The 256,863-nt window shown below is 42.7% G+C and overlaps 12 protein-coding genes and 1 pseudogene across 21 annotated transcripts; 6 read left to right on the top strand and 7 right to left on the bottom strand.

Moving 5' to 3' along the window:
• Positions 1-1,439: 1,439 nt before the first annotated feature.
• On the top strand, positions 1,440-5,673 carry zgc:77262 (RRM1_2_CoAA_like domain-containing protein). Of its 3 annotated transcripts, none has more exons than XM_020464262.2 (2): positions 1,440-1,714; positions 2,233-5,673. In XM_020464262.2, exon 2 carries the CDS (start codon positions 2,366-2,368, stop codon positions 3,320-3,322), a length of 957 nt encoding a protein of 318 aa, XP_020319851.1. In that variant the 5' UTR covers positions 1,440-1,714; positions 2,233-2,365; the 3' UTR covers positions 3,323-5,673. The 3 variants fall into 3 exon arrangements, with proteins under 3 accessions (XP_020319851.1, XP_020319850.1, XP_020319852.1); XM_020464261.2 differs by having other exon boundaries at positions 1,452-1,753; XM_020464263.2 differs by having other exon boundaries at positions 1,534-2,019.
• Positions 5,674-7,605: 1,932 nt separating this feature from the next.
• On the top strand, positions 7,606-10,597 carry LOC109872488 (uncharacterized oxidoreductase Mflv_4205-like; annotated as a pseudogene).
• Positions 10,598-11,077: 480 nt separating this feature from the next.
• On the bottom strand, positions 11,078-17,663 carry bada (BCL2 associated agonist of cell death a). Of its 4 annotated transcripts, none has more exons than XM_031807798.1 (5): positions 17,183-17,663; positions 16,901-16,973; positions 16,635-16,739; positions 16,238-16,464; positions 11,078-12,532 (listed from the first exon to the last, which is right to left on the bottom strand). In XM_031807798.1, exons 3-5 carry the CDS (start codon positions 16,732-16,734, stop codon positions 12,431-12,433), a joined length of 429 nt encoding a protein of 142 aa, XP_031663658.1. In that variant the 5' UTR covers positions 16,735-16,739; positions 16,901-16,973; positions 17,183-17,663; the 3' UTR covers positions 11,078-12,430. The 4 variants fall into 4 exon arrangements, with proteins under 4 accessions (XP_031663658.1, XP_031663657.1, XP_031663659.1 ...); XM_031807797.1 differs by having other exon boundaries at positions 16,901-16,976; XM_031807799.1 differs by having other exon boundaries at positions 16,635-16,973.
• A 4,966-nt stretch (positions 17,664-22,629) lies between these two features.
• On the top strand, positions 22,630-70,751 carry slc8a4a (solute carrier family 8 member 4a). 3 transcript variants are annotated; one of them, XM_020465073.2, is made up of 9 exons: positions 22,630-23,376; positions 23,684-23,791; positions 47,769-49,181; positions 49,402-49,919; positions 66,880-66,986; positions 67,552-67,673; positions 68,369-68,468; positions 68,714-68,986; positions 69,134-70,751. In XM_020465073.2, the coding sequence occupies exons 3-9, from the start codon at positions 47,844-47,846 to the stop codon at positions 69,511-69,513; spliced, it is 2,838 nt and encodes a 945-aa protein (XP_020320662.1). In that variant the 5' UTR covers positions 22,630-23,376; positions 23,684-23,791; positions 47,769-47,843; the 3' UTR covers positions 69,514-70,751. The 3 variants fall into 3 exon arrangements, with proteins under 3 accessions (XP_020320662.1, XP_020320663.1, XP_020320664.1); XM_020465074.2 differs by having other exon boundaries at positions 23,684-23,730; XM_020465075.2 differs by lacking the exon at positions 23,684-23,791.
• Positions 70,752-82,858: 12,107 nt separating this feature from the next.
• On the top strand, positions 82,859-87,133 carry ppp1r14ba (protein phosphatase 1, regulatory (inhibitor) subunit 14Ba). Its single transcript, XM_020463956.2, has 4 exons — positions 82,859-83,595; positions 84,981-85,064; positions 85,270-85,302; positions 85,537-87,133. The coding sequence occupies exons 1-4, from the start codon at positions 83,401-83,403 to the stop codon at positions 85,621-85,623; spliced, it is 399 nt and encodes a 132-aa protein (XP_020319545.1). The 5' UTR covers positions 82,859-83,400; the 3' UTR covers positions 85,624-87,133.
• A 258-nt stretch (positions 87,134-87,391) lies between these two features.
• On the bottom strand, positions 87,392-91,728 carry LOC109872644 (peptidyl-prolyl cis-trans isomerase FKBP2-like). The gene is made up of 6 exons (XM_020463955.2): positions 91,602-91,728; positions 88,853-89,010; positions 88,576-88,688; positions 88,319-88,365; positions 88,082-88,117; positions 87,392-87,967 (listed from the first exon to the last, which is right to left on the bottom strand). The coding sequence occupies exons 2-6, from the start codon at positions 89,006-89,008 to the stop codon at positions 87,906-87,908; spliced, it is 414 nt and encodes a 137-aa protein (XP_020319544.1). The 5' UTR covers positions 89,009-89,010; positions 91,602-91,728; the 3' UTR covers positions 87,392-87,905.
• A 5,888-nt stretch (positions 91,729-97,616) lies between these two features.
• On the bottom strand, positions 97,617-182,806 carry LOC109872945 (pyruvate carboxylase, mitochondrial-like). 2 transcript variants are annotated; one of them, XM_020464379.2, is made up of 21 exons: positions 182,191-182,806; positions 175,533-175,674; positions 175,228-175,412; positions 174,943-175,108; positions 174,617-174,762; positions 174,400-174,517; positions 171,817-171,968; positions 165,584-165,702; positions 152,553-152,715; positions 143,115-143,297; positions 121,056-121,200; positions 120,435-120,524; positions 120,074-120,295; positions 119,232-119,388; positions 118,810-119,050; positions 118,398-118,647; positions 112,547-112,791; positions 111,486-111,665; positions 100,706-100,954; positions 100,423-100,563; positions 97,617-100,247 (listed from the first exon to the last, which is right to left on the bottom strand). In XM_020464379.2, exons 2-21 carry the CDS (start codon positions 175,672-175,674, stop codon positions 99,996-99,998), a joined length of 3,546 nt encoding a protein of 1,181 aa, XP_020319968.1. In that variant the 5' UTR covers positions 182,191-182,806; the 3' UTR covers positions 97,617-99,995. The 2 variants fall into 2 exon arrangements, with proteins under 2 accessions (XP_020319968.1, XP_020319967.1); XM_020464378.2 differs by having other exon boundaries at positions 182,186-182,805.
• On the top strand, positions 129,758-137,506 carry LOC109872947 (leucine-rich repeat and fibronectin type-III domain-containing protein 4). Its single transcript, XM_020464380.2, has 3 exons — positions 129,758-130,539; positions 132,403-134,112; positions 136,059-137,506. Exons 2-3 carry the CDS (start codon positions 132,422-132,424, stop codon positions 137,149-137,151), a joined length of 2,784 nt encoding a protein of 927 aa, XP_020319969.1. The 5' UTR covers positions 129,758-130,539; positions 132,403-132,421; the 3' UTR covers positions 137,152-137,506.
• Positions 182,807-186,400: 3,594 nt separating the features above from the next.
• On the bottom strand, positions 186,401-193,758 carry calm3b (calmodulin 3b (phosphorylase kinase, delta)). The gene is made up of 6 exons (XM_020464139.2): positions 193,292-193,758; positions 191,357-191,387; positions 191,073-191,216; positions 190,789-190,895; positions 190,421-190,556; positions 186,401-188,061 (listed from the first exon to the last, which is right to left on the bottom strand). The coding sequence occupies exons 1-6, from the start codon at positions 193,292-193,294 to the stop codon at positions 188,033-188,035; spliced, it is 450 nt and encodes a 149-aa protein (XP_020319728.1). The 5' UTR covers positions 193,295-193,758; the 3' UTR covers positions 186,401-188,032.
• Positions 193,759-196,498: 2,740 nt separating this feature from the next.
• Positions 196,499-201,294, bottom strand: slc3a2b (solute carrier family 3 member 2b). Of its 2 annotated transcripts, none has more exons than XM_020464135.2 (9): positions 201,163-201,294; positions 199,685-199,928; positions 199,376-199,566; positions 198,732-198,905; positions 198,519-198,613; positions 198,274-198,413; positions 197,731-198,046; positions 197,536-197,604; positions 196,499-197,435 (listed from the first exon to the last, which is right to left on the bottom strand). In XM_020464135.2, exons 2-9 carry the CDS (start codon positions 199,900-199,902, stop codon positions 197,088-197,090), a joined length of 1,551 nt encoding a protein of 516 aa, XP_020319724.1. In that variant the 5' UTR covers positions 199,903-199,928; positions 201,163-201,294; the 3' UTR covers positions 196,499-197,087. The 2 variants fall into 2 exon arrangements, with proteins under 2 accessions (XP_020319724.1, XP_020319725.1); XM_020464136.2 differs by having other exon boundaries at positions 197,536-197,601; positions 201,163-201,289.
• A 10,136-nt stretch (positions 201,295-211,430) lies between these two features.
• LOC109872802 (transmembrane protein 179B-like) lies at positions 211,431-218,124 on the top strand. The gene is made up of 5 exons (XM_020464138.2): positions 211,431-211,619; positions 216,220-216,410; positions 216,512-216,649; positions 216,787-216,865; positions 217,031-218,124. Exons 1-5 carry the CDS (start codon positions 211,524-211,526, stop codon positions 217,163-217,165), a joined length of 639 nt encoding a protein of 212 aa, XP_020319727.1. The 5' UTR covers positions 211,431-211,523; the 3' UTR covers positions 217,166-218,124.
• A 3,772-nt stretch (positions 218,125-221,896) lies between these two features.
• LOC109872695 (transmembrane protein 151B-like) lies at positions 221,897-230,311 on the bottom strand. The gene is made up of 2 exons (XM_020464003.2): positions 229,456-230,311; positions 221,897-226,106 (listed from the first exon to the last, which is right to left on the bottom strand). The coding sequence occupies exons 1-2, from the start codon at positions 229,609-229,611 to the stop codon at positions 224,442-224,444; spliced, it is 1,821 nt and encodes a 606-aa protein (XP_020319592.1). The 5' UTR covers positions 229,612-230,311; the 3' UTR covers positions 221,897-224,441.
• A 5,867-nt stretch (positions 230,312-236,178) lies between these two features.
• LOC109872866 (cofilin-2-like) lies at positions 236,179-242,740 on the bottom strand. Its single transcript, XM_020464260.2, has 4 exons — positions 242,596-242,740; positions 237,473-237,783; positions 237,297-237,373; positions 236,179-237,190 (listed from the first exon to the last, which is right to left on the bottom strand). The coding sequence occupies exons 1-4, from the start codon at positions 242,596-242,598 to the stop codon at positions 237,078-237,080; spliced, it is 504 nt and encodes a 167-aa protein (XP_020319849.1). The 5' UTR covers positions 242,599-242,740; the 3' UTR covers positions 236,179-237,077.
• Between the last annotated feature and the right edge of the window lie 14,123 nt (positions 242,741-256,863).

The following is a 256,863-nucleotide window of genomic DNA, read 5'->3' on the forward strand; positions in this document are numbered from 1 at the left end:
AGAAATCAAATGTATCAACCCATGGAGGTCTGGATTTGGAGTCACACTCAAAATTAAAGTGGAAAACCACACTACAGGCTGATCCAACTTTGATGTAATGTGTGGCCTCCACGTGCCTGTATGACCTCCCTACAACGCCTGGGCATGCTCCTGATGAGGTGGCAGATGGTCTCCTGAGGGATCTCCTCCCAGACCTGGACTAAAGCATCCGCCAACTCCTGGACAGTCTGTGGTGCTCCTTGATAGTCTGGTTGGTGGATGGAGCGAGACATGATGTCCCAGATGTGCTCAATTGGATTCAGGTCTGGGGAACGGGCGGGCCAGTCCATAGCATCAATGCCTTCCTCTTGCAGGAACTGCTGACACACTAGCCACATGAGGTCTAGCATCGTCTTGCATTAGGAGGAACCCAGGGCCAACTGCACCAGCATATGGTCTCACAAGGGGTCTGAGGATCACATCTCGGTACCTACCTCTGGCGAGCACATGGAGGGCTGTGCGACCCCCCCAAAGAAATGCCACCCCACACCATGACTGACCCACCGCCAAACCGGTCAAGCTGGAGGATGTTGCAGGCAGCAGAACGTTCTCCACGGCGTCCCCAGACTCCCCAGTCACGTCTGTCACATGTGCTCAGTGTGAACCTGCTTTCATCTGTGAAGAGCACAGGGCGCCAGTGGCGTATTTGCCAATCTTGGTGTTCTCTGGCAAATGCCAAACGTACTTGCACGGTGTTGGGCTGTAAGCACAACCCCCACCTGTGGACGTCGGGCCCTCATACCACCCTCATGGAGTCTGTTTCTGACCGTTTTAGCAGACACATACACATTTGTGACCTGCTGGAGGTCATTTTGCAGGGCTCTGGCAGTGCTCCTCCTGCTCCTCCTTGCACAAAGGCGGAGGTAGCGGTCCTGCTGCTGGGTTGTTGCCCTCCTCCATGTCTCCTGATGTACTGGCCTGTCTCCTGGTAGCGCCTCCATGCTCTGGACACTACGCTGACAGACACAGCAAACCTTCTTGCCACAGCTCGCATTGATGAGCTGCACTACCTGAGCCACTTGTGTGGGTTGTAGACTCTGTCTCATGCTACCACTAGAGTTAAAGCACCAAAACATCAGCCAGGAAGCATAGGAACTGAGAAGTGGTCTGTGGTCACCACCTGCAGAACCACTCCTTTATTGGGGGTGTCTTGCTAATTGCCTATAATTTCCACCTGTTGTCTATTCCATTTGCACAACAGCATGTGACATTTATTGTCAATCAGTGTTGCTTCCTAGGTGGACAGTTTGATTTCACAGAAATGTGATTGACTTGGAGTTACATTGTGTTGTTTAAGTGTTCCCTTTATTTTTTTGAGCAGTGTACTTGGTGTTGGTACGCAGCTGCACGACAAAGTCCTCTTCCTTCTTCAGTTAGCCAGCTGGCTTGCTGCCTGGCTCACGCCATTTGCTGTCAGTGAGAAGGTGTAGTCACTAGTTACCACAGCCACAAAGACATAAACCCCGCCTATTTCTACAATTGATTTTATTAAAATCTTATTGGAAACCTAACCCTTACCTCACTGTTAACCTTATGCATAACCTTAAATTAAATTCACAAAATCATGTTTGTCGTTTCAAAAACGTTTTCGATATAGACAATTGTGACTTTGTGGCTGCGTTATCTAGTGGAAACCGATGTGGGGCTGGTGAGAAGCCATCAAAGTACAAGGAAGGTAACGTTACATAGCTAGCTACGTAACCTAACTGGCAAGGTGAGATTAAAGTGAATTTGTACAGAAATAGACTAAACAAAAGTGACTTGGTTCGTACAACCTCAAAAGGTAGCTAGGTAACTTGAGCTTGATGTAGTTAGTTACTAACGGTTAAACATATCTAACATTACTATAACGTTGTTAGCTTGCTAGCTAGCCTACTGCTGACAGCTTTTCAGTTGGCTAGTTAGCTCGCTCGCTAACCTTACATACACTAGCAAAACTATTTGTCTAGCTACAGTAGTCTACATCTACTAAGGTAATTGGTAAGTCCTTTTGTAACTCGCTATCAGTCAGCTAGCTAATGTACTAGCAAATATACTAGTCAGCTCCGACCCTAGCCTGGCTGCAACAAGCTAGCTAATGTTAGCCCCTAAGAGCCAAGAGTGTGCCAGAGAAAACCCCCAGGACTCCAATTTACTATAACGTTTCTAATGAGATCTTAATAGCTATCTAACTTCTCTTAATTTTGGTTTTAGAGACTGAAGAAGCTGCTCTGTCACCGTGTGAGTGCTGAAGAAGAGTCCTCCAGGAATCCTCATTTACACTTGATACACACCTTTCTCTGAAACAGCTAAGTCAAGACTGTGTCTTGTTAGCTACCATACAAAAATGGTGAAGATATTTGTTGGAAACGTGAATTCCTCAACCACAGAACCAGAACTGCGTACTCTTTTTGAGAAATATGGTCAGGTGTCAGACTGTGACATTCTGAAAAACTATGGCTTTGTGCACATGAATGAGGAGGAGGAAGCCCAGAAGGCAGTGGCAGAACTCCATAAGCATGAGCTGAATGGGGCACCCATCACTGTGGAGTTTGCCACTACGAAGGTCCGCAATGCCACCAAGATCTACGTTGGGAATGTCCCTGAGGGGACCACAGCTGCTAAGATAAGAGAGCTCTTCCAACCGTTTGGTAAGGTGGTAGAGTGTGACATTGTGAAGAACTTTGCCTTTGTGCACATGCAGAGAGAAAATGAGGCCTATGAGGCCATTTCCAAGTTGAACCACTCTAAAATGGAGGGCCAAAAGATCTTTGTATCCATCTCCCGCAACAATCAAGCCAGAAATGGCAGAGGGGATGACTACCCTCACCACTATCCACCTCACCCACACGACGCTCCTCACTACCTCCCCCCTCGAGCTCTACACGGTGACTACTACCCACCTCGTGGTCGCTATCCCCCTCCTCCTCCCCTTCCCCCACCCCCTCCTAGGGCCTACTACGAGTGTGACTTCTATGAGAGGCGTGTCCTCCATGACCCATACTCTTCCTCCTCACGTTACTATGAGCAGGATCCTTATGAGCGACGGCTTCCCCCACTCCCTCAGCGGCCACTTTCTCCCCCCCTTACTTCCTGTTATTACCGGGAGCGCAGCCCCCTGGCTAGCTGGTCTCCACCCCCACCTTCCTCTGCCAGCTATGCCCGAAGGGGTGCCGGGCGAGATTTTGTTGGTGGCAGCTCTGTGCCCCCTCCTTCCTCTATGTGCTATGCTCTGGGCTCAGGCTTTGATAAGGATGATTACTTTGAGGAGAAGTACTCCAATGGTTTTGGTAGGGGCTACTAAGGGCACTTTTTGAAATATATTTTTGGTGGAAGATGCTGTGTATGAGTATGTTGGCAATGAGTGCGCAGTTTTTTAGAAAAACGGGTAATAGAAACAATACCGTTCATTCATAAAGCTTACTTGTCAAGTCAAGCAGCACACTTAATTGATTTTGACCAGTTTTTGTTGATCATGAATAATCACCAGCCATATCAGCAGTCTTTGAATGCGTTTTATATTAGTTTTTCATTGTTGCCAGATTTTTTAGACTTGAGGTGGTAAGCTTGTGTCTTTGAATGTTTGTTAATATTAATGTCATATTTTGAATTTTTGAAGGAGTTTAGGATTTTTTTAAATGTAGTATATGTTTTGTGTAGTCGGCCCTACATCAGGGGTCCCCAATTACATTCAGCCGTGGACATATTTTTCTTTCAGCGGAGGGTTGGAATGCCGGAACATAGTTATAAATAATTTGTACACTGAAAATTGACCTCAAGTATCCAAAACAGATCATATTTGACAAAAACAGAATAATTTCAAACCTTAATTACATTGGAATATGATCACATATACCTCTTTATGCGTAGTAATACTTGTGAACATATTTCCTAAATCGGCAAATAAAATCGTTACGGGCCACCTATTGGGGAATCCCGCCCTACATTGAGTGGATGGCACTGACTAAAACTATTTCTGCTTTTTTGGAGACAGTTTGAAGGGAAATTGATATGTAATTATCAGTGGTAAGTTATTTATATCATACTTGTCTATCACATTTATTTTGTTGTCAAGTCCTGATACACTTTTCTCAAAGACATTTTTATTTTCTTCCTGAGGATTTTAGTCCCCTAAAATCCCTCTCACTCAGGTTTTTGTCATTCACCACAATTCAAAGGTTGGGGTGTTTGTTGTGTGCAAACTAGCTGACTGACTAACCAAGCACACTGCATCAGCTGACCAAGCTCATCTCATCTGAAGGCCTTGCCACATTCGGTGCAGCATCATAGGATAAAGCATTGTCTCCGAAACGAAACCCGATACGACCGATTCATCGACTTGACGACTAAATAAAAAGATAACCACCGAAAAATTGTTGCATCTCCGGAGTCACAGCCTGTATATCTATTTGACATTATGCATATGAATCACTCGCTGTCCGTAGAGTAACAAGTCCTTTTTGTTTTTGTATAAAATGGATGTAATCCAAGATAAAATAATTGAGAAATCTACGCCTATAAGGACAAATCTGACTTGTTTTTATTAGAAGAAATACATGAACAAATGTCTTGATCAACCGCTGTTGTCATTTGGCCGCTTAAATAAATGTTCGACCTCTGATCCCGTCGATTTTTCATTTCATTTATTTTTTAGTTGACTATATCTTTACGAATTGATAGTGGAATAATTATTGCTCAAATACATGATTGACAGTTACAAATTGTTTAATTGAAATGTTTTTTGTCCTTTTACAACCAGATATGAATTGGAAGGGGGGGGTGGGGGAAACATCCTCACCGGTGGTCAAGCGAGTAGCTTAGAACAATGTCAATGGTGTTGAGGTGTTTGGAGGTCAAACATCTGCAGAAGGTAAGATGTCGGGTGTATACAGGAACTTTCATATAACCTACCCCCACATGGGGCTAAACTGTGACTAAACTCACTTTTGTGTAAGACCTTACACATGGCTTTTCCCTCTTGTTTACTCCAAATAGAGGAGTAGGACCGGTAAAATGTAACCCTTACCTGCTGCTATTTAATTGATATTGTACATAAGCTATTCTATGGAAGCTTTCATTCATCTGAAAAAGGTAAGTGACAAGTTGTGTCATGAGCTTGACAGGAAAACTGAAAGTACTGAAATTGAATGTAAGGATGCACAGGGCCTCCAGCATGGTCTCTGATAAATGTCTTAGTATTTATTTATTTTGATGGTGTGCAACATTGCAACCTCTCCATGGTGTACTTCCCCAGTCTAATCCATGGTCCCACAATGGTGCACATTTTCAGTTATGTCCAAAAAATCTAATCTGAAATGTCTTAATTCTCTGTCCTTGCTGATCTGGTCTTGAAGGACTTGATTGACACGTGAGAATGAGGACAAAGAACTCTGGAAAGTAATTAGGATTTGGCCCATGATCCCTTTTCAAGCACATGGATTAGAATCGGATACTGTCCTCTTTCGACCCTCTTTCCTCTTCCATTCTGTCTAAAGCACGTCACTGTGTACGGTTCCTTATGGTATATTTAAGGATTTGTAAGTATTTAAGCATAACGATTAGTCATTCATTTATCATTAAGGGAATTTTTTAACAGCCGCCATTTTGAAGACTTATTTTACTATCTGCTGTGCAATAAATTATATTGATTTCCAATGCTGGGCATGACTTGTGTTCTTCATCGTGTGTGTCTCTGTGTTAAGAGGGAACACCTAATTCTCTGTTATGTAAAATAGCATACCAGTCTACTGCATTACCTGAATATTTAAAGGACAGTTTTCTGATATCTGATGGAAGGATCTGGGTAGTAAGCGTAAAAGCCAGGAGAGATGAGATGAGATCCAGGAGATGAGCAAAGGAGATAATTTAATCATAAAATATGGCCACTCGATCATCTGCAGTAAAGTGAAATAACTAATGAATTAATTTGATCTTAGGCTGTGTTTGTTATTTTTATACCAGTCTAGATTTTTAGATCAGAAGTAGTTGAAGGAAGCCACTGTAGATTATTGAAATGCGTGTTCCCAGTGCATGTGATGAAGTGCGTGAAGCAAATGACTGGAAAATGTGAAATATTTTTGGAATGTAGCCAACCTCGCTCAGATACTACAACATGTTTGTGTACCCTGTGTTAAACATATACAGTTGAAGTCTGAAGTTTACATACACCTTAGCCAAATACATTTTAAACTAAGTTTTTCATGATTTGACATTTAATTCTAGTACAAATTCCCTGTCTTAAGTCAGTTAGGATCACCACTTTATTTTAAGAATGTGAAATGTCAGAATAATAGTAGAGAGAATTGTTTATTTCAGCTTTTATTTCTTTCATCACATTCCCAGTGGGTCAGAAGTTTACATACACTCAATTAGTATTTGATAGCACTTGGATCAAACGTTTCGGGTATCCTTCCACAAGCTTCCCACAATAAGTTGGGTGAATTTTGGCCTATTCTTCCTGACAGAGCTGGTGTAACTGAGTCAGGTTTGTAGGCCTCCTTGCTCGCACACGCATTTTCAGTTCTGACCACAAATGTTCTATACCATTTGCCATATTCTAATAATTCTCATGTAAGTATTTATTGCCACGGTCTAATGTAAAGCAATTCAGTCATTCTTGAAAGACAAGACAATCCTTGTCATGGAAAGAAACTATTTTTATAGTTAAATACATGGATTTTGTAAGCAGTAGGCATTTAGAATTAAATTGGGAATGGAACTTTATAGTTAGGCTTCGTGATAATATCACGACCTTCAAAATTAGTCTGTTCGGCAACCATCATTTATTCGAAAGTTTGTTGCAAAAATAAACTTTGAAAAAAGAACCCACATGGGCCTCCCAAAAGTGGCACAGTGGTGTAAGGCGCTGCATCGCAGTGCTAGAGGCGTCACTACAGACCCGGACTGGATCACAACCGGCCGTGATCGGGACTCCCATAGGGCGGCGCACAATTGGCCCAGCGTCGTCCAGGTTAGGGGAAGGTTTGGCCGGGGGGTCTTTACTTGGCTCATCGCGCTCTAGCAACTCCTTGTGGGGGGACGGGCGCCTGCAGGCTGACCCCAGTCATCAGTTGAACGGTGTTTCCTCCGACACATTGATGCGGCTGGCTTCCAGGTTAAGCTGGCAGGTGTTAAGAAGCGCGGTTTGGCGGGTCATGTTTCAGGGGGACGCATGACTCGACGCATAACTTCGCTGCAACTTCCCTCCCGAGTCCGTTGGGAAGTTGCAGCGATGAGACAAAATCGAAATTGGGGAGAAAAAGGGAGTAAAATACAAAACAAAAAAATCTAAATCCACCAGTTTTTGTTGTTGCAACATTGCTTTTGTCGAACGAACCTGGGTCAATGGAAACCTACCTATTGGCTGATTGCTCCCAACTCATAGGAATCCCCACCCAGTTGACAACTTTAAAATGGTGGAAGCCCTCAATGGCAATGTCCATGTAAAAACAGCTTATATCAATGATGAGTCCTCTATCTTTCTTTATGTCAACAGGGCAAGTTAGGCAGGTAGCTTAGTGGTTAGAGCTTTGGACTAGTAACCGAAAATCGAATCCCAAAGCTGACAAGGTAAAAATCGGCCCCTGAACAAGACAGTTAACCCACTGTTCCTAGGCCGTCATTGAAAATAAGAATTTGTTCTTAACTGACTTGCCTAGTTAAATAAAGGTTAAATCAAGGTTAAAAAAAGTTGTTTTTGGGTAAATTGCCGAAATGCCACGTGTCCATTTACATCAGTGCATTTGTAACAACCTAACCATTACAAAACTTTTATTAGATCAAATAAGCGTCCCCTTAGCAATTTAGCAATTACATTTTTTGTTGACCAAATTCGACACTCATTGACCTCCATACAAAAATTCCTCACTTCATTGGCTTATTTTCGTGGACAAATTTTGGCCCGAATAAAGAGAATCTCTCTCTTCGCCTTTTCGTCTCTAGTATGGCTTATATCCACAATGTCCCCCCCCCCCCCAAAAAAAAAAATCTTAAAGCACAGTCCTCCCCAGTCCCTTCATCTGGCAGTGATGTCTTCTTCACTGCCCTCTTTTAGACTGAACACGGGCTGCCCCCCCTGGGCCTAGTAACATACAAGCTGCAGGGTAAGCAAATGCACCTGAGTGTTGAAGCTGCTGTCGGGGCTGGAAATCATGCCTTTAAAACTCCTACAGTGTAAGGCAATGAAACAGACTTGGGCTGTGCCTTGTTGGACCTGATGCCCAAGCACAAACTGACATCTTCCTCATCATTAAGCTGTACCCAGCGGACATGGGCCCAATGGTCAGAGAGGGCTGTGCTCGTAGACTGGAGAAGCTGGGGATAGGGGGGACCTGTACCTGATCCATGGACCTGAGACTGAGGGTCTGGAATCAGAGGACTAGAGGAATAAACAGCATTGAGCCCACAGTTGGACTGTCATGGAGGAGCTCCATGCCAATGAGATGCTCGGAACAATTGGGGTCTCAAACTACTCTCCAAGACACCTGACAGAGCTGCTGGAGACCTGCAGGATGCACCCTGCTGTGCTACAAGTACATTGATACCCTCAAGATTTGGTGGATACAACAAGGGCACAGTTTTTAAGTGTCACAGCTGTTCATTGACTAAAGCTCAGCCTTCAACACCATAGTGCCCTCCAAGCACATTACTAAGTTCAGGGCCCTGGGTCTGAACCCCTCCCTGTGCAACTGGGTCCTGGACTTCTTGACAGGCCGACTCCAAGTGAAGGTAGGCAGCAACACCTACGCCACACTGATCCTCAACACGTGGGCCCCACAGCCCCATCCTATACTCCCTGTTCACCCAGGACTGTGCGGCCATGCACGTCTACAACTCAATCATCACGTTTGCTGGCACAACAGTGATAGGCCTGATTACCAACAATGATGAGACAGCCTACGGGGAGATAAGAGCCCTAACTGAGTAGTGCCAGGAAAATAACCTCTCCCTCAACATCAACAAACAAAAGGAGCTGATCGTGGACATCAGTAGACAGCAGAGGGAGCACGCCCCCATCCACATCGACTGGGCCGCAATGAAGCCATCACTGACAATGTGGTGAAGAATGCACAACAGCACCTTTTCAACCTAAGGATGCTGAAGAAATGTGGCTTTGCCATCAAGACCCTCACAAACTTCTACAGATGCACCATTGAAAGCATCCTTCCGGGCTGTATCAATGCTTGGTACAGGAATTGCACAGTATACAACTGCAGGACTCTCCAGAGGGTGGTGCGGTCAGCCCAACACATCACCGGGTGCACACTGCCTCCCCTCCAGGACATCTACAGCACCCGGTGTCACAGGAAGGCCAAGAAGATCATCAAGGACCTCAGCCACTCGAGCCACAGCCTGTTCACCCCACTACCATCTTAAAGGCGGAGGCAGTAATGGTGCTTTAAACACCACTAGCCTGAGTCACTGTTCTAGCCGGCTACCACACTCTACTCTACCCTGCACCTTAAAGACTGCTGCCTTATGTACATAGTCATTGAACACTGGTCACTTCTATTCATATATTGTCCATACTGTCTTTACACACCATTATTTATATATACAGTACCAGTAACACATATGGAATAATGTAGTAACCAAAAAAGCATTATAAAAATCAGAATATATTTTATATTTGAGATTCTTCAAAGTAGCCACCCTTTGCCTTGATGACAGCTTTGCACACTCTTGGCATTCTCTCAACCAGCTTCATGAGGTAGTCACCTGGAATGCATTTCAATTAACAGGTGTGCCTTGTTAAAAGTTTACTTAATGCATTAATTTAAGTGGCCTGGGATTTGAACTCTGATTGCCTTCTATTTCTTTGTTGCCATTCTGCAGGTGGAGTTCCATCCCAGACTGGCACAGAGGGAGCTGAGGACGATTTGCAGGCACTCAGGAGTCTGCTTCCAGGCGTATTCCTCCCTGGGGAAAGGTACCCTGTTGCCGAACCATAAGTTGTGGTTATGGCGGAAGGGCATGGCAGAACTGCCTCCCAGGAGCTCTTGCAGTGGGCCACTCAGTAGGGTGTGGCTATGTTACCCAGGTCTTCACGGCTCGAGAGGGTGAGAGAAAATGGTGTTTGACTTTGACCTGGATGGAGAGACTGTCTGACATGGACAGTGGAACAAGGTTCTGCAATAGAGATCCCACTAGTGTGGTCTAGAGGAGAGAGCCCCACAACAATATATTTGATCGGTCATAGAACATTATGTGTTAAGTGTAATTCTGAACTACAAACGACCTATAATGAAATGTTTAATTTACCATATTATGTTTAGGACATAGTTCATTGATTCTTGAACAAATGTTTGGCCAATAGGTTAGTTAACATAGTTGTATCCTATTACATGTTAAAATGCTTATTATGAATGAGTTCAACAAAGATTTGCAAATAACAATTGTTATGTTTTAATTAGTTAATCATTGACAGTAAGGCAAATTAATACAAATATAATTATGCCATACCTTTATTTCTTTACTCTTTCTTTTTTTCTCCTGTGTTATTGACTTGTTTATTGTTTACTCCATGTGTAACTCTGTGTTGATGTCTGTTCACACTGCTATGCTTTATCTTGGCAAGGTCGCAGTTGTAAATGAGAACTTGTTTTCAACTAGCCTATCTGGTTAAATAAAGGTGAATTAAATAAAATAAAATAAATTCTGAAGGCGAACCGCAAAGTCCTCTAGTGTAGCTAATCCTCATTGTGGATAGCTTCACATAGATGGGTCTGACCACCATTCATCAAATAAGAACTGTCTTATAAATTAGGGTTATTTTAGATGATGACACCTAGCTATATAGTTAGCTAGCGAACTATAGCTACTGAAACAAATTGTTGTTTTGCTATGTTTTTGGGGAAGAACATTGTTTGCATCCGTGAGCCAGCTAGATTTTTTTATGAACAGCACTGTAGGTGCGTGAGACAACTTCACCAGCATCATAGCATACGTATCGATGAATCGGTGTGACATGAAATACTAGTGATTAGTGTAATCACAGTGTAATAACTATGTTAAAAAAATGTATGAACGCATTGTTATGTGACGTGTAATCATATTCAGGTCCTGATTGGTCAACAAGTTTATTTGACATTTCAAATAGTGTTAAATAGTATATTTTTTGACACACAAAGACCCAAACGGCGTTCCATAGAAATCCTGGTTGAGAATGAAACGGCTGAACAAATGGACAACAAAACAGCACAGCAAGGGACTGTAGTGACACTTCTTGCACTGAGATGCAGTGCCTTAGACCGCTGCATCCTTGTGTGTGTTAACTATTTAACTGTACAAGAAATGCTTAAAAGGACTCCCAAAAAAAATCTGTTTTTTTGGCAAGGAAAATATTGGATATTGGTATCAGCCAAAAATGTTATATCGGTGCAGCACTAGTTTTAATAAGAAATTCAAACATTTCATCTGTTACATAACATAAAAAGATGTAAAAACAGTTAACAGTTATTAATGAAAAGGAGAAATATCAAAATGTTAAGACACAGAAAGTTTCAAGTAGAATATCAGTTCTAACTGAAGGCAGTGACCATAGTTGTTCTACACCAGACTGCCCTATCTATATACACTCATATTTCTTCAACCGAAGACTTAACAGTATTCAGAATATTTGCTTATAAGGCAGTTGAAGGGTGTATATGGCCTGGATTGTAATTATGTCTTCATTTTTGTTTTAAATATCGGTATGCATAATATACAATTGAAAAAAAATATACAGATTAAATTAAAGATGATTGCAAATGAAAGAACATTATGAAATGTACAGTCTCTAAGTTTAAGATAAATACCAAAATAAACTGAGTGTATCAGTCAAAGTATGTATGAGGATAATTGTTGAATGTCAAAACATGCCATTTTTGGCAAAACCCTGAATTGAAGAGTTATAAGAGCTTATGTGAAGTCAGAATTTGTTTTTGCAGAATAAAGCATTCAATAGACTAGCATAGCTAACGATTCATATTTTAAGAATCTCAAAAGTATATTTACATTTTGTGAACTTCAAACCATTGATTATTAGGTCTTGAAATTCATACCTACAAATGTAGAACATTTTCAATAGAACAATTTATGAAATTTCTCTGGAAATATTTGTTATACATATGTTATAAATATGTCAGTAGCACAAGAGATTGTCGCTTAGAAAATGCATCTATTATGCACTGAATAACTTATTGTTAATTATCGCAACATATTTTCAATTATGCAGTGAATTTTTACATAACGTTTGATTTGATTGTACAAAAAGGTCACATTTGAACTGGTGATATTTTCCATAAAAATACTGTAATTTCCACAAAAGTATGCACACGGGACGTGAATATTTCAGCTGTGGTCCAGTCGTTATGGAAATGAGTATGAGCTCCTTCTTGCCTTGGCTGGGTCTTTGAAAGAGGTGTGAACTTTTTCACTCCCTGCCTTCGGCCTCGTTTGGACTCCAGAGGAAAGAGAACCATCCCCGGGAGACCTCCTGCTTGACCCCTCCTGGGCTAATCCCTCTCTTGGGCTCCTAGGGAGGGAAATGGATAGAAAGGTCAACTCTATACATTTTTATGTAAAGCAGTATGGATGTGCATCTTTCCCTTCAAAATGATTCGGTATTGGGAAAGGGGGAATGTGTCTTCCGCGTTTAACCCAACCCCTCTGAATCAGAGAGCGATTAACCAAAATGTTTTGTTTTTTGTCATTTTTAAACAACTAATTGACCGACATCGATAATTTGAATTCCATTTCATAATATTTCTTTCTATGAGCTCAATGCACACAAAGGTGACAGGCGGAGCAGTTTGAGGGTGTCAAGAACTTCAAAGCTGCTGGGTTTTTCATAATCAACAGTTTCCCGTGTGTATCAAGAATGGTCCACCAACTAAAGGACATCCAGCCAATTTGACACAACTGTGGGAAGCAATGGAGTCAACAGGGGCCAGCATCCCTGTGGAATGCTTTCAACACCTTGCCACGACGAATTAAGGCTGTTCTGAGGGTAAAAGGGGGGAGGAAACTCAATATTAGGAAGGTGTTCATAATGTTTTGTATACTCAATGAACAAAACAACAGAAATATTTTCATAAAGTTAATAAATGATAGTGATTGCAGTAATGGGAAGCCACTACCATCATGGGACTTTTATTGTTTTATTCTGTGTTGTTACAGCATTCAACCCACGTTTCATTTTTTTTAAATTATCGAACCGAAACCAAAGCGACCTCCAGCACTACTGGATAAATGGGCTCCAATACAATACAGAAACAATACAATTTAGTTTGAAAATATTTGTGCGATTCAGTTTGATTAGATGCGATTTGTTTATACAGTGGGGCAAAAAAGTATTTAGTCAGCCAATTGTGCAAGTTCTCCCACTTAAAAAGATGAGAGGCATGTAATTTTCATCATAGGTACACTTCAACTATGACAGACAAAATTAGAAAAAAAATCCAGAAAATCACATTGTAGGATTTTTTATGAATTTATTTGCAAATTATGGTGGAAAATAAGTATTTGGTCAATAACAAAACTTTATCTCAATACTTAGTTATATACCCTTTGTTGGCAATGACAGAGGTCAAACGTTTTCTGTAAGTCTTCACAAGGTTTTCACACACTGTTGCTGGTATTTTGGCCCATTCCTCCTTGCAGATCTCCTCTAGAGCAGTGATGTTTTGGGGCTGTTGCTGGGCAACATGGACTTTCAACTCCCTCCAAAGATTTTCTATGGGGTTGAGATCTGGAGATTGGCTAGGCCACTCCAGGACCTTGAAATGCTTCTTACGAAGCCACTCCTTCATTGCCCGGGTGGTGTGTTTGGGATCATTGTCATGCTGAAAGACCCAGCCACGTTTCATCTTCATTGCCCTTGCTGATGGAAGGAGGTTTTCACTCAAAATCTCACGATACATGGCCCCATTCATTCTTTCCTTTACACGGATCAGTCGTCCTGGTACCTTTGTAGAAAAACAGCCCAAAGCATGATGTTTCCACCCCCATGCTTCACAGTAGGTATGGTGTTCTTTGGATACAACTCAGCATTCCTCCAAACACGACGAATTCGAGTTTTTACCAAAAAGTTATATTTTGGTTTCAACTGACCATATGACATTCTCCCAATCTTCTTCTGGATCATCCAAATGCTCTCTAGCAAACTTCAGACGGGCCTGGACATGTACTGGCTTAAGCAGGGGGACACGTCTGGCACTGCAGGATTTGAGTCCCTGGCGGCGTACTGTGTTACTGATGGTAGGCTTTGTTACTTTGGTCCCAGCTCTCTGCAGGTCATTCACTAGGTCCCCCCAAGTGGTTCTGGGATTTTTGCTCACCGCTCTTGTGATCATTTTGACCCCACGGGGTGAGATCTTGCGTGGAGCCCTAGATCGAGGGAGATTATCAGTGGTCTTGTATGTCTTCCATTTCCTAATAATTGTTCCCACAGTTGATTTCTTCAAACCAAGCTGCTTACCTATTGCAGATTCAGTCTTCCCAGCCTGGTGCAGGTCTACAATTTTGTTTCTGGTGTCCTTTGACAGCTCTTTGGGCTTGGCCATAGTGGAGTTTGGAGTGTGACTGTTTGAGGTTGTGGACAGGTGTCTTTTATACTGATAACAAGTTCAAACAGGTGCCATTAATACAGGTAACGAGTGGAGGACAGAGGAGCCTCTTAAAGAAGAGGTTACATGTCTGTGAGAGCCAGAAATCTTGCTTGTTTGTAGTTGACCAAATACTTATTTTCCACCATAATTTTCAAATAAATTAATTAATCATACAATGTGATTTTCTGGATTTTTTTCTCATTTTGTCTGTCATAGTTGAAGTGTACCTATGATTAAAATCACAGGCCTCTTTCATATTTTTAAGTGGGAGAACTTGCACAATTGGTGGCTGACTAAATACTTTTTTGCCCCACTGTATCTCTGTGAGCATTTCTGCTTTACTAAGACAATCTATCCACCTGACAGGTGTGGCATACCAAGAAGCTGATTAAACAGCATGATCATTACACAGATGCACCATGTGCTGGGGTCAATAAAAGGCCACTCTAAAATGCACAGTTTTGTCACACAACACAATACCACAGATGTCTCAAGTTTTGAGGGAGCATATAATTGGCATGCTGATGGCAGGAATGTCCACCAGAGCTGTTGCCAGAGAATTTAAAGTAATTTCTCTACCATAAGCCGCCTCCGTCATTTTAGAGAATTTGGCAGTACGTCCAACCGGCCTCACTACCGCAGACCTGTGTAACCACGCCAGCCCAGGACTTTCACGTCTGGCTTCTTCACCTGTGGGAGTTTACTGAAGAGCATTTCTGTCTGTAATAAAGACATTTCTGATCGGCTGGGCCTGGCTCCCTGTCATTTTTGCAATTAAGTGTTTGAGCTAGTAATGTATCAATATTTATATCAGTATACACTGATTGTTTAAAGCAAAACTACCAAACGCATTGCTAATGGTGAATCTCTTGTAAGGCCCGTTCAGCAGGTATAGCCAGATGACAGTGGTCTCCGATAGCTTACTAGCCTGTCTCAAAATACAAGATTCTTTACCTGACTCGCGCTTTTCAAAGATGTCTAGAAATGCACATGTTTTGTGCTCTTGTTGGAAGCAACCATTAACCCATTGCGGACTACAAATGAGCTATAACTGGGCTAATAACTCACTAACCAGCAAAGGATATGAACAAATGTGCACACGTCGCTAGGGTTGTTCGGCATGCAACACGACTCGTGGATCAATGACTGTCAACACAGTTACATACTTAGTTCAACACGGAAGGAGAGGACGCATCAGTTGTCACAATAGAGGTATTTTTGAAAGGTAGAAAGAAAGTAGTATGAGCAAAACATGTTGGTGAATCGGCAATTCTTAATGTTTGAATCAATTTTCTGACCGATGCATGCTACATTTGGATCCTTTGGGGCTTGCGGAACGATCAAGTTCTATTTTAAACATTTGAATCGGGGACCGATGGTGAATCATTACGTCCATATTAAGCAATCTTTACCGCAATCACTGTCAAGTAGTGATACTCTGGTAAAATTAGCTCCCTACAGTACATAAATGCACTACGCCTAGACTTTTGGAGTCCATTCATGTAGCGAAGGATGAAGTCAAATTGATTACAGGTTTACTGTATAGTAATGTATAGTATATAGGAACTAGAGTGTCTGCTCTGTCCCCACTCTTTCAATTGTACACTCCTCTGTCCGACCTCATATCTTACCCCTTTGTCGAGCCAGGTGTCAAATTCATCACTCATCCTCCTCAGCTGGCGGCCATATTTCTTTGCAGCCCACAGTGTAGGAGGAGCAGACTGTGATCGGCTTCGGAAAGGAGCCCCATCGCCCCCGCCCTCCTCAGTAGGAGTTATTGCATCCTGAAACTCTGTGTCATCCCTTCTGCCAACCTGGGAGCACACCTGGGACTCGGAGTAGAGCCGAGCTCGCCCACCTGTGTCAGTGAGTGGAAAGGGATGGGGGGGATTGAGATATGGTTAGATATATTTAAATATAACTTAAGAGGTTCACACATGTATCCAAACTGAGTATTAATGCATTTTCATATTATTTTACATTTCCAGGCTTGATAAGTTTGAGGGTAAATTCTAGTTTGATTCTGACCTGGTCGTGGTCTGATGCTCGTCGTAGCGGAGACATTATGGAGCTGAAATTCTGGGTAGTGTGTGGTTCCTGAGTGGTCAGACTCGTCTTGTTCATTCATGGTTTCTGGATTGTCATCCACACAATCATGTGTGTGGGTCCATTGTAAATATATGAAGAGAAAATGGACATCCACAGTGAATGATAGTGTTGATTATAGCCATGTATCCGATTCCTGAGTATACAAAACATTAAAAACAGCTGCTCTTTCCATTGCATAGACTGACCAGGTGAATCCAGGTGAAAGCTATGATCCCTTATAGGTGCCAGGTTCACCGGTTTGTGTCAAGAACTGCAACTCTGCTGGGGGGGCAACTCAATGTTAGGAAGGTGTTCCTAATGTTTGGTATACTCAGTGTATATCTACTGTAAGGATATACTATCACCACAGGGTGTTGGTAAAATCACTATAAATGTATTTTATTGACAAATATAAATTGAACTTTTTAGAAAATATCTGCAACATATTTTTGTCAAGTAACTTAACCAGTTAGCTAGCTAGAACTTACCCAAGGACCTGTCTCGAGTCCTGATGACTTACAAAAGGGTTGATTACATTTTGGTTATCCTCTTCTTATGTCAATGTTAAACTGGAGGTGATATGATATTTCTGTCTTTTCCACGAACCGGTCGGTGATGATTTCCTCGCATTGCATGTGGCACACCCGAATACAAAAATATAGTAACGGGCTAGCTACCTTTAGCTAGCGTTACCTGATTAGTCGTTGAATTGTTTTGTGTGCCACCGGGAGCCGGATCAAATGTTCAAAATGAACTTGTATAACTAGCTACCTGACATGTTATTTTCTTATTTTCTGTTATTTTCTTGACGACTGCCTTCGCAAAATTCTATTTCAGTTGGACGACATTCTCAAATTATTATCGAAATGTCTTCACGTGATTACCTACATTCACAGTCTACGCTATCACAGGCGACGCACCCAATGTTTTTGTTGTCTTCCGTCGTCTTGTACGCCACTGTAATAGTACCTCTTTACCCAATCGACTGCCACTGGCATTCAGAAAGAGCCAATAAGGGCACGCTGCTAGGGTTTACTGAGTGACTATCTTGTCAAAACGTCACTGTTGCGAAAGGGCTATGGAAAGCCAAACGACTCTTGACTTGTTATCAATTTCGCCCATCCGTAGTGGATCGTAGATGTGTTGTCGTGGAGATTTAGATTATCTGATGAATAAACACACTTTTACATTAGGTAGACACATTTCCCAATGGCCTGTATATTTGTTCTTCTTCGGTAATTTAGAGCAATTTTCACTGTTGAATTTGAGAAGGTGGATTTATCTGAGATATCACCCCTAATTATTTTTCATTTGTTTGAAGCAGAACAGTATTCTGGCCATGATGATGGACCTGTAATGATGGGCATCACGTCAACCTATGTTTGCTTTTATTCCCCAGACCCCTTCCCTCAAAAGCACCCGTACATAAAACCACTGGTTATTTCTCCAATCCAATGATTGCATTCATCAAGTTAAGGTTGGAAAACTACTGGTAATTTACCGAAGTTACTGGAACGTTCAGTCATTTTGGTAATAAACGGGTATTCAATGGAAATCTATAGTAACTTGTGTAATTTGTACTTGAATAACTTGAATAACTAAAAATATATATACTCGTATATAGTATTAATTTGTGTATATGAGTTTTTAGTGGATATACCATATGGTTCAAGAGAAAATAGCTGAAAAAAAGCATCTAATCAGCAATGGCATTATTTTCAATTAACTCTGTATCTCTTCCAATTATTGCTTTTTTTCACAACTGCACTTGCACATCATCATCTGCACATCTATCACTCCAGTGTTAATGCTAAATTGTAATTATTTCACCTCTATGGCCTATTTATTGCCTTACCTCCCTACTCCCTACATTTGCACACACTGTACATACATTTTTCTACTGTGTTATTGACTATACGTTTGTTTATGTGTAACTCTGTTGTTGTTTTTGTCACACTGCTTTGCTTTATCTTGGCCAGGTCTCAGTTGTAAATGAGAAGAAAATAAAACTGCCACCAGTTTGGCACCAAAACATTTACAACAAATATTGACATGGTTAAATAAAAGTGTGTAAAAATATAGAAATTATATTTCATGCTGAAACCCTCATGTTAAACACCAAATGGCATTCACTAAGTTGATGGTTTATATTTAGGATAATGTCATTCTAGTTCTATTTTAAGATCACCTTATTTGATTATTTTATATAGTTTTACACTTGATAAGGCCATACAGATGGCCAGATACAGACCCCTGTAATAATCTGAAGTACCAAAAAAAAGAAATGTGTTAAAATTCCCCCCCAAAAATGTAAAGTCACCAAAATTCTGGCAATTTACTGGTAAACGTAGAAAATGTCCAGTTATAGAACCTCCCTTTGCAACACTATATCAAGTTGTCTGAGATGAGAAGGTGGCCGGAAAGGCAACGAGGAAAGGAAGCCATAAAAAACATTGAGATACAACCTCTATCTTGCCTATATGTTTTTTTATTTACTATATGGTGTTTTATTTACTATAGTTATCTAGTTGTAGTTTCGTTTTATGGCCACTAGATGGCGGGAAACTCTTATACATCAAAGCTGTGCTGTAAATTATTTGACTGTAGCATGCTATAAAATGGTCCAATCAAAATCCAGGATTGTAATTTAGACTGTTGAGTCCATATCAACCACTACAAGTGCATTTAATATTAATTCATAATAAGGGAGGGTCATTCCTGCTAACATTTCTGGAAAGGGAGGTAGTAGGCTTGCTGGAATTATTAGTTGTTTGGACTGTTTTACTAACACTAGCACTTCATGGGTATAAGTTTAGATCACAGTCTCTACCAGAGACAACTCAACATGTCAAGGCAACATGCAATGATAGGGAAGAAATTAAATATTCCTTATTAGAGTGCCTGTGTGCTCACTGAAAGTCTCACCATTACCAGTAGTCAAATGGATGAATACACACACACACACACACACACACACACACACACACACACACACACACACACACACACACACACACACACACACACACACACACACACACACACACACACACACACACACACACACACACACACACACACACACACACACACACACACACACACACACTGTTTGGGATATATTTTCTGTTTTCTAGTGTCTTAGAAAATGAGCAGTGTCAAGGCTGCCTATAGTCAATATTTCTGATGGTATCAACCTAAATCCGTCAGTGCTTGTTTTCTATTTATCATTTCTTGAGCTTGGATGGTTTATTTAAGTATTTTATTGTACAGTAAATCTTACTGCTGCTGTTTCCCATCCGGGATTACTGATTTAGTTTATGAACTCAGACCAGATTACTGGACCCTTTGTGCACATTAGTATGGGGTGATCATTTGTAACTAAATTTAATCGAAGATGTAATCGATGTAATCTGGTCTGAGTGATAAAGTAATAATCTATCATGACAGGGCCACAAACAATAACTAGCAATGCTGCACACTCCAAGAAAGGTTCAAATATCACCTTTCTGGTAAAAAGATTGTTATAAATTGCTGAAGTGTAGTCACTTTTGAGGACACAAGCTCAAGTACACAGTACAAATGTGTTGAAAATATGAAATATTTTACATTATGTATTTCCTATTCAACAAAACTGTAGGAATAAGGCTTGAAATGACTTATATTCGTTTCTAAATATAGTATAATCAATTGATAAAATGACCATAAGATCTCACCTTCCTTATAACTGTAAAATACATATTTGCATATTTAGTGTGCATATTTTCTAAAGGTGTCTCTTGATCAAAACATTTTTTTAAAACCTTTATTTAACTAGGCAAGTCAGTTAAGAACAAATTCTTATTTTCAATGACGGCCTAGGAACAGTGGGTTAAATGCCTGTTCAGGGACAGAACGAGAGATTTGTACCTTGTCAGCTCAGGGGTTAGCCTCCTGGACTCGTTAGGAGCTGACTTTTCATCTCATATTAATATTGACTGTCTATGACAAACAGAAAGTGTTTTTTTGTTTAAAATCTATTCATTATTTTAGATTACTGGCTATAAATGAGCTCTGAATGTGCTACAGCAACAAAACCACTCTCTCCTGTTGCATTACAATGCAAGGATTTCAGACATGCTTTGTTAGTGGCTGTGACATAGAGTTCAGCCAGGCGTTGATGGACAGTCGAAAGAGCTAATTAAATGGTAGGACCGACATCCCAGCTTCAAGTGGTGTCAGATTTCACATCCTGCTTCACACAGACAGAATATACATACTCCTGTGTCTGTGAGAATCAGGGTTATTGCTCAATGCAAGCCATCTCGATCTATGCTGTCCACATATACATTTTTAAGGGAAAATGTCGGTTGGAACTGGTACCAGAACCACGCAGTTGAGGTCTCAACATACTGTTTGTTCTAAGTTAGAATAGTAGAATATACAAGGTGCAATTTCGAAATTTGGTTGTGCATCAGCAGTTTTTCTCTTGCTATGTCAGTCAATGATAGTCACTCAATTAACCCATGTCAGCAAAACATTTTTAGATTGGTAAGTTAGTCTGCAGCCAGCTATCTAAACTTAATCATCATAGTCAAATTACCGGCTGGGGGGCCCCCATTGATTTTGTTTGTCAGTCTTACTCAGATATCATATTAAAACCAGCAAACAATTCTTTCCACCTTATGGAAAAATTTGTAGAATCGCATACAATTAGTTATAAATTGCTAAATCTACTCTCCGCCCATTGGCAAAATGTGTAGAATTGCAGCAGACTTGCTTTAAAACGACAACATTTTCTCTACACCCCCATGGCAAAATGTGTTGAATTGCACAAAATGGAGGGGGGGTATGCACATGTGGGTACACAGACTGCGGTCCCTCATGATGAGTTCTGATTTTTTTGTGGCCACCACCCTATCAAAGTTGCCCATCCCTGGTTTAAACTGAGTCGATGTCCACAGGGGCTTGGGGAATTGGATTACTCACCTGCCCTGGCCCTGATCAACTAACCTGAATGGCTTTGTTACTGTAGATGCCTTGGTGGCTCAAATCTGTAGCTGTGAGCAAGTAGGCTAATGGTGCATTCCGTGAGAGGCAAAACATAGAAAACATGATTACTTGATATTACATGAATATATATCCATTGTTTAGTAGCCTAAGGTTGTGCAGGGAGGCCCTGCTGTCAGGGGAAACTCAGTGAAAATTTGTGGAGGCCAGGTCTGCTGTCACTCACTGGGCTGGGGCTCATCCAGAATGATGTGATTATAAGTGGCTTTCGATTATGCAACCATAGACACAATGCCAGTCTGTGGGCAGTCCATTAATCCAAAACCAGCAGAGTGACAACGATTTAATTTGTTTATCAGTTCCCCATGTCTGAAACATTGCTCTCATAGGGAGTTACAACCATGGGTTCCATCCAAAGGTTATTTGGTTACATTTAGGTTTTGAAAGCTGTGAATTTATCCCCCAAATTAGTTGCTTTACCATTATACTTTATTTCAACCTAAATACATCTATTACATTTCATATTCTACAGTATGCCGTGGAGCGCCATTCTTTACTTACCCAAATGTAACCTCTGGTTATAACAGTAAGATTTATGGAGATTACACTGTTTCAATAGACTGGATAATTGCTAACAAGTAGTGTTGTTAATTGACAACTTGTGGTATGCATGAAGCAAATACTCATTATTAATGTAAATAGGAAGAGAAAAGATCAGTAACCACTGGTTCTATAATTTTTTGGGGTGGAGAAAATCCAATAATTTAAATTATTTATGTCGGCCGTTAATGGGCAGGCAATGGGGAGGACGAGACGCGCGTATCGAGCTGTTTCCAAACGCCCCCCCCCCCCCCCCCCCCCCCCCGCTCTGCAGTCCACGCTTCTATAAACTGCTGTACCCTCTCGCGCACTGTTTCTGCATGGTGCCTAACCCTGTCCACTGATAGACGAAATTAGAGAGGGCTGCATTTGCAGATATCCCCGTTTCTGCCTATCCATCCTGTTCTCCCCCATTTCCATCACCTTTGCTTCTATGCTAAACTGATGCTGATGTGAGCGTTGGGTTTAAGTCCGTTTCCATCACTCATTCGCGCCTACACCCATGTGTATCTCTCTATCGTAGGCTATTCTTCGAATGGACTCTGAGAAACAGCATTTTCCAATTCATTTTTGGTTAATTGTGAAACATTATGCTAAACCTGTTTATTATTTGTTTAATTTAGTGCAGACAAACCGTAGTTTGGTATTCTGGTTGCTGTGGAGAATAAATGGCCGATCCAAAAAGGAGCGAGGTTCTTTAAACGATCCAGCACGGTGTCAATCATTTAACTCAATAATTCAGCATCAACAACCGCTCATTGCCTGGCTAACAGAGACGAGTGCCAAATTAGATTTTAAAATACATAAAACATAAACAAAATATTCTGAATACCAGACATTATTTATTAAGAATAAAATGACCGAGAATAGCATATAAATTCAATCCATGTTCGCAAGGAAACCTGCCTGAGAAGCCTAGAAGAAGCGCCTAGGCAAGCTGAACGACGTCTCCAAGATCCAGCGCATCAACGCGAGGAGCACCATTGATAGGCTAGTGTTCTTTGGAGGCAACATACAGTGAGTTTTGCTGTGCCACATTGTATACGGAGAAGGAGTCGAAGGACAGGAGGCAGCTGATATTGGGCAGCAGCAAGTGAGTATTATTGCTATACAATGCATTGACCAGCACCGAACCAAATGGATGAATCATTACTTTACATTGCACATATGAATTCCGCAAATAAGCTACCACTTTAATGGTAAACAAGGTTGTTTAACAATAAGCTAACCAACACGTTGTCTCATTGGGAGGAAGTGTGTTGGATTGGATACAGGCAGCTTCATATAGGATATTGTGTGCACCTTTAAAAAACATATGAATTCTGAACGCTAGTGTCATTTTGTGTATCTCTTATCGACCAAGTTTTAAGAATTGATGTCATTGTCCTGTCTTGCAACAGTACCACATAGGAAGAAAGCCTGCTTGTCCCCTGCCATTCGGGAAGAGGTAAGGGTGATGATCTGTTAAGACACGTTTTTTTACTTCCTGCTGACAGAGCGCTGTTCAGGTGAGTGATAATACTGTTCTTTCTACAGCGAGTTTGACCTATTCAAGAGACTATGGAATACTGTGTGTTTTTTATTAAAACTATGGAAGTAATAATGTTGGCAAATAACTCATTTGTCATAACCTCAGTCAATCGTTTTGTTTGTACCCTAGAAGTTTACTTGTTAACGTTTGTAGTACCTTAGCTACAGTATTGTGTCCAATTGTTGATGCTGTCGTTAACACACCTGTTTATTGTCAACCTGTGTGTAGGTGTAATGTTCTAAATCCTCTTCCTGATTGTGTCATGGTAATGCTACAAAGTCTACAGAAGTTGCATACATGTCTTATTAAGATGTGTCGATATGGTTTACATAACACATTGAGATTAGGTTATACCTGAGTCCAGAGTGTTATTGTACCGCAGCAACACTGTAACTACAAATTGCACATCCAAAGTAGTGTTTTTCCACCAAACAAATGACATTAAATGACAATGTGAATTGCTGGTATGACATGTTGTTTCCTGGATGAAACATATGCATTGGTGTGAGAAGAGAACCTCTGTGTATGTGTTTTTTTTTCATTAGTGCAATGCATCAGCGTGCGTGTTGTGCTGCATCCGTGATGTAGATTCCCTTAATGATACTTATGAAGGATGAAAAAAAGAGGATGGAGGCCTGAGATGTTTAGACCATATATTACATAATCCTGTGGATGCCTTCGCTCTTCACCTGAATAATCTAATGTTGAGTTAGTGGTTCTATTTTTATTTACCACATGTTAAGGGAATCCAGTTCCTGTTTTATCTGCTCTCGTAGGGCTTGGCTCTGGACAAACGTTGAATGCTGAGAGATAGGGGGTTTTGAGCTTTCTTTCATGCACAGCTGCTTGTATTTTTGCATTTTGAATATCTCTGATCTCATTTTCTGGATTGGAGGATGGTAAATGCGATTAGTTGTGTTTTAGTGCGGTACATTGACTACCCATCCTAGAGGTTTCAGTTATTATTATTATTATTATTATTAAGGAGCTGGTGTGAAAAAGAACAATGACAGACAGCAACTCATTGAACAAATCCATAGTAATTTAACCTCTGTGCTCCTATGAGTTCAGTAGCTACTGTGGGACTTGGTCAAAAAGGTCTGTAAGAACAAGTATGTTCAGTGTTATATAGTGTTAGAAATACCATTTTAAGGATGCAACAGTTAAATTATGTTCAGAAACATGACACAAACATGAATCCATCAAAATGACATAATTACTTAATCTTTGTCATTTTAGTGTTTATTTTGTTTATTTATTAAACGTATTAGTCCTATTTTATTATCCTTTATGTTATATCAGATTTAAAATAGTTTCCTCTCTTAAGATATAAGTATCAACATGTCTGTTTTTACATGTACAGTAGGGTTATTTTGTCAAGTTGAGACATTCTGTCCATCGCCAACATCCTCATTGAGCTGGATTGGCTCTAGTACCATTCTTTGCTGTTTTTTGAGGTTTGGTTAGAGACATGAACTTTGACTGCTGGCGCATTCCACCTATATTTGTTCTACTTCTGCAATCCTGCAATCTGATTGGTTGTGAGTAGTGGATTCACTGTCTTTCTCAGTTCATAAGTCACAACCACAGAGATAACTTTCCGGTTCGACTCATCAGGATGTGGGTGGGTAATAGTACTGCCAGGGTTCAGGGATGTCTCTCAGAGAAAAATATGCATTGAAAAGAAAGATCACGTTGGGTCAAAAATAGATTGGTTTGTCACACTTTTAAAAAAACATCAATATCACAACAATGATCCTGCATGTGGATTTATTGAAAACAGTGGACATATCTCCTCTGAAATCTGAAAATGTACCATCTGCTGGTGTGTTAGGTCATGTCGGCTGCGTTTCCAAGGCAGCCCAATTCAGATTTCTTTTTGACAAATCACACCAGATATTTTCACATCAGCTCTTTTTTCAGAGCTGATCTGATTGGTCAAAATACTAATTAGTGAAAAAAATATTAGAACTGGGCTGCCTGTGTAAATCCAGGGGTCTTGTATTTTCATGTACTTAGGTCAGGTCTGTTGTCAGCGTTGTGTTGTCGAACCCTGTGTACTTTTTCAAGCAAGGGGTCTTGGTGACAGAAGTTGCATGTCCATCCCCTGCTACTGCTGATGAACTCACTAAAAGTTTGAGTTCATCTTAATGCAGGTTGTGGATAGATACAATTCATGTGATCCATGCTCCAGATATTGGGAAGCCAAAAGAAAACACATACACATTCTTATCATGATTATGGATTTCCCAGCTCCACCCAGAACCTGGGGTTCTAGAGAGGGTTAAACACATGTGCTATGTGGAAGAAGCTTTTTGTGTGCTTCAGTGAGGCATTTTGTTAAATGTCTCCCAAATGTCATTCCAGTCTTACAAATTGCTAAAAGGAATAGGTCAATGTGTTCTGTTTTGTGTGCACAGAGACTGTGTTGTGTGTTTTGTGTTCATCAAATCCCAAAGTTATTGAGCTTTCCAGGACCCCAATCAGGCGATTGAATAGAAGAACATGTGCGCCAGTCCCTAGACCATTACAATTTAACATGGCAAACTTATCCCGTCTGCACAGTGAATCCTGGGATGCTTTACTGAATGCACAAACATGGTTGTGGATCCTTTCTTCTTTAGTCCTGAAGGAATGTTAATTTCAGATTTAATGTCTGTTTCCTGTTTAGTGTTTGGCTTTGTGACGCACTAAAGGAAGTTGCAGAGGCGTTGTAATCTCTCAACAGAAACTGATGAACGGTCCTCAGGGTCTTGGTTAATTATTCACATTTTGTTGACTGGTGTGTGTGTGTGTGTGTGTCACAATGACTGAGAAAATCAAATGTCTTTTGCAATGTTTATGCAATCGTTTTTTATGTTGACACAGCCCCTTACCACTAAACATCTTGAAGTGACTAATCGGAACCAAGCTACCAACCTGTTATATTGTTATGATAGAATGGCACATTAGGGTCTCATACCCTCTTAAAATATAAGGGTGCTTGACAAATTAAATCTGGCAAACATTGACTGTCCACTCAAACATGAAATTCTGTACTGCAAAACACTTTCACAGTACTGCTATAAATCATTGTCGAGCAGCATAACTGTTATGGTGTTTCCAGATGCTGTCCATGGTTCTGATTCTGCGTGTTAGAAACAGCTACACCAGTTTGATGAAATCTTGCTGATTAATACAAACCACTGAAGACAGGAGGAGTAGGAGAGCTAGGAAGTGCAATAGATTATTTTCCTGAAATAAAAAGCACACTATGTTGTATGTCCCTCGGCTCCACCCCGGTGAAGAGAATCCATATGGAGAATGTTAAATTCCCTACTCTCTCTCCCCCTCTTTCTCTCACTCTCTCTCCCCCTCTTTCTCTCACTCTCTCTCCCCCTCTTTCTCTCACTCTCTCTCCCCCTCTTTCTCTCACTCTCTCTCCCCCTCTTTCTCCCACTCTCTCTCGCCCTCTTTCTCCCACTCTCTCTCCCCCTCTTTCTCCCACTCTCTCTCCCCCTCTTTCTCTCACTCTCTCCCCCTCTTTCTTTCACTCTCTTCTCCCTCCCTCGTAAAAATTTACTTTTTAAAAAACGTTCTGAGAACGGAAGTGAACATTTTGCCTGCATTTTTAGGTTGCAGGGAGGTTCTGAGAACGTTTTACTATGGTTCCCTGAAAGTTTTCCTGGGAGGTTTTATTAATGTTCTGAGAACGGAAATGATTGGTTATTTGAAGGTAAATAAATAATGTTTCGAGAACATGTTGCAATAAGATTTTTAATAACACTGCTAGCTTAATTTGGTTTAACTGTTTTAAACTCCAAGCACTGATAGGACACAAGGAAATGAATTTGCTTAAGCATTTAATCATGCAAACACGTTTATTTTTTACTGTGGCACGGCGTCAGTGAGATTCGAAACCTATGATCTTCTGTTCTCTATCCATGGAATTAGCCCGCTGCGCCACCAGGATTGAGCTACTGTAGCATGACATGTTTATTTTTTTACTCATACAAAGCTGTTCATTTTAGTGTATTCAAACAGACCCCATTTCAAAAGAAACAAGCACTCATTAAGATCAGGCGCGGCCAATTAGCTGGCGCGGCCAACACACCTGAACACACTTAACAAGATAGTGTATAGAACCACGAGGAAACTTGCAGAAAACATTCTGCAGAAGTACTGAAATGATTCCCACCTGGGAAGCATATGGTTCTCAGAACATTATGTGTTAGCTGGGTATCCTGCACCATTCTCAGAATGTTGTGGGAAGGTTATATTCAAAATAACCATAGGAAAACCACGCTCTCACCAAGAAACATATTGTTCTCAGAACATTATGTGCCAGCCGGTACTCTACCTCCCGCTCTCTGGAGATGTGTTAAAGGTTAGGATGGAAAACTCAACTTTTTTCTCTCGTCCCTTCATGGAAATGAATGTTTTGTATGTAGAGTGAATTCTATTTTGAATTGGACATGACATTTTAATGATGAAATGCTCATGATGCAAACATACAGTCAGGCCCATAATTATTGGCACTCTTTATAAAGAGGAGCAATAAAGTAGAAACCCGCCACTGGTTTACATGGCCAAAGAGCTCTATTGTCATGTCATCCAACAAATGTAAACGCCTGGAGTTTTCTAAACGGCACTGGCACATGGATTGGAACTGGTGCTTTGGTCAGATGACATGAAAATAGAGCTGTTTGGCCAGGTACACCAGCGGTGGATTTGGTGTTGAAAAACAGAAGCAAATGCAGAAAATAACCAATTAACTAGGGTCAAATATTATGGTGGTGTATATTTAATGTTATGAGGCTATTTTGTTCCATTGGTTCTGGGGCCCTTTGTTAAGGTCAACGGCATCATGAACTTTACAGAGTACTAGGACATTTGAGCCAAAAACCTGGTTGCCTCTGCCAGGAGGCGGAAGTGAATCTTCCAGCAAGACAATAATCCCAAGCACTAATCAAAATCCACAAAGAAATGGTTAATTGACCACAAAATCAACATTTTGCAATGGCCATCTGTCTCTGCAGTTTGAATTGAAGAGGGCAGTCCATAAGAGCAGTCAAAGGAAAGATTCTGTATGGAGGAATGGTCTGAAATTGCTCCCAACGTGTTCTCCAATCTCATAAAATATTTGTGTGTCGTTATCTTTGCAAGGGGAGGGTGCTAGAGTATTGAAAACAGTGGTGAAAAAATAATATAATTCCCCAATTATTTGGGGCATACAATATACAGGTAACTGCCGAAAATAAAGGAAACATTTGAGTAAATGAGGGATACAAAGTATATTGAAAGGGTGTGCTTCCACAATCCACACAGGTGTGGTTCATAAATTAATGAAGCAATTAACATCCCATCATGTTTAGGATTATGCCCAGTTGCCCATTATTTTGGCTATCATGAAGCTCTTCCGGTGGCTCTTTGTGGTCCAACACCCTATTAAGACACTTTATGTTGCCGTTTCCTTTCTTTTGGCAGTTACCTGTAGCTCATAATTTGTATTATTTATTTTGTAGTCTTTTTTTGTCATCTTTATCAAAGGTGCCAATCATTTGGAACCAGATTGCACTCCATTCCAGCCATTATTATGAGCCGTTCTCCCCTCAGCAGCCTCCACTGCTGTCTATATCACTTTCTCTCTCTCCTCTTTCCCTCTCTCTCTCTCTCTCAACGTGAGTGGGCAGTGTGAATGTCTCTGCCCAGCATAATGCCAGGCTACACACTTCTCACCAGACAAAGTAAAAACACAAAGTCACACCTGAAGACACCCAGAGGATATATACCTTTTTCAGCCAGCTGTGCATGACACTGATTATAAGGAAAGTTGTTTCTGCTGTTAGAAATGTCTGGTGTTTTTGCTTAATGATACTTGAAAGGAGAAGATGCTGTAGCCATAGTAAGAAGGCATACTACCAATGTTAATACTTCCCTTCATATAAATGCATTTCTATGGTATCTGGTTTTGTTCAGCTATTTGGGGATGTGCCCACACCGGCTTCATCTCTATGTAATTATGCAATTATATAATTACTGATTCAAGAAATGAAATGGGCCTGGAAAGCTGAGTGAATGTCAATGACTCTTGAATGGAAATTTGACTGCCAACAGAAGGGGGAGAGGAGGAGGAGGGGGTAGCAGTGAAGAGTAAAGAGTAATGGAGAAGGGCTGTGCAAGACGTGTGGATATAGGTTGGCAAAGTACAGAGAAGTTTTAAGACCAAGAAGAGAACATATGGGGGTTATTTGGCAACACAAGTAGTGGAACAGAAAACTTGAAGCGGAGATGGGGAACGGGTGCAACAAGACTGCCAGCTGCTACTTGAGACATAGAGAGGAGAGGAATGGAGAATATTGCTGTGTCTGCCCCTGGGCAAATGTCACCAATTGAAAGTTTAAAAAAGAGTAGCGTTATTTTTGGCTGGCAAATGCCAAATGCTGCAGATGCTGTCTCCCAGGCAACTACCTGTGACCTTTTGCATTGTGGTCTCTCCCAGGCAACTACCTGTGGCCTTTTGCATTGTGGTCTCTCCCAGGCAACTACCTGTGGCCTTTTGCATTGTGGTCTCTCCCAGGCAACTACCTGTGGCCTTTTGCATTGTGGTCTCTCCCAGGCAACTACCTGTAGCCTTTTGCATTGTGGTCTCTCCCAGGCAACTACCTGTGGCCTTTTGCATTGTGGTCTCTCCCAGGCAACTACCTGTGGCCTTTTGCTGCCTTTTGCTGGGTGGCCTCACTTGACCTTATATTCATCAGAGGCAGAGAGAGAAGAGCACATGGGGTTATGTTGCAACAGAAGACATGCAGCACTGACAGGTGAACATCAACAGTTGTGAATTTGAACTCATCTTACTGGCTTGCTTCATTAACAACTGCTATAGTAATTTGGTGGGTGCTTATATATGTACTATAGTGTGTTTTATACGCATGTGTGAAGTGGAAATGTGTTTTTTGCATATCTCAACTCCCCCTGAGACACCCTCGGAGAGTGCTGTCACCGCCAGTGTGGGGTCACAAGCATTTCGCTGCACCTGCTTTAGCATCTGCTAATCTGTTTACTCAACAAATACATGTTGATTTGATTGCTGATCCTGTTGAGGTCGGGGTCAAAAATATTGTTTTTCTTCTTGCTGCAAAAATATGTGCTTTGGATTCATTATCACGGAAACCTGATAACCGGTTGATTGAACAGGGTTTTAGATAAGAGGATGGAGGTTAGTAGACAAGCATAGTTCCATTGCTTGTTACACATTTACTTACCTGAACATCTCTCTGAGGATAAAGAGGTTGAGTAATTGTTGGATTTTGTTTGTTGAGTGGAGCAGGCGATGAAATGAAAAGCACATTCACCTCAGAAGAAATTAGTGTGGAACCATTTCATTCTGTTCCTCAAGTCCTGTTTAGGATGGTCTGAATGGTAATGTGTCGCATGTGCTGTGAATATGAATCTGTGTGTGGACGAGTGTGCAGCATATTGAAACAAAGGGACTTGACAGCACTGAATATGCAAGGAGCTGGGCTAGGATAGACTTCCGGTTTCACAACTCAAGGGGAATGCCGTTGACCTATTTAAAATGTCATTTTCTATCACGTTTGATGCCTTACTAATGATGTTTGTCTCAACTCAATTAAATATGATTACGGTTAAGACCTTATGCCTATGTGATTGTGTAATGTGACTGTCGTGGCAGTCTTCAAATTGGAACACCTTGAATATTGTATCACAGTGTTGAGAATAAGATCCCACTCCAGTAGTATTTATTTATGAGTTGTCATCTCGGTGTCTGTCTGTCAGTTTGTGTCCTGGTATGCAAAAATATGTTTTTTTCAATTTGCGTGCAACATGTGTGTGTTTAGGCATGTACAGTTGAAGTCAGAAGTTTAAATACACTTAGATTGGAGTCATTAAAACTCGTTTTTCAACCACTCCACAAATGTCTTGTTAACAAACTATAGTTTTGGCAAGTCGGTTAGGACATCTACTTTGTGCATGACACAAGTAATTTTTCCAACAATTGTTTACAGACAGATTATTTCACATATAATTCACTGTATCACAATTCCAGTGGGTCAGAAGTTTACATACACTAAGTTGACTGTGTCTTTAAACAGCTTGGAAAATTCCAGACAATGATGTCATGGCTTTAGAAGCTTCTGATAGGCTAATTGACATCATTTGAGTCAATTGGAGGTGTACCTGTGGATGTATTTCAAGGTCTACCTTCAAACTCAGTGCCTCTTTGCTTGTCATCATGGGAAAATCAAAACTAATCAGCCAATTTCCAAACGCCTGAAGGTACCACGTTCATCTGTACAAACAATAGTATGCAAGTATAAACATCATGGGACCATGCAGCAGTCATACCATTCAGGAAGGAGACGGGTTCTGTCTCCTAGAGATGAACGTACTTTGGTGCGAAAAGTGCAAATCAATCCCAGAACAACAGCAAAGGACCTTGTGAAGATGCTGGAGGAAACAGGTACAAAAGAGTCCTATATCGACATAACCTGAAAAGGCCGCTGAGCAAGGAAGAAGCCACTGCTCCAAAACTGCCATAAAAAAGCCAGACTACTATTTGCAACTGCACATGGTGACAACGATCGTGCTTTTTGGAGAAATGTCCTCTGGTCTGATGAAACAAAAATAGAACTGTTTGGCCATAATGACCATTGTTATGTTTGGAGGAAAAAGGGGGAGGCTTGCAAGCCGAAGAACACCATCCCAAACGTGCATAGGGGGATGCAGCATCATGTTGTGGGGGTGCTTTGCTGCAGGGACTGATGCACTTCACAAAATAGATGGCATCATCTAAGTAAAATTATGTGGATTTATTGAAGCAACATCTCAAGACATCAGTCAGGAAGTTAAAGTTTGGTTGCAAATGGGTCTTCCAAATGGACAATGACCCCAAGCATACTTCCACAGATTTGTTTACATCCCATCCCTTGATAATTTCTCATTTGCCAAGATATTCCATCCACCTGACAGGTGTGGAATATCAAGAAGCTGATTAAACAGCATGATCATTACACAGGTTCACCTTGTGCTCGGGACAATAAAATGCCACTCTAAAATGTGCAGTATTGTCACACAACACAATGCTACAGATACCTCAAGTTTTGAGGGATCATGCAATTGGCATGCTGACTGCAACATTGTCCACCAGAGCTGTTGCCAGATAATTGAATGTTAATTTCTCTACCATAAGGCGCCTCCAACGTTGTTTTAGAGAATTTGCCAGTACGACCGCAGACTACGTGTAACCGCGCCTGCCCAGGACCTCCACATCCGTGTTCTTCACCAGCAGGATCGTCTGAGTCCAGCCACCCCGGACAGCTGATTAAACTGTTGGTTTGCACAACCAAAGTATTTCTGCACAGACTGTCAGAAACCTTCTCAGGGAAGCTCATCTGCGTGCTCGTCGTCCTCACCAGGGTCTTGACCTGACTGCAGTTCAGCATCGTAAACAACTTCAGTGGGCAAATGCTCACTTCGATGACCACTGGCATGCTGGAGAAGTGTGCTCTTCGCGGATGAATCCTGGTTTCAACTGTACCAGGCATCGTGTGGGTGAGCGGTTTGCTGATGTCACCATTGTGAACAGAGTGCCCCAGGGTGGCGGTGGGCTTATGTTATGGGCAGGCATTAGCTACGGACAACGAACACAATTGCGTTTTATTGATACCAATTTGAATGCACAGAGATACGGTGACAAGATCCTGAGGCTCATTATCTTTCCATTCATCAGCCGCCATCACCTCATGTTTAAGCAGGATAATGCACGGCCCCATGTCGCAAAGATCTGTACACAATTCCTGGAAGCTGAAAATGTCCGAGTTCTTTTGTTTCTTGCACACTCAACAGGCATGTCACCTCATTGAGCATGTTTTGGATGCTCTGGATCGACATGTTTGAGAGCATGTTCCAGTTCCCGCCAATATCCAGCAACTTCTCACAGCTATTGAAGAGGAGTGGGACAACATTCCACAGGCCACAATCAACCGTCTGATCAACTCTATGCGAAGGAGATGTGTCGTGCTGCATGAGGCAAATGGTGGTCATATCAGATATATGACTGGTTTTCTGATATTACGCCCCTACCTTTTCTTTAAGGTATTTGTGACCAACAGATGCATATTTGTATTCCCAGTCATGTGAAATCCATAGATAAGGGCCTAATGAATTTATTTCAATTGACTGATTTCCTTTTATGAACCCAGTAAAATCTTTGAAATTGTTGCATGTTGCGTTTATATTTTTTGTTCAGTGTAATTCTCCACTTTACTGCTGCCATGCATGTGATGTCGGTTCCCTGCCCCTCCCCTTCCCCATCCACGACTTCAAAGTCAAGTCTTCAACCCCCCACTTCCCCAGGAAGGGGTTTAAAAAATATTCTCTCACTCTCTGCCATTTCCCTGTTCTGTCTTTCTTCTTTTGTCCCTCCCTCTGTGTTATCCGAATGTGCATGTTGTAGATAATAGGAAACCATTTTAAATGAGCTGAATGAAGAAGGGAAGATTTAAACCTCAGCTCTGTCACTTCCATGAAGCAAAGCCTCATATATTTGAAATAAACTGCCTTGCCTGCCTTGGTTATCTCTGTGTTTTGTATTTACAGAAATTATGCCAAACAGTGAAAGGAAACATGAATCACTGGCTAGTGCTGAGCGATTAACCGAAATGTCGTTTTTTTTTTTTTTTTTAAAACAAGTAAATTGACTGATGTCAGTTAAATGATTTGAATTCCATTTCGTTCCGTTTTTTTTCTGTGAGGTCAATGCGCACATCGCAGTTTCTCTAGAGAGAAATCCGATCCAGCTTGAACTGTGCGATGCAGTAGGGAGTTGTAGTTTTAAAAAGGCCAATATATCTACATAGGTTAGTGCTTAAAACGTGGTAATTAACTACAAATGAACACAATTGCGTGTCTACTTGTCCGGTCTGTGTTTCATTAGCCTGCTATGGAAGAGAGTACACTGCGTGATCGTGAGGTGATATAGAGAGCAGATGTTGCTTCGCATCTCCACCTGAAAATACATGATATAACACCTTACCCAAAACCTGCTGCGCGCAAATTGATTTTGTCACCCCACACCAAACGCGATCATGACACACAGGTTGAAATATCGAAACAAACTCTGAACCAATTATATTAATTTGTGGACAGGTCGAAAATCATTAAACATTTATGGCAATTTAGCTAGCTTGCAGTTGCTAGCTAATTTGTCCTATTTAGCTAGCATGCTGTTGCTAGCTAATTTGTCCTATTTAGCTAGCATGCTGTTGCTAGCTAATTTGTCCTATTTAGCTAGCATGCTGTTGCTAGCTAATTTGTCCTGGGATATACATTTTTGTTGTTATTTTACCTGAAATGCACAAGGTTCTCTACACGGACAATTAATCCACACATAAAACGGTCAACCAAATCATTTCTAGTCATCTTTCAATCACCCATGTGGGTATAACCAATGAGGAGATGGCATGTGGATATCTGCTTCTATAAACCAATGAGGAGATGGGAGAGGCAGGACTTGCACCGCGTTCAGCGTCACAAATAGAACTGACTATTCTATTTTAGCACTTGGCAACACAGACTCTCGTTGACGTGCGCAAGCGTCTGGGTGCAATAATTGAATAACATGTATGAGCAGTGTGGTCAGCATGTAAGTGATTGATATTTGGTATTCAGCAGTCATAAAATGTCTTATTACTTTGAAGAACTAGAAAAGAGTGATTTTTTGAATGAAATAAATATTTTATCAAGGTAAAAAGTAAAGTGAATAAATGAAGGTTAATAATCGTGGGACTTTATTCATTGTTTTATTCTGTGTTGTTATAGCATTCAACCCACATAATGCATAGTGCATTTAATTAAAACAATTATTTAAAAAACTACATTGAAAACCTGTGATAATTTTTTTAGAAACAAACCAAAACCTAACCAACCTCAAAACACTGGTCTCCTATCCCGGGTGGCGCAGTGGTCTATGACAGCTGCTAGCTGTGCCACCAGAGACTCTGGGTTTGCGCCCAGGCTCTGTTGCAGCCGACCGGGAGGTCCGTGGGGCGATGCACAATTGGCCTAGCGTAGGGAGGGTTTGGCCGGCAGGGATATCCTTGTCTCACTAGAGACTCCTGTGGCAGGCCGGGTGCTGTGCACACTAACCAGGTCGCCAGGTGCACGGTGTTTCCTCTGACACATTGGTGCACCTGGCTTCTGGGTTGGATGCGTGCTGTGTTAAGGTTGGGTTGTGTTTTGGAGGACGCATGGCTTTTGACCTTTGTCTCTCCCGAGCCCATACAGGAATTGTAGCGATGAGACAATTGGATACCACGAAATTGGGGAGAAAGGGGGGTAAAATAAAAAACAAAAAAAAGCACTTCTGGCTGAAGAATTATCTTGGAATAATAGTGATTATTTCATATTATATACAATGGGGAGAACAAGTATTTGATTCACTGCCGATTTTGCAGGTTTTCCTACTTACAAAGCATGTAGAGGTCTGTCATTTTTATCATAGGTACACTTCAACTGTGAGCCGGAATCTAAAACAAAAATCCAGAAAATCACATTGTATGATTTTTAAGTAATTCATTTGCATTTTATTGCATGACATAAGTATTTGATACATCAGAAAAGCAGAACTTAATATTTGGTACAGAAACCTTTGTTTGCAATTACAGAGATCATACGTTTCCTGTAGTTCTTGACCAGGTTTGCACGCACTGCAGCAGGGATTTTGGCCCCGTCCTCCATACAGACCTTCTCCAGATCCTTTAGGTTTCGGGTCACTGGGCAATACGGACTTTCAGCTCCCTCCAAAGAATTTCTATTGGGTTCAGGTCTGGAGACTGGCTAGGCCACTCCAGGACCTTGAGATGCTTCTTACGGAGCCACTCCTTAGTTGCCCTGGCTGTGTGTTTCGGGTCATTGTCATGCTGGAAGACCCAGCCACGACCCATCTTCAATGTTCTTACTGAGGGAAGGAGGTTGTTGGCCAAGATCTCATGATACATGGCTCCATCCATCGTCCCCTCAATACGATGCAGTCGTCCTGTCCCCTTTGCAGAAAAGCATCCCCAAAGAATGATGTTTCCACCTCCATGCTACACGGTTGGGATAGTGTTGTTGGGGTTGTACTCATCCTTCTTCTTCCTCCAAACACGGCGAGTAGGGGTTTAGACCGAAAAGCTCTATTTTTGTCTCATCGGACCACATGACATGTGGACATGGGCTGGCTTGAGTCCATGGGCTGGCTTGCAGGATTTTAATCCATGACGGCGTAGTGTGTTACTAATGGTTTTCTTTGAGACTGTGATCCCAGCTCTCTTCAGGTCATTGACCAGGTCCTGCTGTGTAGTTCTGGGCTGATCCCTCACCTTCCTCATGATCATTGATGCCCCACGAGGTGAGATCTTGCATGGAGCCCCAGACCGAGGGTGATTGACCGTCAACTTGAACTTCTTCCATTTTCTAATAATTGAGCCAACAGTTGTTGCCTTCTCACCAAGCTGCTTGCCTATTGTCCTGTAGCCCATCCCAGCCTTGTGCAGGTCTACAATTTTATCCCTGATGTCCTTACACAGCCCTCTGGTCTTGGCCATTGTGGAGAGGTTGGAGTCTGTTTGATTGAGTGTGGGGACAGGTGTCTTTTATACAGGTAACGAGTTCAAACAGGTGCAGTTAATACAGGTAATGAGTGGAGAACAGGAGGGATTCTTAAAGAAAAACTAACAGGTCTGTGAGAGCTGGAATTCTTACTGGTTGGTAGGTGATCAAATACTTATGTCATGCAATAAAATGCAAATTAATTACTTAAAAATCATACAATGTGATTTTCTGGATTTTTGTTTTAGATTCCGTCTCTCACAGTTGAAGTGTACCTATGATAAAAATTACAGACCTCTACATGTTTTGTAAGTAGGAAAACCTGCAAAATTGGCAGTGTATCAAATACTTGTTCTCCCCACTGTATATAGAGAGAGACTTATTTACAATGACGGCCCTTTGTGGTTGTGAGGTCTGGAGTCCGCTCACCAACCAAGAATTCACAAAATGGGACAAACACCAAATTTGAGACACACAATAATGTATACAGAGAAGAAGGCCAATACCCGCTAATTATCAAAATCCAGAAAAGAGCTGTTAAATTCTACAACCACCTAAAAGGAAATGTTTCCCAAACCTTCCATAACAAAGCCATCACCTACAGAGAAAAGAACCTGGAGAAGAGCCCCCTAAGCAAGCTGGTCCTGGGGCTCTGTTCACAAACACAAACAGGCCCCACAGAGCTCCAGTACAGCAACACAATTAGACTCAACCAAATCATGAGAAAACAAAAGCACAATTACTTGACACATTGGAAAGAATTTACAAAAAAACTGAGCAAACTAGAATGCTATTTGGCCCTAAACAGAGAGTACACAGTGGCAGAATACCTGAATCACTGTGACTGACCCATATTTAAGGAAATCTTTGACTATGTACAGACTCAGTGAGCATAGCCTTTTTATTGAGAATGGCCGCCAAAGGCAGACCTGGCTCTCAAGAGAAGACAGCCTATGTGCAGACTGCCCATAAAATGAGGTGGAAACTAAGCTACACTTCCTAACCTCCTACTAAATGTATGACCATATTAGAGACACATATTTCCCTCAGATTACACAGACCCACAAAGAATTTGAAAACAAATCCAATTTTGATAAACTCCCGTGTCTATTGGGTGAAATACCACAGTGTGCAATCATAGCAGCAAGATTTGTGACCTGTTGCCACAAGAAAAGGTAAACCAGCAGAAACACCATTGTAAATACAACCCACATTTATGTTTATTTTCCCTTTTGTACAATTTTTCTGTAAAAAAGACAACTGTAAAAAGACATAATATGACATTTCAAATGTCTTTATTCTTTTGGAACTTTTTGAGTGTAGTGTTTTTTGTTTTTGTTGTTGTTGTGTATTTCATTTTTGTTTATTATCTATAGGTGAAGTCGGAAATTTACATACACCTTAGCCAACTACATTTAAACTCAGTTTTTCACAATTTCTGACATTTAATCCTAGTAGAAATTCCCTGTTTTAGGTCAGTTAGGAACACCACTTTATTTCGAGGATGTGAAATGCCAGAATAAAAGTAGCGAGAATGATTTATTTCAGCTTTTATTTCTTTCATCACATTCCCACTGGGTCAGAAGTTTACATACACTCAATTAGTATTTGGTAGCATTGCCTTTAAATTGTTTAACTTGGGTCAAATGTTTCAGGTAGCCTTCCACAAGCTTCCCACAATAGTTGGGTGAATTTTGGCCCATTCCTCTTGACAGAGCTGGTAAAACTGAGTCAGGTTTGTAGGCCTCCTTGCTCGCACACATTTTTCAGTTCTGCCCACAAATTTTCTATAGGACTGAGGTCAGGGCTTTGTGATGGTCACTCCAGTACCTTGACTTTTTTGTCCTTAAACCATTTCCCACAACTTTGGAAGTATGCTTGTCCATTTGGAAGACCCATTTGCGACCAAGCTTTAACTTCCTGACTGATGTCTTGAGATGTTGCTTCAATATATCCACATAATTGTCCTGCCTCATGATGCCATCTATTTTGTGAAGTGCACCAGTCCCTCCTGCAGCAAAGCACCCCCACAACATGATGCTGTTACCCCCGTGCTTCACGGTTGGGAAGGTGTTCTTTGGCTTTGCAAGCCTCCCCCTTTTTCCTGCAAACATAACGATGGCCAAACAGTTCTATTTTTGTTTCATCAGACCATAGGACATTTCTCCAAAAAGTACGATCTTTGTTCCCATGTGCAGTTGCAAACCATAGTCTGTCTTTTTTATGTCGGTTTTGGAGCAGTGGCTTCTTCCTTGCTAAGTGGCCTTTCAGGCTATGTTGATATAGGACTCATTTTACTGTGGATATAGATACTTTTGTTCCTGTTTCCCCCAGCATCTTTACAAGGTCCTTTGCTGTTGTTCTGGGATTGATTTGCACTTTTCGCACCAAAGTATGTTCATCTCTAGGAGACAGAACGCGTCTCCTTCCTGAGCTGTATGATGGCTGCGTGGTCCCATGGTGTTTATACTTGCGTACTATTGTTTGCACAGATGAACGTGGTACCTTCAGGCATTTGGAAATTTCTCCCAAGGATGAACCAGACTTGTGGAGGTCTACAATTTTCTTTCTGAGGTCTTGGCTGATTTCTTTTAATTCTTCCATGATGTAAAGCAAAGAGGCACTGAGTTTGAAGGTAGGCCTTGAAATACATCCACAGGTACACCTCCAATTGACTCAAATGATGTCAATTAGCCTATCAGAAGCTTCTAAAGCCATGATGTCATTTTCTGTAATTTTCCAAGCTGTTTAAAGGCACAGTCAACTTAGTGTATGTAAACTTCTGACCCACTGGAATTGTGATACAGTAAATTATAAGTGAAATAATCTGTCTGTAAACAATTGTTGGAAAAATTACTTGTGTCATGCACAAAGTAGATGTTCTAACCGACTTGCCAAAACTATAGTTTGTTAACAAGTAATTTGTGGAGTGGTTGAAAAACAAGTTTTAATGACTCCAACCTAAGTGTATTTAAACTTCCAACTTCATCTGTATTTTCACCCACATGTCTATCACTGTGCTTTCAACCATTTTAAAAGCACAGCAAAGTTCAAATGCGAATACAATGTCAGATATTTTGTTTATTTATATATCAGATTAATGTGTTATCACTGTGCGACATGTAATAGCAGAACCAAATGGCCTGGATTGTAGTTGAGATTACATTAAAAGTACAAGTTACAAATGATCAATGCCGTTCGATATTACAGATTATTACAGCAACTGTGAAGATCTCCACAGACCTGTGATGACAAGTATAGTTACAGTACACTAGGAATGTGGCAATGGATGTGTTAGTCATTTTAAGGTTGAATGTTACATTATTTTGTAAGAAAGCTTCAGGCTATTTATTGTATTGCAAAAGTAATATTGAACTGTGTTTGGTTGACAATGCAACCAAATATCAACCTATAAAGGAGATGTATCTACTGTTTGGATTGTTTCACCTGTGCCACTGGCGTAATCCCATTCTTTAACTTTTACATTTGGTTAAATTGGAGATTTGAATCCAACATATAATCTGTTAGCTTGTCGATAAGTTAATAGAGGCTATGCTTTCTATTTAAAAGATTTACTGTATCTGCTTCAATAGTTCCATCTGTGCCACTGACTTTAATTCCAGCTGATGTCAACAAATGAATCATTGATATGCTGGATTCATGTCTCCATCTCAACCAAACGTCAAAGTTAAATCAAATCAAACTTTAAATGTGGATTAAGTTTGATTTGATTTTATCCTATTCTTTAACTTTGATGTTTGGTTGAGATGGAGAGTTGAATCCAACATATAGATACTACAAATCTGTGTAACATCAAAGATCCTGGAGAGAATTGTATGAATATGTTTACAAACAGGGTCTAATGTATGATTTTCAGTTGGGTTTTAGAAAAACATACTCCACTGATTCATGTCTAATTTACTTGACTGACTTCATCAGGAAAGAGATTGATGAGAGAAATCTGTGTGGAATGGTACTGCTTGACCTACAGAAGGCCTTTGATACAGTTCACCACTGTCTCCTAATCTCCAAACTGGAGGCACTGGGGTTAAGCAGTATCCCTCTAGGCTAGGTAAAGTCCTATTTATCAGGAAGGGAGCAAGTAGTAGAGGTTAATGGTTCACTGTCACAGGCAGAACTAATGAGTTGTGGCGTTCCGCATGGGAGTGTGCTTGGGCCTCTGCTGTTTTTATTGTATATTCATGATATGAAAGATGCTTGTTCTTGCCGTCGTTGTCTTTATGCGGATGACTCTACACTTCTGGTGTCTCACAAAAGTAAAACTATGTTGGAGAGCATACTTAGCACAGAGCTGACTAACATTAGCAAATGTCTTGGAGATAATAAGCTATCGCTGCACTTTGGGAAAACTGTTATTATTATATTTGGATCCAGACCTAAATTGTGTAGGTTGTCTGAAATCAGAGTGGAGTTAGGGTGGTGAGGTGCTGACTACTAAAACCTCTGTTAGCTACTTGGGATGTATCCTTGATGGAAGCTTGGGAGGTGTGAGCATGGCCAATAAGGTGCTAGGGAAGGTTAATGCCAGGATTAAGTTTTTGTCTAGAAAGTCCAAGCTGTTTGATAAGGACTCCATGAAAGTGCTAGCTACTGCCCTCATTCAATGCCATTTTGACTATGCTAGTATTTCCTGGTTTGGGGGCTTATCTAAACTTATGAAGGGAAAGCTCCAGATAGCCCAGAATAAGTTGATCAGGGTAGTATTGAAGGTGAGTCCATGTACTCACATAGGCAGGAGCTGCTTTCAGGAACTAAACTGGCTGCCTGTTGAGGCTAGGGTGTCCCAGATTAGACTAGGTTTGGTTTACAGGAGTATTTATGGTCCTGCGCGCAGATATCTAAGTGATTACTTTCCTCGTGTTACGGATGCACACTATCACAGCACCAGATCAGGTGTTACTGATGTGTGCTTATACAGGTTCAGGAGTAATGCTGGTAAAGGTACTTTCTTGTATACTGGAGCCTCAGAATGGAATGAGTTGCCTCTGCCTATAAAAACAATGTCCTCTCTGGGCAGCTTTAAAAATAAATTAAAAATATGTTTGATGTCTTCTGTGCCCATATGAATAACCCCTATGATGTAACTGGAATGATGAGATAGATGTTTTTGTTTTATTATTTCACTGCCGTGCTGTGTTCGATCTTGTAATAGCCATCTTGTCTCAAGAGGAACACAATGGAAATAAGTCCCAGATTTGATTAATGTGCATGTATGGCTTTTAGGTTTTATGTGTGCTTGTTTTTTAAAATGGTCGAATTAATAAACTAAACTAAACTAAACTGGATTTAAAAACACTAAACTGGAATTAAAGCCTGACTAAGTCAGTGGCACAGATGGAACTATCCAAGCAGAAGATTTCATCTCCTTCAAATGTTGATATTTGGTTGTTTTGACAACCAAACACAATTCAATATCACTAAATGTCATTACTTTTTTAATCAGCCAGAGCTTGAAACCCTAGGCTATTGTTTCGTATAGTATTAGTTGAATTCTGGGTTGAATTGAAACAATAGCTGTTGATTGTTGAAGGCCTAAATATAATCATGTTATATGAGTGATAAAGTATGGTCACATATAATTTGCTCTGTTAAACCTACCCTTTGGAATGGCTTTTGATAGCAACAGTGAATATATCTCATTTTTAATTGGAGATCTCTCAACAATCATTCTCACGACAGCACATTGGTGATAGTCAGTGACAAATATTATAGCTAAGCTGTAGTTAGATCAATTCTCCAGTAGGAGGTGCTGCCCAGCTCATTGCTTTTTGTCTGATATAGTGGATTTAATGTTGAAGATCAGACGTTGTTTTAAAGGTACAAATTCACATATTTTAAGGTTTGTCTATGTTAAAATGTTTCTACCATGATGACATAATCCGTGCTTAAAACAAACAGTTTAAACCTATTACTTTTTTTCAAATCCAATGTATTTTCCACGTAGATTCCACGTCACAATACGTTGACTAATTACGTTGAAACAACGTTGATTCAACCAGTTTGTGCTCAGTGGGATTCTCTAGTGTAAGAACCTCAGGGGTGATCTGCAGGTGTTCTGTAACTTCTCTCTAATGCTCCCTTCATTAGTATGCTGCTCCACTCTCATTCCCCCTGCTATCTGCTGGCGGTGAGCAGCCCCACCATCTAACCTGGACAAATAACAATGCTATTATATTACATTTTTAGCTGACGTCAATGAGACCGCTACCATACTTGACCTTAAAGAGATCGTCTTCATGGTAAGTCTCAGTATTAGAATGTTGGCACTGAATCGATTTTCCGGTCTGGGGGCCATTATGAAAACTGCAAACATAAGAGTATATCAACGATCAGTTACTGTGTTGTATGATTTACATGATCTGTGTAGCGTTGCTGGGGATAGCTGTCATGAGGTAAATGAAGACAGAGGGGAGGTGTGCTAAATATTGACTTGGATGGACTGAAGAGGCAGAGGGAGGATACAGTGTCAATACAGTATTGACTGCTTTTGGTGCCCAAACCTAAACTCCCTATCACACTGTTAATGTAGGTGGCTTGGTATGGTTTTGCAGTGTTCCATAGACTCATACAAAACAACAATGACAAAGAAATATATTGGGTTTGAATGACCTTTGTGCTATTTCTACAGCTCTTTGCATCAATGCTAACTGAAATCGTTGAGTATGCCAGCAAGATTATGTGAAAACCAAAAAACTGCTTTTGCACAGTTATCCTAAAAATGTCAGATAGTAATTGAGTTGAAGGAATGAGGTACCCCAGTCTAGACACAGTTTAACATGGAGTGAAATTGAATCAATTTGTACGAGCATATTCTGCTCAAGAAAAATCAGAAATGGCACCACAACATTTATGGTTTGTGTGGTGTGCTCATGTTGTTTCAAACTCTATTTGTTGTTTCTGGCCTGTCACCGTGGCGAATTCTGAGTGGAGGCAGAGAGAGACGATGGCTGGCTGGACTACTGATTAAACCTCTACCAGACACACAGCTGATGTCCAGTTCTGCGCCTGCTCTGAGTCTCTTAACTTAATATTCATGCAGTCGTCTTCTTCTTCTTGGCAATGTTATACAATTCTTTCCTCTTTGCTCTGAATGTCTGAATGTTTTTGAGATGGAACAATTTCATCTTTGACCCCTCGACAGTGTGCCACATTTGCTAAAGGTTTACATGCCTGAAGACGCTTTCCTTGTTAAGGGTGCAAGTCAATAAACCAAACCAATGGAAAGGGGCATAGGGGCTTAAGATGTCCTTTCGATGTAACGCTGAGATCTTGTCCCTAACTGACCAGTTGACTGCCAGTGACTGTGGACAGGGATGCTCACTGTTATTCAGATCACTATTCCCTATCGTCCCGTCTCCTTTTTTAAAACCTTTATAGGTTAAGAACAAATTCTTATTTTCAATGACGGCCTAGGAAAAGTGGGTTAACTGCCTGTTCAGGCAGAAGTACAGACTTATACCTTGTCAGCTCGGGGATTTGAACTTGCAACCTTCCGGTTACTAGCCTAGCGCTCTAACCACTAGGCTACCCTGCCACCCCGAGAGTCAGTCGTGGCATGTGCCATGTCCACAGAATGTTTTCACCTGTCAATCATTAGGGAACTCTAGCTAGTCTCACTCTACGTGGGCTATGTTGCATGGTAAGTAAAGAATAGAAGGCAAGGAAAAACACTATAATCCAAGTAGTTGGAAGTGCCAGGGAGTGCACAGGAAGGCTGATGAAAACATCAGTGCTCTGTGAATACAGGGCTGGATCCTTTCCACAGATCAGCGATGCTGGTCTGTTCACCCACGTTTGAGTGATCTCCTCTTTAGTGTGTAAACCGCCTTGGCCATATGCCCACTTACCCAGAGAGGCTGTTTCTGTTGTTATTGGTGGTACAATAGCTGTCGGTGGTCTCATTGTTTGGAAACAAAGCAGCCCTGTAGTGCTGCTGATAGGGTTATGGTTAGGGTTAGGGTTAGGGATAGGGATAGGGTTAAGGTTAGGATTAGGGTGATCATCGAAAGAGGTGGGCGACTGGTTAGGAGGGAGTGCACGTGGAGAGGTGGGGAATGGGGAGGCTGGCACTAGGAGGTGAAAGGCTGTGGACCACTGTACTGCTTGGAAGGACAGGAGCTGCTGATGTGAGTGTACTGTACTGTTTGTGGAGAGAGAGAGAGAGAGAGAGAGAGGCTAAGGAAGCAGAGGCGTCATTGGTCATCCATGCGTGATACAGGCTCTTATATAAAACACGCCTCAGCCAGGACTTTTCAGGGATAAGAAAGAAAAAACACTTTCTCTTCCTGTGAACATTACTCATTACACTGTTATTGTTACCACTGACACTGGGCCACAGTTTAACACATTTGTTAAGCACCATAGACCGAGGCATTAAAAAGAACAAGGGTTAGTGTTTTCAAAAAGTGCATTTCAAAGTGAACACCGTGCTCGGTATATTACAGCGTTAACATTGACAATACAGCACAATGGGTAGTCAGTCACAGAGAAGGGGTGAACCAGGAGCTGTTGGATGGGATATTCAGAGAATAAAGTGCTAGTTGACAGCATCAGCTATTGTAACAGCAGCTGCAATGGCTTTTATACCACCAATAACACCATAAACAGGGTTACAGTAAGTGCAAATAGGAGATTACTCAGGTGGGTAAACAATGGTGGTGCTCATCTGTAAAAATCGATCATTCGGCTTCTGGAGAGCTACTTACGTGGTCTGCTGGTTTTAATTGTCGTCCAGGCTTTAATTGATTAACCAGATATGTGGGTTGTAATGAACTCTATCACTGTATCACATTCTGATTGAGCACTGGAACACCTAGCCTTAGGGAAAGACAAGGACCACTCTGTGGCTCCAGGACCAGGGATGCATTGCTAACCCTTCACTGATCTGCAGCTACGAAATCCAAGTCAAATCAAATCAAATTGTATTGGTCATATACATGTGGTTAGCAGCTGCGAGTGTAGTGAAATACTTTAGCTAGATCTAGATCTGACCGTGCAGCAGTATCTAACAGGTAATATCAACAATTCCACAACATAACCTAATGCACACAATATAGTAAAGGAATGGGAAAATAATATATAAATATATAGAAGAGCAGTGACAGAGCGGCTAAGATGCAATAGATAGTATAAGAATATAAGAATAGATAGTGTAGGATACAGTATATACATATGAGATGAGTAATGCGAGCTATGTAAACATTCTTAAAGTGGCATTATTAAAGTGACTAGTGTTCCATTTATTAAGTGGCCAATGATATCAAGTCTGTAAGTAGGCAGCAGCCTCTCTGTGCTAGTGATGGCTATTTAACAGTCTGATGGCCACGAGAGATAAGTTGTTTTTCAATCTCTCGGTCCCAGCTTTGATGCATCTGTACTGACCTTGCCTTCTGGATGGAAGTGGGGTGAACAGGCAGTGGCTTGGGTAGTTATTGTCCTTGATTATCTTTTTGGCCTTCCTGTGACATCGGGTGTTGTAGGTGTTCTGGAGGGCAGGTTGTTTGCCCCCAGTGATGCGTTGTGCAGACCGTTCAAATCAAATCAAATCAAATGTATTTATATAGCCCTTCGTACATCAGCTGATATCTCAAAGTGCTGTACAGAAACCCAGCCTAAAACCCCAAACAGCAAGCAATGCAGGTGTAGAAGCACGGTGGCTAGAAAAACTCCCTAGAAAGGCCAAAACCTAGGAAGAAACCTAGAGAGGAACCAGGCTATGTGGGGTGGCCAGTCCTCTTCTGGCTGTGCCGCGTGGAGATTATAACAGAACATGGCCAAGATGTTAAAATGTTCATAAAATGACCAGCATGGTCCAATAATAATAAGGCAGAACAGTTGAAACTGGAGCAGCAGCACGGCCAGGTGGACTGGGGACAGCAAGGAGTCATCATGTCAGGTAGTCCTGAGGCATGGTCCTAGGGCTCAGGTCCTCCGAGAGGGAGAAAGAAAGAGAGAAAGAGAGAATTAGAGAGAGCAGACTTAAATTCACACAGGACACCGAATAAGACAGGAGAAGTACTCCAGATATAACAAACTGACCCTAGCCCCCCGACACATAAACTACTGCAGCATAAATACTGGAGGCTGAGACAGGAGGGGTCAGGAGACACTGTGACACCGTTCCACCCTCTGGAGAGCCCTGCGGTTGTGGGCGGTGCAGTTGCTGTACATTGTATTGTATTGTCGGGCAAAGAAGGTGTTTAGTTTGTCTGGAATTAAGACGTCGATTTTTGCGACGGGGCTGTTTTTCTGTTCATAATCCATGTAATACTAATGATCAATATTGTGTTTGCGCTAGTGTTGTCTGTAAGTCACTACACTTCTTCCCTTGTGTCTTCCAGAGGTGTCGGTTGAGACGTCAGACGTGAAGTGGATTGATCTCTGGAGCCAGCTGACTCGAATTTCCAGACGCCGGCATGTTACACACCCACATTCTGAGCCTTGCCCAACTCTCCTCCACCTCCTCCAGCCTCTCCACCTCCCTCTTCCTCCTCTTCCTCCTGGGGCTTACCCACCTCTCCCAGGCTGGCTCAGACCATGCAGCACCCAGCAGCCCGCCCAGCAACTGCTCTGATGGAGACCCCTGCTCTGAGGGCGTGGTCCTGCCCATGTGGAACCCTCAGAACCCGTCAGTGGGCGACAAGGTGGCACGGGCCATCGTCTACTTCGTGGCCCTCATCTACATGTTCCTGGGCATGTCCATCATTGCCGACCGCTTCATGTCTTCTATTGAGGTCATCACCTCTCAGGAGAAAGAGATCACCATCAAGAAGCCCAACGGAGAGACCACCACAGCCACTGTACGCATCTGGAATGAGACCGTATCCAACCTGACCTTGATGGCCCTAGGCTCGTCTGCCCCAGAGATCCTGCTGTCTGTCATCGAGGTGTGTGGCCACTCGTTTGAGGCAGGCTCCCTGGGCCCCAGCACCATCGTGGGCAGCGCAGCATTCAACATGTTCGTCATCATTGCCCTCTGTGTGCACGTGGTGCCAGAGAACGAGACACGCAGGATCAAGCACCTGAGGGTGTTCTTCGTCACGGCAACCTGGAGCATCTTCGCCTACATCTGGCTCTACCTGATCCTGGCTGTCATCTCCCCGGGGGAGGTGGAGGTGTGGGAGGCCGTACTTACCTTCATGTTCTTCCCCATCTGTGTGGTTCAGGCCTGGGTCGCGGACCGACGCCTGCTCTTCTACAAGTACATCCACAAGCGTTACCGTGTCGACAAGGCCCGCGGCATCATCATCGAGACAGAGGGGGACAGCATGTTCACCAAGATGGATGTGGAGATGGACGGCCAGGGGGGCAACTCCCACCCCCACCCCAAGGATGTGCTGGACCACATGCTGGAGGGGGTGGAGGAGGGTGGAGGGCTGAACTCAGAAGAGGATGAGGCTCGGAGGGACATGGCCCGCACCCTGAAGGAGCTGAAACAGAGGCACCCAGAGAAGGACACAGAGCAGCTGATTGAGATGGCCAACTACCAGGTTCTGGTCCAGCAGCAGAAGAGCAGGGCCTTCTACCGCATCCAGGCCACACGCATGATGATCGGTGCTGGGAACATCCTGAAGAAGCATGCTGCCGACCAGGCCAGGAAGGTGGTGAGCTGCCATGAGGCCAGCGGACAGGAGGAGGACCCTCACACCATCTACCTGCAGTTTGAACCCTCCCACTACCAGTGCTTCGAGAACTGTAGCTCGCTCAAGCTGTCTGTTGGGCGCCATGGGGGCGAAAGCGGCTGCACAGTCAAGGTCAGTGGGGACATGCTACTCATATTTGTCTTTGTGATTTATTGTACTGTATAATGGAAAGATTATTATGTTGAAAATCACTCAAGCTAAATGTAATAATGGGAAAGGTTTTTAGATGAGATAAGGGTCGAGCCAGGGGGCCATTTTCTCCAGTAATTACTCCTGTCTAGTGAATTAATTTAATCGTCATTGAGTTAGTCTTGTTCCTGGGTCACCTCAGGTGGACTACCGGACAGAGGACGGAACGGCCAACGCCGGCTCAGACTATGAATTTGCGGAGGGCACGCTGGTCTTCAAACCTGGTGAGACACTGAAGGAGCTGACCGTGGGGGTTATTGATGACGACATCTTTGAAGAGGACGAGCACTTCTACGTGCACCTCAGCAACCCTCGCATTGTCCACCGTGCCGAGGTGGCCATCCTGGAGCCCAGCACCATCACCACCACCAGCAGTATGAGGAACCTCTCCCCCCACGTATCCCCCAAGGCCGCCCTGGGCAACGCCCACACTGCCACGGTAACCATCTATGACGACGACCACGCAGGCATCTTCACGTTTGAAGTAGAGTCTATGAGGGTGAGCGAGAGCGTGGGCACCATGCAGGTAAAGGTGCACCGGATGTCCGGGGCCAGGGGTAAAGTGGCCATCCCCTACCACACTCTGGAGGGCACCGCCAAGGCTGGGGAGGACTACGAGGATGTGGCTGGGAAACTGGAGTTCCAGAACGACGAGACCATGTGAGTAACACCACTTCCTGTCGTGTACGCTGCTCTGCTGCTGATGGCTTGTGTGTTGCGTTACAGTATGATATTAGATGGCCCATTTGTATGGTATAGAACATGGGGTATTCCACTCTTACCCTACGAGGACCAGAGCCTGCTGGTTTTCTGTTCTACCTGATCATTAATTACACCCACCTGGTGTCCCAGGTCTAAATCAGTCCCTGATTGGAGGGGAACAATGAAAAAATGAGTGAAACTGGCTTCTAGGTCCAGAGTTGAGTTTTGAGGGGTATAGCATTTTTATCAGAATTGGAGAGGAAGAGGAGAGAGCCGTAGAGAGGGGATAAACAGCAGGAGATCTGACAGTGGGGCTGTGGGGGACAGAGAGAGAGAGGAATGGGTAGTGATGAAAGGGAAGAAAACATGTAGCTATATTAGAACACCGTCATTTCTATGGGAGTTCATTCATTGTAATGGCAATGTGTGGCATTTGGGATTTCGCCATTTTCATAGAGAAGGCAATATAGTGAAATGAATGAGAGGCCATAAAAATAAACTAAATGAATATTGCTGAAAAAGGTGTCGTCAAATATGTAAATGATGTAAAATAAAGAATAGTGGACTGATTGAAGGAAGGGCAGTGGCTTTAGAAAATGAAAAGGGTTTGTGTGATGGTGATGATTTGAGTGATAATTTAGACTAGAGAAAAATTAGATAGATTTCGAGGTAGAGAGGCAGGTAAGAGGGCGGAAGGAGAGTTAGAGAGAGGATGAGAGTGCAAAGCAGTGTGTTTTAGCATTCATCTCTCACTGTAGGCAGGGTTGGCTGACTGATGAGGAAGAGAGCTCAGAGAGTGGTGTGTGGGCGGGTGCTTCATGGAATGTGATGTGTGACGAGAAAAGCGATGGTAATCATGGCTGGAAAAAAGTGGAGTGCGTATACGTGTGTTAGATGGGTGGGTGGAAGGACAGGTGCATGTGTTGTCTATTCTTCTGGTGTGTGTGTGTGTGTGTGTGTGTGTGTGTGTGTGTGTGTGTGTGTGTGTGTGTGTGTGTGTGTGTGTGTGTGTGTGTGTGTGCGTGTGCGTGCGTGCGTGTGGGTTGGTTGGTTGGTTGGTCGAGTAGCTGAGTGGGCAGGAGTATACGTTTCTGCATTCGAATGCAGATTTTGTGTAGTACAGTAAGTGAGAATTGACATTATTGTGTGTATGTGTTTGTGTGTGCTAGCGCAGCTATCTGTCAGTGTTTTCTGCTGACCAGACAGATGAACCCTCTCTTCTAAACAGCATAACAGACTCTAACTGTCTCTCCCTGGACAGTCACAACTCAAGTGGCCTGGCACCAGCCAGCACGAGTCCAGGGGGCTTTGTGTGTGTGTGTGTGTGTGTGTGTGTGTGTGTGTGTGTGTGTGTGTGTGTGTGTGTGTGTGTGTGTGTGTGTGTGTGTGTGTGTGTGTGTGTGTGTGTGTGTGTGTGTGTGTGTGTGTGTGTGTGAGAGGACCCCAACTTTAACAGACAAACTAAGAGGAGCCAGGATGGATGAGTTTAAAATTGAAGCATGAAGTATAATTTGTGTTCGCCCTGCAGTTCTGAGCTCCAATCGATGCACCGGGATTTATACAGACAAACCTCCGATCCTAAAAAACAAATACAGAGAGATGTCACATTCCCTAGTTTTGTGGATTAGTGTGTCTGCTCTTCTCCTATTGGAGGTTGGAGAGGGAAAACAAGCATAAAACAATCCCATGAAAAAGGAAAGGAAACGGGGAAAGGGGACAGTTATATAAGCAGAGATCTAACGGCTGGGAGAGAGAGACAGATTCTACATGGGGGATCAATACAGCCATATTCCTCACTACTCTGCTCTACGGCTACACTAACTACGGGATCGATAACCACCTGAGCATTCTGATACACACACACACACACGCACGGACGCACGCACACACACACACACACACACACGCACGCACGCACGCACGCACGCACGCACGCACGCACGCACGCACGCACGCACGCACACACACACACACACACACACACACACACACACACACACACACACACACACACACACACACACACACACACACACACACACACACACACACACACACACACACACACACACTCCACAGTGGCAGGGTCAGGGGTTAGTAGTGCTTTGAATGCAAATGAGTCTGTTTGAAATTCACCAGAGTGAACCAGAAGCTCTGAACTTATGGGCACACTTTGAAGATATTGAAAGAAGACACCGGTTTTGTTCTATTTAAGTAATACAGATCTTTAGGAGAGGTGAAAAGCATAGAGTTTTCACAGTAGATGTCACAGTAGATGTCAAAGGTTTCTCTCTTCTCATCTCTCTCTCTCTGTTCCTCTGTTCCCTGTCCTTATTTCTTATTCTGTACTGCCTCATATCTCCCCATGCCTCTTGTCTGGCAGTAATTTGGAATAGCAATTACACTCTGTTACCTAGCTACATAAATGAGTTAGGACACTCACAGTATGGGGAAAAACCACAGATACTGCAGCTATAGTGTTTAATACATCCAAATCCTAATCCGCATAATCATATTCCCTCATTATAGCTGGTCTTTTTGATGTGTTAACCAAATCCTCTACCCTGGATTCAGCCAAAAGACTGATACTGTATACACTCTCACACATGAATATACATATTCAGTACCGCAAGTACACACACTCGTTCGTACATACCGCATTGTGTTAATTGGACGGATGATATTATCTCACCAGAGGGAGGGGATATCTGAAAAGAAACAGGTAATATTCTGCCACCTCCAATAACGACACTTGTATTACTTTTCTTAATGAAGGGAATTACAGATTGACTGGGGAATCCCCCCCACCCCCCCACCCCCCCACCCCATGATAGTGACAGCTTTGATTAGTATTTGCAGTCTGTTTGATTTTGTTTTCATCCGTTTGCTCACTCTCACAGCCTAGATCAAACGGCGGCTCAGATCACACGCTGTCTTTTGCCAAAGCACTGAAACCTAATCGCCTCTAATCCCTACGCCATCAGGTGCAGCTGCAGTGATGAGCAACTCGATACCTCTGCCAAAACCAAACGTGTCATTACATTGGCGATGTATCGGATGTCACAAATCAGGAGAGGTGTCAGACCATTTTGATTGATTCATCTGTTTTATTTTCATTGTATTTACATTGTGAATGTTTTGGGCTTATGGTGAGATGTTAAAGGGTGTGTCCAATTTCACAGCCTCCTGTGTAAGTGGAGCAGGAAGCAAATGCATAACAATAAATATACAGTATCTGAGTTACCATGGATTATCTGTCAAAAAACTTGGTCATGTTCACAAGTCTCCGTCTCCCTGCACCCCTGTGTCTCTGTGGTTAATGAGGACTGGACCTGGCTAGACTTAGCAGGCAGTGTTGGGTGACCCGCGCCCCACACTTCTTCACCCACTACCCCCCCAGCCCTCCAGGGTCCTCTATGACACACCGTAGCAGCTGCTCCATGCCTCACTCAATCACTTCAGCCTTCAGCGCCGTGTGGAGAAATCTGATGTGGGTCTGTAGACTGTATCTCTGCCTGTCTTTGTCCTGCTCCCTTTTTTTCTCTCGCGCATTTATTTGAGGAGAAAATGTTGGCATGCTCTGCTCAGTCATTACACAGAGGGTGTGTGTGACGTCTCACGGACTTTTCGGTAAAAGCCCCCCCCCCCCCCCCCTCTCGCCAAACCACTGCCTGTGTGTGGCCAAGCTTGTGTTCTTTGTGTGTGGACACAAATAGACAGCCGCCCACATATCGTTAGGGAGATGGAGGAAGAGAGAGAAACAGACTTAATGTGAGAGTACAGGGGAGTGTGGACAGCTGATGCAAACACATGGGCTCCCACTGAGACCTACAATAGAGTACAGCACAGCAGACACACATTTACATATTCAGACCCATTTACTGTGTGTCTGGCTCTGACTGGGTGCTTCCATGCCTTTTGTACGCCAGTGAACGTAATGTGAAACAACACAGCCAGGTATCACTTAAACAACACACATTTACACACAAAAACCCTGTTACCACACACACCAGTGCAAATATTGCCAGTGCAGCAGTAAGGTGGTGGCAGTGTTCCACACTGCGACTATGTTTTGCTGCATAAAACGGAACTTCCCCTGTCTACAGCCACATTTCAAACCCCACTGCAGTTATTTCTTTCTGGTTTATTTACGTTCCCCCCTGTGGCCATTAAAACTACGTACACAAACATGTGGCGTGGAAATCAAGCACAACGTTGGATGCTCTGTCGCAGTTCATGGGAGCTTGTAAATAGGGACTAGGGACTTCATCTCCGTCACAGATTCGTGCTGCCAAAGCTACCGTTACCATGCTACTGTGCCATGGTGATTGCTGCTAATGTACCATGGCTATGCTGCTACCACAATACTATCAGCAGTATCTGCTGTCTGCTGTTAGGACTCATGAACACAACTGCATTTACAGAACTATGTACTGTAGGTCTTTCAACTGTGATCAAAGAGAGGTCTGTGTGTTGTTGCCACTAAATCAGTTTGGCATTGAGCTGCAATGTTACAGGGGAAATCACACAGATAATCTTCACTGAGCTTACTCTATCTCAACATCACTTTCCCTGAGCTTACTCTAACTCAACATCACTTTCACTGAGCTTACTCTATCTCAACATCACTTTCACTGAGCTTACTCTATCTCAACATCACTTTCACTGAGCTTACTCTATCTCAAAATCACTTTCACTGAGCTTACTTTAACTCAACATCACTTTCACTGAGCTTACTTTAACTCAACAGATTACATATCTTTCTACCTGTCTCTCTCTCTATATACTGTATACTTCTGTCTTTATCTCCCCCTCAGATTCACTGAGTAGAGCATTTATAGTTTAGCATCAGATGTATATGATTAGAGAAGTATTTCACTGTGGGAAGAGAGAAGACAGGCTGATGATATATGGAGAGATAGCGCCCTGCGTGCTGGATTAGCCATTAACACTATCACCTTTTGTTTAGCCTTTCTATATCTTTCTCTCCCTCGCTCGCTACTCGTCTCTCGCTCAGTCTCCCCCAGCCACTCACCCCCACAGTATAAGTTAAACAATTAGGGACTACAGAGGTGTATGATTCCTATGCCAGGGAAGAGAACTGTGAATATTTGGAAAAATTATATCATACCTCAGATCTCTCTTTCTTCTCTCTCTCTTTGTCTCTCTCTCTCTCTCTCTCTGTCTCTCTGTCTCTCTCTCTCTCTCTCTCTCTGTCTCTCTCTCTCTCTCTCTCTCTCTCTCTCTCTCTCTCTCTCTCTCTCTCTCTGTCTCTCTGTCTCTCTCTCTCTCTCTCTCTCTCTCTCTCTCTCTCTCTGTCTCTCTCTCTCTCTCTCTCTCTCTCTCTCTCTCTCTCTCTCTCTCTCTCTCTCTCTCTCTCTCTCTCTCTCTCTCTCTCTCTCTCTCTCTCTCTCTCTCTCTCTCTCTCTCTCTCTCTCTCTCTCTCTCTCTGTCTCTCTCTCTCTCTCAGTAATTATGAGGAGGCTCTGCTTCAGAGTTGTTCCCCAAAGCCCTCTTCTCATCTCTTTCGTGAGATGCATTCTCTCCGCCTCAGCAGCTCCTTCTTGCTTGCTTTATCCTTCTGGCTTACTCTATGAAAAATAAAGAAGTATCGATAAAACAGGGCTTATGATGTATGGCTTTAACATTTTAGAGTGGTTTAGGTGTATATAAATAGTAATTTATTGGAAGAAAAGCAATTGTATTTACTCCATTCGTATCAGACAAACCAGACAGACAATGTGGGAGAGAATATAGAGGAAAGAGGTTTCCAGAGAAAGAAGAGACCGTAGAGAGATGTCATTCATCTTGGCTGTCACATGTGCGCCCTCTCCGGCCTCTAGGTCACCAGGCTGCTCGTTATGGCGCACGCCTACCACCATCGTTACGTGCACCTGCTCGTCATCAGACTCACCTGGGCTCCATCACCTCCTTGATTACCTGTCCTATGTATGTCACTCCCTTTGGTTTCTTCCCCAGGCGTCATTGTATCTGTTTTAGTTTCCTGTCTGTGCGTTTTTATTGTTTTGTTCATTTGTTTATTAAATGTTTCACTACCTGAACATCCTTCCTGACTTTCAGCGCCCACGTTACAGAACGACGCCTCACCAGGGAGTGTTTTTTATTTGTATTTTTTGTGTTGGAGGTGATGTCGGGTCCAGGTGTCCAAACCGGAGCTACTTGGGAGGCCTCTTGCTGAGCTTACACTAACTCAACATCACTTTCACTGAGCTTACTCTAACTCAACATCACTTTCACTGAGCTTACTCTAACTCAACATCACTTTCACTGAGCTTACTCTAACTCAACATCACTTTCACTGAGCTTACTCTAACTCAACATCACTTTCACTGAGCTTACTCTAACTCAACATCACTTTCACTGAGCTTACTCTAACTCAACATCACTTTCACTGAGCTTACTCTAACTCAACATCACTTTCACTGAGCTTACTTTAACTCAACATCACTTTCACTGAGCTTACTTTAACTCAACATCACTTTCACTGAGCTTACTCTAACTCAACATCACTTTCACTGAGCTTACTCTAACTCAACATCACTTTCACTGAGCTTACTCTAACTCAACATCACTTTCACTGAGCTTACTCTATCTCAACATCACTTTCACTGAGCTTACTCTAACTCAACATCACTTTCACTGAGCTTACTCTAACTCAACATCACTTTCACTGAGCTTACTCTAACTCAACATCACTTTCACTGAGCTTACTCTAACTCAACATCACTTTCACTGAGCTTACTTTAACTCAACATCACTTTCACTGAGCTTACTCTAACTCAACATCACTTTCACTGAGCTTACTCTAACTCAACATCACTTTCACTGAGCTTACTTTAACTCAACATCACTTTCACTGAGGTTACTCAAACTCAACATCACTTTCACTGAGCTTACTTTAACTCAACATCACTTTCACTGAGCCTACTCTAACTCAACATCACTTTCACTGAGCTTACTCTAACTAAACATCACTTTCACTGAGCTTACTCTAACTCAACATCACTTTCACTGAGCTTACTCTAACGAAACAGATCCCGGATCCCCGGGATCATCCCTTTGGTTGGCGTCCGGCAGCTGGAGCCGAACGCGCCGGGGAGGGAGTACCGTCACGAATGCTCTCTCTCCGGCGCTCTAGGTCGCCATGTTCCCGCGTCTCAGCCAGACTGACAGGTTTCCCGCACCTCAGCAGAGGTGACCGGTCTGCTCCTGATCCCCGGAATCGTCATTTTGGTTGGCGAGGGTGTACTGTCACATGTGCTACCTCTCCGGCCTCTAGGTCACCAGACTGCTCGTTATGGCGCACACCTATCACCATCATTACGCTCACCTTTTGCGTCATCAGATTCTCCTGGACTCCATCACCTCCTTGATTACCTGCCCTATATACGGTTGAAGTCGGAAGTTTACATACACTTAGGTTGGAGTCATTAAAACTTGTTTTTCAACCACTCCACAAATGTCTTGTTAACAAACTATCGTTTTGGCAAGTCGGTTAAGACATCTACTTTGTGCATGACACAAGTAATTTTTCCAACAATTGTTTACAGACAGATTATTTCACTTATAATTCACTGTATCACAATTCCAGTGGGTCAGAAGTTTACATACACTAAGTTGACTGTGCCTTTAAACAGCTTGGAAAATTCCAGAAAATGATGTCATGGCTTTAGAAACTTCTGATAGGCTAATTGACATAATTTGAGTCAATTGGAGTTGTACCTGTGGATGTATTTCAAGGCCTACCTTCAAACTCAGTGCGTCTTTGCTTGACATCATGGGAAAATCAAAAGAAATCAGCCAAGACAACAGAAAAAATATTGTAGACCTCCACAAGTCGGGTTCATCCTTGGGTTCAATTTCCAAATGCCTGAAGGTACCGCGTTCATCTGTACAAACAATAGTGCGCAAGTATAAACACCATGAGACCATGCAGCCGTCATACCACTCAGGACGGAGACGCATTCTGTCTCCTAGAGATTAACGTACTTTGGTGCGAAAAGTGCAAATCAATCCCAGAACAACAGCAAAGGACCTTGTGAAGATGCTGGAGGAAACAGGTACATAAGTATCTATATCCACAGTAAAACGAGTCCTATATCGACATAACCTGAAAGGCCGCTCAGCAAGGAAGAAGCCACTGCTCCAAAACCGCCATAAAAAAGCCAGACTACGGTTTGCAACTGCACATGGGGACAAAGATCGTACTTTTTGGAGAAATGTCCACTGGTCTGATCAAACAAAAATGAAACTGTTTGGCCGTAATGACCATCGTTATGTTTGGAGGAAAAAGGGGGAGGCTTGCAAGCCTTGAAGCACGGGGGTGACAGCATCATGTTGTGGGGGTGCTTTGCTGCAGGAGGGACTGGTGCACTTCACAAAATAGATGGCAACATGAGGGAGGACAATTATGTGGATATATTGAAGCAACATCTCAAGACATCAGTCAGGAAGTTAAAGCTTGGTCGCAAATGGGTCTTCCAAATGGACAATGACCCCAAGCATACTTCCAAAGTTGTGGCGCAATGGCTTAAGGACAACAACGTCAAGGTATTGTAGTGGCCATCACAAAGCCCTGACCTCAATCCTATAGACAGTTTGTGGTCAGAACTGAAACAGCGTGTGTGAGCGAGGGGGCCTACAAACCTGTCTCAGTTACACCAGCTCTGTCAGGAGGAATGGACCAAAATTCACCCAACTTATTGTGGGAAGCTTGTGGAAGGCTACCCGAAACGTTTGACCCAAGGTAAACAATTTAAAGGCAATGCTACTAAATACTAATTGAGTGTATGTAATCTTCTGACCCAGTGGGAATGTGATGAAAGAAATAAAAGCTGAAATAAATCATTCTCTCTACTATTATTCTAACATTTCACATTCTTAAAATAAAGTGGTGATCCTAACTGACCTAAGACTGGGAATTTTTACTAGGATTAAATGTCAGGAATTGTGAAAAACTCAGTTTAAATCTATTTGGTTAAGGTGTATGTAAACTTCTGACTTCTTAAGGTGTATGTAAACTTCTGACTTCAACTGTATCTCACTCCCTTTGGTTCCTTCCCCAGGGGTCATTGTTTCTGTTTCAGTTTCCTGTCTGTGCATTGTTTTTTATTGTTTTGTTCATTTGTTTATTAAAATATGCACTCCCTGAACTTGCTTCCCGACTCCCAGCACACACGTTACATTGGCCATTGAGAATGGCTGACACAGACAAAATTGCCCGGCCTATTGGGAACAAGCGCCGTTCATACTGGGCTATGCAAGAATACTAAATTAATTTTAGTAATGGAGAAGTATAGAGATAAAAAATAAAAAGTAATGTATTGCCAAATATACACTTTCTCCAGAGTCTCTCTCCCAGTGCCAGAGCAGCCTCCTCCTGGGAGAGGTATGTTTTTTCAGCCCTGCACCTACAATGCATTAGCCTCAGGCCCACAAAGCAGTAGAATGACCTCACCGCTGTCTCAAGCCGCATTACTACCTTTATAAACCCAGATGTGAGGCGTCACTAACTCTACGTTAATGCAATAGAAGCAAAATAACCAAGAAGAATATTTCACCGAGACACGGAGGCACATCACAAGTCAGTTGGGCTTCTTTAGAGAAGTCATCCAGTAGTTGTGCGACAACAACAAGTTCACGCAGTTTGAGCCAGAGAAAAGGCTCTAATCTGGGAAGAAGGAAGCAGCTTGAGCCAGAGAAAAGGCTCTAATCTGGGAAGAGGGAAGCAGCTTGAGCCAGAGAAAAGGCTCTAATCTGTGAAGAAGGAAGCAGTTTGAGCCAGAGAAAAGGCTCTAATCTGGGAAGAAGGAAGCAGCTTGACCCAGAGAAAAGGCTCTAATCTGGGAGGAAGGAAGCAGCTTGAGCCAGAGAAAAGGCTCTAATCTGGGAAGAGGGAAGCAGCTTGAGCCAGAGAAAAGGCTCTAATCTGGGAAGAAGGAAGCAGCTTGAGCCTGAGAAAAGGCTCTAATCTGGGAAGAGGGAAGCAGTTTGAGCCAGAGAAAAGGCTCTAATCTGGGAAGAGGGAAGCAGCTTGAGCCAGAGAAAAGGCTCTAATCTGGGAAGAGGGAAGCAGCTTGAGCCAGAGAAAAGGCTCTAATCTGGGAAGAGGGAAGCAGCTTGAGCCAGAGAAAAGGCTCTAATCTGGGAAGAGGGAAGCAGCTTGAGCCAGAGAAAAGGCTCTAATCTGGGAAGAAGGAAGCAGCTTGAGCCAGAGAGAAGGCTCTAATCTGGGAAGAGGGAAGCAGCTTGAGCCAGAGAAAAGGCTCTAATCTGGGAAGAAGGAAGCAGCTTGAGCCAGAGAGAAGGCTCTAATCTGGGAAGAGGGAAGCAGTTTGAGCCAGAGAAAAGGCTAATCTGGGAAGAGGGAAGCAGCTTGAGCCAGAGAAAAGGCTCTAATCTGGGAAGAGGGAAGCAGCTTGAGCCAGAGAAAAGGCTCTAATCTGGGAAGAGGGAAGCAGCTTGAGCCAGAGAAAAGGCTCTAATCTGGGAAGAGGGAAGCAGCTTGAGCCAGAGAAAAGGCTCTAATCTGGGAAGAGGGAAGCAGCTTGAGCCAGAGAAAAGGCTCTAATCTGGGAAGAAGGAAGCAGCTTGAGCCAGAGAAAAGGCTCTAATCTGGGAAGAAGGAAGCAGTTTGAGCCAGAGAAAAGGCTCTAATCTGGGAAGAAGGAGGCAGCTGGAATCAATAGTTGATTAGTGGTGAACAAAGAACAATTGTTAATAGACATGCAGGGTATTGCAGAAGAACGAGGTGAAGAAGAAGAGGGGGAACAAGACAGTAGACATAAAGAGGGCCAGCGTTTCTTTCATTCTCTCTAATCGCCAGTCCTCAGGGACTCGCCAGCTCCTTTTCATCAGCCACCCAGAAGCACATTGAGTCAGGAACATAGATGCCGTGGTAGAACGATGACCCAGAGCTGCAGGTGAACCTGTACTGCAGCTCATCACTAGCAACCCCTCGGGGACACAAATCCACAGACACAATGAGACAAGGATTCCTTCAGCATAAATGTGAAGGTGAAAAAACAAGGTCAGTTTTGATCGGTCTCACCCCAAAATGCTTGTTGTTTGTCATCAGTCTTTGGCATGGTGTCTTTCAAAGCACTCATATAATTACAATACCACTACTAGATGGTTTACAACAGAAACACTAAGAGCCTCTACCTCTTCCACGCTCAGACTAGAGCTATCTTACCGAAGGCCGTGACTTTTTAACAGAACATACATTATTGCTACCTGTTGCCATGCCAACCCCCTGAATGTGTGTTTCGTACACTTCACTCACAGTTGCGCATGAAACACCGTCATAAGACGGTGCTTGTACAGGCTCACCTTTGGCACAGCAGGAGGTTTTACTTAACACATTTATGTTTGCCTGATATTTTATCTCTCCATGTTCTCCCAACAGAGAGAAAGGCACACTGGTCGGTCTATAAATCATTTTCGGTGAATTCCCCTCCTATTGACTGGCGTACTGGAGGCCATCTGCAACTCCCGCAAAGCTAGAGGTCCCCAAGTAATTTAAGCCTCCCACTCACACACTCAACTATAATGTATTGAAAATGTGGAAATGTCTATTCAACAAATGTTGTGATCCCACCCAATCCTTGCTCTGGTGTTTTAGGGCATTTCTATAGAAAACGTGAAGTTCGTAGGAGCATATCAAATTGGGTGTCAGATAAAAGCTAAGGGTCTATATTTTCCATCTTAAAAATGAGGAATAATTAAAGGCTTTGATTTCTGGATAAACAGATTGAAAAGGGGTCTTAGAAAACATCTAGCAGAAAAAGTCTTAGAAGGGATCAAAAATATATCAAACACAATCATGTTGAAGTAAAGTCCCCTGACAACTAATATCAACACTTTTATATTTCGTTTTGGAGAAATTGTTTACCTTCTGTAACTTTAAGAAATACCGTGTGCCTTGTAATTCCGTTACCAAAAACCCACAAAATTATAAAAAATTAAAAAATATTTTCAAATTTCTTTCGCTCATGAGGAGGAGGATAATGACTGTTCACAGAAGTAAGAGGTAATGGTAGACTTACCAATTCGTTATAGTGATTTTACTGATATCAATTTTGTTTATGAATTAATACGTGATTAAAACTCATAATTCTATTAATTCTAACTATTTGGTAATTATCCCAAAAATCTGTAACGGAATTACTGCAACTGACTTGGCTACAATGGGAAATCATGATAGTCACAAACCACAGTTGGGTCTGCTACTGTCTGCCCTTTCACTGACATACTGTTATGTTCAGCTCATAGTGTCTCCTGCTACTGTCTGCCCTTTCACTGACATACTGTTATGTTCAGCTCATAGTGTCTCCTGTTACTGTCCTCTCTTCCACTGACATACTGTTATGTTCAGCTCATAGTGTCTCCTGTTACTGTCCTCTCTTCCACTGACTGTTATGTTCAGCTCATAGTGTCTCCTGTTTACTGTCCTCTCTTCCACTGACATACTGTTATGTTCAGCTCATAGTGTCTCCTGTTACTGTCCTCTCTTCCACTGACATACTGTTATGTTCAGCTCATAGTGTCTCCTGTTTACTGTCCTCTCTTCCACTGACATACTGTTATGTTCAGCTCATAGTGTCTCCTGTTACTGTCCTCTCTTCTACTGACTGTTATGTTCAGCTCATAGTGTCTCCTGCTACTGTCCTCCCTTCCACTGACTGTTATGTTCAGCTCATCGTGTCTCCTGCTACTGTCCTCCCTTCCACTGACTGTTATGTTCAGCTCATCGTGTCTCCTGTTACTGTCCTCTCTTCCACTGACTGTTATGTTCAGCTCATCGTGTCTCCTGCTACTGTCCTCTCTTCCACTGACTGTTATGTTCAGCTCATCGTGTCTCCTGTTACTGTCCTCTCTTCCACTGACATACTGTTATGTTCAGCTCATAGTGTCTCCTGCTACTGTCCTCTCTTCCACTGACATACTGTTATGTTCAGCTCATAGTGTCTCCTGTTACTGTCCTCTCTTCCACTGACACACTGTTATGTTCAGCTCATAGTGTCTCCTGCTACTGTCCTCTCTTCCACTGACTGTTATGTTCAGCTCATAGTGTCTCCTGTTTACTGTCCTCTCTTCCACTGACATACTGTTATGTTCAGCTCATAGTGTCTCCTGTTACTGTCCTCTCTTCCACTGACATACTGTTATGTTCAGCTCATAGTGTCTCCTGTTACTGTCCTCTCTTCCACTGACATACTGTTATGTTCAGCTCATAGTGTCTCCTGTTACTGTCCTCTCTTCTACTGACTGTTATGTTCAGCTCATAGTGTCTCCTGCTACTGTCCTCCCTTCCACTGACTGTTATGTTCAGCTCATCGTGTCTCCTGCTACTGTCCTCCCTTCCACTGACTGTTATGTTCAGCTCATCGTGTCTCCTGTTACTGTCCTCTCTTCCACTGACTGTTATGTTCAGCTCATCGTGTCTCCTGCTACTGTCCTCTCTTCCACTGACTGTTATGTTCAGCTCATCGTGTCTCCTGTTACTGTCCTCTCTTCCACTGACATACTGTTATGTTCAGCTCATAGTGTCTCCTGCTACTGTCCTCTCTTCCACTGACATACTGTTATGTTCAGCTCATAGTGTCTCCTGTTACTGTCCTCTCTTCCACTGACACACTGTTATGTTCAGCTCATAGTGTCTCCTGCTACTGTCCTCTCTTCCACTGACATACTGTTATGTTCAGCTCATAGTGTCTCCTGCTACTGTCTGCCCTTCCACTGACATACTGTTATGTTCAGCTCATAGTGTCTCCTGCTACTGTCCTCTCTTCCACTGACATACTGTTATGTTCAGCTCATAGTGTCTCCTGTTACTGTCCTCTCTTCCACTGACACACTGTTATGTTCAGCTCATAGTGTCTCCTGCTACTGTCCTCTCTTCCACTGACATACTGTTATGTTCAGCTCATAGTGTCTCCTGCTACTGTCTGCCCTTCCACTGACATACTGTTATGTTCAGCTCATAGTGTCTCCTGCTACTGTCTGCCCTTCCACTGACTGTTATGTTCAGCTCATAGTGTCTCCTGCTACTGTCCTCTCTTCCACTGACATACTGTTATGTTCAGCTCATAGTGTCTCCTGCTACTGTCCTCTCTTCCACTGACATACTGTTATGTTCAGCTCATAGTGTCTCCTGCTACTGTCCTCTCTTCCACTGACATACTGTTATGTTCAGCTCATAGCTGTTTTTTTCTCTCTTTCTGTTGTCTGAAGGTCAAACCAAGTGTTATAATAGTCTGAGTCTGGAAAACCCATCCCCCCTCTCTCTACTCTCTCCCTCCAGTATTATCTCTCCCAGCTCTTTCTGACACCTACCCATGATCCCCCTCTCTTTCCATTTACTGTAACCAGCATCCTCACCCACTGAGCACCGACCAACACGGGACGTCCATGGACGTTGAGAAGTAGTTGAAATGTTCTCAGTCCACCCTGGCCTTGTTGTTAAGGCCCACTGAAGGGCCGGACTGGACCAAATCGGCACCTGTCATAGACATCTGATTCACATTTGGATAGCACAGTACAATACAATACTGTACCATAGAGTGCAGTACAGAAAGGTAGAGGTTAGTACAATAGAGTAGAGTATACTCTACTTTACTCTTCTCTACTGTGCTCTGATGTGCTGTACTGTGTTGTCCAAACTTGTGAAACATGAAGAGAATGACATTCATATCCATAGTTATGCATTTTTTTGTGTAGTACAGATCTGGGACCCATGATGTAACTCAAACTCAAGGTGCCATGTCATAGCTGACACCCCAGTTTTTACGTTATTGCATAAAAACCTGAGGGAGATTTTACCGCTATTACGTTACCAAAGTTTGCATCTGCACAGTTAAATGCGTTTTTTGTCCATTTTTTCAGTGGAAATTGTTAAAAGTATGCCTTGATTTGTATGTTTTGTTAAACTTTTAAGTTGGTTTTTGTTTGGCATACATTTTAACACGAAGTCAAAGCGTAATTCTGTTTCCGTGGAATTGCCATTTAATATTCTGAGTGGTGCAATTCTATTTATTCAGAACAGGATCTTGTAACTAATTCAGTCGTGATGGCTGCAATCAAATGCAACGGAAGAGTTTGTTCTCTAATTGGTTGATTTATCGCAGGCGTACCCGGAAAGAGGGCAAACTCTAAATCACCACAAATGTAATTTAAGTTTTTATAAAAACGAACAGTGATGAAGAAAAAAATGAAAGATTTTTTTTTTTAAATTCAATCTGTAGCTGTACTTTTTCACACAGTCTAGCCTAGGCTACTATCTACTATCTGCGAATTCACCTCAACGTTTATTATTGGCTCATTGCGAGCGTGCTGTTGCAGTGTACTCAGGGGAGTAAGTCAAGTTGCATGTGTGTGGAGTGGTTCATTACCTATATATATTTATATTTACCTGTTTATTTACCTATTTACAGTGCGTGTGTGTCTTTGCGCACGTGCTTGTTAAGAGTTTTTGCTCCAGTGAATAACAGCGCCATTCAATACCTGAAGGCCGTAGTGTGGGACCAGGGCCTCGTGCTTAATACACTTAATATGCTTAATACTGCACAGATGCAGTTTTCCTGCTCGCTCATCCGTCTCCATCAGGCTGTCCTGCACCTCTGCCGGTCTTCTGGGATGGCCCGTCAGTCTGTGTGTGGACTGTGTCGACAGGAGGAGTTGTCACCCGGGACCTCTGCTCTCCTTTGTGTGTACCAGAGTTCTGCTAGGCCTAGGATCACAATGGATCCAGGTCTATTCTTATCTCTACGCTGTGTGGCTTGGCCCATCTGCTGGAGCCAGCCCTGCAGTCTTAACATGGGCTGATAGGCCTCTCTGATAGCTGTCCACCACTATCAGCTTGGCTCTGAAGTGTTTGGCTGGCATGCAGAGGGAGTGGAGCTCAGAGCTCAGCCACCCATGGGAATAGTCCAGTGAGCGACAAGGCTGCATTAGACACATTTACACTGATATGAGTCACCACACCGACAGGCTTTTTGGGTCACTGGAATCTAATCAAGAAAACAGAGAGATAGGGAGAGAGAGAGCAGTGAGGGGTGGGGGGGGGGAATCATGTGATAAATACTGTGCCAATCAATACAGAATATTTCTTATTAAGGTGAACTCTTGTGAGGGCTTAAGCAACGGGTCTGGGTTGGAGGGCGAGATAGAAAGGACGATAGTGAATTACATTTACGTGATAAGGCTGAGAACACGTGAGTTTAAACGGTAGCTAGTGGTAAAGGTTGGAGGAAAATTAGGGGTGGTGTGTGTGTGTGTTTGTGCATCTTGGCCATAATGTGAATGGCTTAACTGCTTAATTGTTTGTTCCCAGCAGTGTGTCTGTCCCTGTCTGCCTTAGTGGCTTTCTTCATTATTAATGAACCCTAATTACCAGCATCCTGGACATCTGTGCAGCCCACCCTGCTCTCCTCTTTCTATCACTCTCACTTTCTCCTCCAGTCAAAGGAAGGAGAAAAACAGGATGGCAAGCTGTTTTCTCTCCATCGCTCCACGCTGCTATTCGTCTCCCCTTATCTGTTTCTCTGCCCTTCCTCACCTCTGTCCCTTCCTCACCTCTGTCTCTTCCTCGCCTCTGTCCCTTCCTCACCTCTGTCCCTTCCTCACCTCTGTCCCTTCCTCACCTCTGTCTCTTCCTCACCTCTGTCCCTTCCTTGCCTCTGTCCCTTCCTCACCTCTGTCCCTTCCTCACCTCTGTCTCTTCCTCACCTCTGTCCCTTCCTCGCCTCTGTCCCTTCCTCACCTCTGTCCCTTCCTCGCCTCTGTCCCTTCCTCACCTCTGTCCCTTCCCCCTTCTCTGTTCCCATCTTTTTCTCCTTCGAAAAGAGCTATCTGGTTCTTACCCAACATGCTTTTCTCTGTCTGTCCCCGTCTACAGGAAGCTGTTGGAAGTGAAGGTCATTGATGATGAGGAGTATGAGAAGAACAAGACCTTCATCATCCAGCTGGGGGAGCCTGTGCTGCTGGAGATTGGACGGAAACACGGTCAGTGCAGAGCAATAAAGGAGCAGCCCCGTGTTATCTCTGTCAGTCGTCGCAAATGGTTTGTTTCACACGATCAGTCATTGGAAAAACACAACGGCTGTATATATAAAGGATAGAATGGTAGTTGTGGAAGTGCTGTGGCAGTTCCGTGTTGTAAGTGATAAGGTTGTGGCACATAGAATCACAACACATGACATCCTTAACCATGTTTTTATTCCAAATATAGTTATGTTGCTTTCTTACTTTCAAACATAATATTTTTAACGTTTTCTATACAGATGAAAGCCTCAGTAACACACAAAAAGATATATATACACACACACTCATTTAATGTTCTCAGTGCCTTTGTCCTGCAACGTGATACCCACGAGAAAAACATTTTTACCCCCCCCCCCCCCCCCCCCCCCCCCCTCACAGAACTCTGTGTATCGATGCATCGTTATACTATTTATTCTCAGAGCATTCATTTGATAAGTCAATTACATAGCATTTTTGTATACCGGTACATGTTATATAGTAGTAGGTAAGGATAGGTTGATATTGAATTGTTCCTTTGCTTTCACAGGTGACTCCAATGACAACAAGCCAGCAGGAACTGATGAGGAGGAGGTGTCCAAGATGGGCTGTCCCAGCCTAGGAGAACACACCAAGCTGGAGGTGGTGATCGAGGAGTCCTACGAGTTCAAGGTAACCCACAAAAACAAACCCCCACATACGTATGCGTCCTTTCTACTCTGTCCCCCTCTGTCCTCATCTGCCCCGTCCCCGTCCCATCCCATCTCAGCAGCATACTATTTATTAAAAGCATGTCTTCTGCCAGTTAGAGATCACTGTCTCATTACTTCCCGTCGAGCCCCCCCTCCCACCTCCCAAGGGGAGACAGTGTGGACAGAAAGGCCAGTCAGAAAGGCCAGTCAGAAAGGCCAGTCAGAAAGCACCGAAACCAACAGATATCTCCTTGCCCTCTGTTAAAGATTACTAAACAAACAAATGTAGTAAACAAACAGGGCAAGATGACATTGCACACAGCATTAACATTAGACCAACCCTGACCTCATCCACCCCATACAACACTTCTCTAGCCATTCTATGAATTGATAACTCTATTTTACGATAGCTGAAATCTGATTGTTGTTATTTTCTTGCTTTTTTGTGTGTTTGTGCGTGTGTTCTTGTGTGTTTGTTGGTGTGTGTGTGTGTGTGTGTTTGTGTGTTTGTTCATGTGTGTGTGTGTTTGTTCGTGTGTGTGTTTGTTCGTGTGTGTGTGTGTTTGTTGGTGTGTGTGTGTGTGTTTGTGTGTTTGTTCATGTGTGTGTGTGTGTTTGTTTGTGTGTGTGTGTGTCTGTTTGTGTGTGTGTGTGTCTGTTTGTGTGTGTGTGTAGAACACAGTGGATAAGCTGATCAAGAAGACTAACCTTGCTCTGGTGGTGGGCAGCAGTAGCTGGAGAGAGCAGTTTGTCAATGCTGTCACTGTCAGTGCAGGTGAGTGCCTCTCTCCTTCACTCCTACCATCTCTGGGGCTGACTCATTATAGCTGAATGCTCTTGCATTAACGGAGAGTCAGAGGTGTGTTGTTCAGGGCAGAGAAGTCACACTCTACTTTAGGAGCAGTAATGAAGTCACAGACATGCAAGTTGCTGTTTGAGAATTTATAGATACAAGTTGAAGCAACAAAAGGATCATGGATTTTGAAACGGTGTAAACACCTCGCTCTTTCTCTCTCCCAGGTGATGATGATGAGGAGGAGAGTGGGGAGGAGCGCCTGCCGTCCTGTTTCGACTACATCATGCACTTCCTCACAGTGTTCTGGAAGGTTCTGTTCGCCTTTGTCCCGCCCACAGAGTACTGGAACGGCTGGGCCTGCTTCTTTGTGTCCATCTCCCTGATTGGTGTTCTGACGGCTGTGACTGGGGACCTGGCCTCTCATTTTGGCTGCACAGTGGGGCTCAAGGACTCTGTCACTGCCGTAGTATTTGTGGCCCTGGGTACTTCCGTTCCAGGTGGGCGCCTGTCTATCTCTGTGTAGTCTCTCTCTCTGTCAGTCTTTCTCTGGGCTGTATCTGTCTCCGTTGTCCCAATTTTAAACCGTGCCAGAATCACTAACTGTTTTCTAACCAGCTATTTCTGCTTCCTGCATGTTCTCTCAGACACCTTTGCCAGTAAAGTGGCGGCCATCCAAGACCAGTACGCTGACGCCTCCATCGGCAATGTGACAGGCAGCAATGCAGTGAATGTGTTCCTGGGCATCGGTGTGGCGTGGACCATCGCGGCCGTCTACTGGAAGACCAAGGGCAAGAAGTTCCTTGTGCAGCCAGGCTCGCTGGCCTTCTCCGTCACCCTGTTCACAATCATGGCGTTCGTATGCGTCCTGGTGCTGATGTACCGCCGCCGGGCCGGGGTGGCAGGGGGCGAACTGGGGGGCCCGCGGACTGCAAAACTTCTCACCTCCCTCTTCTTCTTCTCCCTCTGGCTCCTCTACATCATGCTGGCCTCCCTGGAGGCCTACTGCCATGTGCCAGGCTTCTGAGAGACAGAGAGAGAGAGACAGAGAGAGATTGAAGGAGAAAGCTTGTCTCCTATTGTTTACATGTCTATCCCACTGATTTATGTGTACTTTTCTGAGTGTTATTAAGTATTTCTATTGTTATTATTATTGCTACAGTGGTTACTTGACTCTGAAGACTTCTATCCCATTTAGAATGACGTGGATGGCAGCCTTAGTCATTCTGTTGGAAGCATACTGGGACCAGCTAATGACTTGATGTATATCTTGGGAGGACTCATCATGCCTTGAGGCGTAGCTTTGTCTAACCAGGCTGTCTGCACAAACGAAGGGGGGAAAAAATGACCCTTGACTCTTCTGAGTATGCTCCCGTTTTGTTTATAGCCTATCCTGAACCCTTAGCTATTTCAGCCCCACTGCCTCTCTCCTGCATCTCTGCATTCAGATAGAGTACGGCCCTAGTAAATCAGTCTGAATGTCTTGGAGATGACGCACACTGACTCAGAGATCAGAGCCGGATCAGATCTTCCCTCTCCCCGTGTCTTAACGTTGGTTCCTGGTTGACCAACTCTCGAACCCCTGATGCCCACCAAGCACAATCATTCCCATGAAGATTCTCAACCTCTGCCCTGAACATTGACTACTTCCCCCACCCCCATCCTAACCCTCTCTCTTATTTCTCAACAACGTCATGTGGTTGTCTTGTGGATTTTTTTGGGGGGGGGAAATGATGCCAAGATAGTAAAGATGTTTGAAAAATTCAAAGTGTTTGTAGATAAAACATTGCCATATATTATCTTGGAACACGGTCTGAAAAGCGAACTTGTAGTGGGGGTTGTGAAGTGGAAGAACTACAGTTTGCATGGTACTGCATTAGAATTAGTAGCCACTGAGAGCAAAAAATAATGTCAGATGCTATTCAGGAAATGGAGATCAGTTGAACAAAGCTGTTGGTGTTTGTTAATAAGATTAATGTTCATATTTATTATCTCAAACTATTTATTGTATATCATGTAAAAGATAATACTCCTGCTAGTTGTGTAAATGTGGGAGAGTGAGATCGTGAGTGTGTTTTTTTTGCATGTATTGAGTGAAGAATTGAATGATAGAAACATTTGGAAGTATTGTATGTAACATTTTAATATGGCTATCATCATATGGCTATCATCATATGGCTATCATCATATGGCTATCATCATATGGCTATCATCATGAGTGAAAGTCTAGATGTGATTCCAAGCTAAGCACAGTAAAATATGAATATCACTGCCTGATTCCCTGACCCAGACTCTGTCTGGGGACAACCTCTTAGTCTTGTGAGGACTTCTTCCAATAGCCTTTTTTTTACAGGACACTAATCAATGTGAGACAAGAGTTGTCCTGCTTCTTGAAAAGTGTGCTTTGAAATATACATTTGGGACCATGTTGAAGCTCATTTTTTTCCTAAGGTTTTGTATGAGTGTGCGAGCGTGTTGATGTGGATAATTCAAGGTATTTGTACATCTTGTCTTCAGAGTTTGATGGAAGGCATGCCTTTATTACCGTCAAAAAAATGTTTACTCAAGGGGGTATGGATTTCAATGATGAAATGTCTACACTTCTGAGTTATGTTCCCAGGAATCCTCTCCCCAAAATGTTTTCTTAGTCTCCGTCCCGTTCAGGCTTTGAACATATTTCTGCTACATGTCAAAGCCCTGCATAGGAGTAGAAACAACGTTTCTAAAGCCTAAAGCGTTTGTTTATTTCCTGAACATAGCACACACATTCCAATATACAGGTTTGAAAATGGTGACAAAAGAACTATGACAATACTGTACTGTTATGACAAAAAGACCACAAACAAATGATTTCCAAACCTTCCTATAATTTACATAAGGACCGTGTGTAGACCTCATGTTTGAAATCTAGGATCCTCCGATCCATTCTTATCATTTCTAGATGTATTCCTAGTTACATGATCATTGCTGCTTTTATTTGGATCAATATGCACGCTAAATGTATGATCAATGGAAATAAAAGTTGTTTATTTATCATTTCTCAAAATTGAGTTTGGTTTATTTCTTAATCGGGACTCGGATCCCTTTTCAATCATAACTGTTGGCTGAGCTTACAGGACACGTCAAAAATGCAGTCCCCTGCAGAGAGAAACGCGTGTTTGAATCAGTAAGTTAAACAGTGATACTCATTTTGTTAAATTTGAACTGCATTTGGCAGTGTAAAAAAATGTGCTTGACTGGGTACCACTGTATGACTGATTGAGTAGGTTCAACAACCCAGTTACTGTACAGTCTTAGAAAAAAAGATTCCAAAAGGGTTCTTTGGCTGTCCCCATAGGAGAACCCTTTTTGGTTCCAGGTGGAACCCTTTTCAGTTCCAGGTAAAAAACCCTTTGGGTTGTATGTCGAACCCTCTGGAAAAAGATTACACATGGAACCCAAACGGGTTCTACCTGCAACCAAACAGGGTTCTTCAAAGGGTTCTCCTATGGGGACAGCCCAAGAACCCTTTTGGGTTCTAGATAGCACCTTTTTTTCTAAGAGTGTGCCACACCTGATCCATCCCTGCACATGAATCAGCTCTGAAATCTTCCACTGTTCACTTTTTATTCACCATAAGAGAGTCCATAAATAACTTTTCTTACACGACATAATCATTAAGCGTAGTCTCTGCGCCCTCATTTCCTCACCCTCCTCCATCTGCTCTGATCAACCTGGAACATATGCTTCAGGAAGTTTTCATGGCTCATGTTGTGGTTAGGCATCCCATTGGATTACACACCACAAGCAGGGAATTATCCTTGTACTCTAACCATCTCAGTGGAGTCCCCGTTTCCCCACAGACAAGACGTTTTCCAGGTCTGTAACAAGGAGGGATGTCTTTGACGTTAACCACTTTTCTTTGATGTAGATCCTTGTGCTGCGACATCTGCTTCAAGTAGAGTGAGCATTCTACAGGAATCCTACAGAAATCTTACAGGAATCCTGCAGGAAAAAATCTACAAGAATTCCTGTAGTTGTAGTTAGTTAACCTTAGCTGGTCTTTGGATTTCATTCACTAAACAGTATTAGAACACATTTTAAAACAGTCTCAGAGTTTTCAAGCACAAATCTGAGTCAGCTCTGAAGTCATAGTCTGAGTCAAGTCACAAATCTGAATCAGCTCTGAAGTCATAGTCTGAGTCAAGTCACAAATCTGAGTCAGCTCTGAAGTCATAGTCCGACTCAAGTCACAAATCTGAGTCAGCTCTGAAGTCATAGTCTGAGTCAAGTCACAAATCTGAGTCAGCTCTGAAGTTATAGTCCGACTCAAGTCACAAATCTGAGTCAGCTCTGAAGTCATAGTCCGACTCAAGTCACAAATCTGTATTTTTGCGCCTTAGGTGTAACTCAAGTCTGAGACGCAAGTCCCCAACTCTGGCAGCGTGTAACTGAAATCAACTGTGGGATAGTAAATTTGCCTCGACTGAATGCCTGTGTCTCTCAAATAAGATCCTGGAGGCCACGACCAAAGTCCCGGTTATGCAAATTAAGCCACAGAACGCCTCAATTTGGGCAACTGTGACTCTGTTGGAGTGAAACCATGGCACCTGTGTACCCTGCAGCACCTGGCACGATTCCCTCTTCCCTCCAATCCCCTCTTTATCAGTTGGTCTTTCCCCTATTACCCATTTGATGCTGGTTACTACGGTGTCTCATCAGTGGAATGCTATTTAATGATCTCGCTCCTATCTATGAGAGTAGCAATGCATTTCAGTAATTTAGATGCTGGGCCCGCTGCAGCCGGATGTCAAATGTCACAGCTCAATTGTTATTCCAGACAGTTTTCAGTATCAAGAGTTGGTTTGACACCAAGCACAGCACAGGAGGGTAAAAATCACAATTCAATTTCAAGAGAATGTATAGTCGATATGAACAATCAATATACTACTAGCTAGCACAGCAATGCATATATTATTCATTATGGTCTATTGGATACGACACATAAATCACAGAAAAACACAACGTCACAGTGCATCCTTCATATTCATGTTGCTGATATTGTCCTTAATCAGATTTGTTTTGGGACATCACCAGGAATACTGTAGGAAAAGGATATTTGTCATACAGAGACATGAGAAGCCTATTGGTTCCCTCAGGTATGGGGCACCCCTGGGAGGGAGGTTTCCTGCTCTGTAGCTTCAAAAGGATTTCTCTGGTCACTAGGCAACAACAAAAGTTTATGTGCTTATATTTCAAAGTGTGTATAATACATTTATTCATATACTTGTAGCAAATACAGGCAATATAAAGTGCGCACCTCTGCATGTATTTTTAGTACTTCTTGTTGCTAGGCGACCTCTCAAAGAGTCATTGTCTTTCTATCATTGCGTTGTCTGATGTCAGTGCAGTGAGGTGGGCGTGTTGGTTGTAATTTCCATTTAAGGTCATTCTCCTCGTCTCTCTCTCACTCTGACTCACAGCATATAGAGTAAATTAGCTATTGTGAAGCAGTTCTTATTCAAACCAAAATAGCTATCTCTTCATTTTTGATTAGGAATGTCATATTGTTGGAATGCAGAGAGAGGGACCCCAGGAATAGACTCGGAGAGCCTGAACGCAGAGAGAGAGCGAGAGAGAGCGAGAGGGTGAGAGAAAGAGAGCTCAGAAATAGACTCGGGGAGCCTGAATGCAGAGAGAGAATGAGAGAGAGCGAGAGCGTGAGAGAGAGCTCAGGAATAGACTCGGAGAGCCTGAACGCAGAGAGAGAATGAGAGAGCGAGAGAGCGAGAGGGTGAGAGAGAGAGAGCTCCGGAATAGACTCGGAGAGTCTGAACGCAGAGAGAGAGCGAGAGAGAGTGTGAGATAGAGCTCAGGAATAGACTCGGGGGGCCTGAAGGCAGAGAGAGAAAGAGAGAGAGCGAGAGAGAGCGAGAGCATGAGAGAGAGAGCTCAGGAATAGACTCGGAGAGCCTGAACGCAGAGAGAGAGCGAGAGAGAGCGAGAGAGCGAGAGAGTGAGAGATAGCGAGGGAGCGAGAGCGTGAGAGAGAGAGAGCTCATGAATAGACTCGGAGAGCCTGAACACAGAGAGAGCGAGGGAGAGTGTGAGATAGAGCTCAGGAATAGACTCGGAGAGCCTGAACGCAGAGAGAGAAAGAGAGAGAGCGAGAGCATGAGAGAGAGCGCTCAGGAATAGACTCGGAGAGCCTGAACGCAGAGAGAGAGCGAGAGAGAGCGAGAGAGCGTGAGAGAGAGAGAGCTCATGAATGGACTCGGAGAGCCTGAACACAGAGAGAGCGAGGGAGAGAGCGCTTGAGAGAACAAGAGCTCAGGAATAGACTGGGAGAGCCTGAACCCAGAAAGAGAAAGAGGGAGCTCAAGAATGGACTTGGAGAGCCTGAACCCAGAGAGAGAGCAAGAACTCAGGAATAGAGTAGGAGAGACTGAACCCTGGGGCGGATGCCCAATGATAGAGTCATGATAAAGCCCTCATGAGGAAAGTTTAGCAGCACAACAACTGTATGATATAATGGCATATTTATTTTTATGATGAAGTGCAACTTCCTATGTAAAGAGTATTTTGAGAGATGCACTGTTTGTGTCGTGCTCTGTGTTATATTAGTATGGTGCTATGCCCTGAACTCTCTCAGTTGATATTGCTATATTTGGCTGGCCAGTTTGTCTTTTCAGCAATGCTGCGATAATCTGGCTTGGTTTTATGAAATACTATTTGACAGAAATACCTATTCAACACCAAGTGGTCGACTCAACTGAAACGTTCAGTAATTGTCATGTAGTTTGCGGAAGTTCAACCAGGAAGGCTGGTCTGAATGCTCGTTTAACATCATCCAGGAAACATAACATAATTCACTTTGTTTCCTATTCTACGGGTTTAGTGGGAAGGCATACTAACGATCATCTTGTTTATTCTCCTCCTTCCTGTTAGCCATGTGTGGACGTCATTCGCCTATTTACCCTATAGCCTATAAGCACGGCACAATTATACACATTCCGCACGCTTGCTGTTTAACATATGGGATCACTCTTGCAATTATCACCTTCCTCTCGCTCAACCAATGGGCATAAATCTTGGGATGTATTTACATGTCAATTTACCCTCGTTCTTTCACTTACTGTTTTTCAGCAAATGTTTTTGACAACCGTCCTCCTCCCCACCACTCCCAGCTATAATAACCTTAAGGTTCGTCATTGGAACTCCTTTCCCCCTGCGGGGGTGTTTTGATACCAGCAGCCCCCCCATAGTGCTGTATTCTGTATTCTGATCTATGGGGGGCCTATTAACTAGCGTCTGGATTCAATCAGTATGGCGGAAGAGCCGCGCAAAGATTTCAAGGTAACCCGATTGAGCCGAGATATGCAGCGTTCAACGTGTCCGCGAACGCAGGAATGTTGCCTTTACATTTCTAATGAGCTATAAATCAAATCACATTTGATCGGTCATGTACACATATTTAGCTGACGTTATTGCGGGTGTGGCGAAATGCTTGTGTTCCTCGCTCCGACAGTGCAGTAGTATCTAACCATTCACAATAATACACACAAATCTAAAAATAAAAGAATGTAATTAAGAAATATATAAATATTAGGACGAGCAACGTCTGAGTGGCATTGACTAAAATACAATAGAATTATACATATGAAATTAGTAAAGCAGTATGTAAACATTATTAAAGTGACTTGTATTTATATGTACATATTCTTATACCATCCCTTTGGATTTGTGTGTATTAGGTAGTTGTTGTGGAATTGTTAGATTACTTGTTAGATATTACTGCACTGTCGGAACTAGAAGCACAAGCACTTTGCTACACTCGCATTAACATCTGTTAACCATGTGTATGTGACCAAAACATTTTGATTTGATTTAGTGTTCCATTATTAAAGTGACCAGTAATTCCATGTCTATGTATATTGGGGCAGCAGCCTCTAAGGTGCAGAGTTGAGTAACCGGGTGGTAGTCGGCTATTGTTGGCTATTTAACAGTCTGATGGCCTTGAGATAGAAGCTGTTTTTCAATCTCTCAGTCCCAGCTTTGATGCACCTGTACTGGCCTCGCCTTCTGGATGGTAGCGGGCTGAACAGGCAATGACTCGGTTGGTTGATGTCCTTAATTATCTTTTTGGCCTTCCTGTGACATTGTGTGCTGTAGGTGTCCTGGAGTACAGGCAGTGTGCCCCCGGTGATGCGTTGGGCAGACCGCACCACCCTCTGGAGAGCCCTGTGGTTGCGGGAGGTGCAGTTGCCGTACCTGGCAATGATACATAGCCTATAAAGCGGATCTTTCCTGATACTGAAGGCCCTAAGTCGATGTTTTATCGACTTAATAAAGTCCATGTTAAGTCTACTTATATTAAGTCTGAATCGGGCTCTGGGTGCATATACTTCCCAACAAAGAGTGAGTGATGAGAGAGTTAGTGTGTGTTATGCAACTCCAATATTCATGAATATTTATTACTAACATTTATCTCAGTCCTGCTAATTGGACACAATAAAACACATTTACGGAGGGTTAGCTAAATTAAATTTTAAAAAAAAAGGGATTTAGTCCTGACTCTAGATGCGATCTAAAAAGGTCCAAGAAAGCAGAAACGATGTTTTAATGAAAAGAAAATGCATGAATGGGGAGAGACATGATATTGCTTTCTAAGATCCGGTGTTACCAGAATGTCTGACAGATGGATTCCAACCCAGACTTATTCCCCCAAAGACAAGAGAAGTGCACAACAGTGCAAAACAGTCATTAGAGAGAGAAAGGGAGGGGAAGGGAAAGAAAGAAGAGGGAAATGTCTGAATTGCAGAAAGAAATGAAAACAGAGAATTGAAGCCTCCCAGGGCCGTAAATACCCCTATTAATTCAATTACTTCAGAACACTGCAGCAGAGACTTGTCAAAACATGACTATAAAGAGATACGACTGGGCCAGGGTGATAGGGGAATAGTAGCAAAATAATTGTAGATGATATTAGTGGAGATACTGTAACTACTCTAATAGTGACTGAGGTACAAGACCTTCCGGGTAGGACCCCCCTTTGCCACCAGAACAGCCTGAATTCTTCTGGGTATAGAAATGTTGCTCAATTGGTATCAAGAGACATAATGTGTGCCAGGAAAACATTCCCCACACCAGTACACCACTGCCGCCAGCATCTACCATTGACAGTAGGCAGGATGGGTCCATGGACTCATGCTGCTTACACTAAATCCTGACTCTGCCATCAGCATGACGCAACTGGAACTGGGATTTGTCGGACCAGGCAATGTTTTTCCACACCTCGGTTGTCCAGTGTTGGTGATGGCGGGCCCACTGGAGCCCCTTCTTCTTGTTTTTAGCTGATAGGAGTGGAACCCGGTGTGGTCGTCTTCTGCAATAGCCCATCCATGACAACGAACCGACTAGTTGTACGTTCTGGGATGTCGTTTTGCACATCACTGTTGTACTGCACCGTTATTTGCCTGTTTGTGGGGCCCACTGACAATACTGCCACAACCACCAGTTCAGTGGGCGTATTGCATCTCTTGTCTATCTGGATCTTTTCTGGTCTTTTCATCTATTGTTGTGTGGAAACTGTGTGTGTGTCAGTCCCAGACTCAAAGATGTATTCATATTGCTGCGATGATGGAGAGCTCTGGCACATCAGCTACCAGAGCTGGACAAGAGCTTGAACTCAGACAGTATGGCTGCTAGTTAATCAATTCTCTGCATATTAATGTGCGGCTTCACCCATAGGAAAAGCAGCTTGTTCTCAGTGATGGCTAAGCGCCTTTGGACTGTCAAGTGAGCCTTCTCATGGCTGCCTTTGCATGGGAGATCTCCCATCCTCCTTCCCTCCCTCTCTGAGCGTGCAGTGTACCCATCCCCAACACTGGCATATCCAATCCACATAGATCCTCACCACCCAAGTGGATTCATGTCTCCCAGCATTTGTGTTTAGGATTAGTATTGTTATGCAACACTGTTTTTCTTTTAGCCTTTGAAAGAAGTCTGGAAAAGACCCCTCATCAACACCAGCAACAATTATTTCATCCTGAGAAAAGGATTCTGCCTCAAAATGAAACTTCCTGGTTTTTACCTGTAGTTTGAGTGGATTCTGTAAGGATTAGCTACCAAAATCGGTTTTTAGTTGTACTGTTTAATGTACAGTATGTTTATGCTTTGTTGAGTCCATGTATGCTGATGAGTCAACCATATACGCATCCGCAACCACAGCTAATGAAGTCACTGAAACCCTTAACAAAGAGTTGCACTTTGTTTTGGAATGGGTGGCCAGTAATAAACTAGTCCTGAACATCTCTAAAACTAAGAGCATTGTACTTGGTACAAATCATTCCTTAACTTCTAGACCTCAGCTGAATCTGGTAATGAATGGTGTGGCTGTTGAACAAGTTGAGGAGACTCAATTTCTTGAGGTTACCTTAGATTGTAAACAGTCATGGTGAAAACATAATAGATTCAATGGTTGTGAAGATGGGGAGAGGTTTGTTCGTAATAAAGAGATGCTCTGCTTTTTTAACACCACACTCCAAAAAGCAAGTTCTGCCATCTCTAGTTTTGTCTAATCTTGATTATTGTCCAGTCGTGTGGTCCAGTGTTGCAAGGAAAGACCAAATTAAGCTGCAGCTGGCTCAGAACAGGGTGGCACGTTCTGCTCTTCATTGTAATCAGAGGGCTGATATAAATACTACGCATGCCAGTCTCTCTTGGCTAAGAGTTGAGGAGAGACTGACTGCAATCACTTATTTTTTTATAAGAAACATGAATCTGTTGAAAATCACAAATGGTTTGCATAGTCAACTTAGACACAGCTCTGACACACACACACACACACACTTATCCCAGCAGACATGCCACCGGGGGTCTTTTCACAGTCCCCAAATCCAGTACAAATTCAAGAAAGCGTACAGTTTTATATAGAGGCCTTATTGCATGGAACTTACTTCCATCTCATATTGCTCAAATAAACAGCAAACCTGGTTTCAAAAAACAGATAAAGCAACACCTCACGGCACAACGCCTCTCCCCTATTTGACCCAGATAGTTTGTGTGTATGTAGTGATATGTAGGCTATGTGTACCTTTAAAGAAAATGGATGTAGTTCTGTCCTTGAGCTGTTCTTGTCTATTGATGTTCTGTATTATGTCATTCTGTATTATGTTTCATGTTTTGTGTGGATCCCAGGAAGTGTAGCTGCTGCTTTTGCAACAGCCAATGGGGATCCTAAAAAAATACCCAACAAATTGACAGAAGCTAACAGACGGAGCTAAATATGATGAAAACATTATGATACGGTGACCTGAGCTAAGCTCTGTTATTGCCAGCTGTATTTTCACCTGCACGGCAGTAACAACCACATCCACTGTAAATTCACTGTCATCCATCACAGTTGCCACGGCAGCAATTCATGCGCGACTCAAGGGTCAGCGGATCACTTGCACATGGTGGTTATTGGAAATTGATTCCATTCTGTACAACTACGCTTGTCATGTTCCATATAGCTACACTGTAGGTGTCAGTCATCTGACACACGAGGGGCACACGTTTTGCTACACTGACACAATAATTTAGTTCAGTGTCAAGAATATGAAAACAATTTCCTATAATTACTTCTGTAATTGGATCATGGATATTGCAGTGGGGGCATGAGTCTGTTTTGTTTAGTACAAATAGCGTGTACCTGCTACATATACAGTCATATCAAAAACAAGAGTGGAGTAATATACAGTAATACAGTAATATCAAAATCAAGAGTACAGTAATATACTGTAATATCAAAATCAAGAGTACAGTAATACAGTAATGTCTAAATCAAGAGTACAGTAATATACAGCAATACAGTAATATCAACATCAAGAGTACACTAATATACAGTAATATCAAAATTAAGAGTACAGTAATATATAGCAATACAGTAATATCAAAATCAAGAGTACAGTAATATACTGTAATATCAAAATCAAGAGTACAGTAATATACAGTAATAGAGTCATATCTAAATCAAGAGTACAGTAATATACAGTAATACAGTAATATCAAAATCAAGAGTAATATACAATAATATCTGTCTGTTCCTCATCAACACAGAAGATTATTTTTCAAAAGTAGATGCAGAGCTTTTGAATGATCTTCAGAACCATGACAAATACATTCTAATTTCCATATGAGCAAAAGTGTGATTTATTCTCTCTAACATCCCACAGAGAGGACATGGCAGAGTTTCAGAGGGTATAGATATAAATATATTAGAATTGATCAGAACTAACTTGGTTGTTTTGGACAATGAGTCACATATGGTGAATCTTGTTAGTCATCATCATAGTGCCACCTCCAAGAGTGAGGATGAATCAGACACAGAGAAAACCAACCTAAATACATGGCTAAAGTAATCCCACTTGGTTAACCATGATACACAGTAATACTATGTTTCACCACTTGAGCCAATGTTTTACATTTCAGTAATCATTTGAATATTGGTGAGTTGGTTGCCATAGAGCACACATCATTCAGCTAAGATGAGAATCAATGTCCAGTTCTCCCAAACGTCTGGTGCCTAAAACAAGTGGAAACGCCCTGCTAGAGTTCCCACATACTTTATGATCATCATACACTATATATACAAAAGTATGTGGACAAATCTGGGTTTGGCGGATGCTACCTGCCCGAATACACAGTGCCAACTGTAAAGTTTGGTGGAGGAGGAATAATGGTCTGGGGATGTTTTTCATCATTTGGGCTAGGCCCCTTAGTTCCAGTAAAGGGAAATCTTAACGCTACAGCATACAATTACATTCTAGACGATTATGTGCTTCCAACTTTGTGGCAACAGTTTGGGGAAGGCCCTTTCCTGTTTCAGCATGACAATACCCCCGTTCACAAAGCGAGCTCCATACAGAAACGGTTTGTCAAGATCGGTGTGGAAAAACTTGACTGGCCTGCTTAGAGCCCTGATCTCAACCCCATTAAACACTTTTGGGATGAATTGTAACGCCAACTGCGAGGCCAACCTCACTAATGCTCTTGTGGCTGAATGGAAGCAAGTCCCCGCAGCAAGATTTCAACATCTAGTGGAAAGCCTTTCCCATAAGAGTGGAGGCTGATATAGCAGCAAAGGGGGGACCAACTCCATATTAATGCCCATGATTTTGGAATGAGATGTTTGATGAGCAGGTGTCCACATACTCAGGTCATGTAGTGTCGCAGTAACAGCCCTTGAACAGTAAGGCACCATAGCTCCTTACGCTTGTCAGATTGTTGGGAACGAAATGTATATTCGGCTTAGAGAGTAAATGTTTGTCTGGCTTTTTGGGACTTGAGAGAAAAGAGAAAAGCTAAAAGCCTTTCTGTCCTGGTAGATTTACTCTCAATCGCCTTCCACCCACTTAAGGAAGAGTTAATAGAGTCAAAGAGTAATATCAAAGTTTATTTTTAATTTTTACACTTTGCTACATTTTGCTGATTAACTTTTAAACAACTGAGCCACTCCTGTGAACACCTCATGTATTTTGTATAGGCTTTCCGTAGGACAATGCAATCTTCACTTTACAAAGATTATTCACATCAAATGGGTAGGGAGGAGGAGGGTTTCCTAAACTGCACTGGGTGCACGTGGTGGGGGGTGGGGGGGACCCAGCCCTAGAGAACCATGCAGCTCTGGGATCACTGAAAGAAAAGGCCACTGAGCCAATGACACGCTGCATTAAGAGGAGGGATGAAGGGATGAGGCACACTCAAACTCTGAACCCCCCCCAGACTGCAATAAACTTACAGGTTCTGCTCAGGCACATTCTCAGCTAGGATACTGTCTGTAGGCTCCACTGTCAAGCATGAGCCTGGCTGGAGAGAAGAGATGAAATCTTAAGGCTCAACACAGCAGGTGTGCCTTGACCAGACTGTATCTCAGTAATCTTTCAACCATGTTTTATTGATATGGCATGATGACAGAGGACATGGCTTGGAACCACATTTACAAAGAAATATTTTAATCTTATCCAACACTACACAGTTGACCAAAGCCTATGCAGATTAGGTTTTGCTTCCCAGGAAGATAGGATTAATGGTTGCCTTCTGCCCCCTGGTGTTAAAATCAGCTTTTTTCCACAGTTGGCATTCTCACTTATAATGTATTGTCTGTCTTCTTTATTAATTTGACACTGGAATTGTTAATTATCCTGTATTTAAAAATAAAAAAATGATGCAAGTATCAAGGTATATCCAATGCATTACATTTGTATTTTGTCGGCTTTTGCCCTTTAAACTCCATCCAGTCTGAATGTTGCAATTATTATGTTTTAATCTCGGGAGGGAATTACAAACCGCTGTTCAGTTACAGGCCTATATGTCATTCCTATTGCGTGGATTATCCATGAAAAGGTGGGGTAAAGGTGCATAGTCATTGACATTTGGTACTTGGGATAGTCCAAAATAGAAATATGGGGTATGGGAGTCTGCAACAATGAATTATATAACAGTTATTAACATGTGTTTTATCTATACGAATTTTGTAGGATACACTGTACAATGAAATGCACAAAGTATTTAACCTGGTATGTAACGACGTGTTAGAATGTACCAAATGACAAGGCCTAAAACCGGATTTGGACTGTGCAACTACCTTGCCTACACGGGTATAGGACTGTACATCTGAAGGAGGGTGAATGCGCTGTATCCTCAAAATGCTTACTTATTTTTCACCAGCCTGTAATCTTTTGTCATCGATAATTGCATATTAGTGTGAAGCATTTGCGTGAATATTCTAGCCTGCGTTATTTTAATGAGTAGTTCAGTAATTGGTGCAATACCATGCAAATTCGGTCAGAGAGAACAATAGCGTCACCCGGTATTTAAACTGCAGATAAGAAAGACCAAATAAACCCATCTAAAATCGAACCAGTCTTATCTAGACGGACATAGGAGGACTATGGCAACATTAACAAGCCAGGACTCAACCGCTCAAGCGCGGGTTTATTTCCAAACGCCTCCCGGTACCGAGGACACAGAAGTCGTCCAGAAGCAAGGGCGGGTAACCGTGAAATACGATAGAAAAGAGCTGAGGAAGCGACTCAATTTGGAGGAGTGGATAATTGAGCAGTTAACGGATTTATATGACTGTGAGGTAAGCAATGACACATTCTATGATTCATTGTGTACTCCATGACAGATTTTTTTGTTGTTGTACAACATTCAATGATCTCTACTTTGATTGGGGTTTATGTATGCTATAGAATTGCAGTAATATTAAAACCTAGGGCAATACAATAATTCAATAATATAACAAATATGAGTAGGAATTACAGACAAAATGTAGGGTGTGGCCACTGAACAATTGAAGAGATGAGGTATCTGCCCAATTAGTGATGGACAGAATGTGCTGTTCCAATAAAAGGTGTGCATCATTCATTCATTGATAAGTAGGCCTTGGCACAGAGCACTATGGCCACCTTACCTGCAAAGCTGTTACAGTACGGCCTCTACTCTGTAGGATTATGGTACACGCCCACTTTAACGTTACATAATGGTAATGCCTGGTTGTCTTTAACAAAGGAAATATACATGACTATGGATAGATATCCCACCCCACCCCCCTCTGCTGATCCATGGAAATGTAGGAGGCACATACTGCGTGACATGTTTGTGATGTGTTCAACCTGAGCAAGTATGACTTAATCCCTTTCATTTAAAGACCCCTGTAAACAACTGTTTTTTTTGGGGGGGGGGCAACACCCCTCAGACCACTGGAGAGATATAGGTGTTTTGAAATGGTTAACGTGTGAACTATTCACATAAAAGGGTCGCAGTAGCCCCTATACATCAGATAAGTTAGTGGGAACCAAGTGGCCAACATTGTAGACTGAGTAGTAACATAGAGCACCTGCGCATGACACATTATTGCTCTTGTAATGAAATTGACCATTACCTATGTCAAATGGTCCTCAAAGAGACCATCTGGGCTGGTAAAGAGCTAATTGGACTAATCATGACCCTGGCAGGAGCAGTGGGTGGCATATGGTGGGAGATATTGTAATTTATCAGCCTTTGATTTAGGCAGCAGACTCTGGGCCTCAGGGTTGTGCCAGAGTATGGGGTCTTGCAACTACTCCTTGACCTCGTGAATAAGCTCCTAGATAGATTATAGTTAGTTAAACATCAATACAATGAACTGGAAACCAGATTGTATTTCTATAGTGATGGCTTCTCCTACTGTCATGTTCAATTGAGTAGACAGCAAGGCAGTGGTCAGGAAGTCACTGCATTGTTTTCAGTACACACCACATAGGGAGGTTCAGCACATCCTGTTGTGTTAAGCAGAGGGGGGAAGCCAGGGACACTGGGGACCTGTGGAGAATGGTCAGGGGGTGAGACTGTGGTGCAGGAATATTTAGTTTGATCCTAAGCCTGTCTGATCTAATCACCACTGTTTTTTCCTCCTGTCCCCTCCCTCTCTGTTGTTTTCTCAATTTTCTGTCTATCACCATCACTCTCTCCCTTTGCCTCTCGCAGGAGGAGGAGATTCCAGAGTTGGAGATTGACGTGGATGAGCTGTTGGATATGCCCACTGATGGAGACCGGGCCTCCAGGGTCAAGGTGACCATTAAACCTTAATCATTGCTGACTACACATCTGTTATTGTCCTTTTCTATTGAGCGATTGAATCCGAACTTGAGGCTGATCGCAATTCTCCCATTGATATCGTTACATGATTTACACAGAAGTTACCCACGTGGATCTGAAGTTAGGATCTGGCCTTGAATGGGGTTCATTTCCTCTTTCACTTCCTATTGTTTTGCAGGTTTTGCTGGTTGACTGTTACAAACCTACAGATGTAAGTTCGAAATTCTATTAGATTATTCTCTACTACTGTTCAGCTTTTGTATATGCCCGGCATTGGGTCAACTGATCCACTGAAACAATAACTGTCTGAAATCAACTTCCCATACATCGTTTTGATCAAGTTTCTAGAAACAATGTAATACAGTAATGTGTGTGCAATACAGTAACATGCATAATAACAATTGTTCAGTGTCTCACAAAATGTCCCATTGTTCATTTACTGCAGGCCTTTGTCACGGCTCTCCTAGAGAAGGTTAGAGGTCTGCAGAAACTCAGTACTCCGCCCAAAAAGAATGAAAAATCTCCCCCTTAGCCTCAGAACGACCGCAACCTATTACAACTCAGTTCTACACAGGGACACCCAGCTAGAATCCCTCAGCACCTAGAATCCCTCTGAGTCGGCAGGATTGATAGAGGGAAGAGGATCGACCAATCACTTACTGTCTCTTTCTTTGTTTAAACAACTTCTTGTCGATATATAATCATGTTATCCATTAACAGTAGTAAGTGATGAGTGTTATAACATAATAATAAAATATAGCATTGATAAACAGATTTGTTGACACGGAGGAAGAACATGCCAACGTTTAACTTGAGCTATACAAGTCACAAGCAGAGCATGACAAGTACACACACCTAATGATAGCTTATAGTGACATTATACAGTCAAACAAATCTAACTTGTTGATTAATAAACTTACATTACTGTATGTATAATGACAGCTTGAAATAGTGAACTGTCACTGGTTGGTATTAGTTCGAACCATGTCATTTTTACAATGCCATTTTAACGACGAGATTTATAGATCAAGCAAAGTGTTACCGAGAATGGTTTATGTGGGATACGGTAGTTAAGTCTGTGTAATGATTTCAAGCCGAGCACTCTCAACTGTCAAATCGTTTTTTTGAGAGGTAGCACGAAGGGCTATTTAACATTTTACACTGGACTAATTGGAGTGTGATCATTATACTTTGTGTTATACATTTGACATGCGCAAGTGTGGACAGTATTCAAATACAAACACCAGCATGTCACACATGGGTTCCTGTAATGACATCAGTAGCCTACGGGTTTTCATGGCGCAAATACTGTTATTTCATTTGAAGAGTAGTGCATGACTGACTCTATAAAACACAGGAAAACATGGGCAAATAATGGTTAGGCTCCATTGAAATTCATTACATGAACGACCACAACAGTAAATGCTTCTGAGCCCTACCATAACATATGGTTCAACTGTTTCCCCCTCCATATCCTCCAGCCTGGTGCCTGAGACTGGGGGGGTCTGTAGAAAGGCCTTTGCTTTGTATAGCTTTTTATTTGTTTCTCAAACCAAATATACCTATATCATTAACCACTGCAAAAAGGGATTGGAAAGGCCTTAGAATACAACAGCGACGATTGTATTGACTATTGTGGCTGAAGCGATGTTTTTCGAGATGTATGACAGTTGGCCCTGGAGTATAGCCATGTACAATATTCTGGTTTCCATTGTATACCAGAAGGTTCCTTGATAGGTCAATCAACCTTGAATACCATGACTATCATAACCATCTGTATACCTTACAAACATCGCTCCTTATTCTTTTGGAGCCCCATTGTGATGTTATCTTGGGCAGACTTTTAACTACCATATTCAGTGTACCACCTTGAAGACTGAATCAAACCACAAACTGAGTATCTGCTGGAGGTCGGGACTGTATTATCTGTGGTGTGTGTGTGTTCAAAATGATTGCAAGACTGTAGTCATGTAATGTAGCAATACTTACTGGTGCTGTTGGCCAATTTGTTACATTTGTATTAAAATTCAATGTTTTACCTACTCAGACTTTTGTGTGCACTTCAGATGTTACTGTAAGGGGGGGGGGGGGGGGGGCTCGGCAGGTAGCCGAGCAGTTGAGAGCATTGGGCCAGTAACCCGAAAGGCCATTGTTTCGAATCCATGAGCCGACTAAGTGAAAACTGTTGACGTAAAAGGCACTTAACTCTAATTGCTCCTGTAAGTCGCTCTGGATAAGAGAGTCTGTTAAATGTAAAGGTACTGTAGCTAAATATCTGCCGGGGGGAAAAAAAGTCACACTTTCAAAATCCAAATCTTTAATCTTTTACTGAAACAAGACCATTGGTCAAGTCTTGTATACCAATGTAGTGAAATTGTAAATCTGTTACAAATAAATCCTTTCAATAGAGCCCAAAAACCTACTGAATAGTGCACCATCGCTTATCTTGTGCTACCACATGTGTGTTATATGCCCTGTTCTCTCAGCATGATATACGTACCCTGTAAGTTTCACTTATCAGGCTGGTAAATTACTCCAAAATGAGAATGATGATACATTTAAGTCAAAGAGCAAGAGCTGGTCATGGCATAACGTTCAGGAAAACATAACACAGGAATGAGGTACGGGCAACTGAATGCTGAACTAAAAATGATGACATTTGGATTCACCAGAGAGTACCAGTTACATATGATGTTAGTTATAGTTGAATAGTATGTATATTATGCAGGTTCTTCAATGGCTTATAAGTGGTAGAGCACACTGACTTAAAACCAGCACTAACAGGCCGCTGATTTTGCTTGAAGTTAACGTTCACTATAAATCAGATCTCCTCTCGATGCTGAGCAGTTCAACTTCAAAAATGAGAGTGGCACCACCTGTTGGAGAGACGTGGTAGTTACGAACAAAGAGAAGAAAGCGCTTCACAATAAAGACATGGTTACCTCAGAGGCTGACTTGTAGAGTCAGAAATAGAGAAATATCTGAAATACCTGGGATCTTAGGAGGCGCTCCTCTGTCTCCATATCCTACAAAATGAGTAATATAAATGGAGAGGTCAGAACAGTGGCTGGCAAGATGGACCTCAAGGCTTAGGGCTTTTTATCTTTCATGATAATTGATTGGGTTTATATAATCTACGTGGATAATGCATGCTAGATTTAGTCATCAGTATAGGAAATATATAGGTGACCATTGGAACAGTGTGAAGTATCAGTGTGCAACCTCACCAAGCTCCGAGGGGATGACCAGTTTCCTCTTCTCTCCCTCACACATTCTAATGAGAGTAAGTGGGATTGGTGAATTAAGAATTAAGAACTTCACATGCAAGGTCAATTTGTTGTTACAACTTATATCCAAAAGCACATAATTCTATAGTTTTTACACTGTCTGCAAATGTAATACCTTCACAAGTCATCCAGTCACATGCATGAGCACACAAGTCCATAGGGGCAAAGAAAACATGTCAATAAAAACAGGCACCAACCCAAGCAGGCCCTGGTCCCAGCCTTTGATGACTTGTCCGGTTCCCAGAGTAAAGGTGAAGGGCTGGTTCCTTGGAATGCTGCTGTCAAACTCTGTTCCATCCTCCAACTTTCCCTGCAAACAAACACAGTTATTGACTAAACACTCTGTCATTTGTTCAAATGTGTCAGTTTCTGGATCTCCATTATATTGGGATGACATTCATTGAATGAGCATTAGATGGAAATAGATATATTGCTTTTCATTCAATGTCCAAAAGCATCCTCCTTATTACTCACAGTGTAGTGCATGTTCAGCACATCCCCTTTACGGGACTTGATGGGGCAGTTGTCAACTCTTTTCTTGATGCCAATTTGGAGCTTCTTTTTGTCGCCACCGCGAACTGCCGGGGCCAAGGACAACAGAGTGACCACAAACAGCAGACACAGCCTCATATCTGGGGAACACGTGAAATACTTAATGAACGACAAAAGTAAACACAAATCTCATAGGTCGCGTTCCCCTTGCCTTGTTCGGAACATCCTGATCTCGTGAGCTTCCATTGTTTCGCTGTATCCGTGTAGCGAAACAAAATGTAAGCTTGCGATATCAGGATGGTTCATACGAGGCTAGCATTACCCTGCTCAGACCTTCCCTGCATCAACCAATGGTTGCGTGCCACGTCATACTGTGCCGTCGGCCATCAGACTGCTATTAATGGTGCTTTCAAGACTGGGAACTTGGAGAAAAAATAAAACTAGGTCAAATCATGAGCCAGTAATATTCTGGTCAGAAAGTCAGAGCTCTATAAAGATGCCAGAGTTTCCGTCATGGAATTCCGAGTTCAAAACCGTTTTTCCTAGTTATTTTGAGCGAGGCGTAACATGTGGGTCACGTATGGAACGCATTTTGGGTCTTTGCTTGTCAAAAAGGATGCACGTCAAATAACACTATTTGATGCGTCAAATATCACAGTTCTATTATATAATGTGTGTTCTGAAGGCGCCACCACTGCTATCAGTAGCCCTGTCAAAGCGGCACAAAAAAGTATGCAAACAAGCAAACAACAGCCACGAACAATGTGGTTACAATACCGCGTTGGTAATAAAGCTTTATTTGTTCGACCGCAACTTCTGGGGTACCTAGCTAGCACCAATACAACCAACCTGAAAACAATGATCAGTAAAACCTGCAGTCATTTTCATTATTCTTAGCAATGATTTAGGAATCATTGTGAGTAAGTATTAGCTAGGTAGCCACTTGTTGGTCGCCTATTGAAATTGAACTTCAGTTCATGAAAATAAATAGCCAGCCCGCTACACCCTGTTGCCCAAAGGTAACGTTATTAGCAGCCAGTTAGCTTCATCTGTCTGGTGTGAAGCTAGCCACAATAAGGATTAGGCACAATGGTGGAATTTGCGGTTTGCCTTCAAAATAAAAGTACCTCTTTGAAAGTGATGCAGAAGGTTACAATAGGTGGAATCATGCCATATTTAGACTAGATAATGTTAAGCAAGGTTGGAATGTGAAGCAATGAAATGGGGTATCAGTCTACTTGGTGACACCCACAGAACACAACTGTGAAGAGTTTATGCAAATCTTAGTGGTGTAGCTCTTATCACGTGACTGTGTGAAATCACCTCCCCAGTCAGCCTATTGTGTGTATTGACATTCATATTGCACTGTACAGATTTACCTAAGGATTGGGGATCAATAAAATGAGGTATCAGTCTATTTTTTTTCTCCCAACGTCCTCCTCAGAGTTATCAGACTCCAAAACATCCACACAGTATTGTTTTTCCTCTGGAAAAGTGTTCAATACACATAGGTTGACAATAAATGTGGCTCAATTCACAGTTGTTTCAGAGTCCCGCAATGTTCTATGGGTATCACTAAGTAGACTGATACCCCATGCCATTGATCCACAATCCATAGGTAAGGCTGTACAGTGAAATAAGTACGCCTCCAATGCAATTCTAAAGTATAATATATCCAGTGTGATTTCAACATATTTTTGTCAAATTAACAAATGGTCTTTTGTTGATTTTAAATAACATTCCAACCTTAGATGGGTCAGACCACCATTAAACAAATAAGAACTGTCCTATAAATTAGGGTTATTTTAGATCATGTTAGCTAGCCATCTATAGCTACGGAAACAGATTATGTCGTTTTGCAGTTTTTGGGGAAGAACATTTTTGCATCTGTGAGCTAGCCAGCTTTTTTTATGAACAGTACTGTAGGTGAGCGAGACAACTTTGCCAGCATCATAGCATACGTATCGATGAATCGTTGTGACAAATGAAATACTAGTGATAGTTATTACACTGTGATTACACTATGTAAAAATAGTGAATAGGTTCAATTATTATGTGACATGCAGTCATATTCTGGTCCTAACACGTCACATAGTGTGATTTGACACGTCACATAGTGTGATTTGACATGTATATTTTTTGACACGCAATGACCCAAACGGCGTTCCATAGTCACGTCCCCTGCTCAGACGTTGTATGCTTAGACCAATGGGTGCCTAACACCCAATCGACAGTGTCATCGACTGACAGATTTCTATAATATGTGGTTCGTTGATACATACATATCCATGCGTTGTAAGATCTGGCAGGTGTTTCTAGACCTCCAACTTTGCGAGAAGATCACGTCATGATTTGACGTTTTTTTTTCTCGATACCTCTGTTGTCTTGAAAGTACCATAGGATTGTTACACTTCATCATCAATGGGCACATGCTTATAGCAATAATACAATGGAAGCTTGTTGATAGGCCTATAGCTCCAACAAGTTGGGCAAGTTGTATTACTTTGTCATTATCAAAACACAAAAATGTTTAATACAGCAAACTATGGCCCACAATTGTGCCGAGTTAACAGATAAATTAGCAAGATAACTAGCTAACGTTATCGGTTGTGGCAATTGCTTTAGCTACCCTAATACATGTATTTAGCCATGCGTTTCGCTCATAAATATTCCTAACCAATTTCAGATCAAAAAGCTAGTTACGTATCAGTAATGTCTCCAAGAAGCTTACCAGCGTTTTAACGGAATTACACACAGAAGATAGTCGGTGTGCTTCAAAAATTTCGGAAGAGGAAATGGAACGATTGAATGGAATGTCGCGATATGTCTACGCATTGATTTTCTCTCCTACTATTGGTTCGTTCTCATAGAGCCTGCTGGCAGAGAAAATAGTCGATTCTGAACGTTCCCCCAGGTGGTGCCAAAGTGCCGTTAAAGTTGGAATGGAAAGCAGACTGCCACATATATTGTATCTACAGTGTATTAATAAAGACAGGAACCCAAATGAATGATAATTTCACACACACACTTCTCGCACACGCAAACACCAACACAGGCAATGTAGCTATGCAGGAATGTTTATGATCTAAAGCAACATATTGATTGAAAGTCCTCTTGCACACTTTTCCCCTTAGAGATGAGCCCTCAGTTACACTGTAATTACTGCATTCGTTTCCAATAAGGTTTTCCATTTGGGTTCATATGACTCAGACGTGTGTGAGAGAAAGAGAGAGAGAGAAGAGAGCAAGAGATGAAAGGAACAGAGAGGTGAAGAAACCATTATAAAAGGTTGTTGTTGCCATGCATACCAAAGATATACAGCCTGCCTCATTCTCTCTTTCTACATTCTGACTCCATTCCTCCTCTTGTTACCAATGTACTGTCTTTGCGTTAGTCTCCTCCTCTTGCTTCTCAATGATTTCTTATGTCTATGATTACTTATTAGCAAATAAAGACATTAGGCTTCCTATATGAGCACTGAAGAAGAACTGACTGATTAAACATATTTGATATATTGTATATGCATGTCCACACTGCCATTCTTAATGTGCAGCAGATTGCTTTCATTAAGAAAAGACAGTTTGTGGATAGCCTCACCGATACTTTAAATCAAATTAGCCCTCTCCACCACCAAAACAAATACAGTCCTTCTCAACCCTAAGATATAATCAGAAAATCCATGTTTTGACTGTTGGGCTATTAGCATTATTAATATTGTTGTGTATGTGGCCTCCTTTTTTGCATGAGAGCAGAGAACTGACATGAGAGATGAGCATTTAATAGACTTGGCTTCAGGCTTCCCCCAGGGGAATCCATTAAGTAACGTCTTAATTTCTAAATCAGAGGGATGAAAGGGGTAATATCCAGGAAACAGACATACCTCTGTTGTAAACACAGACTTATTGAACTATGTTTAATGCTGTCACAGAGTATTGGTACGGCACAGTGGCAAGACAAATCCCATCAAAACAGGTCAAGCAATATGACAGCTGCAAGTATCCCACAGACCACGGATTACAGTGCTCTTGTAAAGTATTCAGACCCCTTGACTTAGCATCCCGGAGTAGCCTCTTCACTGTTGACGTTGAGACTGGTGTTTTGCGGGGACAATTTAATGAAGCTACCAGTTGAGGACTTGTGAGGCGTCTGTTTCTCAAACTAGACACTCCAATGTACTTGTCCTCTTGCTCAGTTGTGCACCGGGGCCTCCCATTCCTATTTCTATTCTGGTTAGAGCCAGTTTGCGCTGTTCTGTAAAGGGAGTAGTACACAAGATCTTCAGTTCCTTGGCAATTTCTCGCATGGAATAGCCTTAATTTCTCAGAACAAGAATAGATTGACAAGTTTCAGAAGAAGGTACTTTGTTTCTGGCCATTATGAGCCTGTAATCAAACCTACAAATGCTGATGCTCCAGATACTCAACTAGTCTAAAGAAGGCCCGTTTTATTGCTTCTTTAATCATACAACAGTTTTCAGCTGTGCTAAAATAATTGCAAAAGGGTTTTCTAATGATCAATTAGCCTTTTAAAATGATAAACTTGGATTAGCTAACACAACGTACCATTGGAACACAGGAGTGATGGTTGCTGATAATGGGCCTCTGTACGCCTATGTAGATATTCCATTTAAAAAATCTGCCGTTTCCAGCTACAATAGTCATTTACAACGTTAACAATGTCTACACTGTATTTCTGATCAATTTGATGTTATTTTAATGGAAAAAAAGGGCTTTTCTTTCAAAAACAAGAACATTTACAAGTAACCCCAAACTTTTGAACGGTAGTATTATATATATATATAACCATTGATTATATATCCATTGATTATTGAAGAATATAATTTATAAATACCTCATGAGCTTTAGTCCAACTGTCATAATCCATGAGAACCCAAAATATAAACTTGTTTTTCTCCAATGTTTGTAAACAATGTAAATGTAAACAAACGCTGTGTAGCCTCATAACATGGTGGTCAAAACAATCATTTTGATATCATGGATGGTCAATCCTTGCATCCATAGCTCTGTCTATTAATCTGAGAGGGGTTACATTTCTCCAGGCCCATCCATCAGCTTTTTACCAAAACAGAGGCAGGGCGAAACGTTTGGTTATTGTTTGATCTGTGGATTGCCCTTTAAACAGCTGCATATTATCAAGATATCAAAGTGTCACCAACAAAAAGGTAAACAATAGGCCTATAGCAAATGCAGCATATGGCATTGATTTTTCACATGTAAATAGCTCAGAGCATGCCATTCGATGAGCGCAGGACATCTACAGCATGTCAGTGTCACAGGAAGGCCAAGAAGATCGAGGACCTCAGTCCCCCGAGCCAAGGCCTGTTCACCCTGCTACCATTTAGCAGGCAGAGATGGTAAAAGTGCATCAAAGCTGGGACCGAGAGACTGAGAAACAGCTTCTATCTCCAGGTCATCAGACTGTTAAACAGTTATCACTAGCCGGCTTCCACCCGGTACTCTACCCTGCACTTTAAAGACTGCTACCCTATGTGCATTGAACACTGGTCACCTGAATTTTTTTTACATCATGTTTATTGTTCTGAAATAGTTTATGTAGTTAGAAACAGGTACGATTAGCATTCTTGCAACATCATTCTGTTGAAATGTAATTTGATCTCGGACATTATGCAAATTGATATCTCACTTTATATGTATAGTGGGGCAAAAAAGTATTTAGTCAGCCACCAATTGTGCAAGTTCTCCCACTTAAAAAAGATGAGAGGCCTGTAATTTTCATCATAGGTACACTTCAACTATGACAGACAAAATGAGAAAAAAAATCCAGAAAATCACATTGTAGGATTTTTTATGAATTTATTTGCAAATTATGGTGGAAAATAAGTCCTACTTGTATATTGTACATACTGTCTATACACACCACGTATTTATAGTGAACAAAAATATAAACGCAACATGTAAAGTGTTGGTCCCATGTTTCATCAACTGAAATAAAAGTTCCCAGAAATGGTCCATCCACACAAAAATCTAATTTCTCTCAAATCTTGTGAACAAATTTGTTTACATCCCTGTTAGTGAGTATTTCTCCTTTGCCAAGATAATCCATCCACCTGACAGGTGTGGCATATCAAGAAGCTGATTAAACAGCATGATCATTACACAGGTGCACCTTATGCTGGGGACAATAAAAGGCCACTGTAAAATGTGCAGTTGTCACAACACAATACCACAGATGTCTCAAGTTTTGAGGGAGAGTGCAATTGGCATGCTGACAGCAGGAATGTGATCCAGAGCTGTTGTCAGAGAATTTAATGTTTATTTCTTTACCATAAGCCGCCTCCAACATAATTTTAGAGAATTTGGCAGTACGTCCAACCGGCCTCACAACCGCAGACCACTTGTAACCACGCCAGCCCAAGACCTCCACATCTGTCTTTTTCACCTGTGGGATGGTCTGACACCAGCCACCCAGACAGCTGGTGAAATTGAGGAGTCATTCTGATTGGCTAGACCTGGCTCCCCAGTGGGTGGGCCTAGCCCCCAAGTCGTGTGCCTGGGAGGGAATAGGCCCACCCACTTGGGAGCCAAGCCCTGCCCAGTCATGTGACATCTATAGATTAGGGCCAATTTTTTTTTTTTTTACTGATTTCCTTATATGAACTGTAACTTAGTAAAATCATTGAAATTGTTGCATGTTGGACCGCATAGTGAAGGAAAAGTAGCCAACAAGTGCTCAGCATATGCGGGACCTCCTTCAAGAATCATTCCTCCTGAAGCTGTTTTAGAGTATGTTCAGAGAGATTGCAAAGCTGTCATCAAGGCAAAGGGTGGCTATTTTGAAGAATCTTAAATATATTGATTTGCTTAACACTTTTTTGGTTACGACATGTGTTATTTCATAGTTTTTCTACAATGTAGAAAATAGTAAAAATAAAATCCCTTGAATGAGTAGGTGTGTCCAAATGTTTGACTTTATACTATATGCCGTATATTTTTGGGGGGATAATTTGTCTATTAGTAGTTTATAATTAGACATTTACAGCACTGTTTCTAGAAAAACATGCATTTTGCTGCACCTGCTATAACATCTGCTAATTTGTGTACGCGACTAGTAAACTTTGATTTGATAAACACTTCTAACACTCCTACTCCTGGACAAATCTCAGCACCAAGGTGCCATTTTACTTCTCTAATGAAACCTAGGCTTCATTTCATTAACGACAACAGACCACTTTGAGATGGTATTAGGCTAATGAATTCCTTAAAAAAATACTGATACCAGTTTAGTACATGACCTCATTCTGTGGGAAGACAACCCTTCACTGTGTCCTTCCCCACCAGTGTCCTGTCACACTGGTAGTGTACACTAGCCCACGGTTAGCCCCATTGTCACAGCAAGCTCACACGCTACTAATTAGCACAAACTAAGGGGATAACGACCAAACAAAACAGAGAAGAGAGGACCACCTATATCATAGTAGCTTTGTTACTTGGACAGAGAGCCTGAGCCGCACCTGTATAAATGAATTCTGTCGCTGAGATGTTCTGCAAAAGTGGCTGCTGCACTGTTTACTTGTGGGAGGATGGCAGAGTGAGCCAAGCTAACAGAGAGGAGCCAGGGGGAGAAGGAGCAGACTGAAAGATGAGATGTCAGATACATTAGGACTGAATGGGAGGAAGGTGGTGGGGGCACTGGATCAAACATCTATGACAGACTGCAACAAAGGCATATTTCTAATATCGAAGAAGCACCAACTCTCATGATGAGGTATGATTATCTGGGGTTAACTCCCTCCTCAAAAATATAACATTTGAAACACAGCCATTTAGCGTGCACTTTGCAACCCATCTACATCTAAGCGAGCAATAAGGACTCCGTGTCTCTTCTGTCTAGTCATTCAGCCTCCTACATCGCCTCAGTCCCTCCACATCAAACCATCACATGGTCATGTTCAGCACCCACAGGTACCCTGGTGCAGACGGAGCCATCAATCAACGCCTGCAAACGACACCACCACTTCTCCAAAGGAGCATATGGCAGCTCTCAGGCCCATCATCCATCACTGCAGTAATATCATATAATAATAGTACGCTACTCAGTTTTGAAACTGAGGCTGTGTAAACGCGTGGATTTCAGGCTTTAGAAAAGATGAAGTGTAACCGGGTGTAACTATTGACTCGATGTCAACATTATGAACATTGCGTCATGCTAAGGAACGGACAAACACACGAGTTGTCCTCATTTCCATCAATTTGGATCCATTAAGGGATTACTCTATTAGCAATCAATCGATGTGCTTCATCTGAGGTGGCAGGTAGCCTAGTGGTTAGAGCATTTGGCCAGTAACCGAAAAGTTGCAAGATCAAATCCCTGAGCTGACAAGGTAAAAATCTGTCGTTCTTCCCCTGAACAAGGCAGTTAACCCACTGTTCCTAAGCCGTCATTGTAAATAAGAATTTGTTCTTAACTGACTTGCCTAGTTAAAATAAAACATTTGGGCTGTTCCTGCACGTTTCCATTAGTGGGGGGCATTATCAATCACCTGTTCTTTTCCCCCCTATAATTATACCTGTCGACTCACAAATGGTCACAATTATTGAATCGTTCATTAGGTGATTATTTGTCTGCCATGTTGATTATTTATGATTATTTCTTCTTTAGAAGAGTAGAGTTACGTGAACTGAGCCTCACACTGTAGGTTTCAGATGCACCATTACACACAAGCTCGATTATCAAAACATTCAAATGACAAAGAGCGAGGCAACTGTGTTATGTATGACCTTTTAATTTCTTTCAAAGTTGTCACATTGAAAAGAACATGGTTACAGTGAATTAGTATTTGCATATCTTAAAACGGATGTTATCAAAACAGACAAAAATGCCATGGAAGGATGAGATAACAAATGCCACATAAATCCACATCCCCAGAAAGAGACTAGAATACAAATTGCATTGCTATTCCATATAAAACGGTAGCAACATTAACGCTTAAACACAGGTAACTGCCAAAATAAGGACAACTCGAGTAAATGAGGGATACAAAGTAGACAGAGGTGTGGTTCTTGAGTTAATCAAGCAATTAACATTCCATCATGCTTAGGGTCATGTATATTAATGCTGGGCAGGTCATTATTTTGGCTACCATGGCTATGACACACAGGGTGAATCCACTGGTGACGGAATGGTTTGAGGAGCATGAAAACAACGTAAACCATGTGCCATGGCCATCTCAGTCACCAGATGTCAACCCAATTGAACACTTCTGGAGATTCTGGAGTGGTGCCTGAGACAGCGTTTTCCACCACCATCAACAAAACACCAAATGATGGCATTTTCCCCCATGGAAGAATGGTGTCGCATTCTTCCAAAAGAGTTTCAGAAACGTGTAGAATGTATGCCAAGGCACATTAAAGCTGTTCTGGCTCATGGTGGCCCAACACCCTATTAAGACACTATGTTAGTGTCTCCGTATTTGGTCAGTTACCTGTACATCTGCGTATAAAGCTCACTAATATTGGTTTTTCCTATATATATATATTTATATTTGCCTTAGAAAATATTTGATGCATGTCGCTAGTAAGTTCCCAGGATAAATTGTTGTATTAGTAGGCTTAAGTCTTATGTTTCACATACAGGCGTTATAAGAGTCTAAGAAACATTGGATTAATGGTTTGATACAACAACGGTTTTATTAAACAAGTCTAAGAGACAAGAAAATGAGTACTTTTTTTATTTTACTTCACGCCTTAGCAGATTTTTGACGTGTCCCCAAAAAAATCTTAAATCAATAACATTTCACAATTTCCTTTGCACTGCAAATACTGCATTACATAACCAATGTTCATTGTCATCAATACACTCACCACAGATGTGAACGGTCACACTAAGTGATTACCATGACAGTTGTGACAGAATGAGAATCTGTAAACATTTAACATCCGTCAAGAGCACTCAGGAATTGCCCAGCATGTACTGTAAAGTCATGCCATACACAGCAGTAACATTAAAATATAGCCTACCATTTACTTTCCACACAAAAAATAAATTAAATAAAACAATTGGCCCCAATTATTTTGTCATAGGTTATTCAGGTTTACAATTGGGAGAGGGAGAGGGCGGACGGATGGGCGAAAAAAAAAAAAAGTTGTAATCTACTATCACAGATAGAGCACATGAAAACTCCCCCCTACAATCTGTAAATCTAACGAGAGTCCAGTCTGTCCCAATGAGTACCAGAACTAAATATGTCCAATTCAGTATGATTCATTTCTGTTTAGAATTCACAGCGAGTTGCCAAAATATCAATATCAAGAATATTTGCATTCATGTACATAGCAAAGCAATTGGTCAAAATAAAGAATGGTCTTTGAGGTTCCATATCGAAAAGAACAGTTTTGGTCAACTGAGTCACTAATGCTTCAATAAGGAATTTTACAGTAAAATCTTGTTTCATTTTAAAACGGGTTGGGAAAAATTTGTGAAAGTAACGCAATGAGTGAACACATGTATTGAGAGTAGAGGCTTAAAACATCTTTACTCAGTCAACATAGTGAGATGGAGGCTGGAAAGAACACTTATTATGGTTGAACATCTATATTATTACATTTACGTTAACTTTCATTTAAACATATCAGATGATCAAAATCAGGGTGGGTGATGCTCGTACAGAGATGGCCCAAAATGTTCTGTGGAATTTAAAACATGATAAGCCAAGATTTTACATTGCATTAAATACCTGAATGTCAACTGCTTATCAATTGCTTTCTACATGTTAATGAAATCATTTTTTCATTCGCATAGCCTCAGCAATTTCACTCTTCGTGAAAGCGTTCGAGAATGACGTTCGAGAATGACGTACATTGATGTTAATACGAAATCTTACAGATTAGTCAAGATTAATGGTTAATGATTGTACTTTTCAGTTTCTAAAGTTAGTGGATTACCGCATATATCACACAAGTGCAAACATAGAAAGCTCTCCAACAAGAAAACAAACAAACTAAATGTTAATTGATTACAATCATACTATATATATTTTCCAGAATTTCAAAAATATATCTGTCTTTTCAACAGTTGGACTTGAAGCGCTAAGGTTGTGCTAAGGTTGTGCTAAGGTTAATGGTTCCTGCTGGTGGCCTTTCCTGTCCTACTCGGTGATCTCCAGGATGAGGTCGTCTCCCTCCAGGCTGCTGTCGGCATTGACATAAATCTTGACCACGGTGCCGGAGAGTGGAGAGTTGACCACTGTCTCCATCTTCATGGCGCTGAGCACACACAGAGGCTGGCCCTTCTCCACCGTCTGGCCCTGCTTCACCTTCACCTCCACCACCTTCCCAGGCATGGGCGCCCCCACCTGGCCACGCACATCCTTCAACGCCTTGGGGTGGAAGTGCATCTCCTGGGTGGGTGGGAGAGTACACTTGGTGAGTTTGCAGGAGCACCACGTGTCTATTGAGATATTGGTGTGGATATGATATGCAACTATTTTGCGGGAATAGATTGAACTTGTTACGCGTTTTAGGAATTGAATGGAACATTGTGTTGAGAGCTAATGTGAATGTATGTTACTGCACCTTCATGGCCACTGTATCCTTGACCAGGACAGATCTGAGCGCTCCATTCAGCTCAAAGAACACCTCCCTCTGGCCAGCCTTGTTGAGGTCTCCCAGGGCCAGGGCTTTGATGTGGAGGGTCTTCCCTCGCTCCAACTCCACCTGACAGACACAAACAGAAAGTGCGATCAGAGGAAAACAGAACAGTGGCAAATATATTGCAATCAGTAAGTTCATTTCAAATTAAATCACACTTCACATCCACTTGAAGAATATGAATGAAAACAAAAATGGTGAGAGTGACCTCGAACTCCTCAGCAATCTTGGGTCCATCGAGGAACAGGCGTGTGTTGAGGCAGTCCACGGGGCCAAACTGATGGGTGAACTCCTTGAACTCCTGGAACACCTTGGGGTACATGGCTGCTGACATCACATCCTCGGGAGTAATGTCATCTCCGTGTGTCTCTCGCAGCTGTTTCTCTAGGGCCTGGAAGTCCATGGAGGGCAGAGAGGCACCAGGGCGGCCCTCCACCCGTGGCATATTCTTCAGCACCTGGGGGCAGAGGTTAGAAGTCAGCCACAAACAGGCCAAAGGGAGCTAGAATGACAGGGAGTCAGAGTTATTATAATTATAAGAAACAGTTTAGACCGGTTTAGCTTTTTCAGATCAAAGCAAGCCCTTGAAAATATAACGCAGTGTTTGAACATTACAAGCAAACATGAGTGGATATAATGGCGCCGGAGGGGAGGACTGACGTTTCACGGGCTCCTAACCAACCGTTATTTTGTTTGTTTGTTCGCATTGTTTGTAACTCATTTTGTACATAATGTTGCTGCTACCGTCTCTTATGACCGAAAATAGCTTCTGGACATCCGAACAGCGATTACTCACCTCAAACTGGATGAAGATTTTTTCTTTAATGAGTCCGAGGCGAAGGATATACAATACTGCTTTGTCAAGACAAGGCCCACATCCCAGTCATCAGCGTGAAGAAAAGATGGAGGAAAAGGGGGAGGAGGGCGAGGTGCCTTGTAAGAATTCGCTGATGAGTAGGTAAACCACCACTTCCCTCCTTATTAGGCAATGTGCAATCATTGAAAAACAAACTGGACAATCTACGATTAAGACTATCCTACCAATGGGACATTAAAAAGTAATACCTTATGTTTCAGAGACGTGGCTGAACTGACGACATGGATAACAGAGCTGGCTGGCTTCTCTGTGCATCGGCAGGACAGAGCAGCTACGTCTGGTAAGACGAGGTGTGTATTTGTCAATAACTCCTGGTGTGCCATGTCTAATATTAAAGAAGTCTCGAGGTACTGCTCGCCTGAGGTAGAATACCTCATGATAAGCTGTATACCACACTATCTACCAAGAGAGTTCTATATTATTCGTAGCTGACTATTTACCACCACAAACCGATGCTGGCACTAAGACAGCACTCAAGGAGCTCAATAAGGCCGTAAGCAAACAAGAAAATGCTCATCCAGAAGCAGCGCTCCTAGTGGCCGGGGACTTTAATGCAGGGAAACTTAAATGTGTTTTACCTAATTTCTACCAGCATGTCACATGTGCAACCAGAGGAAAATAAACCCGAGACAACCTTTACTCCACATACAGAGGCGTAGAAAGCTCTTCCTCGTCCTCCATTTGGCAAATCGGACCATAATTCTATCCTCTTGAATCCTGCTTACAAGCAAAATCTAAAGCAGGAAGTACCAGTGACTCGCTCAACATGGAAGTGGTCAGATGACGCAGATTCTACAGGACTGTTTTGATAGCACATATGGAATATGATCCCAGGATTCATCCAATGGCATTGAGGAGAATACCACAAGCAGTCACCGGCTTACTCAAAAAGTGCACCGACGATGTCGTACCCACAGTGACCATACGTACATTTCCCAACCAGAAGCCATGGATTACAGGCAACCGCTATAGGCTAGAGCTGCCGCTTTCAAGGAGCGGAAGACTAAATCAGGAGGCTTAGAGTAATTTCTTATATGTCCTCAGATGAACCAACAAACAGGTATAGCATAAAAACAGGACGAAGATGGAATCCTACTACACCAGCTCTGATGCAAGCCCGATGTGGCAGAGCTTGAAAAATATTACAGACTACAAAGGGAAACCCAGATGACAGCTACCCAGTTACACGAGTCTCCCAGACTAGCTAAATGACTTTTACGCTTGCTGCGTGGCAAGCAACACTGAAGCATGCATGATAGCACCAGCTGTTCCGGGCGATTGTGTGGTCACGCTCTCCACCTTTAAACAGGTCAACATTCACAAAGCCACGGGCCCAGACAGATTTCCAGGATGTGTACTCAAAGCATTCGCAGACCAACTGTTGTGACTTCACTGACATTTTCAACCGCTCCCTGACCGAGTCTGTAATAAATACCTACATGTTTCAAACAGACCACCATAGTCCATGTGCCCAGGAAAGCGAAGGTAACCTGCTTAAATGATTACCACTCCGTAGCACTCATGTCTGTAGCCATGAAGTGCTGTGAAAGGCTGGTCATGGCTCACATCAAAACCATCATGCCGTAAACCCTAGACCCACTCCAACTTGCATACCGTCCCAACAGATCCACAGATGATGGAATCTCTATTGCACTCCACACTGCCCTTTCCCACTTGGACAAAAGGAACACCTATCTGAGAATGCTGTTCATTGACTACAGCTCAGAGTAGGTGGTCTCCTTGCTCGCACATGCTTTTTCAGTTCTGCCCACAAATGTTCTATAGGATTGAGGTCAGGGCTTTGTTGTCCTTAAGCCATTTTGTGAAGTGCACCAGTCCCTCCTGCAGCAAAGCACCCCCACAACATGATGCTGCCACTCCCGTGTTTCATGTTTGGGATGGTGTTCTTTGGCTTGCAAGCCTCCCCCTTTTTCCTCCAAACATAACGATGGCCATTATGGCCAAACAGTTCTAATTTTGTTTCATCAGACCAGAGGACATTTCTCCAAAAAGTATGATCTTTGTCCCCATGTACAGCTGCAAACCGTAGTCTGGCTTTTTTCTGGCGGTTATGGAGCAGTGGCTTCTTCCTTGCTGAGTGTCAATATTGGACTCGTTTTACTGTGGATATAGATACTTTGTACCCATTTCCTCCAGCATCTCCACAAGGTATTTTGCTGTTGTTCTGGGATTGATTTTCGCACCAAAGTACATGCATCTTTAGGTGACAGAACGTGTCTCCTTCCTGAGCGGTATGATGGCTGCGTGGTCCCATGGTGTTTATACTTGGGTACTATTGTTTGTACAGATGAACGTGGTAGCATCAGGCGTTTGGAAATTGGTCCCAAGGATGAACCAGACAACAATTTATTTTCTGAGGTCTTAGCTGATTTCTTTTGATTTTCCCAAGATGTCAAGCAAAGAGGCACCGAGTTTGAAGGTAGGCCTTGAAATACATCCACAGGTACACCTCCAATTGACTCAAATTATGTCAATTATCCAGAAGCTTCTAAAGCCATGACATCATTTTCTGGAATTGTCCATGCTGTTTAAAGGCACAGTCAACTAACTTAGTATGTAAACTTCTGACCCACTGGAATTGTGATACAGTGAATTATAAGTTAAATAATCTGTCTGTAAACAATTGTTGGAAAAATTACTTGTGTCTTGCACAAAGTAGATGTCCTAACAGACTTGCCAAAACTATAGTTTGTTAGCAAGAAATTTGTGGAGTAGTTGAAAAACTAGTTTTAATGACTCCTACGTAAACTTCTGACTTCAACTGTATATACTAGGCGGTGTCAGAGGAAGGCCCCAAACTATTGTCAAAGACTCCAGTCACCCAAGTCATAGAATGTTCTCTCTTCTACCACACGACAAGCGGTACCGGAGCATCTAGGACCAAAAGGCTCCTTATAACAGTTTCTACCCCCTAGCCCTAAGACTGCTGAACAATTAATCAAATGGCCACCCTTTGTATTTACACTGCGGTTACTCGCTGTTTATTTTCTATGCATAGTCACTTTACCCCCACCTACATGTACAAATTACCTCGGCTAACCTTTACCCCCACACTGACTTGGTACCCCCTGTATAGAGCCTTGTTATTGTTACGTAATTTTCTTGTGCTCATTTTTATTTTATTTTTTCAGTTCATTTAGTAAATATTTTCTGAACTCTACTTCTTGAACTGCATTATTGTTAAGGGCTCGTAAGTAAGCATTTCACGGTAATACCTGTTGTATTCGGAACAATTCACAAAATACTTTGATTTGTAATAATTAACATAGATAATGCGAGGCATCTGTCGGAAATTAGAAATAGCTGCAACATAATGGCTGTTCCATTCATTTGTTGTACATGATGTTATACATAAGCAGGTGGCCTTTTTAAGTTTGAACTGATCTGCAAAATAAATTACACAAGAGCAACCATGCGTTCGATGGGGGGGGGGGGGGGGGGGGGGACAAACAAGAGGGGGAACTGCATTGTACCCTGGTGATGTGAGGGACACATTTGATCGTAGAAAACAACTGAGCTTCAGGGGAAATGTTTCTGGGTAATTGTGGAGATTCTTAGAGATGGGAAATAAATCATATTTATTCAAATTTCAAACAGATGAAATGGTGCGAGATCTCCAAGGACAGTAGAGGGACAAAAACAGGCAAACTTTTCAAACAAAGTATTTATATGACTTAATGGGATCCTGTCGTAGTGGGTTATAAAACCAACATTTTCTGAGCTCTTTAAAAATACCTACTGTAATGTAAGTGGAACATAATAAATGTACTCTTAATGTTAAATCCATAGAGTACCAAACCTAATAATCTTTAATACTGTCTGTGGGAGTACAAATCCTGCCATTATGGTTGGCTGTGAAAAGGCAGATAAGGTGGGGCAAAAAAAGTATTTAGTCAGCCACCAATTGTGCAAGTTCTCCCACTTAAAAAGATGAGAGAGGCCTGTAATTTTCATCATAGGTACACTTCAACTATGACTATGACTATGAAAAAAATCTAATAAAAAAAATCAAGAAAATCACAGTGGAGCTAGGCACTGCAGGGCCTGGATTCACCTCTACATCGCCAGAGGAACATAGGAGGAGTAGAATAAGGGTACGGCTAAAAGCTATGAGAATTGGTCGTCTAGAACGTCTGGAACATAGAGTAAAAGGAGGTTTCTGGGGGCGATATAATAGCATCAAGGTATAATGTACAGACAAATGTATGGTAGGATGTGAATACAGTGGAGGTAAACCTAGGTATTGAGTGATGAAGAGAGAGATATTGTCTCTAGAAACATCGTTGAAACCAGGAGATGTCATTGCATGTGTGGGTGGTGGAACTAATAGGTTGGATAAGGTATAGTGAGCAGGACTAGAGGCTCTACAGTGAAATAAGCCAATAAACACTAACCAGAACAGCAATGGACAAGACATATTGACATTAAGGAGAGGCATGCTTAGTCGAGTGATCAAAAGGGTCCGGTGAGTGGAGAGGTTGGTTGGTGATTTAGACAGCTAGCCAGGGCATCGGTAGCAAGCTAGCATAGGATGGAGGTCTGTTGTTAGCCACCTCTTGCGTTCCGTCAGTAGATTAGTGGGGTTCCGTGTGGTAGAGGGGATTAATCCAAATCACACAACAACAAAAATAAAAACAATAGATATAGTTATAGAGGCCCAAGAAGAAAACATAATAATAATAATTAAAAAAAATAAATAATAATTGTCCGATTGTCTATTCAGATAGCAGCCGGTAAGACAGCTAACGGTTAGCAGGCCGCAGATGGGCGTTCAGGTAACGTCGCGACGGAGGAGCCAGCCGAATAACTCCTTCGGGTAGATAACGTCGGCAGTCCAGTTGTGAAGGCCCGGTGGGGCTCCGCGAAGGCAGTAAAACGGGTCCGGATAGGTGACTGCAGCCCAGGTGTGATTGATGGAACTCAGGAGTGATTGACGGAGCTTGCTAGCTCCGGAATAATTGATGTTTGCTCCGGAATCGACGAAGGCTGATAGTCACACGGATAGCAGCTAGCTAGCTGTGAGATCCGGGTATGAATGTCCAGAGAGCAGTCGAAATCCAGGGGCATGGAGAGAAAAATTGGTCCGGTATGTTCCGTTCCGAGCCGCGCTGCGCCGTACAGAACTGGCGATAGATTTTCGAGCTAAAGGATAGCTGATGACCACAAACCGTGGTTAGCTGAATACTAACGATTTGCCAGTCAAGGAGCTAACTAGCTTCTGAACTAGCTTCTGGATTAGCTTCTGGCTAGTTTCAGGCTAGCTTCTTGGAGGATTACAGATCTGAGGTAAATAATACTTTTTTATAAATATACATTGGTGAGGCGGGTTGCAGGAGAGTGTTTTGAAGATGAGTTGATGGGAAAATAAAAATAAAATGTGTGTGAAAAAGTTTATATATACAGGACACGACAAGACGAGGACAAAAGACGTCTGAACTGCTATGCCACCTTGGATAGAACTGCCATATAATGAATTTATTTGCAAATTATGGTGGAAAATAAGTATTTGGTCAATAACAAAGGTTTATCTCAATACTTTGTTATATACCCTTTGTTGGCAATGACAGCGGTCAAACAATTTCTGTAAGTCTTCACAAGGTTTTCACACACTGTTGCTGGTATTTTGGCCCATTCCTCCATGCAGATCTCCTCTAGAGCAGTGATGTTTTGGGGCTGTTGCTGGGCAACACTGACTTTCAACTCCCTCCAAAGATTTTCTATGGGGTTGAGATCTGGAGACTGGCTAGGCCACTCCAGGACCTTGAAATGCTTCTTACGAAGCCACTCCTTCGTTGCCCGGGTGGTGTGTTTGGGATCATTGTCATGCTGAAAGACCCAGCCACGTTTAATCTTCAATGCCCTTGCTGATGGAAGGAGGTATTCACTCAAAATCTCACAATACATGGCCCCATTAATTCTTTCCTTTACACGGATCAGTCGTCCTGGTCCCTTTGCAGAAAAACAGCCCCAAAGCATGATGTTTCCACCCCCATGCTTCACAGTAGGTATGGTGTTCTTTGGATGCAACTCAGCATTCTTTGTCCTCCAAACACAACGAGTTGAGTTTTTACCAAAAAGTTATATTTTGGTTTCATCTGACCATATGACATTGTCCCAATCTTCTTCTGGATCATCCAAATTCTCTATAGCAAACATCAGACGGGCCTGGACATGTACTGGTTTAAGCAGGGGGACACGTCTGGCACTGCAGGATTTGAGTCCCTGGCGGCGTAGTGTGTTACTGATGGTAGGCTTTGTTACTTTGGTCCCAGCTCTCTGCAGGTCATTCACTAGGTCCCCCCGTGTGGTTCTGGGATTTTTGCTCACCGTTGTGATCATTTTGACCCCACGGGGTGAGATCTTGCGTGGAGCCCCAGATCGAGGGAGATTATCAGTGGTCTTGTATGTCTTCCATTTCCTAATAATTGCTCCCACAGTTGATTTCTTCAAACCAAGCTGCTTACCTATTGCAGATTCAGTCTTCCCAGCCTGGTGCAGGTCTACAATTTTGTTTCTGGTGTCCTTTGACAGCTCTTTGGTCTTGGCCATAGTGGAGTTTGGAGTGTGACTGTTTGAGGTTGTGGACAGGTGTCTTTTATACTGATAACAAGTTCAAACAGGTGCCATTAATACAGGTAACGAGTGGAGGACAGAGGAGCCTCTTAAAGAAGAAGTTACAGGTCTGTGAGAGCCAGAAATCTTGCTTGTTTGTAGGTGACCAAATACATATTTCCCACCATAATTGGCAAATAAATTCATCATTAAAAATCCTACAATGTGATTTTCTGGATTTTCCCCCCCCTCATTTTGTCTGTCATAGTCATCTTTTTATGTGGGAGAACTTGCACAATTGGTGGCTGACTAAATACTTTTTTATAAACGCAACATGCAACAATCAACGATTTATTGAATTACAGTTCATATAAGGAAATCAGTAAAAAAAATAATGAATTAGGCCCTAATATATGGATTTCACATGACTGGAAATACAGATAGCTTCAATTTAAAAAAATTTAGGGGCATGGATCAGAAAACCAGTCAGTATCTGGTGTGACCACCATTTGTCTCATGCATCTCCTTTGCCTAGAGTTGATCAGGCTGTTGATTGAGCCCTGTGGAAGGTTGTCCCACTCCTCTTCAATGACTATGTGAAGATGCTGGATATTGGCGGGAAAGGAACACGCTGTCGTACAAGTCAATCCAGAGCATTCCCAACGTGCTCAACAGATGACATGTCTGGTGAGAATGCAGGTCATGGAGGAATTGGAAAATGTTCAGCTTCCAGGAAGTCTGTACAGATCCTTGCAACATACAGTACTAATCAAACGTTTGGACACACCTACTCATTCAAGTGTTTTTCTTTATTTTGACTATTTCTACATGGTAGAACTATGAAATAACACATGGAATCATGTAGTAACCAAAAAAGTGTTAAACAAATCAAAATATTGTTTATATTTGAGATTCTTTAAAGTAGCCACCCTCTGTCTTGATGACAGCTTTGCACACTCTTGGCATTCTCTCAACCAGCTTCATGGGGTAGTCACCTGGAATGCATTCCAATTAAAAAACAGGTGTGCCTTGTTAAGTGAATTTGTGGAATTTCTTTCCATCTTAATGCGTTTGAGCCAATCAGTTGTGTTGTGACAAGGTAGGGATGGTATACAGAAGATAGCCCTATTTGATAAAAGACCAAGTTCATATTATGGCAAGAACAGCTCAAATAAACAAAGAGAAACAACAGTCCAGCATTACCTTAAGACAGGAAGGTCAGTCAATACGGAACATACCAAGATCTTTAAAAGTTTCTTCAAATACAGTTGCTAAAACCAACAAGTGCAATGATGAAACTGGCTCTCATGAAGACCGCCACAGGAAAGGAAGACCCTGAGTTACCTCTGCTGCAGAGGATAAGTTCATTAGAGTTGACAAACTCAGAAATTGCAGGCCAAATAAATGCTTCACATAGTTCAAGTAACAGACATCTCAACATCAATTGTTCAGAGGAGACTGCATGAATCAGACCTTCATGGTCAAATTTCTGCAAAGAAACCACTACTAAATGACACCAATAAGAAGAAGAGACTTGCTTGGGCCAAGAAACACAAGCAATGGACATTAAACCGGTGGAAATTCATCCTTTGGTATGAGGATTCCAAATTGGAGATTTTTGGTTCCAACCGCCGTGTCTTTGTGAGACGCAGAGTAGGTGAACGGCTGATCTCCGTATGTGTGGTTCCCACCGTGAAGCATGGAGGAGGTGTGATGGTGCTTAGCTGGTGACACTGATTTATTTGGAATTTAAGGCACACTTAACCAGCATGGCTACCACAGCATTCTGCAGCGATACACCATCCCATCCAGTTTGCCCTTAGTGAGACTGTCCTATTGAAAAACAAATGATAATGACCCAACACACCTCCAGACTGTGTAAGGGTTTTTGACCAAGAAGGTGAGTGAGTGAGTGCTGCATCATATGACCTGGCCTCCACAAATCACACAACCTCAACCCAATTGAGATGGTTTGGGATGAGTTGACCCCAGACTGAAGGAAAAGCAGCCAACAAGTGCTCAGCATATGTGGGAACTCCTTCAAGACTGTGGGAAAAGCATTCCAGGTGAAGCTGTTTGAGAGAATGCAAAGCTGTCCTCAAGGCAAAGGGCGGCTACATTGAATAATCTAAAGTGTATTTTGATTTGTTTAACACTTTTTTGGTTACCACATGATTCCATGTGTCATTTCATAGTTGAGGTCTTCACTATTTTTCTACAATGTAGAAAATATTAAAATAAATAAAAACCCTTGAATGAGTAGGTGTGGCCAAACTTTTGACTGGTACTGTGCATCATGTTGAAACATGAGGTGATGGTGGTAGAGGAAATGGCACAAAAATGGGCTTCAGGATCTCATCACTGTATCTCTGTGCATTCAAATTGCCATCGATAAAATGCAATTGTGTTCGTTGTCCGCAGCTTATGCCTGCCCATAACATAACCCCACCATGGGGCACTCTGTTCAGAACACTGACGTCAGCAAAATGTTCGTCCACACAACACCATACACACTGTCCTCAATCTGCCATATGACCGGTACAGTTGAAACCATCATTCATCCGTGAAGAGCACACTTCAACATGCCAGTGGTCATCGTAGGTGAGCATTTTCCCACTGAAGTCAGTTAAGACACAGAACTGCAGTCAGGTCAAGACACTGGTGAGGACGACGAGCACGCAGATGAGCTTCCCTGAGACGGTTTCTGACAGTTTGTTAAGAAATTCTTCAGTTGTGCAAACCCATAGTTTCATCAGCTGTTCAGGTGGCTGGTCTCAGATGATCCCGCAGGTGAAGAAGCCCGGATGAGCAGGTCCCGGGCTGGTGTGGTTACACGTGGTCTGCGGTTGTAAGGCCAGTTGGACGTACTGCCAAATTCTCTAAAATGGGGGTGGCTTATGGTATAGAAATGAACATTACATTCTGTGGCAACAGCTCCGGCGGACATTTCTGCAGTCAGCATGGCAATTGCACGCTCCTTAAAAACTTGAGACATCTGTGGCATTGTGTTGAGACACTGCACATTTTACAGTGGCCTTATATTGTCCACAGCACAAGGTGCACCTGTGTAATGATCATGGGGTTTAATCAGCTTTTTGATATGCCACACCTCTCAGGTGGATGGATTATCTTTCCAAAGGAGAAAAGCTCAGTAACAGGGATGTAAACTAATTTGTGATCAAAATTTGAGAGAAATAATTTTTCTATGCGTATGAAACATTTCTGGGATCTTTTACTTCAGCCCATGAAACATGGGACCACCACTTTACAAGTTTCATTTATGTTTAAGTTCAGTGTAAAATACATGTTCTCCATACAATCATGTTTTCCATACAATCATCATGTTTTCCATACAATCATCATGTTTTCCATACAATCATCATGTTTTCCATACAATCATCATGTTCTCCATACAATCATCATGTTCTCCATACAGAATTATCCCTGCAGCGTGTTAAAAATAATGTTGTTGCGAGCTGAAAAGAACTTGGGCCGAAGGGAAGTTAGACTTATTGGGAATTTGTGAAGTGTGTTTTACCTTGGACCTGAAGGGTTCAGGGAAGCCTCCGTGTGGGATGCCAATGTGGCCCTGCAGGAACTCCACCACAGAGAGGGGGAAGGAGAGCTCATCAGCCCTCTCCTCCACCTCTGCCCTCGTCAGAGAGTTCTGTACCATGAACTGGGCCAGGTCGCCCACGATCTTCGAGGAGGGGGTCACCTGCAGGCAGGCAGACACAGAGTGGGCAGAGGAGAGAGGTGGAGCGAGATGAAAGATTTTATCCACAACATTACTGGTGCTACAGCCCATCGGTCATAGACTATTGTGTATTACCATTGGAACCTCAAGCTGGCGTGCAAATTGGAAGTGAACAGAAGTGTGGTAGAGTCAAGAAGGGAGACCGAGATTAAAATTGTTTGAGAATTTTTTTTTTTTTTTTTGCAGCCAACTGTAGGAACAGTGAAAAGACAAGACAACGAAAGGGGTTAGAATGAGGAGAGAAAAAAACATGCATAATGAAAGTGAAGTAAGCGTGTCCACTATCGAACAGACACCGACTCACTGTGCCTGTGATATGGACAATATGACATCGAAGGAAACGAAGGAGGAGAAGAACAGAAAGTCAACTATCTCTGATCATTTAATTAAGCCCTAGGAAATGAAAACCAGCAAGGCAAGACCAAACGCTAGAAGATGCCATTGATTGGAGAGATCAGACAGAAGCATGGAGAACAGAACAGATAAGCTTTGCTCAAAGCTCCTTGGGTGATCTGACTTCAGGCTGCAGCGAGATTAATGGCTCCACTTTCTGCAAACTTATTCCCATTTCGTTTTTTATTTTGTCTTTGAGACAGTAGAGCCTCCCTCCCACGCACACATAGTTGAGAGTGAAAGGAGGAATGTGAGGTAACAAATTGAGTGGGCAATTCATTCTGAAGTTCTCTTCAAAATCAGAAGAACTCTTTTGTAAATCCACCTTAATAGCAATAATTATGAATCTGAAAAGACAATTTGTGAATGAGGAATGTGAGTTTTGCACATAATTTGAACTGCTGAAAATGAGGCCAGTGTTAAGGACACCAGGAGTCTGGTTGTCTCACCTTGATGAGGTCACCCAGCAGCTTGTTGGCCTCTGTGTAGGACTTCTTCACCTCCTTGAACTTGTGTCCCAGGCCCATGCTGTGAGCCTGGAAGTGCAGGTTGGTGTACTGGCCTCCAGGGATCTCGTTCTCATACACGTCAGCATTGCCAGACTTCATAGTGGCTGTACAGTCAAATGGTGCGTAGAGCCCACGAGCAACCTCCCAGTACTCACTGTAGTCATAGACATTCTCCAGAGATATGCCTGTCAAAGAGAGGGCAGGACATAGAGAATAATAGGCATCTATAGATGCTGTCAGCACAAATACAATGAAACATTATCTACAGTTGAATTCAGAAGTTTACATACACCTTAGCCAAATACATTTAAACTCAGTTTCACAATTCCTGAAATTTAAATCATAGTAAAAATTCCCTGTCTTAGGTCAGTTAGGATCACCACTTTATTTTAACAATGTGAAATGTCAGAATAATAGTTATTACTTTTATTTATTTCATCACATTGACTACAGCTCGGAGTTGAACACCATAGTGCCCACAATGCTCATCAACTAAGCTAAGGACCCTGGAGACTAAACACCTCCCTCTGCAACTGGATCCTGAACTTACAGACAGGCCGTCCCCAGGTGGTAAGGGTAGGCAACAACACGTCTGCCACGCTGATCCTCAACACTGGGGCCCCTCAGGGGTGTGTACTTAGTTCCTTCCAGTACTCCGTTCACCCACGACTGTGTAGTCAAACAACTACAACACCATCATTAAGTATGCTGACGACACAACAGTGGAAGGCCTGATCACAGACAACGAGACAGCCTATATAGAGGTCAGAGACCTGGCAGTGTGGTGCCAGGACAACAACCTCTCAGTGTGAGCAAGACAAAGGAGCTGATCGTGGACTATAGGTAAAGGAGGGCCGAAAAGGCCCCGAATTAACATCGACAGGGCTGAAGTGGAGCGGGTCGTGAGTTAAGTTCCTTGGTGTCCACATCACCAACAAACTATCATGGTCCAAACACACCATCATGGTCCAAACACACCAAGGCAGTTGGGAACAACACCTTTTCCCCCTCAGATTTGGCATGGGTCCCCAGATCCTCAGAAAGTTCTACAGCTGCCGCAGAGAGCATCCTGACCGGTTGCATCACCACCTGGTATGGAAACCGCTCGGCATCTGACCGTAAGGCGCTACAGAGGGTAGTGGCCCAGTGCATCACTGGGGCCAAGCTTCCTGACATCCAGGACCTAGAGTTGAAGTCGGGAGGTTTACATACACGTTACCCAAATACATTTAAACTCAGTTTCACAATTCCTGACATTTAATCAGAGTAAAAATCCCCTGTCTTAGGTCAGTTAGGATCAGCACTTTATTTTAAGAATGTGAAATGTCAGAATAATAGTAGAGAGAATGATTTATTTCAGCTTTTATTCCTTTCATCACATTCCCAGTGGGTCAGAAGTTTACATGCACTCAATTAGTATTTGGTAGCTTTGACTTTAAATTGTTTAACTTGGGTGAAACATTTCAGTTAGTTGGGTGAATTTTGGCCCATTCCTCCTGACAGAGCTGGTGTAACTGAGTCAGGTTTGTAGGCCTCCTCGCTTGCACACACTTTAAGTTCTGCCCACAAATATTCTATGGGATTGAAGTCAGGGCTTTGTGATGGCCACTCCAATACCTTGACTTTGTTGTCCTTAAGCCATTTTTCCACAACTGTTGAAGTATGCTTGTGGTCATTTTCCATTTGGAAGACCCATTTGCAACCAAGCTTTAACTTCCTGACTAATGTCTTGAGATGTTGCTTCAATATAGCCACATAATTTTCCTTATTCATGATGCCATCTATTTTGTGAAGTGCACCAGTCCCTCCTGCAGCAAAGGACCCCCAGAACATGATGCTGCCACCCCGTGCTTCACGTTTGGGATGGTGTTCTTCGGCTTGCAATCATCTTCCTTCCTAACATAACGATGGTCGTTATGGCCAAACAGTTCTATTTTTGTTTCATCAGACCAGAGGACATTTCTCCAAAAAGTACGATCCTTGTCCCCATGTGCAGTTGCAAACTGGCTTTTTTAATGGCGGTTTTGGAGCAGTGGCTTCTTCCTTGCTGAGTGGCCTTTCAGGTTATGTCAATATAGGACTTGTTTTACTGTGGATATAGATACTTTTGTACCGGTTTCTTCCAGCATCTTCACAAGGTTCTTTGTTGTTGTTCTGGGATTGATTTGCACTTTTCGCACCAAAGTACGTTTATCTCTAGGAGACAGAACGCATCTCCATCCTGAGCTGTATGACGGCTGCGTGGTCCCATAGTGTTTATACTTGCGTACTATTGTTTGTACATATGAACGTGATACCTTCAGGCGTTTGGAAACTGGATGAACCAGACTTGGAGGTCTACAATTCTTTTTGGGCTGACATCTTTTGATTTTCCCATGATCAAGCAAAGAGGCACTGAATTTGAAGGTAGGCCTTGAAATACATCCACAGGTACACCTCCAATTGACTCAAATGATGTCAATTAGCCTATCAGAAGCTTCTAAAGCCATGACATCATTGTCTGGAATTTTCCAAGCTGTTTAAAGGCACAGTCAACTTGGTGTATGTAAACATCTGACCCACTGGAATTGTGATACAGTGAATTATATGTGAAATAATCTGTCTGTAAACAATTGGTGGAAAAATTACTTGCATGTCATGCAAAGTAGATGTCCTAACCGACTTGCCAAAACTATAGTTTGTTAACAAGAAATTGGTGATGTGGTTGAAAAACGAGTTTTAATGACTCCAACCTAAGTGTATGTAAACTTCCCACTTCCACTGTATGTTAAACCTGATGTGTTAATCTACTGTATGTGGGAGGCATGCCACAGAACCCTAAAGCTCATCAGTGTGGTGCTCACCACTTAGGCATTCACAGGCTTCCAAAGCAGGAACACTCAGTCAGTCAATGCAATACTCTGCTGCCAATACCCTCATTTAAACCCAATGACCAATCATAATGCCTGTTGCTATAATTACAATTAGCTCCATGCTTCACCTGGCAACAAACACAACTCCAAGACACACATACACACACACACACTCAGGCCAGCGTACACACACACACGCCACAAATTCTCCAACCAATCTCAGAGCCTAGTGAATTTTAAGCTTTGACATCAATCTGAAGCTTCCCACTCCCTAAACATTTGTTGGCACATATCCATCAGCATGGGAGGAGGAAATTGAAAAGAGAAAGCGAGCGAACGAGAGAGTGTGACATTGACCACATTTCCTGTCCCTCAGGACTAGAGCTGACTTAAAGATGATCTATACACATCAAGGGAGAGAACAAGGGACCTTCGCCAGAGGGGAGCTCCCAGTGCAGATGAAAGATGGATGGGTAGAAAGATTAAAGAAGTGAAGTGCTCAGAAGTAATTTAAGAGCAAGAGAATGTGGATGAGAAGGGATCACAGAAAAGAGGAAAGGTGAAAAAGACTAAATGAGGCAATTGAGGGTTTTCTGTAAACAATTACCATTAGTTAGGATTAAGAAACAAGTCAACACAATAAATATGAACAAATGGGACCGAGGCAGTAACATTTCTTTGTGGTTAAGTGCCTTGCTCAAGGGCACCGACAGATGTTTCACCTTGTCGGCTCGTGTATTCGAACCAGCGACCTTTCGTAGCAGACCAAAAGAGCGCTTAGACAAGTAAGAGAGCATACTAGTGGGAAGAAATACAAAAGAAAACAGTCTTATCATCCTGTCTCATGCATGAATACCCAAAGTCATATTTGGAATTAATTTGGAATTAATTTGACAATAAATGGACAAAAACTGTACTGCACTAAAGCGCAACATTTCAAAAAGGGAGAAGGGAATAAGACCGAATTTGTTTGACATTTCAATTACATAGGCAGCCTTCTACTCAGTGAGAAGGAGCAGGAGAGAGAGAGAGCGAGAGAGATTGGTAGACTTCACGGGAATAAACAAAATCACCAAAGAATTACAACATGTCTTTTTCTCAGAATGTGAGCATTCTGATCGGTTTAAAACTGCTTGTCGAGAGCACAATCACATACACACTCCAACACGAAATCTAGTTGTGCTTTGTGTCCTTGAACAGTAATTATCGGAATGAGAGAATCTGGAGACCATAGAGGCACATGTTTTGAAATGGAAAATTGGAACAAGTTAAAGAAAGATGCTAAATTGCACCTCTAGGCCGTCTACGCTTTCATCAACTCGCATCCAACAAAACAATTTCTGGGTTATAATCATTTTGAAAACTACTCAATTTCACAGCGTGGATTGGGCTTTAGAATAATCTCACAGAGTCCTGCCACATTTCATTTTCTAAAGAGGACATTTTTCCTTTAATAAAAACTAGATAACTGGATTAGAACGAGAAAGAACGAACTGTTAAGTGCTCACTTGTGCTCAGGTAGCGTAGAATTCCCAACGGTACACCAGTACATGGTCAAGTCATTTCAGAGCAGCTGCTACCTCCATTCTCCTCATGACTAATTCATTATGGATGGAGTTTTATATTCTCAAGTGTTGTTCAATTCTAAACAAACAGCAACTCCATTATTTAATTTGCCTCCACTTTGTTTCAGGTGGCCTACGATAAGGCTCTAATTAAGGGTTTTACAAGCAGCTAATCAAATCCTGATTCATTGTGTACAAAATAAAGAGTTACTAAGCCATTTCATGGATGTTGTAGGAGGGATTAGATGCTCATCAATTGTGAGAATATTATCTTCTAGTCTTTGTTCATCTAACCATTAGGAATGAAAAAGAACAGCCCTTCAAACCTTGTCTTCCATCTTTCATGAATCAAAGCACACTGTAACCGTCAGACTAATAGGTGTATGCATGGTGATAGCACTAGCCTGCTGCTGAATGGTTCCCTCATAAATAACAATGCCACACAGGGGCAATGATCTCGCCTCACGGCCGTTCCCCTAGCAACAAAGATGGCTGCAGCCATGAGAACTTGGTTCTGACCACGTTCCTGTTCCCACGCAGAGACAGAGCTTTACGGAGCCTTGCAGGCCAGGTCATTACAGCGGGTTAAGACTCATCTGCTGCAGTAATGTCTCAATTAACTGAAGGTCGCGGGGTCGTGTGTGAGCTATGTGCGGCCTATCTTCCTTCTGCCTTTTCCTCTAGTTCCCGCTACCCGTTGCCCTCTCCCTCTCCACAACAAACATACTTCATTTTCCTCTGCTTTACATTAGTCTGCACATGTACTGCATCATCTCCCACGTGTTCATATTCTCTAAGTCATAAGGTTGTCTTTGTTTTTTACTCAACTGCTGAGGTGAAGGGGATAGGCAGAGTGACGACACACTAAGCATCAGCACAATTCAGTTGTCACTATTTCCAATTGGCTGGCAGCTCACTCTATTTCCAATTGGCTGGCAGCTCACTCTATTTCCAATTGGCTGGCAGCTCACTCTATTTCCAATTGGCTGGCAGCTCACTCTATTTCCAATTGGCTGGCAGCTCACTCTATTTCCAATTGGCTGGCAGCTCACTCTATTTCCAATTGGCTGGCAGCTCACTCTATTTCCAATTGGCTGGCAGCTCACTCTATTTCCAATTGGCTGGCAGCTCACTCTATTTCCAATTGGCTGGCAGCTCACTCTATTTCCAATTGGCTGGCAGCTCACTCTATTTCCAATTGGCTGGCAGCTCACTCTATTTCCAATTGGCTGGCAGCTCACTCTATTTCCAATTGGCTGGCAGCTCACTCTATTTCCAATTGGCTGGCAGCTCACTCTATTTCCAATTGGCTGGCAGCTCACTCTATTTCCAATTGGCTGGCAGCTCACTATTTCCAATTGGCTGGCAGCTCACCTGTGTTGAATTTGGTTCCCTTGGTGCAGGCGACAATGGCTCCCATGCTGGGCTGCGATGTCATCCCAGCCATGGAGTCCACAGCGACGTCTACGATGTCGGCCCCGGCCTCGGCACACGCCAGCATGGCGGCAACGCCGGCGCCTGCCGTGTCATGGGTGTGGACGTGAATGGGCATGTCAGGGAAACGGTCCCTCAGAGCACCAATCAGCATCCGGCTAGACTCAGGCTTCAGCAGCCCTGCCATGTCCTAAAGAAAGAGCAAGGAGTCAACAACATGACACACAGACTATTTATGCCCGAGTTGCTGATTCCAAGTAATTGTAAATAGCGGAATATAAATAAAATGTGTAATTGATTGGGATAAACCGCATTACTGGGTTTGATGACAGCAGGTTCAGTGCCAGTCTACCTTGACATTCAGTATGTGTGTTCCAGCTCTGACCAGCTCATCAGCCAACTTCAGGTAGTAGTCCAGAGAGTACTTCTGCCTCATGGGGTCAGACACATCTCCTGTGTAGGAGATGGAGGCCTCCACCACCCCCCCGGCAGCCCCAGCAGCCTCCATACCCAGCATCAGGTTGGGCAGGTAGTTCAAAGAGTCAAAAACACGGAAGATATCCATGCCGTTCTCCTTGGCCACCTCACAGAACCTGGTCAGAACCATTGAAAGGTGGATAAGTACATGCTTCAAATGAAGAACCCTTGGGTTTAAGGGTGATACTTTCAAGAAATACTATGCAGACGATGACCGTCAAACTGTGAAGGCTGGGGTTGAGACGATGTGTGTTCTAGTTGGAGTAGGGGTGTTTGATCCAGGGCAGAGGTACTGACTTGAACACTGCGTTGTCGGGGTAGTTGGTGTAGCCTACAGCGTTGGCTCCTCTCAGCAGCATCTGGAAAGGCACATTGGGCAGCAGAGCTCTCAGCTCCTGCAGTCGTTTCCATGGACACTCGCACAGGAAACGCATTGCCACATCAAAAGTGGCACCTACTCAGAAGAGGAAAGATCAATATCTGCCATAGCAACAGACTCCATTGACGAGAAAGTCCATAAACAGACAGTAAATGGACAGATTCCCCTGAATAGACAAACTTTCTTAGTCCTCCAGAGTGATGGACTTCCTCCCTAGTCTGATGTCCAGCTCCCTCAACATCAAAAAATGATTTTTTTTGGACACTGTCACAATAGATTTGTTTCAAAGGGGGCCAAGATGATTGTCTGCGGCCTTAGTTTATAAAAAGTGCTATCCAAATAAAACATGGATTTCATAAGTCACTTTGCTACAGATGAAGAGAGACGGAGACTTTTCTTCAGTCTTTACTTAGAAACGTACCGCCAGTCTGCCCGTATCAACTTCAAAACAGACTTGAGGAGAGCCCACTCCTGAGTAACCCAGACGCAGTAGTCGACTCACTTGCTCTGCTCAACGATGTGAACCTGGCCCTGGGGCAGTGTCATATTTTCCCTTCACCCTAGCAGTTGATTCTATTTGACCTTTAAATTGAAAACTGTGACTTTTGAAAACATAACGTCTATAAATGATGCCACTGAAACAGAGGCAGGTGGCAGATTCGGGCCAGAGCAAAGCAGAAAGCGCAGATTGAGATGGAGAAAAGTGTGATAGTAGAAAGAAAGAGAGAATAAAGGAGTAGAGGCTACAAGTGTTGCTCACCTCCCCAGTTCTCCACGCTAAAGAGATTGCTGAAGTTATGGGCCACGAAGGGGGCGACCTGTTTGAGGTCGTGGGTGCGGACACGTGTGGCTAGGAGAGACTGGTGGGCATCTCTGAAGGTGGTGTCCATGAGCAGCAGACCCTTGTGGGCACGCACCGCCTTGGCAAAGCCCTCTGGACCCTCCCTTAAGAGGACTTCACGGAACCCAACTGGAGGCTCACCTAATCCACATCAATACATACAGCTTTCACTATGTTGTACTGACTAAATCAAGACAAAAATGGACTGCTACAAGAAAGAAAAAAAAAGATGTTTTACAGGAAGCTGGTAGGAGGAGGTTGTGTAGGGTTCGGGTCTTACCCAGAGGAATGGGTGGGATCACAGGATCGATAGAGGAGGGCTTGGCCTTCACTGGGATGGGAGTGGTGGGGCCATTTACCATCACATGACCTGAAACCAGACAGCAGGAGGGGGGGGATCATAAAACCCTGAGTTGGTCATCGTTGTAGGCATTTCAAACCAACCAATATCATTATATGGGAGACAAACATACTACACCCCAGACAGCATATCTTCAAGGAAAGGAATGACTCATAGTAAAGGTGTCATTTGTGTGAACGGATGATGTCAGAGTTCAATAGTCAACATGATGTACAATACAACACACTTCATGGGTAGGCGATGCTTGAAGAAACAGCTGTGCCGTCAATAGTCTTTAGTGCCAGCCAGGCATGAATTCCTCTAACTAACTCACCTCTTGATCTAGGGGAGGGGAGTTTTAATTGTTAAATGAATCAAGACTATCATTAGCTGTACTTCAGATGACTGAGTAAGTGTTGACATGTCTAAAATGTCAAATATAAATCTACACACACAAAGAAACATAGAATTCTGAAATAAACAATGGTTTGAAATGGAGTTCAAGCAGAGTCATAATGCAAGAAACTACATGTAACTGCAGTGAGTTGAAGACAATTTTACCCAGGTAGTGCAGCAGCTTCTGGGCTCGGTTCTGGACCGGCTTAAGGTTGAAGAGCTCCTGGTTCTCATCTATGAACTGGGTGTCAACGGTGCCATACAGGAACTGATCATTACTAAGAACGTTCTGGAGGAAGGGGATGTTGGTCTGTGCAGAGAGAAAAAAGGAGAGCGAGAGAAAAGGGGAAAGAGGGAGGGAGAGAGATGCTAAAATGACAAAACGGTTGACAAGACAGTCTGCATGATACAGAACACCAGGGACCGAGAGAGAGAGAGAACAGTGCCTGAAAATGCAAAAACACTGCTGAAGTGCAAATGGTCTTGGAGGGGTGTGAGGTCATTCTGCGGTCAGTCCCAAATCAAATGACTTGCAACACTCAATACCGTCACACTGAGTCCCATCCTCTGTGTGCACTATCAGGCCAAACCACACAGCGCAGAATACACAATGTGAACAGTGAGCAAAACAATCCCAGAATCCCAGCTAATCCTCAACATATGCACTGCATGTTCCCCTGTGCCCTGCTGCACATCTGTCCCAGGTGCCCTGGGGTACACAGAGCGAGAAGCCACAGCCAGAGAGAGCGAGACGCAGAGAGAGCGAAGAAATTAGAGAATATAAATGAGGATAGTATAGGCTACTGCTCAAGTCTCAAGATCTTAGACCATCTCAAATCAAATCTCTACTACACACTTCAAAACAGCATATAGTCTAGTAAGCCTACACAGAGCCAGAGCTCGTACTGTACTGCAGACCTAATTACAGGGCCTGTAGCCACAAAGCATCTCAAAGTAGAAGATTGGTTGTACAGTAAGAGCTGAGCATTTAGATATTTTACACCTACTGTTATGGGTAAAAAAATAAAAAGCCTCTTTGGTCATAATTAGGGTTGCAAGGGACATTACTGGAAACTTTCTAAGTTTACCAGTAAACTACCTGCATTTTGGTAACTTAGGGATTTTAAGTAACTTAACTTTTGGGTAAATTATCTCAAATGTCTTTAATTATCTCTGGCCCTCTGTGTGGCTTTATCACAGGTAAAATAATCAAATAAGAATGACAAAAGCTGTAAAACTATCCAAAATTACACAGAGTTTACAAAACAGTATGAACACCTTCCTAATATCGAGTTGCATCTCCTTTTGCCCTCAGAACAGCCTCAATTCGTCAGGGTATGGACTCCACAGGGACGCTAGCCCACGTTGACTCCAATGTTTCCCACAGTTTTGTCAAGTTGGCTGGATGTCCTTTGGGTGGTGGACCATTCTTGATGCACATGGGGAAAACCAACACGGGCAACGAACACGATGGCAATTTGATCGAGATCCTGGAGGCCCATTGTCGTGCCATTCACCTGCCGCCATCACCTCAGCCCGATCAACTCTATGCGAAGATGTGTTGCGCTGCATGAGGCAAAATGGTGGTCACACCAGATACTGACTGGTTTTCCGATCCACGTCCCAACCTTTTTCTTTTAAAAAGGTATCTGTGACCAACAGATGTACTTCTGTATTCCCAGTCATGTGAAATCCATAGATAAGGGGCAAATTAATTTATTTCAACTGAAAGACTATCTTATATGAACTGTAACTCAGTAAAATATTTGAAATTGTTGCACGTTGAGTTTATATTTTTGTTCTGCGTATACAGTACATTCGGAAAGTATTCAGACCCCATGACTTTCTCCACATTGTTATGTTACAGCCTTACTCTAAAATTGATTAAATTGTTTCTTCAATCTACACACAATGCCCCATAATGACAAAGCAAAAACTGGATTTTAGAAATGTTGGCAAATGTATAAAATAAAAAATGACATTTACATAAGTATTCAGATTCTTTACTCAGTACTTTGTTGAAGCACCTTTGACAGCAATTACAGCCTCAAGTCTTCTTGGGTATGACGCGACAAGCTTGGCACACCTGTATTTGGGGAGTTTGTCCCAATTTTTTCTCTGCATATCCTCTCAAGCTCTGTCAAGTTGGATGGGGAGCGTCACTGCATAGCTATTTTTAGGCCTTCCCAGAGATGTTTGATCGGGTTCAAGTCCGGGATCTGGCTGAGCCACTCCGAGACTTGTCCCGAAGCCACTCCTGTGTTGTCTTGGCTGTGTGCTTAGGGTCGATGTCCTGTTGGAAGGTGAACCTTCGCCCCCAGTCTAAGGTCCTGAACGCTCTAGAGCAGGTTTTCATCAAGGATCTTTGTACTTTGCTCTGTTCATCTTTGCCTCGATCCAGACTAGTCTCCCAGTCCCTGCCACTCCGGAGCTCTGTCAGAGTATCCATCAGGTTCTTGGTCACCTCCCTGACCAAGGCACTTCTCCCCTGATTGCTCAGTTTGGCCAGGTAGCCAGCTGTAGGAAGAGTCTAGGTGGTTCCAAACTTCTTCCATTTAAAAATGATGTAGGCCACTGTATTCTTGGGAACATTCAATGGTGCAGAATGTATTTTGTACCCTTCCCCAGATCTGTTCAAAGGGTCTGAATACTTATATAAATAAGGTATGTTTATTTTTAATACATTAGCAAAAATTTCTAAAAACCTGTTGTATTCACTTTGATGAAACATTTTTACCTAATCCATTTTAGATTAAGTATGTTACATAACAAATCATAGATAATGTCAAGGGGTCTGAACACTTTCTAATGCACTGTATGAGCAGGTCTGCATTGAAAATGTTGGTTCAAAAACCAAATAAAGTTTGTAAACTTTGAGAAGGGCAAAACTAGTCCATCATGGTTGCATCAGGATGATGGTTATGATTACAGTATGCTGCAATTAATTACATTTGGTATTCAATGTTGATCTAAATTAAACATACAAATTGGATCGTTCTTGTTCTCTAGTTATGGAAGAATATGAGATGTAGCTTGTGCCCTGACACTCCCTGCTCTCTACTATTAACTTGGGAAACCATCAAGAACAAAACCTAGTTTAATATATATTACGTTTTCAGAATGACTGCTTCAAGTGGGCGGGAAGAGAAAAAAAACAGCCCTTTGAGGACAATGCATCTGGGAAACGCTTCAAGGCCTCTTCTTTGGACTCAGTGATCAATTACGCATCCATGAAACCGCTTCCAAATTAGCCATTCATGATTAAGAGAAAGGCACACACACACAAAAAAAAAAAATCAGGTCAGTTAGCCTCAAAAATATTCACCAATTTGTCAACTGGCAAAAGTTCTGACAGTCTTGTGAAAATTGCCTCAGTGGGTTTTTTTCTACACTCTCTGACAGTACTGTTCTGTACGGTTCAGAGTGCCAAGCTCTGCTTTCCATGGTCTAGAATACATCCTCTGCCATGGGACGTGCATCCTCCATTGTCCAGGCTGAATAACTATGGATTGAAGCAAAATCAATTTCCCCCTGCAGCTTCACCAGGTAAATCATTCCACAAATGTCCTGCAGCTAGATTAGATTCACACATTTTTCATCTAAATTATACAAAATAGTCAAAATGAGAGTTAGGTCTATGGTGAAAGACCCATGTCACGTCTTCATATACACCAGAGTAAATAAGAAACGACTAAGAAAATCAGTAGACTAAATAACCATTACGTTTGTGTCAGGAGGCCAGCATGACCAAGCTCTCATTGGTTTGATGCATACAACAGTGTCACTGTAGGGGGGGGTGTTACACTGTACCAAGTCCTCTATATACATTGGGGCAAGAAAGTATTTAGTCAGCCACCAATTGTGCAAGTTCTCCCACTTAAAAATATGAGAGAGGCCTGTAATTTTCATCATAGGTACGCTTCAACTATGACAGACAAGAAAATCACATTGTAGGATTTTTTATGAATTTATTTGCAAATTATGGTGGAAAATAAGTATTTGGTCACCTACAAACAAACAAACAAACAAACATCTCTGGCTCTCACAGACCTGTAACTTCTTCTTTAAGAGGTTCCTCTGTCCTCCACTCATTACCTGTATTAATGGCACCTGTTTCAACTTGTTATCAGTATAAAAGACACCTGTCCACAACCTCAAACAGTCACACTCCAAATTCCATTTTGGCCAAGACCAAAGAGCTGTCAAAGGACACCAGAAACAAAATTGTAGACCTGCACCAGGCTGGGAAGACTGAATCTGCAATAGGTAAGCAGCTTGGTTTGAAGAAATCAACTGTGGGAGCAATTATTAGGAAATGGAAGACATACAAGACCACTGATAATCTCCCTCGATCTGGGGCTCCACGCAAGATCTCACCCCGTGGGGTCAAAATGATCACAAGAAAGGTGAGCAAAAATCCCAGAACCACACGGGGGGACCTAGTGAATGACCTGCAGAGAGCTGGGACCAAAGTAACAAAGCCTACCATCAGTAACACACTACGCCGCCAGGGACTCAAATCCTGCAGTGCCAGACGTGTCCCCCTGCTTAAGCCAGTACATGTCCAGGCCAGTCTGAACGAAGGAGTGGCTTCGTAAAAAGCATTTCAAGGTCCTGTAGTGGCCTAGCCAGTCTCCAGATCTCAACCCCATAGAAAAATCTTTGGAGGGAGTTGAAAGTCCGTGTTGCCCAGCAAAACATCACTGCTCTAGAGGAGATCTACATGGAGGAATTGGCCAAAATACCAGCAACAGTGTGTGAAAACCTTGTGAAGACTTACAGAAAATGTTTGACCTCTGTCATTGCAAACAAAGGGTATATAACAAAGTATTGAGATAAACTTTTGTTATTGACCAAACACTTATTTTCCACCATAATTTGCAAATAAATTCATTAAAAATCCTACAATGTGATTTTCTGGATTTTCTTTTCTCATTTTGTCTGTCATAGTTGAAGTGTACCTATGATGAAAATTCCAGGCCTCTCATCTTTTTAAGTGGGAGAACTTACGCAATTGGTGGCTGACTAAATACTTTTTTGCCCCACTGTATACCCCAGTGTATGTCTGGCTGAGGTTGAGTCACTCCCTTCACCTAAAAACCCACAACTAGCCCAGAGTAGAATAAAAACAAGGATGAGAGGAACCATTGGGAGGAGGAGGAAGATGGGGCTAAACCTCCCCTCTCCTTTGTCTCATTCCCTCAGACTCAGGGTAAAAAGCCATGCTGTCAGACTCAGCTATAGCGCTGGTGTTAACCTGTATTAACCCTAATCCCTTCTGTTTGGGTTGAGAATCCTACTGTAGTCCTCTGTGTTCGTCTTTATCATCCGCAATCGATTCTTTCGAATGCCATACCAGACCACTGCACGGAAAACAAGCAAGTATTACAATCTTCTTTATTGGCTCAAAAAACAGCTGAACAATCAGATATCCCTCGACCACAACTTAACATTCAAGGTGCATTTGGGAACATTGCGATCAACTTGTTAAATAATTGATAATGACTTTTTAAATAAAATTAATCAAAATGTTGAATATTTCATAAGAGGAGAATGGCTTACCAAGAAAAGCTTCAGAAAGTACTCATTTAAGGCAGAAAGAAGTTTGAGCAATAAAAAATAAAAGCAGAGATGTATTTTAGCTCATCCTTTGTTCAAGATGAGTACAGCTGACTGATGCTTCGTCGTCAAGCTGACATCTTCCTCAGATTGACCTGACCATTGCACTTAGTGCCCATTTACAGCCTAGTGGCCTATTGAAAACACCAATGTAAGCAAATAAAATTATACAATTAATAATAATAAATAGCGGTGAACAGCAATGAACGGGGTTCACAGGATGACAGTGACAAAGGTACAGTGCTGCCATTTGAATGCAGTAACAATTCTTTCTCAAAACCATCTATCCTGTTAGTCACTTTACACCTACCGGTCAAAGGTTTTAGAACACCTACTCATTCAAGGGTTTTTCTTTATTCTTACTGTTTTCTACACTGTAGAATAATAGTGAAGACATCAAAACTATGAAGAAATGTTAAATAAATGTGAGATTCTTAAAAGTAGCCACCCTTTGCCTTGACAGCTTTGCACACTCTTGGCATTCTCTTAACCAGCTTCATGGGGTAGTCACCTGGAATAATCTCAATTAAAAGGTGTGCCTTGTTGAAAGTCAATTTGTGTCATTTCTTTCCTTCTTAATGCATTTGAGCCAATCAGTTGTGTTGTGTCAAGGTAAGGGTGGTATACAGAAGACATCCCTATTTGGTAAAAGAACAACTGCATATTATCTCAAGAACAGCTCAAATAAGCAAAGAGAATTGACAGTCCATCATTACTTCACATCGTCAATTCGGAAAATGTCAAGAACTTTTAAAGTTTCTTCAAGTGCAGTCGCAAAAACCATCAAGCGCTATGACGAATCTGGCGCTCATGAGGACCGCCACAGGAAAGGAAGACCCAGAGTTACCTCTGCTGCAAAGGATAAGTTCATTAGTTTCCAGCCTCAGAAATTGCAGCCCAAATAAATGCTTCAGAGTTCAAGTAAGAGACGCATATCAACATCAACTGTTCAGAGGTAGACTGCTTGGATCAGGCCTTCATGGTCGAATTGCTGCAAAGAAACCACTACTAAATGACGCCAATAAGAAGAAGAGACTTGCTTGGGCCAAGAAACACGAGCAATGGACATTAGACCGGTGGAAATCTGTTCTTCGGTATGATTAGTCCAAATTGGAGATTTTCCGTTCCAACCTCAGTCGGTCTCTCTCTCTCTGAGGATCTGAGCCCAAGAACCATGCCTCTGGACTACCTGGCCTGATGACTCCTTGCTGTCCCCAGTCCACCTGGTCATGCTGCTGCTGCTGCTCCAGTTTAAACTGTTCTGCCTGCCGCTATGGAACCCTGACCTGTTCACTGGATGTGCTACCTTGTCGCGGACTTGCTGTTTTGGACTCTCTCTACTGCACCTGCTGTCTCTAATCTGAATGATTGGCTATGAAAAGCCAACTGACATTTACTCCTGAGGTGCTGACCTGTTGCACCCTCTACATCCACTGAATATATAGAATTTGTTTAACACTTACGGTAATTACATGATTCCATTTGTGTTATTTCATAGTTTTGATGTCTTCCCTATTATTCTATAATGTATAAAATTGTAAAAATAAAATAAAAACCCTTGGATGAGTAGGTGTGTCCAAACTTTTGACTGGTACTGTATGTTAACTTTGATTGTGTCCTATGAAAACAGATCTTTCAAAGTTTTATGCAACATTAACCTCTCTAGACCTGGCCAACATCCAGTGAGATTGCAGAGCGCCAAAATCAAATACAGAAATGGTCATTATAAAAATTCAGAAAACAAAACTTATTTTACATAGGTTTAAAGATTAACTTCTTGTTAACATATTCCTCTCAATTGTACATTTTTTGCTTGACTCGTTATAACTATAACCCGTAATGTTTTGTCAGCCATCTTTGCTGAAGTAAGTCACCAGGGATGGGTGGCTGGTATCAAATTTGTCATTGGAACCACTTGATAGGATTGGTCATATAAAAACCTTGGGACCCAAATGCATAATGAGTGCTCTAACTCCCCCTTGTGGTCGTCTGGAGAAATGAAGCCGTGACGCTGGGTACCTCCCAAGTCCCACAGTGTAAGCTCGCAACTTTTAAAGGAGGAACCACTGTAGGTGCGTCCAAACTTTTGACTGGTACTGTAGATTTTCAGAATATCGACCAAAACCCATCTCGTTCCATCTTCTCCCACTGCCGGCTACTGGGCTTCCTCTCACAACCGCATTTGGTAGTGAGTGGATACATCAAGCAGATGACTCACTGCCAAACTTAACATGATTCATCATCATGGTAATGTCTTGACCTTAAACAAATTTCAACTTGATAGGCCATTGTGGAGTAGATTTACAAAGGATTTAAAATGGACATGTAAAATCTGATGTCAATAATAAGAGCCATCTCCATTAGCTTTTCTCAAACAAAGAGGTGTACTATGGGCCTACATACATTCTGACTAATGGTTCATGAGAAGTTCCAAAGATTTCCCCAAAATTCCAAGATGGAGGAAAATATATCCCTGATGGTCCTTGAGGCAAATTTGTTCAGCATGAGGAAAGATGCCGACTTAGAAAGTTTCAAGTCTCTAGGTCAAATGAGACTGCCTATAACAGTGCCACCTAAAGGCCAATCAATGCCATTATTTTTTGACCAATTTATTCATGACCTCTAGTTCCTGTGTGTCAAATTAGAGTGATTTGGCCATGTCAAGAAAATAACAAATCTAAGAATAACCGGTTTCATCATAACATAATTCAAGGTAAACAAAATTATAGCGCAAACATTTATGTAATGACAAACGTATAATTGTTGGTTTAACAAACAGGCCTCTTGATAGTAACGAACGAGTACCATCACTGCAATATCCCATTTCAGAAACCTCAGCATAAAGCCTGGTTAGGCTACTGTACAGCATCTCCATAATGTTTCTCACTTGAACAGTGTTCTACAGGCAATGCAGATAGGAAACCACCAAATGCTAACAAGCTGACCAGTCTGCATCTTCTAAGGGCTTGTGTAAATAGATCGCGGACTGCTTTCATCCCAGCAGTAATGAAGCCGTCTCTTACTTTGGCCCCGACTGTTAATAAATGTTAAGGGGGAGGTGAAACTGCTGGCTTTACCTCCTCCTACACCCTCTTCATTTTGATTCATTTCTCCTACGCTCCTTTTCTGCATTTTCTCCTAGCCATTCCAATTCCATCTCCCCCCCCTTCTATCGAAAGCCAGGACTGCTTCAGGCTCCCTCTCCCCCTCCCTCTCCCCCTCCCCTCCCGCTGTCCTCTCTCAGTAGCACACACATTGCAGTCTCGCTCTCGATCACACACACACACAGGCTCGCTGCAGCGAAATCCACAAATCACAGACTAGTGCAGCACAGGACGGCAGGGGAAAATAACGTCAAAACAAGCCATTGATTGAGTTGTGGAAAAGCGCGTCGACCACAGAGGTGAACCATGCAATCGTTATAGGTCGTTGACATCTATGGTTGAGAGCCTTCTACTTCTACAGCGCCGCTCCTTTCCCTGGGCATGTCTGAAGGACTAACACAAAACAGGCAGCCTGACGGAAGGAACCAGGGAGTGAGAAGGCATCATTAACCTTCCCACACAGTGGGGACACTGAACTGCCCATTTAGGAGGAGAAAGGGGGTTAGAGAGGAGGGGGGGGGGTTTGGACGTTTGAGAGGGTGAAAGGCTGTTCAACACGGAGAGAACACAGGCTTGGGGATGTTCTAGAGTCTCGCTGCTTCTGCAAAGGACAGCGAGAGGAAGAGGGGTCTGAATACCAATAACTACAGAGTAAACTGAAGAGACTGGATACCGTCCTGAGAGAAGACTGAAGACTGCAATCAGTGAATAGATAAGAGACAGAGGAGGATAAATGCTGTGAAGCAGAATGAAATGTTTCACACATTTCAAATCGGTTGTTGATCTGGAAAACATAAGCTTGTTGTCTCTGAAAACCTCTGGGCTCATGCTTGAAAAACTCAATCGGATTATTTTGATTCACGCTCCAGTTATCAGAACGAATCAATGGATGTGGCATCCTGAACAGCATAAGCAGCAAAACTTCTGTAAGTTAAGATTAATTTGTTTTCACAGTAAAACAGACCCCTGTGTTTATCATAAGGAGATAGCGTCTAACTCACAATCTGTTCAGACTGTAATGCACATTGTGCGGGAAATTCATTATCGGTGCCCATGTCCCTCTGCTAATCCTTGCACATCATTCGGAGGAGGTATATCATGGACTGACCTAGCAACAGCTCCGCATCGGGCCTTAGAACAGCCCATAGTCAGGAGCTATTCACACAATAATCCCCGGGTTCTCATGCCTTACTGCTTAAACAGAGAAACTGACCGGCATCAAATTTCTCATAGGCATGTTGATTTGGGAGCTGAGCTCAAGTCAAAGTGAATATAGATAGGTGGACAGAGGGACAGTGACGCGACACGGAAAAGGTGTAATAGGTCCATTTAGTCATCAATCATGGAGTCAGGAGAGGAAAACATAGCAAAACCAACAGTATAACAAGGCCTTAAAGCAAATTGAAAAGATTCAGTTATAACCAGCAGATAGCGTTGTTTTAAAGAAAGACTATGTAAAATGGGGCCTTAGGGATTCTGCTTGGGAGAACAGGGTATTCACACTCACCTCTACAAGCCACCTACTGTAGGGGACAAACCAATCCCGTGCACGCCTCAGTCACTGAGGGGGGGGGGGGGTGCGCAAATCCATTCAAACCCTCAGACAAAAAAGGTGTGGGACATAACGTCATGCTCATTAGGCTAATTCGATGGTGAATTAACCCTGTTACCATGCATCCCTCTCCCCCCTCAGACATACAGGTTTAAGGGGAAGCCCCATAAACAGATGTCTGGTAATCCAGTCAAGGGCTTTTTAATCAAAGCATAAAATATTACTGCACACACCTCAACCCCACCTTACACCATTTGTCGGTAAGGCGTCTAAGTAGATCATTACGCCATGCATGGCACGCGTAGAGACAAACAGTCTACCACGTATCGGTATTTATAGGTTGCATCCATTATTTCCCTTGTGGGTCCTTCATCTCACCCTCGTACTCTTCCTCAAACACATACACTAACTGTGAGCATGACAGCGGAAGACGCCTGCCTTGCATAAGGCTCAAATGAGCACAAATTGAATAATTCTCAACCTGGAGAAATGCAGCCGCCGTGGAAAAGCACAACACTGTCACATTAATCACAATCATCAGCCTTGTGATGTAACTCAGACAATTCAAGCGACTAGGCTTCCATTCAAAGTCCATTTGCACATAATGACCTGGAGAGTCAGTCGCACCACAAACCACTATTCAACTTCACTTAGGGCCTGCCTTTTCTGGTCAGGTTTTCAACCCTATTATTCCATCTCATTAGATGTGTGTTAATGTTCACACTTAAGACACACACAACGACACACACACACACACACAACAACACACACACACACACACACAGTAATGCATCAGGTTAATGGGGCAATCCCTCGTGACAACACAGTAGGCCGTGGGGGGTGAGAACAAACAAAAAGGACACTTGGCCCCAGTAACATTGTGATTCAGTAGACATGGCCACATCCCCAGAACCACTGAACAGTGTCTTGTCTGGGAAAACATCCCAGGCTTGGAAGGTTCATATTCAATCTGGCCTTATATCTCACTGAAATTACACTTGCAAAACAGACACATAGGCCTCCACAAAACATAGCAGCTGAACCATACCAACACAGATTATAAAAAGGTGGTGTTGACCGACATGTTCGTGGATTGTCAATATCTAAAACTCTGAATACCATCTGCAATACCTCTAATGCACTGTTAGATCTAAAACGCCACTGGATCAATAAAAACAACAATAAAAACAACAATGAACCAGAGGGATCTAACAATGTCCCATTTCTACTTCCACAGGTGAATAACCAGCACAACAATGCCTAAATCCAACTCACAAATACTACACCCATACCTGGCGCCACACCACTCAAAATACTATTGGAAGCCTTCAAAGCAAAGCTCCTCTCTGAAAGGGGTCCACCCAGACAGAACAGTACCCCCTCCTAAACTCAAGCCAAAGGTGACCAAACCTTCCCTGAGACCCCCTGCCTGCCCTCTGACCCCACAGACGGTAGTCTGGCTGGCCGTGGTGACTGGTTCCTGTGTCTTCCCTGCGCTACTTGGTCCAGGCGTGTCTGCTGGAGAGACCTGGGGCATGGTCTCCATCTGTCCCTTCCACTGTGTGTGTCGAAACCTCTCAGAGTCTCTGAGCACGCTCTGCGTCAACAAGGGCCTGCTGTTCGTCCCTCCTGACATTGACCGGCGCACCGTGGAGCTCCGTCTGGCAGATAACTTCATCCTGGAGGTGGGCAGGGTGGACTTTGCCAACATGTCAGGCCTGGTGGAACTGACTCTGTCTAGGAACACCATCCACACCCTGCGGCCCCTGTCCTTTGCTGACCTGGAGAGCCTGCGCTCACTCCACCTGGACACCAACCGGCTGACCATAGTGGGGCCAAGAGACCTGTCCGGCCTGACCAACCTACAGCACCTCATCATCAACAACAACCAGCTGACCGACGTCTCCACCGAGGCCTTCGATGACTTCCTGCAGACGCTGGAGGATCTGGACCTGTCCTACAACAACCTGAGGAAGGTCCCCTGGGAGGCCATCCAGAACATGGCCAGCCTGCACACCCTCAACCTGGACCACAACCTCATAGACCAGATCGCTGAGGGCTCCTTCGGCGAACTCTACAAGCTGGCCCGCCTCGATATGACATCCAACCGGCTGCAGACGCTGCCCCCCGACCCCTTGTTCTCCCGCTCCCAGACGGGCGTGGTCAGCCCCACGCCCTACAGCGCTGTCATCAGCCTGAGCTTCGGGGGGAACCCCCTGCACTGTAACTGTGAGCTGCTGTGGCTGAGGCGGCTGATCCGCGGCGACGACATGGAGACGTGTGCCACCCCCGTCCACCTGGCTGGGCGCTACTTTTGGTCCATCCCAGAGGAGGAGTTCACCTGTGAGCCTCCGCTCATCACACGCCACTCCAACAAGCTGTGGGTGCTGGAGGGCCAGAGGGCCACGCTGAGGTGCCGTGCCATCGGTGATCCTGAGCCCATCATTCACTGGATCTCCCCTGACGACCGCATCGTGGCCAACTCCAGCCGTGTGTACTCCTACTACAATGGCACCCTGGACGTGCTTGTGACGCGGGCGCGTGACGACGGGGCTTACACCTGCATCGCCATCAACGCTGCCGGGGAGGCTACAGCCCTGATAGACCTCAAGATCATCCCCCTCCCTCACCGCGGCAACAACACTGTCCCCCTCACCAACCCTCGTGGAGACCCAGGCTCCTCAGACATTTCCAGTGGGAGAACAGGAGGGTCTGGAAGGAACGGGAAGGGTGGTGGTGGTTCGGTAAAGAACGCCACAGGAGAGGGGGAGAGTGGTGAGAGGGGGGATGGAGAAGCCAGTACCAGTGAGCGTTTGGTGGGGGTCCTGGGGGTGACCGCCACCTCTGCCCAGGTGCGCTGGGTCCTGGGCCGGGCCACTGGGCCGTACCTGGTGTGGATGTACCAGATCCAGTACAACTGCACTGCAGATGACGCCCTGGTGTACAGGTAAGCTCCTCTCAGTAACAAAGCAAATTGTGCACAACCTGAGAGCCAGTTCCCAATTGGCCAAGCACGAATAGATCATCAATGAGGCTAGATGCAAAAAAACTAACAAAACAAAACACCCCTTTGTTCTCCTCTATTGTAACACTGTCATGTTCAAAAATGCCCCTGTGGTTCTACATTTACCAGAGTTCTCGGTGTTCTTGAGTCACAGGGACCAGGGGTGATGAACAGGACACACCATCCCTGAGACACGAAACAAAGGAGAGCAGTCATAGTGGACTGTAAAAGAAGTATGAAAGAGGGCAAGGTATTTATAGAGGGAACGGAAGGGAGATGGGGCAGTGGAAGGAGAGAGCCTGAAGACTCGGGGGAAAAAGGAGGATGAACTCCTTATAAGAGCGCAAGCTGCAGATCTGAGGACAGTGTCACATCCCATTCCGCTGACTGAAATGGAGATAAATAGGGAGATGGGGGGGGTTTGGGTCGAGGGAACACTGAACCCACTCACTTCAGTTTGTGGAAGTAGGGAGCGGTAGCTAAATAGAGATGCAGTGTTTTATATAAAATACTGAAAGATTCTCAAGGACTTGTCGGGACATCGTGTCGACAAACACACTGACACGCACACACACACTCGGAATGCTGTCAGAAGGAAAATGAAAAACAGGAAGAAAGCCTCCCAATCCGTCATTTCCAGCTCTCGCTCTCGTTTACCCACTCTCCGTTTGCCGCTTTTACTTGGGAACTGCATCTCCAGCCTGTCATGTTCCTGGAATAAGTCATCAGGAAACAGGTTGTTTTGTTCAATCTAACCCACTCCTTGCACGAGAATCTGTGTATGACCACGGACAATGGAGGGGAGAGAAAGAAAATGAAAATAAGAGCAGATAAATTGGAGCATTATAACGAGGTACTGCGCAGACAGACTGAAGCGACGGTTAAGGCCAGTCTCATACCCCTTCAGCAAGTAGCCAGGATGATTTAACTCCTCCTCCTTCTCCCCTGATGGATATCGGACATGTTCTCAAAGAGGACAATGGGAATTGCCGCTATAATCGTCTCACGGCTCATAAGGTGAACTGCTTGTTAAGCCTAACTGAGATCAAAGTTGAAGTATGCAATTACACTGTTTCGGCGCAGAGTACATGCCAAGGCATATGTCGTCTTCATTGCTAAATAAAAGGAGGGATGACAGCAAACATTAGGTTCTACCGTCCCCGGGACTGCGTCCCTAATTGGTTTGAACAGCATATCCCTGTGAGAGGTTTTCAATAGAGCTTACAATTCAAAAGTTATTCACAGAATATAAACCCATGGGGATAATAGCTTGCGCATTTGGAGTTAATGTTTCGAGTAAAGCCCATCTTTCCAATTTCCATTACAATGTCTGAATGTACACAAGTAAACGCATTAAAGTGATTTGTAACCCAAAGCTAGAGATAATTTGAGGATAGTGTGGAGGAACGGAGGTAGAGCCGGGGCTCAAGGAATGTTATCTGCCAGCCAGGTGAGATTGAAAGTAGGGAGACGGGCGCGGTGGTAATTGGGGTGTGAGTATGTGTCATCACCTTGGTCTTGACTAGCTCATTGCTTGGCATGACACGTTTCTGAGGGGGGGGGGGGGGGGGGTTCGGGAAATAGACTCCGGTAAAGTCGGACTCCTGTTACCCTGAATATCCTTCATAGTCTCCATTACCCTTCACCCTCTACAGCAGAGTATTATTGATTAAGGCCATTTACACAACAAAGGAGCAGATCAGACGCCTCCCTCCCTCTAGCTGGCTGCACATTATCATCATTAGCGCTTAGGCGTTGTACTGTAGATTATTGCATTTCATTCGATTCATCTCCCTCTCCTAGCCGCTTTCAGATATCCTCTTTCTCTGCTCAGCAAATGGCTCAATGTCCTTTTCTCTTGTACGCCCCCACCCTTCCCTGTCTGCTAGAATTCTGCCGCCTACAAGCAGCTCTTTCCTGCTGAAGAACCTGGTGTCTGGAGCAGACTACAGCCTGTGTGTCCTGGCCATCTTTGACGATGGGGTGTCCACCCTGGCCACCACCAAGGTCCTAGGCTGCACCCAGTTCAGCACCAAGGAGGACTTCCCAGAGTGTCGATCCCTGCAGGCCCACTTCCTGGGCGGCACGCTGACGGTCATGGTGGGGGGGGTCATCGTGGTAACACTGCTGGTGTTCACCGTGGCGATGATGGTAAGGCACCGTGTCTGTGGAGACTGTCGAGACGAGGGCCACTACCCTGCCCATCACCATGACGACTTCCTTCCCTCCAAGGAAGGAGTGGATGTTTACGCTCAGACCAACGGAAATGGGAGCGTGATGATGGTGGCTCTGCCCAACAACATTCTTGGCCAACAGGCTAAGCCGCTGCCGTTGAAAACCAAACCCCAAGCCAAGAACAAGCCTGGGAAACTGCCCAAGCCAAAGCTTGACTCAGATCAGCTCAGTGGGGAGGGAAAGGGTGAGAAGCCAGGCCTGGAGGTGGTCGTGAGGGGGAAAGGATTCCCCCCTTTCACCCTTGAGAGTGAGAGAGTGACACTGTACTACTCCCCTGCCAACACCTCCCAGACCTTACCCCATCCCCGAGCTCACAAGGCCCCGAAACACTCAGGCAAGCTCAAGCTGCGTCGCTCTGAGGAGAAGGAGAGAGACTTGGACAAAATGGTGGGCTCCATATGCAGCCTAGACTCTGAGGCCCAGGGGGAGGAGTTGGAGCGCGTGAAGGACTCGAGGAGGGGAGATCGCCCGCCACTAGGGCCGACACGCAGCTGCTCCTTTGACGTGGGCGAGATCACCACGACAACCTGCTACGGATATGCGAAGCGACTGAGTGTGATATGGACCAGGAGGAGCCAGTCGGTGCAGGGCATGCTGGTCCAGTGTGCCTCAACAGCCAGTTCAGCGAGCAGCACAGGCAGCGACCACCCCACGCCTGTCCTCACCCATGGCTACCTGCACACCAACAACACCTCTAAGTCCAGTGAGGCTGACAACATCGGAGACCTGGAAGAGAGTGTTTTATAGGGTGAAGAGGACAGAGGGCCAAAAAGGAACAAAACAAAGACAAAATGGATACATTGACAGTGGACAGGTGGATGTAAAAGCCATTTGGCTTAAAAAGGACAAGAAACTATCAAACCACCAGTGCATTGCACAGGGAACATAGCACATGGTGAAGGAGGTAATGCCACGTGTGGTGTGGACAGATGGGAGTGACAGCTATTGTGAACAAAAAAAATAAGGTATAATGATGTCTGCTGGTCTAAAGCTGTGATACCGACGACCCAAACGCACGGGGATTACAACCGGAGACTTGTTTCAACAAGATAAATTAAACCATTAATGAATCACTACAGTAAATAAATCAACCACCACTCAACAGCAGCGTCTCGACTTTGAATGCCAAACCGCTGAGTAAATCAGGCCTCAAAAACTGGTACATGAGACAACTGTGATAATCAGATGCCAGTCAATTATCATGTGTTTGTTTGCAAAGAGCAGGAAGCAGCCTATCTGCAAACACAGAGGTGTTTGTTTAGCTGAGAGAGGGAGCGAGAGAGATGGGGAGAATAAGGGGTAGAGACACTGGCTGGGGGGGGGGGGGGGGGGGGAGCAGAAGAGATGCCTGGCGTCGGGGAGGAGCTCGGAGATAACGCCGTCGACAGGGAGTTGGTTCATGCTACGTCTATCGATGCCATCTGTCATGTACTTCTCTGTAGTACACGTTCATAGCCGCAAAAGCCCCGTCGAGCTCAATTAGCATGAGCTGTGTGATTGAGTGGCCGATACACACATTCACACATAAGTGAGACGACAAGGAGATAGTGTGAGAGAAGTGCGTGCATCCGTTTCCTATTTTCTTGCCAGTGGCAAACTGCTGACCTGTTTCAGCCAATTAAAAAAAAGAAAAAATGCTGATTGGAGAATTCACACAAACACAATGTGAACTCTGCCCAGCGGTGCTGCAACTACTGACCCGCGGTTCTACAACCAACCATCATTCACATCGGAGAGCCCAGATCTGTCATGTACTGCTGACAAGTCCAGTTAATATCTGGGCCCATATACACAAAGCCTCTCAGAGTAGGATTGTTGATCTAGGATCAGTTTGGCCTTCTAGCTCATAATGAATACGATTATATGGACAGCTGGGTACCTGATCCTAGATCAGCACTTGTAATCTGAGACACTTTATGGACAACGGGCCCAGATTGGCAGATCTTGGTGGTTATTTTTTTTAGAAACTACTATAACACATCTTCCCAGTTAACAGGACCAGCTTGGGTAAAGCTAGAGTGTTCTAAGCTGTAGATACAAATTGTGCAGTTAAGTTCAGGAGGAGTTCAACATCTCAGAAGTAGCTCAGACATCTCCAATACGCTGGATAAGAAAGTAAAGCAGTTATTTTAAGTAGTCATTACGATCCAAGTCATTCACCCTGGCTGGCTGTTTTCTGCCCCTGCATATAAAACCCTACCTGTGAGCATAGCCGCGGGAAGTACGGGTGCTGAAACACCCCCCACCCCCCAAAAAAATTATAATAATCTGAATGAAAAATAGATAAAAATTTAGTGCACCGGGGACTTAACTAATCCTGTATTAGTCGACCGATATAGCCCTCTGTAGTGCGGGGAACTACAGATTCAGTCAAGCTAGTTTAATTCCAACGTTTGTAAACCATGCAAATGTAGATAAACCACTGTATAGCTTCAACACGGTAAAAAATATTACTTTTGATATAATTGATGGTCAGTCCTTGAACGCCTGGTTCTTTTTGTCATTACAACTGTACCGATAGCAGCACAAACAGGCTTCAGAGTGTCCATGTCTGGACACCTACGCCGCCCTACCTTGATGAACTAAACACTTTTTTTCTTCTCTCACGCTTTGAGCATTACGACTGAGCTGCGGAGGACGACGTGCTGAGCCGCAATTTTTTCATCGACGGACAAAAAGTTATAATCTGCCCCCCCCCCCAATGTCTTCCCGAGGCTTTGCCTGTGAGACAGCCAGACGGAAAACAATTTTAAGTGACAGCGTTGAATTTTGCCATCTCAGATGTGGAGCCAAGGTGTTTTCTATTTGCAACTGGAGACTTGAGCAGAAAAACATGGTAATTCAACAGGACAGACCAGCATTCTAACTCTCCCATTTGAATTTAAAATATATACTTCCCGTCACACTGAAGCACCTCTACCCTAGCCACACCCTATGATCAGAGGAGACGAGTGTGTCTGTTTGCGAGAGAAAGTGGATGGGAGACTGACACTCATTCCACATAAAACCACCAATATGAATTTCAAAATCTTAAAAGAAGCACCTTCATCCACCACAATCAGTCTCTATTTTATTTGATTTAAAAAAAAAAATTATGACCATTTGGACAAGCTAGGCTTCGTCACAATATATAGACAGAACTCGAACAGTATTCTGGACGTTTTGTGGTTGGTTCCTTGAGGGAATCACAACCCTCCTAAAAGGAAATACTGTGGAAATCAGCACCAGATGCAAATTGGGAAATTAATGTAGCCGTACAATTCAGTACAATTCTATTTGTGTGCGAGAGACAAATGTGCGAGACAGGTACAGAGGGAGGGAGAGAGAGAGAGAGAGAGAATGAGCGTTGGAGGGCTTGAGTATTATTCATGCAAATGACTCATGTACATGCATGTTTAAGTGGTCAGTAACAGACTGCTGCATACATCATTAAAATCCTTGTTTATCTGCTAGCCTGGTCCTACAAATGTCTCATCACTAAACTGCATAGAGAGACTGTTTGGGGAGAAGCAGTGAGGACAATAAGTGTCACAGATGTGAAATCCTTAGATCCTTATTGAACGCCCCTAATTCACAATCCCGCTTTGAAGCAGAGTGCGGCAACCATTTCAAATCCCATTGACCAAAAACAAAAAAAACATAATAATAAAAATCACGTATGTTCACCTGAGCGAGGTAAGAGATGAAGAAAAGGGATATTTTGTCTCGAGCCTTGCCTGCACACAACATCTTCCTCTCCTCTTTAAGCAGCCTCCCACTCATCTCAATTTCACACAACTCCTCTCCCCATCTCGCCACCCCCTGCTTCAGTACGCTATATCTCCCTCTAACACCAGTCACACCTCTGGGAACCATTTAGCGCAGATTAGGGCTGCAAAGTCCCTTGTAAAACCACTCTTCCAGCTCTACAGTGTTTAGTATGGACCACGAGCCACATCTTCGGGTTCTATTTGTAAAGGAACATAGTAGTTACAGAAGCTGGCAATAACCTGTGCTCCCATCTCTTGTTCAACACCCTGGTCTTCGCTCTCATCCTTGTGTGTGTGTGTGTGTACACACTGTACTTCCATAACTGAGGGGAGGGTGAGAGAGGGAGGGCGGGAAGGAGGTAGGAGAAAGGGGGACACAATAGATAAAACTGATAGTAGGCACAGGAATCCTTGAGTAGGACCCAAGAGAGTGATTTTCCAGAGCATGAAAGGCACGGTTTCTATCTGCAGATGAGAGAGGGGTCAAAAAACTCAATTTAAAGCCAATTTATAGTCCAGCTGCAAAGTGAGACAGAGCTCCATGTAATGGACATTGGGTTGGTACTGTTGGTTAGTCTTCCCAAGGGGCATCGGCATCCCTACAGTATACCGCAAAGCTAATAGCACAACAGAACAGTGGACATGAGCACCGGAATACCTGGAGATCTTGCTGAAGCACAACTTCGGAGAGTCAGAGTCTGTTCCTACGCCCAGCAAAGACATTGTGGGATTTACTTTTTGACAGGATTTCAACATGTTTACCGATTTTATTTCTCCATTTCTTTTCTCGCACCATCAAATCATGAGGGATTTGGTAAAACATGACACCTGCGCTGCCTAGGGCTAGGGTAGTATCACAGTTTGACTGTTTTTCCCTGCCAACATGTTGTGCTTATAAATATGGGCAGATGTTGGCAGCAAGTCCTCTGCTTCCTAACACCTAATGGTGCTGGTGAGGAAATGACTTGGATCTTATTTGAACAGGTAATTAAATCTCTGGTGGTGTCAGTGCTAAATAAATGAGCTATTTGAAGCTGCTTAACAAAAAAAAAAAAGAGGCACTGCTGCGGCCTGATGGGATTTGAGTGGCCTTCCGCCACTGGGAGGAACAGCATGAGAGATGGCGAAGAGATGGCGAGGTGGGAAAGGAGAGATGGCGAGGTGGGAAAGGAGAGATGGCGAGGTGGGAAAGGAGAGATGGCGAGGTGGGAAAGGAGAGATGGCGAGGTGGGAAAGGAGAGATGCATGATAGCAGGGGGGGGGGGGGAAAGAGTTTAGCTTACGCAGCGAGGGAAGTTAATCACACACGCAAAGAAATGGAGGGAGGGAATTGGGCAACAGACATGGTTTGAACTTGTTCACCCGTCCTGAAGTGAAAGTCCGCCATTAACACGTGACAGTTGGCTTGTTAGTGCCCTTGTGGAGCAGAGAGGGGATGATCTGGAGCAGCTTTAATGTCTTTTGATATTTTGGAGTGCTGCCTTTGCAAATCCTCATGCCAACAAAACACCTTCGAGGCAGAGGAGAGCATAAACTTGGGGAAAGCGAGGGGTAGGGAGAGGCTGAGAGGGGTTGAAGATGGGGGAAATAACAGAGCAATGGAATATCACAACTCCAGGGCAGAAGTCTGTCACACTGCATCAGCATAGGTCAAAAAGAGGAGGAGAGTAGGGACACAACATCGGGAAGGGGAAACTAGACAAGCTGAAACAGAACAGGGACAATCAAGAGAAGGGATTACGCCGCTGGAGGCAGAGGTTTGAAGAGGCTGGGGGAGGAAATGCAAGTGTGTGAAGGGGGGGGGGGTTCGGACACGGTCAGAAGACCGGAGTTCCACCACTGATCAACGTTGGAGAGTTGCCCCGCTGCATGCCCTTCAAAAGCTCAGCTGTGCCATGGTGCAGCTGCTGCCTCTAACCCTCGCTCAAATCACACACACACACACACTTTCCCCAATCAAAGGTTTCATTTAGAGCCATGGAAAGCTAAGGCTGGCAGTACACGAATCTCTCACATATCCGGCAAAAATACATCCAGACAGCCATTACTGCCTTTTCATACTGCGCTTTCATGTGAACATGTTGTTATTGACACTAGTAAGGAATAAACAAAGAAATCCCAGTGATCTGTATCTCTGATTCTCTACTTTACAATTCCAAACCAAAGCCCTCTTCGATACATAGTTGAAAGTAGACTCCTCCTGCCTGAATGTTTCTAATATGCTAGCCTTTCATCCTCTGTCACATGCTTACACATGAGCCATCCCATCCCCTGTATAATTAGCTTCTACTTCCCCTTGCTACTAAAATAATTGGCCACTTAAAATGGTGCCATTTAAAAGATGCGCTTCTTGCAAGAAAACAAATCTAGGTTTTGTGGAGAAAATGTTTCATCATTGACTTTATCTGTGGCCCGTGGATTGGATTAGATGGAACTAGGAAGAGAGAAAGAACAGAGCTCCCTTGACCTTGCAGTGCAGTAGCGTAGTGATTAAAATGCCTTTGATCAGAACCAGATCCATAAATCAAGGCATAGATGACCTGACTGGCCTTAATGGCCCGTAATGGCCTCAACACAGTTCACTTCTCCCTGCTCACTTAGCCTTCTGACATCCTTTTCATGGAGCTCCTGCTTTCCACGACTCTCCTCTACAGAGTTGCCACTTTCAGCACTTTTCACTATGTAGCTTTTCCCTTACTAAGGATCTCCTGTCAAAAGCATCCCTGACCATAACACAGTAATGACACGTGCAGACAGTTTCAGGTGAGGGTAAAACGGGGTACTTTCAAAAGATGCACTTTCGGGTTCTCTGACAAGTTGCAAATTCTTGATGACCGGATACATTTCGATTTGAAGCCATCCACCTCATACATCACACGGCTTTACTGCTTGAGTAGAGCAGTTGGGAGAATGAAAAAAGGCTAATGTGGACACACGACGTGCTGTGGGTAATGACCCTACCTTGACCCCGCGGACACGGAACTCTGCCAGCGCCCGGTTCATCTTGGCAGCGGCGGCAGGCAGGTCATTCCCGCTGGCGATGACTTTGACCAGGAGGGAGTCGTAGTGGGGGGAGATGACGGCCCCCTGGAACGCAGAGGCACTGTCCAGACGGATGCCCATGCCCTCTCCAGTCCGGAACACCTGAAGAATGGGGACAGGAGAATTACAGGGTATGCAGGCAGCAATGCAACAGATAGGACAGGCGACAGGAAAAGAGCAACCCTGTTGATACGCAGTACGTGCCAAGTACATGCACATTTACAAATGTGGCAATTCATATCCTTTGATAACACTCAACCCTTTGTCGATTCACTCAATTAGTCAGTGGTAGTCTCAGCTGTGCGATATGTTTAAATTAGCCGATATCCTTTAAACAAGCTGCATTTCATGAGCAAATTAAAAATCTAAGACTTTGGATCTTTTTTTTAGCAAAAAGAAGCTCACAGGATGTCAGTAAAAGTATAATTCCAAATGAAAAAGGTTTGATTGAAAAGACACAAAAAGAGAGGACGTTCCTAAAGTCTTGGGCTAGACTGTGCAATATCAGAACAGACCAAGGATAAAAAGCTAGCCTTCCAAACAGCAGATATTGCCCTTAAATGGGTGACAGTGTTGGCACTGAACCACTGAATTATTCAAGCTTGGTAATACCGTGCTGTGCTGATATCTTTATTGGTTGAAAATGGCATACTGAAAATGCAACTGAAAATCGTGTTTAGCTCCATAAGAGTCACCCCCTCATCCTCCAAGCTCCCATCCCTCTGCCTTCGTGTGCCTCCCAGCGTAGGGAATAAAGCACTGTTAACCTCATTCTCACTGTGTGAGAGGCACTGCAGGGAGGACCCTTACACAAATCAGAACAATCGCAGCCAAACAGCCTCCCAACACAATTAAACATGTCCACCTGCGTTGCCAGCGTTGGAGACCCAGCCCTCGTGTTGTGAGGAGGACTGGGAGAGATGATGTGTTCTGCGGTGTGCTGCTCCCACCTTTGGCGCAGCTGTGTATCTTGGAGCGCTCACATTTCAATTCTCTCAATTAGATATGAATAGGATATCGCAATCTTAGCCGAATAATGTTTTAGTACAAATTTGCACTTCGGGATAAATTGTATGCCAGTGGTTTTAATATATAGAAAAGTAACCAAATGAGCAAGTTACAACTACGATTGTGTTTGATTGTTTTCCAAACAGTAGGCTAATTGAAGAATAGAGAATTTTCTGATAAACGTCATTACCACTGTTTATTAACTGAAATATACCCACAGGGATGAAGCCCACAGCAACACAGTAATGGACAATGTCAGAAAAAGAAAAAGAAACATTCAGTATTTATGGCAGAAAGAGGAGATCACCACATGGCTCCAAGGTAACACTGGTTGATGTCCAATCACGCTGCCACAGCACAGTGACTAAAACCTTTCGGGCCAGACTCAGTGTGTATGTCCTGCATCTCTCTCTCACGCGCGCTCTGTCTGGGAGAATAAACTGATCCGAGGTTTAATGCGCTCTGGTCATGGAGCACATGCTGCATCATGGGAGGGAGGCTTGAGGGGGTCTAAACGTGCTCGTTTCTGTCAGGATGCTTGTGCGACGCTTCAACCACTGTCGTCAAGGCAACAGGGCAACTTAAGATGGCGGCCTGCCAATCCAGCTCCCCCCACCATCGTTAGACACAGCAACCCTCCGTTCAAAAGTAGGTCACAACACCTACGCTAATTCACCCAGCCTAAAACCTCCTTGACAAGCATGTAACCGTACCACGCTGCAGCCTCTAACACCACACCCTCTAGGACCCATCCAACCCGACCAAAAAAAACAACTGTCAGTCCAACAAAGGCTTCACACCACCTGTGTTTAGCATCTCCCCTCCTTCACTGCCTCCCTCACTTAGAGATGACTTCAAAAGTGTTGTCAGTTTGACAAGTTGAACAGAAGGTTTGCCCAAGCTTACCCAGCTGTGTAGAGCACATCTACAACAGAGGCAGGGTCCTCCGGAGGAACGCGGTATACTTGTTCAGCATGTCTACTGAACACCTCCTGTCGACCTGGCCAACGTCACACACAGGAGTGGAATAAGATCAGCTGCACTACGAAGCCCAATATGACCAGACAACTGTCTTTACGGTCAAGCTAGGGGGAAGAAGATTGTTGCTGATAGACATTTCTGCTTTTTAATTATTCTTAAAAAATAAAATAAAAATTAAATTCATTATTTTATGTAAATATATTAAAGCTCTGCCTGACAAGGTGTACGTCCAGTGCGGCTAGTTGAACTGCTGATACAATGTGGACACAAATCTCACAAATCTCTCCCACAGGGTGTCCTCTGGGCCAGCTTTTGACAAAAATAATCATTAAAAGCCAATAAATAAAATGAACGCCGGCCAACTGTCTGGGAGAATATTGTTTTATCAAATTGCATTGAATAATGTTTTTTTTAGCCCATTCAATGCACCATTTAGTGCAAATGTAACTTGGGTGTGCATTTTCGTTAGGCCTAAATAAGACTCATAACGACTATCACACACTCACAGCATACAGACAACAGAGCCTGGTTTAAGCTGAAAATCTGTCAGCCAGAGCAAAAGCTGCTGCTCCTGTTGCTGCTGGAGTGAAACATGCTTTCAGAAGCCAAGTCATCACGCAACAATTCTAAATGAAATATCGTGTTTAAAAAAACGATTATATATATCAAATTTAAATGAGCTTATACTCTTATTTCTCAACTGGTAATCGAAGCGCACTTCCCATTCAAATTGCGTGCAACGGCAGGCAGGCTTCCGCGCATCACACCGCTTTGCAATGAGTTGGCGGTAGTATGCATTTTGAAAACATATAGGCCTACTTAAATGTTAGACACCTGCACATTTTACTACATATTATGTAACATGTTAAACTTGCTCCAAAGTAGCCAAAACACAACCAAATGTGGAGGCAATTCTTTTATAAAAGACCTCCGTTGCTGTGCTTTTAAAATGTGAAGAAATAATAGTTGATCAATATTTTAAAAGCTAGACATTCTGATCGGTTGCATTAGCCACATCTTTTTATGTATCCTCGGCCTACTGGTTGTATGAATTTGGGATCTCCTGTCCAACAAACTGTCCCAGAGTCTGTTTGGAATAGGCTATTTATTTCTCGCACAGAACGACAAGCTGACCAACAAAATAGATTCGATTGACAGGCTAGTGATTGTTCTGTTGATTACTCATCTTGTGGGCTGAGAAAAAATGTGTAATGTGGAATGTTCTAACATCTTCGAAATGCGCATCCGAATTCGCTTAAGAAGGACGCCATAATCCAAACGTGACTTCTGTCATTCAGAGCACTGTGGGGTGGACGCCCAAATCCAGTTTCGCACCCAGTGCACATGGGTCAGGTACATTTCTCAAAATATCTGGTAAATGAAAATGCTGCCAGTCAAATGTCCGAGGCCACATTTTCCTAACGGAAACCCTGCTCTCCCACCATGCACTTTAAAACGGATCCAACAAATCCCAGTGACATTGCAGCGATGCACCACAGCTTGCAGTCAGGCAATTAAGACATCAGGAAAAGGACTCTCATGCCCCGTCCTGCTCAGAGACACAAATACCTATTCACTCCATGGACACCCCTTATGAGACTTGTAACCTACATGGCAGTTGAAAGTGACATTATTAATAATTCAAGGTTTAGGCAGGAAGAAAAAAAAAACCCGCAGACAGCAGCTCTCTAGATGCTGCAAAAACATACACAACCTGACATTCCCCAGTTGGAGACAGAACAAATGCACATTCACAAAATGTTCACACACACACACAGGAAGACTAATGAGTCTGGGATGCGCGCCTGGGAGACTAGAGCAGTATCAAATATGACCCATTAATTAGATTGGATCTCAGAGGAAACATGGTGGCGAAGCAGGGAGAGGAAGGCGGTTAGGAACCATTGATCCCTGGAACACGCAGCAGTACGGGGTCAGCGGTCATACAGAAATACTGCAAATATCACACACAATCACATTAGGCTGGACATTAGACACTCAGAGGTGGTGTAGTGCTGTTGGTTTGGGGGTCAGGGTTGTGGATGGAGGCAAGGTTAGGGGGAGGCAACGCGTAGGAGAGACTCATCAAGAGCCAACAAGCACTGTTCGGAGAGGGGAATAAGGGAGGGCAGGATAGAAGACAAATTGAACAGGAGAGAGAAGGACAGAAACAGCAGAAGAGATTACACCATGAAGAGACGAGAGCACAAAACAATTGTCTGAAAACAAACCAAGGTGGGAAGAGAGAAAGGCGGAGTGGGATGGAATTGAATTGCATGAGAAAAGAAAATGTCAAGCAGAGGGAGAAGTGTGCAGTGAGGGAAACCTAAAAAATAAAACATAACTTGTTTAAGACTAAAAATGCATCAGAGAGGAGGAAGATGGTGAAAGAAGGAGAGAGCGAAGGAGGTGGAGGTGAAAAAAAAGGAAATGAAGTGAGAGTGGACGGAGATAAGGGAAGAAAACCAAATTATTTCAGGAGACCAAAACAAAATTGAAAATTAGAAAACGCAAACCGGAGTAGACAAGGATAGGGGGAGGGATGAATAATGGAAACCACCCGAAAATGGGGAGAACGTGGGTAAACAGAGGATGAAAAGAGGAGACTTTTATTACCTATAAAATACAGTGGTGCAGAGGCACATTTTTCACGAGGAATAGAATGTCCATCATAATTACAGTGAATTGGTTTCTATTAGGCGTAGGACAAGGGGCGAGGGGGGGGCTGCGCAATGATATTCATTTCAAAGTATCAGCAAATGGGACATTTTCAATTTCATTTGGGGCAGCAGGGACAGATTTAGTTTCTGAGAGGTTATTTTACAGGGTCTGCAACAGATGGGGCTCTCCATCGATGAACAACATTGGTACGAGTGCCTGTCTGAATAGGGAAGCCTATACAGGTTTAATATGTACTACAGTACCTCATAAGAAACAGAAAAAAGGTCCTATACAACAGGTTCTAAATTCAAAGGAAATATGAACCAGGGTATTACATTGGACAGTTCTGTTAGACACACTTTTTTAAAAATCAGGCTAGTCTGGTTTGTTCATGTTAACACATCACAACGCAAAAAAAAGAAACTTAGTAGTGATGAAGGACAACACAGAATAGTAAACCGACATCAAGTAGATTAATAAATAAAAATGCTAGAGTGTGAAAGAAAGGAAGGTAAACATGGGAGATCTTGGTAAGCGTCAGCCCCAGCAGGAGACTGAAAAGAGGCAAGCGTGAAGAGGCATGAATTGAGTGGATTCAGGAATTTAGTGGGTTCAGGAATTCAGTGGATTGAGGAATTTAGTGGGTTCAGGAATTCAGTGGATTGAGGAATTTAGTGGGTTCAGGAATTCAGTGGATTGAGGAATTTAGTGGGTGGGTGTAAGGCATTATTTCAAAACCCTTACATTGGCCATGAAACGCAAGTCAATGGATGAAGAAGTGAAATCAGTATAGAAGAGAGTGAACAGCTCTTTAAAATGAGCTATAAAAAAAAACGTTATAATCACAGGAGGCTGCTGATGGGAGGACGGCTCATAATAAATGTCTGGAACAGAGCGAATGGAACGGCATCAAACACATGGAAACCATGTGTTTGATGTATTTGACACCATTCCATATATTTCCGCTCCAACCGTTACCAAGAGCCCGTCCTCCCCAATTAAAGGTGCCCTCAACCTCCTGTGCTATAAATACAAATTATTCAATCCCCCCCCCCCCCCCCCCCCACCTTCAGCTTTCATTAACACTGTATAAATGTAGTCGTGGACTGATTCAATTCCTCCTCCCCCTACCTTCCAACCTACACAACAATAGTCCCGGCACGCACTGGGTTGGAAGGCCACAAATGGCAACTGAGAAAGCAGGGACAAGAAACATCCATCTCCTCGCTCAGTGACAGTATCAATATTGCAGTAGAAACAGCCAAACAAACTTGAGGAGGACATGCCTTTTTCAAATCCATAAATGTTCAAATACATCCATTTCAAATCTCACCCCAATGCAGTAGTTTGAGGTCAGCTGTTCCCACATTTCTGAGTGGGGAACAACAGAGGCAGTAGAACAATAGAGAGACGGACTGTACAACGGGAGATATGTGAAACCCTTCTGGGAATATTGAACTTGGCTGAGATTTGCAGTCCAGAGCTGCCTCCTTTATCTAATGCCAGGTCGCCATGTCATTAAAGCCAGCATGGCTATACTTTGGTTACAGGTGAGATTGCCCAACTAACCACAGGGAAGAGAAACGCTGAGCAAGATTCAAGTGGTTCAAACGGCTTATTTTCGGGGGGGGGGGGGGGGGGGGGGGTGACTAGCTACTTGAGCACAGAAAATATACTCACTTTGTGACCCTTTAAAAAGAACAATTCTGCTATTCCAGGATTTTGATGACGTAGTCATTTGAAAAGTTAAAAATATGAATATAATTTGCCTGCCTGTGTAAGTCATCAGAACCGATATAGAATGGTTCCCTGGAAACTGCCCTGCTCAGTACAGTTGCTCAAGTATTCATCCCCCTAATGGATAAAGAGAACAGGACAGGTACTAATACATATTTAGCAGTGGAGGGAGCTGGGGACGTCTCACTGTGCTGAGAGTGGGGTGTGGCTGGGATGGGACGCAGTCCTAAATTAACTGCATACGTAAAACATGCATCTAAATGAATACATGAAGCATGTGATTCATCCTCGTCTAGTCAGTCCACAATACATGAAAGTAGTAGTATTCTTTATTCCACAGTGGGTCACTTCATGTGGAAGCTAGTCTGCAGACCATGCCAGTTTCTGGCACAAAAACCTAAGAGAACAATAACCAGACTACCCAATAAGACAGATCACACCGCCAGAGAGGCTAGAAAGCTAGCCACCACAAACATCCTTTGCCTGTTTATAGAATGCCTGCAAGTTCTCCTGTTCCCTGCTCGGAATTCACAAGTATGTGTTCCATTTTATGTCGTCTCGCCTTGGGAATATTTCACAAATGATGGTTTTGTTAACATGGGGGCAACACAGAGCTTAATACAGAATACTAATGTAATCTTCAGCTTTGCCTTTATTCCCTGGGCCATCTGAAAACCACATAAAAACAAAATGGCACCACTGGTTCAAAGATTTGCCGTTAAGAGCTGTGAAAGCCAACAAATAACAAAACATGGAAGTCTTCATGGACCAATTCAGCAAAACTCCTACTCAACGTGTACAACCTTGACTTTTGTTTAGCATTCTCAGATGCAAGCCCAACTGAATTCAAAATGTCTCCATGATATTGGGAATACCTGCACGAAGAGTCGAATATGCATGGAGTTTAGATAAATGGCTAATCGGATATATAAAGGTAGTTTATTGGTGCCACCCGGCACCACTCCAGTAGAATGGGAATCGCCCATTCCAAACAGTCTGGAATGTCTCAGCTCAACATTCATCATGCTACGGTTGTTGTTCAGGACCATAATGATGAGGATGATGGCAACGACAACGCAGTGATCACAATAACGACGCTGGTCAATTTCTTGGCACACTGATACTGAACATTTCCTTGACAGACTGCTTGAAGTAGGCAGAGGTAATTCTGTTGTTTTCATGTGCAGTTCTCATTTACCACCTGCCCAGTTAGTGAACAGAATACAAAAACATATCGACTGATGTCAAAATAATTCAAAGGAACCGTTGACAAGCTAACAAAGTAAACTGATCCAATGCCAGTGATTACCTATTGAACCGATGACAAGTATTAACGCTTCTTTTCCCTACCTACTAAATTACGGTGCTCCTACTCGCCCTGCATATCTGAATCCCATCCATTAGGAGTTGCATCCTCATTCATCATTGTGTCTTCAAATTAGCTTCTGAAGAAGAAACACGAGAGGAGAAAGTCCAGAGCTAAACCTGCGCCCCTCCCTCTTCCCCAGTCTTTACTAGATGTCACATTCACAAGTTATTTTCTTTGCACAAACATTCTCCTTCTCTCGTAATGTCTGGGAAAGCAGAGAAGAAGAAAAAAAATAAGTTGACACTTGTCATTCAGACAAACCCGGAGGAGCAGGAAGGAAAGAGAACCCGCCTGTAGTGTGTACCTCATCTACTATCCTGTCCCTGGACAACACCGAAACATTCCTTCTGCATTTCACCCTTCTGGCGCCACTCTACACCTATTTACTCACATCCATAATGCATCAAGTTGTCAATATTGATGCTCTACCCATCACCTGCTGCATCTCTCATGGACAATAACAACGGCCGCATTACATTGCCTTTCAATTAGAGGTAAGGAAAAAGACCGACACAGACCGAGACCGTTCCAAATCCCACAGGGTGCGTTGAGAAAAAGTAGAAAACTTTCATAACTTCAAAGACTATGACTTTTGATACATCCTTAACTCTCAGAACTGTGGAATGAGAACTTAGTATCAATTTCTCAGCACCTTGATGCAGAACTTGTTTACACAGACTGCCTGCACTGGGTACTTGATGTTATATATAGTGCTCTGTAGCTCAGTTGGTAGAGCCTTGAGCGTGCAACACCAAGAGTGGGTTCGATTCCCCAGAGCACCCATACTTAAAATGTATGCACGCATGTCTAAGTTGCTTTGGATAAAAGTGTCTGCTAAATGGCATATTATTATTATTATTATTATTATTATTATTATTATTATTATTATTATTATTATTATTATTATTATTATTATTATTATATGTATTATGGAGAATTGCATTCTCATGGAAGGAAAAACCATCAAGCGTTCCCAATTTTCTAAGGAAAGAGCTAAGAAATTGCGAATCGTCTCAGGAATTAAGGGCACGTGGTTATCAAAACACCACAAGATAGTTTTAGAGCGGTGTTTCCGTATCTTCCTTTAAGCTTCGCAATTTACTGGATATATGTGCTCAGATAGATCCCTGAGGGCAGTCCGAGCAGATCTGAGGCTGAACTCTTCATGCATTAGGAAAAAACCCAGCTCCTTAGTGTGAATCAGAGAGACCAGGTAGACGACCAGACAGACAGACAATCTACAGTTGGAACAGACGGGGATGTTGGGCTGATTCAAGGCCTACATGTCAAACAACCGGGGGATATCAATATTTGTTCCATTATTTATTTAAAAACGCAACTCATCCCCAACAATCATTCAGACCAGAGGGCTCCTGTGGGAACAGGGTCGGTACGCCAAGTCTACAGCATTAACTAAATAAACACTCAACTACAGAACCCTAAATGGACATGCATAAGTAGAGGTAGGAGGGTTATTTCCTGGGAAATAGTTCTGTCAGGGCTCATGGGTCAGAAAACCTTCTGGCCCTACATGGAGAGAGAGACTGCGCCTCATTATAACTGAGTGGCAGTCTGCAGGGAGGGGGGGGGCTGTTGCTTACCTCAAGCCGTCCAGTGTCAGGCTGGAAGCCACGGGCAGGGTCCTCTGTGGTCACCCGGCATTGGATGGCGAAGCCATTTATCCGGATCTTATCCTGCTTCAGGCCCAGCTCTGGCAGGCTACGCCCCTCACACACGTGCAGCTGAGCATGAACCAGGTCCACACTGACAGGAAGAGGTCGGGGAGAGTAGAAAGAGACAGTAAAATTGTCTGAATTGACAAGGAAAACACAAGAAAATGCGCTCGGTTGTGCATAAAATTCCCACTCTGGTATGTCGACAGGAGTTACCAGTTCAGAATCTTTTTTATCTTGATACCCATGACAAACTTCAGATACCTTGTGTGAAATTCCCCTACACGATACACAAGCAGTGTGGTGACATTCACAACTGATGTGAAGATGAGAGTTCACAAAGCAATATCTATTCCCATTTTAAAACGTGATGTTAGGTTGATGACACGCCTTCAGTGCACTTGAAAAATAGACCTGAGAGATGGGGAGGGAACTTCGGTTCAGAGGGGAACAGAGCACATAAAAAGGTATTCAGGGTAAGGAAAGATAACTGACACTTTGCTCCACTGTGACCACAGCCACCAATCCAGAAGGAGCTGGAACTGGTTTCTGTTCAGTCACGGATGAAGAGGAATTTAAATCTGATTCGTCACGATACTATGAGAGCAAAAAAACTCAAAACCAAAAACCCTATTGCTGTTAACTTTTACAGAAACATCTGTCCATTTAGCAATTCTAATTATGAAAAAGGTTGGTAGAAAATCTATTTAAAGGTAATTCAAACTCAAAGCTCCACGCCACATGAGGGAATGTTTTTGTAATGGCTCGTAGGCAAATCTCAACAAATCCAAGTTTGTCTACCGCTCACTGAATGACTAAAATATACGTGTGCATGTCTGTGCCTTGAGGCTGAGGGAACACTTTCTTACCAATAAAAAGGAAGGGACAGAGTTGTACTTGCATTAAATGTTAAACATCAATTTAAGGAACAAAGTGTCTGGGCAGGAGTTTTTTGTTGCATCAGTGGATTGAAACATTTTGGCTGGTGGTGACAAATACTTGATGAAGAGTCACACAAAGGCAAAATGTTCTGCGATGAAACAATCTCAGGCCATGGAGTAGGTTGTGGACGCTGCTTATGTCTGAGAGACGGAATATAGTCTAAACTGACAGAAACAATTGCAGAAACAACTGGGCAGGCTGAGAATAAGCGACTGTGTAGCTTGAAAACCGACATTCATTTTATACTTCCATCACTTACTGTATACCATTATTTCTCCACCTTCTCCCGCTCGGCAGACGACTGTCAACCACTTCAGAGAAAAAAAAAAAAAGGTTGACGACATCCGTTCCTCATTCACTCTCAGCCTAATGAGCCCATAACAATAACGACCTACTCCTTGACCTCTTTCGATTGTTACTGGTCGATCCAAAACAGGATTGCTCGCCACCAAACAATACATTTGATGTTGAAAATGCACTTCGAAAAATATGTTTAAAGGGCTTTTCTACAAGTAAGGTCAAACGGAAGTGTTCATTGTAAGAAAATTGCATGTAATTGTGAAATTCGATCATTTAGTGGGTGGAACGCTACATATTTGATATAATAGCTGACATTCTTGTAGCCGTGTTCATGTTCTCTATACTGCGTTTTAAACGTGTGCCCAGTCCCCCCAATTTTTTTTAAAGAAGATATTTACTACTACATGAAATTAAAAGTGGCTGCATTTCAAACTTGATTAACAGAAAACGAAGATATCAAGAGGCACAGGATCATCTGGTGAAAAATCACTGGGGGGGGGGGGGGGGGAGCAGCTTCTGCCTCTTATTTTCCTTCTTGACTTGTTTTATCATTTGGTATTTACACAGACTAAGACAGGTGTTACCAAGGTCTCAGTAAGACATAATGACAAATCGAGACAGTAATCCCTTCCAACTGAAGCAACGGGTCATTTTGTCATATTGGATTAACCCACCTGTTCTCCCCACTTTCTCTACCTCCAAGACAATTAGTGGTAAAAAAAAAGAAAAGGGCCGTTTCAGGTAGCCTTCCACAAGCTTCCCACAATAAATTGGGTGACCTTTGGCCCATTCCTCCTGACAGAGCTGCTGTAACCGAGTCAGGTTTGTAGGCCTCCACGCTTTTTCAATTCTGCCCACAAATGTTCTATAGGATTTTGTGATGGCCACTCCAATACCTTGACTTTGTCGTCCTTAAGCCATTCTGCCACAACTTTGGAAGTATGCTTGGGGTCATTGCCCATTTGGAAGACCCATTTGCAACCAAGCTTTAACTTCCTGACTGACGTCTTGAGAGGTTGCTTCAATATATCCACATAATTGTCCTCCCTCATGATGCCATCTATTTTGTGAAGTGCACCAGTCCCTCCTGCAGCAAAGCACCCCCACAACACAATGCTGCGATCCCCGTGCTTCACAGTTGGGACGGTGTTCTTATGCTGCCAGCCTCCCCCTTTTTCCTCCAAACATAACGATGGTCCTTACGGCCAATCAGTTCTATTTTTGTTTCATCAGACCAGAGGACATTTCTCCAAAAAGTACGATCTTTGTCCCCATGTGCAGTTGAAAACAGCAGTCAGGCTTTTTTTTTTTAAATGATGGTTTTGGAGCAGTGGCTTCTTCCTTGCTGAGCGGCCTTTCAGGTTATGTCGATAAGGACTCTTTTTACTGTGGATATAGATAATTTTGTGCCCGTTTCCTCCAGCATCTTCACAAGGTCCTTGGCTGTTGTTCTGGGATCGATTTACACTTTTCGCACCAAGGTACGCTAATCTCTAGGAAACCGTGGTCCCATGGTGTTTATACTTGTTTATCTGTACAAACAATAGTATGCGTGGTACCTTCAGGTGTTTGGAAATTGCTCCCAAGGATAAACCAGACTTGTGGAGGTCTACAATTTGTTTTCTGATGTCTTGACTGATTTCTTTTGATGTTCCCATGATGTCAAGCAAAGAGGCACTAAGTTTGAAGGTATGCCTTAAAACACATCCACAGATACACCTCCAATTGACTCAAATGATGTCAATTAGCCAGAAGCTTCTAAAGCCATGACATCATTTTCTGGAATTTCCCAAGCTATTTCAAACGGCACAGTCAACTTAGTGTATGTAAACTTCTGACCCACTGGAATTGTGATACAGTGAATTATATGTGAAATAATCTGTCTGTAAACAATTGTTGGAGAAATTACTTGTCATGCACAAAGTAGATGTCCTAACCGACTTGCCAAAACTATAGTTTGTTAACAAGACATTTGTGGAGTGGTTGAAAAACACATTTTAATGACTCCAACCTAAGTGTATGTAAACTTCCGACTTCAACTGTATGTATGTATTTAGTCATCCACCAATTGTGCAAGTTCTCCCACTTAAAGATAAGAGGCCTGTAATTTTCATCATAGGTACACTTCAACTATGACAGACAAAAAGAGAAAAAAAAATTGTAGGATTTCTAGTGAATTTATTTGCAAATTATGGTGGAAAATAAGTATTTGGTCACCTACAAACAAGCAAGATCTCTGGCTCTCACAGACCTGTAACTTCTTCTTTAAGAGGCTCCTCTGTCCTCCACTCGTTACCTGTATTAATGGCACCTGTTTGAACTTGTTATCAGTATAAAAGACACCTGTCCACAACCTCAAACAGTCACACTCCAAACTCCACTATGGCCAAGACCAAAGAGCTGTCAAAGGACACCAGATTCAAAATTGTAGACTTGCACCAGGCTGGGAAGACTGAATCTGCAATAGGTAAGCAGCTTGGTTTGAAGAAATCAACTGTGGGAGCAATTATTAGGAAATGGAAGACATACAAGACCACTGATAATCTCCCTCGATCTGGGGCTCCACGCAAGATCTCACCCCGTGGGGTCAAAATGATCACAAGAACGATGAGCAAAAATCCCAGAACCACACGGGGGACCTAGTGAATGACCTGCAGAGAGCTGGGACCAAAGTAACAAAGCCTACCATCAGTAGCACACTACGCCGCCAGGGACTCGAATCCTGCAATGCCAGACGTGTCCCCCTGCTTAAGCCAGTACATGTCCAGGCCCGTCTGAAGTTTGCATTTGGATGATCCAGAAGAAGATTTGGAGAATGTCATATGGTCAGATGAAACCAAAATATAACTTTTTGGTAAAAACTCAACTCGTCGTGTTTGGAGGATAAAGAATGCTGCGTTGCATCCAAAGAACACCATACCTACTGTGAAGCATGGGGGTGGAAACATCATGCTTTGGGGCTGTTTTTCTGCAAAGGGACCAGGACGACTGATCCGTGTAAAGGAAAGAATTAATGGGGCCATGTATTGTGAGATTTTGAGTGAAAACCTCCTTCCATCAGCAAGGGCATTGAAGATGAAACGTGGCTGGGTCTTTCAGCATGACAATGATCCCAAACACACCGCCCGGGCAACGAAGGAGTGGCTTCGTAAGAAGCATTTCAAGGTCCTGTAGTGGCCTAGCCAGTCTCCAGATCTCAACCCCATAGAAAATCTTTGGAGGGAGTTGAAAGTCAGTGTTGCCCAGCAACAGCCCCAAAACATCACTGCTCTAGAGGAGATCTGCATAGAGGAATCGGCCAAAATACCAGCAACAGTGTGTGATGACTGACTGACTGACTGACTGACTGACTGACTGACTGACTGACTGACTGACTGACTGACTGACTGACTGACTGACTGACTGACTGACTGACTGACTGACTGACTGACTGACTGACTGACTGACTGACTGACTGACTGACTGACTGACTGACTGACTGACTGACTGACTGACTGACTGACTGACTGACTGACTGACTGACTGACTGACTGACTGACTGACTGACTGACTGACTGACTGACTGACTGACTGACTGACTGACTGACTGACTGACTGACTGACTGACTGACTGACTGACTGACTGACTGACTGACTGACTGACTGACTGACTGACTGACTGACTGACTGACTGACTGACTGACTGACTGACTGACTGACTGACTGACTGACTGACTGACTGACTGACTGACTGACTGACTGACTGACTGACTGACTGACTGACTGACTGACTGACTGACTGACTGACTGACTGACTGACTGACTGACTGACTGACTGACTGACTGACTGACTGACTGACTGACTGACTGTCTGTCTGTCTGTCTGTCTGTCTGTCTGTCTGTCTGTCTGTCTGTCTGTCTGTCTGTCTGTCTGTCTGTCTGTCTGTCTGTCTGTCTGTCTGTCTGTCTGTCTGTCTGTCTGTCTGTCTGTCTTACTGAGTGACCTGGAAAGTTACTGAGAAAAGGGGACATGCAGAAAGTTCATATTCTGTTCAGATATGTTATTGTGGAATATGAAATATTCTTAAGGAGGGAGGCAAAAGGGCAAGTCTAGTGTCAGTTCTTGATATGGCAGACCAGTTGCTGAGGAACCACAACCATGAGGGATGTGGAACTCAACTGGAGATAAGGTCAACTGTTGAAGTGAAAAGACACTGCTGGGAGCGGAGCACCCCGAAGACCAATCTGATTTACAGTCCTCTCACACACAAATTCCATGCGGGTCCTGGACTTAGGCAGGGCCATGACAATAAGAGGAACAGTGTGTTTCTGCCTAACAGAGGACCGTGCATCTTAAACACGCAAGGAGATGACTCCGCCTAGTTCAAAGGTATAAAGAAAATGTGCTTGTGGGGACTTGTATGTTGTCTTTCTAGCTGTATCACCCAGTGGGTGAATAAACTCTGTTTGAGCTTTTTCCTAGTCATCCTTTTGAGTTTACTCTGTTTTTTTCAGAACCTAACAGCACACTGCAGTCTTTTTCCTAACAGATACGGGAATTGATCAATGTTTGATTTGTTTTCAAATTCTTTGTGTTGTCTGTGGGAAATATGCATCTCTAATGTAGTCATACATTTTGCACGAGTTTAGTAAGCGAAGCGCAGTTTCTCTCCCTCTCAATAATTATTCTCCTGGATCTGTCTCTGCCCTGGGCCCAGCAGCTCAGCTACTTCTCAAAAGGAGGTAAAGAACCTCCATCTTCATGGCAAGAACTAGTAACTGATAAGTTAGGGAAAGAGCAGGCTCCTACCTGCAATTTAGTACATTTCTAATTGGGGCTGAAGAACCTAAGTACAAGCAGTTTAGGTGAAGACTTAGAGAGCTAACATTCAAGGAGAAGTCACTTCAGAGCACAGCCTCTGCAACTCAAGGAAGGGTCAAAAGACAAAGCAACCAGGAACACAATCCGAGGAGAGGAAAGGAGAACGCCACAAGCACAACAACTTCGGACCAAAGGACACACGGCCACTTTGAGCAGATTGAGTATGACATTTAATGTTCATAATGTCAAGGTCTTTAAATCTCATCTTTCATTCTATTTCATCATCATTATGTTTTGTACACATTTTGATTAGTGACATTAAAATGTTGATGGTATAAAATAATTACGTTCTTGTTATTCTGGTAAAGTTATTAAAAATATAATTGCTAAGTCAGGTCTTCTCTGAAGATAAAATGTTTTCCAATAAAAAAGGACTGGCACCTAGATTTCATAATTTATAGTAATAATTATACACACACGTCAAACAGACAATCCATGCTTTTTTTTTTGATTGATCTCTTATCTAACTCCTATACCCAGAGAACACTAGACTGAAACTCTTGATTTCAGTCCCAAACTCTTAGGGTGGCAGGATGAAAGAAAAGGGGTGGAAAATACCCAGAAAATACAAGAAGAGGAGGACAGAGGAGAGGGAGACAGAGGAGAGGCAGAGGAGACTGCATTGCACAAAACCAAAGATGTGATATGAGCTGGAAGCAGAGGGAGTGAAGGAGGGGGGGAGAGAGGGAGACATGAGGGGGGATTAATATATTCAGTGTGATTTCTTATTCCACTTTAATTGCTGATGCCAGGCAGCGTATGTAGCGCTGGTGTGGATGTGCTGGAAAATTCTGCACCTCTCCCTCCTAACAAACCAAAATCTTTCCACTGAAAGCCTCTCCACTTTAACCCATTTTTATTTGAATAAGATCCAGGTCTTTGAACCAGCCCCCAAACATACCAATCCGTTGACAAGCTTTCCCTCATCCTTGTGTGCCAGTTTAGTAGTCTTCTCTACCCTCGTCTACCCGTCTCACATTCTTAATTTCTTGCAGAATAGACAAACAAATATGCAGCTGCAATCTAGCCACAACTCAGTGATTAGAAACCCATTACAGGGTCAGTGACAGAGCCTACACTGAGCTGTAAACACACACACACACACACACAATTGAATTAAGGGAGAGGAGTGGGAAGAAGAATTGGAGTGGCGCAAATGCTGAGAGAATTGAGGTCTGCCATAAGCCTGTCTTAACTGAATTTATAGAAGGGAAAGCACAACACAACAATGACCTCCACCCAAAGTATGTGGGCTCCATACCGCAGGAAACTGTTCCTAAAGCCCGTTTCAAGAGGAGGCATTATATCACAGTAATGTAAGAAGATATTGTGAATGCACCAAAAATGATTTGATCTACACTGACTGAAATGCTTTAGTCTTCATGTGAAAGGAGGAAAAAAGGGATGTTGTGAGACTGGAGAGGTTGCAGAGTCCAAGGAGTGAACACATTACGATGACATGGGCCATTTCCAGTGATTCCCAATACCACGCAGTAGGCAGAAGGGGTCCTTAAATTGGTCTTAATCACTGGAACCAATGACAAGTCATGATACAGGCAGCGGCAGACAGCCAAAAACAGAGGCGTAATAGCCTACCAACCGGAGAACTATATACAGAAAAGAGAATTCAACACGTAGTCGGAGGAGAACATAGCCAGTGGCTAGGGCTATGGCACGAATGCCCCTTTGGCGAGTAAGACTCAATCGCATTACAGTCATGTGCCTATCCAGAGCCAATCACTCAGAGCAGTGCGCCAGCAGAATGCCAATTGCAGTCTGACAGATTCAATTTAATACGACAAGATGGACATTTAGAACGAATGAACCTACATTCCTTCCACATGACTACAGAAGTCTCTGCCAGGTGCACAGAAGAAAAAAGTCATACATATCAATCTGTGCGTGAGTCAATGTGTACGTGCACACACACAAAATAAGACTTAAAAAAATAAAAAGACACAGCATCGCATTCATCCCTCCTGAATGATTACTTTGGCTGCATCTGATAAGTGCACAACCCATGGCTATTGTCAGTGTTTGAACTCTGAATGCATGAGATGGGTGAGATTAGGCACTTTAATCATCTCTAGTATCAAGTAGGAACGCCAAACGACATAGCGCTGCGCGACATGATTCGTGGACTAGGATTCTGGCTCTGAAAGTAGAACTCAGACAGTATAGACTGATTCATATGGGAAGGAAAACTTGGTAAGAGCATCACGTCCTAAACGATCTGCTACATCAGTCCATTTGCTTCATAATTCCAGGACTTCTAGAGGGTTCCTTTTGCGTTGGCACAGCATAGGAATCTTGTAGTCCTTCACTGGTCAATTAGAAACACGTATTTAACTATTTTTCTTAAAACCACTCAAATGGACACAAAACAATCATAGTACAAGGAGTCATCTATACACATGTACACAAACTAAAATAAATAAAGGACAATCGGGCACTTCTAAAAGATAAGTCTCTGTGGCAGGATTTGGCACAAGCATTTACATTGTTACTTGAATTTTTTTCCACAATTTATTATTTCTCATCAGGGCTGGACTTCTGACCAAAAAAAAATAAACAAATATCCCTAATTTCATTGTATAACCCACAGTAAAGGAAGGCATACGGGTACATAAACGTTTATCTCGGGGAGTGTTTGTGTATCGACCAGTCTCAATAGCAAGACTGGCCAGTCCACATCAACATTTTACAAAACACCTTCAATATTGCTTGGATAAAACAGTACGGCTAGGGTTCTGTCCCAAAAGTGCATTTACAAAAAGCCTGTAGGGTGTGCAGCTTGTTACTTTCAGGTTTGTTTATCCGTTTGGTAGCACTTTAGTTTTGCTCTCCAAAAGTGCTGACTCAAAAGCACCACGGCCATTTCCAGTATACACACTGCCTGTATCAGTGAGCTGAGTCATACCAATGTTGAAAAAAAGCTTAGACATGATATAACATTTTCCTTTGCAGTTGTAACACCACAAGTCCATTAAAAACATGTTTACATTGACATTCATTTGGCATGCTGCAAAAATCACTTCCATTTAAAAAAGGAAACATAGCCTCCCTCTGGTGATTCATAGAGTTTTCCAGACAATATTGTCTTCAATAGGGCATGCATTTACCCACACCGAGGTAAAATCTGCAGGCATGGTTAAAAACTGCATTAACCCAGGTATAATTTGTGCCCCCATACTGCTGAAGCATAAATAACAGGTAGCATCAACGAATCAAACAGTTTAGCATAACATTTAAAAAAAGGTTAGCGTTACTCCTTGCAAAGATTGCACCGAGGACACGATTTGTGTGGTTAGCTAACAGACAAAATCCAAAAAGGGCTTGACAATCAGTCCCAGATACTTGTACTCACTGACATCTAATAAGGAATAATAATATTGACGACGTAGTGTTCTCCCCGGTTCCTGTTCATCCCCAAGGCTAAAGCTTTGTTCGTCAACTCTTCAATCAAGCTCCCAAGCAGAAGAAAGCCACGTCAACCATGACGATCAAGCAGACGGAGCTTCTAGAAAACGGAAATAACTACAAAAACGCCGTCTCTAGCACCGCCCCAGAATCTCCATAAGTGTTCAATTGGGTTGAGATCTGGTGACTGAGACGGCCATGGCACATGGTTTACGTTGTTTTCATGCTCCTCAAACCATTCAGCGACCACTTGTGCCCTGTGGATTGGGGCACTGTCATCCACTCCCAACAGGATAGAAATGAGTCACCATAGGTTGAAGGTGATCGCTCAGAAGGGCTGTGTATTTACTGGCGTTTACGTTGCCCTCTAAGGGGTTCAGTGGACCTGAACCATGCCAGGGAAATGCACCCCACGCCATCAGCGCCGCCGGGAACACTCATTTAGTCAAGTGTTTCCATTATTTTGGCAGTCCGGCTTTAAAAACTTACTCTTGAAAGTTGTAATCGTACAATGCACAAGGTGCAATTTCAAAATTGGGTAGTGCATCATCAGCTCATCTTGTTAGTCATTTCATACCTTAGAGCTATTTTATATATATATATATATAAAAATGTAGTGACCTCACCTGGTTTAAAGGTTTAAAGGGTGTCTCTAGAGACAAAACCGCTCATCGTCACTCAATGCCTAGGCTTACCTCCGCTGTATTCACATCCTACCATACCCTTGTCTGTACTTTATGCCTTGAATCGATTCTTCCGCGCCCAGAAACGTGCTCCTTTTACTCTCTGCTACAAACATACTAGACAACCAGTTCTTATAGCCTTTAGCCATACCCTCATCCTACTCCTCCTCTGTTCCTCTGGTGATGTAGAGGTTAATCCAGGCCCTGCAGCGCCTAGCTCCACTCCCACTCCACAGGCGCTCTCATTTGTTGATTTCTGTAACCATAAACCCGGATGTCCTAGCCGTGTCTGAATCCTGGCTTAGGAAGGCCACCAAAAATCCTGAAATTTCCATCCCCAACTATAACATTTTCTGACAAGATAGAACTGCCAAAGGGGGCAGAGTTGCAATCTACTGCAAAGATAGCCTGCAGAGTTCTGTCATACTATCCAGGTCTGTGCCCAAACAATTCGATCTTCTACTTTTTTCATTACAATCCACCTTTCCAGAAATAAGTCTCTCACTGTTGCCGCTTGTTATGGACTACCTTCAGCCCCCAGCTGTGCCCTGGACACCATATGTGAATTGATTGCCCCCCCATCTATCTTCAGAACCTGTAGTGTTAGGTGCCCTAATCTGGGACATGCGTAACACCCTGGCCATCCTACCATCTAAACTAGATGCCCTCAATCTCACACAAATTATCAATGAACCTACCAGGTACAACCCCAAATCCGTAAACACGGGCACCCTCATAGATATTATCCTGACCAACCTGCCCTCTAAATACACCTCTGCTGTTTACAACCAGGATCACAGAGATCACTGCCTCATTGCCTGCGTCTGTAATGGGTATGTAGTCAAACAATCACCGTCAAACGCTCCCTATAACACTTCAGCGAGCAGGCCTTTCTAGTCAACCTGGCCCAGGTATCCTGGAAGGATATTGACCTCATTCCATCAGTAGAGGATGCCTGGTTATTCTTTAAAAGTGCTTTCCTCACCATCTTAGAGTAAGCATGCCCCATTAAAAAAAAAAATTGAACCTGGAACAGATATAGCCCTTAATTCACAAAAGACCTAACTGCCCTTGACCAGCACAAAAACATTCTGTGGCGTACTGCATTATCATCGAATAGCCCCCCACTTTTCAGGGAAGTTAGGAACCAATATACACTGGCAGTTAGGAAAGCAAAGGCTAGCTTTTTCAAACAGAAATTTGCATCCTGTAACACAAACTCCAAAAAGTTCTGGGACACTGTAAAGTCCATGGAGAATAAGAGCACCTCCTCCCAGCTGCCCACTGCACTAAGGCTAGGAAACACTTTCACCACCGATAAATCCACGATAATTGAGAATTTCAATTCGCATTTTTCTACGGCTAGTCATGCTTTCCACTTGGCTACCCCTACCCCGAATAGCTCTGCACCCCCCACAGCAACTTGCCCAAGCCTCCCCATTTCTACTTCACCCAAATCCAGATAGCTGATGTTCTGAAAGAGCTGCAAAATCTGGACTCTTTCTAAAATTATCTGCTGCAATTGTTGCAACCCCTATTACTAGCCTGTTCAACCTCTTCCGTATCGCCCGAGATCCCCAAAGATTGGAAAGCTGCCGCGGTCATCCCCCTTTTCAAAAGGGGGAGACACTCTAGACCCAAACTGTTACAGACCTATATCTATCCTACCCTGCCTTTGTAATGTCTTCGAAAGCCAAGTTAACAAACAGATCACCGACCATCTCGAAACCCACCATACCTTCTCCGCTATGCAATCTGATTTCCGAGCTGGTCATGGGTGCACCTCAGCCACGCTCAAAGGTCCTAAACGATATCATAACCGCCATCGATAAGAGACATTACTGTGCAGCCGTATTCGTCGACCTGGCCAAGGCTCGACTCTGTCAATCACCACATTCTTATCGGCAGACTCAACAGCCTTGGTTTCTCAAAATGACTGCCTCGCCTGGTTCACCAACTACTTCTCAGACAGAGTTCAGTGTGTTGTCGGTAAATCTGGCAGTCTCTATGGGGGTGCCACAGGGTTCAATTCTCGGTCCGACTCTTTTCTCTGTATACATCAATGACGTCGCTCTCGCTGCTGGTGATTCTCTGATCCACCTTTACGCAGACGACACCATTCTGTATACTTCTGGCCCTTCTTTGGACATTGTGTTAACTAACCTCCAGAAGAGCTTCAATGCCATACAACTCTCCTTCCGTGGCCTCCAACTGCTCTTAAATGCAAGGAAAACTAAATGCGTGCTCTTCAACCAGATCGCGGCCCACACCCGCCCGCCCGTCCAGCATCACTACTCTGGACGGTTCTGACTAAGAATATGTGAACAACTACAAATTCCTAGGTGTCTGTACAGATTACCTCAAATAGCCTGTACCCCTGCACACCGACTCAGGACCGGTGCCCCATGTATATTGCCTCGCTATTGTTATTCTTATTGTGTTACTTTTTATTTTAGCCTACTTGGTAAATATTTTCTTCTTCTTGAACAGCACTTTAGGTCAAGGGCTTGTAAGTAAGCATTTCACGGTTACGTCTACACTTGTCGTACTCGGCACATGTGGCAAATAAAGTCTGATTTGATTTGACAGGGAACACAGTCTTATAGGTTGTCAGAGGTGACATGGTAATGTCAGGTAACGGTCGTGACTCACTCCGTGATCTGCCAGGTAACGGTCGTGACTCACTCCGTGATCTGCCAGGTAACGGCTGTAAGACTGACTCCGTGATCTGCCCGGTAACGGCTGTGACTCACTCCGTGATCTGCTCGGTAACGGTGTGCTCCACCTGCAGGCGGGAGTTGACCTCGATGAAGTAGTGCCTTCCATGTTTATCCACCAGGAACTCCACCGTGCCAGCGTTCTCATAGCCCACCTGTACACACAGACAGATCCAATTAGATACATACCTTTACTAGGCTACTTTAAACCTACAATAGGCTACTTCAAACTTACTTGAGGACATCAAGAATGTCACAGTTAATAAGGCACAGTTATACAAGGGGGGTATTCAAGTACTCCATTTTTCTTAAGAGCTTTATTGCTCACATTCCATGACTTTTTTAAATGAACCTTTAACTAGGAAAGTCAGAACAAATTCTTATTTTACAATAACAGCCTACACTGGCCAAACCCTCCCCGAACACGGACGACACTGGGCCAATTATGCGCCGACCTATGGGACTCCCGATCACGGCCTGTTGTGATCCATCCCGGGATCAAACCAGGGTCTGTAGTGACACCTCTTGCACTGAGATGGAGTGCCTTAGACCGCTGCGCCACTCGGAAACCCACTATAGTCAAATATAGTGTGTACAGTCAGATTTCCTCCATGGGCAGCCCTATACAAAGTAAGTTATTTGTAGAAGGCACATTCTCATATTCTGAATTCTATTTGAAGAGATTACAAGTTCTGGTTTCAAAAAGTTAAAATGATCTTGATAAAAAGATGCATAACGAATTAACCACTCACAAACCCAAATTGTAGATCTGAATATCTTACAGAACACAACTAAATCTTCTAAAATGGGGACGCGACAAGACTGACAGCTAATAGCTACAAAAGGAAGATAGCCTGGGATATCACACGCTGTGATTATAGTTATGAACGTCCGTGCTGTCTGTAAGGATGACAGCCCTACTACAGCTCAGGCACGGAGGCACCAGGAAATCATTTATCAGACCATTTCTCCCTCCACATCGCTGCGGGGGCTTGAGATTGCGACGGCCAAAATTCACTGAAATCTGATCCAATTTATCTTTGTAATTCATCCCACGCTCCAAAAAAAACTCATCTCTGCCAACCAGGGCAGGCACCCCTTTCATCCATTCAGACAGTACCCCATGTCAAGGTGCAGGCTCACAACTAGACAGCTTATATCACACACTGCATAGACCACACAAACAGACAAAAAGGGACAAGCACTATATGCATTCCAACAATGTCTGGTGTTAAGAGTGCCACAGGAAATAGTCATAGTAATTTCAGTCCAATTAAAACACCCTGCTAGCGGGAGACCTGCTGGCGACCATATTCCACTGTAAAACAATATCCTGTGAATTTCAGAAATTTGCATAGAACAGGCTGTATTTCATAATGGGCTTTGTATACTTAAGCAGCCCCATATCTCCTGCCTACTGTTACAGCAAACATAAGGAAAAGGTATGGAGAAGCAGGTGTTGCTGAAAACCACAGGGTATTGAGAGTTAAACAGTACAGCATCACTACAGAGACTGGCATGTGGATAGAGAGGTTTGATTAGAACGGGAGGGAAACAGATGGCATTCCACAGAGGTGTAGAGGCGGCAAGATGGAGGGAGTCGGAGAGGGGGTGAGGCACACGCCAGCAGAGCGAAACACTGCTGCCGTCACCAAGGATAGGTACTGTACCCGCAACCAATAGAATACAGAAACATAAGCAATCTGCTGTGTGTAACATACGAGTTGAGAAGAAAAATACAGGCCTGTCGTTTGTATAGAGTGTGTGTATTGGGAGGGGGGGGGGGCATGTTGGCAAGAAGAGCAAAGTAGTAGGGAAGCTGTGAACCCCCCCCTAGCTGACCTGTAAGAGGTTTTGGGGTAAAGCATCTGTCACCATGGAAACCACAGACATAAAATAGTTTTTCGCACCAACGGTTTATTTCTCTAGCAGCTATTCTCGTTATACTTTGTGACCTTTTCAAAACTCCCTGTGCTAGCTTCCCTTGACCAGAGATTCCCATCACTGATTTAATTTATTCAACCTTTATTTAACTAGGCAGGGCAGTTAAGAACAAATTCTTATCTACAATGAAAGCCTAGGAAAAGAGAAAAAGGCGTCCTGCTGGGACGGGGGGCTGGGATTCAAAATATAGGACTAAACAATCACAACAAGAGAGACACCCATTTCTGGGGTTGGAGTAAAAGTACTTTTGTCCACCAATTTATCAAAATATGCTGAGACTCATCTTACGATTGCAGCAAATGCAAAACCAAAAAGGAATAAAGTAGAACATAAAACCTGCTGATGTCGTCGTCTATTAAGTAGAACATAAAACCTGCAGATGTCTATTAAGTAGAACATAAAACCTGCTGATGTCGTCCATTTAACAGGCCTACATCTGTATACCCACTATGATGTGATACGTGTCTGTATTTAATGTACAAGAGAGAACTACAACCACACCGACACATGTGGGTATCAATATTGTAATATAAAGTAATAATTTTTTATTTTAGTATTCTAGTGATAATTCTCTCCCAACTCAAATCCTTACCAAGTCTACTTAAAGCATGCTTGACTCAGATATTTTGGTACACAGCTTACTCCGGAGATAAAAGGCTGGCCCACCCTCTTTTAATCAAGTAGTTCTTTGCCATTTCCTAAAATAACTGCAGATGATTAAAATTGGGTAATGCTTTAAATGTTAATGGATAAAAATTGGCCAATTTCTCTCTCGGAACTGATTTCCTCTCATGAAAGACTTGGGAGTCTGGGGAAGTTGATAATTAGTAAGGTGATATTTAGTGAAAGTATAAAAGCTTCCCAGAAGAAACAGTTCGGAAGAGTTTGCGCATATATTCTGACCACATTGTGACGTTTTTGTTAGTTTGGGATTTCGACGAGGGTTTTTTCGGCTGTTCGGGCACACCGAAGTCTACGCCCCTTTTGACGGTTATGGTCAACAGTAAGGATTCTTAAATAAAGGTCCGTTGTCATTCGACGAGAGACGACTAATCTTCATTCACCATTTTTTTCCATTCAAAAACAAAATACTGCACCAAACATCTTAGTTCAATGAAAAATAAATTAAGGAAACGATACTGGCAACAGCATCTCAAAATGGACAGTACTATTGCCACTTTTTCCTTGATTTTAAAGTAAAAAATGTCTAAAGGGAGCCTGCGAGCACTCTGTTAGGCGCTAGCCGAACTGAAGCATGCAGACACATTTAGGGTGAACATTATCCTCCTCAAATACAGCAGGAGAGGTCATCGACTTGACAGATGTGGGATCCATAGATAAACATAGGAGGAGAAACAGACTTTAAAATGTACTGTTCTCGTCTTTTAGAGAGAAGATAATATATCCTCCAGCACACATCTGTATAAATATAAACTGTTAAAACGTCAAATCCCTTTGACACGAAAAGAGAGACACCAGTGAAAACCCATATGAAAAGGACAAAACGCATCTGATATCTAATCAAATCTAAATGTTATTGGTTGCATACACATATTTAGCAGATGTTATCGCAGGTGCGGCAAAACGCTTGTGCTCGTCTGGGCGCAGACTGACAGTGAACCACCACTGGCAGGGTTGTTTTTGTTAGGAGAGCAGCTTTCTAAAAGTAGAAACCAAAATGTTCTCATCATATCTCAGCCCTTCATTCCTCACTGCCATATGATTGAACAGATGGAGATGAATTCTGTCCCTCACTCACACCCAATTTCTTTCTCTCGTGCTCGAACTCCTTCCCCTCACAGAGACTAACGCGCTCAACAGTGGCGGTTCCCAAATTGCAGGCAACAAAGCACATTAAAGAGATCTCTCCCTCAAAAGACGTACCAAACTTACCACCCCCCCCCCCCTCTCTCTTCTCCATCCCCAAGCAGACAGCAAACAAAGCAGTACACAAGGCAGAGATTAGCACTAGCAGGACAGCTAGCTCAAGGGTACACATAACAGGCACACCAGCTACTGTGTACACAACGCCTAATAAGCTTATCACACACAGGATGGGGAATCAGCGGGATACAGTCACTAGTAATTGTTCTCATGTCAAAGTAATTGCTTCCACCTCACAATAACAAACAAAAAAAAGCCAGCTTGATTGCAATCAGGAAATTATGCAACTGCATATTCTTTGAGTGTGGGAGTCCCACCAGCTCGCTCATGGCGTCCCTTCGAGGCTATGTTGATAAATGCTGCCATCTAGTGTACCTATTGGTAACCTGCAGGTGAAATTCCCACTTCTTTAAATCACCTTCAAAACGCATTGTGCTTTGAAGGCCCTGGCTTTATTTAATTTCTTCTTCTAAAAGAACCTAAATCGGCCCAACAGCCGGTGGGATAAAGACGGGGATGAGGTAGAGGGAATGTTTCCCTATGAGCAGATACAGGAGGGGAGAACAAGTATTTGATACACTGACGATTTTGCAGGTTGTCCTACTTACAAAGCATGTAGAGGTCTGGAATTTTTATCACAGGTACACTTCAACTGTGAGAGACAGAATCTAAAACAAAAATCCAGAAAATAACTTTGTATGATTTTTAAGTAATTAATTTGCATTTTATGACATGAGCATTTGATACATCAGAATATTAAGTTCTGCTTTTTGGTACAGAAACCTTTGTTTGCAATTACAGAGATCATACGTTTCCTGTAGTTCTTGACCAGGTTTGCACACACTGCAGCAGGGATTTTGGCCCACTCCTCCATACAGACCTTCTCCAGATCCTTTAGGTTTCGGGTCACTGGGCAATACGTACTTTCAGCTCCCTCCAAAGAATTTCTATTGGGTTCAGGTCTGGAGACTGGCTAGGCCACTCCAGGACCTTGAGATGCTTCTTACGGAGCCACTCCTTAGTTGCCCTGGCTGTGTGTTTCGGGTCATTGTCATGCTGGAAGACCCAGCCACGACCCATCTTCAATGTTCTTACTGAGGGAAGGAGGTTGTTGGCCAAGATCTCACGATACATGGCCCCATCCATCCTCCCCTCAATACGATGCAGTCATCATGTCCCCTTTGCAGAAAAGCATCCCCAAAGAATGATGTTTCCACCTCCATGCTTCACAGTTGGGATGGTGTTGTTGGGGTTGTACTCATCCTTCTTCTTCCTCCAAACACGGCGAATAGAGTTTAGACCGAAAAGCTCTATTTTTGTCTCATCGGATCACATGACCTTCTCCCATTCCTCCTCTGGATCATCCAGATGGTCATTGGCAAACTTCAGACGGGCCTGGACATGGGCTGGCTTGCAGGATTTTAATCCATGACGGCGTAGTGTGTTACTAATGGTTTTCTTTGAGACTGTGATCCCAGCTCTCTTCAGGTCATTGACCAGGTCCTGCTGTGTAGTTCTGGCTGATCCCTCACCTTCCTCATGATCATTGATGCCCCACGAGGTGAGATCTTGCATGGAACCCCGGACCGAGGGTGATTGACCGTCATCTTGAACTTCTTCCATTTTCTAATAATTGAGCCAACAGTTGTTGCCTTCTCACCAAGCTGCTTGCCTATTGTCCTGTAGCCCATCCCAGCCTTGTGCAGGCCTACAATGTTATCCCTGATGTCCTTACACAGCCCTCTGGTCTTGGCCATTGTGGAGAGGTTGGAGTCCGTTTGATTGAGTGTGTGGACAGGAGTCTTTTATACAGGTAACGAGTTCAAACAGGTGCAGTTAATACAGGTAATGAGTGGAGAACAGGAGGGCTTCTTAAAGAAAAACTAACAGGTCTGCGAGAGCTGGAATTCTTACTGGTTGGTAGGTGATCAAATACTTATGTCATGCAATAAAATGCAAATTAATTACTTAAAAATCATACAATGTGATTTTCTGGATTTTTGTTTTAGATTCCGTCTCTCACAGTTGAAGTGTACCTATGATAAACATTACAGACCTCTACATGCTTTGTAAGTAGGAAAACCTGCAAAATCGGCAGTGTATCAAATACTTGTTCTCCACACTGTATGTTTGAATAAAAAGAACATACAAGTTCAGAGTTTCTCAACTGTAATTAGTCATGCCTATGGTGTTAGACTTGTTGCAAAGTAAAACCACATTCCTTTCAGATAACAATGGTCTTATATGCCATTCAAAACTGCAAATACACACAGCTCTGCCATTTCAAAAAGGCAGTAGTAACAAAATTCGAAACATTCTAAAAATGTAAAATTTAACAAAGTACTGAAAAGAAGCCTGCCTAATGGAATAGAATAAGTTTCAGCTAGACACTACCTATTAAAAGAATGCATCAAAGTGTGTGGGCATGTTGCATCTTGTACCTGTCTGGCCAGGTTGACAGAGTCAGCTGTGAGTCTGTCCCGGAGGTGTGGGTCCAGTTGTACAGCTGGGGCCATCTCTACCACCTTCTGGTGCCTCCTCTGGATAGAGCAGTCCCTCTCATACAGGTGGATAATATTACCATACTTGTCACCTGGGAGAGATGGGAATGACAGTAGGTCTTACAGGCCAGTAAGATCAAAGTAAATTTACTGGTGTGTGCGTGTGTACACACACATAGCATTCGGAAAGTATACAGACCCATTCCCTTTTCCCACATTTTGTTGTTACAGCCTTATTCTAAAATGGCTAAAATCATACCCCCCCCCCAATCTACACACAACACCCTATTATGACAAAAAAAATGTTTAGAAATGTTGACAAATGTATTAATAAAAAAAACAGAAACACCTTATTTACGTAAGTATTCAGACACTTTTCTATGAGACTCGAAATTGAACTCCGGTGCATCCTGTTTCCATTGATCATCCTTGAGATGTTTCTACAACTTGATTGGAATCCACCTGTGGTAAATTGAATTGATTGGACAGGATTTTGAAAAAGGCACACACCTGTCTATTTAAAGGTCCCACAGTGCATGTCAGAGCAAAAACCAAGCCATGAGGTCTAAGGAATTGTTTGTAGAGCTCCGGGACAGGATTGTGTCAAGGCACACATCTGAGGAAGGGTAGCAAAACATTTCTGCAGCATTGAAGGTCCCCAAGAACACAGTGGCCTCCATTTTTGAATGGAAGAAGTTTGGAATCACCAAGACTCGTCATAGAGCTGGCCGGCCGGCCAAACTGATCAATCGGCGGAGAAGGGCCTTGGTCAGGGAGGTGACCAAGAACCCAATGGTCACTCTGACAGAGTTACAGAATTCCTCTGTGGAGATGGGAGAACGTTCCAAAAGGATAACCATCTCTGTAGGACTTCACCAATCAGGCCTTTATGGTAGTGGCCAGACAGAAACCACTCCGCTTGGAGTTTGCCAAAATGCACCTAAAAGGAGTAACAGACCATGACAAACAAGTTTCTCTGGTCTGATGAAACCAAGATTGAACTCCTTGGCCTGAATGCCAAGTGTCATGTCTGGAGAAACCTGGCACCATCCCTATGGTAAAGCGGTGGTGACAGCATCATGCTGTGGGGATGTTTTTCCAGCAGCAGGGACTGGGAGACTAGTCAGAAAACCTGCTCCAGAGCGCTCAGGACCTCAGGCTGGAGCGAAGGTTCACCTTCCAACAGAACAACGACCCTAAGCACAAAGCCAAGACAACACAGGAGTGGCTTCAGGGACAGGTCTCTGAATGTCCTTGAGTGGCCTAGCCAGAGCCCGGACCTAAACATCTCTGGAGAAACTTAAATAGCTGTGCAGAGACGCTCTCCGTCCAACCTGACAGAGCTTGAGAGGATCTGCAGAGAAGGGGAGAAACTCCCCAAATACAGGTGTGCCAAGCTTGTAGCGTCATACCCAAGACTCGAGGATGTAATCGCTGCCAAAGGTTCTTCAACAAAGTACTGAGTAAAGGGTCTGAATATTAATGTAAATGTAATATTTCATACATATGCAAACATTTTTAAAAACCTGTTTTGCATTGTCATTACGGGGTATTTAATCAATTTTAGAATAAGACAAAATGTGGAAAAAGTCAAGGGGTCTGAATATTTTCTGAATGCCCTGTATATTGTTGGATGCTGCTGGGGAATGAAAATGGAAATGTAAAACAAGTTGCTAAGGTGGAAACCATTAAGTTGAACCTTTAGCAGGAGGAAACTCCACACGATTCAAATCTGCTGCATTCATGTAATGGAACCTAGCGGGAGTGAAACTTTGGCACAACTCCATATGATTCAAGAGATTACATGTTAACCCAAGAAACCAATTGACGGCGGTAACTGTAGACGACAACGTAGCTTTATTCACTTCAGGGGGATTTGGCTGAGCGCGGTGCAACTCCATCCGGGTCAAGGTTGCTGCATTCACATCAGGGGAACATAACTGGGCTGAAACTTTGTTGCAGCGACATACAATGAGGCTCTGTCCACACCAGGGAAACTGAGCAGGAGTTAACGGGGGGTGAAACTCAACATGATTATTGCATTTCCATTTCCGTGAGTTCCACTTGCATTCAGTAGCATTCATGAATCACATGATTATGCATAGCACTGACGTCAAAAAGGAAGAATCAAGGACACGGATGGTTCCTGATGTGAGATTCTCTCTGGTGTTTACAGAACAACTGGTGCTGTGAGATTAGGATGGCAGGACCTGCTCAGGACAAAGCAATTGTGACAGGAGTAAAGGATCGCAATATGGGAAAATGAATGGCTGCAGCACAGCCGTTATAGTGAATGCTTGACGCATGGAAAACTAAGGCATACATGTATTCAAGCGTGTATTCTTATTCTAAATGCATGCAGTTCTGTCCTTGCGCTGTTCTTGTCCATGAAAGTTCTGTATTATGTCATGTTTTGTGTGGGCCTTAGGAAGAGCAGCTGCTGCTTTAGTAGTAGCTAGTGGGAATCCTAATAAAATACAGAATCATAATGTCCCCCAAAAACAGTTGAGCGAACAAACTCACCCAGGATCTGCACTTCAATGTGTCTGGGTCTCTCAACGAACTTCTCCACAAACAGAGCACCGTTCCCAAATGCAGCCAGGGCCTCAGAGTACGCACGCTGATAGTTCTCCTCCAGCTCCTACACACGTCGACCGACGGGGGATCAACAAGTCAAACAGCACAAAGACAAAAACACTCAGATTGGAGCCCCTACTTACGCGCAGGTATCTCTACTCACCTCGTACTCTTTGACCACCCTCATGCCCCTGCCCCCACCACCGTAGGCAGCCTTAAAGATGATGGGAAAGCCATAGGTGTTGGAAAACTCCTGGGCCTCCGACAGGCAAGTGACGGGGCCATCTGTCCCTGGTACCACTGGGACCCCTGGAAGAAAAGAAAAAAATCTAACATCATGAAGTTAGCTGAGTGTAAATAAACTTTTACTTAACTGTACACAATGTCAGCAAGACTGTTTGAGGATGCTGCTGATTTAAAACCTAAAAAAACTCAGATGAAACAAACGTCCATCAGACAGTCCTGAGAATGGCAGTGTGTCCAGCTTACCTGCACGGATAGCGATGGCTCGAGCCTCCACTTTGTCTCCCATCTTGCGCACCACTTCAGGGGAAGGGCCAATGAAGCGTACCCCAGCATCGGCACACGCCTGGGCAAAGTCTGATCGCTCAGACAGGAAGCCGTACCCAGGGTGGATGGCATCCACATCATTCTCCTGAGAATAAAATATATGATACGACAAAGTTGTGGCAAGACAGCGTAAAGGTGTGATCTTAAAACGTAGTGAGAATTGGTTCAGAAAAGTTTGAAAAGACGCATATTAAAATATCAGACCTTGGCCACTTTGATGATGTCAGGGATGTCCAGGTAGGCAGCCACGGGCGGCAGGCCCTTCCCTATGAGGTAAGCCTCATCTGCCTTCTGCCTGTGCATCTGGCCTGTGTCCTGTTCAGAGTAGACAGCCACCGTCCGGATCCCCAGCTCAGTGCAGGCCCGAAACACACGGATAGCAATCTCACCTACAAGCGGTTGAATTAGTCAGCTGGAGATTGAATTATGTGGTGAGAGGAAACTCTAAGACTTTGGCTGACAATTTCAGTGTCTACAGAATGGCCAGGGTGGGAGAATGGTTACTGTACCTCTGTTGGCCACCATAACCTTTTTGATGGGTTTGTACTCCAGAGTACGAGGGGAGGTGTGGTTGGAACGGGACAAGCAGCATGCCCTCCTGACAGCCAGCAGCCCCAGGGCCGAACGCATGCCTCCAACCTGCAGCAGCATCTACACAGGTCGAGGACGGGGGGGGGGACAGAACAGGAAGGAATGAGTAAACAACTGACAGCCTATGCATGATGCAACACAGGTCCTGACCTATGTACACAGTAGTATGTAGTCTAACTTAAGACACTAAAAATGTCAACCTTGTCAAGGAGATCGCCTATGGCTGTAAAGCAAACAAGTGTTGCATTAAAAGACGCAGACAGGACTATCTAAATCGTGAGCGATTTATAGCTAACGCTTCCTTTACCTTGGAAATAATTTGGGAAGAGTAGATGGCCATTTCTACAGTTTAGTCAGCTGTTTACATTCCACTGGCATCGGGCAAGTACAGTGATTAAAAATATCAGCACAAGACACCAAAAGACAGAATTGCCTTGGAAGGAGTGCAAGTAACAGTAAGGAGAGTAGTGGGGAGTGGACAGAGACAGCCTCAATTTATAAACACTGACCACAGACCTCTGGAGAGGAGTAGAAACGTTCAACATTCCCATTATTCACAGGAAGACTGCAATAGCCAGAGAAAATTTGCCTAAGAAATTGGTTAGCCTGTAGTTAGAAGCTCAATGTGGCAATAGCTGATTCCTTAAGAAAAAGGCCAAGGGGAAATGAACAGGTTTGAACTTGAACTTAAAAAGTTAAATATAAAATTGTTGAATGGTCCAACTATGCTAACGCACGACCCTAGCTCACAAATCAATCAAAACCCTTCGGAGTATCCAAAAACTGTTGGCCTGTTGTTGTAACCATCATGAGACTGGTCCTCTGACACAGAAGCCACATTGAACTCCAGTAGCAGTAACAGAGTTCAGACTACATGGTCCGACCAGCAGTTCTACAGATCCAATTCAAGGATATACCAAATCTGCGTAAGTATTCCCATGAACATGCCAACTGATCAACACTAAGAGGTTGATCAGGGTCGATACAACAGGGCCCGGTTTCCCAAAACGCATCTTAAGGCGTAGGATCCACGTCCCCTTAAAGTAGGGGACGTGGATCAGAAAACCAGTCAGTATCCGGTGACCACCTTTTGCCTCAAGCAGCACGACATCTCCTTCGCATAGAGTCGATCAGGCTGTTGATTGTGGCATGTTGAATGTTGTCCCACTCCTCTTCAGTGGCTGTGTGAAGTTGCTGGATACTGGCAGGAAATGGAAGACGCTGTCATACACACGTTGATCCAGAGCATCCCAAACAAACATGCTCAAATGGGTGACATATCTGGTGACTACGGAGGCCATGGAACTGGGACATTTTCAGCTTCCAGGAATTGTGTACAGAACCTTGCGACATGGGGGGGGGGGGGGTCGTGCATTATGATGCTGAGGCGATGGCGGTAGATAAATGACACGACAATGGGCCTCAGGATCTCATCACGGTATCTCTGTGCATTCAAATTTCCATCAATAAAATGCAATTGTGTTAGTTGTCTGTAGTTTATGCCTGCCCATAGCTGAGTGTAATAACTTCAACTCTACCACGGGGCACTGTTGACAACGTTGACGTCAGCAAACCATCTGCCATATGACTGGTACAGTTGAAACCGGGATTCATCCGTTAAGGGCACACTTCTCCAGCGCGCCAGTGGTCACCGTAGGTGAGCATTTGCCCACTGAAGTCAGTTACGACACAGAAATGCAGTCAGGTTAAGATGCTGGTGCGGAAGACGAGCACGAAGATGAGCTTCCCTGAGACGGTTTCTGACAGATTGTATAAGAAATTATATGGTTATGCAAACCCATAGTTTCATCAGCTGTTCAGGTGGCTGGTCTCAGATGATCCCGCAGGTGAATAGTCTTGGCAAAAGGAGAAATGCTCACTAACAGGGATGTAAACAAATGTGTGCAGAAAATTAGAGAAAAGCATTTTGTGCACATGGAAAATGTCTGGGATCTTTCGCTTCAGCTCATGAAACATGATCAACACTTTACATGTTGCATTTATATTTTTGCTCAGTATAATAAGCTGCCTCAATATTGGCAGCCATAAGGTGGTAATCTCCCTTTAGGAGCGGATCCATCGTCAATATTGTGAAATAATTCATGTTAAGTGTTAAGATTTGACCGGAGAAAGCTGATCTGAGAGCAGCACTCCCTTTCTTTCGATCCTATCAGTATCGACATGCTCCGACGATGCACTTAGTGACCGTTCTTCTCTGCGTGGTGTTTTGGGAAACGCGTGTTACATCTTCGGCCTTTGTGAGAAAATTGTATCTTTAAAACCCTCGTTAAGCCTAAATTCCATCACTATCTGAAAGCCGGGTCCTGGATCATAACAGTCCATCCAAACACCAAACGCTAGGTCTAAACAGCAAATGTTTTAACAGGAGCTAAAGATTGTCATTGATCAGTCATAACAAGCTCAGCACTTGTGATCCTAAATAAAGTCTGTGGTTGAATGAAAGAAAGTGGGCCAAATGAAAGACTATATTCTTGATGACATTCCTCTTGTCCACTCACTTGTGCAACATGGTAAAGGGCAGCCTACTGTAATACAGCCTAGCACATTTTTGCCTACAACTAATGTCCCCTGTCAACCATTCCTGTACAGTTTTTTCCCCGGCAAGAATAGGCTGCAAATGTATTTCAATGTGTTCTGGTTTCAAGCTGACAGGGTGCGTTTGCTTTATGGCTTAACGAGGGCTCTGGAGAGAAAGTCTGGCACCAAAAGGAGCACCCGTCAGCAGACTGACCTTGTTGAACAGTCTCTCCATTCTCACCTACAGTGTCTTCTTTCCAGACAAGGTTGACTCACCAATGAGTTATTAATACTACACAGAGAGAAAAAAAGGTTGGTTTGTCAAACCTAATTAAAATGTATTTCAAATTATGTAGTATTACCTCATTGGAGAGTCAAACGTGTACAGTCAAGGGTTGGACAAGTTGCCAGTTAGAGTAGTCAATATTGTGACAACTAGGCTAGGCCATTTCTCATCTGGAAAGAAGACACTAATAGAGAAATAGTTCAACAAGGTCAGTCTGCTGACAACTATGAAAACCGGCTACAACAGGCAGAACAAGGTGGTTTACATTTTCAATAAAACGTGCCTACATTTATCTCTGTGCTGGTCTTTTCCACTCCAGAACAGAAATACGAGAGTGGGGAGTCAACATGACTGAACATGTTGTTAGGGCAATTGTCTTAAAACCAGATTTAACATGCATATAAACACCAACCCAGTTCAACAAAGTGGTGGCATCCATTACTAGGCCTATAGCCCACTAACAAAACAACAAAGTTTGTAGCCTGTTCATTTTTATCTTCACAAAAGTTGTTTTATTACATCGAGACTAGGCTAAATCCTAAACATTCTGGAATGCAGTACCCAAGAGATACTTTTGTTGAAAGTACTGATTGTAACCAGAGTGCAATAGTAACAAGACAAAGTTGTTGGCTAAACCCCCCGACCCCCATGCAGGTATAAACATACAGGTATGGAAGCGCTATTGAAGAAACACAAAGCCTCAAACTTTATCAACTCATCTGGCACAGATTACTCCAGAGCCGACATGCTCTTGACAATCACTCAACACCTTCATTCGACAACTTTTTTTCTTGTGGAAACTTGGTGAGTTATATAAATGACAATTGTAGTGCAAGGAGTTGATGTTGTAGACAACCATTAAACAGATAAGAATGACCTCTGACTTACTGAGAAGAGTGCTGCGGGAAGTCTACATTTGACAAGGTAGCTGAAGCCGTTTCTCAATCTCTCTGTCCCAGCTTTGATGCACCTGTACTGACCTCGCCTTCTGGATGATAGCGGTGTGACCAGCCGAGCCAATGCCTGTTCACACCGCTATTTATTTTTTACATTTATTTAACTAGGCAAGTCAGTTAAAAACAAATTCTTATTTTCAATGACGGCATAGGAACAGTGGGTTAACTGCCTTGTTCAGGAGCAGAATGACAGATTGTTTTACCTTGTCAGCTCGGGGATTTCATCTTACAATCTTTTGGTCACTAGTCCAACGTTCTAACCACTAGGCTACCTGCCGCCACATCCAGAAAGCGAGGTCACCACAGGTGCATCAAAGCTGGGACCGAGAAACAGCTTCCAAAATTCACCCAACTTATTGTGGGAAGCTTGTGGAAGGCTCCCTGAAACATTTGACCCAAGTTAAACAATTTAAAAGGCAATACTACCAAACAATAATTGAGTCTATGTAAACTTCTGGCCCACTGGGAATGTAATGAAAGAAAAGCTGAAATAAATTATTCTCTACTATTATTCTGACATTTCACATTCCTAAAATAAAGTGGTGATCCTAACTGACCTAAGGCAGGGAATTTTTACTCAGATTAAATGTCAGGAATTGTGAATGACTGAGTTTAAATGTATTTAGCTGAGGTGTGTGTAAACTTCCAACTTAAACTGTACAACAGTAAATTAATTCACAGTGACATGCCTAACATTGCTATACAGTACAGTAGGGCTGGGCGATATGGCCAAAATCTCATATACCGGTATAGGCCATTTCATATCCTGATCACGATATAGCACATTTTCTGTAAATTCAAAGAATAGAGAGTTTATATAAAATACTACATAAGAAATAGGCCTTTACATTACATTTTTAATTACACTCAACAAATAAAAGGTATTTTCTCATATTTGATTATTTATTTTATGTAGAACCTGTGCAAATTTTCAATTAAGCATGTAACAAAATATAAAATATGAATGTATAAAATCTACAAAAGTAAATAGAAAACACTTTCAACTATAGTTGCAAACAAAATATAGGCCTAATTTTTTTGGGCTATATATATTTATTTCTTTGGGGGCTTGGCCGTTTTGCATGTTATTTTGGCATTAATACGTGTCCCACATCAGTTTGCATTCGGTACCTTGGGTCGAATGTTAGCGCCAACTCACGAAACCCTCATTTCTCGACCGTGTAAATGTGGGCCATGTCTTTGCAGATGTAAGTTATAACAGCTGCCGTTACCTCCTTCCATCTTCGGGATTCTTTGCAACGTCTGAGTTTGGGGGGGGGGGGGGGGGGGTTTGTTTTGAGCACTCGGATGTACTTTTTTGGGTCTCATCCGTAGACTCTCCACAATGTTTCACATGATATGCGTAGGTGGTAAGAGGTTAGTGGTGTTTGAGCCGGTTGTCGGGACCGGCCTGCGGCATATTTTGCAGGAGACCGTTTTCGGGTCCGTGTCAGACTTTTCATATCCAAACCACGTCCATGCAACCGAAGTTGCCCCTGTTTTAGGTACGAGCTCAGTGTCTCCGTGACACGTTCGCTCTCTTCCATGTTTGTTTGTGTTGCAGATTTCCTTCCCCACCGCACATGTGGAAGAATGCAAAGCGTTATCCAATTGACGAAAAATATTGCCATAAAGAGTGTGATTTGCGACAAAGAAATAAACGAGATCACAATATGAAACGATAGACGTTTTTCTATCGTCACACAACATATATTGTCATATCGCCCAGTCCTACAGTACAGTATCTAGACCAGTCTGAGTCCTGTTTTTGCAGTAAGCAGGTGCCCTGTACCTGCACCCATACGGGGAGTAGTTCAAGTCAAGGTGCCGGAGGTGAGCTTTGCTGAGGGCTCTAAAGCGATTAGAAGTGATTTTATCTAAGATAGATCATAAAAGATATGGCCTCATTTCCAAGAGATTACTACTATGTTACTTCATTTCAAGGAGTACCTTGTATCCTCCGAGAAGATGTATTTTGGTACTTGGATGGCTTTAATGTGTCACTTATCACAGTGGGTGCAGTCCACTGTACCATGACATCAACCTACCTACCACCGAGCTTGCCAGCCACCAAGCAGTCATTCATCAGTCCTGTCCGGCATTAGGTGGACATGTCATTCACTTTATTATTTAGTGCCATTTCAGTCTTTCTGTTCAATCTTCCCAGTGTAACAGTTGGGATAATGGGACGATTCGGAGTACAACTAATTTCTCATCCCTGAATTAAGGTATGTTTTTTCAAGCCATATCTTTCAAGTGCTCCATGGTGTCTTACGCTACACTGTCATGCTGTCCGATCCCAGTGGAGCTCATTGTAATCAAGCACAACTGTAGGGACGGAATCTTCCAGCAACTTTACCTGGTGCGACAAAGTCAAGGCTCTTCACTGATAGAAAGAGCAAACAAATCAATCTCAATGTTCTCACGTTCGACGTATCAGAACATAGAGAATCGATGTAACTATTTTCTTGAGTCCAAACGTTTAAAGGTGGTAGAGAATTCTAAATGTTGAAATGTCACCATCATTTTGGAGAGATGCAGATGCAATACCCATTTTTACCCCTGATGCAGCCACCTCACTAACCAACTCTCCAAATCAACTAGCTGGCATAGCTAGCTAAGCAACTGTTTGATAGCTAATATCAAACAGCTGTAGCTGCACGCAAAGACATTGCAGTAATATGATTTGATGGATGGATATTGACCAACTACCTCGGGATAAGCAAGGGTGACAACCCCCCTCAAAAAAAACATTATCTAAGACTTGTAACGTCAATGCAAACAAACTTACCTTACCGCTTGAAAGTCTCCCAGCTAACTATCTGTGGCTATCTGACGTTAGCAGGAGTGTCGGGTGTCGCTATTGACTGTTGCTGGCAGATAACTCTCTTCTTCAATCAACGTAATTAGCTAGCTGGGTACTGTGAGATGACGGAGGTTCCCCTCAGATCGTGTTTTTGTTTGTTTTCTGTGCACCCTAGCTTGCAGTCACGGTTGATGACAGAAAAAAGTCTGGGGTTTGAAAGACAAGCTAGCTGTCTATTTACCTGAGACGTCTGACCCACTCAGACGACTCGCCCACCCCCTTGCTATTGGTTATCTTGATTACGCCCATTAATACGCTCGCACCCGGGGCCATAGAGAATCCAGTGGGCCTGATCTATATATCCATTTATTTTGTCTCTGTTTTACAGAGGTGTATACTATCAAGGTGTTAGCCAGCTAACTTTGATAAAACAACTAGAAATAGCTATTGATTCCGAAGCTAAACCCCTGAGTTTCTAAACCCATTGACGCAACATCGCGAGACATCCGGGAACGCTTGCGAAACAGACCAGTCCTGGGTTTGAGAAGTCAATAAGAGAAGTGAAATGTTCTTCCATATTTGTTCATTTTCTCTAAATCTAAAGGCACAACCTAGATCCGAGGCCGTGTCTTAAGTAGTCGGCCATGTTATTACTCAAACCTCGTGAAAGTGACAAACTGACACGTTATCATTTCCGTCAAAAACAACGTTATATCGAAGGAGTGCCTGTGATATGACTGCGTGCACATGCGCCGTGTGGCGCGAGAATCGTTAGACCCAATGACTTGAGTTAAACTAGCCAACATCGCCTACAAGTGTGATAGGCTAAAACTGCTTCTCCAATAAAAATCCCCTATCGTCACAGTGTTTGATTTAGGGCGAGGTTCGTAAATTCAATCCGGAGTGCCAGAGTGTAATTTGCATCACTGTCAATGACATACCTTTATTTTGAAGGCTAACCGCAACGTCCACTATTGTGGCTAGTTTTACATATATGGGTCCGACAACCATTAATCAAATGAGAGCTGTTTTATAAAAGGGGGTTATTTTAGATGATGACACCTAGCTATATAGTTAGCTACTACTGAAACAAATTGTCGTTTTGCTATCTTTTGGGGGAAGAACATTGTTTGCATCCGTGAGCACGCTAGCTTTTTTTAATGAACAGCACTGTGGGTGCGTGTGACAACTTCACCAGCATCATCGCATACGTATCGATGAATGTTGTGACATGAAATACTAGTGATTAGTGTAATCAATGTGTAACAACTACGTAAGAAAATATGAACGCAACAAGCTTATTTGACGTGTATCTTTTTTGACACGCAAAGACTAAATATTCGTCGAATAAGACATGTGAGAGATTAATTTTGCCAAATAGATGTATTTATTTATTTATCTACTAATACAAAATCAGTACCGGCGGCATCTTGCAGGGAGCGGCACGGGGGCGGTCGCGGATGCTGAAGGGGGGATTCGCCCAGGGCGCCATACAAGCTAGAACCGCCACATACACTTGAAACAAATAGCCAATCCGAAAACTCAGACAAAAATGATTTCTGCTACTAAGATCAGTGAAATGTAGGCTAAACTGAAAACGGAATGAAGAGCAGAAATCTCAACTAGCAAGCAAGTCGCAGCAATGAAGAACACAAAGGGGGATTCTGGCAGGGGGGAGATTTTCGGCATAACACCGGCACCTATTTCAGTCCTCCAAGGCAAACACTGCCTATCTTCATACTGTAGTCTTCAGGGGTGTAAAGTACTTAGGTAAAAATACTTTAAAGTACTACTTAAGTCGTTTTTTCGGTATCTGTACTTTGGTTTACTATTTAAAATGTTCACAGCTTTTACTTTTACATAACTACATTACTAATGAAAATAATGTACGTTTTACTCAATACATTTTCCCTGACACCCAAAAGTACTTGATACGTTTTGAATGCTTAGCAGGACCAAATGATCCAATTCACGCACTTATCAATTGAACGTCCCTGGTTATCCCTACTGCCTCTGATCTGGCAGACTCATTAAACACACATGCTTCGTTTGTTAATGATGTCCAAGTGTTGGAGAATAGCCCCTGGCTACCTCTAAATGTAAAAAACAAGAAAATGGTGCCATCTCGTTTGCTTAAAATAAGGAATTTTAAATTATTTATACTTTTACTTTTGATATTTAAGTATATTTTAGCAATTACATTTACTTTTGATACTTAAGTAAGTTTAAAACCAAATACCTTTACTCAAGTAGTATTTTATTGGGTGATTTTCACTTTTACTTTAGTCATTTTCTATTAAGGTATCTTTACTTTTACTCAAGTATGAAAATGTAATACTTTTTCCACCACTGACTGTCTTTGGCTAAACGTTGTTTCTGGATGTTGAGTCAATTAGACCATGCCCATTCAACTCATCTTTCTAAAAAAAATAAAACGTTTTTGCACAATATATTAAGTTAGCTGGCTAATTTATTGATTCTGCTTTGTAGTATATGCTTCTGGTTAATGTTTGGAATTTACTGTGTGCTATTCGCTATACCCAACATCAATCAATGTGCACAGCAATGATTTATACACTGAGTGTACAAAACATTAAGGACACCTGCTCTTTCCATGACATAGACTGACCAGGTGAAGGCTATGATCCCTTATTGATGTCACTTGTTTAATCCACTTCAAACAGTGTAGATGAAGGGGAGGATACAGGTTAAAGAAAGATTTTTAAGCCAAGGCAATTGAGGCATGGATTGTGTATGTTTGCCATTCAGACGGTGAATGGGCAAGACAAAATATTTAAGTGCATTTGAACTGGATATGGTAGTAGGTGCCAAGCGTACCAGTTTGTGTCAAGAACTATTATCAGAATTATTATTTCTGAATGGTCAGTTAGCTAGCAACAATGACAAGAAGCTGCCATGTGGGGAATCGTACGAGGCTCATTTCAGATAGTTTTATCTTGTTCTTGATACCGTCTTGTTTTGAACATCATGTCTATGCTAATATGGCTCAAATTCACTAGCTTGCTAACCAACAACTGTAACAATGTATTTGAGACAAGCGTTCACTGTGACAATGTATTAACAGTTGAAGTCGGAAGTGTACATACACCTTAGCCAAATACATTTAAACTCAGTTTTTCACAATTCCTGACATTTAATCCTAGTAAAAATTCCCTGTTTTAGGTCAGTTAGGATCACCACTTTATTTTAAGAATGTGAAATGTTAGAATAATAGTAGAGAGAATGATTTATTTCAGCTTTTATTTCTTTCATCACATTCCCAGTGGGTCAGAAGTTTACATACACTCAATTAGTATTTGGTGAACATCATTACAGATGAACGTGGTACCTTCAGGCGTTTGGAAAATGCTCCCAAGGATGAACCAGACTTGTGGTCTACAATTTTTTTCCTGATGTCTTGGCTGATTTCTTTTGATTTTCCCATGTCAAGTAATGAGGTACTGAATTTGAAGGTAGGCCTTTAAATACAGCCACAGGTACACTTCCAATTGACTCAAATTATGGCAATTAGCCTCTCAGAAGCTTCTAACGCCATGACATTTTCTGGAATTTTCCATGCTGTTTAAAGGCACAGTGAACTTAGTATGTAAACTTCTGACCCACTGGAGTTGTGATACAGTGAATTATAAGTGAAATAATCTGACTAAACAATTGTTGGAAAAATTACTTGTCATGCAAAGTAGATGTCCTAACAGACTTGCCAAAACTATAGTTTGTAGACATGTGGAGTGGTTGAAAAACAAGTTTTAATGAATCCAACCTAAGTGTATGCAAACTGACTTCAACTGTATGTGTACAATAAACATTGATACAATTGTTTACATGTTGTCAAGTCTAAGCCAAACCGGGCTGTTTTGCTTCAATTGCGCACATGTCGGTTTTGTTGCTAAACAAACCAGTCTATGGAGGACTGCTTCTTTTAGGGAGTATCTGATATCTGGGATCCTTGAGACATCCCTACCCTATTTGAAGTTTAAATTCAAGTCTTAAGTTTAGGGTTACGTGCCAATATGGCTGACCGGTGGCTTTAAAGCCTCTCATTGTCCAACACATAGCATCAGCAATCTAGTGTTTGGTCTTGATTGTCAACTTCTGATATTCAGCAACCACAGAGTTCAACTAGGTACAGACCATAACACAAGATACACAACCGCACCTCTGATTCAGAGGGGTTAAATGTGGAAGACAGTTGGGTTGTCCCCTTTATTTTACAGTAACCATGGACAATAAGTTCTACAAATATGTAATTAAACAAACGTTGTTACAACTTGAAAGAATACAGCGACAAAAGGTAAAAATACTGCCTGATCATATTCTTGATAGCATTGTCAAATACTTGCTTTCATTGCACAATGAGGATAATGAAAGACTGGAGTCTTTGTATAGAAACACTGGTCAAAGAGTTTAATTAGCAAGAAAAACTGACATGAGTTCAGCAATGGAATGCATAATCTCATTCTCCCAAAACAACTTTAAAGGGCAGGGGAAAGAGAACATGACAGCTAAACTGGCAAAGCATTCAAAAATGAAACAAAAAGATCATGAACAGAAAGAAAATAACATTCATGACAGTAAAAAAGTATGGGAGGGGGGAAACTGAAAATGGATGCAAACATGAAAGGTGGTAGAGCTGAATATGTTGTGGTCGGACGCATAGTGCAGCGCCAACACAGACAGTGACTTCAATCACATACACACAAGTTCGGTACAAAACCACAACCAGCAGACTCTCAGAACTTGGATTCACCCTTCCACAAGCGACATTGAAAAACAGGACAGGTGGGGGAAATGTATTTTCTTGTACAGGGGTTCCTTTAAAATCCACAATAATCAGTGGCATTTGCTTGGGGAATGAATATCCTAATAGTACATGACGTTGAGAGCAGGGTTCAAGTCCATGGTCACTTTTGACCCACTCCGTACTTGTCGAAACAGTTATGCCTTAAATCTTTACCCATAAGTAAAAAGTACATATCAAATTAATTGATTGTTAAAAACGGCATAGTTTGTCATGTCAAACAAGACTGGTGGTGCTAAACAGGAAAACCTGCTCTAGTAAAAGAAACATGTTAAAGAACCGTTGAATCAATTTTATAATGTCTGGACAAAACACATACAGCACAGTGGGGTCTTTGTACAACTATGTTTACTACACCCAAACAGTCATCTTGGCAGCCAACTAATCATGAGTTTGTAAGCATGCATTTAAGTCAAGTCATATGTTAAAATATACATTTACATAATGTCACAATTTCAAAGAAACATAATATTGTTAAACACACATACACCAAACATGTGCATGGAAATACATTAGGGTTTGTTTTGTTAAAATCCTGTCAAGTCCCATCCTGGTTATTCTGCGCACATTTCTAAAAGATAAATATCTACAACCTTAAGTTGCAGGAGAATAGGCCATATAATAAAAGGGATGCAGAGAAGCACAAAAACAGTGACAAAGAAATAAAGCATGCACTTCTCTTTCCATATACATTTTAGCTTAAAAATCATGTTCACTTGTTCAGACACCATTAGTATATGTAGATTTACCTGTATATGCAACAAACAAAAAATATGGGGGAAAACCATAACATTTAAAAAGCAGTGTAAGAGGAATAATCAAAGAAAACAGCTTACACAGGTGAGCCTGAATCAAGAAAAATGGACGGGGGGGGGGGGGGGGGGGGGGGGGGAACAACCAAAAGCAAAGCAAAAAAACAAAGTAAGAGGATGGTTGTGAGTGCTTGTTGAGTGTTGAGAGTGCTGCCCACTGTTTGGTCTTGTTTGGTGAAGGGGTCCTTTGGGTTTCACATTTTATTTTGCAGTCATCATTTGCACAAATTCTGAAAGATAAGATTGGAAATATTACAATTGGTTGTCCATTCTGTAGGATACTACATATCTAAGCTGACAAGTGATCAACACAGGAACACAAACAGCTGGGTTTGGCCAAATGTGTGGAATTCTGGGATTGGGCCTGAACATATGGAGACAGTAAAGTTACACAAAAAAAAAATCTCAGGGGCTGTATATTTGTATCACATTATTGTGTTCTGTTATTCAGCTCAATTATCCACACCTCTAATGATGGTGGAGAGCATGACTGAGTAGGACACTTGGATCTCTTGATGTGACGATCAAATATATTTCCGCACCCAGCTGCGTATCATTCATTATGCTTTTCAATGTTAAAACATTTCATGAACATAGGATGTCCCAACAGTTTGCCCCATCTGCACACAGAGCCACTTTTCCACATTTACATTTATTTACGGCAATATCATGGGCACTGACATTTGTCAATTGTTGCCTTAAAAATAAATAAACCGTTCAATTACAGAAAACTGATACTAGAAAATGGCAGAGCAAAGCCTATCAGAAGGATGATCAACACATACAGTGGGACCAAAAAGTATTTAGTCAGCCACCAATTGTGCAAGTTCTCCCACTTGAATTTATTTGCAAATTATGGTGGAAAATAGGTATTTGGTCACCTACAAACAAGCAAGATTTCTGGCTCTCACAAACCTGTAACTTCTTCTTTAAGAGGCTCCTCTGTCCTCCACTCGTTACCTGTATTAATGGCACCTGTTTGAACTCGTTATCAATATAAAAAAGACACCTGTCCACAACCTCAAACAGTCACACTCCAAACTCCACTATGGCCAAGACCAAAGAGCTGTCAAAAGACACCAGAAACAAAATTGTAGACGTGCACCAGGCTGGGAAGACTGAATCTGCAATAGGTAAGCATCTTGGTTTGAAGAAATCAACTGTGGGAGCAATTATTTGGAAATGAAAGACATACAAGACCACTGATAATCTCCCTCGATCTGGGGCTCCACGCAAGATCTCACCCCGTGGGGTCAAAATGATCACAAGAACGGTGAGCAAATATCCCAGAAGCACACAGGGGACCTAGTGAATGACCTGCAGAGAGCTGGGACCAAAGTAACAAAGCCTACCATCAGTAACACACTACGCCGCCAGGGACTCAAATCCTGCAGTGCCAGACGTGTCCCCTGCTTAAGCCAGTACATGTCCAGGCCCGCCTGAAGTTTGCTAGAGAGCATTTGGATGATCCAGAAGAAGACTGGGACAATGTCATATGGTCAGATGAAACCAAAATATAACTTTTTGGGGAAAACTCAACTCGTCGTGTTTGGAGGACAAAGAATGCTGAGTTGCATCCAAAGAACACAATACCTACTGTGAGGCATGGGGGTGGAAACATCATGCTTTGGGGCTGTTTTTCTGCAAAGGGACCAGGACGACTGATCCGTGTAAAGGAAAGAATGAATGGGGCCATGTATCGTGAGATTTTGAATGAAAACCTCCTTCCATCAGCAAGGGCATTGAAGATGAAACGTGGCTGGGTCTTTCAGCATGACAATAATCCCAAACACACCGCCCGGGCAACGAAGGAATGGCTTCGTAAGAAGCATTTCAAGGTCCTGGAGTGGCCTAGCCAGTCTCCAGATCCCAACCCCATAGAAAATCTTTGGAGGGAGTTGAAAGTCCGTGTTGCCCAGCAACAGCCCCAAAACATCACTGCTCTAAAGGAGATCTGCATGGAGGAATGGGTCAAAATACCAGGAACAGTGTGTGTGAACCTTGTGAAGAATTACAGAAAATGTTTGACCTCTGTCATTGCCAACAAAGGGTATATAACAAAGTATTGATAAACTTTTGTTATTGACCAAATACTTATTTTCCACCATAATTTGCAAATAAATTCACAAAAAATCCTACAATGTGATTTTCTGGATTTTTGTCTGTCATAGTTGAAGTGTACCTATGATGAACATTACAGGCCTCTCTCATCTTTAAGTGGGAGAACTTGCACAATTGGAGGCTGACTAAATACTTTTTTGCCCCACTGTATGATCAAAGGGGATATGATGGTTAAAATAGTATTTTTTATTGTAACAAATGACTCAGCCACTCTTCCATTTTGACATATCAAAGGTGTGAAGAACGTTGTCCAACTGAAGAAATAATACCTGAAACAACCTGTTCAGAAATATTGCTATGACAACAAAACAAGGCAAGTTAAAATGCATGTTCTTGAATAGATTAAATCTGGTTTGACAGCATTCATTTTGTACAATTCATGCCTTGTGTATGGCCAACTGTCTGACCGATTCGCAATTTTTGGCTAACACAAGTTTGAGACTAGATAGAGAAGATGCGGAAACAGACCTTCGTAGTTGACCTGTCCATCTCCATCGATATCAGCCTCCCGGATCATCTCGTCCACCTCCTCATCTGTCAGTTTCTCACCAAGGTTTGTCATAACATGACGCAGCTCTGCAGCACTGATATAGCCGTTACCATCCTGCAACACAATAGAGACAGTTTTAGTTTAGTGTTAACTAACATGCAGATCGTATTACCGAGTATTTCCTTAATATTGAATGTCAAATAATCATGAATTTGGTCAACTCCAGAGAGGTTTGAGACATCCAATGGGAGTGATGGGACCCATTGGTTAATATTTTAAGTGCTATGACTGGCCAGTGTAAGACATTTGAACAGTCTCAAATCTGACATTCCCCGGTTTGGCTGACCTTGTCAAAGACTCTGAAGGCTTCTCTGATCTCCTCCTCACTGTCTGTGTCCTTCATCTTCCTCGCCATCATGGTCAGGAACTCGGGGAAGTCAATGGTTCCATTTCCTGTGGATCACAAAGCAAAATTCTCACCGGAGGAAAACAATGATCTTACAATGTAGGTCTTTCATCCCAATCATCAGATATTGCATCAGAACGTTAACAAAAACACTCCATTGTGTGTATAGCCTGTGTTCATTTGGTGGGAGAGAAATGGAGAGCATTTGTGTTATTGTGTCTCACCATCAGCATCCACCTCATTGATCATGTCCTGCAGCTCTGCCTCTGTGGGGTTCTGTCCCAGTGAGCGCATCACGGTGCCCAGCTCTTTGGTGGTGATGGTGCCATCTCCATCCTTATCAAACAGCGAGAACGCCTCTTTGAACTCTGGATGGAAAATCTAGATTGTCACTCCCCAGTCTACATTTCACTACACCCATCCAACGTATGTGACAATAAAACAGTGTAATATTGACTTAAACATCTAAAAGACCGCAGTCATGTTTGAGCAAAAATGGCCATCTTACCAGCGATTTGTTCCTCTGTCAGTTGATCTGCCTGAAAGTAACACATTGTGAATGACACCACTTGATTTGATTCCCCCTTTCTTGCACTTGAAGAATCTTCTAATTTCTTTCAAATGCCACCCAAAACATTCTAACCCAAGAATTTATTCCCATAGTTTGTCATAGGATACAAAAAGAATCTAACTACCACTTTACAAGTTAACTTAATCTGATTGTCTTAAGGTTCCATGACTTTGTCCACACAGGGCATCTGAAGACACAAAACACATTTATGATTATCATTACATCTTGGATGTTTTATTTAACTTTTGAACAGCTGTGGTGCTCCCTGTCAAAAATGACCAGTCATTAGAAATGAATGGGTGAGACTACAATGTGTATAAAATTGAGTTCAGGCACATTCTCATTCAGACAGACACTTCCTCTCCCAAACCCCTACATGCATGTGTGTTTGAGCACACACACACCTCACTCCCCTTCTAGGCTTCCATGGCAACCCCCACGGGAACCTTAATTAACCCAATAGAGTATTTCCCCCACAGGAACCACACCGGTTGGCATTCTCAAAAACAATCGCAACATTTTTTCAATAATATATAGTACTTTTCTCACAGCTCTGGTATATAAATATTTTTTGAGGCCTTGCTCATGACACTGGTGAGGAAGAAAGTCCTTGTTAAACTGACAAAGTAGTCTGATAAAAATAACACAATGTTTCATCTGAGTATTTGTTATAGTCAAAACAATACATACATTATAATTTTTTTACTCAAAAACAAGTTGTATGAGCTCAGGTCAATGAGGCCTACAGGTCATAAATAGCAAATAGAAGTTCAAAACTTGTAATGTTCGCAATACCTTTGGTTGATAAAAAGATCTAACACAACATTAGGTGATAATATATGTATTTATAAATCAGCTATAGTGGGGCAGTCATTTTGGACCGGGACCACACAATTAATTTACATGAAACGAACACAACAGGAGGGTTACGTTGTATTATTGTATCACTAGTTTGTTAGCAAGTTATGTTTTGTCAAATTAGACCGCCATGGTCCATATTTGGTGCAATACCAGGCGACAGCACAGTGCCTTAGGTACAAAGCAACACATTGATTCTGGGGATATCCGGTCTGAAATTAGCCACAACATACAAGTAAATGTTAGTTAGCAGTCTGAAGTTACAACACTTTGACAGCACCAACTACTGTAGCTAGACACTACTAGCCATTAACGGCATATGCCATGCCACCCCACCTCGCCCTGTTAGCGCAATATCAACACTTTTTTATTTATTTTACATTTTACCTTTATTTAACCAGGCAAGTCAGTTAAGAACACATTCTTATTTTCAATGACGGCCTGGGAACAGTGGGTTAACTGCCTGTTCAGGGGCAGAACGACAGAGTTGTACCTTGTCAGCTCGGGGGTTTGAACTCGCAACCTTCCGGTTACTCCGGAAGTCCAATGCTCTAACCACTAGGCTACCCTGCCGCCCCCACTTACGGATAGGCCTGGGCTTACTATCGAAGGTAAATGTCGAGCAAAGACGACAGTGACAAAACAAAGTTAACAAAGTGTAGTGTTGACAAACAGCCATAGCTGACTAAAGGTTAGCTAACAAGCTTGTTTCCTCGGCTAGCTAACTGGCTGCCTATGTCGGACACAACTGACGTAAACTAGTTAACGTTAGCTAAATGAGTGATTGACGAAGATGTCTAGCTAGCTAACAATACATGTAACGTTACTGTAGCTCGTTAGCCATCATGTGTGTAACCAACAAGTCTGCCGTGCTGGCTGTGGCTAACTAGCTAGCCAACACTCATTGCTAGCTAACGTTAGCTAGTCTAGAGATATGGCTACATATGCATATAAGCCAATTCTATGAATCCAACATATTAATTTAATCGGACATTTACAGCAAATGGAACTTACCATGTTGCTATGTTGATTTGATATTGCTAAAAATTTCGCGTTGGAGATATGATAATCAAATTTTCCACACAGTCATCCGCGCCTTGCGCTCTTTGCCGCTTCAAGGTAAGTATCACTCCGCGTTGGTTTAGATTTCAAGCCGGACACCGCACTCCCTAGCAACTCGGCTGTCACTATGGTGTCCGTGCGCCGAATATAATTTTTTTTAAACAGAGCGGCAGAAATTTGATTTATCTGCAACCTGGACTATCCTTCTAGTCGTTACTAAAAAGTGGCGGTTTAAATTATCCAATCGTGGTCAATGTTAGTATTTTAAAACTTTAACTACACAATAATACTAAATCTCTGTTTCCCTTTTATTTGGAAACGTAAACTTGCTCATGTCTATGTTTGAATGAGAAACCCAGCGACTTTATACGGGCCACACTGAGCAATGGCGCACACCAGCTGACCCAGTAAACGGGAATAGATTGGGTTTCAGCCACCTGCAATGCGTCAGGGAGTACTCGCAGGGAGTGGAGAGGCTGTTCCTATCTTAAAACCACAGAAACACTTGGCTAAATTTACAAATTAGGATCAGCAGCATAATGTTCAAGAAGCATATACGATTCTGTACAGCCTAGTCATATTGCATAGTAAGCCAAACATGGCTATTTGGAAACCTGACTGTAGTTTGCACAGAGTTCCAACGTTTCTTCAGAGCAATCATCTGGACTGGGTGAATTCAAATAATTGCACATTTTGAAGTGAACAATGTTGCAAGCAGTATGCCCCTTATTTGTTCTATAGTAGAAGGGCCCTCTTTAGAGGTGGAATACCTTTATTGCATGTCGAGAGAACAATTTGAGAAATTCTAAGATCGTGCTGTTCTTGTAGGTTTTAACACACGATACCAGCTTAATTTAGAGCTAATTTGACCCCAATTAAGAAAAAACGAAGAGTTTGAGGTAGACAAATGCAGAGCTAGAAACCCCTTTGGATTTCCTGGAAGGAATGTTGACAGTTAGCACCCTCAGGACTACCTGACACAGAAAATCAGACAGGCAGAAAAAGAAGACACGAAGACACCTTTTTAAGATCTCATTGTTGCTGTCAGGGCCTCAGGGTCTCAGGTGTCCTCATCGCTCTGCCGAAATTGTGTGCAGCAGATCTGGTGTCAGTGACGAGGCTCTTGGTTTTCATCCCCATCAGTCATCACAGAGGCCCTGATGCATTCTCCCTTAAACACCCCCCATTTCCATCACTCATCCATACATGACAACTACAACCATTATGAGATCTGTGTTGTGCTTATATAATACATTCCTTCAAAATAATATATATATACAGTAGCAGTCAAAAGTTTGGAAACACCTAAAGGGTTTTTCTTTATTTTTACTATTTTCTACATTGTAGAATAATGGTGAAGACATCAAAACTATAAAATAACACATATGGAATCATGTAGTAACCAAAAAAGTGTTAAACAAATCAAAATAGTGTTTAGATTTGAAATTATTCAAAGTAGACACCTTTTGCCTTGATGACAGCTTTGCACAATCTTGGCATTCTCTCAACCAACTTCATCTGGAATGCTTTTCCAACAGTCTTGAAGGAGTTCCCACATATGCTGAGCATTTGTTGGCTGCTTTTCCTTCACTCTGCGGTCCAACTCATCCCCAGCCATCTCAATTGGGTTGAGGTCGGGTGATTGTCGAGGTCAGGTCATCTGATGCAGCACTCCATCACTCTACTTCTTGGTCAAATAGCCCTTACAAACCCTGGAGGTGTGTTGTGGGTCATTGTCCTGTTGAAAAACAAATGATAATCCCACTAAGCGCAAACCAGATGGGATGTCGTATCGCTGCAAAATGCTGTGGTAGTCATGCTGATTAAGTGTGCGTTGAATTCTAAATAAATCAGTGTCTCCAGCAAAGCACCCCAACACCATAACACCTCCCCCTCCATGCAACCACACATGCGGAGATCATCCGTTCACCTACTCTGTGTCTCACAAAGACACAGTGGTTGGAATCAAACATTTCAAATTTGGACTCATCAGACCAAAGGACTTATTTCCACCATTCTAATGTCCATTGCTTGTGTTTCTTGGCCCTGAACTTCATGTCTTAAAGTAATGGACTGTCGTTTCTCTTTGCTCATTTGAGCTGTTCTTGCCATAATATGGACATGTTCTTTTGCCAAATAAGGCCATTGTCTGTATACAACCCCTACCTTGTCACAACACAACCGATTGTCTCAAACGCATTAAGAAATTCCACAAATTAACTTAAAGCACACCCGTTAATTAAAATGCATTCCATGCAACTACCTCGTGTAGCTGGTTGAGAGAATGCAAAGAGTGTGCAAAGCTGTCAAGGCAAAGGGTGACTAGCTTGAAGAATCTCATATCTTTTTTTATTTAACACTTTGGTTACCACATGATTCCATTATGTCTTCACTATTATTCTACAAGGTAGAAAATAATGAAAATAAAGGAAAACCCTGGAATGAGTAGATGTGTCCAAACTTGACTGGTACTGTATATATATTTAAAAAAATGAAAATGCAGGATAGTCTCTCGGAGGCCATTGTGAACCCACATTTATAGTAAGGGGTAGTTTGCTAGTGTTTTAGAAACTCTGAATGAGGGTTTGTGATAAGAGGTGAAGTGGTTTATACACTAAGAAAAGCAACCATACATCACTAGTGTAGTGTAGGATTTTGTGACTTTGTGCACATTGTGTCAATCAGCTAAATTTAGAACCATTACACTGAAAGTGTACAAAGGATAACCTTTCCCCCCCTCTGATGGAAATCCAAAATCAACTAGGCCAATGGCAGTCGTATGGCTTTAACGTCATCATTGATTGTTCCTATGTTCCTCCTAGACTTACCAACAAATAGATTGCACATTTATATTCTTGAAGGCATATATTATGTTGAATCACAACCATCTCATAATCCACTTCTGTGGGTGAAAACAGTACGAGTCACTGTCTGTCTATATAGGTGTCTCCCCTAGGGTTGCCATATAAATGCTCAATAAGTGTTAAAATAGTCAGGTGAGACAGAGCTCTCCCCATGCGTATCTATAAATAAAGATGCCTAGAGATGTTCAAGTGCACCTGGTCCTGGATGAAAGTCTGAATTTTGTAGAATGGATCGAGGGTTAGCTTTAAGGTCTAATTTTAATACCACATTGTTAGCCTAAATAAAACAGACTAGTAAAGGTTGTATTCAGTTTTATTTATTTCCCTGTTTATCATGCCAATTTATTATGAGGAAAGCGTTTCAGATCCTCCACATTTGATGTGTTTTACACTTCCCTCAGCTGCAAAAGCGATCAGATAATTCTTGAAACGTGAGTAAGGAGAGCGGGGCATTACTTTTGAACACAATTACAACATTTCAATAAGGGACGAACCAAGCTGCCCCCAAAATAAACGTTAAAAAATGGCCAATAAAATACAACAGTTTAAAATGCTCAATTTAATCTGGAATGTATTTTCAGTAACAGCAAGATAGACCGATTGTTGTTGAGGCTTGACTGGTGCTTGCGATGAGGACATTTGAGTTTGTATGTCAGACCAACACCGTATTCTAGAATACATAATTCACAGCAGTTACTATTTCTAAGCTAAAATTCTGACCATTTGACCAGTACCAGTGTGACAGTAACTATTTTTCAGAAATAAAAATGTAACAATGCCCTAAAAAAAAAAATCATGAGTGATTTTAAAAATGTTCACCACAGAGAGAAAACTACTTTAACATCAATGCCCACGTACAGATGGTGCTGGGATCTCCCCCCTCTCTAGGCTACGTAGGGGAACTGTAGCAGGACAGCCTGTCCCGGGCCCAACTCCAGTGCAGAGAGCCCCACAGCACTGTCAGGGGCCAGGTTGACCTTGTCTGTGCTCACCTGGACCACAGCCTGAGCAGGCCGGTCAGGGTGGGCCAGCTGAAGGGTCACCACGTCGCTGCCCCAATTGAAGGCAGCGATGTAGCGTCCACTCTGGTCCCACTGGCGGAGGTAGGCCAGGGCAGAGGTGGAGTTGAAAAGGGGAATGTAGTCCCCATGCTGCAGGGAACGCTCTTTCCCACGCAGGTCACTCAGTGTCTTGAAGAAGGAACGGCAGGCGAGCCTCTGTTCTTTCTCCTTCTGTGGGTGGTAAGAATTTTTTTATCCAAATGAATGTAATGTGCATTAGTGTATATGTATTTTCACAAACTGAATGTGTATGCATTAGCATCTCACATACCGTGGCAGTTCCGTTTGTCTCCTCATCCTCCAGGGAATCCCACAGCATCTTAGGGGACTTTGTATACTGCTATAGAACAATTAACACCAATAAAAATCAAGACAAGATATCCTTTTAAAAAGTGGGACTCATTTCTCCAAGGCTAAAGCTGTTATTTGTTTTGTGATACATTAGTTACGGAAACCCCCCGCTCACCTCATCAGCCAGGGCAATCTCATCCCCATAGTTGAACACTGGCGTTCCGGGCAGCGTGAGCAAGAGCATCTGGTTGAAGTTGACCATGTCTGGGCCCACCAGTGTGGCCAGGTGACCCTCCTTCCTGTCCCCAATGTTCCAGGCTAGCTGGGTCTGGTTGTGGGTGGAAAGCAGCTGTTGGACAGTCTGAGCACGATCCGTAGCGGTCATGCTCTTAGACCGGAGGGCCCCGGATAGGAGTAGGTCCACCCCAGTGGAGTTCAGCAGTTCAGAGACGTCAACAGCAGAGGTCTTCGCAGTCACTCCAATCAGAATCCTGAGCAAGAAAACAAAAAAATGCATTCCTTTACTCAATGAATGTTATCTACACAAGTCACACAATATATCCATTGTAATACAATTAAGCATCAGCTTTCAACTCGGCAGCAGTCAGTGCAGTTTACACCACCAGAGGGCACAAGTTCCTAAACAATACCTTCACTAAACCACCAGGGGCTCACAGGCCCAGTTGAGTGATGTACATAATCGTGGACATGTACTTACCTTCTCTTTCCTTCTGCAGTCCCATTCTGGACAATGGCTCGAATGTCAGCCCAAAGAGACGGAACCACGCTGGCCACGCGCTCTACACCAGACAGCTGGATCCCATCCACACCTTGGTTCAGCCAGAACACCAGGGCAGACTGGAAAGAGATGGTTCACATATTATTAGATAGATACACTCAAATACATTGTTGGGACTGAGTGGGTGGATTTAATGAGTTCACCGAGATGCTCCGAACGCTTACCTTGAGTCTCTCAGCAACGTTGGTGACACTGACGTTAGAGAACCATGGTCCGCTTCCCAGATAGTTGGGAGTCAGATCCAGGATCACATTGATGCCTGTCAGAGAGGGAGGAGTGAGAGAGTTAGTCCATCTGAAATTCAACTGACCAACCAAATCATCAGTTTCAGCGGGCAACGAATTAAATGGCGGTATAAATATAGACTCTATACTCACTCTTCTTGTGCGCAGCTATAATGAGGCCTTTGAACTGTTCCAGATTGCCAGCATCAGATGAGATCTCCTCAAAGTTCAGGCTGACAGGGTCGTCTGCGGGGGCATCATGGATGGGCCCAACAACAAGTCCCTTCACCTTCAGCTGGCTCAGACTGTCAAGCTTCTCCTCCACACCTGTTACACATTAGAAAACGGCTTACCACGTGTCTATTCATGTATAATTAACACGCTACTGAATTAGGGAGAGCGTGACTAATACCCTCTAACAAGAAACCTGCCAAACCAGTCATTGAGGGTATAGCGAAGGAACAGGGGAAGAAACTGGATTCTGCTGGTTCAGCAGAACCACGGAAGTGAGAAACTTGCTCATTTGCAATAAATCTGACTTCAATACTCCTATGGCACACACTTGGAAGTGCTAAAGCATATGTATTTTAAAATATAATGTCTAGTCACATGAACTGCTACTCCCTGTCAACACTGCGCCAGACCCAATTTCAGTGTCCCCAGAACTTCACTCAGTAATCCCACCCAGTCTATGTGGTTCAATATACTCAAAGTACTACTTAATATAAGCTGGCTGTGGCCTAGTGGGTTTCACCACAAATCCGTTATTCAACGTCACCCCTTTCAGTGACTCTTACCCTTCAGATTCTGGGACTCGCTGAAAGCTTGAACATCTCCAATTTGGTACAGAGGTCCATAATTCCACCAGTTCATGGCAGGAAGGTCTTTGCAGCGAGGTGCTTGAACAATGATGGCCACAGCACCAGCCAGCATCCCCAGCCAGCCCAGCCAGAACAGAATCAGAAGGGCCCATCGCGTACGGACCCACCTTTAGGAGAGAGATTATTAGTAATGCAATATTATACCCTAAATGTTGCATAGCAAACACCCATTAACCTATATTTTCTATTGAGCTACAGTCTATTCCAGGTCTTCATGTTTCTTACGCAGGTGTTCCAGCAACTCTGAGGAGTTCCTCTTTGGATAGACCGGTAAATTTAGTCTCAATCTCGTCAGGGATTTTCACTTTAATGCTGCCGTTCTTCTCCGTGCTGGTGGGAGAACCGGCATCTCCGTTCCCTGCCCCGCCAGTTATTGGCCGCTTCTCCTGGTCCATCTCATTCAACTCCACGTCCTTCATGTCCACCTCGGTGTCCTTAGTCATTGTGACGTTGGTAAAGGTGAGATTTTCTTCAGAAAAAGAAAGATAACAGTATAATTGCTGCCGGGAACAGTTGTGTCTGTCACATTGATCGTGTTCCTCTGCCCAGGTGTTGCTTATGCATGCCAGATCTTACACCGCCTGGATAGGTATTTGTGTTTGCGAACCACATGTCATAGACCCCTTTGTATTTGCAAACATAGTCTCACGAGGGCGATGCGCACAAGTTAGTGGCAGAACACGGGGAATGTTTATTGTGGAAAGCCAGCAACAAAAAAGCGTATGTTAATACAAGCAAGAATCAAAACATAATTGCAAGGGTATTAGAAGCCCCCAAAAATATTTTGTTAAAAGTAATAACGTAAATATAGGCTATTGAAATGGGCGCAGACGGTTTTGTTACTGCAGCCTAGAGTCACGCGCATCTGTCCCTGACGTCAGCGTGTCGTGTACTGGAAACCGGTCAGTAGCGATCGGTCAGTCGATTACGTGGCATTCAACCATTGTTTGATGCATGCAACGTCCGAGCAGAGGAAATAAACCATGAATCAAGCACAAACGATGGTCTTATAGAATGGCAATAGTATGAAACATTGCATCTTACAAAACACGGAGGCAAATATGGTAATTACAGTATAACTGTGTTTAATATTGTGACATAATTGAAAGGCTAATATATCGGATCTGAGCCAGGGTGGCAAAAGGGGTTTACATTCCCATCGCGCAACAGGCAAATTGTTGGCTTGATCGTCGGCAATTATTTAAGCAATTGCCACCAATTCGAGATAAAATGTAGCCCAACATCCTCATTCAATGGCTCGTCGATAAAATGGTTACAGTAGACAACATCCTTTGAAACGTGAGGATAGAGCGGGCTTGTCGTCTAGCGTGCGTTAAACCGGATTGGTCTAGTTTAATTCTAGTGAAGGCACGAGGCACACATGCACCAAGCAGAAAACAGAACAGGCAAGGTGCCATAAAATATACTTTTTTTTAGTGTCACTACATAAAGTAACATCTTAACACCATATTTAAAGTATATAGTGGGGTACGAACAGATGAAATCCAAATAATAAATAAAATCCAAATAATTTTCTGTCACTGGACAAACCAATGATGTCATATCTATGTAGGGCAGGCGATGCGACAAACAGTCAAAGGAGGCCTCAGGAAAACAACCCTCACTTTAGGATACATTTTTTATTGAGCCTTTATTTAACCCAGTCTACATTCACATGAACGTAATAAGCAATCCATCATTACCTGGTCAAGAAAACTGGTCGTGGATCTTTCAGTGCGAGCTCAGACTGACCTCGTTGCTGAAGAAAATTGTTGATCTACAACAGCCGTGAAGGGCTCTTTATATAGCAGCGTACCCGAAGTAGTTTTACGACCGCCCAGTTTTAAGGAAGTGCCGACTTCACAAATTGCAGATTGATCCATTATGAGTGTGATCAATGTAATCTTTAACTTCAGCACATGCTGACATAACAAAAATTCGATAAATTGGACAGTGGACCATTTGAGACAAATCGATATGCATTTCATGGTTTGGCAATTCGGATGTTTGCGTTTGAAAAAGTCCACCTTAAGCGGTCCGCCATTGGCCAGACGTGCGTCCCCCATCATGTTTTCATGAGTTGACAAGAAATGACACAAACAACTAGTGGGAAATAGATCTCTGTGCTCTATATTTGGAATAACCTCGGAGGATAGATCTTTCAAATTGTGAATAATATTACAGGCCTAGTGATCTCCTCTTTAATCAAACGAATTATATTTCTGTGATATTGTCTGGTTATAATTTCCGTCCATCCATCCTGCTAGAAAACATCTGCAAAAGACAGAAATGGTAGTTTATGGAAAATATACGATTGTGTTCAAATTTAGATATTGGCACTTTGATATACTGAAATGAGTGAATGATTGAGGACAGTAGGCTACTGTACCAATAGTCTAAAACATCCAGGCAAATAAAGCTCTCAACCTTTGACCTAGAAAAAGCTATTTCCTAAATTGCTGCAAAAAGCTCCTGTGTTCATAATCCTTTTTTTTTCTCAATTTTTTTCCAACTCCAGTCTCATTGGATTTGTTTGTGTTATTCTCAAGAACATTCTTGTTATAGGCTATTTATTTATATTGATTCACATTCTCAAGTCAAAGCAATGAGTAGAATAACTAAGCCTGTTAAATGTAAAGTCATAATGTAGATTTATGCCTATATAGACATACACAAAAGTAATTATTCATCATGTGAGGGTCATAAACAATACCTAGCAGTGCTTATACTGACAGAAATATTATAATATCACCTTTCTGGTATTTGTTGTTGTTTTTGAGTTATACATTGCTGAGGTGTAATCACCATTGAGGACACAAAGTACACAGTACAAATATGTGAACATTTTGATGTTTGATTTTTTGGTAACACTTCCTTTTAAAGGGTCCTTATTACAGTGTGCATATGTAATTACACTGTAACAAGTATTGTAGTTAATTGTAATAATTCATAGTTACACAGTAGTAACAACATGTATCTGGTGGTAATTGCAGTCTAATTACAGAGGTGCAACAAGAAATGCTTGTTACCATGCTTGTTACAAATGGGCAATTAGACTGCAATTACCACCAGTTAGTTACATATTGTTATTACAGTGTAACTATGAGTTGTTACAATTAACTATAATGCTTGTTAGTGTAATAACATACTTCATTACACTGTAATAAGGACCACTTAAAATGAAATGTTACCGATTTCTTTTCCCTATTCTACAAAAGTGGGGGAATAGGGCTTGAAATGATGGAAATTACTGGATCTGTGACTTTGTGGCAGTGTTAACTAGTGAGACCATTGAGAGTGGAGGCAGCATCTGAAGGGGACAACCAGCAATTTCACGGAGTGTACAGCAATTGAGGTTGCACTGTCCACAGAGTGTTCTGTACACAAAAATGTCGATCAGAACCTGTCCAGAACCGCTCAGAGTCTATTTTTTAAAATAAACAATCTGGATTACAACATCTTTACTTTTGAAAGACCTTGAGAAGAGATGAAGAAAACACCAGGTGAATGAATTAACGGCCTATATATGGTAATAATACAGATAGTGATCAAGTTTCTGCATCTCTTTCTATCTTGAAACTGTTCTGTCCAATCCACAAGACCCATCATATAATCTCCTCAAAAACTGTGTGGTCCTGTTTGGCTCAGTTGGTAGAGCATGGCGCTTGCAACGCCATGATTGTTGGTCCGATTCCCAGGACCACCCATGTGTAAAAATGCATTCCCTCAAAGAAAAAAAACAACCGGGTCAATATGGATTCCTAAAACTGTCAGTGACAGCCCATTACATTTCATCAGAGTCAGGAATTCATTCCATGGTCAAAAGCTTCCATTTCACTTTGTGTAAGGTGAACTGAAACTTTTGTAATTGCATTCAATTGCATTGTAGTTACAACACTTAAACTCTTATCCATCACTTCTTTCGTCATTTGTAAGTTGGTTTGGATGAAAGTGTCTGCTAAATGGCATACTGTAATGTTATTATAGAGAATTGTCTGGTTACAACCCAAGATTAGAGTTCAGTGATGGGGGTCACTAATGCAGTGAAACTGTTGAAGTCAAAGGTTGTATAGGAGTCTTTGACTCATTTTAATTTGCAGTACAACCATTGGACATTCTAGATGGGGGTGGGGGGTGAACAAGAGTAGAACATGATGAAGACTTGAAAAGGGGGGCACATTTGGGATCTTGCATGTGTGTTTAAGTCATCAACCAGTTAGGTTACTGATTAGTGCATCTAATACTGTCCGCCAGGCTGTATTCCTTACTTTAACGTTTGATACAATAACAGGAAAACACTCAACAAAATGCATTCTCTACATGAGCCCATGTCCCTCCTTCTGAAGGGCGGGGGCTGGTGGGTGTCAGGTGTCATGTAACCACAGCGGAGCAGAGCACATTGTGTTCTTTAGGGTCCTCCCTAAAAACATACACTGAATGTGAAATCAACATGTTTTCATGAAGCGGTCTGAGAGAAGGGTGGGTCTAAGGAGACAATGTGCTCTGCTCCGTTGTGTCAGTAGAGAACAGTGGAAGTATGATCAATGATCTGGTCATATGAATATGACTATGCTGATTGATCAGACCCATAATTACATTTAGCTAAAACATATTTTTTTCAGTCATTTTAACCTGCATTTATCCATCTTGACAGGACTGTGAATGGTTACAGAATGCTCAAAGTCACAAACAGCAAAACCCTACACTACACTGGCTGCCGGTAAAGTATCGGTCTGATTTTAAGGTCTTACTCCTAACTTTTAAAGCACTGCATGGCCTTGCCCCCTCTAATCTGACAGACATTCTCATTCTATACAACCCAGTGAGGGTGCTACGCTCCCAAAGAGCCAGTCTGCTTACTGTACCTTGAGGCAGGGGGGCGGAGCATTCTCTGTCAAACCCCCTCAGTCTGTTCCATAACTATGTGGTCACCAAGTCATAATTATGGCTAAACCCTATTTCTACAATTTCTCTTTAGATTTTAAACCTAACCTTCACTACATGTCTAACCTTAAATTAATCTTAAAGCTCATTTTTACAATATAGACAATTTTGACTTTGTGGCAACTGTTGACAACCCTGTTAAGGAAGAGGCGCAAACATCATTGCGGCTTTTAAATAAGGTTTGAAAACTCACCTTTTTAGCCTGGCCTTTATTCAGTGATTGTTTAAGGCACCCTGTGTGTTTTATGTTATTTTATTCACTATTTTTTACTAATTCCTGTTTGCTTTTACTTTGTTCATTTTATTGTTTTAATGTAAAGTGTGCTGCGATTTTACATGCACTTTAAATAAAGTTTGATTTGATTTGAACCCCACTGAATCAAACGTTTAATGAAACGTTTTCTTATCTGATTGTTCAACATGGGAAATCATTGTGGTTTGATATTGCAGACACATTTATCTGGCTTGAAGCCACCAACGTTTCCTGTCTGTTCGGAAGGGGCCGATGTTCCATTGGGGAGCCTTTTGCACAAGTGCTTCAAAGCTAAACCAACCTCCTGTCATCAAGTTCAGGCAGCAGCCACACAGCTAAAGCAGCCCCATGGTGAACACGGCATCAACATGCAGTGTCAGAAATGCTTGTCATTTTATGACTTTTATGTTAAGGTGGTGGAGTGTAAATGTGCCAGCTTGGAGGTCACTAAAGCACAGAGTGTCTCCTATGCATGGTATGACACACTGTTAGCTCAGCAAAGAAGGTTCCCGTGCGCACCTCAACAAATCCAGACAACTTTGCGTGGGAGCATCTCTTCCCCATGTTCCATGGGAACTCAGCAACCATATACAGTGGGGCAAAAAATGTATTTAGTCAGCCACCAATTGTGCAAGTTCTCCCACTTAAAAAGATGAGAGAGGCCTGTAATTTTCATCATAGGTACACTTCAACTATGACAGACAAAATTAGAAAAAAAATCCAGAAAATCGCATTGTAGGATTTTTAATGAATTTATTTGCAAATTATGGTGGTAAATAAGTATTTGGTCACCTACAAACAAGCAAGATTTCTGGCTCTCACAGACCTGTACCTTCTTCTTTAAGAGGCTCCTCTGTCCTCCATTTGTTACCTGTATTAATGGCACCTGTTTGAACTTGTTATCAGTATAAAAGACACCTGTCCACAACCTCAAACAGTCACACTCCAAACTCCACTATGACCAAGACCAAAGAGCTGTCAAAGGACACCAGAAACAAAATTGTAGACCTGCACCAGGCTGGGAAGACTGAATCTGCAATAGGTAAGCAGCTTGGTTTGAAGAAATCAACTGTGGGAGCAATTATTAGGAAATGGAAGACATACAAGACCACTGATAATCTCCCTCGATCTGGGGCTCCACGCAAGATCTCACCCCGTGGGTTCAAAATGATCACAAGTGTGAGTAGAACGGTGAGCAAAAATCCCAGAATCACACGGGGGGGCCTAGTGAATGACCTGTAGAGAGCTGGGACCAAAGTAACAAAGCCTACCATCAGTAGCACATTACGCCGCAAGGGACTCAAATCCTGCAGTGCCAGACGTGTCACCCTGCTTAAGCCAGTACATGTCCAGGCCCGTCTGAAGTTTGCTAGAGAGCATTTGGATAATCCAGAAGAAGATTGGGAGAATGTCATATGGTCAGATGAAACAAAATATAACTTTTTGGTAAAAACTCAACTCGTCGTGTTTGGAGGACAAAGAATGCTGAGTTGCATCCAAAGAACACCATACCTACTGTGAAGCATGGGGGTGGAAACATCATGCTTTGGGGCTATTTTTCTGCAAAGGGACCAGGACGACTGATCCGTGTAAAGGAAAGAATGAATGGGGCCATGTATCGTGAGATTTTGAGTGAAAACCTCCTTCCATCAGCAAGGGCATTGAAGATGAAACGTGGCTGGGTCTTTCAGCATGACAATGATCCCAAACACACCGCCCGGGCAACGAAGGAGTGGCTTCGTAAGAAGCATTTCAAGGTCCTGGAGTGGCCTAGCCAGTCTCCAGATCTCAACCCCATAGAAAATCTTTGGAGGGAGTTGAAAGTCTGTGTTGCCCAGCAACAGCCCCAAAACATCACTGCTCTAGAGTAGATCTGCATGGAGGAATGGGCCAAATACCAGCAACAGTGTGTGAAAACCTTGTGAAGACTTACAGAAAATGTTTGACCTCTGTCATTGCCAACAAAGGGTATATAACAAAGTATTGAGATAAACTTTTGTTATTGACCAAATACTTATTTTCCACCATAATTTGCAAATAAATTCATTAAAAATCCTACAATGTGATTTTCTGGATTTATTTTCTCATTTTGTCTGTCATAGTTGAAGTGTACCTATGATGAAAATTACAGGCATCTCATCTTTTTAAGTGGGAGAACTTGCACAATTGGTGGCTGACTAAATACTTTTTTGCCCCACTGTATGGCAAGGAGAACGAGCAGGTTGCCTAGGTTCGTCTAGAGAGTAGAGGCACAGTAGTGAGTGTCAAGGAGCCAATGCTTTCTGCAAGCCCAGAGAGAGAAAAAAAGCTGTCTCAACAACAGAGTCCCAACACCTTAACACATCTGTCTATCAGCGGAGCCTTGTCTGGCAGCGAAACAGTTCATTCAGCCTCATTTACTGCATTTCAAAAAAATGTAGAGGATATGGCTGACTTGTTTAAACAAATGTGGTTTCTACTGACAATTGAGATGTACAAACTATGGCATAAGGGAACGACAAGCAGATAAGAGGCAATCCGTAATTTCAATTAAGACATTCATGAGCAAGCTAGGACGGGCGTTGTCAATATAACTATTTGTTCAGCACTTTTGAAATGTACAGTGACAGAATTCAGAACATGGTCTGTTCTTACAGTATTCTCCCTGCACACCAAGTCAGAACCGTAGGGTAAATAACGGAGGCATATAAAACAGACAATGAAATGTCTTACAATATTCAATGATTATATTTCTCTAAAACAGGCTAACGGCTACATGTGCACCACCAAGTCAGAACAGTAAGCGAAATTGAGGGGAAAAGGGACCAAATTATTAGTGTGAAGCACACGGGCTACTAACAGCTTACTACACAACATACACTTAGTAACGTTATTACTTTCTTAGCTACAGTATACAGTCGTGGCCAAAAGTTTTGAATGACACAAATATTAATTTTCACAAAGTCTGCTGCCTCAGTTTGTATGATGGCAATTTGCATATACTCCAGAATGTTATGAAGAGTGATCAGATGAATTGCAAAGTCACTCTTTGCCATGCAAATTAACTGAATCCCCCAAAAACATTTCCACTGCATTTCAGCCCTGCAACAAAAGGACCAGCTGACATCACGTCAGTGATTCTCTCATTAACACAGCTGTGAGTGTTGACAAGGACAAGGCAGGAGATCACACTGTCATGCTGATTGAGTTCGAATAACAGACTGGAAGCCTCAAAAGGAGGGTGGTGCTTGGAATCATTGTTCTTCCTCTGTCAACCATGGTTACCTGCAAGGAGACATGTGCCGTCATCATTGCAAAGCACAAAAAGGGCTTCACAGGCAAGGATACTGCTGCCAGTAAGATTGCAACTAAATCAACCATTTATCGGATCATCAAGAACTTCAAGGAGAGCGGTTCAATTGTTTTGAAGAAGGCTTCAGGGCGCACAAGAAAGTCCAACAAGAGCCAGGACCGTCTCCTAAAGTTGATTCAGCTGCGGGATCGGGGCACCACCAATACAGAGCTTGCTCGGGAATGGCAGCAGGAAGGTGTGAGTGCATCTGCACCCACAGTGAGGCAAAGACTTTTGGAGGATGGCCTGGTGTCAAGAAGGGCAGAAAATAAGCCACTTCTCTCCAGGAAAAATTCAGGGACAAGGGACAGACTGATATTCTGCAAAAGGTACAGGGATTGGACTGCTGAGGACTGGGGTAAAGTCATTTTCTCTGATGAATCCCCTTTCCGATTGTTTGGGGCATCCGGAAAAAAGCTTGTCCGGAGAAGACAAGGTGAGCGCTACCATCAGTCCTGTGTCATGTCAACAGTAAAGCATCCTGAGACCATTCATGTTTGGGGTTGCTTCTCAGCCAAGGGAGTGGGCTCACTCTCAATTTTGCTTATGAACACTGCCATGAATAAAAGATAGTATCAACAGAGCAACTTCTCCCAACCATCCAGGAACAGTTTGGTGACAAACAATGCCTTTTCCAGCATGATGGAGAACCTTGCCATAAGGCAAAAGTGATAACTAAGTAGCTCGGGGAACAAAACATCGATATTTTGGGTCCATGGCCAGGAAACTCCCCAGACCATAATCCCATTGAGAACATGTGGTCAATCCTCAAGAGGCGGGTGGACAAAAACCCACAAATTCTGACAAACTACAAGCATTGATTATGCAAGAATGGGCTGCCATCAGGATGTGGCCCAGAAGTTAATTGACAGCATGCCAGGGCAGATTGCAGAGGTCTTGAAAAATAAGGGTCAACACCACAAACATTGACTCTTAGCATCAACTTCATGCAATTGTCAATAAAAGCCTTTGACACTTATGAAATGCTTGTAATTATACTTCAGTATTCCATAGTAACATCTGACAAAAATATCTAAAAACACTGAAGCAGCAAACTTTGTGGAAATTAATATGGGTGTCATTCTCAAAACTTTTGGCCACGACTGTACATATCCCCCTGGCATATTACATCATTTATGCAGCAGCATACAAAACATTTTTGGACTCACCTTGTTGTGCTGAGCTCACTACCTTCCAAACCACTCATTGTTGAATTTGCGATTTCCAACTTGTTGTGTAATGTTTATCCAATTGCCAATGAGCACCAATACGTTTTATCTTTAATTTCTCTTCATTATTTCTCTTCATATGACAAGGATTGAAAACGATTTGCCAGTAGATTGTTGACTTTGATTCATGATGAGTGCTAGCTATAATTTAGGATTTCAAGCTTTGGTTCATGTCAAATTACATTTTCAAATTGATATTGAATATATTGGATTCACGTCTCCATTTCAACCAAAAATCCAAGCTAAATAATAGTACTAAATCAAATCAAACTCGATTTAAAGTGCATTTAAAATGTGATTTTAACTTAGATTTTTGGTTGAAATGGAGAAGTGAATCCAACATATCAATTATTAATTTGAAGACAAACTGGAATTGAAGTCAGACTAAGTCAGTGGCACAAAATATACAGTTCATCTCCTTCAAATGTTGACATTTGGTTGTGTTGACAACCAAGCACAATTCAATATCACTTTTGCAATACAGTAAATAGCCTATTAACTTGTCGACAAGACAAGAAATGATATGTTGGATTCACGTCTCCAACTAAACCAAAAATACAAATTAAAGAATAGGATTAAGCCAGCGGCTCAGATGAAACTATCCAAACATTAGATACATCTCCTTTAAATTATGAAATTTTGTTGCTTTGTCAACCTAACAGAATTCAATGTCACTTTTGTATTACAGTAAATAGCCTAAAGTTAAGGCTATCTTACAAACTAATGTAAACGTTTTTATCAGGGGCACAACTTTGGTTTTAGAATTGGGGGGGACATAATTATTTGTATTTTTTATCCGGTCGGATAAACACTCCAGACAGCCTACCCTGGCAAAAATGCAATTTCAGAAGGTGGGGGCGACATGTCCCCCCGTCCCCAGTGAAAGTTGCGACCCTAGTTTTTATTTAACCTTAAAATTAGTAACTCATCTATAGCCATATTTTGTAATCATAGAAAGAATGCTTGTCCAAGATAGCATGCAAACGTTGCAAGTCTGTGAAGATCTTCACAATATACATATCTGTGCAGAATCTCAAACAGCATTGATCACTTGCACTTGATATTTTTAATGTGATGTCAACTACAATCCAGGTCATATGGTTGTGCTGTTAGATGAAGCACAGTGATAACCCATTACGTTTTTCTATCTATACAAAATATTTGATATTGTATTCCCATTTGAACTTTGTTGTGATTTTAAATGGTTGAAAGTGCAGTAATAAAACATCAGACATTGTTTTTCCATAGTGTCACATTGGGAATTCAACAAACTTCTGGCTGTATTTTTGAGTGGGTGAATAAAGGTTGAAATCTCAGTGATCCACCCGTTCAACCCCCAGTGTTGCTCATCTAAGCAGGGGCTTTGATTTGATCTCCTGTTATTTGTTCCTTTCATTATTGTGGTACCCAGCAGATATTGAATGTCTGAGACATCCACCTCCCGATCGCTCAGGTTTAGGCTACATTGTGGAAAAGAGAACATTTGTTTGAAGTTAAGGTGTTTATATATATTTTTATTTTACTTTGAAGAAAATATTATTGGGATTAAAAATAGTAGTTTACAACCGTAGTTAAGCAACAGTTTAACTTAGCAAATCAGCAAAGAAAAGTGTTCTGCTGACAAATGTTCTCTCATCACTCTGGAATACTTACAAATTAATCACAAACAGCCAGAGACAGACGACAGCTACTGCTGATGATGCGCGCACACACACACACACACACACACACACACACACACACACACACACACACACACACACACACACACACACACACACACACACACACACACACACACACAGACAGACAGACAGACAGACAGACAGACAGACAGACAGACAGACAGACACACACACACACACACACACACACACACACATTTTCCAGTCTCTCAGAGGAGAACAATACTAGAGGCAAAAATTGGCTTTGCATTTCTGTGCATGGAATTCTAAACTGGATTATGGTTATAGAGAATCCTGGTGGAGTCCTCGGGAGTCGGGACTCACATCTAATAAGACAACAACATTGTTAGATTGTCATAAAGCATTCCAGCCCAATCTTACAATCAACCAATTATAATAAATGCATTGCATTCCTTGGCCACATTCAATTGCGGTTTATAATGAACAAAACGCTTGAATAGGTACATTGTTACAAAAAGAAAGAAAGTCAGAGCTCACAGTTAAGAGTGTCTCCATTGTAGACCTTTACGCACAATTTAACACGCTTGGAACGGAGTGCGTTGTCCGTGTGCTAGGGTGTCCTCGATGGGTATTATAGGATGGCTTTGCAGAGGTGTTCGTGATGGTGTTGCCGTGGCTGCTCGTTTTGGAGCTCGTACTTTACGCAGGCTGTTTCATCTGTGGAATAATGTCCGCTGCTTCTCTGACAATCACCCAGGTACGAATGCATGAATGTTTGAAATGTCTGGAACTTTCAGCCGCCTATGATACATTCTAAACTTGAGAACTCTTTTTATCCCTGTATAAAAAAAACTATATCAATAGAAATGTATTGACAACATTTCCACACATAGCCAAGGCTACTGTCTGCTGTCACCCTCCTCAAACCGACGCTAGGCTACTGGTAGGCTGCTAGATGTAAAGCATACATGGGATATGTTTTTATCGTCCTCTCAACGACGGGTCAAACTTTTAGCTGCTACGTCCGTTATGGGAGATTTTTTACGAGACTTTCAAGAAACTTTCTCCTATATTATGTTGTCTTTTCCTGCTTTTATCTCAGAATTTGCCACACATCCCAAAACATGGGGGCTAGCCTATAATGAGAAAAGAAATGAAATCAGCAGAGATAATCATGTGAAGTCAGTGAATATCATTGATGACTCTTCGCTAGGCCTACCGGCTTATACAATGTCTTAGTGGACTTCACCTAAATGCAAAATTGTTGCATGCAGTGACTTTGCAATAGATTAGGCTACAATTCCACATAAAAATACTACAGTTTACTATATAATACTATAGTACTTACTATAGAATTCTATAGTATTCTGTAGTAAACTGTAGTATACTGTAAAATGCTATACTGCACACTGGAGCAACCCTCAATTGTGTAGTGCTTACTACATCATTTTGTAGAATACTGTAGAATACTATACTGCACACTGTAGTTTCCTTCGATCGTGATGTTCTTATTATTGAATTTTGTAGTATACTGTAGAATAATACACTACACACTGTATCGATATGCTCATATACAGTTGATGTCGGAAGTTAACATACACCTTAGCCAAATGCATTTAAACTCAGTTTTTCACAATTACTTACATTTAATCCCAGTAAAAATTCTTAGGTGACATTTCAGAATAATAGTAGAGAATGAGTGGGTCAGAAGTGTACATACACTCAATTAGTATTTGGTAGCATTGCCTTTAAATTGTTTAACTTGGGTCAAAAGTTTTGTGTAGTCTTCCACATGCTTCCCACAATAAGTTGGGTGAATTTTGGCCCATTCCTCCTGACAGAGCTGGTGTAACTGAGTCAGGTTTGTAGGCCTCCTTGCTCGCACATGCTTTTTCAGTTCTGCCCACAAATATTCTATACGATTGAGTTCCTATAGAATTGAGATTGGGATGGCCACTCCAATACCTTGACTTTGTTGTCCTTAAGCCATTTGCCACAACTTTGGAAGTATGCTTGGGGTCATTGTCAATTTTGGAAGACCCATTTCCGACCAAGCTTTAACTTCCTGACTGATGTCTTGAGATGTTGCTTCAATATATCCACATAATTGTCCTCCCTCATGATGCCATCTATTTTGTGAAGTGCACCAGTCCCTCCTGCAGTAAAGCACCCCTACAACATGATGCTGCCACCCCCGTGCTTCACTGTTGGGATGGTGTTCTTTGGCTTGCAAGCCTCCCCCTTTTCCCTCCAAACATAACAATGGTCATTATGGCCAATCAGTTATATTTTTGTTTCATCAGACCAGAGGACATTTCTCCAAAAAGTACGATCTTTGTCCCATTGTGCAGTTGTAAACAGTACTCTGGCTTTTTTATGGCGGTTTTGGAGCAGTGGCTTGTTCCTTGCTGAGTGGCCTTTCAGGTTATGTCAATATAGGACTTGTTTTACTGTGGATATAGATACTTTTGTACCTGTTTCCTTCAGCATCTTCACAAGGTCCTTTGCTGTTGTTCTGGGATTGATTTGCACTTTTCGCACCTAAGTACGTTCATCTCTAGGAGACAGAACGCGTCTCCTTCCTAAGCGGTATGACGGCTACGTGGTCCCATGGTGTTTCTACTTGCGTACTATTGTTTGTACAGATGAACGTGGTACCTTCAGGCATTTGGAAATTGCTCGCAAGGATGAACCAGACTTGTGGTTGTCTAAAAAAAAAAATCTGAGGTCTTGGCTTTTGATTTTACCATGATGTCAAGTAATGAGGCACTGAGTTTGAAGGTAGGCCTTGAAACACATTGTTGTGGAAATGTCCTTTATTACCAAATCATGAGAAAGCAAACCACACACAAGTCAGAGTTATCATAAAGTCCATCTTTAATTATATGAGCTTCACCATAGCCCTGTGACTCTCAGATCAATTCAGTGTCCATAAATGAATTCTCTGAGAGTGTCAACATAATGGCAACTGAGATCCTTTATAGCAAAGACACACCCATCTAAACTCACATGACAAATAACAGATCTTAGGAACATTACACAAATAACCTTTTACCAGAAAAAAAGGAGTATCCTATAGCCAGACAGCATTAGCTATACATTATCCTTCAGTTTGCCCTCTTAGACAAAGTTCTTATCTCGTTCTTGGTACCATTTAGGACCAAAACATTACCTCATCCAATGGCATATATCAATTGTCAATTTCTAGATACTCCCATAAAAAATACAACCCCTCCTGGACAAGCTTACAGAGAGAAGTGACTGGCACACAGACATTGTGGAGCCACCTAACTAGTTCCCCATTAATCACACCATCCCTTCACATGGTTTAGGAATAGTTACAGACACATTCACAGATAAGACTAACCCGACCTCTCCCCTCTCTGGGCCCAAGTAACTTTCCCACATAAGCATACTATAACAATTAATAAAACATCTTATTTATCAATGTTACCTAAAGAATTCTGACTCTGCTACCACAACATCCACAGGTACACCTCCATTTGACTCAAATGATGTCAATTAGCCTATCAGAAGCTTCTAAAGCCATGACATCATTTTCTGGAATTTTCCATGCTGTTTAAAGGCACAGTCAACTCAGTGTATGTAAAATTCTGTCCCACTGGAATTGTGATACAGTGAATTATAAGTGAAATAATCTGTCTGTAAAAAATTGTTGGAAAAATTACTTGTGTCATGCACACAGTAAATGTCCTAACCGACTTGCCAAAACTATAGTCTGTTAACAAGAAATTTGTGGAGTGGTTGAAAAACGAGTTTTAATGACTCCTACCTAAGTGTATGTAAACTTCCGACTTCAAATGTATATCATTTGCGTATGTCCTGCCCATTCCCCATCCTCCCATATCACAAGTTGTGCCACTCATGACTGAAAAATGACATGCCAAGTATATACCATATATTGTGTTCCCTACAGGTTATAGAAAAGAGCAGAAGTGCTGAACCTAACTGTGCAGTCCACAGTCCTACCTAAATACTGGTTATGGACAATTTGCTATTTTAATGTCGTTCAGTAAGATTCCTCAAGGTGAAAGCCCCCTCAAAAAATATATATAATTAAAAATGATAATAAAACAAAAACACTACAATACTACAGTAAAGTTTGCAAAAACACTACAGTGCATACTATAGTTAAGTGATAATGCCTGAGAAGCCGGTGTTTGAAGGATATATTGGCAAGGGTGTTGTTAGGCCTGAGACGATATATATTATATCTAAATATTACTATATATAAATATAGTAATACTAACGTATACTATAGTATTTTTTCATGTGGGATTTTCATACAGATGGCAATGACTTTGAAATGAAATGTGTTGAGAGACAGGAAAATGAAACATGAGATCTACATTCAGAGTCCTTCCGACTGTTTCACATGGCCCAATGGCACCATATAATCGTCATCTAATGTCCTAAAAGAATATAACTGTACATTTGTGCACATGAATGGAGGAATGGAATTTCTCAAGCATTCCTCTCCAAGTTGAATTAAGCTCTTCTGTGTGTCCCTACCCAGGCCATGAAACACAGTGAGGTCTGTGTGTGACAGACCTCACTCTGTTTCCCTGCCTATTAAGGGACGTTCATTTGAGAGCATGTGTATCTCGCCATGGCTGACCAAGCTCTCTTGCTGTCAATGTCCAGTGAAGATACTTGCCATTGTTAGAGGTTGTGTAAAGTGCATTAAAACCTCTTAAGGATCCAACTTTTTTTTCTTTCAATTTTCGCCAAAAATGACATACTCAAATCTAACTGCCTGTAGCTCATTTTGAAGTTTGTGGAAATGTGAAATTAATGTAGGAGAATATAACACATCATATCTGGTAAAAGATAATTGTTGTTGTACCATCATCTTTGAAATGCATGAGAAAGGCCATTATTTATTATTCCAGCCCAGGCACAATTTAGATTTTGGCCACTAGATGGAAGCAGTGTATGTGCAAAGTTTTCAGACTGCTCAATGAACCATTGCATACCTGTTCATAATGTTGTAAGACTTCCCAAATGTGCATAATTGGTTTATTAATGCATTTTCAAGTTCATAATTGTGCACTCTCCTCAAACAATAGCATGGTATTATTTCACTGTAATAGCTACTGTAAATTGGACGGTGCAGTTAGATTACCAAGAATTTAAGCTTTCTGCCCATGTCAGATATGTCTATGTCCTGGGAATTGTTTTTGTTACTTACAACCTCATGCTAATCACATCAGCCTACGTTAGCTAAACCATCCCGCGGGGGGGAGGGGAACGACACTGATACCGTAGAGGTATCATTTAAATTGCATACTGTAGGATAGACGGTATACTGAATGCATCTGTATTGTGTCATGCAGGGCCACTTTACAGGGCAGTGCATTCTTTATGGGTCTGTTGAGTACAACACATCTGGCCTGATCCTGGAGAACCCCAGCCATCCTTCCCTCTGCTACTTTGTGTCAGCCATCTCCGTGTCTGTGGCCATCTACTGCTTCTGCCTCACCATCTACTGGATCTACACCAGCTGTGTGGAAGAGGAGGTCAAGAGGTGAGAGACAGACTTTCCATGCCTAGTAGTGTGGCAGCAAAGCAGAAATGATTTGATTTGTTTGTTGTGGACTTTCTTTACTTCCTGTCCTGCACCCCCAGGGAAAGACTGTGGCTGAATGTGACTCTGGGGGTGTGTATGAAGATATTGTTTTTCCTGGCGGTGTCAGGGTGTACCCTGAGGATCGGCAGGGACCGCCTCTGTCTGTCTGCCCTCCACAACGTGCCATCCATAACCAGGTGAGATGGCTGCCTTTTTTCCCTGTCTTCTCCCGTATCACCTCTTTGCTCAGTGTCCTCTTGTTTCTCATACCATATGTGAAATGTGAAATATAGTATGCCATTCTTGTTCATTTGGAGGACTTCTTTCATTTCAGTTGTGAAGAAGCTGAGAATAAAACCTGGGTCAGTCCCTACAATGGAAGTCAGTTCTACACGGGATTGTATAATGCAGAGGTCTGTCCTGACACTGTGCATATCATAATATTAACTAACACATCAAAACATTATTGCCTTATCAGACCACAAGCTGTTTCAAAACCACAGATCATGTGTTGTCGTTGTTATTTAAACCCATGTATTTTATTCTTCATCTCTGCAGTCTTCTTTTGTCTTTCCCAGAAGTCCGTGTGGGTGAACTTCTTCTTCTGGGTGCAGATCGTGGTGGTGGTGTTTGTCCAGAAACGTCAGGGGTTAGGCTCAAGGTCAGAATGGAGCGTGTCTGAAACAGAGCCCTTCTTCCACCGTCCTGTCTGACCCTACCGACCACACCAAGCCAGATGGGTGCCATAATGGTTGTGTTCCTCTGCTCAGATGTTGCTGACGAATGCCAGATCTTACAACACATACATAGGTATTTTACGTATCAGCTAAACCAAATGTTTTAGCACGTTATCACAGTTGATGACGTGGCACACAACCATTAGTTGATGCATGCAACGTCTGAGCAGGGCAACACGACCAATGTGTCCTTGAATACAGTTCCTTGCATGCAACAACCTAGTTTTGTCCCAAGCTCAAGACAGGGATAACAGTGGGTCATAAAACCGGTTGTACTCAATTATTGGTAATGTAATTAGTTTCCACTGCAGTATGAAATAGTCTACCATACACATTTTACTTAAATTGGCTGAATTGGCCCCGACTCTGTCATATGGATAAGTCCTTTTATTAAATATAAAACTAAGATTCCTTTTGATAAAGCCACTCAGTACTGACATTAAAGGCATTACAACCTCTAATTTAGGCCAGCAATGGGGTGCCCTAACTACAATGTGTTTTCCCTTTGGAAGAGTGGGAATAGTACAATTAACATTGGAGGTAACTTCTTCCATTTTTGTATACTTATCAGTTTAACCAATTAGTTACACAATTCAGTCACTTCCTGTTACGTAAAATGACCTGCTCAATGTATACTGATTGATGTAACAGCTGTGAAAGTCAAACATTTCCTGTGTTTTTCATGTGTTTTTGTCAAAGCAAAATCTGTCATTACTAAAATCTTTATTGATTATGAAGTCATTATTAATGAAGTACAGTTACATTGTTACTAGTTATTTTCTAGTACTGAATATGAGTTACAGTGGGAACATTTTACGAGAAAAAGGTTTGCAATATTGTTCCAGATTCACTCCATCACAACCTTCATAAATGGCATTAACTACAGTAAGTCTCCATTCTCAACCACTGACACATGAAATAAATGTTTTGTCATACCCGTGGTATACGGTCTGATATAAGATGGCTATCAGCCAATCAGCATTCAGGGCTCAACCCACCCAGTTTATAAATGGCATTAACTACAATAAGTCTCCATTCCCAAACACTGCCACATTTAGTCCCTCCTCTCAACATCAATCCATCCCTCTCCACTCTGCCCTCTTCTTTACTCCCTCTCTCTCTCAATCTCTTACAGTTGCTTGCTGAGTTTGCAAGCTTGTCTTTCTTTTGCTTCAACGGCGGACTTGGTGTCCAGGAGCTGCTCCAGCTGCCTGCGTTTGTTAAACATGTCTAGCTTTGCTACTTCTCTCTGCTGACCCAGGCCCTCCCCCCTCTGATGAGCTTTCACTAGGGCCAACTGTGTGCTCTGCTCATGGCACTCGGCCCTTAGCCGCGTTGCCTCTGCCAACAGGCTCTACATGTTGTTCAAAACAGAATTCACCTGCTCCTGAGACATTGTATGGGCCGGGGTAAAGTGAAATATTGAAGGAAAATCACTGAGGATACACACACACACACACACACAGATCTGGCAACAACCAAAGTACAGCATAAAACATCCTACTTGGATTTGCACTGAGGTGTAGCCTAGTGATTCAACACTATCTTAAAACCACTAAATATGAATAAACACTGAAATGTTCATGACAGCAGCATCAGTCTGATTCATCAGCCCATGAGACGTCTGCAGGTAGCTTACTGTGGAGCTTATCTCTCCCCAGTGCTAGTAACGTCAGCTAACACATTTCAAACACTCAGACACATTTTCAACCACAAAAGGACAGTGTTACATTTGGCGTCATAAGTGAAGCCAAAGTCATTTCTGGATAACACGTTGCATGTGACAATAAAACATTCTATGTAATTGTAACTACCTGCATAATTGCATTATAATTACATTGTGGTTACCAAAGTTATTGCATAACTGCATTGTACCACGTTTTGCTTTCAGAGTTTAAGCACTTTGCTCTGATTTATACAAACTCATAATACTGAATGTATGTCTATAATCTTGGAAGGGCCACTTACCAGTGTGAAAATGGTCACATCTGAAAATGGAACATGTGCTGCAGCAGTTTCTTCTCTCCTCTTCACCTGAAGGGTTTGTACCTATACTTAACAATTACTGGTAGATTCCCATGCAGCTGATGTGCAGACTCTCCTTTGTCATATGAAATGTGACGGGTGCCTAGCCCTTCAAAACAAGCTTAGGGTCGGAGGGAGGGAGAGTAGGAGCCAAATGAAATGAGATTGGTTGCTTTGCTTGCATGCAGACAGTCATGCATGGATGTAGTGAGAACCAAAACCAACACTTCTAATTCTTAAAAAAAAATCTATATATAAATCTGGTCACAATATGTAGGTACAAAAACACTGGTTACAACAACAGTAACGGTAGACCTGATGGTATTTCAAACAGTTACTGTGCTTGTCACTAGAGGGAGATGTTATTTCCCATATACACCGGTAGTTTAAAATAAAATAGATTGCACTGTTATTCTCAGTCAATATAGAGAGCATTATTATCAGTTATCAGAACATGTAGATATATCCAGACTTACTTTATTAGTGCTTCTGTACCACCAACACCATCATAATCATCATGTTCATCAACAACAATTTGAATTTGTACTGGTAACACATTAGACACAGCAGAATGAATACATACAGGACTCTTTTTAAGATAAGGTGTGGTTTTAGAGTGCTGATGGGATTGAGTTGAGTCACCCAACACACTTAGTTGTTCGGCACCTCTGTCCTCGACCGTGTCAATATCTTCATACTTGTAAATGTTTACATGGCCATTCTTTGAAATGTCGGTCCACATTCACAAAAATGTATCGCTTTATTGTTATTATTGTGCTGAATAATTTGTGCACCTACTGGCATGTGTGTATGCTGATTAGAGGTCGACCGATTATGATTTTTCAACGCCGATACCGATTATTGGAGGACCAAAAAAAGCCACTGCCGATTAATCAGCCGATTAATTTATTTGTAATAATGACAATTACAACAATACTGAATGAACACTTATTTTAACTTAATATAATACATCAATAAAATCAATTTAGCCTCAAATAAATAATGAAACATGTTCAATTTGGCTTAAATAATACAAAAAGAGAAGAAGAAAGTAATATGTGCCAATATGCAATAAGTGCCATGTATGTGCCATGTAAAAATGTGTGCCATGTAAAAAAGCTAACGTTTAAGTTCCTTGCTCAGAACATGAAAGCTGGTGGTTCCTTTTAACATGAGACTTCAATATTCCAAGGTAAGAGGTTTTAGGTTGTAGTTAATAATAATTTATAGGACTATTTTTTTCTATACCATTTGTATTTCATATACCTTTGACTATTGGATGTTCTTATAGGCACCTTAGTATTGCCAGTGTAACAGTATAGCCTCCGTCCCTATCCTCGCCCCTACCTGGGCTCGAACCAGGAACACATCAACAACAGCCACACTTGAAGCAGCGTTATCCAATGCTCCACAAAAGCCGAGGCCCTTGCAGCGCAAGGGGAATAACTACTCCAAATCTAAAAGCGAGTGACGTTTGAACCGGTATTAGTGCACAACCAGCTAACTAACTAGCCATTTCACATTGGTAACACCAGTCATTAGGCTGATGAAGTCATAAACAGCGCTGTGCTTGCGAAGAGCTGCTGGCAAAACGCACTAAAGTGCTGTTTGAATGAATGATTACGGGCCTGCTGCTGCTCAGACTGCTCTATCAAATCAGACTTAATTATAACATAATAACACACAGAAATACGAGCCTTTGGTCATTAATATGGTCGAATCCGGAAACTATCATTTCGAAAACAATCATTTATTTTTTCAGTGAAATACGGAAACGTTTGGTATTTTATCTAACGGGTGGCATCCCTAAGTCTAAATATTCTTGTTACATTGCACAACCTTCAATGTTATGTCATAAATAGCCCACCCATTTTTACCTACCTCATCCCCACCATACTGTTTTTATTTATTTACTTTTCTGCTCTTTTGCACACCAATATCTCTACCTGTACATGACCATCTGATCATTTATCACTCCAGTGTTATTAATCTGCAAAATTGTAATTATTCGCCTACCTCCTCATGCCTTTTGCACACAATGTATATAGACTCCCCCTTTTTTTTCTACTGTGTTATTGACTTGTTAATTGTTTACTCCATGTGTAACTCTGTGTTGTCTGTTCACACTGCTATGCTTTATCTTGGCCAGGTCGCAGTTGCAAATGAGAACTTGTTCTCAACTAGCCTACCTGGTTAAATAAAGGTTAAATAAAAAAATAAAAATAAAAAAAATAATTACGTAAAATTCTGGCAAATTAGTTCGCAATGAGCCAGGCAGCCCAAACTGTTGCATATACCCTGACTCTACGTGCAATGAACGCAAGAGAAATGACACAATTTCACCTGGTTAATATTGCCTGCTAAACTGGATTAGTGATTATGATTGATTGTTTTTCATAAGATAAATTTAATGCTAGCTAGCAATTTACCTTGGCTTCTACTGCATTCGCGTAACAGGCGGGCTCCTCGTGGAGTGCAATGGTTAGAGCGTTGGACTAGTTAACTGTAAGGTTGCAAGATTGGACCCCTGAGCTGACAAGGTGAAAATCTGTCGTTCTGCCCCTGAACAAGGCAGTTAACCCATCGTTCCTAGGCCATCATTGAAAATAAGAATGTGTTCTTAACTGACTTGCCTCGTTAAATAAAGGTATAACAAAAATAAAAATAAAACGTTTTTTTTTTCTAATCGGAAATAGCGATTTCCGATTGTTATGAAAACTTGAAATCGGCCCTAATTAATCGGCCATTCCGATGAATCGGTCGACCTTTAATGCTGATGTATAGTGTGTCTTAGCATGCTCAGTTTTTGGCTATGGTCCCAAGCCTTCCGAGCATCGATCACATATGGTGCTCCTAATGGCATCAGCTGAGTGAGGGGTGGGGGGTTGGGGTAGTGTGAGTGTTAGTGTGAGTATGTACTCTACTGCATTAAATCCATACTTGATCATGATGTATAATTGCAACATTGGGCAGAACTGAGACATGGGAAAAGCCCTTTTGAATTGTGGTGAAGGGCAAATTGCTGAGAGGGATTTTTTATTTATTAAAGAGATAATCTTAAAAGCATAAAATGCAAAATTGTGCACTTAACTCTTAAAATATGATTTACTATAGCTCTGATGTCATATCATGGACAATATTGTTGGCCTCTCGATCTGCATGTTCTCGAGGAAGGCGAGTAGGTGACATAAGCCTCATCACGACTAGTGTATTGGCTAAATTGATTATTTGTTTTACATCTAAAAGTAATATCAAATCTTATTACAACACTCTCTTTGTGGAATGGTAATACTCTCTTTGTGGAATGGTAGTACTCTTTGTGGAATGGTAATACTCTCTTTGTGGAATGGTAATACTCTCTTTGTGGAATGGTAATACTCTCTTTGTGGAATGGTAATACTCTCTTTGTGGAATGGTAATACTCTTTGTGGAATGGTAATACTCTTTGTGGAATGGTACTAATCTCTTTGTGGAATGGTAATACTCTCTTTGTGGAATGGTAATACTCTCTTTGTGGAATGGTAATACTCTCTTTGTGGAATGGTAATACTCTCTTTGTGGAATGGGACTACTCTCTTTGTGGAATGGCAATACTCTTCTTGGTAGAATGGGACTACTCTCTTTGTGGAATGGTAATACTCTTTGTGGAATGGTAATACTCTCATTGTGGAATGGTAATACTCTTTGTGGAATGCTAATACTCTTTGTGGAATGGTAATATTCTCTTTGTGGAATGGTAATACTCTCTTTGTGGAATGGTAATACTCTTTGTGGAATGGTAATATTATTTTTGTGGAATGGTAATACTCTCATTGTGGAATGGTAATACTCTTTGTGGAATGGTAATACTCTCTTTGTGGAATGGGACTACTCTCTTTGTGGAATGGCAATACTATTCTTGGTGGAATGGAACCACTCTCTTTGTGGAATGGTAATACTCTTTGTGGAATGGTAATACTCTCTTTGTGGAATGGTAATACTCTTTGTGGAATGGTAATACTCTCTTTCTGGAATGGTAATACTATCTTTGTGGAATGGTAATACTCTCCTTGTAGAATGGTAATACTCTCTTTGTGGAATGGTAATACTCTTTGTGGAATGGTAATACTCTTTGTGGAATGGTACTAATCTCTTTGTGGAATGGTAATACCCTCTTTGTGGAATGGTAATACTCTCTTTGTGGAATGGTAATACTCTCTTTGCGGAATGGTAATACTCTCTTTGTGGAATGGTAATACTCTCTTTGTGGAATGGTAATACTCTCTTTGTGGAATGGTAATACTCTCTTTGTGGAATGGTAATACCCTCTTTGTGGAATGGTAATACTCTCTTTGTGGAATGGTAATACTCTTTGTGGAATGGTAATACTCTTTGGGGAATGGTAATACTCTTTGTGGAATGGTAATGTTCTCTTTGTGGAATGGTAATAATCTCTTTGTGGAATGGTAATACTCTTTGTGGAATGGTAATACTCTTTGTGGAATGGTAATACTCTTTGTGGAATGGGAATACTCTCTTTGTGGAATGGTAATACCCTCTTTGTGGACTGGTAATACTCTCTTTGTGGAATGGTAATACTCTCTTTGTGGAATGGTAATACTCTTTGTGGAATGGTAATACTCTTTGTGGAATGGTAATACTCTCTTTGTGGAATGGTAATACCCTCTTTGTGGAATGGTAATACTCTCTTTGTGGAATGGTAATTGCTTATTTTTTATTGGCATTAGAGTTTTGTTCCGCATCTAACAGGGAGTTCTGTAAGTTTACACATTATACAGTGCCCCTTGAATTAATCTAATAGCTTGGTGAAAAATGAACTACTCCTGATGTTAAGCACTAACTCAGCAGCTCCTTGATACTTCCATACATTAATGAACAAAGATACAAAGCGATTGTTGTTCATTGTGGACAATGGGACACACATATTACTGTCTCTTTAGGAAGAGCAACTACATAACTGTCATTTAATCTACTGTGACACAATAGTTTTGTTTCCCTACACATCTTTCACTTACAGTACTGCTTTCTCGCAGGTCTGGAAAGCATGATTTTTCCATTTGTTTTCTTTCTCCTTCCATACCCCTCTCTTTAACAACCCTTTTGATATCGCCACACATTCTTCCTCCGTCCCTGTTTTCTTCTCCTCTCCTCTCTCTAATTTCTTGCATTATCCTGAGCAGATTTGCATATCTGCTCTACTGTACATCACCTTCACCAATCACAGTGACTATCCTGCGTCAAGGTCCTCCCCTCCATGACAGCTCTCCTCACCGTGGACAATCAACACAGGTAAGTGGAGAGCTTCCTGATAGGCTGGTGGTGTCTCTGTCACACATGCCACTCCCTGCATGATCTCGGTCCTCACTCTCTCTAGTTCCTGCTCTCTATCCTCCTCTAGCTGCAGACTATTCTCGTCCACTTCATATCCTTCTGACTCCAGGACCCCTCTGCTTTCTTCATTAGCCCGGCGGAGGCCCAGTCCCAGAAACCCACCACCTTCATCCCCTCTACTCCCCATCCCTGCACCAAGGCTCCGGGAGTGAAACAGGCAGGTCTGGCGCATTGTGTGCAAACGGCCCAGAGAGAATCCACTGCGGCTGAGGGCTAACCTTCCTCCTTCCATCCTTCCCACGGTCCCATATGTCAAAGATCCTGCCCCCATTACCACATTTCCCCTGACTCGCGAGGGGAGCGAGGAGCTGCTGGTGGACCTGCAGCAGTGTGGGCAGCTCTGTAGGACGTAGCTGGAGCTCTGCCTCATATGGACATGTGTTGCCCCGGTAAACGCAGAGGGCAAAGAGGTTGTGTTATTGGTGTTCAGGTCCATCAGCAAGGCCTCTGAGTAACTGGGCACCATCTGCTGGTTACAGCGAATGTGCCACTCCAGTTCAGTGATATCCACAGTGTTGACCCTCGATATGACACGTAATCTGGGGCCACCGCGTTGCCCATTCTCCTGGCCTAAGCGGTAGTTGCCCATCTCAGTGCTGTCATTGTCATTGACTTCCTCGTTCTCACCAAACAGCTTCTCCACATGGTAGTGAACATACGCCGTACGGTACTCTGACACCACCCGTAGTGGCCAGGACAACATCAGGGCTGAGATCAGCCAATACATGCGCCGCCGAGAGAACCAGGGCGGCCACGCCGGGTTAGGAAAGGCCAGCATGTGCTCACGGAAGTCCACGTTCTTCAGGTGCATGCCCTCCCGTGCCTCCATGTAGTCATCCAGACCCTCGTTCTCTGCGAAGAAGCGTGCGCGCTGAGTGAGGTAGGCGGCTTCGGCATGGGCACTGGCAAAGCTGAAACACTTGGTGAAACGAAGGCGTACAGCCGGGTGCTCCAGAAGGCCAAGCAGCTCTTTGGATACATCCTTTACACCATGTTGAGCATAGTCAAATTCAGAGCTGGCTGCGTGTGTATTGACCCGCTCATGGTACACCTGTGTGGTGGTGTAAGCGTCACCATTGCGGTATCGAGTCACCTGCCGTGTCCGTCTCACATAGTGATAGCTGATGGCCTTCCACCAGATACAGGGCATGGCCTGCTGCAGCCTCTGGACCCTGTTGTACACCTTGCTGATCTTCACCCGGGCCAGAGAGGATGTTTTAGAGAAGCAGTGCCAGCACTCCACCAGGTAGACCAGGTACAGCATGATCAGAAAGGCCACCGGGATGTAGACGTAGCCGTTGGAGCAGGGGCTGTCATGGTAGAGGCGGGCGCGGACGCCGTAGTAGAGGCCGTGTTCATCGGCAGCCATGACGGTGACACGGGAGAAGGAGCACCATCCCAGCGTGGCGAAACAGCCGAACATCAGCAGCGTGAGGAGCAGGCACTTCCAGTGGGACTCTCGGCATAGGGACCCGGGAAGGGACTGTTTACAGGGACGCTGCTACGTGGGGAAGGGATAAGAGACAAGGTAAAGCGAATGGTGGGGGGATGGAGGGTTGGGTACAAATATGAGAAGAAATTCGGTTTAGATTTTATAAATGAGTAAGGTAACCAATGGGATCAGGAGCACAGGTTTAAAGTTGGGCAAAGGAAGGGATGTGAAAGTGGAAAGGACTTTGAAAAAATGATGGCGTAAGTGGTGGGAATGGGGTTTTAATGACGATAAAACATCAAACATTATGACTTGTATGAGGGATGATAAAAAGGAGAGGAACAGGATTGAAGGACATACAATGGGAGAGGCAAAAAACAAAACAAGGAAGGGATGTTAAAAATGGATTTTTCTGCAAGAAACAGAAACAGAAAAAACAGAACACATATTAAGGATATTCCATAAGAATACAGATGATTGGGCATCGATCAAAATGCATTTTTATGTCAAACAACATTAATAAACATCAATGTTGTCCTCTCATGCTTCCCTGCTCGTCCAGAGATGGACCATTCCAGTCACTTGAGGCATGGACACATTTCCTGGCAGAGTGAAACCCAAACCATGCAGCCCCTTTTAAACACTTGGTTTTTCGTGGACACTGGATGAGGCTGATGCTTTTAGACCTCATCAACAGAGAGAAAGAAGGAGAGTGCGTTCAGATTTATTTTGCCAGTGGAGGTTAGTGGTACTGTGGCCATTCATGCTCCCCATGGGAGGATGCACATGGACAGTGAGCAAAGTGGAAGAGCGAAACATGCAGTGACACTATTGGCCACACAAAGAGCATTGAAAATAACCAAAAGGCAAACAAAGACAGAGATACAGATAGATAAGAGCTGAGCTCAGAGTATCTGTCTATCTGCTTCATTTTTTTAAGCAGTCAAATGTGCCTCTCGCAGCCATGACAGTGCCCTTGCAGGGAAGATTTGTTTTCCTAAAAGGTAGGCTGCTATCCAAACAGTAGCTCAGAGGAGGTGTGTTCCTGCTGGCAGAGTTACAGGGGTTTCATTGTGCCTGCATTACAAGGACAAGGGAGCTGAGTGAAAGGGAGAGACCATTTAAGTTCACCATGACCCTAGTGCCTCACTTATTACAGATGTTGTGTGTGTCTATCTATAATAATGATGGGTCAACTCTGCACTCATCTCCCACTTAAAGCCATTTAGAGAGGAAGAGATGAAGAGAGGGGGAGTGAATGAGAGAGGGATGGATAGTTTACGATACATGATGTTTGATAATGGTCAGGGCTAGGAACATCATGCTTTTTCCACTGTGCTATTTCTCTACCACTTGATCGCTTTTCCTTCCACTCCTTACTGACATTAGCATTATGAAACTACTTCTGTAGAAAAGTCGTTTTTGCTCCTTCTTACAGCCATAAGGACAAGGACCACATATTCACCTATCAAAGCAAGTAGCCAAAATGACAACCTGGACATATGGGTAGACATAACATAGAAAACGAAAATCTATCACACTCAAATTAGTATGGTATGTTACATTTGGTATGGTATGTATTAATTTCTGGATGTCCATCATCCATTTTGTATGTTATGTTAAGAATCACAATTTGTTGTGGCTAACGTTAGCTAGGTGGCAAGGTTAGGGTTAGCTAAGATGCTAAGTAGTTGCAAAAGTTGCTAAGTTTTCCGTGATGAGATTCGAACACGCAACCTTTGGATTGCTAGATTTATATGCCACCGACCCCCGAATCTATCAAACTAACCACCCACACACCGCCCTTTTGTTTTTGCCTTAAGTAACCTTCTGTCTTTTGTAACCATACCAACCAGTAACATAACGTACTAATTTGAGTGTCTAGTCTATGAGACAAGCCTGAAAATGAAGAATGGTAGCTGGCAGATCAATACAGAAGAGAGACAGAGTGGACAAGTATTTTCTTGTTATAGAAATAAATCCCCCAGAATGTAACATATCCCGATGCAACAACAGAAAGGTAGAGAATATAGATTTATGTAGGTAAATATAGAGCATTTCAGTTTCACTCAACCGCTGTAAATGATTTATCAAGCCTAAGAACTACTGGCCTGAGAGACAGCTTTATTGGGAATGGCTCTCAGATTAGAGGCAGACAGTAACATAATGTGAGTTTGTGCGTGTGTGTGTGTAGGGGCCTGGCTTCCCCTGCCTTACCCTCACTTTGAGATGAAGGGCAAAGCAGAGGAAGGGAAAACAGAGAGATGGCCTGCACATCTCTCTACTTCTCTCTAACCCCACAACATTCAATAGAGCACAAAGGCCCCTCAATAATAAATGTAACCCCCCCCCCAAAAAAAATCACATTACCACACGCAGAATTGTGCTGATTTACCCTGACAGAACATATTGACATCGGATGTGCAAATATCAGCCATGCTCATGGGATAGTAAGGCATTATAACACGAGACATGTTGCTTATGTAAACAGGAACACTTAAGAGCATTGATATGGTTGTGTCAGTATAATACAATCATTATCAAAACTCAATAGTGCTCTCCACTTGGCACCATCTCCATCTCTGTCTCTCTTTTATCGATCACCCTGTAACATAAGATCTGAGGTTATAGCCCAGCAACTCTGACTACTACTCAGACAGACCATAATTAGTGACCTTAGACTATAATGTGGACTGATGCTATACCGTTCATTGTAATAAGTAATCCCCAGAGAAGATATGTCTCCTAATCATGATTATGAGGAGTTGAATATCAAGCAGTTGTATGTGGCATTCATATCCCGGTACAGGCAAATAGATGAGGGGGAGCTCAATCGTTCACCCCCACTTCGACTGCAATGCAGTTGCGTCCCTCCATTTGCCCGGGGTGACTCTTCAAGTAACCTTGTCAAATACACGCACTAAAAATAAGAACGTGACTGGGACTACTGTAAAAATAAGAACTACTGTAAAAACCAGCGGGACTCTGATACAACTCAGACCCAACAGAAATGCAGAGGTCTGTTTGTGCTCAACATGTTGGTTAGTAAGAGGATAACTGTGAGCTGAGTGGTAACTTAGGTTGAGTAACCAATTAGCTTGAGCTTTCCACGCAGTGCAAACCTAATATGATATGAATTAAATATTCCTGCAATCGCGCATTCTATAAAATGACAATTCTAAATTGTCATTTTATTAGCCTGTATATAGTAGCCTGTGCAGTAGTTTCGTCCCACAACTAGGCACTACGCATCTGTAAACAACACAGTCAAATTCAGAATCGCTAATATAAATGCCTAGTTGCGAAAGGAAGCTACCTATGCACTAGCGTCCAACAATACACAATTACACACACAGGAGCGCGCGAGAGCACACACAAACACACTTCCCAAACAACCCAACCTATACTAATGATCTACCTCTTCTCTTCTGTCCCCGTTCAGTAAGGGCGCTTCTCCGGTAACGTTCACCGCAGGCATTATTTTGTTCCTCACAAGCAACGATTTGACCGTGAGCATCGGGATCTGTCCGAGACTACGAAAATCAGGGGGTCCAGAGTCGGGGCCGCCCCGCATGACAACTCAAGCCTCATGTATGAATACGATCCTCCAAAAGCAAACGTCTTCCAAGCATGAAGCTTCCCTCCTGCCAGGTTATTACCGCACCTCCTACAATTGCCCCAACGGCTTGATTCGATCATGTCCTACGTGTCATGTCACACGATCGCGGGACAGTGAAAAACAAAAAATTCAGGTGTTGTTTCTCGGGTGCCCGTTAAGTCACCAGTGCCACATGTGGGTGTATTGTTAATGTATTGCTGTCGCCTAGCCTACTTCTCCACAGTAGCCTTCTCTATACTAGTTCAATTGGGTCACTCCATTGGCGCCAACATGGACTATCGAGCGGAGGAACAATGATGGGAGGAAATATATCGCGAGAGACATCCCGTTATTATTTGATAGGCAATTTAGGCTATACCTCCTGATGCAGCTATATCGGTTAAGTGCGATAGCATAGCACGCCATTTATCCGTAAATATATCTTCATCCCCCCATTCAGAAATTATGTTCGCCAGATAATTTTGCCCTCCTCCCTTCTTGCTTTTGGTTCATGTGTTTATCCCGTGTTCACCTGCACATTTAATCGTCGATGGTTAGAGCTGACGTCACCCAGTTACGAGACATAGCCTACCGGTAAGCGTGCATCATCTTCTTAAATGCCTACATAAGTGCAACATTTTAATTAGGCCTAGTTCGAGTGGCTATATCATAGCCTAGATATTGTGCGCTTGATGTGCGCCGGTGAGCAAATCCTCCTTGTACATTGGAACAGTCTGATGAACTTTGCACATCGCTCTATTCACCTACATTTCACGATCACTAGTTCAATGGGAAGGGCAGGACTACCAAATTTGGGCCCCTAGGGCACCTACTTCCACACCCCCACAGCCGAATTTGTTGAGGTTTTCAACTGACCTGTTCATATGCTATCTGGGCAGACCTCCAGGGGGCCCTCAACTGATGTGATCATATGTTATCTATGGGGCTGCATGTCCTATGTGGTGATAGTGGTTTGTTTACATAGCAGGTTAGGATAACCAAAGTAGCAGGTTAGGATAATTAACATGGCAGGTTAGGATAATTAATGTTGCAGGTTAGGAGAACTAACGTGACAGGATAGCAGAATTAACGTGACAGGTTAGAAGAACTTAACGTGGCGGGTTAGGATAATTCATGTAGGAGGTTAGGAGAATGAGGTTAAGGTTAGGAAAAGGCTTAGGGTTAAGCTTAGCTAAAATGCTACAGTTGTCAACAACTGTTATCCCGATGTGACAACAAGATGAAGCTGTACTCGTAGCCACAACTGTACAAACCATCAATCTTGACAAACCATCAGTATCTTAACACCGATCGGTAATCCGTCCCAGAGGATGGGGGTAGGGGTCGAAATGGGACAGAGCCCAGAGGAAGCCGGGACTAGTGATGGTTCATCATCCTGCTACTACTGTTTGCTTGAGTAAATTAAAATAGAAAGGAGTTCCATGTGATCGTTACTGTGAATTCCTTTTTGGACCTGGGGACTGTGAAGAGAGCCCTGGTGACATTTCTTGTGGGGTATGTATGGGTGTCTGAAGAGACCCCTGGTGGCATGTCTTGTGGGGTATGTATGGGTGTCTGAAGAGACCCCTGGTGGCATGTCTTGTGGGGTATGTATGGGTGTCTGAAGAGACCCCTGGTGGCATGTCTTGCGGGGTATGTATGGGTGTCTGAAGAGACCCCTGGTGGCATGTCTTGTGGGGTATGTATGGGTGTCTGAAGAGACCCCTGGTGGCATGTCTTGTGGGGTATGTATGGGTGTCTGAAGAGACCCCTGGTGGCATGTCTTGCGGGGTATGTATGGGTGTCTGAAGAGACCCCTGGTGGCATGTCTTGCGGGGTATGTATGGGTGTCTGAAGAGACCCCTGGTGGCATGTCTTGTGGGGTATGTATGGGTGTCTGAAGAGACCCCTGGTGGCATGTCTTGCGGGGTATGTATGGGTGTCTGAAGAGACCCCTGGTGGCATGTCTTGTGGGGTATGTATGGGTGTCTGAGCTGAATGTTATTTGATTATGCAGACAATCTGGAATTTTCGTCACAATAATTGTTTTGTAGTTTTGATGTCTTCACTATTATTCTACAATGTAGAAAATAAAGAAAAAACCCTTAAAGGAATAGGTGTGTCCAAACTTTTGACTGGTACTGTAGGTATTCAGACCCTTTGCTATGTGACTCGAAATTGAGCTCAGGTATATCCAGTTTCCATTAATCATCCTTGAGATGTTTCTACAACTTGATTGGAGTCCACCTGTGTGTAAATTCAATTGATTAAACAGGATTTGGTAAGGCACACACCTGTCTATATAAGGTCTCACAGTTGACAGTGTATGTCAGAGCAAAAACCAATTCAAAACCAAGCCGTAAGGTCAAAGGAATTGTCTGTAGAGCTCCGAGACAGGATTGTGCCAAGGCACAGATCTGGGGAAGGGTACCAAATCATTTCTGCAGCATTGAAGATCCCCAAGAACAGTGGCCGCCATCATTCTTAAATGGAAGAAGTTTGGAACCAACAAGACTCTTTCTAGAGATGTCCGCCCGGCCAGACTGAGCAATCAGGGTAGAAGGTCTTTGGTCAGGGAGGTGATCAAGAACCCGATGGTCACTCTAACAGAGCTTCAGAGTTCCTCTGTGGAAATGGGAGAACCTTCCAGAATGACAACCATCTCTGCAGCACTCCACCAATCAGGCCTTTATGGTAGAGTGGCCTGATGGAAGTTACTCCTCAGTAAAACGCACATGACAGCCTGCTTGGAGTTTGCCAAAAGGCACCTAAAGACTCTCAGACCATGAGCAACAAGATTCTCTGGTCTGATGAAACCAAGATTGAACTTTTTGGCCTGAATGCCAAGAGTCACATCTTGGGGAAACATGGCACCATCCCTACGGTGAAGCATGGTGGTGGCAGCATAAGTACAGAGAACCGTGATGAAACCTGCTCCAGAGCACTCAGGACCTCAGACTGGGGCGACAATTCACCTTCAAACAGGACAACAATCCTAAGCACACAACCAAGAAAACGCAGGAATGGCTTTGGGACAAGTCTCTGAATGTCCTTGGGAGGCCCAGTCAGAGGCCAGACATGAACCCAATCGAACATGTCAGGAGAGACCTTAGAATAGCTGTGCAGCGACGCTCCCCATCCAACCTGACAGAGCTTGAGAGGATCTGCAGAGAAGAATGGGAGAAACTCCCCAAATACAGGTATGCCAAGCTTGTAGCGTCATACACAAGACTTGAGGCTGTAATCACTGCCAAAGGTGCTTCAACAAAGTACTGAGTAAAGGGTCTGAATAATTATGTCAATGTGATATTTCCGTTTGTAACTTTAAATATATTTTCAAAACTTTCTACTTTGTCATTATGGGGTATTTTGTGTAGATTGATGAGAGAAATGTAAAATATATATTTTTTTAGAATAAGGCTGTAACATAACAAAATGTGGAAAAAGTCAAGGGGTCTGAATACTTTCCAAATGCACTGTATCTGATGTGAGAGAAGCTTCTATTGAACAACACTCTTTGGGTTCTATTGGATAAATAACTCTCCAACCATGTGATGGCAGGTGATGTAAAGCCATAGCAAGTTATTTTTTTCAGTAACAATTTATGATTAATAACATCAAAGGCTGCACAGAAATCTAACGATACAGCTTCAACTATCATCTTATTATCCATTTACTTTAACCAGTCATCTGATTCAGTGCAGTACACGTTGAGTGCCCTTCTCTATATGCATGCAGAAAGTCAGTAGTTAACTTATTTTCTGAGAAATAGCATTGTATTTGTTCAAACACAATTCTTTACATCAGTGTAATAAGAACAGGCAGCAAACTGATTGGGCAGCTGTTAGATCCAGCAAAGGGTGCTTTACAATTTTTAGGCTGTGGAATTACTTTAGCTTCCTTCCACGCCTGTGGACACACACACTCCTTTAGGCTTTTGTTAAAGATATAGCAAATAAATACAGTCCCCTACCATTCTCAATAGTTTCCCATCAAGGTTGTCTTGTACCTGGTAGCTTGTCATTATTAGGTGGATAACAATTGTTTTTCCACCTCTCCCACACTAACTTGACCAAATTTTTAAAAAACAATCTGGGGCCTAGCCCAAACCAAGAAAAAAAGCCCCAGAACATTATTCCCTCTCCAGCAATCTTTACAGTTGGCACTACACGGGTAGGTGGTGTACTTCTGGCATCCGCCAACCCAGATTTGTCCGTTGGACTGCCAGATGGTGAAGCGTGATTCATCACTCCAGAGAACAGCACTTACAGTTGATTGGGGCAACTCCAGCAGGGCAGAAATGTAACAAACTGACTTGTTGGCGGCGCCACGTTGAAAGTCAGTGAGAGTAGTAAGGCCAATCTAATGCCAACGTTTGTCTATGGAGATTGCATGGCAGTGCACTCAATTTTATACACCTGTCAGCAACAGCCAAATCCACTAATTTCAATAGGTGACCACATACTTTGGTATATCTAGTGTACATTTACATGTATGAGTTTCATGGTTAAGCCTGGACAGCACCTCCCACTGGACATTTTATTTAACTGGAGCTATGCCTTTGGTCTCCCATCCAGGGTTGTTAACATGTCCAGCCCTGCTTAGCTTCAATGTTTTTCACTGACTGACATGTGCTATGTTGCTAACCAGTCAGTATTCAGGTCACCCAGAGAATAGACAGCACTTTTAACATCACACACATGATCAAGCATTGCACACTAACTGCATTATCCAAATACTGAGTGTTAGTACTTGGTGGCCTAAAGCAGTGTCCCAAAAGAAGGGGCATTAGATGAGGCAGATGAACTTGCAACCACAACACTCCAACATTTGACTCGAGATCCTCACTAAGCTTCACAGGAATATGGCTCTGAACATATACAGCAACACCTCCCCCATGTTATATCCTTGTATTGCTGCTGCTGTATCATCAAAGGAATTATCTAAGTGAGTTACAGAGATGGCCAGTATATGAATGTTATCCAATGTTAGCAAGCTACTGATTTCAGTTAAGGCTACATATATTAATATGGGCTAAATATTAGCCCTTTCCTGGATAGCTTACCGGAGATAGATGGAGAAAACAAAAATTAAATTAAGACATTGTTTGGATTGAGTCCGAATACCCATACATGCATCCGAAATAGGCCGTTTGAGTATTCGAAAAAAGAATAGTATGCAACATTTAGAAAAATGTATACTTTAAATGCCCAGATGTCATACTCATTTCAGCTTTGACAACAGCTGATAATTTAGGCTACTTAATTGGGAAAATGCACAAAACTTCTGCAGAAGAGTTCAAATGTTGGCAAAGCAGTTTTTGTTCTTAAAATGATAGATTGCATCGCAGGCTACATCTTTGATAACAATTATTTTTAAAGTGGATTACTGCTTTGTCACTGATAAGTGTTTTCTTAGCCTTCAGAGCTTTTAAATTAAATAGTAAACCATCTTATGATTCCTGAATGTGTCGGCTCCGGGGACTCGGGATGCGGCTGCGTTACTGCGGTCATGTTAATCATGTGCATTGTTTTAGTGTTGTAGGCAAGGCTACTTATTTCATTTATGGACCAAGCCTTTGCAGTCATTCTGATTTCGTTCCCAATGATCAGTGCTTTACTTTGATGTCCAGCGGTTCTGAATTTGCGATGCACCCGCTGTCCACGTGTTTCTGTACAATAGCCTTTCAATTTGAACATTTGGAAAGTGTGTGTGCTAGGCTATTTGATTGAATTTATAATGTTAAAGCACTATGGTATCACTGTGTCGAAATGGAACCTGTTTCAGTCTTCAGTCCTTTTTAAAATTACAATAGATGGGCTATATGGGCCACTGTGTTATAGGTTGAATGTGAAAGTTATCAGCCTCGTTAATGCGATGCATGTCTACTGAATTTGAGAAAACCCCCCGCACTCAACCCCACCTACTCAATTTAGAGCCGCTACTGCGTTGCAGCCATGGCATACTTTTTACTAAACAGTATGCGATGAGTAAATAGTATGCAGTTTATATATGTAGTACGCTAGTATGGTTATTCCGACATGGCCAGTCAATCAGGCAATTTAGTATCAGTTGGTGTAAGTCACATCAGGCTGAAGCTACTGCCCTGGATTCAAGGGCTCACACTTCTGCCAGGCTTTTGGGAGGTCGGGTGGACAACTGTCCCCATGCTCTGGCAGCTTTAATAGCTGGGATAAGTTCTTATGTCGCTTATACCTGGAGACGGACCTGGATGGGCCTCTTACGTGAATGGAGCCGAAGACTACAGCTCTCCGAAAAGACTCAGAACGCCCATCACTAATGGGGATATACTACTTAGCCAAAAATTGCATGCCCTGCACTTTTCCCCCACTGAGCTGTGTGGGCTATAATTATGTGCACTGTTAAATGCAGAAGAATAATAAAAAAATGAACCATGAATAGACTAATCATTTGCTAATATATTGATGCATCCAAATAGACTATCAGTTCAAAAATGTAAAAAATAAAAAACGTACGCAGAAATGGACAGTTAGGCAAAGAAAACATGTTACAGGCAGCAGCTAGTAAATGCATTTTCTTTATTTAGACACAAGGAGACAAAAACAGAACACCCACATATACATCCACACTTTACTTGCTCTCATAGGCTTCTTCCAACTTGAGCCACCCACACTACGACATACCCCTGACTCCAATTGATCCCTGTTCAAGCTGTTCTGAGATTTTATCATGAAAAAAGGAATGCATTTGTTTGTACACAGCACATTTACTGTTTGCTCAAAGGTTTTGGAAATAACTTAATAGAATAAGGTCACATTTTGGAATTTTAATTTGACTGGAAGCATGCTGGAAAATAAAACTAGATTTAGCTAGACATGCTAAAGAATAACTAATTTGGCAACACAGGAATTGCCATCAGATTCATGTGAACAAAGTGCATAAATTAACCCAGTAGGTTAGTCATAGGCTTGCTCATTAGTTTCTTTCATCTGCCTGATCCAGACATCCCTCCATTAAACAAGATACATAACCAGTACTCATCTGTTAAAAAAAGGTCATTCTGTAAAACTCATTTTGTTCATTAGTTGGAAAATGCAAGGGCAAATTCTCTTCCATTAGATATCATTCTTCATGAGTTTGGAAATTGCAAGGCCAATCTCAGAAATGGTGACAAATCTTCATCTATTTTGTCATAATCCTTCATCACAAATTGCCATTTAAGACATGTCTGTGTTCTTCATTGTGACAAGTGGAATGATAACCACAATTTTAAACCATGAAACAGCACGCTTGATTTTTCTCCACACAACAAAATACCCCATCCCAACACCCTCAAATGTGTACTCTAAACCCCCTCACCTAATTTCTTGTCACTCTGGAATAAACAGCCATACCCACGGGATTTAAAAATCTATTTTTTTTTTTTCCCTGTAGGCCTCAGATCATAACCGAGATGGGATTTATACAGGCCCACCTTCAAGGGTGACCACTGACGAGCCTCCAAGCTTCTCTGCTAAGGTTCGCCGATCTTTGATGTCCTCCAAACCGTTAACTTGCCATTCATGCTTGATACCTGTAATTGAGCAAAGTGGTCAAATGTGAAGAATGAAGTACCCTAGACATACCCACACAGCAGTTGGACAGTATTATGATTCTTTCAACCTAAAAACAGTGCTCACCTGTGAATTTCTTTTTAATGGCATCCTTTGAGCTGGCGTAGATCATTTTGCTCTTCAGTGGAGCACCATCTGGGGCCCTGCGATACAGAGAACAGGAGAGATGACCACAAGGTTCTGTATTTCTAGTTGTAATCAAACTGACTTTTTAAACCCAGTGCTTAACAGTTGACACGCACCAGAAGATGAAGACCAGGTCCTCTTTCTTGGTCTCCTTGGTCTCGTAGGTGGCGTCATAGAGGGCGTAGCGACAGTCATCTGCGGGCAGCATCTTGACAAAGTGCAAGTAAGGGTCTGCAATTGTAGTACCCACGTCGCCAGTCAGGATCTCTTTACCCGATTCAAGGACGATGTGTTTCTTGTCCTCACTCAGGCAGAACAGCACCGCCTTCTTCCGCTTCTTTTTCTCGTCCTCGTTCGCCTGGGCCTTACGCACCTTCATCTCGTTGAAGACTGTAATAACTTCATCGGTCACTGTCACCCCAGAGGCCTAAGGAGAAAAAACATCTTTAATGCATAGTGTACCCAAGAGACCCATGCATTTCATAAATCACTATCGGCCATTGCACTGCTAATTTGAGCATCTTACACCTGCACTGTCCATATCAGTTGACTTTACGGTGCCAGAATAGATTTGAGCAACTGTCATCAGTTAGTGCCGTCAGTAAGTATTCACAGCCCTAGACTTATTCCACTTTGATGTATTACAGCCTGAATTCAAAATATGTAAATAATTTCCCCACCCATCTACACACAATAATGGCCAAATGTAAACATTTTTGCTAATGTATTGAAAATTAAATACAGAATTCTCATTTACATAAATATTCACACCCGAGTCAACACATGCTAGAATCACCTTTGGCAGCAATTACAGCTGTGATTCTTAAGGTAAGTCTAAGAGCTTTGAACACCTAGATTGTACAATATTGCACATTTTTTTTCTTCAAGCTCTGTCAAGTTGGTTGATGATCAGTCTTGCCATAGATTTTCAATCCAATTTAAGTCAAAACTAAGCCACTCAGGCACACTCAATGTCTTGGTAAGCAACTCCAGTGTATATTTGGCCTTGTGTTTTAAGTTATTATCCGCTGAAAAGTGTGTTGGAAAGCAGGCAACCAGGATTAATTTAGTATTTTGCCTGTGCTTAGCTCTATCTTTGTAGTGACTAGGTGTATTGATCCACCATCCAAAGTCTATTTAATAAATGCACCATGCTCAAAGGGATATTCAATGTCTGCTTGTTATTTACCAGTAGGTGGCCTTCTTTGCAAGGCATTGGAAAACCTTACATGTCTTGGTGGTTGAATCGGTGTTAAAAATTTACTGGTTGACTAAAATACCTTATAGGTAAGTGTGGTACAGAGATGAGGTAGTCATTCAGAAATCATGTTAAACACTATTATTGAGTCCATGCAACATATTATTGGAGTTAACTTCTTCGGGCTAGGGGGCAGTATTCGGAAGTTAGGATGAATGAGGTGCCCAAAGTAAACTTCCTGTTACTGTAAACTGCCTAGAAGCTAGGATATGCATATAATTGGTAGTATTGGACAGAAAACTCTAAAGTTTCTAAAACTTAAAATAATGTTGGAGTATAACAGAACTGATATGGCAGATATTCCAGAAATTGTGTTTTTTTCCCCTGCTCACCCTTGAATACTATGGCTGTCAATGGGAATAGAAGAGGAATACCTCCCAGATTGCATGTCAGTCTTTAGAAAGAGTTTCAGGCTTGTTTTTTGAAAAATGGGCTAGAATTTATAGTTTTGGTAAGTGGCTCCCATTTTGGCTGTAGTGTTTGTTGCGCGTTCCGGTGAGTGCTCGTACTTCATTATTTATCTCCAGTAATGGTCTCTGGTATTCTCAGTCTTAAATCATATCATTTAGTTACATATTAAGGTACCCGAGGATTGATTAGGAACGTTATTTGATATGTTTGGAAGAAGTTTAATAGTAACTTGCGGATTCATTTGTATGCATTTTGAACGAGGGAAACCGGTGCATTACTGAGTCAAGCGCACCAATGAAAGACTTTTCTGGCATATAAAGGACTTTATCGAACAAAAGGACCATTTGTTATGTAGCTGGGACCCTCGTGATTGCAACCAGATGAAGATCTTCAAAGGTAAGTGACTTATTTTATCACCATTTCTGACTTTTGTGACACCTCTGCTTGGTTGGAAATGCTAGCGGCACATCTAGCTCAATCAGGCAAAGTATTACGCCTGGACTTAGGTTTGCCATAAAAAAAATGATTGAATACTGGTACTTATTTACTCAACATCTCAGCTTTCGTTTTTAATGAAATTGTAAAAACATAATTCCAATGTTTTGACCATGAAGAAAATAAGACTATTCAAAGAACAGGATGCTCACTCTCTAACATTGTGTTTGCATGTCCTCTTTTCTCAACCAAAGAAATAGTTACAGCACATGGTCCATTCTTTCTTATGGTGGTTGTGCTGAAGAACCCCATACCTTTTGAGCGGAGGTAATGTTAAGTTAACGTTTTATTGTCACCTGAAACTATTTATTCTGGCCATACTTTGCAATCTCCCAAAATAAACGCGATGCCAAACGAAAGGCACTGGGGAGTCGACTAAGAAAATAAGATTCCTCGACCGTCAACTGCCATGTCTGGGTGTCAAGTTTTAGGAGTCAATTGCTAGCGGAATCTAAGATTCAATATTTCCGCAATAGTGGCAACTATTTTGCGTAGTTTACTTTGAGAACAAACTCTTGTATCTTCCACAGCAAAGAAAGAGCAAGCTAGCGAGTTTGAGGGAGATGAGAGGGGCACAGACTGTGCATTGGTAATCAAATGAAGTAGCTATAGAAATGCTAAATTTCGCAATTTCTTGGCTTGCAATGTCTTGCGCAAATTTACTAAAGTAGGGACTATAAATGAGTAGGCTGAGCTATTCTACACACAACAGATCGACGACCAAACACACCAGCATTTTCATTGTGAAGAGAAAGAGAAGGCGAGGCAGAGAGTCAGAACCGTGCGCATAGGCTATAGCTCCGTCATCTGAATCTATCAATGACAATGGCTAAGCTAAACGTCATAGTGCCAGTGAATTTAAGTTGAAAATCTCCAAATGTGTCAGTTTAATTACACATAATGTGCAATAAAAAGTATATCCTATAGCTTTTAATGAAACCCTTGCTGGCTGTTTAAGTCTTAGGCCAGGGCTCTCCAACCCTGTTCATCGAGAGCTACCTCCCTGTACGTTTTTTGCTCTAACCCCAGCTGTAACTAACCTGATTTAACTCAACCAGCTAATTATTAAAGCAGATGTACTAGGTTGGAGGAAACATCTACAGGATGGTAGTTCTCCACAAACCGGTATGAGAGCCCTGTCCCAGTATAGACTTTACGTCCGTCCCTTCGCCCCGACCTGGGCGCGAACCAGGGACGCTCTGCACACGTTAGACACCCTCGAAGCATCGATACCCATCGCAGAGCAAGGGGAACCACTACTTCAAGGTCTCAGAGCAAGTGACGTCACCGATTGAAACGCCACTAGCGCTAGCCATTTCACATCGGCTACATAGGCAATTGATCGCAAAGCAGCATCCTTGCTAACCTTTCTGGAAATGGCAAGTGCAAATACGGTTAAATAGCTCAAATCAGCAGGATGTGGGGCATTGTTATTAGGCAGGACGTCTACCATAGATGGACCTCTACAATAATGATTATGATCACACTTCAATGTAAATATTATGGGGAGACCTATACATTTTGCAGCCAATCGTGAGTTACCAGTGAAGCCTATTGTCGTCTAGATATGACGATGAAATATCTTCACGTCTACAATAAATCTACAGGCTTCCGTCATAAGACAATTACATTTGAAAAAATAATCGGAGCAGTTTGGAAAAACTAATAATGTGAGAATCGTCCTCTGGAATAACGCACAAGCTTTGATAATCATTACAAAACCAAAGTGTAGTAATACCAGTCTGAATATGGCAGAGAAAAGGCTTATCAGCGTAGAGTGCATCATCCTATGGGATCCGTCAAGGCCGCACACAGAAAACATCACTGAAATATTGCAGTTCCTACACATGACCTTCTAGATTCAAACCAAAGATGCATTTTATAGGCAAAATGGCAGCATCATGTTCATGTCAGTCCTCTAGAACACAAATGTAGTCTTCCTAGAAGGACTGTGCAATAATGAGGTGTGTGTGAGCACATCCGTTTGTGTTTTTGGGAGTAGAGCTAGAGTGGTTGGAGTCAACTCAAATCCTGGAGTCGTGCACAACTAGAATCGGAGCGGGTCGAGAGAGTTTCAATTTCATTGGTGTCCTCAAACTATCATAGTCCAAACACACCAAGAGAGTCGTGAAGTCCAGGTCCATAAGGCCCCCTAACAGCTTCTACCACCAAGCCACAAAACTGCTTAACAATTAATCAAACAGCCACCCGGACTATTTTCATTCAGATCCCCCCCCCCCTAAAGATGTACGACGTAATGAAATAAGTCACGATGTATACGAGGCACAGTGTGAACGAGGCTTTAGAAACACTGGCGCGCAAGTCAAGTAAGAGGGAAATTGTGGCTGTGTTCCATGGCTTCCTAGTTTGTGCGGCTAACCAACCCTCAATGATCACTGACATGTTTTAAGACGTGAACACACGCAGTGAGTAATAGACGCCACCGAACAAAGTCCATGGACGTATTTCATCATCTTCTAAGAACATTGGCAGGTTGTTAGCTACTTATGTTACACTTCCTTGTAATTGCAGTAAGGGTGGGGTCAGCTGGAACAGGCGGTAGTCACCGGTACTTGTAAGGCTAACGCTTCAACAGCTATCTGGCACGGCGTAGGTCTAAACATTGCAGTTAAATTACAAGGCAATACAGTAACGTTGTTTACCCTATCAATGCCAATGGTGGATAGCGTAACGTTAGTTTGCTAACATTTTTTGCCGTCTGTTTAACAAGAGGCCTAACAGTTAACAAGGTAGCGACGCGTTAACTACTACCAAGGACGCCAACATGCACTAGTTCATGCCAGCGTTAGTCATGGATACGATGATATGCCGAGGGGCTAGGTTAACTAGTTAACTCTAACAACGAATGACAATGTAATTGAAGTTAACGTTACAAGCCAGTTCTAAAAATGTGTGCTACTAGTTAGCCAATAGTCATCGATTGTGACACTATGGTGCGAAATAAAATCACAATTTCAATGTTCAACGGGCCAAGTAAGTACCCGTCCCCAACACAGCTACTGTGCATATTTAGGATAACTAAATTACAGCCATTTGAAACAAACGTAACGTTACCATGGTTGGGTCTTTTGTCTATCCGCGTCTGAAAAGTAGTTCCTCTTGAGCTCGCAGTCTCGCACACCACCAGAGAAGCAGACGGTGACTGACAGGCATAGTTTTCACGGAATTACGTTTATACAGTGGCCACGCCCCCACTACGGTGGTACGGATGTGACAACAAATCCTCAGAATCTGCTATTGGCGCGGAAGAGGGAATATTACTTTAGTGGTGATGAGAGGGAATATTACTTTAGTGGTGATGGGGAAACTCAATTGAAATCATTTTATAGCTGCGGTGTATACCTTTTTGGGCGACCCGACCAAATGTACATAGAGTTGTGAGTTATAGATCTGTCATTCTCACTGAACGCAAGTCTAAGAAGCGGTAGATAGGTTTTTGGGCACTATTTCTATGCTTCCCTTTCTTAAGGTGCATTTTTGCATATTTTATTTTCAGTTTTGTACACCAGCTTCAAACAGCTGAAATATTTGTGGTTTTGGATTGATTCTCTGGACTTTACGTGCTTGTTTTGTCACATCAGCTGAAATTAGGCAAACTAGCAACCAGGAACTGGCGGAACGATTTCACCGGTATATATATATACATACATACATACACACAGTGAGGCTTTTTTTTTTTTTTTTGCAGAGAAATAAGAAGAAACCCCCACACTGCTCTTGATAGTATCACTGCTCTTTTAATACACTTTACGTATTGGCCTCAATGCCTTAGTCAGAGCTTTCACAAAATACAATTGAATCAATTTTAGAATAAGGCTATAATGTAAGAAATGTGGAAAAAGTCAAGGGGTCTGAATACTTTCTGGAGGCACTGTATAATCAAGTGGGATGAAACAAATTGGCCACGTATCTACCGCTAGCGACATGTGATACAGCTGCCCGGTGAAGCGTATACTGCCCAGTGGGAATTACAACACCGTTGCACCTGTCATCCACACCGGCTTGATATTACATTAGCTAATTAGCATGTAACGGCGACATCCAGATGGTGAACAATACTACGTTATTTCTCCCTTTCCCATCGAAATAAACATCACTTTCTTTTACAAGTTTTAATTGGCGCCATGCTGTTGTTGTTGCCAGCATAAACGAGGATCACCAGGACGACTGACTGAACTAACTCCATTCGTCTCCACTCGACTCTCAACTGTGTGACATACGTCATCAATTTGGGCACCAGGCGTGTCCGTATAGCCTCTCTCCATTGGCACCCATTCAAATTAGCCCCAAGCTGGCGTTGTTAAGTCAAATCAAACTTTATTTGCTTCATGCGCCGAATACAACAAGTGTTGGCTTTACCGTGAAATGCTTACTCACAAGCCCTTAACCAACAGTGCAATTCAAGAAGAAAATATTTACCAAGTAGGCTAAAATAAAAAGTAACACAATGTATTATTATGGGTTATCAATGTAAATTGTCCAGTGGTGATTTTTATGAATTGTTCAGCAGTCTAATGGCTTGGGAGTAGAAGCTGTTGAGGAGCCTTTTGGTCCTAAACTTGACGCTCCGGTACCGCTTGTCATGCGGTAGCAGAGAACACAGTCTATAACTTGGGTGACTGGAGTCTCTGACAATTTTATGGGCTTTCCTCTGACACCGCCTATTATATAGGTCCTAGATGGCAGGAAGCTTGGCTCCAGAGATATACTGGGCCATTTGCACTACCCTCTGTAGCACCTTACGGTTAGATGCCGAGTAGTTTCCATACCAGGCGGTGATGCACCTGACCTCGATCGTGCAGCTGTAGAATTGTTTGAGGATCTGGGGACCCATGCCAAATATTTTCAGTCTCCTGAGGGGGAAAAGGTTTTGTCGTGCACTCTTCATGACTGTCTTGGTATGTTTGGACCATGATAGTTTGTTGGTGATGTGGACACCAAGGAACTTGAAACTCTCGACCCACTCCACTACAGCCCCGTTGATGTTAATGGGGGGGGCCCGTTCGGCCCGCCTTTTCCTGTAGTCCACGATCAGCTCCTTTGTCTTGCTCATATTGAGGGAGAGGTTGTTGTCCTGGCACCACACTGCCAGTTCTCTGACCTCCTCCCTATAGGCCATCTCATCGCTGTTGGTGATCAGGCCTACCGCTGTTGTGTTGTCAGCAAACTTAATGTTGTGTTGGAGTCGTGTTTGGCCACGCAGTCGTGGGTGAACAGGGAATACAGGAGGGGACTAAGTACACACCCCGGTGAGGCCCCAGTGTTAAGGATCAGTGTGGCAGACGTGTTGTTGCCTACTCTTACCACCTGGGGGCGGCCCATCAGGAAGTCCAGGATCCATTTGCAGAGGGAGGTGTTTAGTCCCAGGGTCCATAGCTTAGTGATGAGCTTCGTGGGCACTATGGTGTTGAACGCTGAGCTGTAGTCAATGAACAGCATTGTCACATAGGTGTTCCTTTTGTCCAGGTGAGAAAGGGCAGTGTGGAGTGCGGTTGAGATTGCGTCATCTGGGGATCTGTTGGGGCGGTATGCGAATCGGAGTGGGTCTAGGGTGTCCAGGAGAATGCTGTTGATGTGAGACATGACCAGCCTTTCAAAGCACTTCATGGCTACTGACGTGTCACGGAGCGGTAATCATTTAGGCAGGTTACCTTCACTTCCTTGGGCACAGGGACTATGGTGGTCTGCTTGAAGCATGTAGGTATTGCAGACTCGGTCAGGGGGAGGTTGAAAATGTCAGTGAAGACACATGCTGGTAAGTCTTGTTCATTTTATTAAATTAAAACACCAAGACTGTTTGCTCATTAGTTGGGAATGTTGTTTGAAATATCAGATACAGCATACTTATATGCTATATCGTTGATATCGTTATCAACCTACTGCATACCATTTTGAAATATACATGTTTGTGTGCAGGGTATGCTATTAGCATGTTAATTAATTGTTGATTTACTAGTGGCACACATGTCACAAAATGTTTCCCATCCATTCTCATTGTGTTAAAAAAGAATTAGGTTCCCTAAAAGTTCACTTGTATACACTAAACAAGTATTTGTCCAATCTAGTAGCTGGCGTACTATGGGCATGTTATGCTTTGCAATGTTGATGACAATGAATTATTGATCTACTAGTGCCACATGTCACAACACATCTTTAAACTGGCGTAATCTGGGCATTTTATGGTATGCAATAGTCATCACACTGGATTAATTATCTACTAGTTGCACACATCTCAAAAAAAGCCCACCAGACATTTTTACTGGGATTTCTTTTGACATGGGATCATCAATGTTCACTGTAATATAACTACTTAAAAAAATGATAAAGATAAAGAATGTGTTGATAGACCAAGAAAATGTTTAACACTTTTTTAAATGATTTATCTCTCATTAATGAAATACAAAGAAAAACCTATCAAGGTCACTTAGATCTTGCTGTGAAGCTGTGTGTGTGTGTGTGTGTGTCTGTGTTTGTATGTCACGAATGTGAACACATCTTGCTTTCACAGTTTTACATTTGCTAAACGGCACCGCCGGTAGGTTACCGCAGCCTCACTCTACCCGTGGTACCCAAGTCATTTTTGCAACTTTTTTTGCAGCTGGATCCTGGACTTCCTGACAAGCAGACCACAGGCTGGTAGGATTGGCAACAACACGTCCTCCACGCTGACTCTTAACACGGGAGCATGTCCACAGTCCTCTACTCCCTGTTCACCCACGACTGTGTGGCTTTGCATGACACCAACTCCCCATCATCAAGTTCGCTTACGACACCACGGTTGTAGGCCTGATAGCCAACAATGATGCGACAGCCTATAGGTAGGAAGTAAGTGAAGTGGCATTGTGGTGTCATGACAACAACCTCTTCTTCAACGTCAGCAAAACAAAGGAGTTGATTGTTGACTTCAGGAAGCAGAGGAGGGAACAGGCCCTGATCCACATCAACAGGACTGCAGTAGAGAGAGTCACAAGTTTGATGTTCCTCTGCGTCCACAATCACTGAGGACTTGTCATGGACAAACAACGCCATCTCTCTTGTCAAGAGGGCGCAACGGTGTCTTTACTTCCTAAGGCGGCTGAAGAAATTCGGTATGTAGCCCGTGGGAACTCTCTAGTATACTTCCGCTGCACCATCGAGAGCGTCCTGACCGGTTGCGTCACAGCCTGGTACGGGAATTGGTCTATCCACGACCGCAAGGCCCTCCAGCGGGTGGTGAACATGGCCCTGTACATCACTGGGACCGTGCTCCCAGCCATCCTGGACATCTACTCAAAACGGTGCCTAACGAAGGCACGCAGCATCATCAAGGACCCCACACACCCCAGCCACAAGCTGTTCTCTCCCTTATCGTCGGGCAGATGGCATGAGGTCTGCTACCAACAGGCACTATCTACATGCCATCAGACTGTTTAACGCTTGAACTGGACGATCCACCTGCTCTGATTTTCCGCACCTTAGCACACGTGCACTCACTCACACAGAGACACAAACACACACGCACATATACACTGAACAAAATTGTAAATGCAACATGTAAAGTGTTGGTCCCATGTTTCATGAGCTGAAATTAATGATCCCCAACATGTTCCATACTCACAAAAGCTTATTTCTCTCAAATATTGTGCACAAATTTGTTTTCATCCCTGTTAGAGAGAATTTCTCATACGCTAAGATAATCCATCCACCTGACAGGAGTGAATATCAAGAAGTTGATTAAACAGCATGATCATTACACAGCTGCACCTTGTACTGGGGGCAATAAAAGGCCACTCTAAAATGTGCAGTTTTGTCACACAATACAATGCCACAGATGTCTCAAGTTTGAGGGAGTGTGCAGTTGCCATGCTGACTGCAGGAATGACCACCAGAGCTGTTGCCAGATATTTTAATGTTAATGTCTCTACCCGCCTCCAATGACATTTTAGAGAATTTAGCGGTATGTCCAACCGGTCTCACAACAGCAGACCACGTGTAACTACGCCAACCCAGGACCTCCACATCCGGTTTCTTCACCTGTGGAACCGTCTGAGACCTGCCATCCGGACAGCTGATGAAACTGTGGGTTTGCACAATGGAAGAATTTCTGCACAAACTGTCAGAAACCATCTCAGGGAAGCTCATCTGTGTGCTCATTGTCCTCACCAGGGTCTTGACCTGACTGCAATGTGCCCGGTACAATTGAAACCGGGATTCATCCATGAAGAACGCTCTTCATCTAAGGTGAGCATTTGCCCACTGAAGTCGGTTCCGACGCTGAACGATAGTCAGATCGAGAGTCTGGCGAGGACGACGAGCACGCAGATGAGCTTTGGGATAAAATACAAAAACACTGTGCAAACGCTTATCAAAAAAGCAAAGACAAACTACTACAAAACTGAAATCCAGGACCTAAAGAAGAAAAACGCTATGGAATGATGGGACTTCATTAACAAAGGACTGGAGACAAAAGAAAACATCAGGAGGGAGAATAAGGGTGGAGGGAATTGAAGACAACGATGTGGCTGATGTTTTTAATGTATTTTTTGCTGAAGCATGGACAAGCACCACACCTCTTGCCATCTTCCCCCTGCCCATGCCTACAAGGCAGGTTGAGCTGTGCAGTATTGGCCTGATAAAGCAAGCTCTGACGAGACTGAGCCCATGTACAGCATGTGGGCCTGATGGCATTCCAGCCTGGCTACTAAAAGAGCAGAAGATCTAGCCCCTGTCATCACACACATAGTCAACACCTACTGGCAGGGGACGTTCCAGCTGCCTGGAAGATTGCCAATGTGTGTCCCATACCTGAAGTGTCAAACCCACGTACAACGAGTGACTGGAGGCCCATCTCTCTAACGTCATGCCTTGGAAAAATCCTGTAGAACTTCATCAACAAAAATTTCATGCCAACAGTTTTATCTGAGTGCACAAATCAGCATGCCTACATCCCAAAGTCCAGCACTACTACCGCCCTTGTGAAAGCCACACACTCCTGGCTGACAGCCACAGACTCCAAAAAAACAACAATGGTGAGGGTGTTACTTGCTGGTATGTCCAAAGCCTTTGATCGAGTAGATCACACAAAGCTCCTGCAACATCTGTCTGACAATGAACTGTGTCCAAGGTTACTGGCTCCACAACTACACCACAGGAAGAAGGCAGAGGGTGATGACAAATGGTACTTTTAGCCCTCGGTCAGAGGTCACCTCTGGTGTGCTACAAGTGGGCATGGTCTCACCATATCTGTTTCTCCTTCACATGTTCACCCAAAAAGTTGTCTTCAGTGACGCTCTGGACACTGGGTATGCAGATGATGTTGGGCTGTCCTGAGCCATACCATTAACCATCATCAAAGAGGACATTTATATGGGCTTGGAGGTAGAGCAGCTGGAAGAGTGGGCCACATCCAACAACATGCTCCTTAATGGGAAAAAGTATGTGGAAATTCTGATATGTTTTCCTAGAGCCCATCCACAACCTGCACCACTAATCCTAGGAGGACAGGAAGTACCCGTGGTAACAACAACTAAGTATCTTGGTTTTCATCTTGAATATAACCTCAGTGGTGTAACACATGTGGGGCAGTCCGTGAGGAAGGCCTCAAAAGACCTGCACTTTTTGACTGTTCTTGACAGAAATCGCCCACCCACTGAAGATCTGGTTACAGTCTACACTACACTGGTTAGGCCTTGTCTGGAATACAGTGGAGTCCTGTTAGTTGGATGCAGTAAAAAGCAGCAGGCCCAACTAGACAGGGTGCAGAGGAGGGCCTAGAGGATCATCTCCAGAGGTGGAGCATGTCCTTCTGCAGTCACTGCAGAAGGACATGCACACTCTTGACCATCCACTGAATGACCTGCTCCCTCCAAAAAGAGGTAACTGCACCACCAGGCTCCTGAGAAATAGCTATGAACTGTCCTGTATAACGCCCGTACTAACCGCCTGCGAAACGCCACTCTACCCAATGCTCTCAGACTATATAATAACTCTAGCTCTTTAATGGTTCTCCCAAAAATTATATATTTTTAAATCACATTTTAATATTTACATTTTTTTCCATCATGAAAAATGTCCTGTAATGTTTACAATAGTTCAATATTCTATTTATGTCACATGTTATGTGTTATGCATTTTAAATGAGGGTTTTGCAACTATTAGTAATTAGTCAATTCTGCATTTCTTTAGTTTCATCTATGAGCAAGAATAAATAAACTCATACTCATATAGGAGAAGGGTTAAATTAGCATTATTGTTGGACTTTTGTTGCATTTAGGGGAGCTAACATCTCATTCAGGTGAGCTGAGCCCCCCCTGGCTCCCCCGTAATTCGTATCTTGGGTAGCTCCAGCCTTTAGCCCAGCGCGGATATTGCCTGTAATCCATGATTTTTAGTTTAGATACGTTCTTATAGTCACTGTGGGGATGACATCTTCTATTCACTTATTGATGAAGGTCGTGACTATTGTGGTAAACTCCTCAATGCTAATCGGATGAATCCCGGAACATATCTCAGTCTGAACTAGCAAAACAGTCTTGTTGCGTTTGCTTCATCCGACCACTTCCGTATTGACCGCATCACTGGTACTTCCTGTTTGTAAATAGAAATCAGGAGAATGGTCATAGTCAGATTTGCCAAAGGGAAGACGAGTGAGGGCCTTGTATGCATTTCTGTGGGATGAATAAAAGTGTTCCGGAGTTTTAATGCCCCTATTGGCGCAGGAGACGTGTTGGTAGAAGTGAGGTAGGATGGTTTTAAGTCTCCCTGCGTTAAAGCCTCCTCCCACCAGAAGCGCTGCCTCTAGGTGAGTGGATTCTTGTCTGTCTATGGCCACACACAGTTTGTTGAATGCAAGAGTGGTGTTGGCTTGGAGCGGGATATAGACAGCTGTGATAATTACGGTTGAGAACTCTCTTGGTAGATAAAAGGGTCTGCAGCTTATCATGAGGTATTCTATATCAGGTGAACAAAAGCTTGACATTTCCTTCATACTTAAAGTAGCACACCAGTTGTTATTTATGGAAAAGCATACTCCAACTCCTTTTGACTTCTCCAAAGCCGCTGTACGATCCTGCTGCTGCATGTAGAATCCACTGAGTTCTACGTGTGTGGCGTCATCATCCAGCCACGTTTCAGTAAGACATATAATTTTACAGCTTTTCAAGTCTCTCTGACAGGAGATTCTCAATCAAACCTCATCCATCTTCTTGACTGGACTGGACATTGACTGACTGGACATTTGCCAATAGAACGGAGGGGAGCACCGTTGGATTTTCTCTTCGCCTCAATTTCACCAGGACTCCACCTCGTCTATGCCTGCGGCATTTTGGTCGCCTTGTCGACACAATCACCCCTGGGACCAAACAATGGACGGAGAGTCACTTTCACAAGTGGCCTGTTATGCTCACAGACAGGAGTCTCCCACTTTCATTCCCCTCAGGGTGAAAGGTAAAAAGTTATATTACATTTTTTTTATTTTGGACAGAGAAGGGACACTGAATAATCCCAAACAGTTTGATGTTACAGTTGGGGCATACCGATCCTTCTAGGTGTGTCAGGAAACAAAGTGACATTGTCACTGCAAAGGGGTTGATCGGAGTAAATTCAACAATCTGTTGGCCAAAGATCTTAAACCATTGACTAAGTTGGTAAATTCATTGTTGCCTTTTTGTTTGACAACAAATAAAATATTTATTTAAAAACGGTGTGGATGGTCAAAAACAACATGTTTCCGGTGTATTATATTGTTCCCAAGAAAGCTAAGGTAACTGAGCTAAACTTCTACCTTCCCGTAGCACTCACTTCCGTCATCATGAAGTGCTTTGAGAGACTAGTCAAGGACCATATCACCTCCACCCTACCTGACACCCTAGACCCACTCCAATGTGCTTACCGCCCCAATAGGTCCACAGACGACGCAATCGCAACCACACTGCACACTGCCCATCTGGACAAGAGGAATACCTATGTGAGAATGCTGTTCATCGACTACAGCTCAGCATTTAACACCATAGTACCCTCCAAACTCATCATCAAGCTCGAGACCCTGGGTCTCAACCCCGCCCTGTGCAACTAAGTACTGGACTTCCTAACGGGCCGCCCCTAGGTGGTGAGGGTAGGTAACATCTCCACCCCGCTGATCCTCAACACTGGGGCCCCACAACGGTGCGTTCTGAGCCCTCTCCTGTACTCCCTGTTCACTCATGACTGCGTGGCCATACACTCCTCCAACTCAATCATCAAGTTTGCAGACGACACTACAGTGGTAGGCTTGATTACCAACAGCGATGAGACGGCCTACAGGGAGGAGGTGAGAGCCCTCGGAGTGTGGTGTCAGGAAAATAACCTCACACTCAACGTCAACAAAACACCTCTGTCATCATGAAGTGCTTTGAGAGACTAATCAAGGATCAGATCACCTCTACCTTACCTACCACCCTAGACCCACTTCAATTTGCTTACCGCCCCAATAGATCCACAGACGATGCAATCGCCATCACTCTGCACACTGCCCTATCCCATTTGGACAAGAGGAATACCTATGTAAGAATGCTGTTTATTAACAATAGCTCAGCATTCAACACCATAGTACCCTCCAAGCTCATCATTAAGCTTGAGGCCCTGGGTCTGAACCCTGCACTGTGCAACTGGGTCCTGGACTTACTGACGGGCCACCCCAAGGTGGTGAAGGTAGGAAACATCACCTCCACTCTGCTGATCCTCAACACTGGGGCCCCACAAAGGTGCTTGCTCAGCCCCTCCTGTTCACCCATGACTGCGTGGTCAAAGAAATTTGGCTTGTCACCAAAAGCACTCACAAACTTTTACAGATGCACAATCGAGAGCATCCTGTCGGGCTGTCTCATCGCCTGGTACGGCAACTGCTCCGCCCACAACCGTAAGGCTCTCCAGGGGGTAGTGAGGTCTGCACAACGCATCACTGGGGGCAAACTACCTGCCCTCCAGGACACCTACAGCACCTGATGTCACAGGAAGGCCATAAAGATCATCAAGGACAACAATCACCCGAGCCACTGCCTGTTCACCTCGCTATCATCCAGAAGGCGAGGTCAGTACAGGTGCATCAAAGCAGGGACCGAGAGACTGAAAAACAGCTTCTATCTCAAGGCCATCAGACTGTTAAACAGCCATCACTAACATTGAGTGGCTGCTGCCAACATACTGACTCAACTCCAGCCACTTTAATAATGGAAAAATGTATGTAATACATGTATCACTAGCCACTTTAAATGCCACTTTTATGTTTACATACCCTACATTACTCATCTCATATGTATATACTGTACTCTATACCATCTACTGCCGTTCTGTACCATCTCTCATTCATATATTTTTACGTACATATTCTTCATCCCTGTACACTTGTGTGTATAAGGCAGTTGTTGTCATGATGTTGTATTAGTTAATGTGGCGACTGTTGTTCAACGAATGATTAAAAGTTTCTAATTGCGTGATTAACTGAATCAAGCAATTATTCACTCATTAACCTGGGGCACCATGGGAAAACTAGTTTTTATTGAGTTTCTATTTCCCAAATTAACTCAAAGAATATCAGAATATCGATTTTACAACAGCCGCTAATTAACCAGTTACCTCTACAATCTCGTTCTGAACGTCGTATAGTCCGTGAATCTGCACTGACCCGGGTCTCACCAATGAGTTCGTAACACACCAATCTTAGTTTAATATTTATTTACTAAAAAGCTAAAATGATGATAAAAGATACACATAGACAAAACACATTGTAGGCTATTGATTAGAACTTAGTATAACGGGCCAACACTCTGTGGCGCGTGTTACCCAAAATGGGGATTTCAAAGAGAGAGAGGAAAAAGAAAGTACACAAGATAAATATACATTTGGGTGAATTTGTCAGCTATGCTATTCTAACCCTTGCCCCAAACTGCCGCTCTTATGGGTCAGAATATAATGATGTAATTACGTGGGGATGATCTCCGAGGATTCTCTGCTAAGAGCTCACAGCATAGGAATGAAACCTTTTAGATACCACGATTAGTTGGGATTCGATGCTAAGGGCGTCCGGCTTGAATTAACCCGCTTAGACACAGCTACTCATCCCTAGCTTGGGTAGAAAAATATTTATTTGTCTTCAAACTTGTGTCGCATTCTGGGTTCGTTGACTTTTTAGACCTTGGCTGCAGCTTGGGTCACGTAGTCTTCTCTGTAAATTCTTTCCTCACAGGTTTTATACCCTTGGGTCAGAAGTGGGCGTAACCACCTTTAGGGCAATTCTCTGGGTGTACCAAGTTAAGAGCAAGGTCTAGGTTTTTCTCAAATTCAATTTTAGACAACTAACTTCACATTTCATCTTTACCAAAACATTCCCTTTGATTTGGACATTTTCCACACAACGTACAATGTATAAACATCAAACATATACTAGGAAAACTCTTCACGTTACAATGTTTTCGTAATAATGTCATCTATTAACGTTTAATAACAAAACAAAAATGACATACATTTTCATATTCCATCTATCGTCATGGCCACCATTGTGGCTGACGGACACCATTGTTCCAAAGACTCTGTATTTCATGTTTAATGTTCTGAGGCTGGTTCTCCATAGTAACAGGACAAAGGAATTTGTCTGTGGCCTGAGATTTACCAGGGGCGTGAGGGGTCATAAAACCCCCACATCTTCAGACTCCTAGATCTCTCCTCCTCTGTTGGGGTTGAGAGATAATCTGTAGGGTTGTGGTCTCCTGTAACCTAACCTGATCAGGACAGTCATGACATTGTTGTGAAATTGTTAGGTTAGATTACTAATTGGTTATTACTGCATGGTCGGAACTAGAAGCACAAGCATTTCGCAACACTCACATTAACATCTGCTAACCATGTGTATGTGACAAATAAAATTTGATTTGATTTAAGTGGACAATTCTCAAACACTTCTCACTACCTCCAAACCAACAATGTTTAGTCAGTATTTTTCCTCTGAGATGAAGATAGTTGTAATTGTCATTAAAAGCTGCATTTGATAGTAGATTATCTTAAAAGGCAGACATATTTAACTTGGATATGAGTTTGAGTTAAAGATTATTTTGAGATAACATGAGGTAATCTCTCCTAGCTCAGTTCTCTACATAACCATTGAGACTGGGTGGAGTTACTGTAGCTGCCCTCAGCCCCCATTGAGATTGAGGAGTTACAGTAGCATTTGTGTCTGATCTTATTTCTAACTCTGTTGTCATTGGAGTAAGGCCTAGTCTTACTGATATGAATGGGTCCTTCTTGTGTTGTTTGCAGTGTGGGAGGTTGTTCAGGAATCTCTCGGTTTTAGTCCAAATTCATTTGTGTTTGGACATCATGTCAGAGGTCCTTTGAGTTTGCTGAGAGAGAGGCTGTTGCAGGGCGACACCTTAAAAACAAAAACAAATCTGTTGGAGCACATTAGCGCTTTTCGATACAGATTGCACCGCACCTGTTAGTTTGCCAGTGAGAATCTGGAGAGGGCACATCCAAAAATGAAAGTTTGGTAAGATCGGAAGGCTCGAATCCACATTTTCGATGTGGGTGACCAAGTCCTGGTTTTGGGGTCACTGTTGCAGGCTCGCTTTTCAGGCCCTTACCCTATAGTGAAAAAAAAAATCATAATCTGGATTACATCATCATCACACCGGACTGCACGAGAAAAACCTGGCTGTGTCATGTCAACATGTTGAAACCATACTTCACCCGCTACGATCGAGCGGTGAAGTCTGTGGAAACCAGTAGTGATGTTCTGCTTGTGGCCACTGCTGCCATCGTTGACTATAGTCTTCCTCAAGAATACGAGGAAAGCCCAATACACCCTGTGACAGTTGAGTACATCAGAGATTCTAGAAAACCTTCATGTCTTTTTGACACACTTGTCTCCAGAGGAAAAAGGCAACATTGTTGACCTGCTTTTAGAATATCAGGGTTTAACCTCAGATGTGCCAACCCAGACAAATGTACCAGAGCATGACATTGATGTTGGGGACTCGGCCCGATCCATCAACATGCCTATTGAGTGAACCCTGAAAAGAGAGAGAAGCTCCGCAGTGAGGTGGTAACTTTCCTCACGAGACGAAAGTTACTATAGATATTGCAGGAGTTTCCCCTTGAAATCATACATGCCTATGGTAAGGACAACTTGGTTGCTGATTGTCTTTCAAGGGTGGGCAGTCAATAGGTTTTGTGTTTTGTGTTTAGCCAGTGTGTAGCCCTGACTCACAGAGGTGGAAAGAGTACTCAATTGTCATACTTAAGTAAAAGTGAAGATACCTTAATAGAAAACTACTCAAGTAAAAGTAACCCAGTAAAATACTACTTGAGTAAAATATTTTAAATGTACTTAAGTACAGTGGTGGAAAAAGTACTAAATTTTCATACTTGAGTAAAAGTACAAAGTAAAAGTAAATGCTATACATCAAATTCCTTATATTTAGCTTACCAGACTGCACAATTTATTTTATTACTTTTTTTTGTCAGCTGGGGGCAAACTCCAACACTCAGACATAATTTACAAAGGAAGCATTTATGTTTAGTGAGTCCAACAGATGTGAGGCAGTAGCGATGACCAGGGATGTTCTCTTTAACTGTGTGAATTGGACTGTTTTCCTGTAAGTATTCAAATTGCAACTAGTACTTTTGGGTGTCAGTCAAAATGTAAGAAGTAAATAATAATCAATCTTTAGGAATGTAGTGAAGTAAAAGTTGTCAAAAAATATAAATAGTAAAAGTGAAGTACAGATACCCCAAAAAACGATTAAGTAATACTTTAAAGTGCCCTTGCACACTTCAACAGTGTGTGAAAACCTTGTGAAGACTTATAGAAAATGTTTGACCTCTGTCATTGCCAACAAAGGGTATATTACAAAGTATTGAGAAACTTTTGTTATTGACCAAATACTTATTTTCCACCATAATTTGCTAATAAATTCATAAAAAATCCTACAATGTGATTTTCTGGATTTTTTTTCTCATTTTGTCTGTCATAGTTGAAGTGTAATTGAAGTGTAATTACAGGCCTCTCTCATCTTTTTAAGTGGGAGAACTTGCATAATTGGTGGCTGACTAAATACTTTTTTCCCCCACTGTATGTGATTTTTTTAAATTTGTGAGTTTTAGGCAACTATGTCAAAAAATATATATATATAATAATGCCTCCTGTTTGTTTTGCTTCCTGTGTAAGTTTTTATTTTTTATTTGGTTTACCTCTTGGTTAATTTAGTAGGTGCTCATGGTGGGTGTCTTAGGTTCCAATTGTTGCTAGTTAACTTTCAATGGATACCCCCCCCCCCCCTGAGTGACTTTCAGAACCCCTCCTAAAACCTGTGT

Source organism: Oncorhynchus kisutch, linkage group LG28 (genome assembly GCF_002021735.2).
Source record: "Oncorhynchus kisutch isolate 150728-3 linkage group LG28, Okis_V2, whole genome shotgun sequence".
Lineage (NCBI taxonomy): Eukaryota > Metazoa > Chordata > Actinopteri > Salmoniformes > Salmonidae > Oncorhynchus > Oncorhynchus kisutch.

What these genes read in the sequence shown, in the direction of transcription:
- ppp1r14ba (XM_020463956.2), top strand. Translation starts at nt 83,401, where the DNA reads ATGGCAACATTAACAAGCCAGGACTCAACCGCTCAAGCGCGGGTTTAT. An exon ending in ACCGGGCCTCCAGGGTCAAG is followed by an intron (nt 85,065 to 85,269) that starts GTGACCATTAAA and finishes ATTGTTTTGCAG; the next exon opens with GTTTTGCTGGTTGACTGTTA. An exon ending in ACTGTTACAAACCTACAGAT is followed by an intron (nt 85,303 to 85,536) that starts GTAAGTTCGAAA and finishes CATTTACTGCAG; the next exon opens with GCCTTTGTCACGGCTCTCCT.
- calm3b (XM_020464139.2), bottom strand. An exon ending in CAATGAGGTGGATGCTGATG is followed by an intron (nt 190,896 to 191,072) that starts GTGAGACACAAT and finishes TGTGATCCACAG; the next exon opens with GAAATGGAACCATTGACTTC. An exon ending in CCTTCAGAGTCTTTGACAAG is followed by an intron (nt 190,557 to 190,788) that starts GTCAGCCAAACC and finishes ATTGTGTTGCAG; the next exon opens with GATGGTAACGGCTATATCAG.
- LOC109872866 (XM_020464260.2), bottom strand. An exon ending in GACCTGGTCTTCATCTTCTG is followed by an intron (nt 237,374 to 237,472) that starts GTGCGTGTCAAC and finishes TCTGTATCGCAG; the next exon opens with GGCCCCAGATGGTGCTCCAC. An exon ending in CATTAAAAAGAAATTCACAG is followed by an intron (nt 237,191 to 237,296) that starts GTGAGCACTGTT and finishes GCTCAATTACAG; the next exon opens with GTATCAAGCATGAATGGCAA.
- LOC109872947 (XM_020464380.2), top strand. Translation starts at nt 132,422, where the DNA reads ATGCCTAAATCCAACTCACAAATACTACACCCATACCTGGCGCCACAC. An exon ending in GATGACGCCCTGGTGTACAG is followed by an intron (nt 134,113 to 136,058) that starts GTAAGCTCCTCT and finishes CCTGTCTGCTAG; the next exon opens with AATTCTGCCGCCTACAAGCA.
- slc8a4a (XM_020465073.2), top strand. Translation starts at nt 47,844, where the DNA reads ATGTTACACACCCACATTCTGAGCCTTGCCCAACTCTCCTCCACCTCC. An exon ending in TTCCAGAACGACGAGACCAT is followed by an intron (nt 49,920 to 66,879) that starts GTGAGTAACACC and finishes CCCCGTCTACAG; the next exon opens with GAAGCTGTTGGAAGTGAAGG. An exon ending in AGGAGTCCTACGAGTTCAAG is followed by an intron (nt 67,674 to 68,368) that starts GTAACCCACAAA and finishes GTGTGTGTGTAG; the next exon opens with AACACAGTGGATAAGCTGAT.
- LOC109872644 (XM_020463955.2), bottom strand. Translation starts at nt 89,008, where the DNA reads ATGAGGCTGTGTCTGCTGTTTGTGGTCACTCTGTTGTCCTTGGCCCCG. An exon ending in TGGGACCAGGGCCTGCTTGG is followed by an intron (nt 88,366 to 88,575) that starts GTTGGTGCCTGT and finishes TACTCTCATTAG; the next exon opens with AATGTGTGAGGGAGAGAAGA. An exon ending in AGCGCCTCCTAAGATCCCAG is followed by an intron (nt 87,968 to 88,081) that starts GTATTTCAGATA and finishes TCTCTCCAACAG; the next exon opens with GTGGTGCCACTCTCATTTTT.
- bada (XM_031807798.1), bottom strand. Translation starts at nt 16,734, where the DNA reads ATGAATGAACAAGACGAGTCTGACCACTCAGGAACCACACACTACCCA. An exon ending in GAGCATCAGACCACGACCAG is followed by an intron (nt 16,465 to 16,634) that starts GTCAGAATCAAA and finishes TCACTGACACAG; the next exon opens with GTGGGCGAGCTCGGCTCTAC. An exon ending in ACACCTGGCTCGACAAAGGG is followed by an intron (nt 12,533 to 16,237) that starts GTAAGATATGAG and finishes TTCCCTCCCTAG; the next exon opens with GAGCCCAAGAGAGGGATTAG.
- slc3a2b (XM_020464135.2), bottom strand. Translation starts at nt 199,902, where the DNA reads ATGACTAAGGACACCGAGGTGGACATGAAGGACGTGGAGTTGAATGAG. An exon ending in ACGTTGCTGAGAGACTCAAG is followed by an intron (nt 198,414 to 198,518) that starts GTAAGCGTTCGG and finishes ATCTCTTTCCAG; the next exon opens with TCTGCCCTGGTGTTCTGGCT. An exon ending in AGATTGCCCTGGCTGATGAG is followed by an intron (nt 197,605 to 197,730) that starts GTGAGCGGGGGG and finishes ATTGTTCTATAG; the next exon opens with CAGTATACAAAGTCCCCTAA.
- LOC109872802 (XM_020464138.2), top strand. Translation starts at nt 211,524, where the DNA reads ATGGTGTTGCCGTGGCTGCTCGTTTTGGAGCTCGTACTTTACGCAGGC. An exon ending in AACGTGCCATCCATAACCAG is followed by an intron (nt 216,650 to 216,786) that starts GTGAGATGGCTG and finishes CTTTCATTTCAG; the next exon opens with TTGTGAAGAAGCTGAGAATA. An exon ending in CGGGATTGTATAATGCAGAG is followed by an intron (nt 216,866 to 217,030) that starts GTCTGTCCTGAC and finishes TGTCTTTCCCAG; the next exon opens with AAGTCCGTGTGGGTGAACTT.
- LOC109872945 (XM_020464379.2), bottom strand. Translation starts at nt 175,674, where the DNA reads ATGCTGCTGCAGGTTGGAGGCATGCGTTCGGCCCTGGGGCTGCTGGCT. An exon ending in TCCGTGTCCGCGGGGTCAAG is followed by an intron (nt 121,201 to 143,114) that starts GTAGGGTCATTA and finishes CTCTCTGCACAG; the next exon opens with ACCAACATCCCCTTCCTCCA. An exon ending in CCCGACAACGCAGTGTTCAA is followed by an intron (nt 119,051 to 119,231) that starts GTCAGTACCTCT and finishes GGTTCTGACCAG; the next exon opens with GTTCTGTGAGGTGGCCAAGG.
- zgc:77262 (XM_020464262.2), top strand. Translation starts at nt 2,366, where the DNA reads ATGGTGAAGATATTTGTTGGAAACGTGAATTCCTCAACCACAGAACCA.
- LOC109872695 (XM_020464003.2), bottom strand. Translation starts at nt 229,611, where the DNA reads ATGCGGGGCGGCCCCGACTCTGGACCCCCTGATTTTCGTAGTCTCGGA. An exon ending in ACGGGGACAGAAGAGAAGAG is followed by an intron (nt 226,107 to 229,455) that starts GTAGATCATTAG and finishes TTCCCCACGTAG; the next exon opens with CAGCGTCCCTGTAAACAGTC.